The 280,000-nt window shown below is 41.9% G+C and overlaps 1 protein-coding gene across 1 annotated transcript; it reads right to left on the bottom strand.

Annotated features, from left to right (window-relative positions):
- Positions 1–56,414: 56,414 nt before the first annotated feature.
- SATB2 (SATB homeobox 2) lies at positions 56,415–184,934 on the bottom strand. The gene is made up of 11 exons (XM_041473489.1): positions 184,813–184,934; positions 184,115–184,333; positions 164,513–164,689; positions 128,589–128,715; positions 126,414–126,537; positions 121,598–121,700; positions 108,768–109,240; positions 97,675–97,887; positions 92,960–93,115; positions 81,099–81,296; positions 56,415–59,430 (listed from the first exon to the last, which is right to left on the bottom strand). Exons 2-11 carry the CDS (start codon positions 184,281–184,283, stop codon positions 58,975–58,977), a joined length of 2,196 nt encoding a protein of 731 aa, XP_041329423.1. The 5' UTR covers positions 184,284–184,333; positions 184,813–184,934; the 3' UTR covers positions 56,415–58,974.
- Between the last annotated feature and the right edge of the window lie 95,066 nt (positions 184,935–280,000).

The raw sequence follows: 280,000 nt of genomic DNA, 5'->3' as shown, positions 1-280,000 counted from the left end.
CATCACTTAGGTCTCTTAATTTTATGTTGGCTCGTTGTTTTTAGGGTTTTTTCCCTGGAAAATTGCAAAATTTGGTGAAATGTATTCTCATCGGCATACCAGCTCTGATGTCACACCCTTCCCCTGCTACTTGCAGGGTCCGGTGTCACCCCCTGGCAATCAGCCAGGCTGATCACCAACCATTTACAGGTAACTGAAGAACTCCCAACAATAGGTGACTGCAACATGAAGCTAATTTTCAATTTAACAGCAACTGGTTCAACTTGTTTTAACTCTGCAACCTTAAAAAAATAGATAACTTTTTATTCATAACACTAAAGACCCACTACTTCTCCTCTTTTTTCCCAAAGAGACACTACCGGCATCCAGGTTATACAATAAATACACAAAAGTACACAAACAAACCAAAATAAAAGACATTTCCAGACTAAGGCAAAAGGTCTTACCTCAGGAAGATAAACGTGCATCCCTACGCTGTGCTCCAAACATGCCTAACTCCTATCAGGCTCCAGCCAGCTCGTTAGCAGTTAATTTAAAAGTTCACAGGTGTTAACAGGATAAGTATCAGCGTATTCTGCCTATTTTGGTGTGGCAAAACCCTGCCGCGGGGATATGGTTCACTCCATGCAGAAGAAGTGAAATATTTTCATCAAACCGAGTTTAAGAAAAACCTCTCCAGCTCAGAAATCTTTATTTTTCTTGTGTAAATTTTAGATTTTTGAAACCACTGACTGTTTGCATTCTCGCCCTCAGATGATTAGAGTATTGTGGGGATTTCTATACTTGACCTTCACTTGCCCTTAGTTGTCTGAAACGCACGCTTTCTAGCCATGCAACCTAGTACAATTGCTTTCTTACCAAGCTGCTTTTTTTTTCTTTTCTCTACCCTCCCACCCCCAAATACATATACTCCAGAGCTGGTTATGCAGAGGGCCAGAAAACATTTGCTTTTCCTTCAGGCTGAAACTTACCTTCTGTACTGATTCCAGATGCTGGGAGTAAGAGACAAAAAGCTAATAAAAACATTATTTTCTGTCTTGATTATATTTGCTTGGACAACTTCAACAAAAAGAGGAATTTGCTTAAAAAGTTGTTCTACCTGCTTTGGTTTCCCAGGCTATTGCCAGGAGTTTGAACTGAAAAGATGTGGGAAGAATATGCTGTATAAAACAAGGCACAGTAATGAGGAAAATACACCGCTGAGTCACAAATGCAAGTGATTTTGACAGTTGATGCTAATAAAGCCTTTCTCAAATCTTCTATTGCTTTGCTCGGGCTGTGTGGGTAGGACAAATGAAGGAAGCACAAAGAGGCTTTGGGCCTTTGATTTCTACCCAGGAGGTGTTGGATTGTGCTACTGAAGGCTTCAGGCTAAGCTGTGTCCCACGGCTTCTTCACAGGATAGGCTGAGAGGAAAAATGATTCAGCAGGACTAATTTTACATGCGGTTTGCATTGTCATTTCCAGGCAAATCCCTCACCTTTCTTGAGCTCATATTCAGGTTGATAATATCTCTTGTACCTCTGACAAGAACACCTAGCAGCCTGTTTTCTGGCCTCTACCTAGCTCTCAGAGAGAAGGGGCCAGGTGACAGCCCCCAGCACATCCTCCCCAGCATCCTGGGAGCATATCAGAGGTGGAAGGAGAGTCATAACACTGTGCAGTTCACCGAGCAACAGCCAGATTTTTTATGGGTTATTCTGTCCTCTGCCTGTTACATCTACCCATAACATGAACACTGGTTTAGCGGCTACATAAGCCCAGACCCAAATGTTTTAGATCACCCATATGAAAATTAGTAATAATGCCCTCACTTTGTACTTTTGCACTCACACAACCATTTTTCACCAGAAGCTCTCAAAATTCAGTGGATCCCTTTATATGTATTCCATAGAAACAGCCCATTTGTTATTAGCCCAGAAACCATATATGTGTGTTTCTTGTGTAGTACAGAATAGTTTCAGCTACCCAGTTCACAGCTTAAATACACAGATTAAACAACACAAGCTACGGGAACAGAAAAGAAAGGTAAAACCTCTTGCCCAAGACCAACGATGCTACAAAACCAGTTCCACTCCACCCACCACCCTTTGCTCGATCACTCTCTCTTGCACTGCTTTAATTGCTCTTGATCTTTTCAATGAAGCCACAATGAACTGGAAAATGATGATTCTTTCAGGCCATTCACATTATCTTAGCAGACCTAATGGCCTCTTGAAATAGTTTTTTTTTTTTTTTTTTTGCTTCTACTACTAGCAGGATAAGTGCTGGAGACTTGGTCCCGCACACTGTTCTACACCTGGGGTGCTAACACATGAATACTTCAGTAGTGGGATAACACCAGTTCCTGCAGAGAGAATGTGGGCAGGGATCCCATAAGTTATGCTTGAAGAAGAGCTGACAAGGAATGCCAAGTTTTGTCCGTGTGTAAATTTACAGTTGGTGGCATTTCCACTGTAAGTGCCATTGTCAAGATTTTAGGATTGGATTGCTGGGTTGAAAAAAAAAAAAAAAAAAAAAAAAGCATTTGACTGAAACTTGCCATTCAACTTCTCATCATCAGAGTAAAATACCATACTGTACCAAGAATGAAAAGAGAGAGAGAGAAAACAACAACATTTAGCAGGTTTTAAAATTATGCAGATATTTTTAATGGCTTTGGAGTATTCAGACACTCACTCATATGTCAGAAAACAGATTTGATTTATAGGAATGACATTTGGCAGAGCAATTAATCCATACTATGTTCTAATCATGTTTGGTATAGGGAGAGGAAAAAAAAAGTCAAACTTAGGTTTAAAGCTGGTTGTGCCAGGAATTATTTTCAAAGAAGGCTCATAAGGGTTTTCAGTAAGCTCAAGGACAAAATCTGGTCTTTTATTCCTTCCCCACTCCATCACCCAACAGAAGAATGAAGACTACATCCCACTTGCTAGTTGAAACTCAGTAATTAAATCTTCTTGCCTCCACTAGAGGTGAAACAGGAGTACGAACCTCTTTGGCTTTTAAACATAACCTTTCCTTCCCATGTTATTCTTCAGTCCTAATAAGACTAACAGAAATCTTGAGAGGGAAGCTATGGGTGGTTCATCAAAAAATGTTGAAGTTCCATCCAGCAGAAGAGAAAATTGCCTTTGCATGAGCACTCTTTGGTCTGCTTTGTCTTTCCCAGAATGAAACTTTAATTGGTCTCCATAAGGTCCATTTAAGAAACACAATTTGAGACAGGAATTTGCAGCTCCCCACCTGGCACTGCTTAGATCTCCACTGCCAGAGCATTTACACTTGGCTATGGGGGCTCCTGTGCTACAGACAGCAGAGCTGCTGCTCAGGCACCCGCAGCAATTTCCACTGCGGCACAACACAGGCCAGGGACAGAGTGGCACCTTCCCATCTAAGGCCCGGGGACCCTGTGTCCCCAAAAAAGGGTGCTCTGCTGAGACCCAACCACGCCTGGGAGGGCACAGCTCCTTTGCCCAGCACCTGTCCTCGCTCCTTGAGGTACACCTGTGGCTGCTGACACCTTCTTGTGCTGTGCTGGGTTTGTGTAACCATGAACCTGTGTTTCTTTTACTCCGTTTGAACCCCTGGTGTTTCACATCCAGTGTGACAGACCACTAAGGAAAACTTCTCTGACAAATCCATTATGTAATACAAGAGCAAGCACTACATGATAGTTTTCACTCATGGACTTCGCAAAAGCCGTGAGTTATCTCACACAGTAACTGCATCATGTCTAACACAGCACTCGTGCCAGTTTGCTGGAAGAAATCTTTCTTAAAGGCTATTTCTTCTCAAATCTATCAGATTTAAATCTAACAGCTGTTCCACAACATACCAGAGCTTTATCTGTGCCTGAGCATGTACTTCGGACTGCTCTCCACTGGTGGTTGGACATTTACCAGCAAACAAAAAAAAACCAATGCAACACGTAATTTGATTTTTCTGTTGCTGTTTTTTTTTAATTATAATTTTTAAAACCAGACCTCCTCCCTTTACTAACTGTACTAACTCTCCTTCACACCCTATCTCCAGAAACTCCTTCTTAATTTATTCACAGATGAAAATATATTCCTCTATACTTCTTCCAGGCTAGCTTTAAAAATCTGAGGTTACACTTTCAAGACAAATAAATAATTATTTTAGCATAATGGTTTTAACACCTGCTACGAAGATTGCAAAACCATTCACATTGTACCTATAACTCAGTTTTCTGACACCCATAACTCAGAAAATATTTGCCTCTGGGTTTAACAGCTTCCATACTCTTTTCTGTCTGAAGATGTATTGTTAAATATTATTACTACTGGAGGTATGTTTGGGCAATATCTTTCAGACATATTTGAATTAAAGGGAAAAAGAAGAAAAATTCTGACCAGATACACTATTTTTGGAAGATGACTACAGAAAACAGCTGGCCTGAGCTAGCTTCTAGTGAAAATTACACCTCTAGAAAAGAGTAAGATTGGAGAGAAAAGTTCAAAAGAGCTTCAGGAGTAACTTTTGTGCCTCATGTAAGAGTTACTGCCTCCTTTTGCAGGCAAGCAAGGATTCACCCTTTTGCAGGTTTGTGCCAGCACTCACATAAGAGCTTCCTTCCTGCCATACCTGGGCAACTCATACCTTTTGTCTTGACTAATCTGCCCTCAAAACCCTGCCATGCAGTCTCGTTCTTGGGAGAAGGGAAGGCAGCCCTGGGGCAGCTGCTGAGATTTGCTCCTCAGGCTCTCAGGCCACACCAGTTGGGGGACAAGAGCACACACACAAATGCACCAGGGATGCCATCCTTGGGTCACCAGCCAGCCTAGAGTGGAGTTGCTGCTGTCTCGACAGAGTAGACACTCATGGTTCTGTCCTGTCTTTCTACTGCCTTTCTGTTGGAAAAACTCCTACCTGTTCGAATGTTGGTATCTGTGTGTCAAGGGCAGTCCATTCTCTCTTTGCCCCATTCGCAGCAGCCAGCTTTGTTCAAGCCCTGGCTTTGATCTCAGCATGATGCCATGAGCTGCTTTCACTGTGTGAAGTCAGCTGGAGGATGGGTTACCCAAGGCATGAATTCACAGATGACTTTTAGCACAAATAGTCTGACACAAAAAACCCCCACAACATAAAATTAAGAAATAATAACCAAATGTGGCATTTCAAGTTCCCTGCCTTTTCCAGAGCATCTCAGGCTGTTATATTCCCACACAAATTACTCAGATAAAATTCAAACAGATAAAGATTTCAAATCAAGCAGTATTTCACATGCAAGCAGAAGGTCTGGTCCAGTGCTCAGCTGAGCCATGTTACTATTTGCCTCTCCAGGCCATAGCAACATGGTGTCTGATTTACATATTTTCACATATAACTTGATATTTTACCATGAAAACTTTCCATTATACCTGCCTGAAGCTTTATCTCCTAGATTTACTACTCATCAGTGTTTTTTTCCTGCACTGACAGACAAGCACTGTCTGAGGAATCATTATTTCTCATACAAGTATACAAAACTGGTGTTTTAGGTTTGATGTTACAACTGCTCACTGTCACCTTGGTGTCTGCTGCTGACAGTTATTCCCTCCACAAAAATCTTTGTCAGAGTGCTTACGTTTTTGCTGGAAGGCTTTCAAGTTCTCTTTGAGAGCTGAAATCCACATCACACGCAGGCACACAGGCACGCACACACACTGCTTTAAATATCATAACAAATGATGCTATAAGCATTTCCAAAGCATCTAAAAGAGCTCTTCTCTTTCACAGGACAATGTATAGATTTTTCTGGGGATAATTTACACATTGGTTTTTAGTCGGCTGGTTTGGTTGATTTCTTGTCGGTTTGGGGGTGGGAGGTGATTGTTTTGTGCTTGGGTTTTTTGTGGGGTTTTTTTGGGTGTTTTGGTGTTTTTTTTGTTTTTTTTTTTTTTTTTTAATAATAGGAAATAAGTGTTTCCTCAATGCCTGGGTTTTGAAATCTGGAGTGTGGGTTCTTCAGTAGATGTGGCAGCATGTGGGTATTCTCTCCTGTTTTTAGAACTCAAGTTGCTATAACAACCTACGGCATCTGCTCAGCCCACTACCTAAGCGGCCTTTTTTCTTTCTTTTTCTTTTTTTTCTTTTTTTTTCCCTCTTGGGTCTCCTATTCTTCTGAAGTCAAGTGCTTTGCTTTGATTTTTATTTAAGGAGCTAGCTTATGCTCCAATGTGTATATGCAGAATGAGCTGAAAGAAGCCAAAATCTGTGCTGAAAAGATCACAACTTTTGGAGAGTATCTGGCTGAGTGGGACGAGCTCAGGGCTGGGCCCTGTTCCCACTGAAGTGAAGACACACCAGTTCCTGCTGTGAGCCTGAAATTCACTGCCACGTCTCATGAAAGTGGGGGTTACTCTGTTGAATGACAGACAAGTGATGGACACTACCAGGGAGTCATTGACAGAACAAGAGCCAACAGATGGACAATCTTGTGTAACTGGCTCCGTATAATTATTATGTTTCCTCCTTATCAACTGCTTTCTTCTTTTCTGGAGAAAATTTTGATTTTTTTTTCTTGAAATGGATTTTTTCCAGATTGGTGGAGGGTGGGCAAGGAAGAAAAAATAAGGAAGACTTTTTTTTATTCATACCAGAGCAGCAGCACCATATCAGTACTGGGGTTTGGAGGATATCCCACCTCCTCCGTGGGTTAGCTGCCCATATTTCATGCTTCATCATAGAACTCTGCCTGTGAAAAAGAGGAGCTTATCACTGCTAGAATCCCTGGCTGCAGTTCATCAGAGAAAGTACAGGCCAATTACAGTGTCCTAAGCATGTAAAAGAATGGGAATGTAGCTACAGTTCCCATAAAGAAGACAGACACTGGCCCCAATGGGAATATTTCTGGTTTAGGATGAAAAATTTTGGCTGTGAATTTTTAAAAATACTTAGGATTTTCTATCCACATAAAACGCTTTCATTAAAAATTTTCCACAAAAAATAAAAAAGCTTTTCACAAAAGCATTTGCATTTTCTCATCAGTCCAGCTCCAAAATTCCCCAACTGTCAATCAGCAGATAAGCATACACAGGCCTGCCCAACCCCATAGCCATGGCTTGTCAGGAACCAGGAAAGGAGATGGCATTCTTTAGGGGCTTTAGGGCAAGCCTGTCAAATGTCTTAGGAGCAATGGAGCAGTGTTCAGAGCAACCTGCTGAGCAGCCAATTCTCCCATATATAATTCTGCACACAAGTAACTTGTCAACAAACTGAGGTACAAGTCACCCTGTCCTGACCCAAATGCATCTTTGGCTTTGTCCCCAAACTAAGGCACTGCCAAGGCATATGCTCAGAGCTGTAGAGAAGGAGACAAGGGTCCTTGCGGGTAGGATTTGCAGGTTCTTGGCTGCCACAGGAGCTCTGCAGGGAAGCAGCACTAGAAAGACAAGCTCCTCGTCGTCATTTCATGCAGCTGTCCCTGCCTGCGAGGAAGCTCTGCAGCAAAAGATCACACAGCTAGTGAGAGGCCAGGTGTGCTAGAGTGATGTATTGTGTCACTCCAGCCATTCCATGCCACTCTTACATCACGTATTGAAGGAAAGAGTTCACAGGGACTAGGAGGCTCAGCAGCAAGCAGGGCTGAGCCACACAGGCAGGAGATGGTGGCTCTTGGATCAGAAGAAGCACTTCTGCAAGGCAGGAACTGACTCAGAGCTATCCCCGGGCCTGGGAGCACAGCAAGTTCTCTAAAGACAGTCTTGCCTTTCTCCTGTGCTACCACTAAACCTAATCTTCACTTGTACCTAGATACAGTGCAATACGCACATCTACTAGTGCATATTGGGAAGACATAATCAAGGTATCCTTCACCTCACATAAGGACTTTCAGAGCTAACTGTTAAGTAATTCAGAATCATTGAAACTCCCATGAGGGGCAATGAACCTGGTTTCCCATTTTTCTCAGGAATCATGAAATAATATTCTCTGAAATCACACCTTTCTCCTTCAAAGCTTCTGTGTATATTTGGTAACTTGTACATATGTCATTTCTGTATGACAGCCACAGCTCCCACCTGGAGTTTTGCAACATTGTCCACATGTTACCTTTCCTGGAGGATATAAATGTGTTACTGATACTATTTTTGCACTACAGAGAGAAAATGAGAATAAAGAAAAAAAAAGCAGAAGGTATGAAGTTGCATGCCAGTTACCAAACTGGGACTCATCTTGCCCTGTAGAAGAAAGACAAAGAGGAGCCACCTTTCCCCTTTACCTTTCAAAGACACAAGACAGGGTCTTTGGGCACAGGGATGAACAACACCCTGATCTTCCAGCAATGCTGTTGCTTGTCAGGGTCCTGAGGAGACACATCTGATCTGCCACACCACACCCAGCAGGTAGCACTGGCCTCTGAGAAGCTGCAAGGCTGAGGGCACTGCCAAGATGGGAGCATGAAACCCATCAGTGCAGGAACAGGCAGTGAGAGAGGACCTACATTCATCAACAGCCAGCAACAGCCTTGGCCCTAGCAGTGCCTGCTGCTTCTTTCCCATAGCTTGAGGGCAAAAGACCTGTGGGCATCCTCACTGTGATTCCAGCAGGATTTTTGTGGAACTGCTTGGAAAGAAGTGGAAAAGCACAGAAACAATTTTAGATATCATAGAGATCACATAACCCAAAGTGAAAGTGGGAAGTGTATCCCCAAGAAAGATTTCAGTGTTAGGGCAGGAGCCACATTTAAGAATCTAAACAGTGTGCCAGCTCCAGATCAAGAGCCAAAGAGTGACTGCAGATGGATTTATCCTGCAAATGCTTCCTAGTGACAGCAAGTTTCACAGTGCAGCACATGGATCCTCACCTTTGGAGACACCCATGCACACAGACTCCAGAGTAGGACAACAAAACTGGGGTAAGATTTGAAGACATTTCCAATGTGCATATGTTTGGTTCTACTCTATAGGACAATGACTTCATCTTAATCTCCTTCAGTCTTGCCCAGGGTTGCAGTAAATGAGCATAAATTTGCTTTGCTGTGCTAGTTTACATTAGCTGAGGACGTTGCATTCAGTATAAAGGATGTGTGACAAACCTTTACAATGTTCCCAAAAACTGGTTATTGGAAAGGCAGAAATCTCAAGATTAGTTTGACTTTCACTCTGAGAAAAGACCAAAAGATAACATCTGAATCTTTTAAACTTACTAATTTATTTCTATTCTACTTTACCAAGTGTTTGTCTCACTGATTTGGGCAGGAAAGAAATTCATCAACTTTCTCTAAATCCCAGGATTAATAGACTACTACTACTGTGAAGCCTGAGCAGGAGATAATATTGCTAGAGCCTGGCTTTAGTGTAACTTAATGCCCCAGTCACAGAAGCATGACCTGACCAGAGCTTTTACTCCTGGGTGTAGATTATAAACAAATTAAATAAATATTTCTTTCATTGTAGACATAACAGTTTTGATCACAAATTACTAGAGCTCCTTATGAAAATTAAGTAAACAATGTTATGAAATCTACCTTTTAAAGCTTTTTTTCAAATTTAATACTTAATTTTCATCCCTGTTCTGCCAGAGTTTGAATCCAGAGAAGTCAACCAATCTTCTGGTCATATCTCTCCATTGATACTTAGAAATCTCAGATATAAAAGAATATATATCTTTTTTTTTTTAATATGCTGCTCTAAAGTTCTGATGAGAAACCTCCTGATCAGTATGGCTGTCCTCTAAATTAGGATCCAGAACTGGTTCTCAATTCCACTGGGTGTCTTTGGAGGTCACACTGGCTGCAGGGGAACGTGATCCACCCTGACGATCAGGCAGAATTACAAATCCCTCTGAATATTTTGAGTATTTGGTTCTTTGGTACCGTTTGATTTCCTTGCAGTTCACTTCAATGGCATTAAAATGTGGACTCTTCCCTATGTGCTACCCACTTCAGCACTGACTACTTGTTAAATAATTCTTTTCAACCTAGCAAGATGAACATAAGAGACTGCCTGTGTTCCTTGGGCAAGTTGTGACCAAACACAGACCAAGAGATGTTTAAAAGTATTTTCATTAGGCAGCACTTCCAGCTGCACTACTAACACTGCTCAAAACAGAAAGCAATTCTCTTCCTGGCACTGTTTCAGAAGATTTAAAATGCATCATTCTAATTACTGCCTGACAAATAATCCCGGAATGCTAGCTGGGAAGTTTGCAGAGCAGACAACAGATATATTATCATCACACTGGTATATTGAACTTTTTATGATGTCTAATATCTCCAGATTATAAATGAGGGAAAGCATCCTTTGCCACTGGCGGAGTACAGCCCTCACACACAAACTGAAGGCTCAAACATTATCGTGACACAGCTAAAAACCCAAGGTAATTTTGTGGTAAAACAGTCTAGAAGAGTTGCCAAATCTGTCTTTGGACTACTCTTGGTCATTTTGCACAGCGATTTCATTCAATCATTCCAGGAATCCATAGAATTCCTTCACATTACCCAAACCCTTTGCAGTTCTGCTGTTGTTACAGAGTGACTGCCTAATCTCAGGAAGATCAGCGCTTCCTTTATCAAGTCCACAGAGAGACCTGTAGCTCTTTCTAGAAGTAGAGCTCAATTCAGACCTCATTGAAGGTCTCAATAAGTCGTTCTTTTCCCCTCCCCAGGTTTCAGGCAGCAACTGGGACTTAGAGGTTCCAAACTAGCAACAGGAACTTTGTTCTCTTGTTATGTACAGCATTGCTGTGGCAGTTCAGGAGATGCAGAGACTTCACTGGGCTGTGCATATGCCTGCTTTGGCTACATGTTGAGGAAGCTTCCATGCCAACTTTTCTAAGCACTGCCTGTCACCCACGTGAGGTGCACTCAGCACACGGAGCTGATTTAAAGTGTAAGTGAATCCAAGTGAACAAGTGTGATTCACATGTCAAGAGATCAAAAGAAATTTCAAGTGGGAAAAGCAGCCATTAGCAGAGGTAAGAAAGTGAAGAGAGGTTAAAGTCCCCCACGCCCCTGCAATGCCTATACAGTCATGAACCAAACTGAATAATGTAACTGAAAATTTTGCTAGCTGCCATCTGTAAACACCTCTGGCAGTAACTGCTTATCACTCAGGCTAGCAATGTGGACTCATTTAATGACATTCAATTAATTTAAGCTCCCCTTTCTCTCTGCCTTTTTTTTTTCCTTCTCAGAAATAGCTATTTGACATAAACATCTTTGTTTGGCATATCACTAGATCTGCTGCTAATTATAATGCTGAACCCAGATGCTTGGTGGAGGAAATTAATCTACGTCCTGCATAGTTTGTTGGGCTTGTTTTAGTAGGTTTGCCAAATATTTAGTGAAACCCTCATATGACTTTTATTATCTGCATATAGATATTAAAGGGCCAAGTACTGTTCTTATTCTCACTGGTATAAACCTGGACAGCTCCACGGAGGGAAATAAATATAGTTACATTACTATGGATTTACATGATGTTAGTCTAGATTTACAGTACTGTAAATCCTCAGCACTGGAACCAGGAAGCTAAACCACAAATACTCCATCATGTAAACCTGGGCTCTTCCCTTAACTGAAAAGCACAGTCTTAATCCTAAAAATGACAGTGCTCATAATGTGTGTTGCTAAATTGGCATACAGAAATCACTCTTTTTTTTTTTTTTTTTTGCAAGTTGGCCTACAGAAAACACCTGTGGAATAATTGGCATCAAAATTCCTCTATTCAGAAAAGCAAAACTGTTCCATTACAAAACAGTTAAAACAGTTCAAGCCATGAGCTGCTTCAGGAGCCAAAGAACTCATTTGCCTGCTTGGCTTACCTGAGTTTCCCATACACATCACTAGTGGAGGAAAGCTGCTGCTGGTGGAAGCTATTTGTGAAGGCACGACGAACCCAGGGTTTTGGATACAGGGACTGAAGACCTGAAGTCCCAAGGGACACCAAGAGATCACCTGGGCCCAAGAAAACGTCACATTCCCCCAAAGGAAGGTCCAGCAGAAAAAATAGTCCAACCATAGAGGAATACACATTTCAGCTACAGAAAAATTGACTATATTTCTGCAGAAAACACTGGGGTTTGCTAATCTCCCTTTTCCCCATGCATTTTTACTATATAATATTTTCCTGGTGAAAAAATGTGAGGTAGGAAACCTACAAAATAACTATTATTTCTCACACAGAAAACAAATATAAACTTTTGGCTCTAAGCTTTAAGGTAACTAAAAATAAACAAAAAATGCCAACAAGCTTTATACCAAAAATGCCTGAAGTCAACATTTCCCAGACAGAGGCCAATATATGTAGTGAAAAGTGTATTTTCTATGAGAAACAAAACTAATAGAAAGCTTCCCGGTCTGCTTGCAGAAAAAACTGAGTAAGCCAGAGGAGCACTCCTGTATGCTAACTGACATTTGAGGATCAGTATCATTTAGGCAATACAGACCTAAAGACAGGAAATTTCTGAGAGAAAAAAAAATTTAAAACCCTGCTGAGAAATTATAACCTCTGGTACAATGAATGGCTATTAATCCCAGCTGGTCATCGTTTGCAGAAATGCCATAGACCTTAGCTGGGGTGATGGTTTTAGAAAGAAAATGCATGTTTTTAAAGTAATAATATATTTTTTTAAATTTAAATAGATAATTTGGCTTCATCTGTGGCATTTACAGTGCACAGTTAATTGTAGTTACACTGCTGGAAAGCCACTTTTCAGAGAAGTATCAGGAGCCATGATTACGAGTATGAACCAGACTGCTGCTATCAGAAGGGGCAGCAAGACCCCTGCCAGTAAGGCACGATTTCCCATCTCATGGAACAGGCTGAGGAGCCCAACTCACAAGCTAAGAGATCCTCAGGGATCCATGTAGATCAAAGTGATTTACAGGAGCCTGAGGCTAGAGCTGTACAAACTGAGCAAAGTCCAGTTCTCAGCCCAACAGTAATTGAGTGGGACAGATTTTAGGCAAAACAAATTCCTGCTTTCTGCAGTACTTAGAAGGCCTCCCCACTTTGCTCCTTCACAGGTACAGTAAGCAGCAGCAGAGAAAGTTCCCTCTTGAGCTGGTCTTCTTTCATTGCACATTTGAAGACAGTAACTTCAAAACATTTATTTTCTCTCTTACATCCTTTTGCTCTGATATTCTCCATTAAGCTGTTTGCCACCCAGGTTTGTTTTGCATTTTGCCCAGACCACACAGGTTTAATTTTCAAGTGTCTTCTCCAAGCAAGAAGGGGAAAAGTAATTTGCTACATTAGCAGGAAGTTAAGTATCTCTCCATGCAGTGGCAAATGCTTACCCTTTTTGATAGATGTGATGGGAGCAATGGAGAGTAAGTTCATCTTTGATGTGGGTTTGGAGAGCTCCAGTGCTTTGTGTACTCTTTTGGGCTAAAGCAAACACAAGATAATTTGCCTTTCTGCAGCATGGTTTCAACTCAAGCTAGAATTTGGCACAGAAAAACAATGCTAATAAAGAAGTGTGAAGGAAATCCAGATATTCATGATTTGCATGGCAATATCGTCTACACTCCTTTGAACATTAGAATAAAAGTGGGACCTTAGAATTGCAATATTCTGCTAGAAGCCCAGCTACACATCACAGCTTCCCCCTCGTACTATCCAGAAATTAGAGTTCAACCTTGCTTTCTAACATCTCATGCTGCAGCTGCTGACAAAATAAACCTTTCCCCCAGGGATCTGAGGGACAGAGATTTCCACTGGAACACCTTTGAGGACAGTAGTAAGAGTACAGAAGCCCCAGACTATTCTGAAATACACCCCATATATTCATGGAGTCATGGTATAGAGAGTGCAGTTCACAAATCTGTCCAATTACCAGTCTAAAAGGAAAAAATTAGTTCAAAAAGCAGTCCAGTTATGAGTCTAAAGAGCTGGAAACAGTACTATTTCTCCCTTTTAAACTACAGCAGGGTTTCCAGAAATCCCAGCAGAAATGCGGTTGCCGTACATTTAAGAAACTGACTTCAGGTGGGCAACCTGCTCCAACAGATTTTGCATAGCACACCAAACTGTACTTGCTAACACTTCACATCGGAAAGCAGGTGCACGCGTACATGCGCAAGCAGCAAACCAGGACTCCAAGCCATGATCCAGTTGGAGCTCAATCCAAGGAAGCATGGGACACTGCCAGGGTTCGAACATGAGGCTTGGCTCCAGAAAGGATGGGAACCACTAGACGACACACTCTTTGGCACAGGTGGAGCACAACCCCAGAGATCTGGAAGACAATCAAGCACAGACAAGCCACTGCAGCCAGCACTCAATACAGCTTCACACAAGCGTCCTTCTGTAACCCTCCAGCTTTACAATCATTTGCAGAGTGAAATGGCAGCAGCAAACTGCAATATAAAGAGCAGCCATGCTTTCAGAAATCAGTGTGATGTAGAATAATTCTTCATACAGGTAAATGTTGTCCAGTTATCCTTGTAGCATGCTTTTGACTGTCATTCAATCCATGGTGAATGCTATCAGTGTATAAGGTAATAGAATTGAAACCTTAACTAAGATTATTGATAGTGCCCTGTATTTAGTCCTTTATAATCTCTGCATAGAGATTGTGGAGTTCATAATAGCTAGCAATAAAATGTTTTTGTTCATAAAGAAGGAAGATAAACAATGCACAGATACTTTGCTTAGAAGTACTCAATGATTTAAAATGTAAAAATATACAGTACTTGTTCCATCTCAAATGGCGTTATTGTTTCATAAAAAGTTCACTGTCCTTTTAGTTAGAAATTTTGCTTTTTCAAGGACAATCTAATACAGAGTCATTTAAATTGCTGGCACTCATATCTCTAATAAACTGTAACCTGATAATCAAGGACCATAAAGGATTACTTTTTCCTCTTAAATTATTCTAGAGCAGCTGTAAAAGTACAAAATCCATGGAACCGTGTGTACCTAGTCCTAATGATAAACACAGGGCTTCATCCTTCTGGCCTCAGCAAAACCCAGTAGACTGGGCCCCTGAAAAGACTAAAACAGTTGTTCCCCTCAAATATTTACTCATACTTCCTCCTTTCTTAAAAACAGATGCCAAGCCCCTGCCGCCTCTTCATTTTCAAGCGTGTTTGACTCTTTGTTTTAACTCTCCTGGTGCTCTGCAGGAGAAGAAAGGCCTGGTGCAGATTGCACCCACTGTCACAGTCACACCAGGAAGGGACTGGGAGAAGAGCTGCTGCTTCTGTTTTACAAGGGTGCTCTGGGCGTTGGCATGTACATACACAAAGAGGCTGTTTTACTTCCTCACAAAGACAGATTTTATTGACTTATTTATTATGCCTTCATTTTACTCAAGGTGAACAGAAACACCCAGTTCAGATTCACTTTTACACAGAAGTCCAGTAACAGCAGGAGAACTGTGGCTCCTGGTGCTAATACCATGAGAACCTAAAGACGGCCTCAATGAGCTTACCTTCTGCCTCAGCCTGACCTGGGATCCTTCTCCAAACATTAAATTAAATGCCCTAAATTCTGCATCAGCCAGGTACTGATAATTTACTTTGTTCACCTAATTTCCATTCACTCTGAGTGCCAGCCATCAACACCATGGTCCCCACACCTTTCTCCTCCCTTTCTTGAATGCCCTTTCCCCATTCTCCTTTTGTTGCCTGAATTCAAGCCATAAGGTAAATTTATGAGAAGAAGAAAATAATTTGCAGGCCAAAATAAGCCTGTCAGTAAGGTCTGACAGTAAACAAGGCCCATCCTTGCCTTGGGCCAGTCACACATTGCTAATATGAGGGGAATGGCATTGCTGGCAGGATATCTGTGGGGAGCACAGGCTGCCCCATGTGCTGTCTCCCCAGAGACAGAGACAGCCTCACTGCTACCAGATTCTCCTGGCCTTTCCTGTTTTAAAAGGACAGGAAAGAGATGCCTGTGTACAAGCAATATAAGTAAGTCCAAATAGAGACATAATTAGACTGCCTTTGCAACAATACCAAGAACAGCAAAATCACAAGCCTTTAGTAACAAATGACATTTTTGGTCTTGAACAGATTATAAGTGCTATGGAATTGAAAGTCAACATGTTCCTTCCATTCACTAGCTCACATTTCCCTGACAATGGAGCCCCTTTATTAGCTAATCACAGCCACCACATCCAAGGAAAGGAAGAAGCAAGCTGGCCTACAAGTCTTCAGCTCTGTGAGGTAGCAGCTGCATGAAAGATTTCAGGGAGGGGCGAACTCAGCAGAGGCACACTGGGGACACCAGGGACAGCTGCAGCCCTGGGTACTTCTGCTGCTAAACACTCGCCAGAGTAAAGGGCTCTGAGAGCCACAGTCGTCTATGAAGCCGATAGCTAAATCCTCTTTCATTGCAGTTTTTGTTACTAATGATTTAATTGTTTCTCCACAGCAATGCCAACAAGCATTCATTCTTCCTCCTCTTTGTTTCCTTCGGTGCTGGTATCTCCCTTCTCAGTTGCAATTTTCTCTGCCACCCAGAAAAGTGTGCACAGGCTATGTGCAGTCACTCACACCAGTGCACAGCAGATGAAAATTGCTTCAGGATCAGGATGGCATTTGGCACCTTGCTGCACTGCAGGCATCCACCCCCCTCTCAGCCAGATGTGGTGCAATGGTGATTCCAGCCTCAGGCCTTTAAAGGCTGCAGCTCTGCTTTGTCCCGTTCCCTTGCCAAAGGGCCTGTCTATAAAGTTTTCAGCAAGACACATTTATTGAAACTCTGAGTAAACCAAAGATTCATTAAACGCCCTATCAGATGTAAAATACTTTTTTCATGGTCCTGCAAAGGAAATTTCAGCATTAAGATTAAAAGTAGTCACAGCCAAATATTTCAGAGAACTAATGTTTATAGATTGAGACTGATTCTGTCCTCCCTGCTGGAGCTACAGGCACACAGTGTAAGCCCAAGGAAAACCAGGTTCTGGCTAATTTTAAAATGCTGCATTGCTGAACCTCTAACTAGGTGGGGCAGGGGGGTGGAAAAGCTATTAGTAGCAAACAGATAATTATGGCTATCTGGGAACTAAGAGCTCAGGGAAGAGAAAAGTGGAAGGAAAAAATACATTGAGAACAACCAATCACCTTAAATGGCTCAGCATTTAGAAATGCAGAAGTTTGTCATACCCTTTTAATTATAAGGGTAAGTTTAAGAATAAAAGACACATTTACAGCTGAAAAAGCACCTCACTTAAAGACCAAGGGAACAGTTATGCTTCCTGCAACCTTCCAAAAGAAACATTTCTAATACATATATACATAAAATGCCATCAGAAACTCAATAACAATTCTTTTATAATTCTGACCCATGCAGGAATCCCTTCCTAGGAATGTACTCTAGGTTTGAAAAGTGACTTTGTAAACACATCATGATTTTACAAAGGCTGTGTGTTGGAGCAGAAGTGTTCTCCAGTCAATCAAAAGAACAAGACCAATCTGTAGAGCTCCCCAGGGACAGTCATCCTGTCCCCAGCCACAGCGTCTCTCCATACACCTTTAGAGATGGACTAAACAACATGGCACAACATTCATCCTCCACTAATATTAGGCCCATTATTTAGCCTTCACTTTTTCAAGCTCTGGATCCCAGTTCTGCTCACTCTGGTATCAACAGGTACTAATGCAAACTCCTTCTCCACTACTTTACTCCCTCATTTTCTAGGTTGCCCAGATAGCCATAATGCGCCCAGCCAATATGGGAGTCACAAGCCTGCACAAGGAACTGCAGCTTTGGGTCTTCAATGAGGTTCTGAAGTTTGCTTTGATTCTCAGAATTTTGTAATTTTAAAGTCCGACCTCAAGGGGGAGATGCCAGAGTTAAGGATCTTCATTGATCAGCATGTGCATATTGCAATAATCCTAAAATTTGGGAACACCCAAATTGCATTGCCAAGATAATCCTTCTCCTACAATTTCCCTTAGCCCTTGAGCTGTGCTTTCAGTGACAACACATACTGACCTTCTGCCAGCTGGAAGCTGACCACTGCTCCTGAAATACAAATCCACATCAGTGAGTCGATTCCACAAGCCAATCCTGAAACCCATCCTTGTCAATGGGAGCCCAGAACTGACCCCATTGGTTGGAGCAGATTTATGCATCAAGCATGTACTGATTATAGGAATGCCAAATGTGTTGCAGGATTACACCCTTAGTTTCCATTAATTTGCAGTGCATTTTCCCAGACAGCTAAAGTAGTAATCTTCTGCTCAATTTTCCACAGTTTGAATAAAAACACAGCTATTCTGCATTCTGCTCTCAGCAGCATGGACATCAATCCAAGCCTGGCTCAGTTAAATTGATCTAAACTCTCAGCTTCATCTGGTTCCCCATGGCACATTTGGCTTTCTCATCAGGATAAACTTCATGCCATGCACTTCATGTCATCTATGGCACAGGGCAGCATATTTACAGTGTTTGCAAAACAGAAAATATTTACCTTATTAATTTGATCAGGGTGCCCACAGACCACACATCTCTAATGACAGATCATGCACCACCAGGCTGCTTTAAGGAGTATGAGATAATAGGGAAAAGCCTTGGGCTTAAACTGAGGTCAAAAACCTATAGATGGTTTTCAGATAGATTCACTAAAAGGGAGTTCATTAGGTCAGCAGTACATGGAGAATACTACTGCAGGGGATTTTGTTACTGAATGTGAGAGGGAGTACAGATACCTGCAGTTTCTGGGCTTGCAAGAAGGCAGGCATGCAGGTGATGAGCCAAGGTGGATCAGTGGATAACAAAGGCTTAAATGTATTCAGATGCTCTGGTCCAAGATACTGTCCCCACATCACAAGAGTACACTCAAAAAACAAGGCCGATACTTGTGGATGGGTCAGGACTCTGTCTCAAAACTCACAGCACTTATCTAAGATTCAGGGACAGAAAACTCTAACAGTTGAAGCTGAGTTTGGTTCAAGTCTGATCTCATCCTTTATTAGAAGCTGGACTTCATCCTGTTCATTCAGTATGGCAAAAACATGCACCTTGCTTTCAAACTATGGCCACACAGAAAGACCAGATTTCAAATGTCTTTTGCAAAAGAAAAAAAGGGCTCTTCTCAACCATCATAAAGTTATGGGCAAATGTACTGTGTCCTCTACATTTCTCTGACATTCCTTTCCCTTAAATATAAATCTGTGCTGTAACCATGACTCATTCTTACTCAGCTTTTCTCAGATTTCCATAAGCAAACACTTGAAGCATTTGCATATTTGTGCACTGAAGATAACCTGACTTGCCTAGGTCTAACATAGAAAATATAAAAAGCTCAGTATTTGTATCTAGCTCTGGCATAACACTCAGATTTGCTGAGGAGGAGATTGGCAGGTAAATCAGGGGGTTAATATTCTGGTGTTTTTCCAGCAGCCCCCTGCAGAACAGGCAGACTTTCTCTAAACAAAACCAGAAGGGAAGCCATCCATGCTGTTGGCAGCAGCACACACTGCTTGAGGTGTCCCCTCCTGCAGACAGAGCTGGTGGGGAGCTGTGTGGGGAGAAGGGAAAGGCCAGCACAGGCAGGAATGTGGCCTCTGCCCAGCTGGTCACACACTGCTCCCAGGCAGCCCACGCAGTCACACTCTGCATCCATGGCAAACTCTCAGTGTCCAGTGCACATGGTGAGGGCTGAGAAAGCAGCCAAGCTAAGGCAGTCTCAATACCGTATCATTTGTCCATTCAAGTTCTCCACAAATATTAATGGGACAGATGGAATAAGTGATTGGTCTCTAAGTGATCCAGCTTCTACTGGCTCAAACTGGAGCTTGAAGTTAACAAGTACAGGCAATAAACTCTCTAAAGAAGATTTACAAAGCAACAGATAATTTGGTTGAACAAAGCTAAGTTGTAAGACATTTGCAAAGCCCCAAGCTCACCTAAAGGCACAAAGAACTCAAGAAAGTATCAAAAAAGTTATACTAGGAAAGAGAGAGAATAAAATAAATTCCCCTAATGTACCACAAATATCAACCACCACACACTACCTACAAACCATATGTTTTGCCCATCTGTTCTGTTATCTTCAACTAAATTTATAATATTTGGGCTATCGGAAGAATTGTCAAGCCTGAGCTGGGCAGGATTATAAAACCTAGGTGTTATTACACTTTAAAAGACATTTTCCCCTCCCCCTACCACACCAGGCACAAGATTATACATTTCTCTTGCTGCCTCCTGGCTCTGGTACTACAGAGGATGCTATGCTTTTTCTCAGCTACAGTAAGTAGTAGGGCATCCCAGCCCCCAACAAAAGAATAGTTCCTCTGCCTTCCTGATTTTGCTGTCTTCCCCATCCTTCACTCTAGGCAGGTCTAAGAAAGAGGTGCCAAGGCTGAGGGTTCAGGATCACTTCCTGTGGTGCTGCAAACCACTGAAGCTCACGTTAAGTCAGGAGAGAGCTCCTAGTTCTGCCTCAGCAAGGGTCAGCTCTCTGGGGCAGGGCTCCAGGAACAACACTTAAACTATCCTGCTGCTGAGCCAGAGTTTCAAATTTGAACCATCAGGGGTTGTAGATCAGGGCTATGATCATAAAATGGCAGTGCAGGCAAAGGATTAGGGCAGGAGAGCAGCCACTTACTACAAAAGCATATGTGCAGTGGATGTCCCTTGGGAAGAAAACAATAAGGCCCCCTAAGTGAACCCTTCCCACCAGTCCAGATGCATCATAAGCCAGAGAACACAGTGCTCCTAATACAGAGCCTACTTCCACAGACTGCAAGTTACTGCCACTGAGGAAGCCAACAGCTTTTAAGCTGGTCTAGGAAAAAGCACTTCTAAACACAGCCTGGAATGGCTCAGTCTACTTCTTCACTGCTAATCCTATACCTAGTCTTTTGGGTAGAGCTCAGCATGCCAGATATTTAAGATTCTTCAAAATAGAGCCCAAATCTTGGGGGCCTGCATTTCTAAGTGCTGTTCTCCACTGCATGCTTCCATCCATGGTTTGTTAGCTCTCTTCTGCATGTACAGCAACAGTGCTTTTCAGAGTGTGCACACACAGAGGGAAACTGCTTGGAAAAACTCAACTCTGACTGTCAAGTCAAATAACAGACCTTAATGCTGAACCCTCCCCACCTTGTGCACCAGACTGCAGACAGTGGATCGCTTGCAGCAGCTGTCTACCTCTCAGCACCTCCTTCCAGAACACAAAGTGACTTGCACGGCTCCAAAAGCTTCCTAGGAAGTCCACAAATAAGTACAGCGGGGAATATTCCAGTTTGCTTTTTCACTTGCAAAGGATTAGGGTAAACGTAACGATTTTCCGCACAGAAGGTCTTTAAAGAGTGTGCAGAATTCCAATAGGTGTCTCATTAATGCCAAGCCGTGGAGCACATGGTGCTGCACTCCCGCTGTCTGCTCCACCTGCCCGGTGCCAAGTGGTTCTCTCCAGTGCTGCCTCAACCTGCCCACTGCCAGGTGATGGTATCCTGCCGCCCTGGGCCCTGCTGGGCAACCAGTGCTGCCTTCACCACCTTCCCTCGTTTGCTTCAAGAGCTGATTTCTGAAAGGTGCTAAAGCTCAGCATTGACCCCTGGGAGAGTCCAGCTCCCCTTTTACCCTTAAACAGCATGTACAGAGGACATGCTCGCACAGCATCATCTCCCTTCTGCTTTCCAGGATGGATGGCAGATTGCAATGCAATTTTCCTCCCAGTCCCTCTGTATTCATTATTTCCACCTATTGTAATCAGCAGTCATTTCTGAGCCTGTCACTGTCACAGAAGAGGCAGATGAGTTCAGAAACGAGTGAGAAGTGCTGTTCCATTTTTACAAATATTGCTGCACACAACAGAGTTGTGGATATCCATTCAAACTGCACAAATGTGGGGAGGATGTTTTATTTTGATTTGGGGGTTTTGGGGTTTTTTACAGATCTTTTCCGTAGGGGGAAAGACTTGCATTGTGGACACCCATGTAGTAGAAAGGAAGGCCAGGCTACAGAGTGAGTCCTTACCTTTCTTTTTTATGATGTTCAATCAAGTCCAGGCAGGTAGAGCATCAGACACCCTAGAATGCCCTGGAGAGTGGTAATCAGAGCATGGAGGCAATGTGGAACAAATCCCACTTCTAGGCAGTAATTTCCCTAGCTTTTACTACAAATAGAGCTGCTTTCAGTGGCTCAGCAGCAATACTAAAAAATTAAATTTTACAATGAATAGGAAGACTCTTAAGAAGATCTGCTCCTGATGAAATGGTTCCTTTTTCAACCCTCTGAGAAAAATCACCTAGGTTTAAGAGAAAAAAAAAATCAAAATATTCTATCCTTTTTCTTTAGACAGCAGGAAAAGACACATCCATTTATAAATGTGAGTTTTTAAGCTTGAATTGTCAGTGCAGGAAAAAACCTCCATCTCTACTTTGCCCCAAACTTAAATGCTTTGAGAAGTACAGATCAGGTTTTTTTTTCCCAAGAGGTATAGCTATATGGATATAATACAAAATATTTCAACACTTCTAGCCAAAACTATTAATTTAATTTGATCCAAATATCTGTCTTTCATTGCTTCAAAATTGCATTTGTGGCAAATAGAACTGATTAGGTAAAAGGAATCAATTTTTTAGCCAAGCTGTTTGTCTTTTCATAGGTTTAAATTCAATGCTGTATTACAAACATCCTAAGTTCATAAAAGCTGTCCCATTCTTCAAATCTTCCTAAAATCTTGTTAGCAGGGTTGGGTCCCTTTTTCCTACAGACATCCCCATTAACAGCTCCAAATATGAGTCCAAACCCCATCCCTTGTAATATCTGTGTAGGGCTGATAAAAGTCAACCATACAGGCAAGAGAAGAGATTTCTCAGAAAAGAATAGATCTGCTCATCTTTATCCAAGGAAGTGGGCAGAGTGTTGTGAAACATCTTCACTTTTGTAAAGCTAAGAAATCTGTCCTGGAACTGACAGATGTGAATCCAGGAGTCCTGCAATGCCATTTGGACAGAGTCACTTTGAGAGTGGGGCAGGGCATGGAAACCAGCCACGGTTTGAAAGAAATCAAAATTTTATTCCGAAGTTAATCCAGGATTTCAGAAGTCCTTTTGTATATATGACATGAAAGAGATCACTGTACAGGATAAGCAAAGATAAAATCTTGCACAAGGGCAGGAAAGGAAGCCTTGGCACACCAGGATTTAGGAGCAGGGCTGTGCTGCTTTCATTCCCCTACGTGTACACGTGTGCTGCACACCTACAGCCGTGCTCACTCACTCGCTCTGTCCACCTGAAACCCTCTTCTTCTCCCAAGAACTGCCCCTGAGCAGCACCATGTGCGGCCGATGTCGCAAGGCAGGACAGTCAGTCTGTGATCAACCAGCCAGCCAGAAAGAACAACACCACTGGGGATGTACAGCTTTGCCTTTTCCCACATTGAATGGGGCATTAACTTCAAAGTCTATGATCCTTTAAATCTTTAACAATAATTAATAGGAGAAAGATGACTAATATTTGTGTTTGCCCTTAAACCTGCTCTTGGGAGAGAAAATAAAAGCTCAAAGAAAGTGGCATTTTGTGCAAGCAAAGTCAACAGTATTAGTTATTCCTGAATTAGTTTGTCTTAACTCTGGTGTTAATGCTTTACTTGGCCTTGTGCTCCCAAGTGGAGTGAAGTGCATTTAGCACTTCAGTTCCTACAGCATTAAATATTTCACTGCATGGATCTCCCAGTGCTAACTAGAGCAACCTCAGGGCTGCAGCAGTGTCTGCCAGTTATTGTGGGTTACTGCAGCAAGCACTAAAAAATTGTCACAGTCCAAGAAAAACCAGCTCACTCTGTCCACTCCTGGATTCCAAGCCTGGGGTACCGGACCCTTGCTCCAACATACCAAGTGGGCTGATGCTTGAAGACTTACACTATCATCTCTAGGCATTGGCTTCAACACTGCTCACAGCAAGTCAGTATTTCACTTCAGAAGGTTTTTTTTCTTAAGACATAAATAGTCTAACGGGGTTTGGGTTTTTTCATCCATCAAGACCAATGCATCCTAGTCTAGACTGTAAATTTACCAAATGATTTTAAGAGGACTCTGTGTTCTTACCATCTCCAAAGTGTCACCTCAGGGAAAACTGTAAAAAAATGGGAAAGCTGTTCTTCCACAGCAACCAGAGGTCTGATAGGCAAAGCCAGGTTTCTCCCACCCTGTGTGTAACAGCGCTACCAAGAGACACATATGCACATGTAAAGAGTTCAGAGTCCAAACCAATAAAAAAGACAAACTCTCTAGTTTTTCCTGTGCCAGCTTTAAACAGCCCATGGAAAGAGAAGTAGTAAAGTTGTATTTTTTTTCCTAAGCTTTCACTGCAGATGCATACAGGGCCATTTTAAGATGCTGCCATGCTGACCAGATCCTGGCATTGCTTTTTGCATACCAGTATGTTAAGCCAGGTCAGCAAATTCCCTCCACTGCTCACTCCTGAGCCAGCGACAGCAGGCAGTGAGAATTTGTTCAAGTCTCCTGCAAAGATCATGGGGAAGTTGGGATATATAGGAATGTCCTGTGGTAAGGAGATTTTAATATCCAGCTCTGCTGAGTGCTCTGAAAGCACAATCTAAAGACATGCCAAAACAAGTGGAGCCTGGGCCAGAAAGCATGGAGCTAGCAATTGCATTCCATGCTCCCTCTGTCCCCTGCTCAGGAAAACCTGCTACCACATTCAAGATTAGGATGAGCCCCAGGATCCAGAAAATAACTGGATGAGTAAACTAGCACTGCAATCCAGCCTATGTTTAAAAGATGTCAACTTCCTCTGGAATTTTCAAGCCCACAAATTTTTTGTTTGTTTGTTTGTTATTTTTGCCCTATTTTAGGCATTTTATGCCAGGCTGCCATTTAAAGGCTATTTAAATTACTGTAGGAAAAGAAAATTTAAATTAGATTTTGTCCCATTTCAGATTCCTACTAATCAATAATGGAGAAAAACTGAGATGGAAAATGAATGTCCCTTATTTGAGGAGAGCCCACTGCGAGGGCCTGATCCAAAAGTCACTAGGGAGTTAATGGATTACATTCTTAACAAGTTTCAGATGATCAGTCATTTCCATCAGTCATTTGCAGAGATGGGAATGAACTTCAAAGGGTTTGATGTAGAACTGAACTTCCAAGGCTTTCTATCTGAACATCCTGGGACTTATAGGTATGTTTCCAATCATCTGCAGATGCAGCCTGCAATGAAAGGAAACAAAATCCTAAAGGCTCTGTATTTTGAAGACAGAGAGGTCAAAAAAAAGTGTTTTATTTGCAGGAGATGGTCAGTTCATTCTCCCACTGATTCTTATCAGGCACTCACACAAGCCGGCAGTGAACCACAAACAGGAGCCAAACTACTGGAATTTAATGGCTCATTCTCCAAAAACGTATTGGCTTATAAAGATACACTGTGTTCTCATTCAGTGCTAATTTACTTTAACAATAAACTTATTGTGACTTTATTCCCACTTCAAAGAGAGTTTTTATGTGGCAGCTGGGAGGGGCATAAGTAGGAGTTTTCCTCTGTGAATAAAACAAAGATACAGTAAGGTAAAGGAAAAAAAGCTCAGTAATTATCCTCCATAGGGTGTAAGACTATATTATAGCAATACCTCAAATGATTTGCAGACATGTCCATGTATTTGAGAGAAATAAAAGCTTTCAGAGGATAACACACCTGTGCCATGGGTAATTGCCTTCACTTGCAAACTAGAACTGCCCAACAGATGTTTATTCCACCACACACAGACAGCAGGAGCAGTAGGCTTGCCTCTTTGAGAAGTGGAAAATTATTAAGCCCATCCTAAACTGGTACAAAGCAGCTTTGCCTATAGCTCCTCCTCTGGCAGCTGCTTCAGCCAGAGAGCTGCTCATCCCTTGACAGGATAAGCCCGGATGCGAGCTAGCCCAGAGGCTGCCTGTGAGGTGGGCAAGACTCTGAGGGGACAAGAGAGGTTCACCTGCACCTGCGGGAAGGTGCCACCAGGCAGGGACGTGCAGGGAGGGCAGCCTTGAAGTGCACAAGGAAGAGGCAGGTGCAGGAGGGCTCCAGCATTCCTACAAGACTCCATCAAGCCCGTCACAGAGCCCTGGCAGCTCAGTGATTGCTGAGGTATGACCAGCCCACCCCATCAGAACAACTTGGATCCAGCAGCCTGAGCTTAAGGCAAACTGACACTTCAGCATTTTTGAGCCACTGTCCAGGATTTTCCAGCATGTTTGCAACCCTACTCCAGCATGTCTGGCTGGGCTAGTCCTTCACAGCCATGCAAGACTGCAACACATGGAGGGATGGATTTCTAAAGGCACCTGGGGCCTAGTTCCATCGATTTAGCTCCAAAAACACAGTGTGAATATCTGTGAATAGCAGGGTCTAGCATTTCCCCTTTCTGTTATTAATATGCCCATAGCAAAAGCATTTTGCTCTCCTCTCTCCTCCTAAGCAGTCCCAGATTCCTTTCACAGCATTTGATTCAATCCAAGCACCCCTGGAGCACGCTTCTCCAGCCTTATCAAAAACTCTACTCTGGAAGAGCAACCCAACAGAAGAGCTCTTTGCAGGATGCTGGAAGGGACAAGGTCAACCTGACTTCTACCCCATGGTCCACAGCTGCCTGGAAAAACACTGACTAAAACAGTTTTTCTTGAAAAAGATCAATAACATTTTGTTCAAACCGAAATGTTTGGGGAAACATGTCGATTATGATAAAACTGTAATAGGGAAAAGAGTCCAAACATTCCACTGCAATCCCATCATATAGTTAATGCTACAGTAAATATTTACATTGACCCTTTGTAGCCATGCACTCAATATTTAATATGACTATTATATTTAACAATAAAATGAATAGAACAATTTCTGGAGAAATAGTCAACATTTCCCTGAATTTGCTTAACACAAGATGCTGAGATTTTAATTTTTCACTTCAATTGCAAGTGAATTTTAATTTTTAAACACTTAGACTTCCTGCCAGATAGGAACTTAGGCTCCTCACCACCAACAGTCCAAGGTCAGAGTAGTTCGCTAGAATTGCTGATACACCTCCAGCCTCTTGCTCCTGTAGGAGCCACTGGGAGGTACTGCACCAAACAGGTTGTCCCAGGGCAAAGATGCTGCAGTACACAGCTGACACGCTCAGCACAAGTGAAGAGGCAAAGACAGCACAACTGGCCAGAGCCTGCTCCTAGAACACTCTCCCCAAGGGTCTGCCAAATGGCCTCTCATCATGAAGAGGCAACTGGAGACATGTATTTGACCACCACAATTTTTTCACCTCTTGCCCCAGCTTGTCAGTCTGTCCCTGAAGATATTAGTATTTCCTTCTAACTGCTGAACAGCCAATGATCTCCATCTTGCCTGTGTCACACACATTACTAAAAACAGCCTCATTTCACCCAAGTGCACTGGGAGATGCATCATTCAAAGCACCATGTTAGGTCCCAGCCTCAGCAGCACAGGCCAGGAGCATGGTGGCATCCAAGACCTCTGAGTGTGTTGCACCCACCATGAGTGACACCTGTTTCATCTGCTGCTCATTTGTTGTGATTGCTCTGCAGCTGAAATTCTTGCAAATGGAGCTCCCCAGGCAGGGAGCTTGTTGCTCAGTTGCACAGTTGTACCCATGTGCCATTAGAGGTGTTTGCCTGAAGAAAAGGTTTCAAAATGTTTTGCCGAGTTGCCACCTACCTTTGTTAAGTACAGCATTCACTTAAGCTTATCTCTAGCCATATAAAGTCTATACAACTGTGTATACATTTGTCTCCATTGTCATCACTTAGCCTAGCAAAATATAAAATCCCAGAAGTATCTGTTTCCTCCCTTAATGGTGGGCATGGAAAGGTGCTTAATCAAAGGTATTTAAAGCATATTTAGAGTAGTCTTTGAAGCCAGCCACATTTTCTTTCCTCCAAGCCCATCACCCTTTCTTTCTCTTCCTTGCCTTTCTGACAATTTTCTGAAGTGCTAAATGCACTGCCTGGTATAACCAGCCTCATTTTTCATCAGAAATGTTCTAACTGATCCTGCTTTTCACATGGAGCTTGTACCAGATGGTCTCAAGAGGGCCGTTCCAGCCTTACCTGCTTTCCTTCACAGCAAAAACAAACCAATGTGGGAGAAAAATCTGAACAATAAAACACTGTTACTTCCAAAGGAAAAAACTCTGCTCTTCCTGCTTCATTCATAACCTGCTGCTGCTGCTGCAGCCTTTTCCAAAATACCTCCCAATACTTCATACAGTTGAAACCTGATGCATTATCTATCAGCTGGATGCAACTGGGAATCTTGCCAAAATATTTAACAGGTGTCTTGCAATATTTGTCAAGCATCTTACAGCATCAACTGTGAGTCAGGTGAATCTGGGAGAATTTTAACTTGCATTTGTTTAAACCACACATTGGAAAGCTGTCCCACTTACTGGAATGGGTTGTGCATGCTTAAAACAGAAAGCAAGTGCACTTGAAAAAAAAAAAAAACAACAAGAAAGTGGGAAGCAGTTGAGGGTCTTTCACTCTAAACTCTCATAAATTTTATGAGCAAACTATTCTGTTTGGTGTGCCTGAGTTTACCAAAGCTGGGCTTGAGAATATTGATATTACCAATTGAGAATGTTTTTGAACATTATAATGTAAAATAAATAGCTTTGCCTTATAACTGTCATTTTTGTGAACTGCAGGCAGTACACATTATAAAATCTTTCAACTGGATTAGGAAACCTAAGACTCAAAGGAGGCCGAATAAGATGCAGGTAATTTCCTGGTATTTGCAGGGTAATTTGAGCAGCTTCTTTTCTCTTGCTTCACCAAAGGACTGTGACTATGCTGAGATGCCACAAATCTAGTACCCTAGAGGGGATTTCTGACCAAACTGTGTATGTGTAATTCCAATTCTGCTTTGGCCATGGTGAAGGCTAACAACGTTCAGGTTTTTCCAAATGCTGCTTTTTTGGTCTCTACTGATATTTTATTCAGGGGATGAATGAAAAGGATACCTTTTGGCTTACCTTTTTTACTCTGCAAATACCTCCATGCCACCTTAGACACTTCTGAAAATGACAATTCTCTTACAGGCAGTATAGATGCCCTCCTTGGCATCCCTGCTGCTTGTGGGTGCAGTCAGGCTGTCAGTTTTTCAAGAGAATTTGTCTGCAACACCCTACACTGACCATGAAATCATATTGCACATTATTTTCCTTTCCCTCTGCACTTCCCATGAACCACAACAATCTACAAGGAAGCAGGCCTTAATATTTCCCATGCACCTTTGCCTGACTGAATACAGTCTGTACTTCCCACCTGGTGCCCTCCAGTCCACTCTCCCTGCTGGCACAGAGCTGCCCACTCTGGTCTGCTCCCTGCCAGCATGGGATGCAATGGCAGGGATTTGAGGCACTGAGTTGCCACAGGCAGCAGAAGGAGCACCTCAGACACTGACATGGCATCACCCGGCACTCACTTGGTAAATTGAGCTGCACTGTGCTTGGGCTTTTCTTGCTCCTGCTCACCCTGTGAAGCAATGCTTATGTTTTGTTTTCCCCCAGGAAGATGCATGCCACTGTTTGTGTGGGATGGAACAAAGCTTTTGCATCCCTGTTCAGGGAGCTCACCCTGGTCTGACATGGTTATGAACTCCACACTTCTGCTGTTGCTAGTTCTCTATGACCTTGACCTTACAGTTACTCCTGTATCATTGGGGTAGCTTGGCCTGAGCAGAGGAGCAGAAAGAATTCCTTTAACCTGGCAAATGAAAAAGAGACTTAAATGAGGTGATACTGATTCTTCTGCCAGCTGTGGACTGAAGACAGCAGAGCATGCAATCAAGGGACTTTGCATGGACTTCCTGCTGGGAACTCCAGTCCAGGGGCACAACTTTCCCCAAGAGAGAAGAGGCAATTGCTGTATTCAGGTTAACCTGCTGTTTGTGCTCCCATGTGCTACTACTATGTTAAAGGTCCTAAGAAGCTGCTGATAATGAGGATATTGAGGATAATGAGGATATATAGTACACTCATGCTCCTCCTTCAGCTGCAGCATAGAAATACTCTGAGATGCCCTGTGCCTCAGTTTATCTGTAAACATAGCCTATCTAATAATATTTCCCTACACCTTATTTACAGCTGAAAGGTGCTGAGATAGCAGAACATGGGGGGTGTAGGAGTACAGTGATGTGTTCTACAGCTGACTCAGGTTCTCCAGGTGAAGGTGTGAACCACCACTGATTGAAAGAAGTACCTTATATCAGACCTATTGCTTTAGGCCAAAAAAACCAAACCAAAACAAAATGAAAAACAAACAAAACAAAACAGGAAGAAAAAATAAATGGAAAGGTGTTAATGCTTATAGAACAACACCATCTTCTAAGACATTTTCCACTTCCACAGAAAGTTTTATCTAGCATTAATGTCAGTGATACAGGAAACAGGTGTTCTTTCTAGGAGAGGTCCAGCAGCAAAGGCAATTCGTGTCTCTGCCATTTAAAGTGTCATGCTGCCTGCAGGAGAAGAGATGAGAGCTTTTAGATGAACATTTATTTGCTGCATTTTTAAACTCTGGCACACTGTATCAGAAGACACCTTAGCCTACCTGGGATTCTGGGTGTCAAGTAAGCAGCCTGCCAGTTAATGAGTTACTTAATAGCTCATAAAGTATCCCCTAGACTCCCCAAAAACTATAACCGTTCCCATGCAGCAAACCAAGCATTGATCACACACTTACAAGCATTTTCCATATCAAATGTCAGAAAGCAGAAGAAAGACGGTGCTAAGATCCATTAAATTCCTGATACTTTTTGCTGAGAGGTGGGAAGACTGGCATCTTGTCCGCATGCTGGGGGACAGCCTTCCAGGATGCTATTTCATTTGGTCACTAAAATGTGGAGACACAACTATACTGTGTAATCATCCCACTTCAGCACAAGCATTATACCAGGATTCTAACACTGAGCTAAATCAAAACACAGTTTCTCTTTTCCTGGACAACAGGCACAGCCCTTGGTGGCTCACATAGACTGCAGCAGGAGCAGTGTGGCAGAAGCTAAGCCTGGCTTCCTCTGGATCAAAGGGCACGATCCATTGGCACAATAACCCCAGCTAAAGTGTCTGGATGGACTTTGAAATATGGCAGAAAACGTGAAAGTTTGCAAATTAACTTTTATGTTCCACCCCATTCGGCTGGTGTGAAGTGCATTAAATGCTACCATGGAGTGTGTCAGAGAGGGTACTGGATGGAGAACATTTAATATGAACATCTGCACTTACAGGGTCACTGGCAATAGCAGTGGTTATCTAAGTGACTGACAAACCAAGCCTCCAGCTCAAAGGTTGCTATTTAATTTGTATCTGTGCTTACGTTCTACTACAAACACGTGTTTCTTTCCTCATACACAAATCCTCAGTAAGAAACCTATTTAAAGTATCTGATCAATAGTAGAATATAGTACAGTCATAAACTGTAAAAAGTATTAATGAGAATTGGAAACTAACCAGCATGTACTCAGAGAGCTATCATGCTGTCCTAAAGGGTTTTATTCCAGGAGAGGTCTGGGCTAAATGAATATTCCACATGTAGTGGCTTATGGATATGCAATGTATGCCTAAGCTAGTATAGCAAATAATGAATGAAGTCTTAGCAGGAAATTAGGCCATTTAGGGAAGAAGGTTTTTCCAGACAACTGTGATTTCAACATTAGAATTATAAAATACTTCAAAAGCCAACATTTCTTCATAGTCCATGCTTGCTATACTTCACAGATTCAGCACTGCACGCAAAGCACACATCACAAATGATGCCTGCTCACAAGCAAGTAGCTTATCTGTAAACATAGATTCTCTGAACACATGCTCTGTACCTGTGCTTACAGGCACAGTTTGCAGCATTCAATGTTCCTTAACTTCCAGAGAATCTGTGGGCTGTCTTAACAAGAGAATTAAATACCCTTTTCACTAATAATCTCTCCTTCCCCAGAGCCTTCTTGAGAATTTTGTTGTTTTTTGATTATTTTTGCTGCCAAATGCACACAGAGCTGTATAAGGCAGCTTTTGTCTTCCACAAGAACAAGCTTCATTGACCCAAGAACCTCCAAGGCAGTGTCACTTCACTCATGTTAGTATGCATGGCTGTGCTGCTGGAGCTGCAGAAAAGGCCCCCAGAGCCTGGCATTTCAGCATGATGCCAGCAATGACATCATCTCTCAGCGAACTCTTGGAAGAGCCTCCTAAGTTTGGATTGGGCTGAGTAGATCTCAACAGGTGCTGGTGTGTGGTCAGGCAGAGCTTTTCAGGAGCAAGGCAGAACATTGTTCCACAGCAGGCTCACGGAGCACAGCATGGCCCTGGAGCCTCAGTGCACCCACTTGGGCAAGCTCATTCCTCTGCTACAGCTCCTAGGAGCCCCTTCTTGCTGCCTCTGCCTTGGGCAGAGTGAAAGGGGTAACTGAGCTGGAGGAGGCATGCAGAACCTCTCTGTGCAGGGGGACATGTGCCAAGGAAGGAAGCAGGTTGACTTTAAAAGTGTGATGATGCATTTAACCAAGCTGACAGAACAGGAAGAAAGAGCAAAGAAACAAACTCAAGGCAAACTGCATTTGATCTGGAAATTATTAATATTTGAGACAATAAAGGCAGACCCCCTGAATACTGTTTGCATAGAATCCCTCCTCAGAGCCAAACCACACTTTAAAGTACTTCATCTCGAAAGAGCTCTGCCGAATTGAAACTGAACTACTACCATGACTAGAGGGTTTTGGTGCCAAAAGATGTCAGATTGAACACAAAACAGAATTTTCATTCTTTTGTGTTCTCCATAAATATTAACAACTTGACACCCCATAATGAAAGCAAAATGCACTTAAGCACGGGCAGAAAAACAAAACTAGCCAACCATTCTTCTTTTAGGATTACAATTGGAAATTAGCTGTAGAGGTCAGAGTTTTCCAGCATCATTGTAGGTTGGGATTAACTCCACAGACACTGAGTGCCCAAGATGAGAATTTGGCCTTGCATGGTGCAAGAGGATTGCAATTCCATGAAATAACCACCCCATCCTTCCAGCCCTTAGCTGGATGGAAGCAGCTGCAAAATCCTTGTCTACCAACTGGCCTCAGCCCACGCTCATGGCCAACAGGCAGAGGATGGAAGTGCAGCACAGGGGGACCACAGCACCTCACTGGGCTGCTCAGGACCCCTCCTGAAGGGACCCAACACTCCCTGTGGCCAAGAGGCAAGAAGTGACAGGAAAAGCAGAGCAGCCAGGATTTGCTGCAACACATTGCTTTGAATCACTTTTCTCATGTATTTGACAAAAGTATCTGAGTGTCTTTAGAGGGGAATAAAAAGTACCTCAATTTAAAGCAGAAAATAATGTTTCTGTGTTGGTCTCCATGTCCATCAAAAAAAGGACACTTCCTCTAGGCAAGAACTTCCATTCTCCAAGACAGGAAAAAAAATACTAACTGCATTGGGAAAAATAAACACACAGTTCCCTCCCCCCCCCACCCCCCTCAAAAAATGGCAAGAAGGTAAAAGCAAATCAGTCTGGGATAGATACAAAGCACAAGATGCTCTGAATTCTGTGTTTCTCTTCAAGTATCTCTCAATAAAATTTTTCTAAATAGCCCTTGGAGAGAACAGAGGAAGGCAGGAAACTCCCTCTGTGTAGGAAAAGTATTGGGGAATAAAAATAGGGAAATATTTATTTCAATTATTCCCCCTACACAGGCTGACAAAGGCTTTTGCACACACTATGAGGGAAGAAACATTTAAAACATTGAGATTCTTTACCAGAGCAGCAAAATTCACTAAATATATCTCTGTAGTACCTTGATGTTACTCTTAAAATAATTTAAAAAGCAGAATATTGCTACCCCCATATTTACTGGTACCTTCAGATATTTTCTTCCACCAGTTTTAGAGCCAACTTCAGAAAACAAAATGAGAATGAAAGGGGCACTGATGCATCAGGCAATAGGAGTACCCCCCAGCCAATCACAAATATTTGAACTTTTTACTCTTCAAGCTTTGCAAGTGCCCAGAGAGTCTTTTGAATGCCTGTCCTGCTTACCACAGAGTTTCACTTGCTGTGTCTGCAGCAGAAGCAAATGGACCTCACTGAAGGCTCTGAACACCAAGACAAAGAGCAGATTTGCTCAAGGAAAGCTCATTCTCAATAGTGAGGGCATGCATGAATGCTTTGCCTGCAATGACCTGCTGCAGGAATCAGGGTCTTCCTGAGCTCCAAGTTATGTTTCCACATTCTCCAGCGCCAAAGGAAGGCACTGAGAAGTCTGTTACCTAAACAGTTTCTTCGTGATTAATTACTGCATGGGAAAAGAGTGGCATTAGGTAAATTTCTGATCCTCAAACTACATGCTAGAAAGATGGTCCCAACATCAAAAAAACACAGAAGACAAAGAATCCTGTTGTTTCTAGCATGAAATGAAGTCTGTTTAAAGTCTAAGGAATCCAGCAAACAGCTCTGCAAGGGAGATATTTCTGCAGCAAGTCCCTAAAATTATCTGTGGTACCAGTTACTGTCATTGTTCTGGCTCCTTCTTTAGCACAACCTTGGAAGTGCTGACTTTGCCCATGAAACACCTTCTGTAGGAATCTCAGACCCTCCTGAAGGGAACCCAGCCCTGCCTGGAAAGTCCTGCTGTCGCCTACTGAAATAAATTTTATTTTCATGCTCCAGTAAATACAAGCTGTGGGTGTATCCCCTTCAAGGAAGGGTTAGAGCTCTGCAATGTTCCTAATCTCGAAATTGTTTAGGTAATTTCATTTGACTTTGCTAATAGATCAGGAATGTATTTTGCAGAATCATTTACTGATTGCCCATTTCATTCCTTTTGATGTGTTTCCAGAAAGGCAGGGAAAGGACAGGGACATTTTTTAATATTGTCTTTCCTCCACTTGCATAACTATGACATTTGTTCTTAGGTGTTTGAATATCCTCTCCAAGTGAAAGAGGATGTTCACTCTCTGGCTCTTGCTGCATTTACTGCTCCCTGGCAGCTGCTTTGGGAGAATGTGCAGGAGCAGCCACTGTAGAAGTGCCAGGGGAGCAATGACCTCTGGCAGAGGTAGATCACACCATTGTTTCTAGAAGGGGCCACAAGCCACCTCTTACACTATCACCCATTCAAAACTCCTGCCACAAAACTGCTCTGAGTTCCCCTAGCTGCCTGTACAACACAGCCTCCAGTGTTTGACCAATCCCAAAAAAGGTTTCACCAGGTCAACCTACATTTATTTAAGAGCATTTTGACGAGGTTGTGCAGGTACTTTACTGCACAGTCAGCAACTGTTCGGGTGAGGAGCTTTTACTCTAACCCCAGCGACCGGATCCCTGTCCTATCCAGCAGATGCTACTACCCTTCCCAGGTTTATTTGATCCAGGCTCAGGTTTATTTGATCCAGCTTTTATGCAAAAGCACATAAAAACAATATAAACACATTTATATAAGAGACAAATGTGTGTGTTTAAATTAGCTCATTCCACAAACATAGGCTATTGAACAGCCCCATCTGCACACGGGGAAGGCAGCAATGGCCAGGTGCAGGCGTAGGAGAAAGGAAGGATGAAGCAAGCAGGAAAATAACAGGAACAAGAGCCAAGTGCACCATGAGGATGTACAGAGAAGGAAAGAAGATAGACCCACTTGTGTCTTAGCCACAGATGGGGCTGACCTGTGTCACTACGGCTAAAACTGAAGTGGAAAGGCAATTCCAGGGCTGTGGGTGGGGATCCTGCAATCCCACCACCATCAAGCTTTACTCCTCAAGGGCTTTCTGCAAGATGCTGGGCCTTGGCAAACCTGGCATTCACCTGAGTGCATCTGGCAGCCCTGTGGGCTTCCGATGCTGTGATGGCCATAGCATTTCACTGGGAATGAAGAGGGGTCCAAAAAAGTAGAAAAAGTAGGAAAAGATTAAAAAAACCTATCAAAAAATCCTGGTGCACCTCCCTGCCATCTGCTGACATGGAAGTGGCCTGTCCAGAGAAAGATTTATAGTAGCTCTGAGAGTGGCCAGACCCCCAACTTCTCTGGGAACACCAGCTGGGACAGAGTCCCCAGCATTACTTCATGAGTTTGACTTAGATATGTCATTTCAGTTTGAAAGAGTTTTTTGAAACATGCTAAAGCTGAAGTTGAAAGATAGAACTTCCAAGCTGGCATCTTCAGCTCTGACCAGGAAGCCAAGACGATAGGTGCTCAAGGGCAGCAGGGCTACACCCTGCTGAAAAAACCCTCCTCTTGAAAAGGAAAGCTGCACTGAGACAGAATCCCTAAATACTCGATGCCTGGAGTCTGGTCTGGATGAAAGTCCTGAGGGCATTCACTGTGTTTTAGTGTAACACTCCATACTTTAATGATACATATCCATGCATTGTCAAATCTGCTCTTTGCTTAGGTACAGACGCTAAGGTGTGGACCAGCTGAGGACTCCCTTGGAAAACCTGTGGCATTACACACACAAATATTTGAAATTTAATGGACATGGTCTCTTAAATCCCACAGGACTCATCTCAAGAATTTATTCTCAATTTCTATGCATCTCCACCTTTATCTGTGTCGCTAAAATGAGCGAATATCACTGGGTCATATTATGAGTATCACTGAAACTGACATATTAACCATGCTTGTCCTGAACTGGCCTTAGACAATCCTAGCTTTTTACCAGAGAAAATTTCAGTAAGTTCTTTTTTTTTTTTTTTTTTTAAAGAAAAGCCTTTAAAATATACATAGATAAATTATTCTGTTAAACCTTTTGATATGAATTAAAGCCGCCATATTAAAAAAAAAATCACAATGTTGCTAATTTAATTTAAACCAGCCATGAAAACAAAGGATTTAACTACAGTGCAGTTAATGATTCCAATAAAAAAACCCCAAAAAACTAGCTGTTTACATGTTTTACACAAAGACTTTTCCTGGCCCCTTTTAGCTGTCCATACAATACATTGTTAAGTTAACACTTAATAACATCAGCTTAATATATAACAGAGGGAAAGTGCACTGCAGCCTCATTTGCTCTATTTAGCAAGTCCTATTAAATTCTGGTTTTCTCCCTCAGAAGATTGTAAATATACCAATGTTCACCTTTGAGAACGAAAGTCCAAAGTGCAACATAATATGGGCAAATCGCTTGACAAGTAATTTGTGACCCTCAATTTGAAACCACATTAAAAGTACCTATTCTGCTAAATAGGAGATCCAAGGCCAACTGGAGCATGAAGCAGAAGAAGGAATAAGTTGCCATTTCCCCTCTCTCCCGAAGCCTGAGAGCCAGGCTGACTGACACTGAGTGCAAGCCTTGGCTTCCAGAGGAATATCACTGTGCAGGCTGGCACAAGCCAAATCCCCAAAGTGTAGGAGAAAAAACACATTCTGGCTAGGACTTCAGCAGAGACACTGTTCTCTTGTCAATAGTTGGTGAAACACCTTCAAATATATGAAAGAACTATAAACAAAGCTACAAATATGTCTGAGTTTGAGCAGCAACAAAAACCAGAGCTCCTGCTAGTGCATTCCTGACAGCACTGACTGACACTCAGTGTGGGTTTTGGGTGTTTTTGAGAGTTGGTGGTGGTGTGTATTAGCTCCTTTGCTGGAGTCCAAATTCTTTCAAAGGATATTTTACTGCAAAGCACTTAGTGCCTCAAAGCCTTGCCTGAATTCCCAGACAACACAAGCACCCTCAGACAGGAAGTTCCAGGTCCAGCTCTAACATGCATACATTTCTTCCAGTTGTTCAAGGTATAATGTAATTAATTATAACAATTCAGCAGCAATTGAGCATGCATTTTACACAATATTATAATATACACAAATGAAGAGATAATTTTTCGACACATCTTTTCTTTCTAAACCCCAAACTTTTTTGTGATTTGTTCTAAATGAGGCAAATTGATACAGCTGCAACATTACCAGGGCTCTCCTGCCTCATACTGAGGTTTGGCTGGCAGAACCTGCAAATTCCCTTTGTCAGGGAGAGCAGAGAAAGCCTCTATGCCCTTTACTTCCAGGTGGTTATATTGTAAATGCAAACCAGAATCTACAGCTACCCCAAACAGAGAAATTTCAAGCTTTGATTCTCCATCACCAAGCTGCACTTGGCACAGGTGGTGAATGTCTAAATCATGCAATTCAGTTCAGGGCAGACACCCAAGATCACTGGGGATCTCAAGTCCAGCAGGGTGTTCTGCCCAGGCTAATTATTTGGTCTGCAAAGGACTAAGGCAGCTCAGCTGCTGTCCCACTCCTGTCTTGCTCCAACGAGTTGCTCTGTGCATCTGTTCAAACCCCAGCCAGCCTGCAGGTCAGCTGGGCTGTAACTACAGCACACACAAAGCAAAACACAGAGGCAAAAACTGCAAGTTGTCCCTTCAGAAGGCTGTACTGGGTTTGGCTGGGATAGGGTTATTTTTCTCCATCACAGCTTTATCATGCTATGTTTCTGATTTGTGTTGAAAACGGTGTTTTCATTGCACCCCTGACATCCCTGGTTACTCACTCCTACTAAACACAGGCCTGCTGCACAAGAGCTGTTCCAGCTAAAGCATCTCAAAAGGATTTCTTTGCCTGAGAGATTCCCTGATGTCCCCTTGTGTGGATTAACCCCTTTTGTAGATGGTACCAGTAAAAGTCACCTCCACTCCCCCATACATGCAGCACTTACACTGTGATCAGCTCTCTAGAAACTGTTACAGCATGGAGGGATGCTGTGGATTTCATAAGATGCTGATTATACACAGCTGCAGAAGACATCCAACTATAATATTGATACAGGGTGGATCACAGGGCTGAAAATTTGCAGAGACACTCCATAATCAATTGTCATCCAGCATTACAACTTGCTGGCCTTTAATGCATAATTGGGTGTTTTAATTAAAAGACTACCCACAGCTTTGTAAAGAGCTAAAGATAAAGAGCCTGCAAAAACTGAAGAGAGATTAGGTTTGTCGTGTTCTTTTTACCCTCAGATATGCTACGAGTGGCCGTCCTCCACTAATTACACGTTTCTTACAACGGCACACTGGGCAGTTTTCCAGACTGGTATCTCCACTGTAAACAGAGCCAAACTGTGCTTATCAGACTCTGTTCACTTTGTCCCAGCTGGAGATGTTTTGACACCTCAGCTTCAGTTCTGGGGAACTATAATATTTTAAACTTCAGGCATTTAAGTTCTATAATGGATAAACTGATGAATTTATTGCTCCTTCTGGATGCTCACCAGAGCAAAACTTATCTTGAAGAGGCTAAATGAGCAACAGAACACATCAGTAGTGCCAATACAGCAGAGGTGATCATGCAGTTCAGAGTGCCTGCATTTAGGGCAAGGGGGGCTGAAACCCTGGTGGGCCATCGCCCAGCTGCAGGGGCATCCAGACAATTTGCAGCTGCCAAATTTTGGCATGTAAAAGATTTGTGGAGAAGCATGGATAAGGCAGAAGAAGCCAGAACAGCTGCAGAGACTGGTGAATGGATCACTCCCTCATATAAGGTGGAAAACGTAAGAGTTGCTTCTTTAAGCCTGAACTCTGTCCCTTTCCTGCTTGGTAGTCCCATGAACGAACTCACTGCCAACTGCAGCATTGGCTGCTTGAAACACACACCTTGCATGCGTGCTATTTCACCAAACTAATTTGTTCTTCTGCAACTATTTACAGTTCCATTACCTAGGCATCCAGTAGAAAAGGAAGGTAGAGATTTTCCCTATAAGACTTCAGTGGATTTTTCCCTTTCTCTCTCCTGATTCTTCTCCCCACATTTTTCCAAGGCTGGAAACACGGTGTTATGCCTAGGCTCTGCTCCTGAGCTGCTGTTCAGTCAGCTCTCCTGTACAACCCCTGCCAGTTAATTACCAGTCAGTCACACTACAGGATGGATGACAAGGGATTCTCATGGCTGGGAGGGAGAAAGCATGGGCTGCAGTACAGCACTCGCTGGTAGGCAGCACATAAAATACCTGAGAGCAGCACAAGGACATTGGACAAGGCACACTATTTGAGCTGAGTCCAGTTTGGTAAAAACCAAAACATGTTTCATGCCATGGCATCCTCAGCTTGGTGGACAGCTGCAACAGCCCTGATTGTGTTTGCCTTTCCTCAATTCTGTGGTGGCAGCACCAGAGAAAAGAGCAGAAATTTCTCTTTTTGAAATTTGTGAGAGCAGAAATCTTGCTGCATTTTGTAAGCTAGCCTGATGTCACACAAGGGAATGAACAGGAGTCTTTTCCAATGGCTATTGAGCCTCCAGAATCTACACAAAGTGTGGTTTTCTCTCTACACCAGAAAACATGTCCACCTTTTGCTAACAGTGATGTTTAGAGAGGTGTTGGCAGCTGATTGTATCATTTCAGATAAGCTTCAGGTGCTATTTGCAGTGGACTCCCAAGGTGTCTCTGAAAACAATTTTGTCCAGTTGCCTTTCCAGCTACCAGAAATTATAAATTATCTGCATTTGGCGCTGCATAATCTGTCAGAGACTGAATCCTAATGCACAAAACAATGACTATACATTCATTTACATATGAAAATTACATATTAACAGCTGTTAATACACAAATATAACTAAATTGCTAATTCTGAAGCTTATCTCTGTTCTCTCGGTTTACTTTGGTCCACTAAACCCTATGCGTTTGTGAGCTGCTCAGTAAGGATTCACAAAATGTTCTCGCAGAAAAGCAAAGTGTCAAATTTCAGTCAGGATTCAGAGCTCTCCAGAGAAAGGAGAAAAGCCACTGCTTGACATTAATAAAGAGGAGAGCTGAGTCTGTGTAATCAGGGCTCATATCACATATTGCCATGTATGCTTAACCTACTGTCTATAATAGATGTATCAAGAGCCTGTAGCTCTGGCCACTGCATGTTTGGCAATATATAGGTTTAGATTTTAAGCATTTATAGAACAAAACTAATTCCACTTTGGAGCTAAAAAACTATTATAGGCAAGAGTCTTTCATATCAGAAATCCTTCACATGTTTGTTATTACGTGAATCCTCCAGAATATGTTCTAGCAGAAATACTTGGCACTGTTAGAAAGCTCCAATGTACTTGCTCAGTTTAAAAAAAAACCCAACTAGTTAAGATTGCAAGGCTAGAGATGCAGTCATATCCCTGAATATAACCTGAGATGCAGACAAACCAGTAGTGGGAGGACCATTTATACTTAGTGACTAGGTTGTCAGCGTGAAAACCACAAGTGGGTTGTAAGTGTAGGGTTGGCTGTATTTAGCTTTTTTGTATTTGCTGATTCAGCTCTGACAATCAAGGGATGTTGTTGCTCAATCTGACTAAGCAGACAGTTTTGTTTGCCTTATCTCAATCTATTTGGCTGATAACTGGGCCTGACAAGAAGCACCAGCATTTTCTTTAAAGACCACCTTCTCCAAATCCGATCTTGCTTGTCTTCACCACCTTTGAAACCAGACACATGCAAAAAAGACTCCAACTATATCCTCTTTATGCCACACAAAACCAGAACTAAAGACACTTGGTCCACAGGAAGGATTTGTATGCTAGTGTCAGTTGTGAAATGCACTCCCAAACAGATCAATAATTTGGGGTTTTTTTTCTGTTTCAGAAGTGTTTTTTAAAGTGTTCATTAAATACCAAAACACTTCACACCATGTTTTTCTTCAAGCCTGTCTGTATGACACATGTTGACCTTGCCCAGTTATTGGTCACAATTAATCAGAAACAGCACCTCTTCCTTTTCCCTTTCGTTCAGGAAAGCTTGCTCTCAAGCAGTTTTGGTGCCATTTTCAGAGAGGCAGTTCAAAAAACTAAATACTAGATTTTTTTTTTTTTTTTAAGGTCTAGTGCTATTTTGAAAGTTTATAAACAGTCAGAAGTGACATCACTTTTCTAACATATGTTCTTAAGCATAAGTGGTGGGAATTTCAAAGCCCATTCAGCACTGGTCTTTTTTCTTTTCCAACTGAATCAACAATCAAACTTCTATTGACCCTAATGGCAACTAAATTCAGCAAATACTGTAAAAACCTCACTCAAAGTAAAGCAGTTAAGGAGTTTGATAAAACCTGCAGTCCTGGGTTTCAGGATTAAAGGCAGCAGAGGACTCTTCATGTTGTTCCTGTTCCCCATTCACGGCCAGCACCACCCGGGCTCCTCAGACAGCGTGTGCCCAGCCAACAGGCGCGGTCAGGGGCTGCTGAAGTCGGGGTGCCTGCCTGAGCCCTCCTGCCTTCATAAGGCTCTCTCACCTTCCTACACAGGATGAAAAAAATAATAAGGCACTGTTTTGATAGAGACAAAATGGTTGTTCAAATACTTCTGCTAATTTCACAAAGATGCATGATAATGTTTCACATATGGCTCTGCGCCTTTTAATAACAGAAATTGAACACACATTTCAAGACACAAGTTTTGTTGATATGCTGCTGATAGTCCAGAGTAACTGTTTGCCTTGTGGTTTTAATTATTCTAAAGACAGCCCAGGGATCATTTACCCAGAGCTAATGGGTTTACGGGCTCTTTAAGAAGCATGATAAGCCCACAGATGTGGCAGGGAATGGCACGGGGGTCAGAGCCACCGTGGGGGCCTACACTCGGGAGGATGAGGAGGTCACAGGGAAGGGTTTATCCAGCAGCCTCCAGCCTCTAATTATCACATGGCCGTTAGGATAGCTGTGTTCTGTGTAAACATCCCTGTTTTCTCTGGAGGGGACTCTGATCTGCAGAGCACAGTCCAGAGCCGCTTCCCGGCTTTGCGGCAGCACACCCAGGGATAGCGCCGGAGCGCCTGTGTGGGGAGAGCCCGGAGCCCTGAGGGCCGGGAGCCCTGATCCCGCCCGGAGCCCCGATCCCGCCCGGAGCCCCGGCATTTACCCCGGCAGCCACCCCCACCTGTGCCGGCCTGTGCCCACACCGCCCAGTGCCTCAGGAGAGCGCGGTGCTCTGCTCCCCTCACACAAGTGCCTGCCCTGCCCGTGCCTCATGGCAGCCCCGGCCCGTTCGCGCCCGGGGGGAAGCCGGGCAGCTGGAACAGGACCGGCTGCAGCTACTTGTACCAGCTAAAATGACAACACTTTGGCTACATAAAGAGCTTTGGAGTGTCCTGCACAAGGAACTAGGCAGTGTTGTCACTATCTTGGTCATCAGCTGCACAGCTCACAGGGATCATACCTGGGCATCTCCAGAGCCAGGACAACCTCTCCCATGGCTGCAGCTTCCTAGCTGCAGTGCTTTTATCTGGATAGCAAGCTTGAGGGTTTGAAACTGCATCAGGATGTTTTAGGCCCAACTCTCAGTACACGGATCTAGCACAAAGTCATGGCTGAGATTCCTAGATCACACCAGAAAAAGGTGGGTAGGAATCTGGCCTCTTCCATAAAGACTGTGTTACACCATGTTAAGCACGGCTTCTTTTAGAACTACTTGTTAATTGTTCTAGATAATGACTTGTGTTTTAGGGATTAAACATAATGAACTTACTGTATAAACCCTGGAAACATTTTGCAGGCAGAAGATTGTCTAGAACATGAAAAGTACAGGTATAGATTGGATGAAGCCCTAGCAGGTAGGCACCAACAATATTTAGGATTCAAAGTTAAAAACAGATTTAAAGCACCTGAAAATGCCACAGGTCAATTCCCCCGGCACTGGGAGTAAGTAGGAGGTCAGCAGCTTCGCAGACAGCAACACGATCGTCCTCTTGTCAGGAGCAGAAGAGCAATCAGACTTGCCAGCTGCAAAGAAATCTTTGCAGTTCATGTGGATCTTAACAAAGGGATCAGGCCTGCCACATTATAAGTTGCTCCTTCTTTGCGAGAGACCCTATCAATTTTGCAGAGGTTTTCAGCCCATTATCACATTACAGGTAGACAGTTGTCATAAAGCATTAGATCTAAGCAAGGCTGACAGCATAACTGCAGGCTAGCTCCAGGCTTGGCAGTCTGTGCAGCACCTGCAGGCGCAGGACAGAGTGTGCTCCATCAAGAGACAGGCTGGTGTGATCTGCTGTGAATCACTTTGAATCGCTGCCCTGAATTGACAGTGCACTCAAGACCTGGCCCAGTATGTAGACAAAACTCTAAGTACGAGTACAGACACAGTCTTGCCAGAAACCTGCTTGCCCTTGTGTGAGCAATGGCTACAGATCCACCTTTTTCACTGGAGCAAGAGCTCTGTATTTTGCTCTGCTACTTCATTATTGCAGCCTCATCAGCACCACAAGAATAAGAAAGAACAACGTTTCTCCTAAAAATTGTCGGGGGTTTATGCAGGAAGAGGAGGGTAGGGATTGAGCAGTCAATGTGCTACTGTACTGGGGAAAAGGAGGAACACACACACTTCAAACAGGATCAGAAAGCCTAGACCCTGGAGAAGTGCACAACCAGTATCAAAGTGCTATAGGACAAGACCCTTGGAGTAAGATGACAACCCCCTCTCTCTCTGGGGATACCAACATCCCAATTCAGGTTTCTCAGCATTTTTTCTTATAGAGTACACAGGGAAAAACACATCCAGGTGATACAAACAGCACAGGACAGAAGGCATAATTGTCATCCTTGCACTCCACCATGAGCCTAATCCTGCTCCCTCCAGATCAGTAAGCATTTGCTAGAGATTTAAGTAGTCAGGTGCTGAAACTTCCTTGGCCAGGTGAAGAGGATTCCTCTTATTGCTGCTGTCTCAAAAGCAGTAATAACAAACTCTCACCTCCTTATGTCCCAGCCTAGATTGTAAGCAGGATGCTTCCTTTGGCTTCAGAGTTTGTTGTCTGTCATTGATATCAGAATTTTAATGGTATTTTAGATCCAAATTCTTACTTGTGCTCTCCTGGAAGCATCAAAAAATTGAAACTGAAAGTGCTTAAACACCTGCCTCCCTGCTGCCAATAGAGGATGTAGAAAGGCCAGAAAACAAAGGCAATTCAGGTCTTAGAAGTCCCTTAAGAGTCTCAGTTTTTAAACTGAAGTTCCAGAAACGTTTGCTGAAAAGATTAGGAGGAAACACAGAGCATGCTGGGTGGGACATTCTGGTTGTTGAGCCAAGTCCCTTCTCTGCCACAGATGCAGTTTCTGGCTTCCTGGGGAGAAGCCAGCTGAAAGAAAAGCCATAAAGAGATTGCATGGCTGAAGGAGCAGTTTCCATGACCAACCAAACCCTTCTCCTTATTCTCTCAAAGTCTGCAGGGCCCAGACTACAGTACCTGACCAGACTGGCAGCAGCTTGCTCGGAGCCACATGATCTACCCAGGGCTGCCTGCTGCATCCTGCATAGGCTCTGCCTCCCTCAGCACCACAGGGATCCCTCAGCATCCAGTCCCATCTCCTTGGCATTTGTTTAACCCCACATGTTCATTTCAAGGGCCAATTTGTATGAGGGACCACCAGCAACAAATGTCAGATCTGGGTTAAGACTTGGTTTGAAGGCATTTAGATAGAAGAATAATCGCACAGGGATGTGGTTTACTCTGGAGAAATAGAGGCTGTGTTTAAATGTCTGAAATTCCTGGTGACTCTAATAATTGTAACCTCCACCTCAATAAAATGCACAAATGATGTTATTGAAACATTTCCAATCAAAAGGTATTATTTTTGGTTTAAAACATATGCAGTAGCCAGTATTTAAAAGCAAGACGTCTGGGCGGGCTTACCTCTTTCAGGGGAAGAGAAAACTACTGGAACACTGCTCTAGTCTCTCTTTCTCTGTTTTTATAGCATTCTTATTACAACATTATAACCTTCCTACGGTTCCTCTGCTGCTTTTTCTTACCAACCAGAAAGTAGCTCTACAGTCATCCACTGGAGATGTGTTTACATTAAGGTGTGCTTCAGAGCTTGACCTGGGAAGACATCACATCCCCAGAGAAACACTGTCCCTGCCGTAGTTGAGCATCCTCAGTACCACAAAACCCAATGGGCACCAGCAGTGCTCCAAGCCTGGTTATTGTGCCAGTCTAGCAGGCACCAAACAAATTCAGAAACCTGAGATCCCCTTGCCAGTTTTGACTTGGCAGATCACAGGGCTACGTAACAGTGGCTTGTAGGATGAGGATTTTATTTTCAGTGGCATCTTGAGGCTTTACGACACTTACAAGAAAGTCTCAGAAGGTATAAGATGGTAAAGTGGCCACCTGCAGCTTTAAGTGCTTAAATATCAAGTGCATGTATTTCTTCTGAAAAGAGACCTCAGGATCCCCAGCACTCTTGGAATTTTGCCTTGAGCTCTCTGCTGACCTGCATTGCTCACATGAACAAAGTCAGATGCATCTCACAGAAGCTGGCAGAAATTGGGCCGGTGTTTCATGATTCACATGCCTATAGGATTAGTTATAATTAGTGTCTTCAAGTAAGACAATAACCATATCATGCTATTGCACTCCGTGGATGCAGTATCAGCACATATGGAAAACATTTATTGCTATAAATATTAGGGCACTTGATAGTTATCCAAAAATATAAAATCAGGTTAATCATTCTATCCTACAATCCCTGGCAAGACATTTGAACTCAGGTTTTTCTGGCTCAGCCTAAAGTTTCGCATATATGATCACTTCTGCCAGCTGGCAGCACTAAAGTCTCAGGCTAAAGTTGTTCTCCAGGAGCCAAACCTCTCTGTACAGTAACGTTACAGAGCTTAGCTTTTTGTATGCCATATACTACCTAAAGGTATCTTGCTGTTGCATGGAACTGTGAAAGTTGCCAGATAGAAGAATTACTTTTCTTTTTGGAGTTAATCATTAACATCTCTCAGGGAAATAAACAACTGAGGTTATTGTCTTATTTCCAAAGGTTGCCCTGGGGCTAATGAAATAATTAATTTGCCACATAATACACGGGTCGCTATGCTGTCCCCACATTCATACATGTAAAATTGTTTCCAAAAGTAGAAAAAGAATAGATAAAATGGAAGCCAAAATTTCTGAAAATGTATAGGTACCCATGGGGGCGAAGGCATGGGAGAATAAACTAACAAACTTCCCTTTTAAAAAGCCACCCAGCAACAGGAGCACCAGTGGTTATTTGACTTCCAGTAACACTGCACGCCATCCTTGGACTCATCAAGTCTCCCACAAATGCAATAAAATTCAATGGCCATTTTACAATCTATTAGGTGTCATAAAAGCTACAAGACCCATGTATTCCTCTCCAGTGCTGCTCTTCAGGGCAAGCTGCTGGGGTTTCAGTGCACTCAGCTCATGATTTGTGAAGTTACAGCAAATGCAGGTTCACCCTCAGCTCCTGGACCTGCCTCAGCCCACCTGCAGCATCGCCCACGTGTATAAAATAAAGTCACTTCTCAGATACCAAATATTCAGAGGCCTGGACGTAGTTCATGAGCCCACTCCCAGCACCACAGAACACACAGGTCTGGGGCCAGGACAGCTACTTTAACAGAACACAGAGTCAGAGCCAAAAAAAAAAAAGGCACTGAAGGATCAGTGCCAGCCCAGCATGGAGGCACCCCTGCAGGGAGCTTCTTGAAGTGGGAGGCGGGCACAGAACCAGCAGGACCCACACACAGCTAAAGCCTCCAGCAGGAGCCAAGCTGGCTCTTTACAGAGGGTCTGGGACACATCTGTGCCCCATCCTTCTGTGCATCCCAGAGTGGATGTACTACCTAGGTTATGCATCAGCCATCAGCTTATGGACAGTTACAGAAACCAGAAAAGGTGGTGGAACCTTATTGCAGATGATCATAGAAAGAGAACAGCAACTGACAGCTGGACCCTGATGCTGGTGTTTCTCTGAGTGGGGATTCCCCCCAGTCACAGATAGCTGGTCAAGTGTTTGCTTTTGAAACTTTTTTTTTTAATGACTTGTGTCAACCTGACATCCCTGAATACCAAAACTTTCCTGTATCGTCAGAATAACAAGGTACCAAGTAGATAAACACCCTCCCTTTGAGCCACATGCAAAAAGGCTGAAGCAAGTGAACACATACAAGATCTTGCACTACATAACATAGCACCTCATGTTCTCTCCATTCACTGGGAAACCTCAAGTAACTCAAATAACCTGTCCAAGGAGGTTCAAGTTTCCCTCTTCTAGCCTTCATCTATTTTACAGCTTAGAGACTCATCCCCCCCATCTCACATCCGTGCTCAGAAGGCATCCAGGCTCCTCCTCTTTATCCTGTTTGCTTTCAGGATGAACCCACCAGCATTCTCACCTTGGGTAGTCCTTCCTGCTCCTCCATCAAAGTGCTGTAGGTAGCCCAGTCTCCCGGGCTCGGGGTGGCAGGTCAGCACATATCCACAGGCTGCAGAGATCCCAGGAGATCACCTCTTTCTCTTGCCTGCCACTCTCCTCTGAGCCCTTCACCACCTGCTAAGCAAAAGAGCTGCCTGGAGCCCTGGCAGCAAGGCAGTGGGCTGAGCTAGCCAAGCCTCCTCACAAACACACCTTGAGGCATTTGAGCGGCCCCATCCCACACACCCACCTGGATCAGGTCCTAGGGCTGAGTGAAGCCCTCCCTGGGCTGAGCTGCTGCCTTAAAACACCTCACAGTTCAAGCAAGGGACCTCTCCCTGCACACTGCTGTTCTTTGGGATGGGGACAAAATAGCCAAGGTACCACACTGCAAGTTCTGTAGCAGAGTTGGGAAGGCTGGGTCAGCAGCTGGATATTGTAGTGGTTGATATGTTCCTTTACATGCAGTATATGCTGCATTTTACCACATACATGCATTTGCAAGACAATATGTTCTTTTTATCCATAGAGCCTTAACTAACATTGATCATGCATCATAAAAAAAGAACGATTTGCAGAGGGTAAATGCCTGTTAATCATAAGCTAAAGGGGAAAGGAAAATTTTAAGTGATATATAAAGGGAGGAAGTGACTCAGTGGGTGGGAGGGAGGGGACAAGCATTCCAGACAGATGGGACATGAATAACTTTTCCCTCTCCCTCTCTCTCTTCTCTTTGCAGGAGCTGCTGTGTTGAAATAGTCAGTCATTAACTATTTGATGAGGTTTTAAAATCTGAACTGAATTCTCTGGATGTAACCAACTATTATTACAGGGTCTGCATCATAGCAATGCAAGTGCTGGAGCCCTTTGGCAAGCCATAGCGCTGAGGGCAGGATGGAGCACTCTGGAGGAAAAGCCACTAAATGGCGTCAGCTGTAGCTCTGCACAGCCCTGGAAGTGCTGAAGGAGTCAGAGCAGCAGTGATTGGTGACTTGCAGACCCACTGTGACCAAGCAACAGGGCATCCATCCGCACAGCGGGACAGCGCGGACACGCCGGCACCGCTCATCCCGCGGGAGAGACACCCTGGGCACACTGGGTGAAGGTCACCCTGGAGGAAACTGCTGTGCTCCTCCCAAAACCCTCTGCCTTTCGCTGTCCTTCTGCAGGGCACTCCCTCGGGCAGTGTCTCCCACATAACAGCATCCACCTTTCAGAGGGCTGGGGTACAGCAAAAATACCCTTTTGGTGCCAGTTCAAGAGCAGGATTCAGACCACAGGGAACCTGTCCTGCTCAGTCCACCTTATGCTACACAGTGTCTGAGAAAACCTGAATGAAGCCTTTCCCTTCGTGGATGCCAAAGGCTAATTGACCAGCACGAGACCTGCTGAACTTGGTGGAACCAGGGTGGATATAATCACTCAGGAGAGCCAATAACCAATTAACTGAATGGCTCCAGCAGTTTTGAGGTCTGCCTTTTTATTCAAGAGCAAATCAAAGATCAATTTCCTAATAAGCTTTGTAATATCTGCTATTCCTTCTCATTATTATTATTAGCTTTGCAGCAGTGTTTTGTGCATATAATGAAAGAGAGAGATGAGTTGGAGTGACCTCTGTGGTAGGAAAGGAGTGGGTGAAGTTTCAAGAAAAAAAAACATATACACATCTACACACACGTATATAAACCAGGAATGCTGTACAAGCCCTTCATAGTACAGGTCATGAGGGAATTCCAACCACAAAATAAGAATCTGCCCCTGCTGATAACTTTTGCCAGTTCATCAGGTTTTGCACACGGAAAAGCAAAAATCTTGATTACATTTATCAAGTGTTGCAGTGTCATGGTTTAGCCTGACCCTCCCAGCACTGCTGCATTGTCCCGTGGGCTTGGTCAGTTGCTGCCAGCAGGCAGAAAGCAGTGGGAGCCAGTTGGGAATTGCATGGCAGCCCAGAGTCCAGCTGCTCCTGGCCCTGTGGCGGTGACAGAGCGCAGCAGGCAGGGCACAAGGACATGCTCCCTTCTGCCACAGGCCTCTGACAGGAGACTGGGGCAGGTAATACCTTCCTCTCTTTCCATCACATCCACCAGAGCCCCAAGAAATGTGCTCCTCAAATCCCATCATTGCATTGCCCTGCAGTTCCCCTATGTGTTTTGCTTTTGAAATTGCAGGTTCCGGTTCTCTCTGCAGTTACACCACCAGCTCAAATCATGTTCCCTTTGTCAGAAAGTCTCCAGCACTCAATATAGTCTTCTCTCTTGCAGTAAGGCAAGAAAAAGTAGCCCAATGTACAAATTCCTCCCCTGTCTCCCGCTCCCTGCTTTTTTCCTCCAGTGAAATCAGGGATTCTTGGAGATAGTTATCTCACCTACAAAGATACAAACAGCATCATTACATTTTTCAACATCTCTAACATATGCCATTGTGTGTTTTCAGGCAGCCTTCTAGTGAAAATGCAGGTTTCCCTTTTGGATGCACAGCTTTGCATGGCCCTGGGAAAGTCCCCTCCACAACAGCAGAGCAAGACTGCTTTCATTTCTCTCACATGCGTTTTAGCTGAGAGTGTTTTACTAGACTGCACAAGAAGAAAAACATTGCAAAATAAGTCTCTAAAGGAGAAACTGAGAACTGGGGAGGAAGGGAATGATGCTGAAGCCCATTTTTAGAGGAGCTGTGGCTGGATAATTGTCCAAGATAGACTGGCTTGTTGACTTTCTCACAGCAAAAGGCACAAGGCTGTTTAATTGATTTTAGCCTGTAACTAAACATATACTTCTTTCAATATAATGAACAACAATGCTACAATACTGCTCTCCTAATGTAAATTGATCCATTACAGATGAGTGTTTAGATCAATGTGTGATGTCCTGATTGAAAATAAAACTGTTTGCTCAAGATCACTATAAAGACAATGGGCACTGATAGATGATATTTATGTGACAAGGAATGGCTCTTCAAAAGGAGATTGCCAAGACCATGTCCATCAATTATGAAACCAGCATTCACCCGGCTGCCATGCAAGTATTTTGAAAGACAAGAAGAAAGAGGAAAATATCCCAATTATTTCTCTCAGCCTCACAGTCCTGCTCACTCTCCAGCATGGAAACTCCTTAGCTCCAGGCTCACTGGTGTGGGAGCCACAGCCGCCTGGGCAGGGCACCCAGCAGCCGCGGTCATGTAGGGCTGAGTGATGCTGTTCATCTGCCTGCATTACTCTGGGGCTCATTTCCTCCCAGAGCAGCTGGCTTCCACTGGGGAACATGCCCTGCTCTGTGTCCTGAATGCTCATAGCCCGTGTTTTGTCATCTCCCTGCATTTAGACAGAAGCTCATGGCTCCAGACACCTTCCCAGTCTGTAGTGACCGATCCATGTGCCTCTCTTGGTGGTAGCTACTCACTGTGGTCTTTCATTACCTCTCTTGCATGGGGCACTTCTGGTTTTCCCCTTGTGTACTGAGGGGTTTGCTGGAATACGGGCTGGCCTGGACCGTGTCCCAGCCATTCATCACCGGGGCAGCTGCAAGCACTTCTCTTTCTCCCGGGGCTGAGCATCTCCTCCGAAGGGCTCTGTCAGTGCTCGTCAGGGCTCTCGGTGGGACGGGGCAGCCCCGCAGCAGCTCGGGGCAGCGCTGGGAGCAGCAGCCGTGCCTGCCACTGCGGCCACAGATGGCCGTGCTGGGACAGGGCTGGGCTGGCTGGCGCAGGGACACCCAGCTTGCAGGGGGTGCAGTTGCTGTCTATGAATATATTGGGTGGTGGGTGGCCAGAGGTCAGGAAGGGACGCTGGGTGGGGGAAATTAAATGAAAGGACAATGTTGACACAGAACAAATGATGCTAAATGGCTTGTGAAAATAGATCCATTAAGGGAATGATATTCTGCAACAGCCTTTAAATACAAATAGGGGAGACAAATGGCCTTTAAATACAAACAGAGGAGACTTGGTGGGTTTGAAAAACCAAAGGCTGAACCCTGTGGTGAAGGACTGCATTTGCTGGTCATGTCCTGCTCCACTTCCCTTGCAAGAGTCTCCTTCATGTCAGTGAGACCAATCTGCTGCATTTTTTCCTCTCGAGGGCTGACACATTCCAAACACTTCTCTGGTCATCTCTGATCATAAATAGCTGAGTCTGTGATGAGTGTAGCATGTACTTCATCATATGGTAAAGGGGAACCAAGGATGGACAAGCAGGGAACAGTCTGTTAAGGCATGGAAGAGTGCTCTCTCTCTCTCCTCTGAAAGCCAAGGGAATGTGGTCCCACTGACCTGGTCAAACTTGAGCCATGGAGGGGTCACCTCCTAAGTGTACTTGTTAGGAAGCTGTTAGGGGACATCATGGTGGCTGTTGCTGCTCAGGCACCATGGCTGATGCTCAGGCTACTCGATTATTTCATACCAGGAGCAGATGTCCCGAGGTCGTGACAGAGGAGCTCTGTTGCTCTCAGCATTCTTCCAGCTCATGCAAGCTTCTGTAGGGTCCTTCCACTTTTTTCCACTGCCATCCTTGTAAAGAAGAGCACAGCATCAAAGTAGGACAGAGGGGCTGCCATCTCCCTGTGACTGTGGACAAAATGGCTCAGCTGACTTTTGGGTGTCTGAGGAAGGTGCAGCATCACCTCCAGCACTGTGTCCTGCTACCTCAACCGCTCTGCAGTGCACAGAGAAGTGTGACAGGAAACGGGCGAACACTGCAATAGAAAACAGCTTTTGTGTGAGTGGTTGTGCTTTGGGGCAGTGCCAGCATTAACTTTGTACTTGCAGTCCTATCGTGGCATGGAGCACATCCATTAAACACGAGGTCACAGACCTGCAGCACAAGGGTTAAGAAACAGCAGGCACTGGCCTGCTGACAGCACCTCAAACAGGGCTCAGACTGGTGTCAGCCTCTGCAGGGGTCGACAGAGGGGACATTAACTTTGTGTCTCAGAAGGATTGTGGTCCATGCATGTGCGCTTAGTTTCTGTTTGGCTGGCCCTTCCCACCCTGAAGGAAGTCAGCTCCCCAGAAAGCCCCAGGCTGAAAGTTGTGCCCAGAGTCACTCAGAGAGGAGACACTGGCTGGTGGCACGTTTAGTCTGGTGCTGTAACAGGAGTGAACACCACCTGCATTTCTGCTATTGCAAATCAAAACTGTTAAGACTGGTCATAAAAATAAAGTCTCTTTTCTGAGAACATTTCGTTGGAGATCTTCACCCCATGCCAAGGAATGTCATTCCTCATGGCTATGAGATGAAAATCTACAATTATGTAGCATTTATGCAGAATAGAACTATGGATACCTTAGATGTGACAGATACTATCTGTGAGCATTCCAGGCTCACTAGCAGCAAATAGCCTTTTTTTTCCTAAAGCTTTTCTTTCTGTCATTATCTCGATGGACTCTCAAAATGAGTACAAGGGGGAATTCCCTCACTAGCCAAAGCAAATTTTTCCTTGAAACAGCCACAGCTGAACAATAAGGCCTCAGTTCAGGAAAATTCATTTGATCAGTACAGCTACTTCTGAGGGAAAAAAATATCCTTCATTACCAGGAACTTCGACCCAGAAGAGAAAAGCCTGACAAAAAGAAAAAACCAGGAAGGGAAAGCCAAATTCCCCTTAGAATATGGTAAAGATTTAGTAGGGAGAGAAACCACCATTCAAACAAACTACTGAGGGCAACAGTGATTTTCCAGCTCCTGAGGTCTTCAAATCAAGACCAGATCCCTTCTGAAGGGTAAATTACACCACTTCTCTTAGGAGGAACCAGCTGTAGCTCCTGAAACTGTACCATGGGACAGAGGGATGACTCTTGCCTTGAGCACGCGCTGCCTTGCAGCGAGCCAGCAGTCGCAGGGCTGGAGCGTGGTGTTCCTGCTGTGTGTCCATGACCCTGGCAGAGGGGAGTGCCCAGGAGAGCCTTCCAAAGACACACCTGCCAGGGAGCAGCAGCCACAACTCACAACTCAGCAGGTGAACTTCACTTTTCCTTCCACCACCTTCCTTCCCCCTGGCTCTAGTGAGCTACCCCTCCCAGTCCAGCCGGACCAGCGTTCCCCAAGAACAACCAAAAACTTTGGAAGGATGGGAAAGCCTGCAGAAATCTGCACTTGAACTGCTGCTGCCTCTCCCTCACCCGAATCCTCTCTTTGCCTGAGGTAGGGCTGACTCACCCGAGCAGGCTGTGCTGCTGGCAAGCTCCCCACCACCCGCACCGCCGCCAAGGAGGGAGCACACAGGTTCCTGCCATCCCAGAGATGGGGCTCACACTCCTGCACTGTCTGTACGCGAGCAACAAACAAGGGGGTCTTGGCAGGGATGCCAGAGCCACCTCTTTCCATCCTCGTTTCTGTGAACTTTCCCAAAGGTTTCAAGGGTGTGGCCTGCAGTTGCTGTCCCCTGTTGGCTTTGCCACATTGCCTGCTCCCCAAGTCTCAGGCTGCCAGTGTCTCTCCCCTGGATGACTTGGCTTGTGTTATTTTGTGTTAAAACCAGTATGTTTTTTTAATGGCTATAAATAAGTTAAAACTGCATCTTTAATTAATCACTGCACTTTATATTGTAAGTGGAGATTTTTTGTAATGATTCGTTTATGATTTTAAGATGCCATTTGCTCGCTGTCAGATGTATCCAGCTTTCATCCCTCTATGTTTAACAGGTTCAGGATAGAAACAAAATTTCATCATTGAGGGATTTTAATCCATTTAGGCTAGAGCAAATAATTGGTCATTAAGTAAGTGGAAAGAGATTGAGTGGATACTTTTATCTAAGCAACAATGAACTTGAGACAGTAGTCAGTATGTTCATCATCTTAAAACATTTTAAACTAATCTTAATATGTTTACTTTTCACTGACACAGGTTTGAAATTGGAAATACATATGTCTGGATGACTAAAACACGAACAACAAATAGGAGCAGCAGCATGTAAAGTATAGAGGAGTAGAAGCATTAATAGAAATATTTCTGCTATAGCAGCTATTAAATGTTATTTTTTTTTACGGTTTGGAAGAAGAACCCATATGTTTATAGGAATTTTCCCCCCAATTAAAATATTTGTGTATGAGTGTGTCTTTCTCTAAATATTATTTAGCTACACACACACACACAGGGCTGATGTATAAAATTCTCTTCCAGTGAAGTGAGAGCTGCTTCTCCTTTAGTTTCTTGTCCTACTGGCAGGAAGAAAGGACAGTCCACCACCACACCCAGTGCAACACCACCAGCTGCAGTTTCCAAGGCCAGTTTGTGCCCTCTGTCACCTCCCGTGCCCGTGAAGGCCAGCGGAGCCCCAGCCTTGGGCCACCTCCCAGGCAAAGACTGCCCAGAGTTCAGAGCAGCGGCAGCAGAGGCAGGCACCAATCTGGCTGTGCCAGCCCAGCGCTCCCGTGGGAAGGGCACAGGCAGCCCAGGAGCCCTGGGAGGTGAGTGCAGGGACGGCAGCTGTGCACCCCAGCGAACAGCACTCCACAAAGGCTGCTGTGCACAGCTTCAGGTGCCTGCACGTTCCCCGAGCACACAGAAAGATGCCTGGTTTTACCTGGTCTCAGATTAAATACAAGTGGCACGCAGGTGGCTGGGTACACAAAGATGTGGTTATTCTCAAATCCCCTCTTATTTTTTTCCTCAAGAGAGCACATAGATATTTTATATAGGATATAAATAAGGCACCAAAAAGGGAAGAACTATTCTATTGGAACTACAGAAAAAAGAAAAAATGCCTTTAAAAATTGCCCTACCTCAATTCCTGGACAACTCAAGTCTTGACTTGCAGTATATGATTTGTCTGCTAGGATTGAATCCAGATACTTACCACTTTGTTAGCTTAAGAATTTTTAGCAATTTTTTCCATTTATCTGTATTCTTCCCAAAAACATTTCACACATTTCTCAGAGACATCAATCCTTCCGGCATTCCTCTACGCACTCAGTAGGATGCCCTGCTATAAATATAATAAAGCCTTTTATTATGTCCATTAACCATGGACATGTGTGCTCCAAAAGTTTCCTGACACGCAGTCATTTGTGGCTTTTTAATTATAAACAGAAAAAAATCTACCAGTGAAAGAAGACAGCAGACTGGAAGTGGATCTTTATGTGTGTGTTTTGAGTATGTTCTCCGGCAGGCTGAAGGCACCCCCACCCTCCTCCTGACCCCACCAGAAACACCCTGGGCACAGAAAGCCACTAACACAACAGGTTAGTCCTGGTCGCACACATTCGTCACCTGTGCCAGCTCCAGGGGACTTATGCAGGTTTTCAAGACCCAATAATGCTGATCAAACCTTTTTTCAACAGGCAAAAATACGCCCCCTCCATCTTGCAGACCTTGTTCCACTTCAACTCAGGAGAAAAGAAAAAAGGCCCAGTAAATTACTTGACAAATTAAGTCATATTTATTGAATGCGTTTTATTTCAACAACCAAAAAATTCTAACAGCCTAACAATGCACATAAGTTAAAAATTAATTATCACTTAGTGATAACGAAGATAAAGTTGATTTACATGGAAAAATGAACATTTACAATATGTTAATCCTTATTCACATTGTTGATACCGCAATAAAACACAATTTGTTTTTTTTATTTTTTATTTCACAAAAAAGGCGGAAAATTGTGCTTTGTTAAGAGGCACTACAAGAAAAGTTTCTTTCTCCAAATAGATATTATATGATGGATATTGAATAAATAGACATATATGCATTGTAATTCGCAAAGTTCTGGCAAGACCACAGGCTAAAATGCCCACAGATTCACTTAGAACCACTGCAAAATTGGCAGTGAAATTAAAAATAAAAAGGCAAGACTCAGCATTGAAAAAATACCTAATAAAATTTTTGGTTGAAGTGTAAAAGATACCAAATGTCGATGCCATCATCAGATGAACAACTTACATAGCTCGGCAAAATTCAGTTTCCTTTCAAATGTATGGAGTGATTTCAGCTACAGGATAAGAAGACAGTTTTCAAAGCGTAGCTCTGAGAGAAACATAAAGCAGCAACCATCGAAATTCTGATTAAAGCTGCAGCATACTACAGAACTAAAGGATGAAGAGCAAAAGGGGCATAAGTAAGCAACCCACCATAATTTTGCAAAGGTATATGAAATTTATGCAGAGATACTCGTGTTTCAAACATTAGCTCTGAAAAAATCTCATAAAAACTCCAGAGGTTACTGAGCAGCTAGAATTAGCTTGTATTGCAACGTCTTCTCCCTGTATATTGTCTGTTCTGAGTAAATATCTACACGTCGAGGTTTGTTTTTCGTTTTTAACTCCTACCTTTTATACCTTTCAAATATATAAATAGTATTAACAGTTATATTACATTGCCTGGTGTAGTAAACAGAAAGTAACTTTCAAAGTGATATTGCATGAGGTCTTTGTCAAGATTACATGAAAAGCCCATGTGAAAAAAGGAAGAAAAAAGCCAGAAGCCTTGTTGGTACCGTTATGGCTGCAGTTTACAGGCGTCTGAAATCAATCCAGCTGCAAGGTGAGGTCTTTGTCTCGGAAATCATTGCACGGAAGTGAAAAGTAAATGCTACTTGGCGTCTCTCTCGACAGGGTGCCTCAGAGCGGGTGGATGCTATGGCAGATCGCAGCTTTGCGCTCAGGCCATCCAAGAGTCGCTCGGGACAGGCTCTGCTCTGTAGCTGCTGCCCGGCTCTGCGGACCCGAGCAGTGCAGGGCCCGGCGGGGCGAGCAGGGACGGGCCCTGCGGCTGAAAACACTTCATGGCACTGGCACGGAAGCGGGACACGAGGCAGCCCGGCTGCAGCGGCAACACGGGCAGGCTGCGAGGAGGGCGAGCGGCAGGGCAGCAACGCGAACCCTCGGCTGTCAGCAAGTTACCTGGCCAGGATTCTCGGGATTGTGGCGTTCTGTGTCGCAATGTAACTTTACATGTGTGTCTGTGCGTGTGTGTGTTTCACTTCAGTATAAACAAAAAGCAACAACAAGAAGGAAGCTTACAAATTTTAAGATCTGAAACAGAGAACAGGTAAATAAAACCCACGGTAAAATGTGGTTGATAGTATGAATTCCATACATCAAATCTCAACACATTTATCTTTTTTCTCTTTCTATAAAGACCTCGTTAATGGACAAGTCTTCTATGCACTGCATTTCAGCTTTAGTCATTCTGAATCCCAAAAACACTCATCTGTTCACTACAGAAAGGACTATCTGGAGAGTGGAACATGCTGTATCCTTTTAAGTGTGCATTGTGTTCAAAGTACTTTTAACTTACTAGTTTTCTTTTTAAGGTGCCCTGATTTGTTTTTCTATTTTCTCTCTTTTTTTCCTCTTTTCTTTTTTTGGCAGTGTTGATTTACGTCTTTAAATACCTCAAAAATTACCCATCAAGTTGCCAGATAGGAAGCCATATAATAATGAAAAAAAAAATCAGGGATAAACATAGAAAATAAATAGGAATTCAAAAATAGTCACCACACCCTGAGAGCAGGCGGCAGTTTATCAAAAAGCCAAAGCAACTCATTGTGAAGTGGTTTTAAAACATAAACAAGTCTCATCTTTAAAGAACTCATTTCACAGTCTATACTTTCAGGTTGTAAAGTTCCGTCCCATGCAATTTAATATATATATATATATATTACGTAAATATATATATACACACACAAAGTTGTAAATTTCCCTTCACTGATTTCATAGGACTTTTTCTTCCCATTTACTTGCTAGCTGTCCCTTTCATAAGTGCAAGATTGATGAAGGCATAATCCTATGTGACTACAACGATTGCTTCAGTCAGATGTAGAAAGTGTAACACTCGAGTGTCTGATCGGGCAATGCTGAATTCATTCGGTCTGCACATGGATCATGCGCAACGGAAACAAACAAACAAAAAGTAAAACGAGGAAAAAAATCAAAAATAAAACCAGAAAATCCTTGGATCAATGTATTGCTTTCTGCACTCCTATCTCACATTATCTCTGGTCGATGTCTGCTGGAGCCGCCTTGCTTTTGTCGGGATTCTCCTCCTCAGCCTCCACTTTGTACATTTCCTCGGAGCCTTCCTCACTGTCGTTCTCCTCCGACTCCGTCAGCAGCTCCTCATCCTTGTACTCTGCCACATCAACCACCGTTCCCAGGTGCTCTTTTAGCTTCCCGTGGTGCTTTACGTGGTAACGCTGGTTCTGGAAGAATTTGATGATGGTGTGTTTGGGGAGATCCAGCTGAGCAGAGAGGGTGTGGATGGCTTCCTGATCGGGGTAGAGACCCACGTCGTGAATAAAGCTTTGAAGGATACCTAGAGCTTCCAAGGAGATCTTGGTACGGGATCTTGGCTTTTTGGCACAACTGTCCTCAGCAGGTGGAGGAGGAGCCTCTTCTCTAGGTGGGGAATTCTCCTTGGCAGGCTGGGACTGCTGTCTGTGCAGCACCTATAAGATCAAACAGACACACACTTCACATGCTGACCCCCTCGGTGCTTGACATAAGGGCACTGGTACAGGTCTGTACACAGGACCTACTTTGTTTTGGTCAAGAAAAGTACAATTAATACACATTTCCACTGCCCTTCTCACCTGTAAGACAGCTACACCTGTCTGTACAACTACAGACTGAAAGGAAGAAGTGATATAAAAGGAAACGATATAAAATAAGGACCCAGAAAATAAGTAAGGAATACAAAATATAAGTAATAAAAAGAAATCTAAAATAGCCAAAATAAAAATTAGGTCAAAAGGTATTACAGTCTCATTGTCATGATGTCCCATCTCAGAAAAGTCATTCTGCTTTCTTCCTCTTCTCCCCATCCTTGTTTCCTCTCATCTTTTCAGGCTAGACACTTTGATAATTTCTTCAAGATTTCAAGTACCACAAAGGCCTAGACACATGTGGGATCGTCAGGTGCTACTTTATGAATAATGATTTTGCATTAAAATCCATCACAGCTACTTTATGGAAGCAAAAAAAAATAGTAGAAGTGCAGAGATTTGTTAAGATTTCCCTTCTCTCAAGAGAGACAGCATAGTCAGCTCAGTTGCTTGACACAGGTGGCTTTAATGTGTCTCCTGAACAGATTTCTCTGTATTACCTTCTCTAGGTAATAGTAATAGTGAATAGTAATCTGAGTTCAAATAATAATAGTCCTCCATTCTGAAACACCCTCTGGGCAAACACACTTTGCAGTTTTGTAACAGATTTTCACCCACAGTATCTCCTTTTCGGCAAGTTTAAAGAAAGCATATGCAGCTCTTAATCTTCCTAACAGCCACTTAAAATGAAAGGGCCTGGTGCAGCCCTTATTCCAGGGGAAAAAATACCTGCTCTGAATTGTTCAAAACACAGAGGAGCTCCATACACTTCCTTTAAAACCAAATCTATACAAGGGAGATTAACAGAAAAAATCCCCTACAGGATTGAAGGCTGTATTTGCCCAGAGGTTTCTTCAGATGCAGGGAAATAATTATTAGAGCTTGACACTCAAAGCTAACAAAATCAATATGGATAACTATTTTCTTTCACAAGTAAGATGGAATTCTGGCTCTTTATCCAAGAAGAAAACGTCTTTGTTGCAAACTGCAACATCCAGAGAATCAACCCTACATTAAAGCTCTCTAAAGAAAAAATAAAACAAAACCGAAGACAAATAACGGAAATGTGCTGAGAACTTGCACTAAAATTTTACACACATACCGAGCCCCCAGTAAAATACTACACTAGTCAAGTTATTACCGCAAGAGGGAAGTCCACTGTGGAATATCAGCCTGTTATGCAAATAAATGAAAAGGCTCTGTGCCGAAGAGCCTTTTATTCACGTCCTCCATCAAACGTTCCTGCCATAACAATTTGTAACATCAGCCATCTCCAGTCACAGCTTTTGGGAAGCAGATCAATCGCAGTGCCCAGGCGCAGAGCTGAGCCTGCCAGGGATGCCGTGACGGGCCCGGGGCTGCAGCTGGCCAGGGCTCTGCTCCCTGGGCACGGAGAGGGACCCGGCACCACGTCCCGGTGCCCCGGCGAGCAGCGGGCGTGAGCAGGGCTGGCGCTGCAGGGACGCAGCTGCACATCCTGCTGCTGGCAGCGCTGCCCGCTGTCCCCATGGGCACAGCCGTGCCAGGACAGTGGCAGAACACCCCAACAAAGAGCAGCTCCACACGGACAGCCAAGAGCAGGTGCCAGCACGGGACTTGCCACCCGCGGGCGAGAGCTGAGGCGGGGCAGAAACACCGCAAACTTGTTTCGGTGCCAACGTGAACATTTTCCTCCCGAGCACGTAAATACTGAGGGTGCCGTTGAAATGGCTAACCAAGGAGCGGGGGAAAAGGGGGAGCTCAAATGGAAATGACAGATAATCTGGTTTATGTTTTATTACATCTCTTGCAATAAAAGAGCATAATGTTCCAATGAATGGAATCGCTCAGCTGCTCTTTGAGGATTTCTTTTTTGTCCATGGATTGCTTTCAAAGAGAAGGGCTGACGTTTCCAAATAGAGGGTTACAGATGAGGGTGGGATCCGTACCTACGTCAGCAGGGAGCACTGAGAGCAGCAGAGCCAGGATCGCTGGCTCTAGCCAGGGACCAAGCCCCATAAATTTGTCACACAGACCCTACCTAGTCTCCCCTGTTGTGGCTTCTGGTCCTATCCCCTGACAAAGTAAGGCCCAGAGCAGCCAAAATCCAAAGGATTTAACACCACAAACAAACTGCCAGGGAACTTACAGAGAGCGTCACACAGAAAGCTGCAAGTAGCATTGCTAATCAAAGCTGGATTCAAGTAGCATCTAACAGAGATAGAAACACATCCAGAAATGGTGCAAATTACTCAGTTCATTCTTGTTGGAGTTGGTAGGGAGCTTTTTTTCCCTTTTCAGTTGACAAATAGCATGAGAAATGATCCAGCTTGAAAAATGTTACAAGACTTCCAATCAAATATAATGATGAAAAAAATCCAACAATACGGGATCAGCAGCAGTAAAATGTTTAATTTGAAGGAGATGAAGAGATGCCTACAGCATCTATAAAGCAATCAACCAAAGAGAGGGCTGAGTGCGGGAGGGAAGAATAATTTCAATTAACCCTTCCTTTTCCAGAGTGACCTCTCCACCTTCTCCAAAAGGGAAAATGCAAAACCTGGGGGTTATCAGTGTAAAATAGTAGAAAAAGGCTGTATTTTATTTCACCTCCTGTTATCTTAGGTAATGAAAAAAAACTAAATCTGCTCTTATAACAGATAAATTTCATTGTTTTACTAACTTCTGGGGGTTTCCTCTGGACTGCCAGTAGCATTAACAAAGGATTTCAGCCACACTATATTTTTTAGCAATAGAACTCTAGCCATATACAGAGAGAAGGATAAATGCACAGGGTGTCCTTCAGATCTGGGCCGTGGTCAGTTTTGCAATTCCTTCTGACAGGACAGGCTATTTAAAACAAAAGAGAATACTCTTCTATGCAAACCAGATCAACTGCTGAGCGCACGGTACAATATGAGGTCTAAATTACCTTTATGTTAAATATTTGCTTTAAACTACATTTGACTGATGAGCATCCTGGCCAGTTTGAGTGATTGGCTTACTTCATGTCTGGCTCTGCGTGCCACAGCCTCACAGAGGAAATGAAACGGACCATTCCGGGAGTTCCACATTTTCAGATCTTGGGTCATTATTAGGCTCCTACATCTGCAGGTAAAATTTCCAGCAGCTTCACACACTGCTGTGCACACCCTGCCACATCTCTTTGGATTTCGGGTCAGTGCTGCTCTGCCTCTGCAGAAGAAGGAAACATCCCTGATCCTCCTTGCACAGGGTGCATTTCCCTCAGTGGTGGCTGGACCTACACAAAGCACCATGCACATGATGGGCTTCTGAGATAAGGGATAACAACAATGGCTCCACTCAGCTTTCCTTTTCCCAGGAAAGCTGCTGCTGGGCTCAGAGGGGTGCACTTTGTGGCATAGATGTCTCACACCCCCCTTCCCCACTCCCATTTCCATCCCACATGCCCTTCCCCGCTGCTCCCCAGCCACAGGTGGGGCAGCCTCCTCCTCCTCCACAGCCAGCACCATCTGGAGCTGACTTCCCTTCTCCTTCCTGATTTCTCATCTACTTTCAAATCAAATGTGAAGATACAGATTTCCTTCCATGCCCAGAGGATTTATTCTTTTCATTCCTTCAAGAGATTTAATTCTTAAACTCTACAGATAGGCATGGCTGCCTTTCAGCATTTCAGAACAAAATATCTCTGGCAGATGCTGCTTCATAAAGCTTCATTCAGGTAGACTTTCTCCTCACAGACAAACTTATCTTTCTGAAAGAAATTCACCAGTCAAGAAAATGACTGTGATGGAAGTTGACTTTAAATGATAAAGTGACTGGTCTTAGATCGCACTGTACTGAAATATGATTTGAAGGCCACAATGAAAAGCAGCTGGAAGCCATGTGTAAAATATAATAGTACATGCCTAAGGGAAGGAAGTGAGATATTGAATGATTAAATTTAGGAGAGTATATAATGTAGTGTATCATTACGGGAGTGATCAGGATTATTTGTAATAAGCTAAGGGTTTGTGGTCTATCTAAAATCCAAAGCCAAGAATTATTGGGGGGAAGGGACTGTTGCACTATTGTACATGTATCCACTCCCCAAGTCTCCATGTGCTCCCACAGGAGAAACATGATTTTGGTGTTCTCACAGAAACGAGAGGTGAGCGAACCCAACTGTAAGATGAATGTCAAGTAATTGCAGTCTGTGCCTGTACTGTATTTAATTTTGGCTGGATTCACTATGCCACTGATGTTTGTTTCCATTTCCACCCACTTTCTAGCTAGAGCTACACATGTGACACTGGTGAGAGGCTAAGGGAGCCAAGCAGGAACAGACACACACCCGGGCACCACCAGCAGTGAGGCACCAGCTGAAAACACTGGCTCGAGGACACGTCACCCTCCATTGCCTGGACAGACTTTTGAGCACACTGGAATCAGGAACTGCATTTCTATGTGAAAACCCCAAGCTCTTTTGTTTCCTAGTGTGATTCTGCCCTTCCCTTTGCAGAGAGGATCAGTCATGTGAGCTCCCTTCTGCTGGGATTTGCTGAGACGATGAGGTGCCCCTTGCTAAGAGAATCACCGAAAATGTTACATCCTTGAAAGACTGTGCATTTGCAACAGAAACTGCCCTTGCTGAACAGACACCACCTGCCTCTGTGCACACTCAGCATGAGCACTGACAGGTACCGTGATGGCAGGTGGTATATCAATTTTGATAACCTGAGCCCACAAGGAGCAAAGTTGAATGGACTGGCCTTCTCTTTGCCAGAGAAGGTTTAGATTGGATATTAGTGAAAGGGCTGTAAAGCATTGGAACAAGCTACCCAGGGAAGTGGTGGAGGCACCACCCCTAGAAGTACTTAAAATATGTGTAGATGTGGCACTTAGAGACGTGGTTTAGTGGTGGACTTGGCATTGGTGGATTAATATTTGGACTCAATAATCTTACAGGTCTTTTTCCAAACCAAATAATTCTACCAATCTATTCTCAGTGGTGGGAAGGGGCCTCACCTTTCAGATTTTTTTCACCTTTACATTGTCCTCATAGCCAGCCACAACACTGTATCACATCAAGGACTTCTATGCCAAAGACAGCAAGATTTTAGCCTGCTTAAGGACCCCAAAATAAAGGCAGAGAGAACACACACATACTACAAAAGCTAGGTCCAGAACCTTCATTCCGTGCACCTAACACCAGTGATCTATTACTGCCCTTACAAGCCTTCACGGCTCATCAGCAGGAGCTGGCACTAGCTTGACTCCATGCAAAAACAATTCACCACACCCCTCCTGTCAGCAAGCCACTGGAAAAGCTCCTTCCCCATGGCCAGCTGAACTCAAAGGCAGGGTGGAAGACAGACCCAAACAAGGTCTTCAGCTGCATTTTACTGAGTAACACCTCACCTCTGTAAGCTGAGAGCCCCCGGGCAGTGCCCAGCTAGCCTGGTAAGAGTTTACTGAAGAGACAAACTCCCTTTTGTTGCAACAAAATCTCATACCGAGAAGGAGATGCTGTTCCTCTTACCAGAGGTTACAGGAATAATCTGCAAGAGATTATCTATTCAAACAAACAGCCTTACACTCCCTAGCCCTGGTCTCCCTTCACATGTAGAAATGTGCAAGAAGAGAAGAGAGGCAGCAGCTGCCATAACCAGGCCTCCACCCTGACAGCCTCCCAGCCCGGGGCTCGCAGGGGTAAGAACATTAATTACACAGCCAAGACTCTTTACAGGTTTCTAGGAATGTCTGTACAAGAAACTGTAGCAGAAGTACAATTTGCACCTGTGTTCATTTCTTTCCTATTAAAAATGTGGTTCTTAAGACTACTCTTTTTTCTTCCCTTGCAAAAATACATTCATTTGGGTAAACACTGCAGCACTAGTCGCAGCACCAAAGGAAGTATTTTCTTTGGGCTCATTCACAGAGTGATTTCACACCTTGACACCATAAAGCTGTGTTAAAGACTGTGGTTTAGTTTCCTTGCTTTTCTTGGATTATACAGTATCCTAAGGTCAAAACTCAGGGAAATCCAAAACTGTTATTAAAAAAGAAAAAGTATCTATGAAGTGATGACAAATTGCAGACTACAGGTGTTAGATTACATTTTGACTCCAGGCAGGTTTAATATAGTTTAGTTTCCTTTTACAATTGCCCTTAGCAGGTACTGTTATCGGTAAGGGATTTAAAAAAAATATGTGGTACTCAATAAAAGAAGACCGTGTCAAAAGAAATCAATATGAGCGTGCAAAATGGTAGGAAGTCTGACATGGATAAATATGTTCACTTTCATCTAACTTCAGTCTGAGCTTCTTTTAATTTTGTAGCTCAAATGCTGGCTGCACATCCTGTGCATTTTCCAGTGCAGCTTAGTAATTGCTTCACGAGAGTAAACACCCTTATTAGAGATAATTATAACACTTGGCTGTGATGTGATGTGCCCCATCTCATGAACACCAGACCAAACCAGCCAACGGGAACTGGTGGCTGCACACTACCTTGTAAGCCAGCAGCCCTGGGTGCCATTCATTATGTCTGCAAAGACAAAGCAGTCACACACTAAAAAACCCCCAAATATTCAAGCCTTTTCTATCACTCTTCATCTGTTCCTGACCACCAGTGGAGCCAGAATATTGGATCAGACAAACTGTATCCTGAACTATCGGCTCCGAGGTACAAGTCACGCCGAGCTACATAAAAAGGGACTTAGAGAGAACTCTTGAGGAGAGAAATGAGTTCCACAGGGAACCCAAAGTCAAAGGCAAGTTTGGTTTCCAGGCTGGAATGTAAGCTGGTTGAAGTGATTCATTCCAACATCTTTGGAGCACACTCGCCACATGCTTCCCCTTTGCTTTATGGTGGCTGCCTTGCTCAAGGGCAGGAAATAGGCAGGGATTTGAAAGCATGGCAAGACGCTGAACAGTCAGCCTCTGAAACAGCAGCCCCATCCTGCAATTCTCCAGGACCAAACTATCCAAAATGGTCAAAAAGCTGACAAAAAAGGCGACCGGAATTAAAAAAAGAAAAAAAAAATCAAGACATTTTCAATTGCACATTGCTTTTGGCATTTCACAGTGATAAGCATAAGCAAAACATAATTAATCTTGACTTGAAGGCAGGGGGAAGGTGTCTCTCCCCCTCCCCAGCACACACTGCTCCCATTAATGCTAACAGGAGCTTACCATGCATCAAAGAGCAAATCCACCACAAAACATTTTTAAGTGCTATCATCACTGAAGATAAAATATAAATTACAGCCTGATTACACTGAGCTGCTAAGAGGCCACATGTGCATCATAGCTTTCAATGACAACTTCAGATGACCAGATAACTTTGGGACAGGTCTAAGGGGTTACTGTAAAACATCTGTGCAGAGGAATCTGTCCTTGTCTTTGCTTTCCTTTCAAGAAGCTGTGGCACTGCTGTCTGCACAGTTGTTTGAAGAATGTTTACAAATCAGCTTGACAAAGAGAAAAAAAACTTCTGCCACCACTTGACCACAATCATGATCTTATTCTTCAGTAATGCGTGGTTTATTTCCCTTTCCTGATCTCTGTTAATAGACAGCACGTGCCTACACAATAGCCACTATTTTGTCTGTATAATGTTAAAAAAATAAATCAGAAAACTCTGACAATGCAGAACAGTGTCCCGGTGTTTCCTGGGGTAACTGCTCTCTCTCGAATGCTAACTCAACTCTTCCCACAAAAGCACAGGCACAACTTTCATTGCTGTGCAAGTGCCTGAGAACTGGCTGATTTTATGGGGCAGCATAAATGAGCTCATGCTGATGAACATTCATGCATTAGCTCTGAATTTCCCATCTTGGGCTGGTTCAAGCCAGATCCTTAGGTTCACTGCAGAGCAACTGCAACTAGCACTGGGTACCTCTTTGTCTAATACCTGGCTGCAGCCTGGAAGAGCTGCCAGCAGCTCGTGCCCAGCCCTCAGGTGGAGCTGGCACGTCCCTCCTGTGCCCATACGCGACCAGCCAGCTCCGTTCCGGCTGCTGCTGGCACAAACCAGGGCGCTGGTGACAGAGTGGCCAATGCGGTCAGGAAGTGTTGCACAACCTCGCTGCAGACTCTCTCCTGAAGGCATCGGTGATGGATGGCTCCATTGTCTGGGGATGGGGCATAGCCAGCACAGCTGGCACAGGGGCCAGTTTGCTGCACCCCTGGCAGGCAGGCAGGACTCTGCCGGCCCTGGAGAAGCCACGCCAATCTCTCTTGCCTGTAACCTGTGGTATCGAGGCAACCTCATCCACAAGGGAAAAAGCAACAGCAAGAGCCCCAGAAACACCGCCCTTCTTCATGGTGATGCTAAGGGGAGTCTCCTTAAGTGGGACTTTTCACATCTGTGTGTATCTTGAGGGCACAAACCTTCCAGTTAACACTCACCTTCTCCAAAACAAGACCATAAGCTTTGTGGGCCTCTGAGTTGCCTCTTCTGTGCTTTCTCTGACAGCCCTAGGCTCTCCGAGTGCTACAGTGTGCAGAGCTTTGCTTAGAACTTTCCATACAGAGCCTGAGCTTGGTAATGGCTAAAGGGAGGGTCTGCCAAAGACTTCAATTCTGCATTTCCCCATCCCAGCCCTGATAATCCTAATGAGGAGCTGGCAGAATGCCACAGGAGCTAAGGAGGCAGCAAAAGGGTTTTTGGTTTGGTTTTCTGCAGACAAAACACTTCGGGTGTCCTCTATGCTTTCTTGTTTAATTAACACTACGCACGTTCTTCTTTTCTTCTGAAAATCAGAAGAGTATTTGTGGGCAGTGTGAGCAAGATCTTCCCTGACAAGCCCCAACCTAGAGCCATGCTTAAGGTCAAGCCCTAAACCCCTAACTATGGTGGCATGAATGGCGCCACTATAATCATGTTGTTTTCCAGTTACTCAGACCAGGAGTAGGCACTGCATTATTTCAGAAAGGATATGTTTAGATTAGACACTGGATTCTGGTGGGGGGGTAATTATTTGTCCCATCAAACTGTTTTAGGTCCTTACAGATGGCTATTTGGGGTTTCAAGAATACCCGACTGTACTGCTAATTTTTACAATGGGAGCAGTTAGAAGTCAGGAGAACCTGACTGTTATGGTTAGTGAAAATAGCAGATTTGTGCTGATAAAACACTACTCAGCATGTTTTTTGGCTTTTGAGATGTAACCACCAATGCACTTAATAACAGGACTTGTGCAAACTATACTGTGTGAATCAAACACATAAAAGTATAAATATTCCTTTTTTTAGAAAGCAAGTCTTAAAAAGTGCATTATAATCAACTACCATGGTAAAAGCAAAATATCCAGTATTACCACACACACAACTGGCATAATGTGCTTTATTATACCCTTAGCTTGAAACTGGATAAATAAAAATCAAATGACCAAAGTACAGTCTCCTGCACAGATTAGGTCATTGAAGACAGGACGCCTCAGAGAATTAGATATTAAATCCTTTGTCTTCCTGGTTAAGCTCTAGGAAAGGTGGGCATGTGCAGAAAACAGAGGAAGCTACCCTGGCATCTCACTCCCATGTTGTTGAGCTCCATGTCTCACTACTCTGACCTGTGCCTATTTTACAGACTCTGGATGCTGGTAGAAAATTACTTTATGGAAAGTCAACAGCACATGCAGTTTATATTCACAGTTTTTTAGTTAGTTTTAAATAAAAAGGTTTAATGTAAGGCCAGAGGGGCAGTATTAGGACAAAGCAGAAGATGACATTGTTATGGCCCTGGGACCCATCCAGCTTTGCTGCTGGCTGCTGTGGGGAACTCCATGGACTGCTCTGTCCGTGGCTGGCTGCACACACGTAATCGCAGGGGTAAAGCTCACACTTAACACAAGCCTCCAGCTACTGTAGGTCTGTGTGCAAGGAGCCACAGGCTTTTGCTAAAAATGCAAAACACTATTCTTTGCTTCAATAAGGTTGGGATTGTGTGGCATTTTTCAGTCAAAAATCTTTTGGTCAAAAACGTTGACTGAGTGACATCAAAGTATTGACTAAGTCTACTTTGCCAAACTGTTTGCCTGGGGCAGCAGAGGGGTGAATATTCTGACAAAGTTCAAGCAGTTGTTTAGGAATTTTTAATGAAACAGCATATTCTGGTTGCTTTTATTAAGAACAAATTTTGCTCTTCAAATTCTTCCTATTTTCCTTCAAAGCATTATGTTGCTTGTTGCTCTCAACTGCCGCAAACCTTTTTTTTTTTTTTATTTGAACTGAAAATAATAATTTAGAAAGGACCAACATATTTTTTTCTTCCAGCGTTTCAGAAATGTCAGCAACCCCTTTAACTCAGCTCAAGCAGTTCTATAGCTCTAGGCTGTACCACCCAAGAAAGAGCAGCTCAGCCATCTATCTACCCACCTACCTCCTTCACCATCGTATTTACTAAGGCTTGTACTGATGGGAGCTCTGAAAGAACAAAATGTAATGCAGTTTATAAAAGGAGATGGATGTGAATCTTTTCTATCTCAAAATCCAATAAAGCTTACGATTTTTATTGCATGTGGGAGTCCTTTGGTCAATGTAACACTGATTAGCAGCTTGGCCAGTAAGTGATAAAACCAGAAAGTACTTCCGAATATATTCTGGCCAGAGACACCTGGGAGCAAAGTGTGAGTGTTGCAGCTGATGGCCCCAGGGTCACACATGTACCTTGGGATTTCTTCACTTCTTCTGCTCTGTCTGGCCATAGTTTTGTTCCATTCTCTCCAGAACTAACTATTCCAGATCTCTCTTATCCTTTAATCTTCCTAAAAAGGGAGCATCATCTCAAAACTATTCCCCTCACCTTTCCAACATACATGAATGAAGACAAAAGATTTACAGCCTGCTTCAGGCAGGGGTTCAGACTGGACTTTAATGGATCCCAAACACAGCAATGCAGTATTCTTACTCCTCATCTCATTTAAACAAGGGAACACCAGGAATAACATTACTCCAAGTCAGCAGTGCTTCCCTGGTGCTAATCAGGCCATTAAAAAGGCATAAGCGGTTTGTTTGACGCAGAGGGACAAAGAGAACCACAGAAATGAATCAAAACCAGGGAAAAATTAGAGATTAAAAGTAGTAATACTCCTTCCAGCAAACCACAGTCTGAATGCATGATAAGTGGCTAAAAGATACAATCACTGCAGATCTAGAGACAAAAACATGTCTCCTGACTGCGTGAAGTGTAAATTAAACATCTCTGATGCAGAAGCATTTCCTTCACATGGCAGTAACTCACTGCCGTCGGGAAATCCAGACCCCCTCGCTGCAAACGAGATCTGCCACAGCTGACCCTCCCTGATCTCGCCTGTGGAAAACACACACACTGAGTCAACAGTTGGAGGGAAAGGAAGAAAAACCCAAATGCGGCAGACTTGCTAGAAGAGATTTCCATGGAGGTTTCCTCCCCAAATAGGCAGATGGTTTCCAGTTAGTCAGGGTCAGGGACTGCCCGTGTGGTTTCCTGCCTGCTTGCCTTTGTAGCCTATCTGGGCCTCATCAAGGTATACAGTCCGAAAAAAATTAGAATGGCTAAGTACAGGAATTAGGGAAACTAAATACAAATGAGCTCTGGTCTGCACTTGTGCAGAAGAGCAGGGGAATCTGTGCTCGCGGGTGGGATGGAGGCAGCGGTGCCGACCCCTCTGCCGGGGCAGCCACGCTGGGCTGCAGCACCGCACATCTGCAGGGGCCGGGTCGGGTCTCGTTAACGCCGCGGTGCCTCCCAGGCACCAAAGCCGTGCCTGACTCCATCCCAAACACCCTCGGCAACAGCCCAGCTGCTTTCAAAGTACCCCTGACGTCAGTTTACAACCCTGCCTGCTTTCACCGCGGTGCCGCTGCCCGGCGGCAGCCCCGCTCCACGGCGTATTCCCAGCCCCGCATCATGGCGCATTCCCAGCCCCGCTCCACGGCGCACTCCCAGCCCCGCTCCACGGCGCATTCCCAGCCCTGCTCCACGGCGCATTCCCAGCCCCGCTGGCAGCCCAGCGCACGGCTAGGAGATTTGCAAAGCTCCGGACGCACACTGGCTCTCGTAATGCTGTGCATGGGAGCAAAGCAAAACTCCACCAGGAATGTATGCACAAGCTGCCATATGGAAAGGGCATTCTCAAATTAAACCCTGAAACCCAGATGAGATCTGAGCGAAGGACAGTTTCACTTAAAGGAAATGTCTGAGGTCAACCAGCAATTAACTGAAAGGTTCTGATTGAATACGCTATTGACTGCGCTCACGTCAGACAGCTTCCTGTTTATTATACCTTATGGGCTGTCTAGGTGCCAAGACATTAAGCTGTCAATAATCTATTAATACTAAACAGCTCCTCCCTCCTCACTCCCCCCTTGCAAATCCTCTTAGGCTAAGAAACTGCGCTAAAAAGATGGAAATTTTTGAAGTGAGATGGAAATTAGCTTTTTAGGGTATTTCTTTGCTTGGTTCCAGCTGAAAGTACAGCAACATTCATAAACAATATAACATGCAGTCTATAACTACATGGAAAAAACTGTGTTAAAAAAAATCAGCCATGATTGAGACCATATCCTGAAATCTGGCTTTCTTTTCCAAGCCATCTTTAAACAGTCTAAGTTAAATTTAATTAACAATTTACAACAAGGAGAGAGAAGTTATTTAAAGACAGGCCTACAGGTCCTTAACATTCAGTGTCTGGGAAACAGTTGTATATAAAAAAAAGTTTTAATGAATTTAATAGAGAAAAGCACTTTAATTAAATGCTGTCAAAGAGGATTGTATTAATGACTGCACACAAAGGAATTTAAAGCAAGCCAAGTATATTTAGCAAATAGGAAGTAGGCTTTCAGAGGCTGCAACTATTTATGTTTCTGCCATTGCAATGCATCTAGGAGATCGTGTTGCCAATTGAAAGCAGTTATGTTATTAGATATGATTTTATTTATTATGGATTATTAAAATTTCAAATGCTGCAGGGAATACATTTATTTCACTTCTCAAATGAAAGAACAAAGATATTTCCTCCTTGTTCAGTAAGAGGAAAAATAGGAGAGGAAATAAATAATAAATAATAATAATAACTTAGCACTTAACTAGTAATGTGCTGTCCAGACAGATCTTTTTATGGGGCTTGTTGAGTCCTGAAATTTTAGTCTGTCTCTTTCTTTCTGCTACAACTGGATGGATTCACAGTTGCTACCACAGCTTCCCTCAACACAGCACAGAAAGTGGAGACAGCTCTTCCCTCTTGTGGGTACGAGGGCCTTCTGTGATACCCTTCATGCTTCAACTCTAAGAACTACCCAACAAAAGAAATCCTGGCTGTGAAGCTTTTGCAAGCAAGACTGAGAACACCAAGGTTTTCCAGATCTAACCATGAGACTTAGCCACATACTGCTCATAAAAAGCCAGAACAATTATGGCCCTGCATTAAGACTTTGTGCACAATGTGCTCACCTTCCTCAACATCCACATGATGGAACTTGTAGCAGGAAAGAAGGGGCTCTTCACAGCTCTCAGTGCCCAAGTGCCTTGGATTCAAGTGTGGCACATCAAATGGGCATGGCCTAATAATCTGAGGAAAAAGCAGCTACAAAATTCAAGGGTGTCAACATTATTTTGGACTATAATGGCACCATAGTGTAAAACTAAATTTAGCCTCAACTAGAAACAGAAGAGTGTTTTAAACACAAATTTAATGAGATGGCTGGGTCTGTAATATCCAGGATGTGTTCTGTGATTTACCACATCCTTTTTGCCATATGTAATGGTAAAAGGTTAATAATGATTTTAGATGATCCAAACTTCCAAATGTTCCACTAGAGTCACCTTATACATGCTTGTATTCCTTTGTTTCTGAACACCAAATCCTTTTTAAGTTAGGCACCACAATGGGAGTTAGTCCTAAATTACTGGTTTTTAAATGTACTTGTTTGTAGTTAAGATTTTCATCTTCTTATTTGCAACATGAAGAAGTGAGTACAACTGGGAGAGAAGTCACTGGAAAGGAGGCACAAGGGGATACCAACTTCCTTTCACAATGTGAGTAGCATCATAAACGGTGAAGTTTAATTTTCTAAATACATTATCTGATTTTTGTTTAAGACTTTAATAAAAGTCATGTGTGATGTGTGTTGAGAATGTAGCCTTTGTTGTTCCACAGCTAGGGATCTTGCAAACAGCTTCACTTTGTCTGTGCCAAGATATTTTGGAATATTCTTTGAAACACTGTAAGCATAGATGACTGTGAGAAAAAAAATGTGCTACTGTACTTCTGGATACTTCATGCGTGAGAATAGTGCATGCACACAAAAACACTTCTCCTTTCAATCTGGAATTCCTATAAAAGTCCATACAAACATGGAACAACATGCACAATATACTGACCCTGAAAAAAACCCTTATCTCTGCACACATTACAGTCTCTGGGTATTTCCAACCATTCAGAGGAAAAAAAAACAAAACAAAACAAACAAAAAAAAAAAACCAACCAAAAAAAACCCAAAAAAAAACCACACCAAAGAATTTCCAAAAAAAGACTGGCCCTGGGCAGGGAGACTGACCATCTATGTCCTGCTCTGTCACAGCCTAACTCCCAGACTCCCAGCACTGCCCAGAAGCTGCACCATTTCACTGGAGGATGCTGTGCAACACGGAAGGAAGAGTAGCTCCTTGCTCTTTGAGGGTCAAGCAGTGCTAAGTGCTCTGGTAGCACTATTGTCAATAGTTTCCCGCCCCATGTAATTTTAATAATTGCCTATCTGCAGAGAAAGACCAGCTGCAATGATCCAGGCCTCTAACTTTATCCTAAGATTTCTGTAGAGAGCCTGAGAATAAAATGTTGCATACAGCCAATAACCTATAAACATTCACACATCTCTGAAGCCTGATAGTATAACTTATGAACAAGTGTGGGGGACACAGAGTAATTAGGAAGCATTAAAATTAAATTAAAAAGAGCAATATTTTTAACTGCAAAAATTTTCAAATGTAAATGGAACAGAGCTCTTCTAGTGGCTTTTCAGCCTTCAAGGTTTGCCTGCTGGCAAGCTTCAAAGATCACGTGAATTTCAAGAGCTTTATTTAGTGATCTTGCTCTATATGTTTGCTCATCCTCAACCTACTACGGCTCCTTACAACACTAGCAGCTTAGCATTTACAACGGGGCCAGGACTCTAAGAAATGAGGACTAAATCTGGTCAAATTGTGTGTGAAAGGCACAAGGGTGAGACAACAGGGGCCAGAGCTACAGTGATGTCATTTGCTAAAACGACAACTTGTCAGAGCAACACCAACACAAACCACCACCCTGCTGCTCACTGCCAAGTCTCAGCAGCACTAAATCTGCACATTCAGATTTTAGGGGAAGCTTCTGCCTAGAGCATTTTGCCATGGGAGCCAGGGCAACCCAAGCAGAGCTGCTCTGGGACAGCCTCACAGAAGATGTACCCTCAGAGTCATCTTTATTGTAAGATGCTGCTGAAGAAAAGCACTAGTCATATTCTCAGGGCTCCTTCATGTAAGAGTCCCACCTCATTCCTGCCTTGTCCTCAGCTGATCCTGGACTAATTGAAAGCCATCGAAGAACAGGTGTCACTGAAGTGGCCTCATGATTTCAGGTTCTGTACAAATGTGAAAAAGATTTACTATTCTGACAAGACTAAACTTGCCACCACAGGAAAACTTGAAACTCTGCAGTTTACTTCATCTCCCATTTCTAGGGTTAAATGGAGCAGTACTAAACCTAAACTAATTTCAGAACAGAGGCAGTTTGGCTTTAATTGCAAATATACTCCCAGCTATCATTCAAGGGGAATAACAGGCCTAACGTTAATAAAAATCAGCAGCATTTTCAGCCACATTAGATACCCACACTAAACAGAAACAGCTGACATCGTGCAGTAGGCAGGTTTGGCTGCAGCAGTCACAGCTCAGCACTGTTCCTTGCAATTGTGGCAATTATCAATCACAAGAAGATCTACTGGATACTTCAGAGTCAAATATAAGGGGGTATTGTCTGATTTGTGCCTCTGTTGCCTTTGTCAAGCTTGCACAAGGCTCCTGAACTACTGTGACCCATCAGGAAAATGGTGTGCACCAGGAGGACGAAGAACCAGAGCATGGAGCCACAGCTGGTGTTTCAGAATGCACTAGCTCTGGCTGTAGGGCACAGGTACTGGAGAAGCATGAGAAAGCAGCTCAGAAATGTAAGATGCCTGAAATTTTTTTTTTTTTTTTGCATGTACCACATGCTTTAAAGACAGTTCCTTTACCCCGACCCAAAAGCAGTCACACACACAGTAGAGATAAATGCAGTGTGAGTAGCATTTGCAATAAATATTGCTTTCAGCTTTAACACTGCATAGAAACAGAAGTTACATAGTTTGAGACTTTTTTTCAGTGGTTTTTAATAGTTTAGACTGAAAAGAGATACTGAAATTGACTGTTGTCTAATTTTTATCAGAGAAAGAATGAAACTCCAGGTAGCTAACAACTAAAAAAGAGAGATATTCTCCACTCACAAAATTCACAGACCTTGTTCTGACACACATTTCCCTCTGTAGTTCTAAATCTAAGGAAAAAAAATCCAAGTGCAACCCTCCCAAACCAAAGCTCTGAGCATTTTGAGTGTAATGAATAACCTACAATACAAGTTTCTCTTGAAGTCCATATGGGTTTGCTGAGCACAAGTTATGTCACCAGTCTTGACCACTCCTGTCTGAGCAGACATCACATCCAGCCATGGATTAAAGAACTGGGGAGTCAAAAAGCAGTGAGTATCAATCTATGGTCTGTCTTTTGGGTGCACAGAAATGATCAAAAAGCAAAACTACCATGGTGCGCCATTAAGAATGAATCACAGGGCAAAGCATCCCCGCAAAAAATGTGTATCAAAACAGCAAGGACCAGACTCTGAGAGCTAGCACAGTTTGGGAAAGTAATTTTTGTCCAAGTCTCACAGACAACTCAGTCCTAATTTCCAGTATGCAAAATCCCCTGGTGTAACTCAGACAAACACAGGAAAACCTCACTGTGCACATCATCCTATGGATCATTAAGCACACGATGTTCCCCTATGAAATAACAGAGCTTTGCTTCACTCATCATCGAAGACTTCCTAAGTATTATAAATTAATATTATTTTTAAAGAAATTTCAAGTCTCACTGGTTTTTCCATCTGTGTGCTATGCATTATGTGACCCATGAACTCCAAGACATTATTTAGAATCAGATATTTCATTAGGAAGCACTGTTGTGGTGTTCATCCCCCTCTTTATTACCTCTAGAAAGAGAATATGAAATTAGTTTCATTGGATTGCCATCGCCACTTGCCTTGACCCATTTTTACGAGGGCTCCATGTTCTGCTCTTTTGTATTTCATTGTCATGTCTAAAATACTCGTTCCCTTCTATCTCTCACAAAATTGTAAAATTAGTATTTCATTAACTTCTGTGCTATGTTATTTTCTGCATATTTAGAGAGATTACAATGTTTGCAGTGAACACACAATACAGAAGAGCTTTCCTAGAGCTTTTTACTATGCCCTCTTTTATTTACTAATGTTCCTCCACGATTTATGATCTGAACAATTACATATTGCCAGATTTTTCTAAATCAAAGCTTCTGAGAAATAAAAGGGAGGGATGTCATTTTTAAAAAGTGACAAAAGTAACAGTGTATCAGAAAGCAAAATTTGATTGCTCTTAAATACATATACCTACTAGCTTCAGATCTACTTGTCAGCTTAGAGAAAATGAGAGGCAAGGTTCCCACATTCTCTGAACAGAAGGTCCTTTGCTGCAGTGGTGGCTCATTACTCCAGAGAACCGTCTTACCCACCCAGACACTCCAGAGACAACAGCCTGATTCATGGCCTTCCCAATGGAATCAGGTTTCTCTGCCCCAGCAATTAACAATGAATTAGCACTATATTAAAGTGCCAGGCAAGATGGTTACTCTCTGGAGTGGTCACCTTGGACACAGCAGACAAACAGTGGGAGAAGGGAGAGAAATTAGATTTACTGTGTCCCAGCATGTCTGTAACAAACACGGAATCCCTGGCTGGCAATGGGAAGCAGCTGTAGGCACTTGTCAGCATTAACACTCCAGAAAGGTCCAGTGCCAGCAAACAGCCAGGGAATGGTGGGATTTAGCAAGGGATGGAAAGCAAGACAGGGAAGGAAGGCTCACCTCTGCAGAACAGGGAGCTAAACACAGAAGCACGAGCACTGCTTGCTGCAAAGGGACTACTTTGCACACTGCTAAGGGCCACAGGCCAGACCAGATCAAAGGGCCAGCCAGGATCCCACTCCTGGTGGTAGTGAAGGGAGAGGATGAGAACACAGCAAAAATGTAATAATGCTTTCCAGGATACCCTCCCACCCTCCAGGAACCTGTGGCTCAGGCACTGTGTAATTCAGAGGTGGTGCCCCAGCTAGCAACAACCCCACTGCTCTTCTTCCTACCAGCACTTTGCTATTACACCACACTGCATGGAATGGAGGGAGAGCCTCTTAATGTACACCTCAATTTCCTTAAAAACCAAAAGAGAGGCTGTGGCAAGCTCAGCCTGCATGCACAGCAACATGTAGGTGTAGCATGGATGCCATAACCAGCTTGTGAAGGAAAATCCACACTCTGACACGTCCATGTGGCCCCACCCAGAGCTGCCAGAGAACACAGCCATGTCACAGAGCTCCACAGGGCTCACATTTTATGACTCTTCAGCACAATAACAAACAAATCAAGTATACAGGGAAGAATTTTTTAAACACTCAGCTTCCACTACAGACATTACTAATTTCACAAACAGTAAAATAATTGATTAAATGGATTTATATATGGCTGATGGAAAAAATCTAATGGAAGAGAGAAAAATAAACATGTTTGGTTTTAAAACCCTGAACCTAAAGCTAAACAGTGAGGTGCAGGTTAGTAATACCAAACCAGTGAGAGCAAGAATCTCTCACAAAGGAAACAACAATCCCTTAAAACATGAAGAACCAGCCTGTGTCCAGCTGATCTCCTGCAGCACAACTGCCCCACTGGGGACACCCTGCCTTACAGAACACAGAAACCATACCCAGCCTTGGGGTAATTCCCTCACTTGAAGTGTCCCCAACCCTGTAAGCAGCAAGTGAACTACACAAAACACATCACAATGATATCTTTGCCATTTCCAAGAAGCCATACTGATGAAAAGGCTACAATATAGCCACATCTTTTGCCCAGTCATGCCTCTTGTGATTATAGCTAGGATATTCTTTCAAGTCTGACAGGGAGATGTCCCCAGCCCAGACAGGGTTAAGTCAGGGTGGCTGGTAAGTCTGGCAGCGGTGTGGGACAGCCTGTTTTCAGGCTCTCCCAGTCTCTCAGCTGAAGGAGCAGGAGACTCAAGCATCAGAGAGAAGTTATCATACACACACCTAAGCCATCAGAGGAAAGAGAAAGATGGGCTGGGCAGAGAGAGAGAACAGAGGTAAGATCCTGCCTGCTTCTATGTTACAGGTCTGCACCTGCTGTTATTCACAGCACTGCTGCTTGTATCTTCTTCAAAGGGCTGTCATTTTGCTATCAAGGCTGCAGGTAAGGGCTTGACTTACAGCACACTTCTCACCAGCAAACCTGCAAAGCTAAGTAGGTCAGTGACTGCAGCTCTTGATGTTTTCACCCCTGCTAAAATGCAGCCAGGCACTGTGGCAGATATTCTGCACCCGCCACTGCCTTGAGAAGGAAATGAGAGTTGCTTTCCCACTTGACACAGGGGGAATTTCAGATAGGCAGAATGTAATTACTTGGCCTGGATTTCAGCCAGGAGCAGGGCCCAAGACCCCTACCCTTATGTAAAGTGTCACAAAATCTCCAATGACTGCAAGTGTGAGGACCTCAGCTTTACTTCTCTGGCTGCTGTCATTGGTTCTTCATGGCTAATTACCTAATAGTGACCCTTGCAGCAAAGCTAAAAAACAAACCTTGCTTCTTGAAACAATTCAAGTCCCAGAGACTGAAAACTATGCAAAAATTACTTAGTGTTGGGTATCTTTTGACAGTAGGGAGCAGATGGACAGCAGACCTCCTGTGCCTGGCGCTGGTAGTATGTCACTCAGAAACCTACTGGGGTTTTTGGATGGGCAAGCATAGCTTTAAAATGCAGCACCCCCAAAACACAAGCCTACTGTATCAACTGCATACCAGTCTCCAGAGTTTTGTTGTATGAAGTTGCCAGCTGGTTCCATTTATTTTTCTTCATTTTTCATATTTTGACTGTAATAAATAATTAATCCATGGCTTTGTAACTTGCTGACAAATACAAATGCACAGCATTCCAACACAGTGTAACATGTCACTCACAAGAGCCAACCTGCATGATGCAGAAAAGTGATGTGCAGAAGGCTTTGGAAAGTAGGCTACTCATCAAGGTCAATCACAAGATCCCAGGAAACTTCTTCTGTCCCTTCTGATTCCCGTACTGTGGGAATCAGAACTGGTTTAATATGTTTTAGTCTACAGAGGTCTAGTTGTCTTCCCACATGTTAGCTTGGCCCTTTCTTTACCTGTTTGTGGCTTCTTGCTTCCAAGATCCCATAAACTTTTTGGGATGTGGAATACAAAACTTGCTAAATTAATTACCTAGAGTGCTTCCCCTTCTTTACACCCCTGAGAACCTGAACCCAAGGAAACAGATTTTTTTTTCTTTTAGGCAAAGACACAAAGGAAAGCAAGGAGAAAGAAGTTAGCAGAAGAGACAAAAGGGACTGAATTAGGCAATACTTAATCTGAGTGACACCTACATGTTTCAGATGGGCAGGACAAGACAGAGAAACCTCTTGCCTTTAGGAAAAAGGGGGCGAGATAGCTGGCAGCAGTGGTAGCAGCATAAGAGCAGCAACAAAGAATAGAGGCTGAATGCCAAGGTTCACAGCAAGAGTAGCAGAGCAGCGCAATCCACCATCAAACAATGGGGAGAGTGAAGGTGGGAGGAGGAACTGCAAGATCATCAGAGAAATGCACAGTACAGACAACCCCCAGAATGGTCACATAATCTAGCGGCAAGTGAATGGTACCCAGTGCCAGGGACTGAACTGGAGGGCTAAAGGGAAGAAGGGCTGCTGTGGAAGGTGTTGCCTCAGCTTTTTAGATTGAAGAAACGTCTCCTGAGCCTCTCTTGACCATCTGTGGATGTATGAGTTTGTGACATGCATTACTAGTTATTAGGAATACACATTATGCTGATTTTCTCTTCTAACTGAAGCTGGAACTGCAAAGAAGAGTCTGTAGTATTTTCACTTGGTTTTCCATACACATATTTGTATTTATTTCTCATTCTACTAATACCTGACACAAGAATAGAGCAAGGGTGTACAACCAAAAAATTCACACTAGTCAGAAATGTATAGAGGAGTGAAATAATCCCAATGAGGCTGTGAAACGAAGGCCCATTCCTCACAAAATGCTCAGCATGGTCATTTCAGAAGTACTTTTAAGTTTCAGTCAATACACAAAAAGCCCATCTCCATGTTACACTCTTGAAACCCCCTGTGCTACCCCAGCCCTCCCACACAGACACCCTAAGGGGGCAGAAGTGCTCTGACCTGCACAGGCTCGGGCGTGAGCTGCACCACGTGCTGCATTCGCTCGCTGTGGTGGTGTCTGGACTCCTCCTCATAGATCACATCCCTCTCGTGCTGGGGAAGGTTCAGGAAGCGGCGAATGGTGCAGAGGTTCTCCCAGAGGGTGCGGTTTTCTGGGCTTGGGTTTTCTTTCCAGCGCAGCAGTTCACACAGCCAGCCCTGCAATGGTAGAGTCAGCACAGTCAATTCACCAGGCAACAAGGAACCAGACGTGAGCGGGAGGTCAGCTAGACTTAAAGCTCTGTGCTGAAAGTTTTGCTGGTCTCATCTCACACATAAACCCCCACCACCCCAAGCTGCCATTTGGTCTCAAATCCGTGATATAGTCTATTTCCTGCAAGTTGGAAAAACTGAAACAAGCAGCAGTGCTTAGCGAAAACCAGTGCCATGTCCTCATCAAATTCACACCATGTTCAAAATGCTCAGATATAAATATTTTTCCTACAGAAAAGTGAAGATGAAACAGAGATGCATCTTCACTTCCATTTCAGAGCCCCTTCATTTCTTCATCCAAGCAAGAGAAAAGGAGACGTAACTCCTGAGACTTTCTAACAACCCTCACTGCAACTTGCAGCCACAGAACCAGAAATTCAACACTACTCCAAATGTCTAGTAGAATATAATATCAACACTTTTGATTTGCTGACACTATGTTGCATTGACCCCCCAGCTCTGAACCCCACTAAAATTTTACATCTTTAAATAATAAAATCTAAGAGAAGATGCAGCCTTACATAAAGGGAACCCTCGAGCATCTAGCACAAAAGCAGAAAACAGGGTCATGCAGAAGTTACTAAAGATACCAAAACACCACGCAGAGGTAATTCTAAACCCAACTACAGATCGTAGTAAGAGCATATTTTATTTGTGCTGTCTTGTTTTAAGGTTAGTTTGAAATGCCTTTAAAAGGTTACTGCTATACGGAAGGAGCTGTAGGACCTCTCCAGAGGGACCGACTGCTCAGACCTCTGAGGTGAAAGCATCTGCACTCCAGGAAGAGGAGATGACCCTGAACCCCAAGGGCAAGGAGAGCCCAAGGGCAAGAGCTGTTGGGGTGAGGACAGCCCCGGGTGAGCAGAGCGTGACCCGGAGTCCCCAGCAGGTGAGCCAGGGATCGCGGCTGCTGCCGCTCCTGCGCGGTGTGGGGACACAGCCAGCCCCGTCCTGCCTGCCAGCAGCCGGCCCACTTGGGGCTGGGGACAGTGGCTCCCCTCCTGTGCCAGCACAGGAGACGCAATGCAAATGACAGAAGATGAGAAGATAATGCCGAGGATGCTGTCAACGCGCCTTACTGACTCCTGTCAAAATATTTTACCTAGTAGCTTTATAACCCATCATTTTCAAGCTACAGCTCAGCATTCTGACACCATTTTGACAGGCACCTTACAATACCTAAAAGATAGCTTGATCAATGTTAAAAATGTTTGGTAGAAGAAGTAGCCAAAATTGTGTTTCTCTGAACAGTGACCAGAGCAAGCTGAACAGCCGGGTTCATTACCAGCCCACAGGGGCGCTTTTTGGTATTGCTTTTTTGTGTAACAACTTGTAAGCCATTGACAACTTCTACCGTGCACTCTAAACCCCGTGTATAATATCATAAGCCGTTGTTTGTGTTACTCTCCACTGTGTCTTCTGCCTTCACCCCCCCAAAAAAGGCAAGATTTGATTATCTCCGCTGCATCAGCCAAGACAGCAACACCAGCTGTTCTCATTGTGCAGCCTCTTCCTCACGGCCTACATGTTAATAACCTGATCATTCCATTTTCTCCTTCAACTGCCGGCTGCAGCACAGCGAAGAGACAAAAACCCAGGCCCATCTGCAGCAGCTGTAGGCACTGAACTGTGAAGCCACCAGGGATTTATAAACTAATCTGTAACACAACACTGCCTTGTTTTTACAAGTGAGAGGCCACATTTGTGCAGACCTGATCTTTTCTTGCAATAAACTTGGAGGGCTGGGGGGTGGGGGGGCAAGGATGAAAACAAGATATATAATAATTTACTTAGGGGAAAAAACCCTCTGTGTTGTATTTTCAAAGTGTTTTGATTGATATTTGGGCAATCTCTCAGTCAGGTGAAGTCTGCATTTTAATGTGGTTTGGCCACATCCCTTACCCTCAATTGTCCTTCTTCCACTGCTCAGAAATCCCCCAAAACTTTGTCTCTTTTAGAGAAAATATAGGAAGAAGATCTCCCAGCTCTGCAATGTTTTCTCAGGGATTCCTCCATATCAAGGAAATAATTTTTCAAATGGAAAATAAACCATCTGTAGAAAAAATCAATTCCTGTTGTTCCCTGTTTTCAGTGATTTGAATAAGTCTCCAACTGAACTCTTTCAAGATGTTTCAAGCAGGTATGTTTAACATCTCCTGGGGGATGCTGCAGCACGAAGACCCATCATGTAGCAGAAAATACAGAGTAAGCCCTGCACCTGGTGGAGCTGGAGCCCATTGCTGGGCAGAGCTGTGGGAGGATGGGGTGCCTGGCTCTGGCAGAACCCAGCTCGGCAGGGCCACCTCCCCTTCGCAGGGCTGGACCGGGCAGCCCAATGGTGACTGCCGCGCTTTGATTTATCTGTCCCGTTATAATCAGCGCTCATTACAATCACTTAGAGCAACACTACAGGCCTCATTACGGACTAGGCACTCGCTGCCATTAGTCTTTAAGAAGGATAGCGCTCAATTTGCCTGGCAACATGCGAGGTCCTGACCTTGGAGCTATTAGGGAAAAGATTAGACTGCAGTGTGACCATGTGTGCAGACATGAGCAAACCAAATTAATTTCTGGCAAAGGGAGGCACCAGGCAAGGACCCCACCATCCCGAGGACACCTGAGAACTTCTCCATTCCCCAAAGGAGATAAGCTAATGGCACGTTTAAAGGAGCCTGGTTCTGAAGGTGAAGCACATCCATGGTATTTAGAGAGATATTAATCCAGTTTCCCCACAAAGTATTTGCTTGGCTGATCAGATTAAGGGATCTAGCCTTCAACAGCACACCCCCACCACAGCAGGCCCCAAGAAATCTGTGATACTTCACAGCCTCAGACATATTGCACCATGTGTACCCAGCTGCTACAATAATTAGCTTATGAATGTATCAGCTGGTTCTGTGATTTTTATAAATAATAACTAACCTACAGAGCAGAAAGATTTCCACGAGCCTAATATTAGCAAGAAATTGCAAGGTGCGCCTAACTGAATTGTCATTGTGCTAAATGCCCTGTCTTCTCTCACGTTGTGCAAGACTGGATCTCCCCCAATGCCATTTATAAATATTTATTTTTGCAATGTATTTGTGTCAGCTTTCTTCACAAGAGCCATTATTCGCTCACCCCCACACATACACATGCATACCCACTGCATGCATGTGTACACTTATCTGCATCAACTCTGTCCTTTCACTACTCTTTTTCTATCCTTCCCTTTCTTTATTCAAGCATTCATTCAAGACCCTCTCCATCCATCTATGGGGCTGTTTATTAGGCAATAGCTTTGACTAATATGTGACAAAACACAGCGTGCCACAGCTTACTCACACGTTCTTTATGGCTGCAAGTAACCGCCTTCCCCATGCACAGATGAAAAGTCTGCATTGGCTTTTTTAAATTATTTATTTAAATAATCTTAGCACGCCATCCAAGAAAGTTTTGCAGTACCAGGCAAAAAAAAAAAAAAAAAAAGTGTAAATGTCAAATAAAACAGTGACAGATGACAGTATTCTCTATTGAATAGCACCGTTTCTTCGTGCATGTTCAATGAGAACTCATGAATTATTAATACACAAAATCTCCTTTTACTGTTAAAAATCTCAACTTGGCGTTTTTTGGTTACGATTTTAAAATTTTGTTTTATTTATTTCTTCGGGGTCTGTGTACGTTACACAGAGCTTTCCAGGAGAATTATTCCATTTAAGAAATGCTAACATACAGAAACTTTTGGAGCTATTCACAGTAAATTTTCATCTATAGCTACATTTATTGGCATGAAGAAGGAAAAGTGAAGGAGACACTATCTCACCACCTTTTCCCCCACTCACCCACAGCATCTGAGCTCACTGCATTACAAGTAAATACAACTTCTGTGAACATATTCTGAAAAATCTAATAACACACCCCTCCCCAGACCTGTAATACACTGTGTTTCTGGTCCTGCCTCCTCTGCACATCACAGGTCTCGCTGCACCACACAAACAACCCCCTTGGCTGCCAGAGTTACCAGAGAGCTTGATACACACCAGTGTCAATATGGGTGGCAGAATCCAGCCCTTAATGTCAGCTTCTAAGGTTCTCAAATGGGAATGTCTTCCATTAAAAATAAGAGGAGGAAAAACAGCACAATTAAAGGATGCTTTTGGCTCTACATTCAGGCACACCCAAAGCTTGTGGTTACACGGAATTCAGAACTTCCTTCATTTCACCCCAAAACTTCTAGAGGCATCAAGAATGCAGCCCAATTTAGCTCATTAAAGAGAGATGCAGAGAAGTGCTGGCCTCTGTTTTTGTTCTTCTCATGAGACAAGATAAGCATTTTCTAAGCATTTTGTTTGATTAAAAAAATAGTATCATATTAATGTCCTATTTTTAACCTCTCTGTCTTCCAATCAAACGTATTTCCACATAGCTAAGCAAACAACAACAAAAATCTGCAGAAAGCCAGCCATTCCCAGTGTGCTTTTATGCTGTTAAAGAAGGAGCATGCTTAGAACACCAAAGCGTGAGGCTTGGCACCCTCAAACCCCTCAAGGACAGCGTGCTGGTGCAGCAATCCTGAGCCATATCTTTGTCACTTATCCCAGAGCCCTGTTTAGTTTAGCAGCTTGACCCTTTCACTTCTGCTGGGCTTACCCTGGAGCAGGGCAGCCAGACGTACCAGACTACAGGAAGGTCAGTTTTTCCAGCACTCATTAGAGGTGTGCACAAACACAGTGACCCCCAAAAATGCTTCCTGCAGATCTGCTGCCCTGCAGCCTGCCAAGGATCACATTTCTGACCAAGGACAAAGAAGGCACATGGGAAGAGCTCAGGCTCACAGTCATGCTGGGGTACAGGCCCATGTTTACACTTTGCCAAAAGCCACTGCAGGAGGTGGCAGTTGGGTGTCCACGGTGACTTAGTCACAGGCAGCTGTTCTGCTTTGAGCATGGATAAACCTGCAGCTTAACTGACCTTGTGTTTCCCTGCACTTACATAAAATTAATAACAATAATAATAACAATACAGTTAGTTGTCTGCACTGACATTTTCCAGGGTCTCCAGTGAAAGCATGAGCAGGCAAATGAAGAGGTTTTTAGTAAGAGTGATTCAGGAATAAATCTCAAAAATAAATGTAAAAGGCCGTTTCCTCACCCACATCATCAGTGCAGAAAATGTCAACATATGTGACAAAAGAAAAAAAAAGCAGCAATGATTGACGCAAGTCTTGAAAGATTAGTTAAGGAATTGCACTCTTCAGAGAAGGCTCCCTTCCCACATTGGGATCACAGGAGTCCTCTGGACAAACTGCCTCAGCATCTCTTCTCTCTGCTTAGTTTGGGATCCTACACTGCAAAATGAGCTAGATAATATTCAACTCTTGTTCCTTAGTCGCCAAACTCTCTTACCATGAATCCAATAAGTGCCTATTAAAATAAATAAACCCCCTAATGATTCAAGATAACCTAATCAAGAAAGCTGAAATGGATAAAAGACTAACTGTAATGGAGAGTTCTGTCATGGCTTCAATGAATTCTTGATGAGGGCCGGGGGAGGGGGACTGAACCTGAGAAGCTCTACTTGGAGAATTTTGATATAGTTCAAGGTTAATCACTCAACAGTCTGGATTTTCTGAAACGCTTGGTACTTTTCCTCCCCAGAAAATACAAAGCACTTTCAGGAGGGCCAGTTTCTCACTAGCCTCATAAAGCACGAAATTCTTAAAAAAAAAAAAAAAAAAAAAAAAAAAAAAAAGAATGAGATACATGAGTCCTGAAGTACCTTAGAGTCATGAGAGCACCAAGTCTGCTTAGAGCTCTTGGCCTCAGAGGGAAGGATGCTGTGCACTGAGGAAATTTCCAGCATTCCAAGTTCAAACTAGCTTCTCCCCACACTAGAGAGGAAGTGTGGGCTTGTGGTTAGGGCAAGCAGCCCACCAGCAGCTCCTGGGTCTGCCAAGGACTTTGTGAGCAAAGTCCCAGCTCCACAACTGTCCCTTATTCATTCAGCTGCTGAGAGGCCAATTCACTGCTGCAGATGCTGTCACAGAATCACAGAATAGTTTAGGCTGGAAAGGACCTTTAAAGGTCTCTAGTCCAACCCCCCTACAATGAGCAGGGACATCTTCAATAGATCAGGCTGGACTCTGAGCAACCAAAATGTTTCAAGGGATGGGGCATCTGCCACTTCTGTGGGCAGTCTGTTCCAATGTTTCACCACCCTCCTTGTAAAAAGTTTCTTCCTTATATATCTAGTTTGAATTTACTCTATTTTAGTTTCAAACCACAACCCCTTGACCTGTCACAACAGGCCTGGCTAAATAAGCCCCATTTAAGTACTGAAAGGTTGCAACGAAGGCTCCCTGGACCCTTCCATGTCCAGGCTGAGCAGCCCCAACTCTCTCTGCCTGACTTCACAAGAGAGGTGCTTCAGCCATTTGATCATTTTTGTGGCCCCCTCTGGACTTGCCCAAACAAGCTGAAGTCCCTCCTGGGCTGAGGACCCCAGAGCTGGATGCAGTGCTCCAAATGGGTCTCACCAGAGCAGAGCAGATGGTCAGAATCACCTTCCTCAGCCTGCTGGTGACGCTGCTTTGACTGCAGCCCAGGACAGAGTTGGCCTTTTGGGCTAAGAGTGCACTTCGACAGCTCTTGACCAGCTTTTCACCTACCAGCATCCCCAAGTCTTTCTTGGCAGGACAGTTCTCAATCCCTTAATCCCTTAGCCTGTGCTGATACTGGGGTTGCCCTTCTTGCCCTGACCCAGGTGCAGGACACTCTACTTGGCCTTGTCAAACTGCATGAGGTTCATATGGGCCCACTTCTCTTGTTCTGGATGGGGTCACACTGTGATATACAAGTCTGAAAAAGAAGCTCTAGTCTAAAGATACATAGAAGAAATTCTAAGTTCAGTCAAGGAGAGAAATGTCTTTCTGCATTTCCTCCCTATGTGACAAGAACATCACAATATCAGCACAATAGATACGCGCCAGCTGCAGAGATCCAAAGCATCATAAAAGAAGGCACTGAGATAAGGCTGGAAGAAGTGCCCTGTATGCACACACTATGTACACTCCACATCTTCACCACCAGCTGCTTTTCCTAGCTGCTGTTCATCATCACTGGAAGCTAATTAGTTTAAGGCCAAAGAAAACACCTATTATAAGCTAAATGGGAGAGAGAAGGCATCCCATCCTATCACATGAATACAAGGGAATGTAAGTTGGGAAGGAAACAGAGGAAGGGATGAAATTAAGGGTTTCTAAAGTTAATCCTTCCTCAAAGTGACACTGCTCATTCCTCTTGCAGTTCCTGTACCTCCTTTTTGGAGGACAAGCAGGAAGGGCAGGCATGGGAAGGTAGCCATAGTGTGGAGTCTCACCTAGAGTGGGATCCTGCTGTGGGCTAACACTCTTCTTGGCCAGAGAACTGGACATGAGGCAGGGATCTTGACATGAAATACGAAAGTCAAAGGAAAGGCAAGGAACTGTCATAGGGATTTTCATCGATAGGCCTGGGGATTTTTTTCACTACAAGGGCCTCAACTGAAGGGCCTTTCTGCCCCCAAACTCAAACCCTCATCAAGTTTATTGTTTGTTTGCTTACTTTTCAGCTGGGTAAAAAATACAACACAGAGACTGATCCTTAACATTTTTTCAGATGCTGCTCCTAGGGGTCTCTCTTGCTTTACTGTGGTGCAACTGGAATAAACTCCAGTCTCTTGAAAAGAATTTCAGTTTACTTTTTGTTTTCACTGGACTGTGGAGGTTCCATTTGCCCTTCCCAGGGCTCATCCCCAGCAACATGCTTCCCCATGCCACCCCAGGCTGATTAAGAGTCTCTTGCCCTGGCAGAGCTGTGGGAAGTTTGATCTCCATGTTCATACAAACTCTGCCCTCCCTCAGACTGTCAACAACGGCTCCGGCCAGCAGTGCCCACTATTTATTTTGATAGTCATTGTTTACTACAAACAGAACTACACTCCTAAACCCATTTTGCAAAGACTAAGAAAAAAAATATCTGCTGAGCACAGCACAGCCTCTGACAGGACTCTCACTAGCAGAGGTCGAAGGGCTGGTGCTGCTGCACAGTATTAGAGTCACACGGTCATGGGGAAATGGTTTTCCTGAAGTTGTACCGTAGAGCAGTTGCGGAATTGAATGTAGAAGCCAGTTGTAAAACCAACAATCCAAACACAATCCAAAGTCTCTGCCTGTCCCACTGCCCAGCTCTGCATACACACAGGCCACCCAAACCTCTCTGAAAGAGCACACCAGAAACCTGTCTTCTTGTGAATTAAATATAACCAGGGAGCCTGAAGTGTAGACCAGAAACCAAACCCTGGTGTTTCAGCCACACTCAGAAACATTCCCAATGTGCTAATACTGGTCCCAGGTTTAGCCACTAAAAGGGCACTAGCAGGCAGTATCCCCAGACGATCCTGCTTTCCACTGGGTACATCCCTAATAGCTGACAACTAAAATAGGAGGGCAGCTTTGGAGGCTGTGTTGGGAGGGCACTGAGCTCTCAGCTCCTGCTGGCTTAAAAAATACAAAGGGAAGCACAGCACTTCACAAAGGCTAAAAAGATCTAGATGTAAGTTGAAGTTGCAAGGGATAAAATGCATATTGAGGTGAATAAGTGACGAGTAAGTCAATGTCTAAAATGAATGGCTTGAAATCTTTATGAAGGTGGATGCCCTTAAAGAATTCTCACCATACTACCTTGGTACCTCCATAAGGCCCTGAAACTTGCCTTTATGTTGACTTGTGAGCTCTGTCATTTGCAGCCTCAGTTTCTAGAAACTGCCCTTCTCTTCAGCTGCTGAGACACTGCCATGACTTAAGAATGAGGATGGTTACTTGTTAAATTAGAGGTCAATTATCTCCACCAGTAGATGATGCCACTTGCAATAACTGTTCTCAGTGGGTACCACTCTTCCTGTACAGAGACAGAAGAGGAAACAAGGTCTCCATTGCCTCTGGATGTTCTCTCGGGTACATGACACACAGCCCTGCGTATAAAATGTCAAAACATCCCTGTCGGAGACTCACTGCCTGCTAAAGCTGTGAAGATCTCACAGCACCGTGGATTGCTGTTGACAGAACAGCAGCGCCCAACATAACACATGCCTTGTTAGCAAACTGGAAGCCTCTCAGTAGTCTGGGGTGAGGGAATAATAGAGGAAGCCAACACAACACAAGCCAGGCCTGTGGAGAATAGCAAGTGAACGAACCTTGGCGGAGAGTCCAAGCAAAGCCTCAGACTAGCTCTTTTTTCCCCGCTTTCAAACTCTCTCTTCTGCAAACATGGGCAGTTTTCAATGAGCGCTTCCCACCATGTAACTCAGCTGCTGAAATAAGCAGCATTTTCACCAGAAATTCCCACAACTGGCACAGCTGGCCTGTGCAAAGCACTGAACACCCAACTGCTAGGTTTCAGACAAGCTAGACCTAAGGCTGACCATGCCACCGTGGCTCTCCCCCATGCAGGCAGCTGTGTCCTTGCTTTTCGGCACTCCTCCGGGCCACAGAGCTCCCCAGCCAGCGGCAAAACACCACAGGCACACCAAGCCAGGCCAGGGGCAGGCACACAAGCTGGCTATGAGGCAGGGGGTGCCCTGTACCACTGTGGTTCTTGGCTGTGGCTTCCTCTGTCCCTGCCTTCCAGTGCCCCCATAAACCACTTTCATGCTCCAGCAGAGCGCTATGGCATCTCAGCATGGCGAATGCTGGGCCATCCCAGGGAGCCAGAACTGCTTTGGCAAGGCTGCGAAACAAAAGAAACATCAGCCTCAGAAACACTTCTTTATTTGCTGCTGCTGAAGAAACAAAACCTTTATGTGCAGTAACTCTGCTTTAAACAATAACATTTGTGGATCCTGTTCTTAACCTTTTGCATCTGGTGTTCAAAATCTGCCCGGCTTTTTTTCCACGTGAAAGACTACAGATCTTATTTTTGTTTTGGCGCTGGTGTGCAATGTTGCCAGAGAAGTGCACTCAAGCTGGCACAGACCAAAGCTGGTGAGCCACCCAAATTATTGCTGGGTGGTTCAGTCCCTCTCTATTTCAAGAAGCCTCTGGGTATAATGACAGGAAGCTTGCAGGCAATTTTAAGCCAAACCTCAGAGAGGCTGGCATTCGGTCTGTGTTAAAACACTCCTTATTAAAAGCTGTCCAGTCCGGATTCTGGGTGGAACTTTGATATCTGCATGGAGCAAAGAATAAGGGGCACGTTTGCAAAATCAATTGTGCAGTTTTTATATTTACTGCACGTTTACCACATATGTCATTTATTACACAGTGGAAAACCGTTAAATGCACAGTAGTTGTGCCAAGTGGCATTATGCTTTTAACAGCTTTATTCGTTTAACAGCTCCAGTTCTCATTATATTTTGCCATGTGGTACATGAGATTTTTATGCATTTAACAGTTTAAGAGGGTTCCATGGTATTTTCCTTTTATGTATTTCATACTGAGCCTGGGATTTGGTTTGGGGGGTAGAGGGACTGTAACCCCTCTACTCTGACAAGAGAAAACAAAACACAAAGAAAATAAATGATTACATTAAGAAGGAAAAATTAATCATATCCCCATGTGTCAGGACACAAATACCTGTAAGAAGGACAAGGCTTTCACATGTGCTTTGATAGCCTTTGATGCTTTCTTTATACGTCTTTCAGCCGCTTATTTTACATCTGCTTTAATGACTATAATGTTGTTTTCCTGCACAGAGGGAAGTGTGCATTTTTCAGAGTGCATGCACCTAGATACTTCTATCCCACTGTCTCATTGTCACGTGCACATTTGTGCATTTTTTTGTGTGCGTATTGATGCCCTCTCCTTGCTGAACTGAATAATTTCATCCAGGATCAGAAGCAGCTCTTTTAACTGAGTAAACAATTCCTTCCAACAATCTCCAATCCACTTGCTGCCCTTCAAAAAAATCTGTCCTCCTTTCCACAAAATCCCTTCTGGTGCATTATATTTTTTTAACGAGCTGGATGAAGTTTTTAAATTAATGGATTCTCTTCAAGAATTTCACCCCAACCTAAGTTTGCTCACATGTATTTTTTACACCCAAGGTAGAAACTAATCCGTCAGAACTCACTGCAGTGCGTTCTCATGCCTTTTTGTAAAAATGATTTGATCCAATGTGAATTATTCACATGGCAATACCGTATGCAGCACATACAACATGCTAAAAAGGAAACACCTGCCTAATATGCTGTTTCTCATTGCCTTCCCTCAGTTAACCACTTGAGAAAGAAATTTCATTACCTGCTGAATGAGTAGGATACCACCATTTTGGAAGTTCCTTGTCCTACTAGCAGAGGTGTAAGTTATATACCACACGTGGGAAAAGACAGACATGTTTGTACAAAAGGGGAGAAAAGGCTTGGCTGTGAACTGACCCTGTCCACAGCCTCTTTTAAAAGGGAAAAGGAAACCACTTAAGCAGGCAAAAGCCAAACATGACAGGTTCCCCAGAGATGAAAATTATTATTATTGTAAGAACAGATGTAATTTTATTGGTGGGAGAAAGAGATGGATCTAGTCCCGAACCCAGAGATTGCTTTAAAAACAAAACCCCAGAAAGCCCCACAACAATGAAATCCCCTATACCACTCACCTGACTTTTATTGGCAGCCACTTTGGCAAACAGAGCTTGAGATACCTTGGCCCTTTTCATCTCCTGTTGGATCTCATCATAAATGGCAGCTGTGATGTTGACGTTGGCGCTGTCCGCCTTAATGGGGAGGTCTGTTGTTGGTGTCGAGGTTTTGGCCTACCAAGAGACCATGAAAATAATAATTAAAAAAGTGCTGCTTTCAGCCCAGCCATCTGTGCAGAAATTATCAAAGGATTTCAGTCAGCTGATGCCAAACTGCATTAGCTACAGAGGGACACTTCCTGTCCATTATTCTAATCAGGTTAATTGTGATTGGAAATAATTGCAGTGCATTCCTATAGGACATGCAAGGCCCTGTCAAGTCTCCCCCTCTCCCTCTCCCAGCATGTTTATTGAGCAGCTCAACAACAGGATAGGTAGCTGGGGCACCAGGCTGCAGGCACACGCTGACATTGGCTTTGCCAGCCAGCCACTGCAGCACAGCCACCAGGCTCTACCTTCTCCCCCTCTCTCTAAAAGTAGCCTACACCTTGGAGGAAGAGCCAATTCTCCCAGAAAAAATGAGTAAATGGGTAGAGGTCTCTAAATAATAAATTATTACTCAATTTAATGCACTCCCTCAAGTCTCCCTCATCCTTTATTAAAACTATACGTATGTCACTTGAGTATGTATGGTTTCCCAGCCTTATCATCATTATGCTAGCCAGACAGTCACCTAATTTCACCTAGGAAATCAGTGGAAATGAAAAAAAAAAAAATCATTTCATAAAGCTGGGCTTTGGCATGCCTTTGATGTGCTGCCCTCATTCTCCTAAACTCATATTGAGATTTTGTGTATTCCACTGCACTCCTTTTAATTGAATGATTTCCCATCAGCTTCTGTGACAAATGAAGGACAATAACGGATGCTGCCAGTGCTTTCCCTGGGCTGGACTACCCCTGCAAGGCTTCTACCAATACAGTTCAGAAGACTGCTACAGGATGCCAATTGTAAAGCCCCTGGACTGGTGATCCCCAGAATGCACGGGCAGGAGAGGGAGTGAGGGCGGTGTGACGCTCACTGAGTGCTCCCAGCACCAGCTGCCCCTTGGAGACAGATCTCATTTACTTTTAAGGGACCTTTTAAGGGAAATGTGGGTTACCGATATAAAACCTCTGTTTTGTCTTGAGACATAAAGGTGTTAGGAAAGAACACAACCTAAATGGCAAAGCTCACAGTTCCCAATAGATCCAAACCACCCATACACCCCAGTGACTCTCATATTTGGCCCAACTGTGAACCTTTTCAGATGGATCTCGTTTTTGTGTCAGAGTTGAAGTCTGCTAGAGTACATCTAATGTTAATTTTTAACTAGGCAGACATGCTCAAATGTTTATTTGCTAATAGGAAGGTTAACTAGGCAAAAACAGACCTTCTGAACTTCTGTTTTGTTGTCCTCCAAATCTTCTTCTTCCTGACATCTCTTCTGTATGGAGGCCACATTAATAATGGAGCCAAAATCAGTTAAGATAACACACTAGACTGATCATTCTTCGTTACGACTTCCAGATAAAGCCTTAACCAACCTGTGTCTTCTCCCTTTCCAGGCTCATCAGGCACTGCTCTGGGCTTGCTCCCTGCCTGTCACAGGCAGGACATACACAGAAAGGGTGTCAGATTTCCCTGTTCCCTGAGGCCAGCCCCGTGTGCAGGCAGAGGCAGCTGGACAGCAGCTGGGGCAGAGCATGGCCACCATGGCCCAGGAGGCCAGCGCTGAACCACTGCCATCCACAGGCCATGAGCTGGGTACAGTGCAACACAGGGACCCACAGGGACACCCTGCTCTGAAATTCAATGTTTACAGATAGATGAGAGTTAGGACAACTGTGGGAAATATAAGAAAACAACAAAGAATTCATGGAAAGGAGAAGGACTGTCCAAGTCTGTCAGGACTCATTTAATGGAGATTTGTCAGGTATAAAAAAGGCTTCCCAGGCACTGGAGCCTTTGGCTAGCACAGCAGCTGAGGTCACCATGGCCTCAAAGGCTGTTATGATGTCTGAGATCCTGAGAAGAACAAAACTGGCATGTAAAAGAAAGATTTAAAATGTAACTCCATCCTGCACAGGTCTCCTACACTTCTAGGTCCACAGCCACATGTCAGGAAAAAGTCTACCCTGCACACCCTGAAAAAAGCTGGACCATTTTTTATTTAATCACCAAAACAGGAAGGGCAAATACCAATCAAAAGTCACTAAAATAAAGTATTTAATGTTAGAAGTCTAGATTCAAAGGTGGTCTTGATATTAAGAAGGAGCTTGACACTATTGAAACATCCTATTGCCAACAGGGGGGAAAAAAAGAAAAAAAGTGTTTGCAACCACAGTGCCTGAGCACTGCAACCCAGCCCCTTACTGCTGGGGTTCTGTGTGCACACAACAACTCCTAACAGCTCAGAGCATCTCCACAGCAATTCTACCCCGTTTGCTGGATCAATCTCTCATTCTCGCCTTGAGGCAGGTCCTGAGCCAGGGATATCACAAAAGGGTGGCTTGGGGCTGGCTCAGAGGCAGGGAGAGCCGAGCTGGGTTACTCTGCATGCCCTTACACTGGCCTGCATGACAGCCCCAGCACTTCCACAGGTATCTGCCATTCCTCTCCTACCCAGCACACTCAATCCCAAAAGCCTCGCCGCAGGATATCGGTATCTATGGAAACCGTGTTTCCAAGTGCCATTCCATCACCTTCTCTGGCACACTGACACAGTTCCTGCAAGGCTGCTACAGCTCCTACCACTGCTGCCCCAAAGCACCCGGCTCCAGGGGAGGTAAGAGAGCTGCCCGGGGAGCTGGCGCTGCCGGAACTGCCGTGCTGCCTGCGAGGACGGCATTTGTCTCGTCAGAACTAATAGCAGGCATATGGGGAAGCGCAGTAGCCGTGCTGCCTGCCCGGGAGCTGGGAAGAGCCTCATTTGCAGAGGTGTCCAAGTTGTCAAAACAGCACCTGTGCTGACTGGTGCTGGCCCTCTGAGGACTGGGGAAATGTTACACAGCGGGCACAAGGCAAGCACTGGGTACACAAACCTTTGTGTGCTGCTTTTGCTGATTAAAAACCTCACAAAATTCTATCGGATTCTTCAAGCTGAAATAAGGCAAATATGTGCTGGTTTATACTTCTAGATTACGGCTTTCTAGCAACATCTAGCTCTTACAAAGGCAGGCAAAAAATTCCTTTATTTTAAATCATGTTCTGGCTGCGGCTAGAGCATGGAAAAATGGCGTATTTCAACACAGGAATGAAATGGGGCAAGAGATCCCATTTTTTTTTCTCACCAGACTGCATCTAAACTCTCAATTTTCTTTCAGTGCTTGATTCTAGTACAAAACCTATTGCAATAAATGTAAGCAGGAGTAAGCTAATTATTTAATGAATCAATACCAATGCAGAAAGTGGCTACACTACTTAAATAGCAAAAAAAGTGTACCCATTATTAAAATACCTATATATATTTATTTTCACTTAAAGGTAATTAAAAAAGATAAGGAGCATACAATGAGTTTCCCATGTAATGAAAATTCAGTATCAAATTTAGGCTGGCAGGATAAGCTTGCTTTCAGTGAAAACAGTTCTTTACATCACATATTCGGTGAAGTGCACCTACCTGTCTGGGTTAAACTGAACAACCTCAACAGTTTCTACAAAATCAACACACCTTCTCTAAGGATGGTCAGTTTGAATGTAAAACTTCACTCCCCCCAGCAGTGCTTGCTTGCTTACTTACTTTTAACAGCTGTGACTACAGAATCCAATGAGAAGTGATCATTGACATTATTAGAAGGGTTACACAGGCCCGTTTACTAAACATTACTAAAGTGCTAGAACTGACACATCACGTCTGTACTGTTAGAAAGTTCAGACTCAAGTCAGGCAAATGTCCTGACAGGAATTCATCAGCAGCCTTGTGCAAGGACCCTCACTTTGCAGAGTACAGTGTGGGACTGCATCAGCCTGGTACAAGGGGGGGATGACTATTACAGCGTAGTTTGTGGATGCTCTTTCTTAGTGCAAAGAACAACCTACCCAGGGAAGAGTGGGCGGCAACAGCACGTTAATAAACACGTACAGTTAAGTGAATGAGAAAACAGCTGCTTGGGAGCTGTAAGCATCATCTTCCTTCCCAGCACACTGTCCATCTCCACTTTCTGTACCTCAGACATTTACTTGTAAAAACCTCTAACGCAGGGACTGTGATTTCCTATGCAGAATAAGGAGCACAGTATTTTCTAACAACACCTATTTAATGCACTATCAACCTCTGTTCACTAGACACTTTTATGGCAACATATATGAACCAGAAGCCCAGAAATTCCCTGTGCTCTGAAGAAGGTAATCGACACAGGTAAAAAGCTACATGCACTATCTTTCCATAATATATTCTGTAATAGCCATTTAATGGACATATATAAACACAGCCAGTGTGTATGCCCACATGCACTCTTCAGGCACTAACATTACATACTCTTTTGCCTTATGGCATTGATTAAAGACAAGAGTGATCATCACAGTGTCTTGCTGACATCCACTAAATGTCTCTTAACAGCCATTCCAAAACCTTACAAAAGATTTTCCACAACTTATCTGGTCAAGGGGAGCAACAGACAGGGCAAGGGTGGAAAGACATTCCTTTCCTGGAATTATCTGGACAACAAACAGGTAGCAAGGGATTGCATCTTACCTGGGGTGTTCTGGAGGAGCTTGGGCTGCTGGCAGCTGAAGACACCATGCTCACGTTTGGGTTCATACTCCTCTCTCTCTCATCCTGATAGATACGATCCCGCTCCGCGTCAGGCAAGTTGAGGAAATTCTGCATTGCCCGTAAGTTCACCAGGAGGGACTGGGAAGCTGTCCTAGGGTCTTCTTCTTTACGCAGGATCTCTGACAACAAACCCTGGTGGTGGGGGGGGAGAAAAAAAACAAAAAAGCCAGTCATGCGTTGATGGGTTTCTTTGGTTTTTAGAAATTTGTTTAGTGTAACCAGCTGGGTTGCAATACTGAGAATCTACATCAGAATCTCATGGGCTCTCCCTGAGGGGATATTTTGTAGGAAAGTGTTTGTCTTCTGGGGGCTGGGGTTTATTTTGGGACTGTCCTATTCTGGCACAGTAATAAGCTTCTGAGTATGGAGATGCTGGATAGGAAGGTAGGTGCACTGGTTAGAAGAAATTGCAGTTATCACCAGGTGCTTGCTGCAAATATTTTAGGAGCTGTTAGATCTCTCTCTCTCCTTCTCTTTTTACTTGAAGCTGGGAGCGCTTGGCAATCCTGTTCATCTTTGACAAATCTGCCAAGGTTGGTAAATTTAGTTTTTCGACATTTAAACAGTGCAGGAGGTTTATAAAGAAAAATGTTACAGTCCGCTCATTTCAGTTTGGACAGTCATTTCTGAAAGGAGAAAAAGGAAGCAATAATAAAACCTCCGAATCTAGCTTTAGGGATTTAACCCATTCCTTCATGCCTCATTTTAAAATACCACAGGCTTCACATTGCAACTGTGAATGAACACCATATTAATCTAGCTTTTACAAAAGTCATTACACAGCATTTCTAAAAAATAAAGAGTAAAAAAATAAAATAATTGGAGAGATGAAAATATCATTAAAAGAGGTTTAATTCTAATGATGGGATTAAATTTATGTGTAAGAGTATGCCCTTGCACTCACTAGTTCCACGGATTACCTAAAAGTTAAAGGCACAGCACACAAGTCTGGATCAGGGCCCACAGAAACTACCAAGGACACAGCGTGTGCCACCAGCTTCCCCCAGGCACCCCCTCATATCCGACACTTCACAAACTGGGACTTCATTCCGAAGAGCAGGAACAGCAAATTTCTGAACTATACCTGTTTTAATGTACTGGTGTGCTAGGAAGCAGAGAGGGAGCATTTCTGTCCATCAAGGCTACTTACATCTTAACATAACATAGCAGAAAGATACCTTACTGTTAATATTCAATTCAATGTGCTCATTATTTCAAAAGGCTATTCTGCCAGTCTGCTTCCCTGAGCCATCTGACGCCGTTCCCGCTCCCCTCCTGTCACCCGGAGGCTGCACCGCTGCTCCCAGGAACGCTGGCCACAGAAGCCCTGTGAAATCCCAGCGGGAGCTGGAGGGCTCACCTTGGCCTGCTCTGGGAGAGGAGCGGGTCAGCAGCACAGGGACGCCGCAGGCCCCGACACGGCCCCGCTGTGGCTGCTGACACCAGTGTTTTGCAGCTACTTCACAGCCAGGACCCAGGCAAAGGTCCAAGGACGGGCAATGCTTACTCCTTTCCCATCAGAAAAATGTTACTAGAAAGCAGCCACATACCCCAAGCCCTGTAAGATTTAGTTTTCATTTATTTTCTTCCATATCAGAGAGCCTCCTTCAAAAAGCCTTGCTAAAAGCACTGCCACTACAGTTGGCCAATTAACCAAATGCCAACATTTTTAGTATATACTGTGACCTTATTTACCAGTCTTCCTGACAAAACAAACTGACCTGCATTTATCTGCAATTAAGCACCCAGACTAAAATACACATGTGAAACCTTCACTTCAGCAGAGTTTATACCACAAGCACTCTAAGCAAGCTCCACACACAACATGAAGGCAGGCTCCATCTTTTCAGCTCCTCACCTACATAATCAAGCTGAGACACTTCCAATTATGTTCTTCTGCAATGAGTAGTGTGGGCACCAGAAGGAGTGGAGCTGGGAATGGAAGCATGGTTAGCACCACTCAGAAGTTGGATGCGAGGGAGAAGCTGGCTGGTGGAAAAGGTCTGCTCTTTGGGAACAAGCAGTGCTGGGCTGTCCTCTGGTATTTTGTGTGACCTCGACACAACTGCATGCTCATACCTGGCTTCTTTTTCAGGGTTTACCACCTCTGAGAGAAGCTTAGGACATTTTGAAAAGCTTTCTAAAGTCTGAAAGGCTCATAGGCTGGGGAAGGTTAACCAAAAATGTACCTATAGGAGCTTAAAGCTGCAACCTGCATGATTCCAAGAACAATGCAAGTCCTTATTAAAATTTCCCCTGAAGTCAGTGAAAAATTCTTTAAATACAGTAAATAAAGGAAATATTGGTTCCACCGATTCTCTAAATTTCTAATTCCCAGTGTCTTTGAAAGGATATGTATGGAAAACTTCTTTTTAAAATAAAAACTCAACTTCAAAAATTAATGAGTTTAGTATGAAAGAAAGGGACCTGAAAGCTACCGTAGCTGACTCTAAGGCAGTTTTTTTTTCTCCCTCCCAGTTTAGCCTCATAAAATTTATGGTCCAATTTCAAAAATGGAGAGCAGAAACATACGTGAAAGCATGCCAGCAATTACTTTTCCATGCAGTCATTGACTTTGTATGTAAATCAGAGGCTCACAGGTACGAGCGGCTTGCTCATAGCACTAAGATGTATCTCACTGCCTGAGATACCAATCCTTGCGCTTGCAGGCTCTGATTTATCATGCAGTAGATTTGGTGCCTGCGCTCCTGCTCCCATGAGGGTCTCAGCCTGAGCTGCTACAGGGACGCAGCAGTGTTTTGCAGCACGCCTGTTCCATCAGCAGGCTGGGAGCCTCTGCTCTAAGGCAGGCACCTGCTCCAAGATACCAATCCTTGCGCTTGCAGGCTCTGATTTATCATGCAGTAGATTTGGTGCCTGCGCTCCTGCTCCCATGAGGGTCTCAGCCTGAGCTGCTACAGGGACGCAGCAGTGTTTTGCAGCACGCCTGTTCCATCGGCAGGCACCTGCTCCAGGGGGAATCGCTGCTTCCCCGGCACCACGACACAGCAGGCGCTGGCAGGGGTGAGCCCTGATCCCCGTGCCCCACTCCAGGCCCACAGGTAGGAAATCTGGCTGCCAGGAGGGATTTTCTGCAGCTCCTCTAAGTGCTTTGGCAGCTTAGGAACCATGTAAACAGCAGGAGAGCTAATAAGAAAACTGACTCATGAGGGACAAATCTCGTGTCCTCCTGCAACTGAAGATAAACAACAACAGTGGTAAACAGCAGCAGCAGATAGCTGAGTGATAGGGGAGGATAATAAAATAAAGTGTCTTGAGAGCAATAACGTTGACAATAATATAATTCTGAGCTACTGAAGTATACGCAAACTAACCAGTGAGCAACATTATAAAAAATAAAGTGATATTAAATAATCTGTTCAGCCTTTTTGTCACCTGTAACAAATTAGGCTTTCAATATGCAAAACATCTTCCTTCCAGAAAAACAAATGATCATGATTTCATTTAATTGTAATTTAATGAGGCATAATGTATTTTTTAAAGTGATATACACCAGGTGTGTGGTGAGGAAACTGGCCCAGCCAGACAAACCCTACTGTTTCTATTTTTGAGAAAGCCCTAAAGCCAGCCAGAGACTGTTTTCATTTCTCCAAATTATGTTTCTACTGGAGGGGGTGAGGGAGGGAAACCCACAGCATTCATAGATTTCTTATAAAATTCCATTGGCTAAATTAGCTCATTCCAACTTACTTCCATCTCACATATTAAAAAATAAAAATGAAAAAATTGGCAGTTTGCAGAGTAACCAATTCTGCAAACCTAAAAGATCATCTTCAGGGACTGGAAAGTCTCAGTATAACTTTAAATAGCTAAACAGATCTTCTACATAGAACACAGCTCCCAGGATACATTTTAGGACATGTAGCTTGATAATATCTTTGCTTTTCCACTCCTCTGCATCATTTTTAAACCGGCTGCTGAAGAGGCAACTGATGAAGTTTAATGTTCACACAGGCTGTGCTAGCAAACGAGGGGTGTGATCATCCTAAGACAAGGGCTCTGCAGAGCCTGGTTTACCCTTGGAACTTGCACTATTTTTAAAATTACACATTGGATCCATAATTGACTTTAAGAAAATAATACCTGTGGTGGGGAAAAAAAGCACATGTCCAATCAAAACAAAAAAGTCACTGAATCTATTTAAGGCAGGAGTAATTTTGACCGTGTTTTTTCAAACTAGCTGAAATGCAGTCCCCTCAGGCCAGCAAAGTCACTGTCACAGGAGTTTGCTTTGCATTTTTCTATGAAACTCCATTTGTGAACTTCTTTTATTTTTATTAACTACAGCATTTCCAGGACAAACAGCCCAAACCTTACTGGCATCTAATCTTTTTTTTAGCAGCTTCTGAGAGATGATGCAGTACAATGTAGAGCGGATGTTATTCCATGTGACTCCAACGCCCAGTGGACCAACCTGACCAGCCTCTGAGGCAAACACAGGCTTGAGCAAAGCACACAGAAGGTGAGCAAAGCCTCTGTGCCCTCTTCCCAAAGGGCTGCTGCCCAGGCCTGGAAAGGGTGTCGGTGAGATCTCAGTGGGACAGCAGACTGCACTACCAGTGACCAAAGGCAGGACAATTTTGCAGTGGGAACTTTTGAAAAGCAATCTGTCTGGGGTTGAGGCGGTGCTGCTGGAGTGCAGCCCAGGCACTCATGTCCTTGATGTCCAGGGCCATAGGGCAGCAGGACACTCCCAAGCCCTGGACAGGGCCTCACACACATCACGTTTGATGGCTTGGATGGAAGTCGTGCTCTCCCTCTTACCGACCTATGCCATCTGACTACAAAACCAGGCACTGAAGTTAAAGAGGTTCAGAATAGGCTTTGGACAATCAAAACACTGGCCGAGGCAAAAATTTAAATAAACCCAACTAATGTGCTAAACCTCAGTTTATATGTTCTGCATAAGGAAATTATATATATGAAAGACTGAAAAAGCATAAACACTTTTTCAGACTTTCAGTCTATTTGTGCCTCTCCATACTTCAGCTATGGCCAAGAGCAACAGAGAAAATGCTGAAATACCAGAAAAATATTGCTTCTGCAGTGCTTAGAGTTCCAAGTACTTTTAAGCCCTGCACTTATACTGACAAGTCTCAATAGAAAAGCTGTTCTGCTTTCCATCAGGGATAGATGTGACCCTGAGCAGGATGAGAAAACGTAGAGATTTATTCTATTTCAACATCTGGATCTTAGAGGTCAGTGATGTCAACCTGTCCCCTCTCAGCACACAAGGCCTGTTTCCATCATGGAAGAATGATGGAATGAAAAGCACCCAGGGAAGCCCTGATTAACTGCACATTTCTACCAAACTACACCATAACTGTACCTTGAGCATACAACAACAAACTTGATTTTGCCAGGCTAAAATGACCATTTATATTTACAGTTGTCTGCTGTTTGCAGCTGCAAGCTGGAGACAGCAGGTCAGTCCAGGAGCTCTGCAGCAGAAGCACTGACTTCTCCCAGCCCTTCAAGGAGTAAAGCATTTCCACCCACTGTGTTTTTCTCACATCAAGGCAGGATTTTACCATGACATCTCTCTGCCTCTCTGCATTTACTCCAGGTCTCACCTTCAGTATTGTATTCTGGGCTGAACAAGATACATTCAACAATTCTGAAATGCTTCGCTTTGCCTCTAAATACACAGCACTCTCTAAGAACCTCTATATGAAGTACTTGTAGGCTTCTTGGGACTCAAGCACCTTTTCAAATGCTCACTGCTTTGTTTCCATTTCCTTGCATCTCTTCCTAATTCCAGCTAGGATATGAAGCAGAAGTGCTGGAAGTCTATCAGAAATGCTTATCCTGGCAATGTGTCCAGCCCGATTTTGCTGAACAAAATTGCTTTAGATAATCAGTGGAAAATTTTGAGTGGTTAGCCAAACCAAGCACCTTCATATCCATTCTGTCACCATTTCCATCAGGCAAAAGTGGTTTTGTACCCTGTTCCCTGACCAGCTCTTCTTTCTCAATAGTCAGAATGTGTGGTGCTACATTAGTATCATTGTTACAAACCTCAGAACTTGATGGACTCGGACTGAGACTAACTCTCCATGAATGGGAGACCAGCAGTCAGTCACCCAGTACACTCCAATGTACACATCACATCAGTCCTTCATTTAGAAGAAATCTTCTGATCTCCAGATTCAGTGCCTACAGCCAGAGTATGAGCCTTGTTCTTAAACTCATTTAACTAATGCTAAAATACATGCATCTCAGGAGAGAGCTCCTTAGGCACAAAGCATTTAGAGGCTGATTTGAATAAAACTTATACAGGGTGCAACAATGACAATTTGATTTTTATTATTAAAAATGAAGTGTTTAAATCCTCTAAGAAAACGGCTTTATTGCATTAGTTTAATAAAGCCTCTTTTTTATTATGGTATCTGTTTTTATGAGGGAAGACAGGATGTGCATGCGGATCTGAATGTGGACACATGAGGAAAAGGAGGCAGAGAAAGACCGACCACCTGCAGCCACGAAGTGCCACCATTTGTATGATATGTATGTCAGACCTTTATCCTGAAATATGCTGGGAAATGAGCAAAGACACACAGCTTGTGCACACTGTAGATCTATGCCTTTGCTTCCAAAACTCAGGACTCCTGTGCATCAGCTGAGCAGGCAGCAGCCACCTCCTACAAGCACTCATTCTGAAAGCCTGACTCACATGCTACTTAAGATCTTTTCATTCAGCCTATTGAATACAATTAAGTTAATTGAAACTGAAATTTTGGGCAGTGCAAAACCCACTGTTGGAACAAATATCCCATGTACCAAAAATCTGCAATTTATTAAAGTAAGCACTTCCCTTACAGACTGCCTTCTTTCCTGCGAGTACAACAGAACACTGCTTGTGCCACATTACACCCAAGAATAAAACAAGCAGGCAGCATGAAAGGGTTTCATGCTATAAGAGAGAGTTTTCTATGAGGGTAAAAACCAACAAAAACTCCCCCCAAAAACCCAAACCAGAAGCCTGGCTAATTGAAAGTCTGTGCACAATGGGGCAGACACCATAGCAATGAATGCAGCATGACTGTCTAACTAGATACCAGGCAGAGAATTAAAGCTCCTTGTGTTGCTCTCATTTGAGTTAAAGGGAAAATTATTTGCAAAAGGAATTCTGTCCAGGATTTGGCTCACAAGCAAACAGAGGTGGAAGAGTCAGTTATTTCAACAAATCATATTTCTAATCTTAATGCCTTGTAGAGGACTCTTTTCTGAACCTACTCCTGTTTGGGGGAATTTTGCCAAATAAAGCAGAATTAAAACAAGGAGTCACAACCCAAAGCCTTACTTCCTTAGCAACAACACTCCTGCTGTCAGAGCTCCCAAACCTTCTTATGGCTGACCAGTGACACCTTTGTATGCCAACATATGTGTCACTGGTCACCTATAAGAGCGTTTGGAGCACCTATAAGAAGATTTATAGCACCTATAAAAGCTATTTCCCTCTTCCTCATTGTGGAACCCTGGACTTGCCTGCAGTTCCACCAGAAGTTGGAGCAACACCCAACATCAATCCTGTGCTCCCCTACACTTCAACCCACACCTGCAGCCAAGGAGTGACCAAATTCCTTGACCATAGAGGATCAGTGCAGCTTATTTCATCATAAACTTCACTACATCTGAAGCTGGTGGAGTTTCCTCCTCCTCAGGCTGTTACTTCCTTTAATCCAAAGAAATGTGGTTGGCACCAGCTACCCAGGCAGGAGCTCAGCTGGGTGTGTGCTGCTTCCCCATCTGCAGGCTGGGAAGCCAACACTGCCACATGGAGCTACTCAGGGCAGGAAGGAGGGAGCAGTGCCCTTTGGGAAGAAGGTTACAAGCAGCCTGGACATGATGGAGCTTTTATCCGGATCTCTTTGTATCTGGTCTCACAATGACTTGATTTAAAAAGCCTCAGATTCAAGAATATTTCCCGTTTCGGAGGCTGTTCAGTTAAACAAGCACTGGCCGCTTGCCCAAACATTTTACTAGTTTTGGCTATCGCATCACAACATTGGCAAAAAAAAAGATGCTTGCAAAAAGAGAAAGATACAAACCAAAACACTCCTTCAGTCTGTAGGCTTTGCAGTCCACTGGGCACTCCCAAGGAGAGCAGCAGTTCACTGATCAAGTGATTTAAATTGTCTGGACTCTTTACGAAGGGCCCAGTAAACTGTCCTGACTACAGCTCCAAGAGCCTGCAGCAAAGAGGAATGCTGAGCAAACGAGGACAAGAATAAATGCTCATCTCCTTTATGCAGAACAGGATTCAAATTATCTATTCTCCAGTTTGTATTTTGAAGAGTGGGATCACTTCAGCCCCTCCAGATATGCTGAAAAGCTTTCCAGCAAAGCACAAGGTGCATTTCCACGCAGTTCCTTTAAAAGAGTCCTCTCAGTCCTACTTTTTTCTGTAACCAACATCACCTACCAATTTATCAAAACATTACAACCTGCAATAAGCAAGTTCTGATTATTACAACCTTTTGGTCGCAATCTGAATGCTATATTAGGAGACAATAAACTGCAGGATGGTACAAGGACTCTGCCCCAAAGATGGGCCAAACTCCATGTGTGTATTCTCCTCCAGGAAGAAGTTTATAGCCTTGGCCATCAGTCCCCCTCGTCTTGCCTCCCATTTCTCAGTATCTCCACTGGCCAATGCATGCTTTCAGGGGCTACCCATCACCTAGAAGTTATCCTGATGTACAGACAATGCAGGCTTCAGCCAGGTAGGCAGGTTTTGAGAACTCCAGCCTGCACTGGACCAGTACTGCACTGTACTGACAGCCTTTTGACTTCACTGCACTGTTTGAGACCAAGGAGAGACATCAGCTCCCTCCGTGCACTAAAACCTCCTCACCCTCTACAGTCCATGTACGTAGGGAATGTACAGAACTTGTCACACAGCCTGAAGTGCTTTGTTTTCATGTGTGCAGACAACACGGCCACAGGTATAAGCAAATATTGCTGTCTTCAGTTATGTATTTCCAACTCCAAGAGGATGTTTCACAAACCATACAATTTCATCTCTCCATCTTCTGACCCTCCTCACGTTCTCCCTCCCACACACACATACAAGTGTCAGCCACTTGTTCTGCTGGATTTAGCCTAGTTTGGATCAAAGCTTCCTCTACTTCATTTAACAGATTTGCTCAGATGGAAGGTCTCAGGGGAGAAATAATGTTAGTAAGAAGGGGCTTTTCAGCACTGAGTATGTAGGTCATTGGACTTTAAAATAAATTAGAGAATAGTTTATCTATTAAACAAGCCTCACAGTACATATTTCATGAAGCTATACTTAATTATAGGCTAATGTGCACCACAGAGCTACCATGAAGAAAGATTAAGCAGTGGCCCATAATGCAGTGATTAATGCCATTATTAGCTGGCTGGCACACAGCATCTATTATTTGGTACCATCAGGAGAATCAGCAGACCTCCAGTTTCCAAGGCTGGCTCTTCTGTAAAATGCAACAAACCCATACCTTTCCAGAGAGAAACACACGCCTCTCCGTACCTCAGAGGCAGTAGGGGGGATGCAAGCAGGTGAGAGTAGACTTGGAAAAGACTCCAAGTGTCTTTTACAGAGTTTGCATCTCTACCATGGATGTGTGGGAATATCCCACACCTTCTATTATGCAGTGCAATACTGGTTGCCTGAACCCCTCTTCTTAATACCCTGAACAGAAGCAGGTAATATCTTTCTTGGTGGGGAATGAGCCTTTGATTTAGTAGCAAACTTGGGCATTACCAGCCCAGGTCTCCCAGTGTGGCTAAAGGAGAGCTTCATGTTCCTTGACAGTGACAAAACCCTCACTGGGAATGTTATTGCTGACCTCTTGCTCCAGTTCAGAGTATGTCATTCTGTCAATACCATCTACCTTGATTATACCAGGCTTTATATACAACAGGTTATGATCCCAGAGGGATGAAAAGCTTTTCCAAATTAAAAGCAGCATTTTAAAGAGGAAATACTCATACATTCCTATGTAGTTTTCATTTGATATCCTCAAGGCTAACCCCAGAACTCAAGTGTTTTTTCTGAGTGCAGCCATCTTACGAATTTAATGGAAGAAGGGAAGTAATAAAATGTGCTCCATACTTTAATTAGTTCCCTCATAACATGGCATTTCCAAAATGGCAGTGCCAAAGAAAATCATTAATCTAGGAGAACAGACGAAGGCACTGTATGGGGCAAGGGACTTAGAGATATACACTCCCCCTTTTTTTCTCTGGCTGGTGAATCTTACCTCAAATAACAACTCCAGCTACACAAAAGAATTCATACCAATATTGAATATTAAGCCACTTTCCATTTCTTAAGCATTGCTACAGAGTATCACAATTGAGAGACCACATGTTGTATCCTGCAGGATAAATGTAAATGGCCTGTCCTTCGGAGCACACACTCACCCGGGGTACTCCACCTGCCAGGCTTAAGCTGATACTACCATGCAATCACTTCAACATCGGCATTTCAATAGGTGAGTGAGAGAACCTGTCAGATGCATGAAAGCAAACAAGAATCTGCTACAAAAGGCAGATCCTTTTCCCAGCATACTTTCCTTACACATTTCTTCTGGGAGCAGCCTATGGCACTAATTGTGGCATCACAGGAAGGAACTGAGGAAGCATCAGAAGGAATCCCAAAAACACCTCTGACTCTCAGTCTCTTATTACTTCTTTCTGGCAATCAGGCAGTGGCAAATGTGGAAGTTTAAAACCACAGAGATGAGCTCAGGGAAGAACTCCCATGAGCAGAATGACTGCTAGAGAACAAAGCTCAGGTAATGGCACAGGAGTGGCCAAATGCAAACAAACAGCTGTTCCAGGAAGAAACAGCCTTGTTCAAAACTGACAAAGAGACTAGAGAACAAACTGAGAGTGGTTTGACCTGTTTCTATGGCATGCCCCCTGCCCTGACCTGCAACAACCATACAGCCCCACAAGAGCCACAGCTTTGCCCTTCTTGGTTATAGAACAGAAATGGGTACCTGTGTGCGGTTGAATGCTACTCTTGCAAAGACAGCTTGAGACACACTGGCTCTCTTCAGCTCATCTCTGACTTGCTGGTAAATATCTGGAGAGACTTCCACCGATGAATTTGATGGCTCTGGTTTGACAGCTCTAGGGATGGGTGGATGATTCAAGAACTGCTGGTTGATAGCCTGTGGGTGCTGGTGAGCCAACAGTCGGCTGACAGCAATCTGCTGGTTTATCAGATGGGCCATGGCTATCTGCTGCCTCACCAGTTGTGGACTGAGCTGAGGAGACAGGAGCCCAGGGTTTATCATGGTTTGCATCGTTGGCACTTGGTTTCGGATTGGAGTACTGTGGTGAATTTGGCCATGAGGAGACTGTTCATTAGATTTTCCCAAAGTTGCCAGCTGGTTGATATTTGGTAAGTGCATGGGACGTTGACCAAGAACACAATAGTCTGAAAGGTTTTCTCTTTCCACTCTTTCCACTGTTAAAAGAGAAAAATTAGCTTGCTGTCATTTCAGTTTGCACTTAGGGCAAGGATTACATTGCAGGTGACTGCACACAACAGCACCTGCTTTACTTTCTAAGTCTACAATTGCAAAGAAGTATCATAGAAACATAAGCAAAAGAAACACAAAGTAAAAGCAACAAGAATAATTCACATTCTTTTGGACTTCCCAGGCTTCATCCACAGCTCATGAACACTTCTTGTAAGCCAGCAGCAGGTATCCTCCCCAGCCTCCTTTCCTAAAGATAAAAAGCTTGGATACTTCCATTTACACCATTACTAACATTTGAATTTGTCACAGCAGATTGATTAACCTTTAAAAGTCACCAGTGTTTCAGAATCACTGGAATCTAGGTAAAGGAAAGAAACTCAAACTGGTATCCACTCACACAAACCAAATGGAAACAAGGCCATTACCTGTGCAGCTCATGACACTGCTTCTCATTACAAACTTGGCAACTATTATCTTTCCACATAAACTCTAGCTTGCACTGTGTGTGGATAAACCCTCCTGGTACCATCAGCTCACCCAGGTGCACCACAGCAGACTCATGCTGGTTGTGTGAAAGCATATTACAAAACAGTGAAATTCACACATGAGAAAAGTTTGAAGCTATGGTTCCTATAGCCAAAGCCTCATTGCCGTGAGTTTGTCCAGAAACTTTAAAGCACTTTGCACAAATGCCCACATGAAAGAAAGTGCCTTCACTCTCCTCAAGAAAACTTGGCGTAGCACAACAGTGATCTCTAAGTGACATTACATTACAAAAAAATTAAACAGTACACACTAAATGCATATACTCTAGTTTTACATGCTGATGTGCATTGTCCCTGTTAAATATTTTATGTTAGTAATATCACAGTATCTTTTCAGGTAATTGCAAAATTAAATGCACACATTACAAAATTAAATTTCCTCTAAAAGTACCTTTTGAAATAGGAAATGAAGTTTAGCAAGTGCTAAATATAACTCCTACCTAGGTAATTTTAAGCAATCAGAAGTCCTTTTACAGTAGGCTGCAGATTCCATAAGCCTTCCTACGTGCAATTGAATAGGCATTTTCATATTGATCTGATATGTAAGTGTTTAGGAACACGTCATCAATAGAAAACCACTACCTCATCCCTGTATTGGTCTCAGCAAGTAACAAGATAAGATTTATTACAGAAAGGTCATAATACTGTTATAACTTGTGTAATGATTAACAACTGTATGAGGTTTTGAACTCTTTTTAAAAACCTAATCTATATAAAGCTTTGAAGCTTTACACAGTTAATACTCAGAATGACAGCTTACTGATGACTTGCTCTCTTTTCTTCTAAATAGAAAGACAGCTCTTTTCACCTTCCAGAGTTAATCTAAGGCTGAGAGGGTCATGCCCTGAACACATGCATACACACAGTTACTATTTTTAGAACTGTCACTCTGGAACATCACAAGTACTGAGTTTTACAACTAGGTGAACTAATACCCAGAATTTCCTTATAAGAAATTTTAACTCACTCTTCCCATTCTTTAAAAGGAAAATCCCATAACATCTTTAGCCTTCTATTAAATACTTCTTTAAAAAAATTCAAAATAATTTCTAAGAAAACTATGAATTCAACTTTTCCACAAAACCTAATGTTTCAACCCGACTGAATTTCTAAGTAAGTGTTTACTTGTATTTCAGCTATGAAAGGCAATGCAAAATGTGTGATACACAAATATTACTGTCAGCAAATGACCATTTTGCTGTGTTACTCACAGGCTGTCAGATACATAATGCAGTATTTCATTTTGTTGAAAATACTGAAAATCCCTATTCAAAAGCTGCTCCTCATGATGTCAGAAGGCCTCCCTGAAATGAGGCACAGAAAGCTCTATACCACTTCAGGAACAGACACGACATCAATGTGAAATATGCAATAGGAGTAGTGCTAATTCCAGGGATGGACCCATCATCAATACAGAGGTGCAGGCTGGGCAGTGAGGAGGGGCTGCTTTGTCACAGCCTCAGACTATGTTCTGCAACACAGATGACTCAGAGCCAACACGGCCATACCATCATCTCCTCAGCCTCTCTGCACTAAGCCTGCACCTGAGTAACGTCATTAAATACTCACTGTTGCTAGCCAAATGCAATTATTCCAAAGGTACAATAGCTACTTGGGAAGTGTAAGTAGAATAAAGCTGTTGCTCAGTGTAATTAAATACTTGGAGCATCCTGCTACATCACTGACAACCCTAAAAATAAAGAGTCCTTCCGCTAGGAGTTTCAGAAGAGCTGAAAAAGTTCTGAACTATTTGTAGTTTGAGGAGCACACAGAGAATAAGTCACTGAAACCAACAAATTATTACTTGTTAGAACATAAAAACAGTAACCAAGTGTTTTTGAAAACTTGGTGAGAAATAAATATAAATAACATTCACTTTCTGGGCTGAACCACATTTGCCAAGTTTCCACCCACTCTTGACTTCAATGCCAAGTTATAAACCCCTATAAAAATAAAGTTTAAGATGAAAAGGCTGCCAGGCTGTTAATCTCCACAGTGCTACTTGGAATTACACAGAAACATCACCTGACTGCTTCCATAGGTATATTTTTCCCTTATTATCACTTTCCTTTTTTGATCACATTAGACTACACAGCCATGCATGTACTCCCTATAAACAAACCAAATTCTAGTCACTTCGACCACTTTAGTAATAAAAGGTTACCATTAGCAGTTACACTGGATGGAAAAAATGTGCATTACTCAACTCCTCAAGACTCTTTCCTTCTCTAACACAGTGTTCATATCTGATTCCCTGTTGTTCTTTGGTAATTATGGATTGGTTACCAGATCTCCAGGGTTGAACAGGAGACTGAGACAGCCTGGAGATGGAGGCTGGCACTGTCCTGAGACACAGGCCAGCTTGCCAGCAATGCTCTAAGAAGAAAGGGATACAGGAGCCACAAAGCTTCTTTGCCACCAGCATTCAGCCTCAGATCTTCCTGGGACAGGGCTTTTACATTTGCATCCTCTGTTTTCCATGTTCATACCCAATTACAGTCTTTCCCTTGTTTGCTATTGTTCTACTCAAACTGAGGATATGTTCAGAGCTCTTGTAGCCCTGTACTGATTGGAATATAAAGCTGTACTGATTGGACTATAAATATCTGAGGACAGAGCAGCAGGACCTTACTGGGAAGGAAGGGGTTCCATGGATATGTACTGTCTACATTCAAGTACTGCTGATAAACTACTTCTGCCAGTAATGCCTATGGTAGTTAAAGAAAAGCTGGTTCAGGAGGCTGTTACCTACCTCCATCTGTGGTGTGACCACAGCAAAAGACATTGCAGTGTTTTCATTTTCTCTCTGCATCACTCACTTGGTATACAATTCTGCAGTTCTTTGCTTGAAGAGCTTATTTAAATCAAGTACAACAGCACTGTCATATTGCAGAGCCGCCCACTCTTCTGAAGCCCATCACTAGGTAGGCAGAGACTTGTGTCTGGACAACAGATACTGTGCTAAGCTCAGCAATTAGCCCTGAGAGCACTCTAGAATAGCATCTGCCCTTCATTTTTCTATACCTCCCTACAACATGTCACTACCTCTACAAGAGTCAAAATCCAACATAATCCCCAGAATGGGAGCAGCAAGTTACTGTATTGGAATATTCTGTTCTCATCCTATAACGATTACCATGTGTGTCACTGTATTTCAACTCCATACTGAGTTAAAACTTCCTGGATCCAGCACAAAAGGAATTCAGTGCACCCTTCCCCTGTGTGATGCTCTTAACCTCTAGCCCAATCTTCCTTGCACAGTCAAGCAGCTGACACAGACCACAGCACAATAGCTTGGGGTGGTCTGCATGCAACTTTCCATTTAAAATAAAACCAGCTCAAAAGATTTAAAATAAGATTTATTTCTCCACCTTCCCTTCCCCTCACACTTTATTTGCACTGAGTTGTTAATAGGAACATTCTGACAAACAGCCCGTGGGGCATTTAGGGCTTATGCGTGGCACTGAATTGACTGACAGCACTGGCAACCAAATTCCTGTGCACAATAAGGGATGCAGCAGGGAGAGCAAGAGTGTAACACGTCTCCCAGCACTGCACCGCAAGTGGGGACACAGAGGACCCGCCAGCGTCCATGACCCAGCGTGTCCGGAACTTTTCAGTCCCACAGGCACACAGGCACTTTGCCCCAGAGTAAGAAGAAGCTGGTAAAGAAACGTTTTGTAATAAGTTACTAGCCGGCAGAATTGCCATGCTTCAATTGTGACAGGATGTCACCACCCAGGGCTGTTCTCCAGTGCTTCAGTTTGCTTCTTTGTTTTATTTATTATTTAAAACCTGGTGATCATAAAAGCCATTTCTAGCAGTGGTCATGGCCAAGCTGGGAGAGCTCTGAACTCTGGTATACCCCCCTGCACTAAGCTTGAGAGAGAAAAGTTCCCACAATTTCTCCTGGCTTAGAACCATCCTGCTCACTGGAGCAAGACTTGAACTTTGGAGCCACGCTTGGGGGACAAAGCACAGCACCAGCTCCACCTTGGAGAGACAAGGCTGCTGCACTACACCCAAGAGGGTGTCCTCTTGCTTCTGCTGCACAATTATGAACTACCACTTTGTAAATAACAGAACCACTCCAGAGCACACGAGGTGCTTTTAAAGTGGTAATTTCATATCTTTTTCTCTGTAATTGGGATAATTACTTATTTCTTTTAATCACAGCCCACTTAACCACTTCAGTGCAAAGGGCTGATATGAGGAGTCTCATTTTCAGTCAGCATCTAATCTTTGTATTTACCCACAGTCATTTGCTGGCTTCAGTGCCTGATCTCTGCCTAGGCCACTTGTTCCTGCACTCAGAACTGGAGGAAAGGCAGGTTGACAGAGAGGCAGATGTGACAAGAAGCTGTAACTTTTAAAACCTTTCTCCCTACTCCTGCAGGACAGCAGAGAACCTCAAAATAGAGCACATACAGAAATTGTTTGGCCGCTGGCTGTGGGTAGCAAAGGCCTTTATCCAAGCCTAATGGAAAACAGACAGGAAAGGCCATTGTCTGTTCTTTGTTGAGTTGCAAACCATTCACTTCCCACCAAAGCAGAAATCACTACTATTTTTTACTTAGAATCATCATTAAAAGTGGGCCTTTAACAATCACCAATCTGAGGTAAACTGAGCAGAGTGTACTAACATTGCTGAGTCTCTTTGTGCAGCTGATCTTCTCACCCCTTATCCTCAAGACCAGCTCTAAGTCATCCCCAGGGATACAGGGATGCTAACATGTCTTCTGCCAGTGCTTAAGCTTAGGAAGTCATATTCTTTACATGGGCTTCCCCTGGACTGCACTGTTTCCAAAGCTACCTGTGAGAAGACAAGAATCATCATCTTATTTTTAGGTTTTTGGGTTTGTGTATAGGTTCAAGAGACATACAGAAGTATGAACTCAGTTCTTCATAATCATGTTAACATTGTTTGTCAAAACAACATGCCAGATCCATCTGGCAGAGAAAATCATGATACTGAAGGTATTCTAGTGACCACCTGCTCTAACCCATGAATACTAGTCAGGTGAAATGGAAAAGGAGAGGCAGCAGAATCATTAGTTACAACAGCCTGACAGAAACACAGGTAGTACTGGTTTAGATGGACTGATGTTTAGATTTGATATAGAAGTATCTCCCTTCCTGTCAAACTATTGTAACAGTAGACCCAATCTTTTGTGAGAGGTATAAACCTCCTAGATGACCCAGGCAATTGTGCAACCCCTCTGGGGGATACATATGTGTGTATTCCTGATTCATAACATCAGAGATGCTGAAAGGAGGGAGACAGAACACAAATATCATTAAGTCAGAGACACAAACTCATCAGGTATTTCAAGTAAACAGAATGCCATTCTGCTCTTGGAGTTACATATTCTACGAAATCCATGGGATCAGAGAGACATTTTGCAGCTTTTCACATAGGAAAGCTTATGCCTGTACCTAAGCTTCAAGTTATCCTCCTGTTTCAAACTAATCTCCACTAATGCTTACTTTGTAAAAATAACTTTTCTTCTGAGCTAACATGTCACTGGCAGCACACAAGTAAGTTTTTGAAATATGAAAGAAAATTAATTTTGAGATTCCAAAGGTTAAAACAAAAACATGTTTTCTTTTTAGAAAATGGAGATGACCATTCTTTCCTAAAAATTTAAAAGACCAGAAGTTCCAGCTGCAGCACACAACTGGTCCTCACTGAGGAAAGCACAGTAATGGAACAGGAGACATTTAAAAGAATAAAGTTCAGTGACATCATTTGAGCAAGACATGGCACAAGTGGCTGGACAGCTTCTCCACAGAAGGGTTTCCAGTCTTTACTGTGTGGCCTGTGTTGCCTACAGCAGCACTGGCTGCAGCTCCAGCCACACACAGGCACAGGAGATGCCACTCAGCACATCTCACGTACCCTCTGCCACAGCACAGGCACTGTGAGCAGGGAGAGCCACCACCCAAAACAGCCACAAGCCAAGGAAGATATTCTGCAAAGATGAGATTCACATATGCATTTACCTTAGATAAAAATTATTCTTAATGAAATAAACCCAAAGGGTGTGTTTTAATCCTCTTTATAGAGAGGAATAGCCAAGAGGGCCAAAACTCGTACACCCCTGGAACACACAGCAGCAGCTAAACTGGCTTTTAACAATACACAGGCACAAATCCCCCAAACTGGCACTTAACATCATGGACAATGCTGAAATGCAAAATGCTAATGTGGGTGAGGAAAACAGTGGTCAAGAGGTCTATAATTCTTGCTGATTCTTGACAATTTTAACTTATATTTAAAAAGAGAGGCCACTTCTTCCTCATCATTAGTGACAACTGATGAACTACTATCCTCATGAAATAGCACAGCAGGCCACTGACTAAGAGGATGTCCCTGAGTCAAGAGATGATCTTCAGGTCATGTATGTTACCTAGATGCTGACAAGTTTGCTGTGATTGATGCTATTTTCCCTCCTTTTTACTTAAGAAAGTAAAAAAAGTCCTGTTTTTAGTGAAATGAATACACAGTAAGGAGTGCAAAAGTAAACAAAGGAGAAGTTACAGTAATGTCAAGAGCCCCACAGCTGACCCTAAATGCTTTAGTGCCAGAGCCACAACTAATATCCAAATAAGATATGAAATGTACTCCCTTAAAAAGCTTAGCATTTCTGCAAAAGGTCAAGATGTATGCATATAAATACATAATATATATATAAACCTCCCCTCTCTACTTACATAGAGAGAGGTAAATACACATGCATGTATCAGTAAAAAGGGTATTTTTAAAAGTCAGAAGCACTGTTTGGGAAAGATCTGGTTTGCCTTTTCATGAGGCTTCCACAACATCTGCTTCAGAGGAACAATTAAAAACTCCTCCTCAAAGCACATAATGACAGTTTTCCCTAGGCTCACACTGGCATTATCACTGTGCTGCAACCCTCAGTTCCTTCAGCCTGGAAATAAGAAAGCTGGGAGCCCTTCTGAATCATGTTTCTAACCTCTCTGAACCTACACTGGCCTCTAGGAACACATTAAAAGAAAAACAGATTGCTCAGTCTATCCATTACTGGAAGTAAGCAAACAAACTTTCAAGAATAAAAGAGCAAATAAACAACAAATCAGTAATATTGGAAAAATCAAAGAGGAGCCAAAGCAGATTCTCAATTTAAGGAAGCTATGAAAGCTTTTTCTTACATTCTTGATCTGTTGAAACAGAAATAATTGAGGCCTCCTCCTTTAAACTGAAAAGCCTCATCATTCCCCAAAAACTTTGAGACAGCCACAGTCTCAAAACTCACATCCACAGAAAGCTATATTTTGACAGACACTGATGGCAGGAGCAAAGATGACACGTTCTTCATACGCAGACAAAAAAAGTATGTCTTTTTAATTTTAAGTCCACAATGTATTTATTTCTTCCCGCTGCCTTTCTAACTTCCTCCCACTAAGCGAAGTTGTGTCATCAGGCAAAAAGAAAATATTCACACCAGTTAAGATTTTCAGTTGTGAAAGAATTGTGATACAGTGATAGTCCTTCTGATAAAAATAGAAAGCATGACACTTTGAAGTGAAATCTATTGAGAAAGAGAGCTAAAAAATATTCTAAATGCTATGAACCCAAAACACTGGGACACAAGTAGGTAACTGGTACGAGTTTTATCTCTTGAGAATTACCTGAACTGCATTATTAAGTCCTGAAATACTTCTCTCCATCCATCCATCCATCCATCTATACACACACACACACACATATATAGTTACTTACAAAGTGTTGTTTTTATTCCTGTATCTATTTGTTAATCAAATTTAAAATCAACGCAAACCTTTCAAGCAATTATTAAAATCCCACATTTCAAAAATGTTAAATGCCTTCTCCCAGCTTCAGCAAGTTCAGCTTCTAGAGAATTCAGACAAGCACTTCTCAGACTAAGAAAAGCATCCCCGTGGGACTGGGCAGGAGAAAAGCAGCTTGAGAACCACTGGAATGAGCCTTTGGTCTATAGTTGTCATTTATTAGTATGTATTCTTTAGTAAAAAAGGGGCATCTCTGATTCTTCATTGAGGCAGGTTTAAACATAATTAGGCCTTGTCATGTAGGCACAACTTTGTACTATAAGGTTTTGCATCCCTCAAACAAAAAATGAAAAAAGTAAATAAAAAAGGGGGAAAGAGGCTTCACATAGCAATCTTAGATTAATTCATGGTGCATATTTTGAACAAAATTACAACACATACTAAATAGCTTAATTACCACCTCAAGTGATTACAGACACCCATGAAGGCAAAAAGCCCAGAGTAGAACTGCTAAGCCTTTTGTTTCCCAACCACTGTACACATTCCATTATAACTGGTTTCAATATAAGCTCTTATTCAAATATATACATGTATCCCAGAGACACTGGAAAGAGTGGACATCCCATTATAATCTCCCTCACATCTTCACACACACCCCACGTGGCAGACCCAGGGCCAGGAGGAGACAAAAAGCCTCCATCCTCATATCTGCTAATTCCCAGATCTGCCTGTACACTAACTCTTGTGCTGCTGAGTAAACTGTGAACGTTTTAAAACCTTCAGTGGACAGGGCAGGGTGGGAGAAAAAAAATTAAAGCAGAACTTTATTCTAGCATCAGCTGACACAAGACAAAATTGACATGCTGAGCTGAACTAACTGAAAACTTTTTTAGAGTTATGATCATAAGTAGTTTAGCTGTCTTTTTGGTGAGTTCAACAGAATGCACACTGAGAATGTTTACTTGAGATTTGATACAATACCATTTGTGTACAGCTTTTACATCTGTTGCTAATGATATCGAATTATTGATTGTTCACTTTCTTATATTATTTAAACATTAGCTATGCACTCAGCAACCTGATGCTTTTCTTTTTTTTCTTTTTTTCCAGAGAACTTTTTATTTTCTGTCTGTCTTTGGTTGTAATTACTTTGATCTTCCAGAGAGTATAATTAATTTACTGTTTATTTATTTCTATGAGAAAGGAAAAAAGTTTGACCTAGTAGATCTATATGTGGCAATTTGTAACAGAATCACATAGCTTATGTTTAGGAAATCATGGTTTTGATTAAGAAGCAACCATTTAGTTCCCACTGTTTTATTAAAACAGACATTAGCAGATAATAGGAAACACATTTAACACTGGGCTGCATTTAGTTTGCAACGTCAATAAAGTTATTTTGAAGCCCCTTCTTATTTTGTATTTACCACAGCTCATGTGAATTGTTTTTTGCTTTTACTTTCTAGTAACCAGCTCTAGAGTTACACAAGGATACGGGTGCTGGTTCCAAGAACTCTAAATCATAATTTTACCTAATCTATCCGGTTACAGCCCAAAAAACAAATCACTGCATCATCCATTCACCTTCATGGAAGTCCTTTTTAAAATATTATTAAAGGAGCACTCGATGACTGATGCATGTAACTTGAGTCACTGATTCTGCACATTAACTGAGCTGTCCTGCAGGACTATCTGGCTATAGAAAATAAACAAAACAACATTAAATGAGAGATGATGAGAAATTGAAACTACCTAAAGTGCAGAAGTCTTTCTGTTTGCAAGCAGTTAAGATTACTGCTCTGAAGTTGCTGTTTATTCTCTATGCACCACTGTACCTGCCACAGACTCTTTGTTTTCTCTCCCACTCATGGTTGATGAATCAACACTACTTGAACTGCTTTATAGCAGCTTGTGTTTACTTCACACATACCTTAACCTTCCTTTTTCTCCTCCTACCAACACACACATAAACTTCCAAGCAGCAACGACTGGCTGTGTCTCTGAATAGCACAGATACAGAGTTATCTGGCAAACTCTTCGGGTTTGGATCCTTGACCTTTTGATTGAGGTTTCATTCTGCTTTTACTGCACTTAAAAATTTAACTGTGCACTTACTAAGTAAAGAAAAATTAAGAGCATAAGCTCTAAGAGTGGAAGAAAGTAGAAGACAACAGTGTACTAGAAATACTCAGAAGCTGTAGTAGTGTCTCTACAGTTAAGAACACTACAGTTAAGTGCTTCCAGTGCCTCTGCAACTGGCACCCTTGCCCAGTTTTGAAAAAAGAAATAAAAAAAAAAAAAAAGCCTATTTCTGTTCTCCCAGAACATCAAGTAAAAGCGAATGGTGATGACCTTGAAGCTGTTTGATTCTTTTGATTGCTTTTTAACCAAGAGGATATGTTAAAGCACTTTGAATAAAATTCTGTTATTAAGAGACACCATTTAGAGAAAAGAAACACTTCTGAGTCACACAATGGCAATTTACAGAGAAAACAAAATATCCAGTTTATTTGGCATGAGGGTAGCCACATACTAAAATGTCCAATCAACATTTTTACTTCTAGCCTAAACCATCTTAGTAGGTGAAAAGCAACATCACCATTTCCTTGCCTGCACTGTTACCCCAATCCTGACTGGACAATTTTCCTTCTAGATACAAATAATTTCACCACAGAACATTCTTTCTTTTTTCCCCTACTGAAAATTAATCATTGAGAGCCCAGGCATGAGTGTCTTACAGGTATGCTCTGCACAAGCCAGATGTGCAAAGCAAAACCAGATGCCTCAGAACTTGTTCTGATGTTTCATGCAATTTTGTTTCATGTGTTCCTAGCTAAAGCAGCACACTTTTTATGGTATTATTATGCAGATTTCTAGTCTGTCCTAAGGAAACAAAACAAGCAACCTTTCCTGGCTTATGCTTCCCAGCCCTTTAGGAGGAAAGACAGCACACTCTTTTTGAAAGGTGGTAATCCTCACACAACGGAAAATACAATGGCTTCTCAGGAAGGATATGACATTATCCTATTTCTTCATAATGTTTGTGAATTCTGTTATGATTTTCCTGGCTATTGAAAGGATCACAGACAGAAATTACAGTCTGTGCCTTCTTTCAGACAATGAATCTTCTGTTCAGTGGTGTAAGAGAGAGAGAAAAACTATGGAAAAACCCTACCCCAGCATACAACTAATCTCCAAGGGTGATGGAGATGTGGGGAGAGAGGTCCCAGGTGGAATTATGAAAAAAAAAAAATCCACTCAAAAAAACCTACTAAAACAAATAGTCCGGTGCATACTTAAGTCCCTTGCTAAAGGAAAGGAATAGAACAAACCACGTATGATGGATGCTTGTCACATCATTTTGTACACCACTGACAGGTGATCAGACAGTTCAGTGGTGAGAATGGGATGAATTCAGAATAATTTTACTGCCTCAGTCACTACAGACCTACTAATACAATTTCATTATAGAAAAAATACATACAATGGGCTATTTTTCTCATCACTTCAGTGGGTGCAGCACCTTGCTATTTGTAAGTGTCTCCCAACAATCAGTATTAAATCCTCCGTATCCAGATTCCACAGAACAAAATACAGCAGGAATGCCAGTACACTTTGCAGTATTGAGAACAGAGAACAAGGGCACATATAACTTTAAAAGTCAGGTTTTTAGCTTTCAGAAACAAAACAAAACTAGAGCAACTCACATAGTAATTTAACTTTTAAATCCTGAGATACTAGAACGCTTTCTTTCCAAAATGTTTTTGCTTAATTCAAAACACAGCTGATCTTTCAGCACAGCGAAATGGGATATTTTAAGCATGTTTTGTGTCCTGTGTTTTTATGCCAGCCTTGTTTGTAAAGTATCAGATTTAATTTCAAATGTGCTGTGACTGTGTCCTCTTTGTAGACAAATTCACAAATATTATTATTGCTTATTATTACTTTTATTTAAATCAAATAATCTCAAACTGTCAGCAGAATTTCAAGAACTTGGAAAGCAACAAAAAAACCGCAATTTACCTTTAATCTTCTTGTACTTTTTGTACCATCTCCCAAACTCCTGGCACTTGGTTGCTGACACATTGGCATAGTATGTACTATTTACAATGGATGAAATCATACTCTGGAAGTATAGAAAGAAAAACAAAAAGTGATTTAAAACATCTTCCATGATTAGAAATCTTTTCCAGGGAAAGCAAATGACACACAAGTGCATAATGATCATCCATGTGTGACTTTAAACCCAAAAGAATCATCTGATGAGTACAAAATATTGGTTTTATTCTCCAGTCTATATGCCCAGCCATGAATAAAATCACAATAATAGTTACTTTGCACAATTATGTATAAAAATGTAGTACAAACCTACACTGAGACCTGCAGCTCAGGCTGGGGGGGAAGTTGTACTTTGCTTTGTACTTGTGATGCTGCAATAGCCAAACTTCAGTTGCGTAACAACAGGCAGTGCCGTGCCGAGGAACACACACTCACTGCACCAAGCACAATTTAGGAACCAGGTCCTAAAGGTAAGATTAGATGCTCCAGCATGCATAATCTAAATAATGCTTTTCAGATGTCTCTGTTCTGCTTCCAAATGCAGCAAGACCGCACAGCCAAGAACTGGAGAACATCCGTGCTACTTGGTGCAGAACAACAGTTAGGCAAATAAGTTAAATTAATATAATTTACAGAAACGTGTGATTAGCCCTTGTGTGAAGAATCACCCAGAAGAGAAATTAGCAGCGCCATTCAGAGCACAGGGAACTACACATACTACAACATAGAGCAGTCAAAACCCACAAGAAAGCTCAACAAAACTGAAATATCACTTGCCTAACCAGCACCCCTCCCTACTCTGCAAATTCCCCCTAAGCAACTCCATACAAGCTGAATGAAGAGACGGCTGCAGACTGGTTTTCCAGCACCTGATACCAATAAAAAGGATATTTTATATCTGGGGTGCTTCTGCCCATAGGGTGTCAAATAACCTCTTTACTGGTAGTTCTTCCATTCTATTTTTCCCTTCCCTTCCTCCATGCTATAGAGGAGGCATCCCTTTAACAACATTTTGCTGTCCTTTTCCCCTTTCTGAACTCTTCCAGGGTCAAACTGTTCTCAGCACATGTACTGCACTGTCACCCAGGAAATGCAATCTAACAACACCAACACATGGAAGTCAATGCACCTTCTCCACAGTATTTTATTTTCCTCATGCCCTCCTTCTGCACATATGTCGAGCTCAGAGAAAGCTGGGGCACCTTGTGCAACCTTTCTGCACCAAGGGGAGAGAGCAAGGATGATCTCACAGGTCAAACCATGGCTTCAAGCTCTGGCCTATGAGCTCCTGGACATCTCTGGAAAGCTACAAGGCTTATGCACTGGCTCAATGCATTTAACAATGCTTTAAAAACAAAATCATCCCTGCCCTCTGCCAGATTCACCCAGCCTCCTGTCCTGCTCACTGCAGTATCACAGGACTCTGTCCCTAACTCTTGAGTTTTAGGAACTTAAAAAAAGTGAGCAAAACTGAACAACTTAAGATAACTGGGTGATACAGATTACTTTCAGTCTTCAATAGGTAATTTCACTTTCACTGAAGATGCCCTTCTGCCTTTTCACTCTGCCTTTTCCACTCAAAGAGTGCTATGGTGCACTGCAGTAGAGTTTGCAGGCTATGAAGTAAGAGCATTAAGTAGCAGCTCCAATTTCTAAAACTGAGATTCAATTTTCTAATTAAAATCAATATTTTGAGACATAAACCTAGCATTGTGGCAGTCAGCAGCAATTCCTTGCCCATAAATCTTCCCTTGCTCTACAGCATTTTAACAAGCAATAGAATTCTGAAAGCCTGACATGGCGACCGCCTTTGCTGAAGAGGGTTTTTGAACAAAGTTGAGCAAACCTGGGGGTTTTTTTGCATCACTTCAGTTAAATTTCCATTCACTAAAGAAAGATGGGGGAATTGTTGAGCTCCATCTACATATCAGTTTGGTTGTCTTAGTTTTATTTATTTTTTTGGGGAAGGAGGTTTCTTCTCCAAATCATCTAGGTCTACAAGAAATCAACACTACTGAAATCATGACAGTAAATATCAGAGAATATATTAACCCATTAACCTTTACTTGAGAAAGCAAAACTTAAATTAAATAAATAAAGTAAAATCAAACAATAAATCAACCATTGGTGAAAAAAATCCCAGGACAGATTCTCTTCTGCAGGGGAAAGAACTATAACAATTTTCAGACCACATATCCTCACTATTATATATAAAGAAACACTAGGGGTATTTCTCTTAGGAATCTTGATAAGTCTGGAGAAAGGAAATATCCATTTAAAAGAGAATGGGAGAAAAAAATCACTCACTAGTTGCAAACTTCTAAATAATGCATAATATTTCTGGGAAAATAATAAATAAAAGAATAAAGCAGCAGATATGTTTGGTATGTGTGTGGCCATGACAGCCATGTTCAATGAAAACTACTTAGACCAGGAGCTAAGAAATATCCACACAAAGAAAATCTGGTGCAGTAAGTTCAAGGAGAAAAACATGGGACACACATGTCCTAATAAAGCTTGCTCCAGCAGAGAGACAAAAATGCATGGTCAGTGCTGAAATGAGTGATACGGCACAGGAAAGACAGATCGCTATGAAAAGATGGAAATACTGAAATAATTGGATTTCTTTCTGCCACACACACTCCCCCTATGTACCCTCCATCCCCCCAGCTTGGTTAACCGGGATTTATTTGTTTGAACGGGAGCTGTAGGCTAAGGGTAGCTAAGCTGCAGACATGTAATACACCTAGCAGAAAAAAAACAGAACAATTTAAAATCAAAGTGAATGATTACATTTCCCATTAGCAGCAATCAGAATCCCCATCTGGGCTGCCTGGAGAGCTCGGGCACTGAGAACCAGAGCCGGAGCACCGTCGCTGGTGGGAGCGGGAGCTCCCCACGCTGCCCCTCTCTGCTTCTGTACTTGAGGCACTGTGAACACATTAATAAACAGCAGCATTCACTCTGCAGTCTCACTCCTAAGAGACCACTCTGCAATTTGCTGCTGTCAATAATATATTAACCACAAGGGGGTTGTAATGACATTTCACATTTGGCACGATATTTTTTTAAAACTGATTTGGGAGAAGGAATTGTATTAGAGGCATATTCAGATGATGGTAATAGACAGCTTCTATACAACCTTCCATTGTATCTTCTGCATTTTGTGAGCTAAACCAAAAGAGACTGAAACTTTTTATGGCAATAATAATAATGACACAATTCTGCAGAGTCTCAGTTCAAGAGTTAGTCACTACCCAAGGTCATTTATACCTGTGCTTAACAGTAAGCAAGTTCAATTTCCTACAGAAAGATCTCCTCTTAGCTTTGCCTGCTAAATAAATACTGGGGTAAGGATTTTGGCTGCTACACTTCTGCCATCAGTAATTTTGTAAATATATGTCAGACTGAGCCTACAGGAGTAAACCAACTGCAGTGTTTCCACCTGGTAGGCTTTGAAACTGAAGTGGGAGGAAACAGACCCAGACAACAAATGAATTCTGTATATGAAACTATGCATAGTTTAGTTATGCTGGATATTGAAGAAGACTGGGCAGAGACAACCATATGCTGCAATCATCATTAGCTGACCAGATTCTACAGATAATTCTATTTTAAAAAATTACACTTAAATTGTGTGAAATGGAAAACACTTTCGTATTCAATGCGTATGCCACACTGTGCATATCTACAGTGTCTGTTACTCCTTTACTAAATCAGCAAGTTCTGAGGCTTTTCCTTAAAAAACCCTTCCAATTCCTGTTAGTTCTGCAGATCCCACATGGCTAAAGAAAGTGAAGAATGTGATTCCTACCAGCTCCATATTTTACCTCTGTGCTTTCCCTGGAGTTGTAATCATAACACAGCGAGGCAAATTTGTGGTGAACAGAGAGAATTCTCTTGGTTCATGGAGGCTTTGGATCACGAATTGCAGGATGAACATACAGTGCAGTGGAAGGCAGACAATCACAGGAGAAAAATGATGGATATGAGCAGCAAAGCATTGGATTTTTAGGAAGCTGGAATTACCCATGTTTTGACTTTTAAAAGACACAATGGACAGATTAACCTGATTCTAGTACACATTTTAGAAGGCAATATATCTTTTTCATGCCTAGCAAAGTTACCTGGTCTGGGTGCTAAAGTGTTATTCTGTTTTTTCTGCGAGGCAAGGAGAAGTAAGTCATAAAACTTTTATGAATGTCTCATTATGACAATCTAAAGTACAAATAGAGCTCATGACATCTGTAGGAACCTGTGTCTTAGACATGACATCACTGCTGTTTAAAAAGCAGTCATGGAGAATGAGGCTGAGTTTTTGTTCTTTTTTTAACATAATTACAAATACATTTCTTTGTTGCTGTTTCCTAGAAATTGGGGCACAACTGTTAAAACTGCATACTTTTTATCATGGGTGCAGGCTGATGAGAGCTACCCATGGGTTAAGGGGGAAGGCAAGCCTCTGCTAGTGGGAAGCCATTCGAATCTTGTATTTGAGGATCATTAGATCTACTGCAATAGTTCAGATAAAAATGTAAATAATGGATTTACATCTCTATGAAAACCAATCAATTAATTCATAATTTTTACGTGGCAACCCACTAAGAAAACATGGTGTAAAGATACCATTTAACATATTAATTAGTATTTCTCCTTTCTAAACAAAACAAGAAATTTATTTGGTACTTATGGAATTGTTTAGCGTAGGCCCTTTACAGAACAAATATGAGCTTTGGGTCTTGCAAATCTTTCTTTCCCTAAGCCTGCTGAAAGCACTGACCTGTGAGAGAGGGCATTCTTTGGCTAATGTGCTCTGATTCATCTCTTTGAGCAGTTCCTTTAAGGCATTGCGAACTGTGGCATGGTTCCACTGCTCTGCTGGCAAATCTTCCAACTTTGAACAACTGTTAAAACAGAAAGCAAAAAGCAGATAGAAACATCACCTTCACAGATGCTTACTTTTTGTGTGCCAGTGCTATAGACCTTTAAGCAACAAGCACAACCCTGGAGTTTCCTGCTTGGCCAGTCCATCAAGGTGCTTCTCCCCTCTATCCCTCTCCCACCAAGCACGATTACCAGAAGATGTGCAGTTCAACACGCAGCTGCTGATCCTCCTATGGCATATGTGCGCATAACCATTCCTGCTGGGGCCTGATGGAGAGCAAAGAAACTGCATAAAGCGAGCCCCAGGAATGGCTGAGTAAAGCCATCCTCTACAGACAAAGATACTCCTGCTGGGGTAGAAAAATAAACATATATGCTGCACTGCCACTAACAAAATCCCTGAACAGTGAGGGTCCTCATTGTGTGGAGGCGAGACTTTGAAAAATTAGTTTAATTTTATACAGGTTCTTATAGTGCCCTTATCACTGAAGTATCCCAGAGCCTTTCAGAAACACATTAAACCATATGCCAAACATCTGTCACGTGTAGTTCATTCTCACTTTCATTCCACAAGAACTGCGTAGGTAGTGAAGCTTTTGTCTTCATGTGACTTGTGCCTCTTTTAATTTAACAAGCTTATGGTTTGTGTCTGCATGCATGGGGACAGACCCAAGAAGCACAGCAGAAAGGTGAGAGAAGCTTGTCACTGCCATTTCTGCTGCAGAGCCTTAATGCATGCTCTCCAATGGCCCCAGAAGGTGGTTCTGCCTTCTGCCCTTACAGCTGGGCTTTTGCCTCAGTGCTGAACCTTCAGTTGTGCTTGAGGAGTTCAAGTAGTCAGTGATCATCTTTATGTCAAAGTCATGGACTATCTTTTATTTATGTGACATCCAGGGATTCAGGCACTTTGAAGATAAAGAATGAGGTCTTAACCTTAGGTTCATACCCTTTGCTAATACAGATGTGACAATAAACTACATGAACTCCTGGTAGTGCTATAGCAGCTCTAGGGTCTAGACACTCTTTTACAACTACACAGCAGAGATGCAGCCCAGCTGAAAAACTTTAACAGTATACAAAACCAAGGAAAGACCTGTTCATGGAAATCAGGAAACCCAAGATCCATCAGAGATTCAACAAGAAAGAAATGTTGCTGTTTACAAGTTTAATGTCAACGAGGCATCAACTAATTCCAAATTCTAAACTGCACTGAACAGTTGGAGGGCATGTACCTGTCACCAAAGGGCATGCACATATCCCTGTGGGCCCTTCTTCTGTTCAAGCCAAAGCTTCAAAAAATTGTCAGAAAGTTATTCCAGACTGTCTGTTAGTTTTTACTCTTTCCTCTGTCATGTTCTGGCCACACTGCTACAGAAGGCTGTGCAATGTAGGCTTATCTGCTGCTCTGGCATATGCCATGCACTGCCAGGGACCTTACATTTGAGGACTCTTTAGAAGGCCAAGACAGAGAAAGGCGAAGAAAAAAGGAGGGAGGAAAGGAGGGTAAATAAGTGTAAAAATGTTGGGAGCTTTTGCTTTGCTAATCAGAACTAGCCCTGAGGGAAGGAAAACATTTTCAAAAGGCCAAATGCAGCTGCAGTGACACTTTCCTTCCTTGTCTTCTGTTTGCTGGAAAGACCACTGAAGGAAAAAAAGGAAAGTAAAAAAAGCTCCCCTCCTCCTTCAGCAACTGGCTGAAGAAGACCTGGATTTTCACAATGCAGCCCCTAGAAAAAGGCAAGGAGTTTATTATTTGATAAAATTAGAACTTAAGAATCCATTAAATCATGGACTGTAGAAAGGTCTGCCTCTAAAAGCCCCATATTTTTCCTTGATTGGGTTTCTGCCCTTCCCCTCTCTGTTACCATATTGCTACTTCAGAAAACATACAGTATCAGTTGGAAGATGCACCAAAAAGCTGCCAGGTGACCCACCCATGTCTCCATTTTCTTTTCATTTCGTCAAAAGCCCAGAAATTAATGAAGACAGGATGGGCTAATCTCTGTAGTAATGCTGTAACCAACAGAGCAGCTCAGAGAATAGGGAAGGACAGATGTTCAGAAACACCCACCTTTGTAATTGGATTTTCAATGTCACAACATGATAGACATCTTGTAGCATGTCGGCTACTGTCGCATCTGGTGCATCAGTCACATAACTGAGAGGGAGGGGATTCCACCTCCCAAGCTTGATTATTCCTGAAAAGAAAACAAAAAATCCATACTTTTTATTTTATCAGCCATTTATGAAACCCTGCAGCAAGGTTGATTGTTCCCAAGATCCAAGATCTGCCTTGAGGTTTATTGCAGTCCTGCCCAGCTAGACGTGTTCTACTGACTCCTGAGGAAACAGCGGAGAAGAGCAGGAACAGATTCAAAATTTTTAGGAGACAGTTGCTGACATGCTCGTGACTCTTAAATTACTGCAAGGAAACACAGGAGACTTCCTTCACATCTTTCATCATCGCTCTAAAGCCTCGTTCTTTAAGGTAGAATAAGCTTTAAGTACTTTCTAGTCCTGATTTTGCTGTCTACAAAAACTATTCAGTAAATAAATGCATTACTTTGACTTGTACAGGAAAATTCCTATGCGTGGGCTTTCAGCACTGTTACAGTCTAAGCATGGTACGATTCCCAGTGTGGATGGAAACCCACCAAGCAGGAAGAGCTCACTCCCAGATACAAGTTGCACTATGCAGACACGTTTTGGGGTTTTTTTTTCCCTCACAAAGAAAACCAAGAACCAAACAACTGCAAGCTGCTGACCACAGATCCAAAATAGCTTTTTGGAGGCGGGGGAGAATGCTGTATGTTCTATTTCTACTTCTGTTCATTTTTTCATCGGGATCATCACCTCTTCTGGATGAGCTTGTCACAAAGACTGCAAACTTGGATGGTAAACCATTTGGTGCAGAGGTATTATTTCTGTTGAGACAATTACAGAGGGCCCACCCACACCAAAAACAATGACTAATCCCAGGAATGACTTCCAGGAAGACACCAAACAAAGAAAGCCACAGTGCCATCTTACATGGCAGCAAAGCAGTTCAGTCTTGTTCTGCACTATTGCCACTACTGCTTTTATTCCCTCCTTCATTGTATTCCCATTGCCCCACTGTTCTGCTCACTTAACTCTCCTCAGCTCAGCCCTACAAGACACCATTCTCCCATTCAAACTGATGCCTTCTGAGGTTTCTTTATATACTGTGTGATCTTTGAAAAGACATCCATAAACTCAACTGCCAGAAAAAAAGTAGTACACTAATACACGAGAAGACTACTTCTTCTGAGATAACAGGCACGCCAAGAACTCCTCTTGGGTATCTGGAAGGATGTTGTGGTGCCAAGAAACTTCAACTGTCTCCTCCTCACTTTCTACTCCCAGCTCTTCACCAGCTCTGGAACTAATTGAACTGCAGTAAATTACAAAAACCTCTTATCCTGATCTCCCAAAAATGATCATAAGATAAACACCACACTGAAACAGCAAAACAAAGCTTCTCACAGAGACAATAACAGAATACAAGGAGCCCATGAAGTACCTGCTATAGAGTATTTTCCCCCATTCCTACACAGATTGAAGAGGAAATAATTTTAGTACAACTCCTTTTCTGTAGCACTTAAATCTCTGCATTTACCACCGACAAGCTTTGCAAGGCATTCTGTCAGCACACACTGAAAGAAGCTGGAAGTGACCTAGTTCATCCTCAGTGGCACAAAGTTTCACTGGAACATGCTGGTACAGACAGGCTAATATTTCAAGAGCAGTGAAGCTTAAGAAGCTTTTGGCAAAGACATATAGTGTCCAAATGAAACAAAAAGTTACTAAGTGTTGCTTGATATCCAATGCTTGAAAATGGGACATAAACAGAACAAAAACATTTCAATGATGCACTGTTTCAGTATTAAGATTTAACAATCTGGTGCTGAATATGCTGCAGTATAAATAGTGCCTGGACTCAGATCCAGTAGAGTAACACACAGCACTCATTCACAGCACCGTATGTCTCCAGTGCTGGCTCCTTGAGTCATATTCCACTTGCCAAGAAAAGCTGTTTTTCTTAAGGGGATAGTTTACTTAATGTTATCTCTGGTGACAACAAGAAATGTATATAGTACAGCATATATTAGTCATGAAATGAGCATCAAGGGTCTACTGCATAAAATACATGCTGGAAAAACACAGTTTAGCTGCTGACTTCCTTCACCTCCTCCTGCTATACAATAATTTAAAGCAAAATCACCTAAAAATCCAGAAATCTATACAGGCTTCACAGAACACTTGGCTTCTTATGTTTAACCCCGCCAAGTTTTCATGTTATTGAAAAAATAAGCATCATATGTGCCCCATAAGTCACATCTAAATTGGTGATATTTTACAAGAGGCTTTATTTTTCATTCAATTAAGGAAAGCACTCAGAGAGCACACCATCTGCAACTGCTCAGGCCTGGTAATGCTGGCAAAGGACAAAGAGATGGTCGGGAAGCACTGAAATTACTAAAGGTGTCCCCACACTAAAATGGTTTAAAAAAAAAAAAAAAACAGAGCAGACAGAGTGCACATGGGAAATACTATGCAAATTGTTTTACAGGAATGTCTGCTACTACTGGAAGTTAGGGAGTTTTTTTTTTTTTTTAATCCTCCTCTACAACTGGAGAGGAAATTGTTTTGGCTGGATTTAAACAAACACAGGTGTTACCATAATGCTCAGTGCCTCTGCACGTTAACACCTGCTGAGAGTCCTTTACTCTGTGTTACAGCGCTGCTGATGCACGCTATTTTTTCAGCCGGTGTGATGTGACATGTGAAATATTTTTTTCCAGAGCACATTAAGCTGGTCCAAACGATAGCCAGAAGCCATGGTTTCCATTCAGCTCCTCAGCAGACTTCACAGGTGCGTATTTCATGGCACCAACACTGTACTTAAGGCAACTCTTGGGCTACGTTTGGGAAGATGATGCCAGCTTGTTGAGCAAACGTGTTCTCTGCATACTGAGACATCTCTGAATGACTACTCAGTAAAAACTGAGCAGGCCAAAATTTTCCCCCTAAAATGGTCCCTTCTTATCCAGACTGGGTGTTTCTAGCATAACAGCAACGCTGACATGAAAACAGCCTGACAGCAAGGGGTCACTTCCACATACACATTTTTTATTGTTCCTCTCATTGACTTCAAATGGTACAGCTCAGGCCTTTAAAGAAATCACTTTTACTGGCCTGGCTAACCTTTTATCCTACCACAACTGACACTTGGGACGGGAGACAGGCGTGAGGAAAGGTCACTGTGTTACTAATGAACATAGTACTTCTCTGGGAGTATCACTTCCCTGTCAGCTCCAGACCTTCTCAAAATCATGTGTGGATAATGCACAGCAGATCAGAAAGCTCAGGAAACACAAAAATACATCTTCCTTGGGTTCCCAAAACTCTTCTGTTAACAAATCTGGCTTTCTTTCCAATATCTATTGGGTCTTTTTTCCTGCAAAAGATTTTTGAAGGGTGAGCTAACAGATTTCAATGCTTGCACACACTCAAGAAATGGCCATACACTAGAACAGCTTTCAACTCACCAAGAAATTACTGAATGCAGCCCAGGCTAGTTAGCAATTAAAGACAATAAAGACATTGGTTTTCTCAAAAGATTTTTTTTTCACAACTTATGTTAGAAGAGATTCTCTATCCACACAGGTTGTTGGTTCTTGAAGGGCATGTACTTCTACAGTCAGGTCTTTTATTAACTTTACACCTCAGCTTCATCAAAATGCAGACAGGGAAAAAATACAGAGTAGCTTTGTGTAAAATGGGTGCAACTCCCTTTACCCACAAGAATGGCAGAACGCACCAGGGGCAAACTTGTGTGAGCTCAAGTGTCAGGTTTGTACATAACAACACTGAATTCACTGCTGTCACTCCACTCAGGCCAATGATGTGCCACCCTGCCAGCATGTTTCCAACTGAATTTCATTCAAAAAGCAGCTCTTTTGGAGAAGGAAAGTGATAACTACACAAGTGAGAGCAGAACACTACACTGAACAGAAGACTTGCCCTGCTATATCACAGCTGACCCATTCTATATCCAGCAGAACTCATCACAGGATCCTCATGAGCTTAATTTTTATCACCTGAAAAAATTATGTGCCTAAAGCACTGGGATTATTCCTAGGACATCACCCTACTGATATGTGAACTGAATGGATGCAAGGCTGGGGCTAAAGCAGACTTGCAGAATAACTACTTTGATCAAGAGTATAAATGACAAAAAGCAGAAAGCTGCTTTCTAGAAAAACACAGCTAAACTGGCAAACCCTTTCCATTATGTAATTCACAGGAAAATTTCAAGTCCCATGAAAATTATTTATCTATATAGGCTAGAAACCTCATTTGTCATTGCAAATGGAAAGACAGCCACACAGCACACTCATTCTAAGAATACCACATCTGAGCTTTAGAACATACGTATCATGGTCTAGCTATGACTATGGAATAAGTCCTAAATGGAATGAAGAGCAGGTGCTGCATCTCCCACTCACCTGCACAGGTAACCTTCCATCTGGATAGCCCCATAACAATGACTGGAGCACCTCAGGTACCTTCCAACACATCACTGCTGTAAAATTAAACTCTTCAAATGGGACATTTTCCAAATTCCTTTTTGTGGCTAAACAGAGGAAACAGGACTAGAACATGCTTCACCCTGTCACTGGCTCTCTTCAAACCATCCCCTGCTCCAACCACAGCCACACTCTTGATTTCACTTTCACAAGTTCTGAGCATATCTGCATTACATCTTAAATGGATATTAGTAGTATTAATGCAAATGTGTATGCAGAATTAATGTAACTTATTTTAAATGCTAATCTGCCAGGGTTAAACGTTAGTCATGAGTCCTAGAGTTTGTTTTCTTGCATCTCAGGGATCTCAGGACCACAGCCTGAGAGTTGTGGACTGCAAACACAAGGCTGGTTGAAGAACACAACCAACATCTGCTGCTGCCTTGTGAATTCAATCAAGTAGTTTTGATCAAACATTGTGCTTTTTAACAGCAGCTCTTATCAAAACAACAGACACTCAGGAGAAACTGCAGGTTGGCATTAACACCCAAGCATTTCTGATTTCTTTTACAGCTTCAAATGAAAGACCTCAAAGAGATACCCGATAAAAGCCCCACTTCTGGGACCACCAAGCCATTTCTCTATCACCCACTATTGCAGGACTTCCTTCAAAAATGGGTAGGCTCCTGTGACAGTGATTGCATCTATCCCCTTCAAAGGCATCTTATCCCTACGCTTTAGAATGGAATTTTCCTTTGTGGAGCTGTGTTTTGTTATAGAAATTGAAAACTGCCTGTCCCATGTAATAAATAAAAAGAATTACTTATTCATAAATCAGTTTGGAGAAAATCACTACCCTGCAGTACATAACAACTCAACCTATGTTTCTTACCTCTATACTGCCTGTAGTATATCATCATACTGTAGCAACATAAAGCCATAATTTGTAGTTATTACTGTTAATCCAGCAAAGTGAATGACTTTTCAGGCAGAAAGGATGGAAAAGCAACGGGAAAAATTACCAGAAAATAAACTGATTATATTAATTTTTGTATTATATTATTGAGCCGTCTTTTCTAGCTTTTTGGAAAATCTAAGAAAATACTACACTGCCTTTGCCCATCATTATAATGGTGCCAACATTATTCTATTGGATTTCAGTCAATGACACATTAGGGTAATAGATGGGAAAAAACAATTAGCAGAATACTCCCCCATACTTCTAAAGCATCTTTCATCAGAGGGCCCCAATGCACTTTAAAAACATTAATTAACTGAACTTTGCAACATCCTGATATGTGAGGCAGACTGCATTCTGCCAATTGACATATCGGTGATGCGGTGATTGAAAGCACAAAATGAACATAATCCTATGCTTATGCCAATACAAAAGAATCCCCCTCCTTCCTCGTTTCAGCCCATAATAAATAATTCAGTGAGAGAACAGGAATAAACTATGTGATTACACTGTGATGTACACATCCACAAATCAACAGGAACACCCACAATCCTCGGATGACGAATGCTCCACCCCAGCTCATGAGACTTGTGCAAATTCAGGGCTCTGCACAAAAGGGTGACCTTCACCCAAGGGAAAAACACAGCCGAGCCACACAAAGCTCTGGAAGCACAAAGCCCCTAGAACTGCTACTGCTGGAAGTCTTTGCTCTTGCTGTTTAAAAATGCTCTCAAACTCTGAGTACCAGTGATGGTTTAGAGCACAAAACAACACAACTATGAGCCAAGTCAATTTAAATACTTTCTGGCTTGCACATCTGTATCAGTACAGAGACTTTAATATAGACTAAGCAATTACATGATTACATATGATATTTATATGATTATATATTAAAAATTTTATGGAATTATGGGTGTAACTATCAATAGAAAGACTATTAGTGTTACAAGATTTAATGCCAAACTTCAGAGTACTTTCATAGATGAAAATCGTTTTGATACATGAAGCTTGGTTTTGTGTTTTTAATTTTTTGAATGCTAGCACTGCCCCTTCCTTTCCTCCAACATGACTGTACTGAAGTATTTGACTTAAATAACATACACTAAGCAGTTTAATGGCTTGTAATTCCACATATCGGGTTTACATTTTACAGTAAAAAGATTGTGCCTCGTGTAATAGATTCTGCTTCACATTTGGGAAACGTTATGTGAGGACCCTGACTTTTATTAGATTAATTTAATATAGGAACTAAGTTACTAGACTAAATTAATAAAGATCTTCTTAAAAAAGGGAAAAAATGAGGTGAGGGGAGAGAGAGAGAGTGAACAGAATGAACCCACAAATTAAATAAAATTTTCTGGAGCTTGTTATTTTGGAAGTCTTTATTTAATTTTCCAACCTCTATTCAGTTTGAAAAAACAGTCAATAATTGGTAAGGAAACAGGAAAAAAAACCTTGATGTTATTTACTTCAGGGGATTATTTTTAAAACTGTTATATGATAGAACAGGAGTACCACAAATAAACAGAAGGGCAAGGAAGCAAAGGAAGTACTATTAAAAAAACAAGACAACAGGCTATTCACTGAAGTTTCCAGAGTGGATTCAATGATCCTTGTGAGTCTCTTCCAACTCAGAATATTCTGTGATTCTGAAGTATTTTTTACATTTCCTGTATTACTTATAAAACTACCACCTCCACTGAGGAAAACCACATTCAGTCCTGCACAATATCTGTCTTTTGTCATTTCTGATCTAAGTGCGCACTTGCCTTGGACAACCAGAATACGCATAATGAGAGAGAAGTCCACTTCTCTCATCTGAGACAGAGAACCACTTCTCTTAAGTATCACTTCCAGAGCAGAAAACAAAGTCTTTCAAATCATGACAACCCATGATAGAAAGGCTACTGCATCCAGGTGTCTTTCATAACCCCGCCAGCCTGGAGTCCAGCTTCACCCTCCACCAGGCTGCCCTTCCTGAGAGGCACCCTCACAGCAGGGCAGTCTCAGCGGTATTATTCAGTGGACCCAATGCCCATAGGATTGCAGCACCCACTGCATATCACTAACATCATCCCCACATAATGCCCAGAGCAAGGCACTCCACCCAGTTCTGCATGAAATTACTGCCTTTTGGGCAATCTGTGCTCTTATGACAAGATTGTTCCCAGCTTAGCCGTGGGACACCAGGAGGCTGTGCCTCCTCCCAGGGAGCAGTGCCTGCTGAACACCCTTGAAATCCAGAGTGTCACAACTCAGCTTATTCCTTGATGAAAGAGCTTCTTTAGCTGCTGCCATGAGTAGAGGTTTGCTTTGCCATGTTAAAATCAAAGTTGTCCCTCTTGCTTTGGACATCAGCTGTCTCTCCTTAGAGTCCCAGGGTCCCTGTGTGCTGCTTCTCTGCCATCCCAGCATGGCAGCAAGACCTGTTTCTAATTTAGGGCCTCCCAGAGAGCCAACATAAGCAGATACAGCTAGTGGGGACCTGCAGTGGGCTTCCAGCTCAGCCTTACGGACTGAGAACTGGGGCTTTAGTGCAGTTGCCTCAGTTGCTAAGAAACACGAATGCAAGTGTACTCAACAGGTGGTGCTTTTCTCCACAGCACATGTCCCTGAACAGCCATAAACAGTGCTGGGATCATCTCATCACAGATTTTGGACCTGGTGACCATACTGCCACCTCACCACCTATACAGGGCTACGCATAAATAAAAGGACCAGAGCTTTACACAAACATTTGCTGTCCAACCTTTTTGTCATCTTTCTGCCAGCCCATCGCCACCAACAGAAACTGCCTCATGACACGTTCAGCAAAAACAGCGGATCTGGGCAGACAGCCTTTGGTCCCTACCTCCCTGAAGCCTTCCTTGAATTTTATATGGTATTTCCCAATGGAGAAGAGGAGAGGTAGGAGACATTTTCCCTCTTTGGGGAAAACCCTGCTTCTTTTTAAAAAGATGCCAATGCCTCGAACTCCTTCAATTCACCCAGCTTCAATGCTTGCCTATAAGCTTCACACGGAAAGTCAGTCTACTGAACAGAAGAAACAGCACAATAACATGGCATTGCAGCTGAATACATAAAACACGTTTTAAAAGTTATAAAAGAGCATTGCTAACAGGACATTGTAGAGGATAATAAGCTTAGAATTAAGCCTACAGACATTGTCTGGCCTTGTATGAATCTGAATATCCTGCCCACTCACAGCAATAGCTACAGAGAGCTCAGAAAGTCTGGCTCGGACTGCAAACATACAGCAGCCAACTATCTTTGTGTTGAGTCAACTACAAGTAGATTTGAAAATTCATGGGTCTGAAGTCCAAAGAAAAATAAGGGCATACAGCATGCTGTGCTACACAAACAAACCCCTAAACTAATGCAGTTTCATATTCTGGCCTATGTAGTTTAACAGCTTAATCTCTTTAGTCTAAGGTTTGTGTCTTGGGGTTTTCCTTACACTGTATAAAGACTAGCAGAATGGTTTTTGCATTAAATTACTACTTTTGGTTTGCTTTCTGTCTTTTCTTTCTTCCCACCAGACATTCAGCTCTTGACTTCCACAAGAAAAAAAACAATATGAACAACTGAAAAACTAGGAGGACAGCATCTAACTATTCAGGACAGAAAAGCAAGTATTGCTGAGGAAATAGAGGGATCGAGGACTTTACTGATAATCTCAAATTACTGCTTCCACTAATTCAACAGTAATGCAGTAAGTGAAGACACAGTTGCTGTAATTTTTGCCATTCAACTTTGAAGCCCTCTGCTCTTTGTAGCTGCCTTACTTTAAGAGTATAGCCCGATCCATACAGGATAAAAAAATATTCACAAACTTGATCCCAGTATCTCTAATGACATTCAGTTAAGAACTAATTCCACCACAAAGCAGTTAACAAGGAAGGTAGTAACACTTGCATTTTAGCATTTTTATATTAAAAATTTCTATGGAAGCAGAAGTATCCATGAAAATCTGCATGCACATGTATATTTAAGAACAGGCAAGAGATCTAAGACTCTTTGTTGATACTCAGGTTCAGGTCTCACTCATAGCACCAACAGGTAGAAGGTAAGGGAATAAACCTCCCCCTTGTCTTACAAATTGATCGACTAGAAGAGACAGAGAAAAGTATCTTTAAGGTTATAAAATCTTTTTCAAAATACATTTTAATAACCCTAGGTCTTAATTTGCATGGCATTGCAAATTCAGATGAATATTATTAAATTATATAAGAAATTTTCCTTTACTGACACTTATTTCAGTTGATAATCTGATCTCAAGTTCCCTGTCTCTCTCTTTTATTCCCAAGAAGAGAAAAAAAGTCTGCATTTCTGACAAGTCTAAATAAAGCTTTGCTGGTTACTGAACTATGCTACATTTCCTATCAACAGAAAACAAAAGCGGAAAAAAAAAGACTAGTTCACCACTAGAGGAGATGACTCAGAGCAAGCAGGAACTGTTACCAGACTCAGAAAAAACAGTTTTCCCTTGTACCGTTGACGAGCCCACATTAATGCTGAGATGAACCTAGATTTGTTTTCTTAGCCCACATCTTCCTAGAACTGAACCTATTTTCTTACAAAGCCACCAGAGCCTTTTTGGATCCTGTTAGCATTTTAACTTCATGTTAGTCATTTTGTGAAGAAGAAACCAAAAAACAGAAAGACAGAAATAACTATTTTTTTAAATTTAACTGATAAATTTCTGTGCACATGGTAAATACTGGAAAGAGTTATTAACATTTTGGATCTGGAAGTTCACAGCACACATACATCATGCTCAGCAGCATTTCCAGTTCCCCACTTCTTTAGTAGCAGCTAAGATTGTCACGTAATCACCACATATAGAAATTGTGGAGCTGCTATGAAGAAAAGTAACTCTATCCCAGCCAAAACCAGAGTGAGTGTTTAATGGACACTACAAGCCTCAAGCACTGCTGGCAGTGTGAACACCCTTGTGAGATGGTGTAGAGCTCTAGTACCTCCTCTCACCATTTCTTTCTCTTTCCTAAACTCTATCTCATGTTCAAATCAAAGAGATAAAAAAATGATGCAGAGTGATATTTCAAGAGAAAGGGAGAAAAGACTGTCATTTCTAATCATCTCCCGAAGCCCCAGGTGTCTTGGGCCCACGTATGCACAGCTTCTATGTGCGAAAGCAGAAAAGGAATCTAGAGGCCCATTCCCAGTTCGGGGGAATATAATTAAAGAAAGATACAGTGGGATGATGCCTTATTCAGAACATGGCACCAACACTGGAAAATCCCTGGAATCTACCAGAGATACCATTTCACCATAAGGCACAACCTATACTGCTGCCAGCATTCTCCTCTGTACCACAAATATGGAGTATCTGACTAGGGATTTCAACTAATAATATCAAGCTACAGGAGAAAACAAGATATAAATAACTACTTCACAAAGTCTTATGTAGGAAGATGAAGACACTGCATACATCTTCTGAAAGAATAGGCTGAACAGCCTTCATATAATCCAGATATATTCTCTTTTCCTTACTGGCACAGGGAACCAGAGCAGACCTCAGCAGTGAGGGAGCATTACTAGCCCAACACACCAAGGCAGCTTTGGGAAGTCTATAGTTTTCACAATCTGATTGATTTCAAAGGTCACCCTGGAGGAAAAGCCTCAATCTGGTTCCTGCCGACACAGCCATTTCCCACAGCCAGTATCTATTCTCTGCTCTTGGCACTCACTCAGGTGGTGGGACGTGGGTTGCACTGTGGGTATCTGCATCTTAATGAAAGTCTATTTCACTCCCCCAAAGCCTATTGTTCATTTGGAGGCATGGAGTGCTACTGGTTGTTTCATATTGGAAGTCTTAAGACAGGTACGCACACCAAAGAAATAAAGACTTTCTGAGTAAGAAAAAACTTTGGAACTATAGAATTATCCTAAAAATCTGAGCTGCCTAAAATACTATAGCAATTGAGACTTAAAATTATTTGTAATTCCTTCTAATCAGCAAAAAAAAAAATACCCTTCCTTCATCTGACAGATCTGAGTTCATGGTGGATGAAAATCCAAACAGAGGAGCCTATCAGCACTAAAACAGCTCTCATTTTCTCTAGGTGATGACCCTGGTTTACAGTTTATCACAGATTAACTCATTTGAAAAGCTCATGTAGTAAGAGTCCCAATCAGTGTGATCAACCATCACTGTAGTGTAGATGGAAAAGATCACAGCCACACCATTAAAACTGCAATCTAGGAGAATAAAATTAAATATTAAACAAAATTGATAAATTAGAGATGAATCTATATGATTTTGCGAGAAAAGGCTTAGTCTAGGTAAACTGCTCTAGACTAAACATGTTGCACTGACGAAATTCAAGAGGTTGTCCAGTCAAGCCATACTGAAAATTAAGGTCCACCCAATCTTCATAACCAGGAATAATTTTATTGCTGGAGGCCCAAAACAGTGGCCTCCTTGTTACCTCCTTTACCTACTTCTCAGGTGAAATGCTTTTCATCACATGTTCAAAGAAGTGAACTGAAGATACAGAGGCCCCTCATCTGGAGATGTCTAAAGAACACTGTTCATTTAGAAGACGTAAGATAAGAGTTTGAAATCTAAACACTCTGTGTTAAGGCTAAGCTAACAAGCTCTTTACAAATGAAATGGGGGCATTTAGGGACTTAAGCCAGCTTTTAACCAGGTATGTAGTATACAAAAAGCTTCATATTCCATTAACTGTGGTGAGTACCTCCAAATGCCCTACATAGATAAAAGGAATGTCATACCCGAAGCATCTTTTGAGTAATTTTTACTTGAAAAATTTTGAGTAATTTTATCTAGAAAGAAAATATTAGCCAACGTAACTACCTTACAACCTAAACTTTTGAGCAATCTTTGCAGAACTGAAAAATTACGCTATTATTATGGCTGAGGAGTTTTCTGCCAGTAGAGGAAAGGGAATTTGCTGTGTCTTACAAAAGACAGGAAGGCTTGACAGGTTGATGGGCAAGAACCATGCACTCTCCCTCAGCCTCAGTGAAACAGCAGAACTCTCCACCACCAGCAACTGCCCCCAGCCAGAAAATGGTCTCAACCTTGTTAACAGCCTTTTGGGTCCTTCTTGGGTACAAAAAAAGAAAATTCAATTTTGAGCTTGCAAATCAATGAAGAGGTTTTCTTTCCTGCCAAAACAGACCTCAGATTTGTCATAGTGAATAAGATGAAACAAGCCTGTCTGAGAATCCCTCATGGCAAGCAGCTCTGCTGGTCAGTGCCTGCTCACCCACCCACCCAGGGCCACATCACTGTCACCTTCCTCCTCCCGCCCACGCCTCGCTGCTCCCGTCTCTGAATGACGGCCAGCACCTCCCAGCTCTACAGGAATAAATCTCCAGACCACAAACCCCTAATATCCCTTCCTCCTCTCCCAAGGCAACAAGTTACCTCTGTTTGGCTTGAGTCATGACTTTTCTTCCCATCTTCTTCCCATGCAAAGGGATGTTTATAAATTTACTCAAATTTATAAACAGAGGAAGAGAGTACTAGAGGTGCCCTAAGAGGGATGAGCCAGGGATGCCTGCTCCACAGGAGCCATGCCCAAGGGTGCTTGCTCAGCCCGTACAGAGTGGGGCAGCCCACAAAACACCAAAGTGCTGTTCCCAGGGCAGGGAAAGCTGCAGTGCTGGATGAGGAAGGAGCACGGCAGGCAGGCGTGGTGATGGCTGCCAGTCAATTCACACCTCAGCATTAGCCCTTTTCACTGTGCATACATGGGCTGCACAGCCAACTGGCCAGCTGCACACACCCCCCGCCTCACTGCAGCCAAGGACAGGAAAACATTCCATTTTTCCACTAAAATGACCCGTTTTACTGCCACAACAACTCATTTTTGATATATTTGCTCTGGATCTGCTGTCAGGCATGCATTATTAGATATTCAACGGAATAAGTATTTCTAAATAGCAGGTGTGATATATTTTAAGTGAATGCAAATATTATGTGCATAGCCACAGTAAAGGGAGAGAACACAGCAGTCAGTTTAAATCCTGCTTCCTTTACTGATTTTCACAGTAGAAGTAGTAAAGTATTTGTAGGAAGCTGATACAATATAACACAAAGTGAATTAATATTAAAGGGAAAAAAAAACCAACTTACTTCAGGGACTAACACTTTTCCCCCTTCCTGCACATAAAGACGTGTAGCTGTGTTAACTCTGGACACTACAAATTTGATATGTATGTTGTAAAATCAGACACAAGTACACAGCTTGTTGTTATAATTCAGAAATAAAGTACATAAGAAGTAAAAAAAAAAAAACAAAAACTGAAAAGCAAACAAGTTTTTTTCAGCTGTTTCTCCAAGAAATGCCAGAAAATTCTTTGTATTTCATCTTGGGGTATGGACATTAGTAGTCATTCTCTGACAATATTTATATGAGACGCTTTCAAACTGTACAAAGTTGGTAAAGTCATTATCCCTATTGCACAAAATTATGTTCAATCCTTTTTTTTTTGCCAAACCACCACCAAAAGATGACATTATTTCAGAATATTCCCTGTGTAACGCAGAGCAGCAGATCGTGGAAGTAACAGATATCTTGCTTTGGTGGATAAAAATCAGGGGAGAAAAAGAGAGAGAATCAGTTCATAAAACCACAACTTGCGTAACTGGTTTTGCTTAAATGAAAAACAAATCAACTGATCATTTCCTGGCAGATGAAGCATTACATTCAAACAGAATTTAAGAATTTCATTCTTTAATTATTTAGCCATAGTCTTACTCTCTCTCACTCTATTCCCTTTTTATTTAAAAACTCCTTTTTAAAGCAAGTAAATTTTGGAGGAGAAACTCTGTCTCAAACTACAAAAAGTTTGAAAAGGCAAACATCAAAACCAAACCATCTCGAAACAACGTATTTTTAAAACTTATGTCCATGCCTCCTCTGATGTTTAATTTTCTCTCTTGGCAAAAATATTCTAAGAATTTTGTAAGACTACTAGTATATTTGTTTAATCCCCAGTCCCAGCCCCCCCAGAGACGGCTTTTAGGTGGGTTTGTTAATAAATTGTTAATACTTTGTTAATAAGCAGTGGCACAGCCGTGGTGTGGGAGTTTCCCAGGTGAGAGCTGAGCCCTCCTGGATCCAAGTTCATCACTCGCCACATTGCTAATGAGACAAGTGCAGCCCAACACGAGGTTAATTGTCAGAAGCAATAATCTAAATTAAACTGGCCAACATTCAAGTAAAAGGTACCATTTAAAATATCCTTTTCCAATGAAAGCAATCTCAGGAGTTTATTTGCCTACTCAATATAGGATTCCAGGTTTTAAAAAAAACCCTTCTCCTTCCCCTCTACGGAACCAAAGTAATTATTTTTAATACAGTGACATATGTTAGACAAAAGTATTAAGGAGGGGGCTTCATTCCACTCCAAGTCTCAATGGAATTTTCCCTTATGTGATCACACATCTGAGCTCAGATTCTACCCTAACCAATGAAGATTTTTTGTTGAACAATTGCTATTAGCTGATGAGAAACCTTCTCACAAATAATCCCAAAACAAGGAAGATCTCGTGTGATGTTCCCAGCACTGAGAAATATAATTAAAACAACATGGGGAATTAAAAAAAAAAAAAAAAAAAAAAAAGTGAGAGTTCAGAAAAACATTTGAGAAACAGCTCAAGTCAACTCCAAGCTCACTTGGTTTTGGCTGGGACTGCGGGCTCACAACAGCTTCAGCCTGCCAAAACAAATATAGCCACCCGTTTGTTCCCGATGCTTTCACCCAGGGAGGGACCTGCTCCTTTGCTTTCCCCTGCTACGATAATGACATGTCTGCTAGGATTTAACTGGGGTTCATATCCCTGCCCACATCTGAAACAAATATTATTCTGTTAATTGTGAGAAGAAAAGGACTTAAGTGCCTCCTCGGACTGACATAATAACCAATACCTTCTAGATAATTATTATGTGCTGTAATTAAAATAATACACATAATTCAGGCAAAAAGTTTAAAAATACCTTGGGAGGAAGTAGTTGGGGCTATAATTCCACACAGGGAATCTGTTTAATTGTGGTTGCAACCATAGAGGAAAAATATCGCATTTAAGATAAATATTATTCATTCACAGTGCAGAGTTAGTATAAAAAAGCATCTAATAAACATGAATGTTTGGCTGTAGCTACAACATTTTATGCATATGTTTACCAGTAAGGAATGACTGCAACACATATGAAAAAGTAGCTGTCAATTAACCTTTTTTGTACTTTTAAAATTATTTAGTTGTCATTTTTAAGAAAAGCTGGTAAGTGGATACAAAAATCCTTTTCAAAGCACGCAGTCACCTATACCCAATCTCTGCACTAGTGACCATTAGAATATCCAGGTTTTCAGAACTCCTTAATTTTGGCCTTGAAAATGACATCATTTTAAGGTAGGTAATGCAGTGAAAAATCTCTCAATTGAATAACAACAAATGCAACGAGAAAGAAAAATGCCTCACAAAATATTAGGAAAGACAGTGGATTTAAGTAAGTAATATTAAAAAAAATTGGCTCAGATTTTAATGATATTGCACAAGTGCCTTTCTTTTTCTAACACGAAGTTGAACTCTTGAATCACTACAGATGCCATAGTCTAAGAGGTAGCTGGCAAACACAATGGCATGAAAAGCATCTTGCATTAGACACGGCCAGTTCCAGATTAAGATGCTGACATGAACTAGTTAGAAACATTTTTACATTTCTCTTTTTTTAAATTCCCATTTGGGAATTTGCTGGTCCCTCTTCCAAACATATAAAATTCAATCCACAACACAGAAGCTTTGTCACATTCCATTCCTTACTCATGAACCAAAGGGACCAAGGCATTCCAAGGGGAATGTACAAAATTAGACTCTTAGGGTACTAAAACGAACTCTGAAAGTTTGACAGAAGCACATATTTACCTCTGTTAACCAGGAGAACCACCTGCAGCAAGCTGTGCTGGTAATACAGCTAAAGATGACTTTTTGAAGACAAATAGGCAGTGGCAAAACTGAGAAGATTCTAGAGTTCCTGAACTTTGATGTAGGTACTAATCCTAGGCTACTGCCAGTGCTCTTCCTGCCCGATTCTTAAGTGCATACAAAAGCAAACAGCAGATGGTCAATTCATAAGACTGGCAATACTGGCATAATCAGCGCAGAGCCACTGGCCTGTGCCCGCACTCAGCCAAGCAGAGGCTGATTAATCAACTGAGATCAACGGAGTGAAGACCAGAGATGCTTGGAGAACACCTACAGAAGGGACTTCACTCACCAGGACACTCTGAGTAAGGTTCTTCATGGTCCAAGGTAACACATTTTCAAAACACATTGTTAATTTCTTTTTCTGTATAATCGTTTGTTTTCCTTCTCCTTTTAAATCTGAATCTCCTATGTCAGATGTGGGAAACAAGCATTTTAATCTTCATTTCTCCCCAAATGTTATCAAAGGACAATAACACAGACCCACTTAAAAATGTAAGGAAATAATGTCATGAGTAACTGTTAGACGTAAGGAGACAAAACTATTTTGTTTTCAGAATTTAAAGCGGGAAAAAAAGTCCAGGCAGCTTTTCTAACTGCACTAAAAAGACACTAGGCAGCATCCATTTTATCAGTTCTGTTTCTGACTTATTCTTCATCATTTCATTGCTGATTTGAGGAGGGGCACAACTGCAGTAAGGTCAGACCTGTTAAGTACTCAGGACATGGTGGGCTGAATAAGACAAGCAACAAAAAAAAAAGCCTTGTTTTTCTCCTTTTTCTCCCAAGTGAAGTAATGTACCATAGAAATCTCCTTCTTGCCTGACACTTTGCACCTCCAGCAGCCAAGGGGCAAAAGGCACTGTAGGACTTCTATCTGGAAGAAACATAACATTTCCTATCCAAATCCAAACACAATGATCCCAAACCAGCAAACTATCCGGCAGCTGTGTAGGCCAGATTGGTGAGGTTATAGTTAGCTACTTCTGCCAGTTTAAAGCCCAAACTGCAAATGCTTGTTCACTTCTTACAGATTTAACGACTCAAGCACACTGGATGATGACCACCTCTGCAAGGCTAAGCTGCTATTTATCATTAGTTAGAATTAAATAAAAGCACAAAGACAGATTTTGAAAACCTAGAGCACACACAAAAAATTACACTCTGCTTCAAGACCTAAGACAGTAATAGACTCTCACAGGAATAGCTGTTTCGCTGGCAAGATAGTGCAATAATGCAATTACTGCCACTTAATTAATTTATATTCTCAAAATCTGTCTTCTTACAATTTCTGAGTATTTCACTTTAACATCAAGACAGGATTTTCTGCCCTGGTTTGCCATAGCAACCCTTGCAACAAATGGCAGTTGTCTATAAAAAGGGGGGACTCTTTGAGTATGCATGCATGGTTTAGTATGGTTTGTTTTAAAGCAGGTCAGAGCACAATGGACCTTTTCTACCGTGTGAGATTGAACACCAACAAATCTCACTTCAAGGGCTGCCACGCTCCTTTGCAAAATGAAATGACACTGCTGCTAAGTCTGGATGTAATTACAGATATGAAAGGATGGCTATGAAAGTTGCTTGTATCTTCCTCTCCCTCCTCTACTCTAGATGTATTTGCCATACAGCTGTTAACATCCTGAACAAGTAACATGCAGCAGACTTAACATTTCCTTTCATTTAAAGTATTAGTATACAGTGGTGGTTATTAAAGCACATTTACCACTAAAGAATGAGACCTTTGTCTGTCTATGGCAAGCAGAGCTCTGCCCTGCCTGCCTGTGCAGCCCAGGGCAAAAGCTATACTGGGAAGCCTTGACCTCCGGCCCAACAAGGACACTCAGTAGGGCTAAGGGTAATCCCAACCTCTCCTTGCTCATTCAGCTTCTCAAGCTGTTTGAAGTAATCATTACCAACACAGCTACATTTTGTGGTCATATTATAAAATGAATCATTGTTCAACAGTCCAAGATTGCTAAACTTGCTTTATGCGTGGTTTAGAGTAGAGTCACTGGTTGCTCAGACCCCTCAGAGATGTACTTCCCCCAGTCCAGTTGCAGCAGGGAAAGCACTCGTCTTTGGTGCTACTCCAAACATAGGATGGTGTAAGCAAGTAGCATTTGGCCTCTAGTGTTCCTTCTCACCAGTTCCCTACAAGATAGCCAAGATTTTTTTCAGCCACTTCCATATGAAGAGCCTTTACCTTGAAGAATCTCTTTTCTACAGTTTTAACAACTTCTGGGAATCAAAATATCTACCACTCTTTTTGAGGTACTCTGATTATACCCTCTGAAACACTACTTCTCAATACATGTCCCTACAGGCACAATTTCTGTTTTAAGAGAGCCTGTGGAATATTTGATGATGGAATTTGGTAGGAGTGAATGAATGCTCCACTATTCAGCCTGGTGGTACAGCAGTGGTTGCTCTGAAGTTTTACAATGCAGCGTATGGCTGTAATGACATCATATGACATCATAAATCTCCCACAATTTCTAAAGCTTCTGATGAATGTGTATCCATAAGCACCTTATTAATTTTTTTTAAAAAGTAGTTAATCAAATAAAATCTTTTGCACTTGTATATTATTTAGAAGTCTACAGACAAGTATTAACCACCTTGGGCTTTAAAATCAAAACTCTTTTACCTTAAGCTTCATAGAAAAGAAGGTACCATCTTGATTTATAGATGCAGTCAGACACGGCACCGTGCTTTCCACCCTATGTGAAAAACTCACAAAATATAGGAATCTTAGTTTGAATTAATATTTCTAAAAAGTTCTCTGGAAACAAAAAGATACTGTATTTCTCCTTATTACAACCAAGTGTTCATGTTTCAACCAAAAATAGCCCAAATTAACAACTATTTTCCCCTTCTTTTAAAACCTTCCTACAAACACATACATATTAGTCAAGTTAAAGACTAACTTCTCAGTCCTTGCCAAAACAGTGGATATTTGCTATCCCCACCTTCAATCAAACACAGACATACACATACAACTAAAGCAACACCTTAGCCTACGTTAAGGCTCTTAACCCCAGGCTTCATGGGTCTCCCTACCCCTCTGCAGCTTTTTCCTTCCTCCAATTTAAAGGAAAGTACTTGAAACCAAGTCAAATCTTACACATATTAAGACACATATGGCTCCTTACTTTCAGTCTTAGAGTTCCCACACTTCTGGCCTCGGAGGACACAGGTTTTCTCCATGACTCTGAAGTGGTAAGAGATTCCTACAGGCAATACCTATTTTACTATCCCAGTCTTAGTCACTGTGTCTGAGATATTCACATAAGCAAGCAAAAACCCAAACCCAAACTTTGATGATATATTAGAAATAACGAACCAATTACTCTGAATATAATTAAACAGAATGTATCCTGCAAAATGATGGCTTTCATAAAAGGAAAAATGTTCTGTAGTAAAATGGCTTTGGCCTGTATCTCCTGTAGCTAAATAACTTACTCAAGAATGGCTGTATTGAGTTTGGTTTTCCATATCAGGAGACAGATGAAAAATTACACAGATGAAACACCTCAAACAAGATCTTTGCAAACAATTGAGTAGAGGATCAGTAACCACATACTAATATACATAAAATTATGTGAACCTGGGTTGCCTATGAACCCAACCCACCTTACAACACATTATTTACTTCTTCATAAAAAACAAGTCTGAAATACATCTGGAAACAAAAATCATGTTTCAACCTCTGTCCTCAATTGCATCAGTGGAAATCAAAAACTCCACTGACTTCAGAAGCATTTGACTTTATTTGCAGTTCTGTAACTGAAAACATGGCTTAATTTTTCCGGTAAAGAATCCCTTATTGAAGCTACAGCATCAACAACTATGAACACTAATAGCAACGTGAGAGCTGATTTTGGTCCCTACATCACAGCACTGGATGTCCATTTAATTTGTCTATTTCACTTAGTCTTCACACCAAGTCAAAACTTTCTAGTTTCATTTGCAGCCTTATTACGATAGTAGTAGAACCCTGATTTCAATTTCCACCATTGCAAGGAATATTTTTCTCTGAGATATGCACCTCATGCTAATGTTTTAAGAGGCCAGGACATGTTTTTAAGAGGCCAGGACATTACCTCTGTTACTACCAGCTTTTTCACTCCTGTTCTTAACTCTCCCTACTAAGGATGCAAAGTTCCAAATGACATTGTCAGCCTGGACACCTCTTGTATGAAAAAGTCATGTTTGTGACGAGCGGTTCCTGCTTTGGCATCACTGGTCCTTTCCCATCTCTCCTCACAATCTGCTGGAAAGCACTGCTTTTCCATAACCTTCCTTCAACTCCGTTAGCTCCCTTAAGTCACTTCCAGCCCCAGTTTCTGTCAATCCCTGTGCTGTTCTCCCAGAACATCTGTAAGATGCTAAACGGTATGTACAGTTTTAGGGAAGTATCTAATCTGCTATTTTTGAAAATTCAAATTGCTTTGCTGCCAACAGTTAGGAATACGATAACAAGGTATTACTTAGTACTGAAATCCTCTTCTTTTTCTGGGAAGAATTAGAAAACGTATGAACTGTCCTACAATATTCAGTGGTTTGCTGAGCATAACTATGGTCCAGCCACATGCCATAGTGTATATATAGCCTTACAAGTTTATAACATACTGAGGTTTCTGCTTAATTTAAATCTGCTACTGAATTCTAATATCCATTTCTCTCATTTCCCCATCTCCACACATCCCCCACCAGCACTCGGTGCCAAAGGCTGAGAAATAACAAAAGGGCCGCAGGAGGCCCCAGGCATGTTTGAAACCAGCCGAGCCCCATGTAGGATCACACTGTCACATGCCTGCACACCCGCAAAGTAATGTGCTTCAGAGAGCAAGACTGCATCCCAAAGTTACCAACCAGCTTCTTTTTGTTCCCAGCAAATTAAAATGCTTGGATTCTTTTCTATTCCATGTTCTCATGCCAAAGACAGGATCATGCTAACAAGCTTCTGATGGAATCCTCTAAGAATTTTTTTTTATCTTTACAAATTAAATTTTTACAGAGAAGATGAAGCTCCCCTCATTGAAGAGCCCCAGAAGTATGAGAAACAAAATGTCAAGAATTAACAATGCCAAATATTACACTCCCACACGGGGTTAATTTTTTTTTTTTTCAAACAGCACACAGAAATCTGTCCCACCCGTCAGATGAGCTACTATACTTCCATTAGCGTTCTGGCACCTCCTTCTGTACAAACATAGCCCTTTTGCTATAAAACATGTTATATAAAAGACTTAATCCATAAAGCACGGAAGTAAGGGATTTTTCTTTTTGCTTCCAGACATGAACTGATCAGTCCTCATATAAAACAGCATCTTCTTCCCCCCCAAAATACTATATCACACAACTAGCTGGATGTAAAAAGACATTCAGTAGGTGTACGAGATAGGGGAAACCAGGACCAGCCTCCCTTTATATAGAGAAATTCCTATGACACAAGGCCTGAGTCAACGGGCCCATGCTCCATGACAAAATTATAACATATTCCATCTTTCTCCCTGTTAAGTGACAAACTGCACCACCCAACTGTTCTGGGAAAATAACTGCAGGTTTTGTAAAAGACAAATGCTATGCCAATATAAGAGGTTATTTTGTCATAAACCAATTAGGTTTTGTATCTAAAACTATGTGGACAAGGGGCTGCCTATCTACTACAGGATATGCACGCCACGGTGACATTGCTGCAAATGCACATTTAGATACACATCCTGCCATACTGCACATGCAAGGGTTTTAATAGTCCTAAATACACTTCAATTAACAGCAGCTTGCATCCATACCCAGTTCCTGGATACGTGACCAGATAAAATCTAGAGAAAATGCTAAGCACTCAAAAGAAAACAAAGTACACGCTGTCTATTAATTGCACTGGAGTTAACACTGCCATCATGTAATCCTTGGTGAAAACATGACTTTTTTAATGTATTTTTTTAATTTCTTGTGAGCTATTAAAAGACATTCTATTTAAACAGCATTGCACAATTTCTAGACAACTGAATCTGTGAAAAAAGCCTTATGGCTTTGTGTCAGGTCTTGCCATATTATTATGGTGCAAAGGTTGCATAAATTTATCTCCTTCTAATTTTGGATTCTTTTAAAATATGAAGACACTGGAGGCTTTTTTTTTCCCCCATCTGCAGCTAAGATTTCTCCATCTCCTTCACATTTACATGCAAAATGTGAATTTGTGCACAACAGACCCAGATAAAAAAAGATAAAGATTCAGGAGAAGCCTTGAAGATGTATGATGACAATTTTATTCTGTAACAGTCCCTCCTTACACAAAATTGACGTTGCAACCCTGGGGCATCACAGTGCCATGCCAGTGCTACAGCTGTACCTGCAACTGCATCCCAACTTTGGTCAGCAAGGAGAAGAGTGGGACAGGGATTTGCTGGACCTCAATGACCTAGTGCTGGTGCTTACTACACTACCAAAAATCACACTGCTGTCCCTCACAAAGTCATGGCATTGCTATTACACACAGTACAGAAAAATCTCTCTGTCTCTCTTTTGCTTTCTCTCTCTCCACTTCCCTGTACTGATACACACTCAAGACTGTGAAGCACAGGAAGTTCTTGCAAAATAAAGTTTTAACACAGAGCTACAGAAAGCTAAAAGGAAAAAAACCCCTCATGTTTGTATGATTACAAAAGTGTTCCTTAACCTTGTTATTGAATCACTTTGGATTATAAGGCATAATTTTTTTTAAAGGGTAACCCACATTTCACCATAAATGCTGAATTTTTTGTCTCATACCACTCAAACGAGACCACAGAAGCTCTCTAGCTAAATTTATAACATTTATTTCCTATTCACCTTTATGAAGTGACATAAGGGGCCTTTTGGCCCCCTTCTAGAAAAATTCGCAAACCCATCCATACATTGGGATTTAGACAATTTGGCATTGATCTTTTAGTACCTAGTAATAACAATCAGCTTAACAGAAGCAGTTTTGTATTAGTAAACTTCATAATAAAAGTACTCCTGGATAGATAATTAAAGAACATCTCTATTATGCAATTTCAAACTAATCCTTGTGATAAATTTATTAATTTAACCCTCCAAAGATCAGTATAAAATTAATTTGTTCTTTGCACTAAATAATGTATGAGGGTTTAATCTAAACTGGTTAAACAGAAGTTCAGCAACATTCAAACAGCCTTGGCACCAATATTGACACAGGGCAGTAAAAAATAGTAGATGTTCTATAAAATATTTTAAACTTTCAATGCCAGAATACAACTCTATATGAAGCTACAAAAGCCAAATCTTCAATAAATGCCAGTTTCTACTGAATTCTGCCATAATGCTGATATTAATTTCTCAGATTACCACGTCACTTGGTACTGTTTGATACCCTGTTGTTTCCAAAAGTTCCTGTGTTTTCAAGGCAGGAGGGCAGAGCTGCTCAGGATTCCACCACAAGTGCCCAAGAGGGAGGGACATCCTAACTGTGCAGCAGAATGGCATCCCCTCAGGTTGCGTGACACCAATGGAGCCAGGACAGGACCTACATTTCCCTTCACATCAGGGAAATGACCCACATGCAGTAAATTGTTCTACACATCATGCCCAAGAGAAACCAGACATTAAATCCTTCACCTGTGTGCTCCAGTCTGCACTGCAGCACCTCTCGCCTAGCTGGAAATCATTTACATGCATGCAGTAAGTCACCTTTCTGCTGAGCTAAAGCACACTTTTGGAATCAACAGGTCTTTCCTCTGGGAACAAAAGAAGAGTTGTATGTTTGATCCAAGAAGCAGATCCCACTTTTATAAATGCACATAAAAATGTATTTCCATTGGAACAGATTTATCTCGTTCTGCATAGGCTTTTATTTTATGGGTGGGCCTGGGTTTTGTTGATTTGGGTTTCTTCATGGCAATTAGTTGAAAAACACCATAAGATGCATTACTGGAATGACTGCTCAACAAATAGCACTTTGCATCTTATTGTAAAATATTCATACACTCAGCCCAAACAAATGTTGTCTGTAATAAAAATACTGCCATATATCTTCATTTGTACTAGAACAAATCCATTTTATTTGTTCATTCTGTGTTTTAGTGTCATAGGTCTCTTAGAAAAGATAATTTATAATTCCTTATGCAATTAGATATGAAATTAAGTTGTCTTACTCTGCAGAAGAATTTCTAATGAAGAGACCAGGTTCAACCAGTTCCACAGAAAATATTTTGATAGCATCAAAAAAGAAAGCATAAAGATCTTTAGTGTTTTAACAAATTAACACATGCCTTTTGGGTAAATTACTGTACATGCTGTTAATCTTTTAATTAGGTTCTCAATTTCGCATACACATTTATGGTAGGGAGGATTTTTAGTGATCAGAAAATGCAAATATATGGTGTTGCTCTGCTCTTTTAATAGACATATCAAAAAAGTAAATAACCTCACCCCTCAAAGAACCCTACTAGGTGTAGTCCTTTATTTGAAAGCACCACAATAAAATATTAACAATACTCTATTAATAATCACTAACAAAATACCACTCTTCATTTTATTATTCAAACAAATACAGCTTTCAGATTGAGAGAAGTAAGACTTGCTCTCCACGGTTATGCCACAGAAAAGGAAACTTTTATGTTTGTAATCCATGTAGCTTTTAGACGCATCACCAACACTTAAAAGTACGTAACTGATCTTATCTATAGACATGGATATATAAATCCATGTATAGAAATCCATAAACAGTGACGATTGAAGCACATTCTGTAGTAGCATTTCACGAAATGCCAATTTTCTCATGCTGACTGCCACATAATACTGCCTAAGCATCTCCTTCCAGGACCTTGAAAAAATACTGTATTATCTACAACTCATTATTTGATAGAATTTTTTCCTCAAGCATTTGGTCCATTCTCAGTTTCAACACAAGATAAACACATTTTTCCCCCACCGATTATTTAATAGATTCTATAGCTGGTACCGAAGAAAAACATACTCAGAAAGGCAGACAAATTGCCATCAGTTAACGATCCCTATGCCAAGGGACATTTTTAGCATGGTGTTGTCTCTGTAAAAGTAGGAATTATCTACTGGCTACACCACATAATGATTTCTGTTAGAAAAAGGAAAAAGGCCAAAATGTGGCTAAGCAGTAAATATATTATAAAAACAAAGTATGAAAGCAATTTAGCTGTGAATCCTGACTGGCACATGCATCCTCCTCCTAGCTTACTTGCTTGAATTTAACTCTTTGTTAGTAACTTGGAAACAGCCAGGTGAAGACAAAGGTGCTATACATATAAAACACTATGGGAAGTAAAAACAGAATAAAATACAGACCCCGGATCCCAGGGCTATTCTAGCTTTATTGACAGTTACTTCATTCTACAAGAATTATTTTTCATGTGGAATAAGGTTGAAAGTAAAATTACCCATAAATACACAGTGAAAAATTCCCCAACCTCATCTCATCCAACCTCATGCAATGCTTTTTTTTTTAATCACACCTGTATAAACATATATTACTTTAAATTGTCTGGATAAATCAAAGGTATTTACTGGCCAAAAGATAGACTGAGTATGAGCAATCCTCCACAAGCCCTCCGCCAGTAAAGGAAGAGACACGTAGCCTGAACAATCAGGTAGCTCAGTGGATGGGAGGAGGGTACACACACCCACTTCTCTCAGGCATAGCTTGAATTTGAACCTTCATGGATACTCTCTCAGTGAGTTTCCAGTGAGCTGCATAGTAGGTAAAAGAAGGTCACTAATAGTATTGTCTTCTGCTCATCCTTTCCCTTTCCATTCCATTAAATGTAGCCATTTAATCTGCTGCAGACCCCCGATCACCGACAATGCAGGAGGGCAGATTGCCCTTGTAAAATTCAACAAGGTATGAAAGGACCCGAATGTCAAACAGAGCTGCTGAGTGACAGCTTCATTTATATTCCAGTAGGGACCAGGAGGGTTAAAGCCAGGTCCTTTCTATAATGCTCACGTACAGCTGAGAGAAATTGTCTGAACTGACCCTTTGCTGTCACTGTCAGAAGGATCTCTCCTGAAGAGACACAAGACACTGAACAGGGGGTCAGTGTGCTGGCCTCTCTTTTGCCATTTTAAACCAGGAAACACTTCTTGTTTAGCGCCGTCAGATTTTCTACACCACTTTGTTAGGTTTTCAGTTTAAAAACAAAATGGTTTTCATACTTAGTTTGTCTACATAGTTAAAGGGGACTGAGAAGTATTGCTTTACACCACAAGCTTCCCTGGAGCCGAGCACCTTTGCTCTCTACATGCTCAAACCAATTCCCCCAAACACGAGCAGCAAGATTCAGAATGGGGCACTGATGAAAAACGAACTTCAGACAGAGCGGCCAGCAAAAAGAGCTCTGCTTTCTCTCCAGCAGCACAGCCATTATAAATGCTGCACAGGGAACCCACACCCAAGGCAAACCAGGGATTCTGAAAGGTGGGATTTACTTCTAAATAAGCAGAAGCCGATCTGGGGGTTGGGCCCTACCTCTGTTAGGTTAAAGAAAGAAGTAGCTGGGGGTGGGCTCGGTTTTGTGCACCTGTGGGGAAGGCAGATGGGGCAGGGCAATCTGCAGCTGCAACAAAAAAACAAGCTCTTCATGACGCTGCATTAAAATGCTGCTCCCCTTATCTAGAGGAGGGAATGAAAAAAAAAAATCAGTAGATAAGAGTATTTTTTAAAATCTAAAAAAGAAAAGAGAAAAAACAAGGTAGGAAGGGGAAAAAAGGAGCTACCCGGACATATTAACCAGCACCAAGCTTTGCTCATCCTACTGAATGTTTAAATATTCAGCTTGTTAGATAACAGGCTGTTAACTGCACCTCATTTTCCTTCTCTGGACAGGGGAAGACCTAGCCTAACTTAATTTATTCCCACTTTTAAATAGAGAACGGCTTCATTATCAGATTCATGAATAAGAAAAAAAATTAGACAAAAAAATTATTTTTAATTTAAACTAATAAAGACCATTTCTCAGTTTTACTCAAAACAACCAGTGTTTCTCGGACTAGAAGAGGATGGATTTAGCTGAACGGTTGTGAAGGAAAACTGGAAAAATCTAAATTTATTATATACTGGTCTAAGTTTTTAATCAAGGCCCTTCAGAGTGAACTTGATTTTCATTTCACCCAAACTACTGTAATGGTTGCTGTGACACCAAAGAGCCTGTGGCTCCATTTCCCCAGCATTTCTTCACTGGTTTATAACACTGGCAGAGTACAGGCAATTTTTCCCTGAAGAGTACAAAGCTTCAATAAACCTCTGTCCTGCAGTGTTACCTTTTTGCACACAGCATACAACATAAAGTGAATGGAAAGCATTAAAGAACGTGGCCCTCGCCAAGCTAAAGCACTGATCCACTGTTATAGCCTGAGCAATATTGCTCAGAAACAAAGGAGACAAGAACAAAAGGTTTTAATGATTTCCTCCCAGAGCACAGTCCGAGTCCGATCCATTGTCACCATGGAACAAACAACTGACACACACACCACTGCAACAGGTTCACTGGAACCTGTGGAGCTGTCACCAAAACACGGTGTGCTCCAAAGCACTCAACACTGAAGTCCCTTTGCAGGTTTGTGGGGATCTCACAGAGAGAAGGATGAAAGGGAGTCTCACTGGAGCAACCAAAGCCCATTGTGTCCACTCTGCTCCCTCCTTTCCCCCCTGCCCCCTCTCCTGCTTACGAGCCTGCTGTGCTCAGTCACAGACCGCAAATGAGACGGAAAGCAGCGTCAGAAGTGCTGAGCTGTTCAGGACTACCTTTACTTACCCTCCTTTAAGCTGTTCAAACACTAATAAATTACCCATTTACTTATACTACCCAGATGTTTGCCATCTAGAAAAATAGATTATTATTTGTAGGTTTTGTTCCGTCACAAGAATCCTGTAAATAATATATTGGGATCAGAACGCCAATACCACGTGCTAACTTTTGTATGCCAGTTTGGGAGGAGTGGCAGGGTAGAAAAGGAAAGACAGACACTTCCTGACCACTAGTCAGAAGTTATGAACTTTCAAAGAGAGCTTATCAAAAACTCAAGTATTCACTGGAGATCATGCTGTTGGAATAATGAAGTTATTTAAAATAATGAGGTTATTTAAAATAACAGAACAAATGGACAATAAGGATGACAAGTAATCTGAGATTAATTTCATTAATTCTGAGCTTTTGCTTTCACATATATATTATACTTTTACATAAATATATATTTGAGTGCATGTATAAGTATAAAATGTGTGTATACTAAATTATATCATATAAGTGTTTATATATAAAAACCAAAGTAAAACTTAAAATATATTCCATTTATGTATCTATAAGTATGACATTCTAACATTTCTTTATATGTCACATTTTCCATAAAAAATGCAACACTAATTTTAGCAAAGCCTACAAACACAAGGAGCCTCAATCTTTGTTGCTTTTTTTATTTTTTACATAAGATTTCTTAAGAGTTCTGAGGAACTCTCAAAGAGAATTCTAGGGCTTTAATTGAAATGGCATGAGATGCTGAATCGTTAACAACAGTGTCTTTCAACCCCTGTGTCCATTATGCACAGAAATGCCTATCAAAACCCACAAAGAATGAAGAGGTTTTCAATATTCTCATTAAAATGTGACTTTGTCTCATAGTTCCAGCTAATTGAATTTCACTTACAGTTGTCATGAAGTTTTGTAGGGTAGACAAAACAGTGATTTGCTGGTAAATGATGTATATAGGGAGAGAAATAAATATTTAAGAAGTTCTTAGCCCTCTTTTTTCAAACATCAGGGGAAAAGACAAAGAATACAACTCAAGCAATGAACAGTTCAAGAAGGAGCAGCTTTTACAAAGAAAACTTTGATCTGGATGGCTGAGTATCACTCCAAGAAATCCAGTCTGCTTAGCAATCTCAGACAAGTTGTCATGGAATTGCACAGCAGTTTACTTCAAGATGTCAGTACCAGCCGTACCCCTCACACATACTACTGTTAAATGATTTCATTTGGGCCTTTTATAATGCCACCTGCAAAATTGGACAGAAGAAATAAGAGTTTACCCATTATAAATATCCCCAGTAGAGGCAAGGGGGACAAAGGGGATTACTAAAGGTAAGGAGCTGTTAATTAGAGATGGTGTAAAACTGAACTGATGAAAACAGGAGTGAAGAGGGTTGGGTAGGTGTCTTTCATTTATTTTGGGGTATTTTGTTTTAAATCTTGGTTTAGCAGAGTGAAAACAGTCTGTGTCAAAAGAGTTTGAGCTCAGAGAAATACAGCGGCTTTCCATAGACTGACAATTCCGTTAGGTGAGACCAACACGCCGTGTCTATTAAAATGTAAAACTAAAAAGTGGCAGTAAGGAGTGCCAGTCAGGAAGTGAAACAATATTTAGCTGGTTGATCACTGCATCATCTTGTTTTTTAGGGTACTATATCACCAATGGCTCTCCTATTTATTAAACTCTTCTCACTAGAAAATCTTTGATCACATGAATAGGGAGCCATGACTCAAGACACGTGTGAAAGTGGGCTGAGGGGTCAGAAGATCTCAGATTACAGCAGCCTTGTAATTTATTGCACATTACTCACATAAGAAACCTGAACTCAGGTTTCCTCTCATTTTTTTCCTGTACTGCTACCTTGCACTTGTGTAGAATATAGAATATTTGGTCTTCCCAGCTACAGCAAACTTGGCTGTATTCATCAAGCACAGTTCAGCAGGGTTTCGCCACATTTTACTGTACCTTTCTTGATACAGAAATATAAAACCAGCTTGTGCGTGTGTGCTCAACACAGTCCCCAGCTGGTATGTTCTCCCTTTACCTGACATTCAGTTGGAAGCTATTGTGGTTCTGGAGACAGCACAGATGGGAATATTTCACAGGATCTTTCCCTACCAATCATCTGCTCAGGTCCTTCCAATTGCCTCAGAGCCCTACCCTCTTGTACCAGCTTAGGCAAATCCATTCTCTCATCGGTATTTACACCCTTCAAATATTTGTACACATGGTTATAATCCCATAAGGGGCAAGATGGTCATGCTGCTCTCACAAAGGCTAATCTGAGTGAAGGAGCACAGCACTCTGGCTGCCACATTCTTACACACAGCAGCCTGGGGCTTGGAATGATTGAACAACACCGTGTCACACAGATCTGGTCTGTGCTTTGAAGTAATACTAAAAAGCAGGCCACAAGTGCAAGGGGCCTCCAATTAACAGCAGCGAGCAGGGCTGAGCACATGCATTTAAACCCTTGAAGGAAACAAACACACTTGCAGCCTGGGTTATTTCCTGCCCTAGCCACACACACTATCAATCCAGAGGAGAGTTCTCAACATGTCTGTGCCTTGGTTTCCTTCCTACACAGTCAGGAGAGCCAACTTTCTCTCCTACTGCAGCTGACTGCAAAGACAGCTCCATCAGTGCTCCAGAACACTTCTCTGTAGAAGCACCAAAGCCAAGCTGACCTGTGGCTGCAAGCAATATCAGAGTTTCACAGTCAGGAAGCTGGAGTAGGACTGGAGTAGGTCCTGAAGTACCTCTCGATGTCAGCTACTCTGGCCAGGCACTGACTGGCCCAACACAATTCTCTATTCCATTCCAGTGATGCAAGACAGACAGGGCTGAGATGTCCAATCTCTGCTCACTAAGCCACAATCCCCAGAGAGCACCACTCACCTCCGAGTTCAGCTATTGCAATTCCACATGGCAAGGCAAGACACTTAAACCTTTTTCCTTTCTTGTTCTTGTACTACACCTTCCCCACTGACCACTGCCAACCTCTCCTTCCAGCCTTCCACTCCAACCACCCACACACAGCACTATGCAAGCACAAGTCCTCCCCCCGCCCCAGTCTACACACAGCATTCGAAGAAACTGGTCACAACAAGAGAGGTCTCTGAGGCATAAATGCAAGGCACTGCCTCTTGCAATGGCTCTGCTCAAGGCAATGCATTGCTTAAGAACCAGAACTTGACAATCTCTACAGTGATAGGGATGGGAAGGATCTTTTGCCCTGTGTTAACTTTGCTGTTTTCTCACTCCTCCTCCTGTTCAACTTGACATCTAAGCACCATTTCACTCTTCTGTACACCCATTTCCTTGCCATGGCCACACACAGCAACTAACCCAAGCAGCCATCCTGCCAGTGCCTGGCTAAAGCTGCCCCAGAGAGCAGTCAGGGCAGGCACTCCACACTGCCCGGCCAACACACAGAGCTCAAGTACCGGAGAAGGCAAACTCCCTTTCAATGGCCCATTAAGCTCTGCTAACTTTTGCAGACAATCCACATCAGCTTCATGTACACACTCACAACAGCTAACAAGGAACTAGTCAAAAGAAAAAAAAAAGGTATATCCACAGGAAGTCACACTGTTTTCTTTTTCACATGGATTCTAAGAAAGTAGATACTAAAAGCATCAAACTAACACTGTTCTTCTTCCACCCCACAGAGGCGGGAATCAGCTTTCACAGCAGGTCCCAAAGCCACAGGAGAGCACGCAGGGTACACCAGATTGCAGCTACTTTCATACTACTTTGGCCCCAGCACTCAGCACTGTGTATTCTATGTACTCCTACCAGTTCCATTCTCTTGTTCCATTGCATTCCCTGTTAGAATACCTCACACACAAGAAAAAATTTTCATCAGGGCACGTAAACTTTATTAAACTGTATATAGAACAGGTGTCCCTTTAAAGCACGACTCTTTTCCTCTCTAAAAGGCACGTGTAGCGGGTTCCCTACTGTCAGGTGTAGACTGGAGTGATGAAAGAAAAATACATAAATGTTTATTAAACCTTTGTTGCCATTTACACCACCAACTTTCACACCCCAGTGCCAAGCTGTTAACAAATTCCCATGCTGTTCCAGAAGACATTTCACAGCTCCTGTCAGAAAAAGGAAGTTTCACGAGGGCAGCACTTGCTGGAAAAATCTCTGCTCCCACCACCATCAACAAAAAATCACAACCAGCTGTTTGTGGAATAAATGTGTTCTGCCCAAACCCTGTGGGAATAAAGAGCTTCTTCCAGGGAGGCATGGGACCACCTTCATGTATACCTCCTGATACATTTTTGTCCCAACACTGTTTGTGCTAAGACTTATCAATTTACCGAGCAGCCAGGAATAAAAATGATCCATAATAAGCCAAGTGACCACAAGCCAGTACATGAGGCTCAGGCCAGGTGACCACTGTGTGTGTGTTACAGCTCAAATGCTCAGACACAGCATCACTCCTCAGCGAGCTCTGCAGCTCCAGGCTGCTGCCCAACAGCAGGACCCCTCAGGGAGGCACATACCATCTACCACTCTGTGCCATGTTTCCTGTCTGCCAGCCAGGCTCTGTGCTGCTGTACAGCTGGGAAGCTCAAGGCAGGGCCCTGCACACAAGACACACACCAACTCGAGCCTCAGCAGCTCTGCAGGGCTGCCATGGGGAACTGCAGCAGAGTGAAATCCTACAGCAATTCTCTCCTCTGCCACAGCTCTTCTTTCCTCTCCAACTAGCTCTTCAATCTGCCACAGAAGACCCTGTTCTAAAAAGAACAGGCAAAGGCAAGATGCTTCTCACAGGATGAAGTGAAACCAAGTGACCACAAGCCAGTACATGAGGCTCAGGCCAGGTGACCACTGTGTGTGTGTTACAGCTCAAATGCTCAGACACAGCATCACTCCTCAGCGAGCTCTGCAGCTCCAGGCTGCTGCCCAACAGCAGGACCCCTCAGGGAGGCACATACCATCTACCACTCTGTGCCATGTTTCCTGTCTGCCAGCCAGGCTCTGTGCTGCTGTACAGCTGGGAAGCTCAAGGCAGGGCCCTGCACACAAGACACACACCAACTCGAGCCTCAGCAGCTCTGCAGGGCTGCCATGGGGAACTGCAGCAGAGTGAAATCCTACAGCAATTCTCTCCTCTGCCACAGCTCTTCTTTCCTCTCCAACTAGCTCTTCAATCTGCCACAGAAGACCCTGTTCTAAAAAGAACAGGCAAAGGCAAGATGCTTCTCGCAGGATGAAGTGAAATTGCCGTTCCCCTCAGCGTCATGGGGCCGAAATAAAACACCTTCCCAACTCAAAAGGCAACAATTGTTACATGCTAAGTTACCGCTTAGACAGCTTTTACAACACCAAAGCTTTGACAAACTCATTTACTTTGTCCTGGAGGATACGGGGACACCTACTCACATCATTGTTTTGCAGAGCATGATGCTCAGAGCATTCTGAAAAATGCACCTGAGGACCTTCAACCTCTCATGCAGATCCTGTAATTCAGCTGATCACAAAAAAAGAACTAAGTGACCATTTATTAATATGTTTTGCTAATGGAAATCAATTCCAAGCACTAGAACAGAAACAGACTTGTCCTACAGCATAATGAATAAAGTAAATAGCTTTATTTTTCCCACCTTTTTAATATCAGAAAGTTGTGTTCCCAAATCAATTGTTATAATACCAATTTAGTAGCACGCTTCTGTCAACTCTAGTTAACAAATTATGGCCCTATATTTATAAATTGTCACATTAAACAAAACAATCTCAGAAATCTATTAGCTGTCCCCGCCTGTACCTCACCCCTCAGCTTATAGAAAGCTAGCACAGTGGCAAGATACTGCAGAACATGCTGCATACTTCAGCTTCATATCTCAAGATCAGCATGGCCTGCAATATTTGTTGAAGATGTCTAAAAGATATTGGTGGACGGCCCTTCAGTGTGAAGGTAAATAACCTGACCAAGAGATTTGTTAGCTGATGGATGTTTAAGGTATTTTCTGTCATTCGCAACATTATACCATGAGATGTTAGAGGACTGTAATAGCTGCATTAAAGATGAAACTATCGTCGTCTTTTCTTTTAGACTAATTGCAATAATTAGAGATTCAACTTCTATTTTCTAGTGGAGTTACTGGAGTAGCACATCCAGCAACAGATCAGTATCTGAACCTGCTCATTGTTAAAGCTCAAAAACGTAGTGGCCATTTCCTCCCTGCACAGTGACTAATTTCCTTCATGAGTCAATCTGTCTCCTTCCCTCTATTCTCACAACAGAGCGATGCCACAAAAGCAAGGCTCCCCCAAGTGAGATGCTCAGCCTGTGTGGGTCACTGCACTGGATGACATGCCCCCTTGGAGCAGGTTTTCTGCAAAGCCCATTCCCCTTTGGAAGTGCCAAGAATCAAATCTTGGCCATCTAATGCAGCGTGTTCCACATGTTAGCTCGCAACACGTTGAGCAACTGTGTTAACTGAGATGGATAGTGCTGTCAAACAGAAAGCTGGCTCACCAGGATGGAAACAGTGCGATATGCTGACCTTCTACATTCAGGAAAAAAGAGTCCCTAAGATGACACAAAGCATTTCGTATTAAAAACCAGAACAACTACCTTCTTGCAAGGCTTTTACTACCATATTGTGTAAATAAACACATGTACATAAACTCTGACTATATGAAGAAACTGAGCCTCTCTCACAGAGCAGAGTCTGACAGAGGAAATGAATCATTATCACCCTCCTTGGACAGAAGGAGCCCAGGCGATTAACCATTGCCTAGAACTCCTGGATTCAACACTACCATTGCTCCTTCTGTTCCCACGTTCAAATACCAAACTATACAAAGCAACTCAAATCAAAAGACAAAATTCAAATCTCCAGGCAAATTGCTTTTAAACTACTCTAAATGTGCACAGGTTTTATTGGTGATATGGAGAGAAAACAAACTTACAGGCTTCTCATCCAAAAGAATAAGCGCTGAAATAACTTGTTTAGTATTAAAGATCCTCTTGGAATTTGAAGTTCATTCTGGAAAGATTTTCCCCAACCCACCACCTCCTGCCCCTCTCCCTCAAAATTACGATTTTAAGTTTGGGTTTTTTAAGCTTATATTTTGGGTAGAGAGAGGAAAGCTTTGTTTATTTTAAGATTTTGCTGCTAACAGAGAATAATCTCTGCGTGGAAGGGACTACAGTGCTTTACAAAGGGTTTTGCAGCAATATAGTAGGTAAGTGAAAACAGAAATCAGCCTGCACATTGAAGTCCTTCAACTATTTGCCATAAAGACAGCATGCATATATATGAAACCATTATCTACAATGCGTAATTTAAAAAATGCAAGACTACAATATGCTGTTCAAAACTGCCCTGACACAAAGAGAGATACTGGATACCATCTGGCTGTACACCTAAACTGTACACCTAAAGGTTGTATCTTCTGCTATGACTTCCTCGAAGCAGCGACCTGCCTCGTGGTGCAGAACAAGTGTGTCATGAATATCCTGACTGATCATTATCAACAGATTTCACACTTCAGCAAGATCTAGCTAATGCTTTCTAGACAGGCTAAAAATGTAGGGCTTGTTATACCCCTAGTTTAGGATTAAGCAATTAACACAACTGATATATACACTTCCAAGTTTTGCTCCCAATTTTCTTAATTTTTCCTTACATCAAACAACCTCAGGTGCTGTCTTCTGCAGTGCAGAGAAGTGGGAAAAAACTATTGAATACCTTGTGCCTGAGCTGCAGAACTGTGGGAATACCCCAGAGCCAGGAGCGCTGTCTCCACCAGCTGGCTAAAGAGCACATCTTTGCGAACCAGAACGAACTCAGCATGCTCTTCTCGATTATCGTATTCAAGAGAGGCGTCTGACTGCTCCACCACACAAAAGACTGGAATCATCAAACCTACATGGAAAAAAACACCAAAAAAAAAAAAACCAACAAAGCATCAATAAGAGGAACATGAACTGTGCCATACATGTCTAATTAAACTTGTACATTAACACACCTCCTAGAAGACTCATCATAAGTGGAAATCTGCCTTTCTTCCTTGTGGGATAACTTTTGTTTTCTTTCCAAGGAAAATACTAAAGTCTCATCACTTGACTCATTTAAAAACCACACTAAAAGCTCTAGAGAATACAGTTCAGGAACAGAATCATAGCCAGCACAAAGATGAACAAGACTTCCTAATAAGACTTTCTCAACATTGCAGAAGTCTTCTACAGTTCCATGAATGTCCCTATTTCTTTCAAGTAATTTCTCCACATTCAGCCATATGGAAGCCTGACCCACAAATGCCATTTCTGCTTCTCTCTACACAGCGGAAGTATGGAGAAATCAGCAGAGGCTGGTCCCCTTGGGGGACCCTGGGATATTTGTGCATTTTCAGACCATGGCCAGTCTTCTCACTGTACAACAAAATACTTTTGAATTGATTTTGTTGAAAATTATAATCTTGTGTTACCAGCTGATGGTCACTGAAACACAGAGAGACCAATGGCTGTCTTCACTGCATCCATGAGGAGTGTGAGAACAAACTCTTTTGGAAAAAGAATCAAGGATGAGGAGGAACCACAGAAGTGAAAAACTCAGGGGGTGGTCTGGATTCAATTTTGTTGTGTTGTATTGCAAATCTACTTTTGTGGTTACAGGATCAAGTTATCTATGGCATTAGATAAAATTGTGAGGCACGAACTTTAAGGGATTCAGTACTGCAGGCAGCAGAGAAACGTACCAATTTGCAGGAAACAGCCCCACAGCACATTCCCAGAAGGAAGAGGGAACAGACTGAAAATCTACAGAACTGCATGGCCATTTCCACCACCTACTGCAGGCCAGTCTACCTCCAGTCACAGACACTTTTTAACTGGTTACATATCACTTGTTAGTCCCTAGGTAAACTAGAAAATATTGGTGCAGAGAACAATCTCAGCCTAAAGCAGTTTTCCAAATGTGCCATCTAAGGCTCATAATGTCACCAGCAAGTTCACCTCTAAATCCTCTTCTTGAGAATGAAATATAATAATTTCCAGTAGACAATAACTACAAAAAATATCTGAGTGTATTTATGAATTTCGGACACAAATTACTGTATTCCTGGACCAGACACTTCTTTAAGGGAAAAAGAAGAAAAAGCCACATTTCAGTTCTCCTTCACGAAGTCTATTAAATATTTTTAAGCTACTGTCAGTAGCTTCAAAAACTCGTATCTACAAACCAATAGCTATGTATCCCTTCGGAAGGAATCACCCTCCCCTGAAATAAACAGAGTCAAATCAGTATTTGCTAAGGAACTTAAACACTCTTTGTCTTGAATTTTGAGAAACTAGATCTACTTTAAAATATATTTTAGATACACAATTCTCAGTTAGTGACTTATCTAGCACAGAGTGGCTCTCAATTTGACATCCTGACTGCAGAAGCTACACACTACAATATCCACTTGATGTGTTTCAGTTCTTTGTTTTAAAACACACCTCAAAGTAACATGAAAGAAGGTTACAGCATCACATTGATACTGCTCCCTCTTCACTGCTTGATTCTGGGTTAAACTGATGCATTTTGCAAGTTCAAGCAGCCAAATTCTAACACATAGTGCTAAAAAAATTCTCAGTGAAAAAAAACCATCTCAAGGTGCTTTCCTGAAGAGACAGCACATGGGTGATCATGTTCCTCTGAAATAAGTGACAAAATTTCTTTTCCTATCAAAGGTTAAAATTTGAATTCTATTTGTCCATACACCATTTAACTAGTTAAAACAAAAATAAGCCTCTTTAAGTGACAAACTTCCAGTCCTGTCGAACACACAGGCTGTCACAGCACTTTTGATGGGGCTATTAATGTCTTAGCAAAAGATTAAGATAATTGGCCAAATGCTGAAGCTGTAATATCAGTCGTGTAAATTACATTTTGGCAAGACAGAAAAGGTGGTGAAGCAAACTGATGAGAGGGATGTCACACTGTCTTTTATGCTCCTGCTGGATGCTTTCCTTGTCATACCACAGTCTCTCTTTTTCAGCACAGGAGTAGCACCTATTCTCTGCACTCATCCTTTGCTGTCTGAGTACAAACAGGATCTCAAATGCTAGAACGGATGCCATACATTATATCACTTTATGGACAGTACACAGGACCCCACACAACTCCTGCCCATGATGACATTCTTGCCCCTTCCTGCTTCCCATGCTTGCAGGAACCCTGCTGAAGAAACAGCTTTTGGAAAAACATATTTGAACTCAAGTGACCCAGAGTAACTGATGATAAGCTGCTATTAGTACCTTAAAAACAGAGAGCAAAGGGCAGGTTACCACATCTGTCTGATGTGATCTGATACTGACCTATTCTCATGCCTCTCACTGTAGCACCTGGAATCTTAATACTGATTAAAAAAAAAAAAAAGGCAACAGCAAGCAAAGTTATTTCCAAGCCAATCTCACTCCAAGGAAGTTTCAACTGCTTTGCTCTCTATTTCGCATGAGAGTTAAACTCCAACGAACTTACTACCTCAAATTTCTCTGTTTCTTAATGTTACCTGAAAATAAATACACTTTCAGTACACTGGAATCAAAAGAAAAAACTTCTGCAGATGCCAACGTGCTCTTTACATGCTGATATACACCATGGCTTGCTCCTACTTGCATAGATTACACCTCCAGCTCGCTACAGGACCCTTAGAGAGAGCAATACAAGTTAGTCACTACTCACTGTCATTCCAGTGGAAGAACTTGGAGCAGTACTCAGAGAGCTGGAGACCAAGCATCCATACTAGTCTCACATGCAGTGCTACTGCAGTGCAAGCCAGCCTTACTCATAAACCCTGGAACTCCTCAGCTCTTTCCCTAACGAGGGATCAGCCAGAATCCCTGTGATCCTCCCTTGCCTGCGCACACACACCGAGCAGGCTGAGGCCCCCAGCACTGAAATCGCGTGCATCCGCTCTCCCAGCTTCAGAGAGAGGCTGCGGGCAGCGATGCTGCACAGCTCATGGTACATGACACACGGCACTGCTTTTCACACAGGGAGAAAACAAGGAGCTTTCCGAGGGCTAAAAAGGAAAGAGTTTGTTTCCTTAAAAGACAAACACAACGCTGGTATGCACACAAAACATAACCAGCAATCGCAAATCACACTAAAGGCTTTTACTCCTTGATTTTGATTAACGTAACTGACTCATGAACAGCTCTTTCACGCTTCCCGCAGAGCTTTGACCCCATATAGATGGCATCTGCATAAAATGTCAGGGGAGCATAAACCAAGATCTACAGAAAGGCTTTTATAAGGACATCCATACACAGCACGAATTCCATCTAACCAATGAAAGAGAGCAGTGAAAAACCGTTCCCACCATTATCCATAAGAGGAAAATGGTTAGCAGCAACCAGCACCTCTGTATAACATACACATTTAAAGCAAATCAGAGATGAGACTTAAGCTCTGCTGCTGCTTTCATGGAAAAGCTGCAATGTACACAGAGTCTCTGTAAACACACTTGCACTTTTTGCCAAGATTCTTCTAAAGGCCAGAGAAATTAAGAAGAAATTAAACATGTATCAAGGAGACCAAATGCACATTTTCTCCTCTTTGCCCATATTAATCTATAGTTTTATTTCACTGAGGAGTAATCAATTCTTTAAAAATTAAGGAAAGATAAATAGATATTTCATTAGAGAAGTGAAAATCTGAGATAATATGCTGCATATAGCATTAATTTTTAAAAAAAGGACTTAGAGCCAGTTAAAAGTATTATCAAGCTGCAATCATATAGCTCCCTGGAAAACATTTTCAGCTGTAAGACTTCCAAGTAAAAGCTGCAGATTTCTAATGACAAACTAGAAGAAAGAGAAGAAAGCCGGTATTAAAAAGTCCTTCACTGTTTCTTTTGTTTATTTACAAATAATACTTGGTCCAGCAAATGCTTTTTTATGTAAGAGATGTGATACTAATGGCACTTAACTTCTTTGCATGGTCTGCTTGCACAGAAGCATCACAAGCAGAGCAGAAAGCTGAGAGCTCTTATAGCCACCCAACTCTCCAGCCATTAAATAGGGAGCAGTGCTTGTGCATCTTAACTACAAAATGAGGATCAACTAGAAAAAAAAGGCACCAATAAAATTCATGTCTTTTTAGATTAAAATCTCTTTCTATCAGGACAAGTTTTGAGTCCCATCTAGGTGTTATTTAATTTTATCTAATTTGAACAATTTCCAAACATCAAGTTGATTAATTTCAACAGTATGGTGTTATGGAAAGATTTACTGTACAGGGGTTGTCTAGCAGGGAATTAATAAAAAAGCCAGCTCTTTGCTCTCAGTAACATGAGGTTTTAAGACTTCCCAGATTTCTAGTGGGAATACTTCACAGCACAAGCATGTTTTCTTCTGGGAGTGAAACCCACCAAAATTATTAAAAACTGAGATCAAATGGTGGTGTCAAACCCAAAGGAAATCATTCTACAGTGGAGAGATTTTTATCAAGTGAAGAAAGTGGAAAATAAAGTTTTTGTTGTTGCTGTTATGTTTTGGGTTTTTAGGTTTTGTTTGTTGGCTGGTTTTTTTTTGTTTTGTTTTAAACAGAACAGACACACATGCAGAGTAATCTCCCTCACAGACAAAGCAAATTTCTATGGTTTGAGTTCAGAAACCAGGACATCTACTTGAAAATTCATAAACTACTGAAAATTCTTCATTACTTTATGTAGAAAAAATTGTGCCTAGCAGAGACTGCAATGTGGGCCACTCACTAAGCTGGCCTTTCCACCACACAGGAAAAAAAAAAAACCCCGTAGGTAATAGCAAGAGCAGAATCCGAATCCATAAATGCTTATTTCCACACACACCTAAAAACCACTGACGTATAAGCAACTTCGGTCAGACTTCTAAGATGAGACCCTTACTCTACAAGAGAAACTAAGAAGCCCAATTAGAAAAGCATGGATTGTCTTGAGAAAATTATCTAGATGAAGATTCCGTATAGTTAACAATAAAGCACGTTTCCACAACTGGCAGTAACCAGAGGAAACAATCAAACTACAAACATTTCCTAAACCTAATCTGCTTCTGTTTTTTCTTTAGAGAGAGACCTCTATCCAGCAAAGGCAGTCATGGGGAAAGCAGTCCATTTATTTATTTCTCTCTGAACTCAAGTAGAGCTGACCTTACATTTACAGATCTGGTATTTTAACTGTCTTTCCCTTTCTTCTAAACAAATTTGAAAAAGAACCTAAACTGAGAAAAATGCTTTAAAAGGCAGAAATCGGCACGGGAGAGGTTTGCCAGTTCTCCTTTTCACATCCTGCTGCTCTAATTGAAAAGGCAGAAGCCAATTCAGTTTGACAGCTTTCATTATGCAGAAATACCTGAATTTCTGCAGCAAAGATGCCATCCTGCATCCTGAAGCGTAACACAAATCCATAATTTCCTTTTTGAAAAACTTAACCCCACCACTAAGTTCATCTAAAAAAAAGGAAAAGAAAAAGGGAAGCTTTAAAGCCTCAGTGTGCCACTTCTTTAAAACAATGTAAACTGCAAATCCTGAAATGATCAAAAATTAAAACCTAGTTAATATGTTAATAAATCAGGAGATTTCTACTGAAGACTTGACTAGCTGAAGAAACATAAAATCAGAGAACCATTTTGGTTGGAAAAGATCACATATAACAATAGAAGACAAATTCATAATTAGAAAAATTAACTGCATTCCAAAATGTGGGTATTTTGTCCAGTTGGCTGGGGCCTTTTCAAGAGGAAAGACACCAAACAGTATTTGGAAAAAAAGGGGTTTTTTTAAAATCTCAACAATACTTCTGTTTAGATCACAGCATAGCTGTAGCCAGTGGTGATGTGAGATCTTCTCCAGAAAATCCTGCAGAGTCCAGCTGAGGGCTGAAGATGCAGGAGATACAAGGACAGGCTAAACAAGCACAATCACACCGTTTCCACAGGGTCACACATACACCACTGTTCATGCTCAAGAAGGATCTGACTTGAAGCAGATCCCACGTTCAGCCCATGGCAGTGCAATTGCATGATAAGGTGGAAGAGACAGAGCTCCCTCATTTCAGCAAGCATTAGGCATGTCCATTAAGGCTCACTTTCAAGTTACACCATAAATTATGAATACAACTAAATTGGACAGAATATAAGTTGTTGGCACTTAACTTATTTACAATAAATGCTTGGTTTGGGTAAATGGACTGTGTTTCAGCCTTTTACTTATCAAGCACCAGCTTATAACAGTCTTCTTATGAAGCTGAGAATTCTTTCACTGTAAATCTTTTTTAATAGGGACTGAAGGAATGACTTTGCAGTTGTTTGTCACTAACCACTCGGAACCACGTGAAGAAAGCTGTGTGCACACACTGACAGGCGGCCAGCGGGAAACCACTGTGTCAAATACAGGAGACTGCACCAAGACCTTTGCGACTGTACAATCCTACACGGCATCAAGCACCTCATTACAGCAAAAGGTTTTGTTTAAAACCAAGCACCCTACTTTCTGCTAATCCTCTGCTCTCCAGTGTGTTCTAGACAAAATGCAAGATATCTGATTTTGCATATAAGCAGTAATGTGATGCTGCTAAACTCCTACTCTTCATGGGTTTATAAGCCCGCTGCAAATAATTTGTTCCAGGATGCAATTTAGTAAAGAAGAGCTCAGTCCACAGATGATTTTAATACAGTGTTTGCCAAAGAAACAAAATCATGTTAAATAACATTACATTGTAGAATTTTTCTTCTTTGGAGGGCCAGAGGAAGTAAAACTAAGGACAATATCTTTCTACTCCTCCTCGGCTATTTTTTCTGGCTTTACATATTCAATAAATCTGTAGGCAGGAAATGCATTTCTACATTTTATATTTTAGCCAATGGCGAATGCAAACCACAAGGTATTATTTACATCTTTCTTCAGCTTCCAGTGCTTTCTGTGGCTTCAGTCTCCCAGCCATCGCAGCTATCCCAGATCTCCGGAAGTCTTATAAATAAGTCGCTACCATCTCTGCATATGTCCTTTGCTTCTTACAGCTTAACTACCCAAAGAATCCTTCTCCTAGCTGAAGTAACAGCCTTGCAATGTTTAACACAAAGTATTTCAGGCTACTATCCCACCACAGAAACACATTATGAAACTCATAACTTGATTCGATAATGCTTGAATTTCTAAAAAAAAAGGTAAAAAAGCAAAGCCACATTTAGACCATGTACTGTGACAAACAAGAAATGAGAAATAGAAAAACACCAAGCATTTACCACTGGCACAGCCTCTCCTGTGGCATATCTGGGACAGAAGTGCTGCTCGCAGGAGATGAGACCTTTTCTTAGTCAAAATGAATCAGCTGTTTCTGGTTACAAATCCCCTTTGCTAAATCACCTGCACTAACTCAGCTGAAGTTTGAATCTGCCACACCTGTTGAGTTCACAGAGAGGGAACAGGAGCAGCCCCACTGGGGCTTTGTGCCACCCTGCTAGCCCCTGACAGCCACGCACGGGGCAGCCAGGAGGCAAGAGCACTTAAACAGGAGAGATAAAGCACTTCCACCTTTTCAATTAAACAAGCAAAACTGAAAGCAATGATAACGCAGAGCTCAAAATACTGCTCTGAGGGAGCCCGAGTGAGAAGGCAGCATAAACAGCTGCCTAGGTTCCTCCAGCATAAAGCTCAGCCCCCCCGTGCAGCAGAACCCCTGGCAAGCAGGAATCCTGGGGGATACCAGCACCATGCTGCCCACCAGAATCACACACAAGCCTTCCAATCCATGGAACAGAATCATAGAATCGGTTAGGCTGGAAAAGAACACTTAAAATAATTAAGTCCAACTATTCCCATTGAAAGGAGAAAGGTGAAGACACTATAGCTACATTTTTCCAAAATAAAAGAGCTCAGTTGTTTCAACTTGTTTCCCAGTTACAAAAGAAGAAAAAATACTCCACAGCCGTACTTCATAATATTAATTAAATGGAAAATATACTCCTTTCAGTCAAAATCAGTGGAATGAACACTTCGAAAATCAGATGACTTTTTGTTAAAAAATCATCTTAAGCCATTAATTTCCTCTAAGTTTTAGGTTTTGGTTTCTTTAACTTAAAAACAAGTATAGAGTTTGTGAGGGGTTTTTAGTTTGGGGAACTGCTTTCTGTTTCTTTTCTCTCAAAAATGTAACAGAACTTGCCTAAGGGGTTAAGACTCTCTATGCCAAGTTCCACCCAAAATTATTTTTAATGACCAACATTTTTAAACCCTGAAAACTGGAACCACTAATAAGCCCTTAAATTCAGCGGTGCTAGCAGATGCCACCATATTATGTAATTTTTGAAGCAAAAAAACATCTTCTAGCAAAAGCATTTTAATGAAGGTTCTATTAACTAGTCTCCTGGTACCAGGATAAGTCCCCAGGAATGCAACAGAAAAGCCTTCATAGCTGGTTTGAGGGTTTTATTTCTGGAGAAGTGCTGTAGACCACACTCGGGCCTATTCTGGGGTCTCCACTGGGACCCACCAGCAAGTTCTTTTCTCCATCATGTCCATTCCTCTGTGAACCACTCCCTGGCAAGCAAAAGAAGAAATCTCATCACCCCTTCCCCATGTTACAAGATAAATGTCTGCCAACCTACACCTCTGCCTTCAAACCCACTTGCACGCTCCAACAGTGAAACAAACTGAATTATCTGCAACTTCCGTAACCACTGCCTCCTCCCTTGTGTCTTACAGATACTGGCAGCACTAGAAAACCTAATTTCTAAGTGACAATGTCAACAGATATGGCAGAAGTGGCCATTGGTTAAAGTTACAAGTACATACACAAGAGGACAAGCCACATAAAACTCTCTCTGAATAAATGGTGTCAAACTCAATGGTAACAGATGAAGCTCTTCATCCTGCTTCACTTTTAGCAAGAGTAAGGCCATTGCTACAGCAATATCATTACTAGATGGTATTTTTCTGGTAGAAGGAGACCACAGAAATCTTCATCAAATCTTCAGCGGGAAAGTAAGTGAAGGAGAGAATCACAAATGAGAAAATGTAGAAGCCATTCTGTCCTCCAGAAGGCAGCCAGCTTCCCCCTCTACCTCCCTTTTCACCAGTCAACAGAGAGTCTTCAGACAGTCTGCACCTACAGCCCATCATGGGTCAGCAACTGGCCTCTGGGGCTTGGCCTTTACTTCCAGCTCCAATCTTTCACACCCTTGTGGACAGAGGGCAACTTCTGAGCGGCCTTCTCTTGTATTGTCTTACCAGAGAGTTGTGGGGGAACCACTCTACAAATGTAAGATCACACATTCAACAGCTATCAGTTTGAACATTAGTCCTTTAGGAATATTTACATTTATCTGCCAGCAGGTCACATCAATCTAATGGGTTTAATAACTACCAGATCTTTATCAAACAAGTAATGAGGTCAAGGAACAAAAGTTAGATACATTCTCTTTCTCAGGTATGCACAGTACACTTCATCCAGCTAGGAATATTCTGGGGAAAGGGTGGAAAAGACCTACCTATAGGCTGACCTTCTGTGTGCGGATACACTTGTGATGAGTCAGCAATGCTTTTGGGGCTCAATAAGCTGAATTGCTACATTATTATGTACACAGAACTACACCAAAGAATTAGATACTTCTGCTGGTGCAAATGCATGTGCTCACTGAGAGGTGTTAGCCAAAGAAAGCAGATTACATCTGAGCTCCAAAGGCCGAACTGGCTCCCACTTCACTTTCAGATGCCATTCCAAATGTTGATTTATAATGCTGTATGATATAGGACTAGAGCCAAGGCTACTGTAGCAAGGTTCTCTCTTCCCGTGTATGGTACAGCAGAAAGGACACTTCTGCTTACAGCTCTAGGAGCCAGAGAAAATGGAGAACCAGGATCCCTCAACCTCAGGTCTTCAACTACAGTTTGGTCCCTTTGCAAGAGGCACACAGATGCACGGACCCTTGGCACAGGGCCTTTCTGCCTTTTGGATTTTAATCTGAACCCTGAGAAGGCGAGGAAACTGAAGGGCCACAGGAGAGTCTGTCTCAGGGAGCAATGGCTTAAGAGACCAAGTACTCCTATTTGCATTCATGTCCACAGATTTGAGGAAGGCACAAAAGATCAAGACACTCCCCCTACACGAAGCAGCACAGCTTTTCATTTTGAAAGAGAAGGAAGTAATTTTTACTACCTTTTACCTGTCCATGGCATTCTCAAAGCTCATGCAGCTGGCAGGTTAATATGACACTGTGATCATATTAATGTCATCACAAAGGCTCAATACATTCATTATTATGCCAAACCCAGACACTCAGATAATGCCTAACTTGAGCATTACTCTCAAGCATACAAACATACTTACTGCATACTTGCTCACAGGAACTCATATGAAGTCTACTATCCAGATTTCTATCTTGAGAAACAAACTACTTTAAAAAAAAAAAAAAGGAAAATTAAAAAAAACCCTCACACTTCTGTTACTCTGCATTTTCTCTAAGTCTAAAAATTGGTAGCATGTATGACAGGTCCACCTCATTTTTCTTAATGATGTTTTTATTATTCTTTCACTCAATTAAAACAGAAATGGATATTGCATCTTCTGACTGTATAATTGTTATTGTAATCTGTTTTCGATCACTGCTTGGGAAATGGGTCCAAAACAACATAAACTATCCACAGCCTCAGAATACAAGTCATTTTCTTTTACTACGATACTTAAAGAGACATCTATCATGTTGCTCCGCTAACATGTTTGTATTATGGCAAAGAAGTTATTTGTAAGTTGGGAAAAGACATTATGAAAATCACCTTTTACTCCGAAGTATTGTATAACTCATAATTTATAACTACACTCCTTAATAACCATTCAAAATAATAAGGCTGGAAATTGCGCACATCTAATTTTAATATATAAATAATGGAAATGCACATAAACCAAAATATGCTCAAAATATGAATTTATATTACTCTCCAAAAAATAGGCTGGTTATAGTTTTGAAAATAACATGCTTCATTTCCAATATACGCCTGTCAGTTAAATTTATGACAAAACATTCTCCGCGAGTTTAGATTACCAAGATGGTAAATACTTCTTTGTGCTTCCTCACTTATCTGAAGCTTCCGTCCAAATGCTGACAAAAGTCAGCAACTTCTCAAGAGTGAAGTGTTGTTGATACCCAAGTAAAGACAGACTAATCCAGCCCCTTCTCAACATTACAAATAGAATGGAACAGCTGAGAGAGAGACAAAGTAACCTTGTGGCTGTATGCAGCCATACAAATCATGCTTTTGATATAAGAAACTCCCCTCCCGACATTTCATGCCAGGTTTAGTACCTTTGAAAAGATCTGCTGTCAATAGTGTGTCTTTTCATCTCAGTGTGTGTCTTTGGGGAACAAACAAGGGAGAATGTTTAAGTGGAAGACATTTCTACTGCATTCTGAAAAAGCAGAGGGTATATATTACCTCAAGAGATGCTGCAGGTTCATATAAAATAGTGTCTGACAGGTATTAAGATTTTTTTGACCTTCTTTACCTTGCTCACATTGCTACTAACAAGGTACAGTTGTGCTTAAATTATTTAATATTGCATGTCCGTCTGATACAAGGATATCAGTTAGAGCACAATGACTAAACATTTCTAGCCAGATAATTTTCTATTTAGAAAACAAGTCATATGCTTAGACTCTTATCTAGAGCTGCCTGTCCTTTTTCTTCACATTCTTTCTGTTCCCTTCATACAGCTTCTACAAATAATGACAATCTTCTTTTTACAAACATCACTGCATGAAACACCAATAATCATTCAGCATTTGACAAGAAATTGAAAGTATATCTTGAGCTCAGACACAGTATTGCTGTCCTAGCATCCAGTTTACCTTAACATCGATGCAGGGCTCACACTTCATTTTTTAAACAATCTGTAAATTATCTGCGTAGTTTTATTCTAAGTAGAAGTGCCTCCTGGAAGGAGGTTTTACGTAAGTCCTCAGATACTAGCAACATTGACATTCACACCTTTAAAATCAGAGTAAGAATTACACTTAAAAAACCCCAAGCAAAACACAGCACTAACCAATCAATAAAACAAACAAAAAAACCCTTTCAAACATCTTTTGTAAGAGTTTTTAAATGTCAGCAGCCCTAAACTGCTAATAGACAAATGCCAAAATCTTGTATATTTCTAAATCTTCAGGGGACACTCAGTAAGCTAGCAAATAGATTTAAAAATTAAAAAACCAAACAACTAAAAATACTGCTTCATGGTTTTTCTACCTGAAATAGAAGAAATAACACTGGAAATATAAAATATTTTTTCCTTTACCAATATTCAAATCAATGCAAATGAAGACTGGGACAAAATATACTCAATAGATGCAGTACATACTCTCATACAAAGCGCAGGGACTCTGGATAAAAAAAAATCCATAACTATAGAATAGTGACAATATGGACATATCACACATTAAAGCATATCACACATTAAAGCAGTCAACACTTGGGAACGGCCACAAGAACCTCAACTAGGTGGGCTAACAACTGCCCCCAAATGAAATAGCAAAGAGTATTTCTGTCTTTCATAGCACTAATCAATGTAAACTCATTTGCCTGTAGCCCTGCAGCAGAGACGCTGCTGATGAGCATTCTGCAACAAGTACAAAGCTTCTTGGAGGGCAATTTTTTTTTAGTATCGCTAGAGGCTAGAAAACATTTCTCAAAAGCCCTCAAATACTCAGCTGCCTTTTGTCTGCTGTGACTATTTCTTACATCTGCATTAGTGACACATGCCACCGTGGGGACTGATGCAGCTGACCCCGGACATTTGGTACAGTAGGAACCAATTACCACAAGGCGATTTTTTCCGAGCTAGAAAGGGCTCTGGCTCCTTGTTCAACACAGTGGGCTGGTTTCAAAGCCACTGCGAGCTTCAAAAGGAGAGCACGCTCCTTTGGTAGTTACAGAGTATGAATCAGGCACAGGTTATCTCCAACAAACCCCCGTGCTATCAATTCAAAGGGACTTGGTAATACTTTATACCTTGAAAAACTGAGCCTTTAATCTGAAAAACACAGCAGTAGTTACTAATTTAACTAAATTACGAGGGGCAGTAATTAAAGGCCTAACTTAGCTATGCCTTGCAATTTGGGACTCAAAAGAAAATCTTCCCAAGTTTTACAGATTTTCAGCTATTTTAAAAAGTTTAAAAATAAGATTTAAAAGCAGGTTGAGGACTGCTCAATCACAAAAATAAGAATTTTCCTAAACAGGTCGCACAGATGTTTGGTGAATATAAATACATGACTGCAATAAAACTCTCCATTTTACAGCACCATAGTTGTCATATTGTATTACCATGTTCTGTGTCAATGCGAGTGACAAAAATCTTACTGGTTCAAGTATTTCACTTAAGCTCCAGACCACCGCTGTGGCCCTTTTGCTCCCCATTCCACACAGACATCTCTAAAGAAAACATCAATAATAGAAAGTAACTGCAAAAATAAATATTCAGGCTAGCCTCTCCATGAAGAATACTAAACTCAAATACTTTTAAAGGAATCCTAAAGTAAGTGATACCATCTGAAAGTCCATGCTACAAACTAGAAAGTTTCAATATGACACAGCTGTCTATTGAAATGACGACTTGATTACAGTTACATTATGCCAGGTTTTTTCTATTTTTAAATCAAGATGAAATATTCAGCATCGGAATTGTATTTAAATAGAATATAAGGACTCCACAAAATTAAGTATTTGGGAAAGGAATCTTCAAACTTCACTTCTAAATGTTTATTTATAATACTAAAAGGTTAATACTGTTGGCCTTGCTTTGATGTCCGAACTCTTCATCTAAATTCAGAGTCAAAAATAAGTCACTATTTAATTTCTTGAAAATACGTTACCTCATTGGCATCTTTAAAGTTTTGAATATGATTTTGCCGTCTTCTTTAGGCACAAAACACAGCTCTGGGGAGTCACTGAAACCTTCCGTTAAGGTGAGTTTGTCAAAGAATTGCCCTATAAATAATTGACAATAAATATACTATGCTCTATCCCAGTGACATCAAGAAAAGGTAGGATCCAACTTAAAAAAGGAAGAGTAAACAGAGAATTAAATTAATATGGATTATTTCAATTATGTTGGTTGCTTTTTCTTTCCTTTGGTTTATGATAAGAATAACAGCATGCAGTTAACTAACACGGCCATGGGTGTGGAAAAGAAACAGGGAGATGACTTGAAACACTTAGGAACTGTTGCAGGGGAAAGAAAAAAAATCTTACTACCACTAATCTTAAATCTTGAATTCAAAATTGTTGGTGTCTTTCTGCAGATGCAACTTAAGGGTTCCAAAATTACCCTAAACATCAAATTATGTCTAGGTCATTGAATGGGTGGATACCCTATATTCTGTTTAATGCATATGTTCAATTGTACACGCACTTCAACCAACTGTGCCTTTATTTTAATAACAGACCAAGTACTGAAAACACATAAAGAAAGACTATTTTTCTACCTCAGCAAAAATATGGCTGATACACTGCATGACCCTTCAGGAATGACTGCTCTGTTTGTTCCATTTACATGATATAGCCTGATTTGAAAAGGGAGAAAGGGGTGAAAATGAGCAAAAATACCAGAAACTCATTTTTAACAATCAGTCCCGGAAAAAAAAAAAAAAACTGTCTTGCTTTTCTTACTGTTCCTGTTAGAGGTTTCTTCCTCATTATACATCAGAAACATGTAAAATGCAAGATTTTACATTTCTTCCAAAACCCTACTGCATCATATAAAAATTAAATGCAACATTTTCCAACTATGCAGCCACAGAAAAAATATAAAATATAAACGTAAAACATAAAAACACATCTCTGCTGGTTCCTGAAACTAACAAGGATTTGCGGCTTTCACAGTTCTGTATTTCAGTGCGCTTAATTCTTTCCAATAGCTCCATATTTCTTTCAGGCAGCAGGAAGGTATTCTTCATCTAGGATCTGGGCAGGAGTCTAAAACTTCACCTTTCGCTTTGCTCAATTCCTAAGGACAAGTGAAACACTTCCTTACTGCTTTCAGGATGCCATGTTAACTAACCACTTAGAACAGAGGAGCAAATTTGATCAGGCTGTATTCTTCATCTGCACAGAAGTGAATTTTTGCTCCAGTCAAGCGCCTTAAATCCTTGTAAAGATATAAAAGGTAGTACAAACCCTTCCATATTTTTACAGAAATATCTAGAATGGACTTTGACAAACAGCTCTTTAACCATCAGCCTGTGCTTCTGTCACCCCAGAGATATATTAAAACTGATTTCTAACTACACTTAAGCAGACATGACCACAATACACTGAACTTTAGGGGGCTCACAGCAATCAGCAGCAGCGCTCCAAAGACTCACTGCATCCACGTTTCTGTTACATCTGACTTCATACAAACTCCATAACTACAGCTACTGATTAACATCCTGATCATACACTTTGGTTTGAATTGCCCGAAAGCTTTTCCCTCCATTAATATTTTGTAAATTGAATCACAGTTTTTAACAGTTACATTAATATGAACATATCAGACTGCATCAAACTAATCTAAACAAAAAATCATTTCCCGTTTTAAATCTGAACATGCTCCCTTGGCTATCATTTGATTTTATGCTTCTTTTTCAGTAAAATCAAACTTCAGAACAGCTCATTCTGCATCCTGGCATTTTAAGCTGCTTTCAGAAGCTTTTGACGTTTATTTTCTATGCTCTTCAAATCAACACACACATATATATGCACATCCACTCTTACACAAACAGGTTCACAAACTGCAATCAACAATTCTGTAAATATAAGTTTCCTAGTCATTAATCATCTCTCTTTTTTTTAATCCTTATGGAGTGAATTACTAACTGAGAGGAGACGCCAATTCTAGTAAGTGAATGTTACCCAACAGGGATATAAAGCTGTCAACACCATAGTGCTCTTGCTTGCTCTAAACTCTCTCCCAGGCTTCATATGTTTTTTAAAGCGATATTAGTCTTTTTTTCCAAGGAACCTTACTCTCCTTAAAATCTGAGCACTTGTGTTTTATTACATACAGGTTTTAAAACAGACTGGTCAGATAACAGCTGAAATATTTCAGAAGCGCTGGGTTAGTCAGGCAAACCAAAACTGGACTCTAATACATTGGACTGACGCTAACAACACTGTAAACAGTACCAAAACTTTTAAATCCCCTATTAAACACAACCTTTAAGACCTCGTTTATCTTTTTAGTGACCTTCACTAGATTATTATAGCTGCTGTAATGGCTCTCTGAATTAAGGACATTCACGTTAGGAATAAAAAACCAGGAAAGTCATAGCGCAAAATTTCTCATGAGAACAATTGATTTTCTGTTTGCATTACATAAGCTAATTTTAAAACACTTTTTCACTCACAAAACTAGAGAGAAAGCTAGAAACACCGATAGCATTATATTTCTCTATTTCTCAGGGAAGTCACTAGAAAAATAATTGCAGCAAACAGTACGATTATAAAACTGGTTACCAAAGGTCATCACACTCATCATAGCTGCAGATAGTTGAGAGCTTATTGCTCTGTTCTCACGAATTAACTTCAGAAACTGATATTATTACAACAAAATCCACTTGACAAATAGGAAGGAATTTCAGCATTTACATATCTAAGGGCCAAAATGAGATGAGAAAAAGAATTGCTAGCATTTGGCGTTGCTTTCAAAATCTTTATATACACACTATGGAATTAAAAATAAAACAAAAAAACTTAAATGGTCTCTAGTTTTCGGTAAAGTATTTCCATTTTTGTCCTAAATACAATTCACATTCAGTAAGTATTAGCACTTGTTAAAGCCCAAGAAATAAGAATAAACAGAAAAACTGGCAACTGAAGCCTTGCATGTCACTTCACTATGACTTTCAATAGTTTCCTTTTTGTCAGACTCTAGGCACAATAATAGGAGAGTCCCTATCAGTATTTACTTCAAATAATTTTTATACTAATTTACCAACAAATTTAAAGTAAGCCCATCCACAAATGTCTACAGATGCATTTCACAACTCCAGTGAAAAAAATTACTAACACCACAGTAATCACTGCAAAGCCACAGACTTCCAAAAATACCTGAAACAGGTGTGATCTGCATACAGGAAAAGATCACTTGATCATAACAGGTTCTTAAAGATCAAACTTGAAAAAGAGCAGAGGGAAAATATCTGGAAATTAGTTATGTTGATTTATTGTAAGAGTATTTCCAGAAGAAAAAAAAAATCAATTTTAAACAGCACCATTATCTTATTAAAAAAAAAGTCTGCCTTAACTAATTTAGTATTGAGTATTATAGAACCTAGGTAAGTATTCAGAAAGGAATCATTTTTTTCTTGCTTTCAGTATCAATAAGGAGTAATGAATAACCTTTATTATGAACAGCCTAAACCCAAAGAGACTGAGACTGTTTAAAGAACACCAGCTAAGAAAAAAGAAAAAAAATTACTCCTGCATTTCTTATTCCCCCACACTTCTACATTCCAGTCTACAACACCTTTATACATGAGCTGAAAAGTAATGAATGAAAACTCAAGCTCTTAAAAGTTTGCTTTCAGAAATGAAAGTCTTTTTCTTAAGTGGAAGAGATCTTCCACAACTTAATAGGCCAGATTCAGGCTGAACCACCAGTATAACTATAAAAGCTGCTGAATTTCTCTTGGATAATACAGCTGCAACTAGAAAGCAAACATATATTCCAAAACATTTAAAAGAGTTCTGTTAAAGTATATTTCTATAAATGCCCCAAGGAAAAATATTTCAGCTCTAATTCTAACATTCCTTTAAAAATCAAGCAGCTTTAATGCCGAAGTCTTGAAAAATGCATGCAAAACTACATACACTCCTTTTTATATGATTAGCTAGTTCCTTTTTACAATTATTCAACAAATTATTTCTTCAGCAATTTCTAAGTGGAATAGTATTACAAGTCTTTCACTGCAAAGCTGTTTCTTCTTCTTCCATACACTGGAGGAACACGGAGAAGAGGATTAAAAACTAGATATATAGAAACATAAAAAAACTAGTGAGCTCTCTTACCCTTCATTAGGTATATAAATGAATCCTATGCTTTTAAAATAAAATCTGCAGCTCCTTAGCAAACTTCAGCAATTAGGAAGCCTATTGAGCCAAAGAGGTCTAAAACAAGCATCTAATGGTAAAATCGCTAAATAAACCTCACGTAATAGAGAGTCATGTGACGACTATTTCAATGTATCTCTCGAAATGCCAGTTACACAAACTCCCTGTGTACAAACAACTACAATTATGTTACCGCTCTGCTTATTTTAAAACGCAAATACAGAGGTTTTTTTAAGGTAAAGTTATTGGTGGCCTTTCCTGCAGTATTCTGTTCACAACAGCTGGTTAATTTCAAGATCTTTAAATATATTTTTTCTAACACGAGGCTGCACTGTCTCAAACACGACGGCATCAGAGTTAAGAGGAAAAAAGAAGGCATTTAAGAGAAGTAACTGGAAAGTTTATCTGCTTGGAACAAAAGTAGGGAAAAAAGCAACCATGCACTTAATATCCTCTTAACACAAAACTGACCAGCAACTTGATAGCAAAATAAGAAAGATTAAGTATCCTAGAGAAACGCAGGAAAACTGAAAAACTAATGCCCAATATATTTGCTGAAAAAGCTGAACCTTACACATGCCCTATCCTCTTTTACAACAACTGCTACAAAATGCTACTTACCGAAAGAAAAATAAAATCCCAAAATGCAACCATAAACGCTACCATTTTTCCCACCCTGGTGACCCTATTCTCAAAGCTGTGACGGTGGGTGTTAACGCAGCTAAACTGGTGTCACCTGCATCCGTGAAGGCAGCCCGACCGCCCGCACCCATCCCGGAGGCGCTGCCCAGGCCCGCCGCCCGGCCGCTGCCGTGCCCTGCGGGAGCGCCGGCGGGCAGGGGGATGCCCGTGGGCTGCCCCAGGACAATCCGCACCAACAAAGCGCCGAGCGCAGGACACGCTCTCACCCCGTTACCCTCCCGCAGGATCAGCCCTCGCCTTTTGAGAGCTGCCCGGCCAGAGCCCGGCCCGGGCTGGCCTCTTTCGGCAGGCGGCCTTCTAACACCGGAGGGCTGCGCGCCGCATGTCCGGTCCAAGTCCTCCCGCAGAACCCCATCACCGCAGCGGTGCCGAGCAGCCAAATGCTTGCCCAAGAAAGCGGGCAGCAGCCCTCCAGCTGCCACTCGGACTTGCCGGGCCCTCCGCGCACGGTGCCGACCCGCCCGCCACACGCTTCACCCGGGCCCGCCGCCCTGCGCGCCCCGGGCGGCGGAGCCGCCGCGAGCGCGGCCGCACGGTTACCTCCCACGGGCTTGGTGACGGCGCCGTTGGGCCTCCCGCGGGTGCCCATGGGGCTGCCGTTCTGCTCCAGCCTGGCCACCTTCCCGGGGGGGGGCCCTTTGACATCAGGGCTGCCGCTGCCTCTGTCGGGGCTGTCCCGCAGACAGGGGCTCTCGCTCCTCCGCTCCATGCTCGGGGACGCTGCTCCCGCTGGCAGGTCGCAGTAGAAGGAGCACGGACCTAGGGCGAGAGAAACAAGGGGCGCTTCAGTGGCCGCTGGCCAGTACCGGGCCCCGCTCACCCGGCCGGGCCCCCGATGCGCGTCTCCAGAGCGGTTCAGCTCCGTGAAGCCGGGCGAGTAGCGGCCGGGTGCGACGCCGCACCGCTCCCGCCGCCGGAGCCGGCCCCGCTGAAAGCGAGCGGTTCCCCTCACCCGCCCGGCGCCAACCTGCCGCGGGCGGGGGCAGGCAGTGCTGCGCCCCGGTTCCCATCGCGCTCGGCAGGCAAGCAGCCCAGCCGCCTGCCGCAGCCAGGTGCTGCGCCCCGGGTACGGCCACAGTCCCGGCCCACCCCCGGGGGCCGCGGGGAAGAGGCTGCCAGTCCAGACGGCCCCGCTGGCACGGCCCCCCCGCGCCGGCCAGCTGTGCAGCCACGGAGTAGCCGGCTGCTGGCGAGGAAGCCTCTAGCGAGCGGCTCCCGCGAACTGCCGCTGTACTTACTGCTTATAGCCTGTCTGTAAGTTGGCTGAGTTGGGCTCTGTCCATGGATCAGAAGTAGAGAATCCAGGGTGGAAAGTTTTCCTGTTTCCTTCTCCCACGCCGCGTTCTTCGCTTCTACTCCTTCCCCCCACCCCCAGCCCCTTCCTCGCCCTCCTCCGGGGGTGCTGAGGCGGCGGGGCCGGGGCGGTTTCCCGCGGGGCGGCAAGGGTAGAGCCCCGTCCCGGAGGGTCGCGGGTGGCGAGCGGAGCGGAGAGGTCGGGACGAGGGGGCGGGGAGGCGTGGGGCCGTCGGCTGCGGCGCAGAAGAGAAGGGAGAGGGAGCCGACTTCTCACACCTTCAGCGGAGAAAATCAATACCGGGGGAAACAGGGGGAGGAGAAGAGGAGGGAGCGCCGCTCTCCCGGGCTCCGCGGCGGCGGCGAGTGCCTGGCAGCGCGGAGAAGTGGCGGCGGCGGCCCCCCGTGTGTCACTTTCAATCGCTCCCTCCCCTGCCAACGACAGCAGCGGCAGGAGGGACTCGCCACAGAGAGCAGAGAAACGGTTATTAGTTGCGTTGAGTCATCGAGGCAAAGTGAGTCCTTTTTGGGGTTGTCCTTGCTTTCGGGTTTGGTGTATGTGCACGCCTGTGTGTGTGTGTCTGCCTGTCTGTCTGCGCGGCGTTCCCGTCCCAGGGCTGTGCATCCCAAACATCGCCACCCCTCCTCGCCTTGACACCCCTCCCCCTCCCCGCCCCCCCGCAAAAATCAAGTCTCGCTGCTACCTCGGAATCGGGCACAGACGGGCACGCAGCAGCCCACCTCCTCCCGGCCCGGCCCGCCCCGCGGAGCCCCGGCCCCGCTGCGCGCACGGGTGGGAGGCAGAAACCCACCTGGCAGGAAATTAAAGACCAATAAATAAATAATACATCTCACACGCGAAAAAGGAGCGCAGTGCCGCGCGAAGGGAGGGCAGGCTGGGTGGGGAAGGGGAAGCGTGGCAGGACGACGCGGTGGTGACAGGAGAGACCCAGGGCAGAAAGGCGCAAGGGCAGGGGCAGTCGGGCTGGAGGAGGGCTGAGAGGGACGGAGAGGAGGAGGAGCCGGGAGAAGGGGAAGGGCGGGGGGGCGGATGGTGGGGAAATGGGAGTTGGGGGACACCGGACGGACCGAGGAGGAGCAAAGCTGCCACCGGCATTCAGTCTACACGCCCGGTTTGGTCCGATGCAGCCCGTGCGACCTCGCCGCGTCCTGCCACCCGCCCCCCACCCCCGTCCCCCTGGGAACCGACCGACCGCGGGGATGCTCCCGCAACCTCTCTCCGCCGGGGCGAGGCCACAGTAACTTTTCCCGGTGCGGTGGGGGCTGCCGCCCCGAGGGCCGGTCGCGCTTCCTCCAGGCCTCCAAGAGCCAGCGACCGGCCCCAGGTAGGGCCCCGCCGTCGCCCTGTTCTCCGCGCCCGGCTCCAGGCAGTTACCGGGGTGGTCCTGAATAATTGATGGCGGGGGCCAGGAGAAGGTGACAAGCGGGCAGGGAAGCGCTACTGCTGCCGCCGCTAAATTATTTAATAGCGGAGCTCCGGGTAGGGCATGACAGCGCTACCTAAGTGCAGCCAGTGGTGCGGGCAAAGCTCCGGCCGGGAAGTCGAAGCGGGGCGGGATCGAGCCCCTCACCAGTCCCAGGGCGGCGAGCGGTCACCCGGCAGGCAGGCAGTCCCCTCTCTCTCTGATGCAAGGTGCACCGCGCCGCTCCCGGGGGCCGGCGGCGGCGTGGGAGCGTCTCCCGGCGGGGCCATGCCCCGCGGGCGCCCCGAGGACCCGCAGCGCCCCCTGCCCGGCCCGGGGGGCGCGGGGGAATGAGCCGGCGGCCCCGCGCCGCCGAGCCCTCGCCGCCCGCCCGGCGGCGGAACGAGACCCACGTTAAGGTGGACCGAGGGAATCCCTTCTGGCGGAGGGGGGCGGGCGGCGAACGGGCGGCGGGGAATGAGCCGGCGGCGGCGGGCACCCCAAGTGCCCCGACACCCCCCTCCTCCACCTCCCCCGCCGCCCGTCCGCGGCTGGCTCCCTGCGCGGCGCCGCCCTCCCTGCCGTGCTCCCTTAAGAGCTCCGTCTTTTACGGTGGCGCCGGAGGGTCAAAAAAAAGGGGGGTTAGTGGGGAGCGGAGCCCCCCGTCCCGGGCACGGCGACACTAGGGACCTGAGGGAGCATCACGGCCACCGGGCAGCCCTGGTGGCAGATCTTCGTTCTTCCCGTAAGCGCCCGGGGACAGTAGGGCGGGCAGCAGTGGTTGCCCCGAGCCCGCATGCAGCCGTCCCAGTGCTGCCTCGGGGTTTGGAGGAGGGTCAGGTCCCCACAGGAGATCAGCTGCCGCCGGTACCGCTGCGCCCCTCCTTCCCTCCGAGTGGCAGTGACAGCCCACCCGAGCGCTCGGGTGTCCCGGTGAGCTCCGGGCCGCCCCTGAAAATAGTGCCAGGAGAAGCAGCGGATCTCGGGCAGGGTAAGAGAAATCAGCCCTTCGTTCCACATCCGACCTCCGGGCCGGCCCCGAAAAGCAGTGCCAAGTGCGGCTTTCCCCGCCTCGGCCGAAGCACTCGTGTCTCCCCCCGCCTCGGCAGGGGCAGGGGGACCCGCCGCCGAAGTCTGGACGCGGTGCCAGCCTTGACCCGGGACAGCAAGCCGTGAACGCGGGTGGGAGCCGCGTCCCATCGCCGGCTGAAGTCGGGGGGAGCCAGAGAAGATACGGGGAGCAGCGGAAGGCCGAGGGCGGGGGGCCGGGATACCGCCAGGGCCGGGGCTCCGGGAGCGGTCGGAGAAGCGAGCGGCGGTGCCGGGAACGCGCAGGCTGCGGAGGAGAGAGCGCGGCGGCTGCCGCCAACCAGGTCTCCTGCTTTCCCTCTCAGAAACCTGCCTCAAAGTTTGGAGAACTCTCTGTTTTCTTTTTAAATAACCCGATCTAACTTTTCTCCCTTGTCCGTTCGTCCCCGTCCCCCCTCCCCCCAATTTGATAAAGCTCAGCAGTGTGGAAGTTAACGTTCTTACATGGAAGTTAACGTTTTCTACCAGCTATTGAATAATTGAATAATGTTTTGTTCTTACCTTTGATGTTGAACTACGAATGCCCGCGGATCAATGGCCGGAAAGTTAGAAGAATTGGTGATTTAGGACTTCAGTACTTCTGGAAAAAAAAATGCCAATGGTTTAGCCAGGATCTTCCCTGTCTGATTCGTTACTATTATTATATCTGATGATGTGGATGGATGGAGAGACTCAATCCAAGCCCATTAATGAGGTATTTTATAAACACCACCGTCTGAAGATCTTCATTTACATTTTGTCAGTGATCCTTTCCTTAACAGCGGAGACGTGTGGCGACAGCGCGATTACAGGACTTTAGTAAAGCTCCTATAAGAGTACAACTGGCTTGTTAATCGATTAATATTTTATTAAGTGTAAATATTTTATAAAGTTTTTAGGAAAACTATCGATTCTAAATTATTAAACTAGTCAGAAGGGCATTTGAATAATGCATACAATTAAATACATTTAAATATATATGTAGCGATTGCTTCATTTGCAATGAATCCCCTGCACCTTTCTCTTGCTTTCGTTTTTTTCTCCACGGGCAGCTGGTTTCTCATTTCCGCGTTCACTGGAATATCACAATTACCGAATATGTGTTTAGTCCGTATTTATAAACCGAATGTTTACATAAAATACTCCGAGAAAATAACTTTGAAATCGGAAGCCGTAATGATTTGAAAATTTTGACGTGGAAGCAAAGGGGCTTGGTAGTGAAACCGAGGGAAACGTAACCGAGTTCGTATAAATGTTGTTGGGTAACTTCTGTTTTGTAAACATCACTTAATTTATGAAATATGATGATTTTATGAAGTATGATGCTTATTTTTCTTTTACATATTTTTTTCCCAATAAAAGACTTTTCTCCCTGTTTCGAATTACAAACGTTTTCCCCCCCCCCAATTGCATGATTTTCACATGTCCCTATTTCCATTGGAAAGAAAATATTATTTCCCATTGCTTTCCTCACCCGTATTCAATGTCGCAATTAAAAAACAACTATTTTTAAAAATATTAATAATATTAATAACTTATTTTTCTTTTTCTAACACGAACTCCGGTACGAGAATTTTCTGCTTTCTCATTCTGATGGGAGCAGGAGTGGATGCGCTCCGGGTGCCCAGCGCTCCTTGTTACGGAAGTTTGTGGAGCCCTTCAGTCGTTGATTACCAAAAAATTTTGAACAAAAACACCTCCTTGGAAAGGTTTGGCTTTCATTAACTACCGCTTTTAAAGCCAAAACGCATGGAAGCCCACACAGGCTTCAGAGGCGGGCGGCTGCAGCCGGGGCTGCCGCGACCTCCCGGGCCTCCGCTGCCCGCGATGCCGCCCCCCGGGCCGGGGCAGCTCTCGTCCTACGCAGCCGGGCCGAGAGCTGGTCCCCGTGGGTCTCCCCGAGGCAGGATCCGCCGGGCGTTCTCCTCATCTGTTGCTTTCTCCCCCTTCCACCCGGTATTTCCCAGGGGCTGCGGCGCCCGCGGGACGAGAGCCTCACCGCGAGGCTCGGCCGGGGCTGAGCGCTGTGGCCCGGGCCGAGGCGAGGTCCCCGGCGCCGCACGCTGGGGTCCCGGGGGACACTGACCCACGGCCCGCGGGCGCTGCCTCGAAGCGCAGAGGACCCGGGCTGCCACAAGGGCACAGTGGCCGGCGGGCTGGGAGCGGGATGGCCCCCAGCACCGGCGAGGCAGCTCTGGGTCCCTTCGGGTTGGCGGATGTAATCCACACTGCCAGGACGCCGGGTCAGGAGGAGAGAGGAGAGGAGAGAGCGGATCCCACAGGCGAGGGCTCCGGTCTCTCCGCTTGGCGAGGGCTCCATCGCGGCGAGACCCGAGCCCGCGGATGCTCCTGCGGGCCGCGGCCGGGACCACCCGCCCGACCCGTCCCGGTGCCTTCGCCTTTGCACAGCGCCATCGCGCGGGCACTGGCGCCGCCGCAGCCCGACGCGGCCGCTGCTCTCGCCCGCCCGCGGCCCCGGCGGTGCGGAAACGGCGCAGCACCTGCCGCGGGGCCGAGCGGGGCCGAGCGGGCCCCTCCCGCCGCCCTCCGCTGCGCCCTCGGCCCTTGCAGCGCCGCTCCGCCCTGCCACCTTGCCCGCCGCGCCATATGCCGTCGAGGCTCCGACACCCTCTCCCGTCCCGCGGCCCGGCCCGGGCCCAGCGGTGGCCCAGGCAAACCGGCGGTGGGAAGCGCGTAAGGACCGACCTCCTGCCCAGCCGCGCCTTATTCGCGCTCCCCTCGCGGTCCGGGAAAGGCGCTGGGCAGCCGAGGAGCCAGGCCGCCGCTGCGGGGTGGCCCCGCCATCGAGCGCTCGCTGTCGGGGACGAGCCATCTAACCCTGCCGCCGTAGGAGGGGTTCTCGTCCCTCCGCACTACCGCGATCCCTCTTTCGGCGGCAGGTTCACGAGGGGAAGCCGAAATGAAACTAAAATATCCTTGAGCCCAATAACGGGAGGAGCCCGGCTCTGCCCGCATCACTTCGAGGGGAAAGCTCTGGCTCCAGCCGACAGTGCCGGCGGGAGCACGGCACCGGCCATCGCCGCTGCTTTCCCCCTGCAACCCAAGCCTAAAACGGCGGCTGTCCGGAGGGGGAGCGTGGCGGATGCTGGGGCGGCCGCCGGGCCGCCTGGCAAGTCCCCCAGCTCCGCGGCATAACGCCTCGGCCCCGCGGGAGCTGGCTCTGCATCCCCTGAACACCGCCGGCTGCCTCCAGCCCCTTTGGGATCCACGCGGCTCGTTCGTGCTGTGCCAGTGGAATAACAAAAATAATTTTTAAAAAACCAAACCCAAAGCGTCTTCACGTCGTCCGAGCTCCGACCAAAGGGTTTCGGGACAGCAGTATCTCTGCAGACCTACCCGCGCTTCCATCCTTCCCCCCAGTGGTTTTATTAATGAGCCTTTTGCTGTTAACGCTGGTTTATATGGAGAAGGAGCTGCGGACAGCAGACAAGCAATCGCTTCAGCCAGACGTACACAGGGAAGGGAAGGGAACGACTCGGCCGGAGCCGAGTAGCACGTAATAAACTATTAGACCGTATTTCGGTGCCCAGGAGGCAGCCCAGCCCCGGCCGAGGCGGGCGCAAGGAGCGGGGCTCACCGGCAGGCCGGGCCGGCTGGACGCCTGGTGCGGAGTTGAGCTGGCCGCTGCCGGAGTCCTGCTAGGCTCTCTCCTGCTCTCCGGCTCCCCACTACGTCCTGCCGCTTCCCCGTGTTCCTTATACACGTCTCCAGATCTTGGCTTTCCCCCTTGGCCCTGGGCTTGCGTTTTCCCGCAATCACACGCTGCAATGCTAACCGCAAGGGAATTCCTCCGTGAGATATCAAGCTCATCGACCGACCTCACCTTAACAGACTTCGAGATTCTTCAGTATTGCATGGCTTCTTTAAAATAGTTCTGTTTAGATTTGTAAACTGTCAGGAGCAGAGAGCACAGACCGAAGCGTTTGTGCCCTGTGGCTCTTTTCCTTCAAATTAGCAGCTTATAGCTGGAAATGAAGGAAGAGTTTTGCCACCTTCGTTGCAATTAAGGAAAGTTCCCTAGATCCGAGAGAGAAGTAACTAACAAGCCACTCCACCCGAGCACCACCAACTGCGACTGCTCCTTCGCCGCAGCCTAAGGCCACTCCAGTGCCGTTTGCCCCAGGCCGGGCGGTGTCCCCCGCTTCACCCCGAGGTGGCCGCTCCGAGCGGCGCCGGGACGGGAAACGAACGTTCCGCCTGCCGCGCACTGCCCGAGCTGCGGCGTGAACGAATGCGGGAAGGGGCTGCAGCACAGAGCCGCCACCCTCGGCGCGGGAGCCAGCCCAGCCCCTGCCTTTACACCCCTAATGTGCCTAAGGGGCGCAGGGTTCCGGGGAAACCCGCTCTTCCCTTCCAACCCCGCTGTCGCCCGGGGTGAGAACGAGTGACGGCGGGGCTCTGCAGGACATGCCGAGCGTGCAGGGCTGAGGACTCGTACCCCGAGGCACGAACCATTTTATTACAACAATTTACGTAAATTAGCAAGATAGCATCCTTGCTGTCCCGCCAGGCTCCGACCTAGAAGCAAAATACCACCCGGCCAGGTTGGACACCACCGCCTCACAAGGGCTCAAGTGCTCTCCGAGTTCCTACGGCCGGCGGAGACCACATGAGAGTACAGATCTCAACAGAACCAGGAGAACAGAGTCGATTCCGAGCTCCCTCCCCATGAGCTTCCCAACGAGCTGAGCTCAACCCTAGCCCCGCCGCTCAGGACGCGGTGCTCATTAGCAGCTGTCCTTTGGACAGAGCAGGGTGCTGTTCTCCTCCTAGATCCAAACTTTTTCTCTCAACAGATACTCTTATCTGCGTAAGCCCGTTTTAATTAAAACTTCAGTAAATGGGTAGGGAGAACCCACTGCTCTGCGGCACAAGGCAGCAGTTCCCGCCGGCTCCTGCCACGCGAAATGGTGCTCAGGGAGCAGACGCGTGGCGGGACCGCACGGGGCCCCGGTGCCGGCCCCCAACTCCCGCCCTCGCTCCCCGCCGTTAGGCTGAAGCCAAAGGCAGGGCAGCCTGTGACAAAACAGCCCGGCCGGCAGCTGGGGTGCCCGGCTGAACGCTTAGAGTTTTCTGCGCAAGTAACTGAAGGCTGCGGATCTGCTTAGAAAAATAGGGGCAGACAGTGAAGGGGATTTCGAGTGAAGATAAACAACAGGGGTTTATTGAACTATAAAGGCTGGAAACGCCTTTGAACAAATCGAGGAAACGCATCCTAATACACACGAGCCGCAAATATCGCGTAGCCTGCTGGCTCCTGCAAGAAAGTAGATCAGATCCTCCCGGCTGCGCCACGAACCTGGCTTGTCTCTGGCGGAATCACCGCAAATGGAAAGCTGACAGGGTAACGCTCAGTCTGTTTAGGCTTCCGCAAGCCCTGTACTGCTACCTACGGGGCTCAGCAAGGCGCTCCCTGCAGAGGGGTCACACATGGGGCCCAGGGGCAGGAAAGGGCCAAATCCTGTCGCTTTTCCTCCTGCAAACAATCCTATCGTCTTTCCCTGCGACCTCAAAACTTCGCCAGGCAATATGCGCCTACACTTAAAAGATTTTCGGGGCTTGAGTTCGTACTTGGCCCGTGAAAGGGCCCCTTCGGGGTTCGGGGCTGTCCGCCTGCTCCCAGCACCTTAAAGGGTGGCCAAAAATCGGCCCGCAGCCCGAGGCACCCCCGGTAGCCTTGGCGAGGCGGCTTCCTTCAACCTGGCTTCTCGATGCGGCGGATCGAGGCAGAAGCCTATGAAGCAGATACCGGGGCAGCTGGGAACTGGGGGACGCTATCCTGAGCCTGCCCGCCTTTAACCCGCCGGGCTCCGCGGAGCTGATCCCCCTCTACTTCCACAGTCTCTGACGAGGCTGTCTCCATGCCACCCCTGCCCCGTTCCTGAGGAGCAAGCAGGACGCGGAAGTGGCCGGAAGCAAGTGCTCGGCCGCCGGCGGGGGCTGCCACCTCCAAGCCCCGCAGTACGGCCTCAGCCGCCGTCGGCGGAGCCGCCGTGGCCTCGGTAGCTGCGTGACCACCGTGCCCAGGCAAGGCACCGCTGTCAAGGAGCGAGAGCAATTCCACCTAAAGTCTCTTCTTCCTCCAGCCCTTGCGTTTCCCCCGGCCGCCCTGCCCCCTCTCCCCCCCGCCCCCCTCCGCCGGAGGGGCCGCCGGCCTGCGCGCAGCCAGCGCGCTCCCGTGACAAATTTCAGGTTTGTAAAAGGACGGGTGAGAATTATCCACCGTTTGAAATCCCATTATAAAACCAGAGCAGACGCAGTGTGCTCCCCGTCACGGAATCGCTCCAACTAAATCAGCTTCTAACAAGAGAGTTTGTCCCCAGTGGGGACAGCAGCTCCCACTTACTCTGTTCCGTGAACCGCTGCACTTCTGCCCCAGGAAGCCCTTCAGCCACACCGTCTCTGCGGGAAGACACAGTTATTCCTTTCTTGCCAGCGTGTCGCTGGGATCCAGAAGCCCCCCAGTTCCCCGGCCGGCCGAACGGGCCCGCGCCGCTGCCCCTGCAGGGGTCCCAAGCCCCCGCAACCTCCCACGCCCCGAAAGACGAAACGCTCCAAGATCTCTGCGCTTTGTCAACGCAACGAAGTATTTGACAGTCACAATTACCTGTAAATATTCTGATCGTTTTGTATACGGGACACTTTTTGCCTTAAGCCTGGCAAGCCTCACACTAGCGGAACTGCAACACTACCGCAACTTCACCGCGGCAGACGGCAAAATTCCGCGCTCCGCTCTCGGCACTGAGTGCGATCTTTCTCGGTACCGCAGAATCCAGGAGCGAGCGAGAGATCTACCGCTTCCCTCTCTCCACACCCTGAAGCGCAACAGCTAAACAGTCAATTTAAAACACTAACATTTAGGCGAGAATTCAAATCAGTCACAGGAAAAAAAAAAAAAAAAAAAAAAAAAAAGAAAAAAAAGGGAAAAAAAGGATGCCTGTTATCAAATCATGCTTTCGGTCAGAATAAACGAGTTCACTCGCTGGCAGATAAGGTTTTCTAACATATTGGCATCCGCAGTTTAAGAAAAAAATAATCATGAGGTCTGAGATGGTCACCACTACCTAAACTGCGAGATTTCATAATCGGTCTTCCCATTTTCCACTACAACCTCTCCCTTCCCTACCCATCACATCACAATGATTAGCAGCGCGGAATTACCTGTCTGCTTCTTTGTGTCTCCTTCAAGTAAAGAAGGTAAAAGTCACTTTACCTATTAGCTTGTATAAGTAATAAAGAGGTGGTAACTTGGAGCTACCACATTTTGAAGACTGTGTCACATGCTTTAGCATAAATAAGGGTGTTATAGCCCTAGCGATTACTGGATCAATTCATTTGTGCGACAACCCATGGCGCCTTTGGCTCTTAGCAGGTATTTGTTCTGTCCCTGGGAATAGTTCTGCACATCCCTCCTCGCTAAGACAGACATAAAAAGCAGCAGCCTCCCGATTCTGAGGCATCTTTGCGCGCGTTTACTGGGGAAAGCCTGTTCGTTAGCGTCTTCACTTTGTATCAACCTATTTTGAACGAGATACGGCGGGATTTCTCGGGCTGCAGCATCTCCCTCCGCAGCCAGGACAAGGCGGAGTTGCAGCGGCTCCCGTGCGTGCTCTCACTCAAGAGGGGGCCATGGCGTGCGGCTTTTTAGTCTCCCCTCACACAAAAGGGACGAATTTGCCCAACTTTCTCAAAGTTTCTCAGCCCTGTGCTGTTCCTAAATCGCTTTCAAGAGAGCCCGGGCTCCCTGACGGTCAGCCCCGAGGAATTTCACAGAACTGACTCGATCCGATTGAGGGACCGCAAGTGGGCGCCTAGACGCGAGCGAAGCGCACGCCTCGGAAGGGCGAGCTGACGGCACCCCGCACCCCGGCGGCTCCAGCCCTGCTTGATCCACTCCCAGAGCTCCAGGCACCCTCGCGGGCCAGTCTCAAGCCGAGCCGAGTCCTCGACAGCCGGGCGGTGAGACGGGCAGCGATCCCTTCCTAGGCAGTCACTGCTGCTCCTACTGGCGGGAGCCCACAGCCCTGCCGGCTTGCCGCAACGAGAAAGAAGGGGACACTGAGCTTCGTCAGGCAGCGGACTGACGGGGAAGCCTCCACACAGGTGGAGCCGGAATTCGACTACTACGATATGGGGAGAGGACGGACCTGCTCCTGCCACCCCGGGAGGGAAATGTTAGTAGCATCCGGATTTTGATACTTTTGGCCTCGGCGACTCTCGGTGGCACCGGCGCGACACGAGTGCCCGCGGGAGGCGAACAGGCAGGGCGGCAGGTGCCGCGGAATGTGGCGCGGCCAGAGGCCAGCACAGGGCGATACACAGGGCTGGAGGCGACTCCTGTCCTTTAGGTGCCAGCGGTGACCCTCCGCCCCGCTCGCACTTGGCGTCACCTCTCGGGCAGGAGGAGAGGGTCGGGAGTGGCCCAAGGGTGTGGGCTGGGGCGCGAACATTGCCCGCTGAGAGCCGCTTGCTCTCCGTCATTTCCCTTGGACGGGCCGGGCGTGCCGCACCCTTCCCCTCGCACGCCGCCACAACGCAGGGCCACGGGAGAGGGTGCATCCCCAGCCCTGCAGACAGGTATCCACCTGCACCTGTGTATGACCGAAGGGCTGAACCCGGGCACCGAGGCAGCCTCCGCCTGGCACTCCGCAAATCACGACTACCGAGCAGCATCAGGCCCGACCCTGTCAAGTGCCCGGGGCACGGGGCCTTCCCACTCTCCCCGTGTAACTCCCTCTCCCCGCTTCACTCTTCCCGACCTCAAACGTTGCCTCCGCTATCACAACGTATTGACTGTCCCTGCAAACGCTGATCCTGTAACTGGATGGGAGAGTGTGAGCAGCATTGCTAACTCCGGCAATTGCCCTCGGCCTCCTCAGCCTGCCTCTGACAGGCTATGTCAGCATCTGTACACCAAAAAGTGGAAGAGGTTTTTGCAGGTTTTCACCGGGGATCTGCAGGATATGCAGCTATATCAGCTGGAGAACGGGGTCAGGGGTGCACGGGCATCGCACTGCCACTCTGTCTTCAAGAAAGATGGAGGCATGGATGTCTCTGCACAACCTGCCCGGGCCCACCGTTTGTCGCCCGTTTGTCCTCTCCCTGCCCATGCCAGAGGTCGTCGGGCCCTGGCCCGCGCCTGTGTCAGCGAGTTGTCAGCAGCCATGGCACCTCCAGCAGGATGGCTGTCCAGCCCTCCACCCTCACAGTCCCAGGCGCGCTGCGGGGTTCCGCGCCGGAGAGACAGGAGCCCTGCGGCTTGCAGGCTTCCCAAGACTCGCCAAAGGCTGGGAAGCCTTTGGCGCCCTAGGAGCACCTCCCTGCGCATTTACCTGTGGGGCGCCCACAGACAAACAAATATTTGCGGACTACTTCGAAGCGTACGAACCAAACCAGACCTCCGGCGGGCCCCGAACACCGGGAGAAGCCCGGCTTGCTGCGCGCCGGCCCCGCAGGGCTCGGGTGCCCCGGCCGAGCCCGCAGCGGAACAGAGGCTCCCGCTCCCCGTCTCCTGCAGCGCTCAGCCCCGCTACGGCCCTGAGAAGCCGAGCGCAGGCCGGCCCGCCGGGACGGGGGGTTCTCGCCCTCACTGACGAGGACGAGAGCCAAATGACTCACTTTCTAAATTTTCACCTTGATTATATGGTCCTGCTTTTATAGACCTGCCCGGCAGCTTGTGCACACACATTTACACCACTTTAGAAATATTCGACAGTAAAATCCCAACGAACTCCCAGCGCCTGTCCACTCCCACAAAGCAAACGGGAGCGCAGCACTGGGCCGGGCCAGCCCGACCCCGCGGGCTGCACCCTTGATGCCTCAAGTTTTAACTGTCATATTATCCAGATTCTGTACTGCATTAGTATACAACTCTGAACTTCATATAAAGTGTTAGTAAGTTCTCCTCACAGTTTAGTCAAACTAAACAATCCTTTTCCAGCCCTAGAACCAAGGACACCGTTGCAGCTTCAGTCCCAAAAAGTACAAACCACAGCGAACTGTCTCCTGCAGAGATAGAGGAGAGCAATCTGAGAGGATGTGACTTCATACCTGAAGCTGTAATTGGACAATTAACCTCAACATGTAAATGAACCAAAACTTATAAAAGTGTGAAAACGTGTGATCCGTTGTCCTGTAGCCTCGGCCAGGCTCTTGTACTGCCCAAGATTTATTCTTTGAAGGCCTTTTTAATAAATACCTATTTTATTCCTTTAACACTGTCTAGCCCCTGTTCCAGGTAGCCTCTCAAGGCATCACCCTGAGCCCTGCCACCTCCCCTCTGCAGCCCAACAGCCCTCGGCATCACTGAGACCGTGGGTGGCTTTCAGCTTGGAAAGAGAGAGGAGAGGAAGTCTGAAGTCTATTTATATTAATATATTTTCAATTAAGTCAATGTACAATGCCTGCACAATGTAGCAGACCCTTCCTTTTAACTTTTCCCTCATTTCTGCCAAGACAATTCATTCTCTCTAGCTAAAACAAGCTTCCTGAAGCCTTTACAAAAATTAGAAACAACAGCTAACAAATAATCAAAATAGGAGGTAGGCTTCATGGGAAACCAGGCATGTAAAGTAACTGTGCAACTTCTAGGCTGGATTTCTCTCTCATATATTCATGACTGATGAATAACACACAATTCATTTCCACAAGTTGTTAAAGATTTAGCCCAGGCTGCAGCTGGCCATCTGAGTGGACATGTATAGCAGGATAAAACCATCACGTGGCAGTGGGGTGACTTTTCTCTTGGAGATGGCAGTGGGTGCCCCTGGTAGCTTGCAATGCAGTCCCTGCCCCCCAGCTCTGTACAATCAAGGATTTCCTAGGAAAATGGTAAAGGATCTGAGGAGATCTATGGTGTGTGCCTTCTCAGGGGCAGTAAGACTCCAACATTTTTTTACTCTCCAAGCACAAAAAGGGTAGAATATACAATAGAAACCTTTTGGTGACTCCCATTGCAACAAAGAAAAACTATGCTAGTGCCCACAAATTAACAAGATTCTTTCTGAGATAATTTCCACCAATGCCTGCAAATAGCACAAGTGACTTTTTCTGTCCCCTCAGTTTCCTCTAAATCAAATCTCACACAGTCATGATACATTCACAACTCCCTCTAAAAACTTGTTGGTGATGGTTCAAACAAGCAATTGTTTAAAATTTACAAGAAAGACCTGAAGTACAGAGGTGAAAGGAATCAGTAAGTTCCTGCCAGCAGTGAGCAATAAGGAGAAGGGTAGAGGAGGGAAATCCTGTCATTTCTCCCCCAGTGTGACCTGCCATAAGAAAAATTGCAAGATTGACTGTCTCATTAGATAAGAACCAACTGAGAAGGAAAGCAGATATAAATGGGCCACCTGCAGCAAAAAACCTGTCATGACTCATAGTCCGACACCAGACAAAAGCCATGAGAAACCACGTGTCACTATTCCTGGTGTTCATAAACTTCAGTGTTCAAGATGCCAAAAGTGATCATTAGTGATTGTAAGAGATATCAGGGGATACTTGAGATCCACAGATTTAACTGTGTTCAGAATCCTAGCTCAACTCTTGACTTATGTCCTCCATAATTCAACACCCAACAAAATTTTAGTTGCAGAAAGAGGTATGTTTTTTTTGTGGTTTATGGTTTTTACATTCCTGCCTTAAGCAACAGGTAAGATAGACAATACTTGGCAGTTTGCTCCCTTTTCTCTCAGTAGTTCCTGTTTAGCACAAGTTGAAGTTACCAGAGTAAATAATTTATCTCTGGGTCAAGGTCATGATCCTGTGTCAGCCTGAACACAGCACTGCCTTTGAAGCCAACAGGAGTCTTACACAGGCACAGTTAAGGGATCATGCTACTAGTTTGTAATGCAAGCTGGAATGTCTTATAATGAGAAATCATCTAAGATCTGAAGTTATTGTCTTGATACTGCCTATTTGTAAATGGCAAAAAAATTATTGGTACCATGCCTGCTGTTCTCTCTATATTCTCATGAGATCTCTGCTCTAGAAAAAGTGCCTAAAAGTTCTTGGGTAATGGTTGCTTTTATGCAGTTTCTGTTGTGCTAGAAAAGTAAAATAGTTCAGAGATGTGTTTCGTGTTCCTTATTGCTTTGTAAAAGGCTTTTGTCTGGTTGTTGGGGTTTTTTTTTAATAAACAATTAAAAATAGCTTGTCCTCTAAAAACATGACTTTTCAAAGCACTAGAACAAGCACGGGAAACAGCCTTTGAAAGAAAAATTACTTTGGACAAGTTTCGAATTTCAAACATAGTCTTTGTTTATATTTCACTGACAAAATGCCTCTCAAATATTCTTTGAAAGGTGATTACATTAGGCAGGGGCTATTTTAGCAATTTCACATCTCATAGCACTATTGTATACAGGGATCTGTCCACCCACTTCCTTTGCTGCAGACACAGCTCCTTGAGCCTCTACTCAGCTATCTTTCATCACTTCTAAAGCCATGAAGACTTTCTTTTCTTGCAAATTGAAGTCAACCTTTTCTGTGCCACCAAGTTTTCTCTAGGACTTCTGGTGGGCTTCACAATCACTTTTGGCTTTTTGGTGGTGTTCTGTCTGAAGGTTTATCGCAATACTTTGCTTAGAGTTGGGCAGAAAATGCTTTCCTAGTTTAACAAAGTCTTAGGATAAAAAAAAAACAAAACCCAATTTCCATTTAAAATCTCAACAGAAAGCTGAGATTTTGAGTATTTCATAATTTTAAGGGGAAAAAGTAATTTTCACTGCCAGTCCTTTCCAAATTACATGTCCTTCCTTTCCCATTGAATTTTTCCTGTAATTTAGGAAAAGAGAACAAAGCCCCTCCCGCATAGCTGTGCAATAGCAGTGCACAGCTATGATAAAGCAGCACATATAGTTATTCCCACCATCAGCTCAGGTGGTGAAAGCTTCAATACCCATTTGAGCTCTAGAGTGACAGGAAAGCTTTTAGTGTTTTTACTTTTTGCATAGTCTCGATACCATCATAGTCCAATTTTCTGGCTACACTTGTCCATCTCCACTGCAATAAAAACTAAATTTGTTGACATGTTTGACATTTTAAAATAATCTTTAAATACTTTTAAAAGTATTTAAAAGTATCTTTATCTAGAGAAATTCTGTAGCAGCTTAACATGCATCAATGTCAGAAATACCTTGCATTTTCAGGAATGTTCCTAGGCCCCAGAACACAATGGTCTGTGCCACCAGACATGGAAACTGATTCTTGGCATGTGTTTGGAGTTGGCCAATAAGCACTGTCTGAAACAGCTCTTGGCCATATCTCCAGAGTTGTCTGAGGCCAGACTGCAATGTCAATAGGTAGTTCACCTGAGGCTATCTTTTTTTGGAGGGGAAGACAGTAGAGCAGGGTCAATGGAGGCTGCTGCGCGCAAGTTACAGAACCTCAGTGGCAGAACCATTCTGACACACCAGCAGACTGTGCTTCTGCCAGTCCTGCATAAGAAAGGCAGAGTAGCACGAGACAAACATCAGTGCTGGTTTTTGAACTCCAGGCTCCTGCACAGCGTGTATAAATGCAGTGCACAGTGCCATGCATATAAACTGGCTGAAGATGAACAAAAATGGCCACTCAATGTAGCTGTGATGTGCTTCTGTATGGCTGCACCAAAGCTGATGAAGTCAGAATTTTGCTCTTTGTTCTACTATCAATATTTAATTCTTCATGTCACTACAACATCCATCCTTTCTCAGACACAGCAGTTATGTATGTTTAGAGAAAACAGACTACACACCTATTTCAGTAGTTTTGTAAACACAGGTAAAACCTCAAAACTTCTATTTTCCATCAGATGTGACAAGACAAAGGCTTCATTGGTCTTCACTGCTCTGTCAATGCTCTCACCATTCAGAAATCACTGGCAACCACTTACATAATAAGACCTTTATCATAAACGGATCCCATACTAAAATTGTCTCAGAGACTTTTGATCTGTTATTTCTCCTGTCATACCAGAAGAGACAAACTACTGTGCATTCCTGGGGTCTGATTGTAAAGGCTGCAGAAACTTTGCTGAGGGTCTTTACCACATCCAGTTCATTCTGTTCTGTAGTTCATTAGAAGGATTCCAAAATTTAGTGGATGAGGAGGGAGTTGGAGAGAAAAGCTGCGAGGTATCTCTGATGCTTAAAAGCACCAAGATTCTCAGTAAGGCAAGATCTGCTAAGAATCAGGAGCAACACATATGACAAATTTTTCCTTCCAATGTTATAAAAGTAGATGACATGCATTCCACACATCCACATTTGGGCCTATTTTCTCCCTCTCTACCACAAGTCACTAAAGATAACAAGCACACACCAACTGAAATCTGACCTTAAGATAAAAAGAATGACCCAGTCAGCAGTGATAAGAGCTGCATATGTCCCACGCAAGAAGAGCCAGACTGGTCTGGGAAAGATTTACTAGATATGGGTTGTGGCTTAGTAAGGATGAAGCCACAAAATGAATAACTTATCCTGAAGAACTTATCCTCTGAGATGCAGTAGCAATATTTGACAACTTTCACATGAACACTTACTTATTAATGTCTGGTGGAGCTCAAGCCTCATTAGCTCCTATTTTAAATATATGGTCTAAAGGTTAGTGCACAGCCTGGCTATTTAGAAGCTTGGGCTACAGACATAGTTTTGCTCTAGTTCTCTTTATACAGAGAAATTTCTTGAGTGGCATTTTAGAAGTATGTTATTGACCTGGGAGAACAAAACTGACTAATAGTATACCTGTCACATCCTCCTAAGACACAAAAGCACAACTGAGACCTCTCAAGTCATCTCTTGTTTTTTACATCTGTAACAGGAAACAAATCTAATCCATTTAGCAATCAGAGAGGATCTGTTTGCTGGAAATTGTAGTCTTAACACTGAACTTGCTAAGGCAGCTCTAACCCTTTCTCTGCCTAAGGAGGAGCAAAGTGCCTGCAGAATGGCTGCACTACTGTTCTGAATAAAGGCAGACTTGAGAAAGACACCAAGGATCCTGCCGTGCTGCTTCCCAGCTTCCTGCCCTGACATGCACCCAAGGTCATTCAGTGTGAGAAGGAAAAGGAGCAAGGAGCAGAGTACTGCCCAAGGCTGTGCAGTGTGGCACTGGAAGGTTCCCCAGTCATTCCTGATTCCCTGTTCTCTGCATTCTTCCAGACCAGTCTGCCCCCCAGTCTGGGAGAACATTTCCAAAATGGAGGACAGAATTCAGACTCTCAGAACATTTTGAATGATCTGCAAACTTTCTGTATTTAGGATCCTTTTCAACTGTTCCTTGGGACACAATATTTGGATTACTATAAAAGGAGACTGATAAAATGTGCAACATATAGAAATTCCCTAGGAAAAAATAGTATGTGCTTATTATCTCTTCTTTCACATATTTCAAATACTTTCAAACTTCATTTGTCCCATCACCTGGTTTGAATCAGTGATCAAGTCAACATGGGAAAGAAGCTTCAAAACCAGGGCTGAATTACATGTATCCATGCCAAAAGTCCCATTCCTACAGTTGCAGGAAGCAGCTTCTGCACTGTTACACAAGTAACTAGGCTAAACTTTGCCTTTCAGTGATTTTAAGACCCAATTTATTGAAGGTTTATTGACAATAAATATAGTCGTATTTCCTTTCCTACATTGACAATTGTTACTGTAGAAAGCATTTGAACTTTGAGTAAGCATTCAGATTATTCCCTTCTCATCTATTCTGTTTCCAAAATCTGGATTTTCTGCAGACTGATACAAATGAAAACAAACTTGTTCATAAAGTCAACTAGAATTTAGAATAAGGAATGCTACCAAAAAAGTTTTGCCCGAATTTTCTGTCTTCTGTTGTATTTTGGGCCTCCTTAACTCAATGAGTCATTTCTGTCTAACACAAAGGTACTTTTGCTGTTACTAAATCAAAGGAGTTAATGAGCTGTAGTATCACCATCTGCACCCCCTTCTACACAGGGAACAGCAGTAGCCAATATCAAAGAAAAGAGATTTTAAGCAACATTTGCAGGCACATTGACTGCTGTGTCCATCCTTCCTTTCCTCAGCTCATAAACTACAAAAACACCAAACAACAATTATCACCGCAAAAGAAAATAAAAAATAAAAATCAGGTAACCCTGACTATATATAAAGTATTGGGGGCAAGGAAAGGGCATCTTCCACACTGTGAAGAAACTCCCACTTGTTTACCAGTCTTTACCTCAAGATGAATAATGCTCGGCTATGAATGAACTCAGCCTGGGAATGGAGCCTGGGATCCAAGACTTCAAAAGGGTGGCTCTTTGGCAGACACACATGCAGAGTTTTATTCCCCTGGACTGTTCAGGAGGGTAGTAAGTGAAGCCACTCAGCCACCATTCAGACAGCACTGTCTCACCATGGTACCTGCCTAGAAGATATTATCAATTTTCTTTTCTGTCCCACTGACCAAGCTCCAAATCTTGGATAAACTCCCCAGCATTTGCAAGTTTCCAGCATGTGTTCACCTTGACTTTAGATGGATACTATTGTTTTGCTGAATTATTCTCTTGCAGATCCTGCTGCCTTAGGTGTTTGAGACATTCAGTTTAAACAGGTGGCTATAATTAATTATTCAAAACTATTTTTAGGAATTTGGATTCTTTTTCCTGACAGTGCATTAGTTATAGGCATTGTACAAAAATAAGGCAATTGCATGCTGTTTGGGTTATTTGTGATTAAAAAAACATGTTCCAGCTCATTGTAATGTTTCTGTAGGCTGGCATTCTTTGTGAGAAATTTATTTCTTGTAGCTGCTTTGGGTTTATGTCAGTCGTATATTTTAAGAACAACATCCGCTAAAGCAGTTTCATGTAAAAAATGGAAATATACTTACTTCAAGAAAGTATTTACACTCTCATCTTCTTTCCATTCTCAGTGGGTCTTTAACAAATACTTGGTTGCTAGTGGAAAAAGGTCAAGAAGATTATTAAAAAATAATTGGGGAGTCAACAGTTGAGCGTGCTGCAAAGTATTGTTCTTACAAGCAACAGTATGAGGAAATAGGAAGAATAACAGAAGAAGCTGAAACACACATAGAGAAACCATTATTCAGAATGCATAATACACTGAATTCTTGAACTTGTAAAGAAGTGGGCTGAATTTAGCCTTCAGTTAAAAAAAACTTGAAAAAGAGACGGCAGTAACCTACAGTGTGCAGATCAGGAGACATCACGTTCCTATACAGCTCCTACACTAGGCAGAAACAATAGGGAAGGTAAAGAGATCTTTCCACTACTGGCCTTTTCCCCATATTCCCCCAGCCAGATGATGTATTCATAGACAATACCATTCTAGAGACAGCTGTTTCTTCACAATATATTCTAGGCATCACTTTTTATTCTGATGTGATTTTTTTCCGTTAAAATGTAACCAAATTAAAATCCAAATTATTTTAAAGCGAGGCTAACAATTACAAACAAAGAGAAAAAAACCGACCAAACAAACCAAGCCAAAAAACCCCACAAAAATATTTACTCTTTTATTTTGGTATATATCTCATTTGTAATTAGGCTAACATTCTCCATAAGTTTTACTCCAGTTCTTTAACCACCACAAAAATCTTTTAGTCTGACCTTAAGTACTTCTTTTCCTGTGTTGAGTGATTGTTTCCTGAATCACAAAATTTATTATTTTCAAGAAGCAGCCTGAACTAGCAAGGGCTGAGCTTAAATAGAGCCCCTGGCCTATGGCTTTGTGTGTCTATGGGCAGGGCATGTAAGGGGAAGCCCCAGGTGAAGCTGATCATGGTCCCTAGACCCTTTTGGCACTCAGGGCCCTGACAATTATTGATCTAGCACTAAACTGAGGAAAAAAGCAGAAAAGTAAAATTGAAAAAAAATTTTGGTGTCCTGGAAACAATGCGTACTGTTGCATTCATGGGGCGCTTAGACCAGGTGAGATGTGGAGTACATGTGCATACCCATGTTGTGCTTGGGTTGAAAGTCCGATTTATCTTTAGCCTCAGTGTTAATGAATCTTCCTGAAGGATTTTCTTTGGTAATGTGAGCACTGGAACTTCATCCCAATAGATAACAATTGTAGATACTACAGAGGCTGAGCCAGGCTTTGGTCAGTGGTGCATGATGCCCACTATAATACTGAAAATCTGAGATGAAATCCTGTGTCCCTACACTCATGCAAGATTTGCCACTGCTTTCCATGGAGCCAGGATCTTGCCTCAGGCAAAAGCAAAACTGCTAAGGTTACAATATCTGCTCTTCCACTCCAACTCCCAGAAACAAGTCCTGCATGGCAGATGTATTATTATTTATTAATATGCAAACTTGCACAAACCTTATAATCTCAAATTATAACTGAGTGCTTTCCTAGTTGATAAATCACATTTCAAGAGTTTTTCAAATAAAGCTTAAAGTTTTTTTCTTTCTGGAGTAAAATGGGATATCAAAGTATCAACTCTAAATAGCAAGAACCATTCTTTTCAGATATACTGAACACACACAAGCTTCAGTTGGCAAAATCTGGTCATTGTTACAAAGCAAACCTTACCTGGAGTTGTATAGTGAGTTTGGACTTTCCACCTCAGAAGATGTTTATATTGATTTGTTTATATGGGAAAACATGATTTCTGAAAGAATTATCTAAAAGAGAATATTAGGAATTTGTTGTGGCACAACAGGAGACAGGGATAGATAACATAAGAGCTGTGGGATAATTATAAGAAAAATAAAATACATCAGTAGAAACAGACTTAATTCACTGCTGAAACTGAATGTAAAAGGTAATTCTACCTTTTGCTTTTCCTTTCTGAATGATAGAAAACCTAGTTGTACATTGTCTTGGCTAGGACCTGACAACAGTTTTACCAAGGGAAAGATGAGGCTTTAGTCCTCGCTGAGCACTGGCCAGTCTCAGACATGCATGTGTCATGCAATGCAGTCAGGATAGTCTTGTCCTGCTCTCCCCACCCTCATTTGAACTGATTTTTCCTCCCAGAACTGCTGGTCAATTGTTAATTGTAAGACCACGATGAAGCCTGACAGTTGTCTCTCATGCACTTATATTTTGCAGAAAACAAAAGCTAGCTCTTACAAATGCTCTGGGAAACCAATATTCCTCTGTGGCAAACAGGAACTGGGGGAACTGAGTCAACGAACTCTTTCAAGGAGGAGATGAATGCCCTCATCTCATAGCCACACACCCCCTTCAGTTCAGAGATGTAAATGCCACTGACAGTAACGTCCTCCGGAGGACCAGTACAGCAGAATTAGAAGGTCACTGAAACAGATGACTTTCCCATCATTTTTCACAGTTGCTCTTTTATTTTTTTAACCTGGCATCTGTTCTCCCATGTGTGCATACATATAAAGGCCGCTAACTCTAGCTGTTTCTTTAGGCACATTTCTGGGATGGGGATGGAAAAGATGTTTTCATTGGAGAAAAGGACATCAAGATTAGAAGCGTCAAACCTTCTCTTGCTTTCAAATGCCTTGAACTGCTGCAGCTACATGACACAGCCAGACAAATGGCTTAGCTGGCTCATCACACTCCTTCAAAGGTGAGAAGGTAATGGCTTAAAAGAGAGTATAAAATTCACAACTTGCAAAGCACCTTTGGGTCTTCAATATACTGTGTACATCATTTGTACACATGTTTGTGAGATGGGGGAGGCAGGTCTGGGAGAGATATAGAACAAGTAGGATTATAATTAAACCTAAAAACTAATAAGGTGAAAGATCTATAGGAAGCTAGTATCACACTGTAGTTTCGCAAGTTATTTTTAAGGACTGTCTAAAATCAGTGAGAATTTGATTGTGGCATTCACAGCTGTGATACTAATCGGTGGGCTCAGCTACAACACAAATCTGGCCTCAGGTTGATATTGATTGAACATCAATTCAATCAATAAAAAACCATAACCCATTCCTTTATTTCACCTAGTCTCAGAGTCTGCTGTCCCGCACATTACATCTGAATAAACTGCAGCTTATGCTGTTTGCAGCAGGAATGACTCAATACACAAAGAATAGTGTGGTTCTACCACCTTTTCCACACTCTGGGCTGTGCCCCTGGTGCTGCTGTGCTAACCAGCAGGGTCAGATTCTGAATGAAAAATTCTTCTGATAAGAGCTTGTGACAAACATTTTCCTCCTAGTCAAAACTTGCAACAAAAGGGGGTGAGGGAAATGGGACCAGTAAGGAATATTTGCATAGCAGCAAGCACTCAGTATCTGTGGCTTTTGGGCCTTGGGACCAGGAATTTACAACCTGGGCTGCTTTTGGATTGCATGACAAGGCCCTGAATTTGGATTTAGTTCCAGCAGGCTAATTAAGATATGCATGATAATCCAAACAGGTATGAAAAAGTTCTTTATTTAATTAGGCAGAGTACTAATTTTTTTAACGTCACTCCAAGTCACTTCAGTGTCCAAAGAGCTGTCGTGGTTTGACCAGGAAGTGAGGTTTTAGGAAAGTTATGGTCAAACCAATCAGTGGCCCGATTTTAAACTGGCACCTGGTGTGGCCACTGGGGACTTGGGTACGCCTCTGAGAACACACAGGGGTTAAAAGCAGAGCATTCCCACAGAGAGACTTCCTCTTTGGAGCTCTCTCCTGATGGACTGGGGGGTGCTTGTGTGAAAGGAGGGTATTGGGTTGAGAATTAATGTGTTAGAGGGGATTTGAATGTTAGAGGACTGGGGGGGAGGAGGAGTGTTTTGAAAGTGTTCTATTGTGGATTGTTGTGTGCAGTTTTTTCTTTCTTTCTTTTTTGTGTCTGTGTAGATTAATAAAGTGTTGTTTTTTTTCCTTCATTCCCAAGTTAGAGCCTGCTTTGTTCTATTCCCAGGTCACATCTCACAGTAACCATTTTGGGAAATACACCTTTCATGGGGGCACTGGCACTGTGCCAGAGTCAATCCATGACAAGAGCTTACTCTCTTATAAAACTAACGCCCACAAAAAAGCAGAGGGTGCTTTTACAAAGTATACTTGATCTGAACAAAATGAGAGAAGATATAAAAGAGAGAAACAGAATAAAGGCTGCTATTCCTCCTTCTCTTTTTGTGAATATAGCTTATAGTTTTTTATTCATATCAGTTCTGTGCACCTCATGAAATGAAATTAAGTTGGTAGAATACAGAGAATGAAGAACACAACAGCTTCACTCTCCTGTGAAGATGCAGGCACGTACATAACAGAGTGTACATTCCCACACACAGGAGCCCTCACAGAGAAGGGGGAGAAGCAAGAGCAGGACTGCTACTGGGCAGGGGTCATCCTTGTCCTCACTCTTACCAAAATTCAAGTATTTATTCAAAGCCTAATTCTTTGAGACACCCTTCTTTAATCCTTCAATATAAATCGGAAACTTGAAGTTCTGACACCCAGAGAAAGAACGAGTAGGGAATAAGGGCAGGTTTCAATGGGAAGATCAGGTTCAAGCAGAAGGCAGGCATGCCCTTTTTTAATTTCCAGGAGTTTTGGCTTTATAGCAAACTTTTTAAAGGGCTATTACTAAAAGCAAGAGAAAAGTACCTTCAATTCTGGAAAACAAAATAGGGCAAACAATCCAAGACAATCTGGATTTCCTTTCAAAACTAAGATGCGTGGGATATCTCCCTATAGAAACAAACAATGGATAAATACAGTGGATAAGTATTTTTATGGAAGCACTGCCTATATAGCACTGATGAAGCCCTCCATTTTACATCCCAATAACAAGGTTGTATTCCAGAGGAAGGTATTCTAGAGACTGCTGTTGAGTCTGCCCTGGAATGCCTTTGTGTAGCATAGCAAATGATTACCCTGAGGGGATTTTCCCACTGCTCATAAAAAATGTCACAGCCTAGCCTTGTCCCATCTGTACTGTGCTTTCTCAGGGCAACATCAGTGCAACCCATTTGGAGAAGCTTGTGCTGTAAATAGTGATGTTTAAATGTTACACAGACAGTGGCAATTTTTTTTTTCCCACTTAAAATGCTAAGAAATGAATATATTAAAAGCAGAGCACAACATGCTGTTTTACCAATAAAAACATAGCAGGGCCAGATCAGCAAAGATTCAGAGCCTGTCTTCATTTGAAGGGAAAGGTTCAGGAAAACAGGGAATTGACAGGATAAATGATGAGTATACTTTGCACATACTCACACAAACCACACAGCTTCTACTAGAATTGCAGCCAATAACTCTGCCCTGCCTGGTCCACCTTTTTTCCTTACTGGATGTAGGGAGATCTGAGGTTTGGCACTAGAAGTACTTCCAGCAAGAGAGGTCTAGGATGTGGTAGGGTCCAGGCACACCTATATATGTGCTCCATGGTGTTTCTGTCACCAAACCCACAGGATCTAAAGTGTAAGAGCAAAATAAGTTTGGGTCTGTGATGTCTCTTCACTTCCAGCAAACGCTGAAGTGCAGCTTAAGGCTTCCTCTTAGAACAGACTGTAGGATATAGATGCAAATTTAGTATGTCTGAAAAGGAGAATAAACTCAAAGCTGTACAGCACTCCCAGGATGAGGATGACATGAGAGGCCAAGATCCTCATCAGGCCTCCCTTTTAGACCAAGAGAGGCCTTGAAATGGGATATGGGAAACCTTCCAGGTCTATCTATTGGCTAAAGCATTACTCCTACATATAATCTGCAAGGCAGCATGGTTCCCTCCATCACAGAGTGTCCCAGCCCTGCACTGGGCACAGAAAAACCCCATATGCCCATGCAACTTTCTAATTTGTAGTGGCACTTAACAAGCCAAACATGCCCACAGCTATCAGAGGAGCAGCCTACTAGAGCAAAACCACTATTCTAATATTTACAATTGACTGCTTGCTACAATTGCATAGTGGCTGCCAGGAGGCTTAAGAGATGGCAAGAAGAAGGCAATAGTCATAGGTCAAAATATCAGTAAGGGAGGTAATGAGGGATTATTTGTTTTATACCCTTTGACTTAAATCTTTTAATTCCCTCCTTCCCATACAACATAATGCTGTTCACTAATCTCCCCACAGTCATCTTAGAGGTTTCCACTGCACTTCTACAAACGTTTCTTCACGGTGCGTCCATTTAGATACAAAATTGTTTAAGTGGAATGTGACGTACAAAACAGACTTGTGCTTTTGACAAAGTAGAGGTAAGCCCCTACCTTTTGCCCCAATTCACTCAACAAACTTCTTTTTAGTAGGCAAATCAATCGGGACTTGCCAGACTTGGATCTGTCTTGGATCTCCAAGGTAAAACTTTTTGATTTAGCAATCTAAAACTTCGGGGAATACAGAGGCTAAAATACACATTCTCTGATTCTTGGGCCCCTTTTTGCCTAGTCTGAAATCCCTGTTTGTCTCTTTCTGTCTGCATAAGAGGATGGAAATCCCTGTAGAAATAGAAAATGGGCAGAACTGGAAACAATGGATGCTGACAAGCACACTATCATTATAGGTATTTATGTGCTGAGCATCAAATTGATAGTACCTTCATTTGTAACTTTTGCTCATCTGTTCACTATTATTAAATGAGCTCAAAAACCAGAGGAGATTTGAGAGCGACAGAGTGTAATTACACACTTTAGAAAAAGATATTTTTCATTGTGGTTTTAGAACATAACAATCTCTTTAAAAAAAAAAATAAAACAGCAGAAAGAATGTGGGTATTTCAATTCAGCTACATTGCTGTCCTCAGAGAACAGACACATTTAAAGATATCTTCTTTTCACTTTGGTTCTAACTAAATGTGCAAACAATGCAAAGGCTACTAAAAGCTTTTCCCTTGAAATACCAGATTTTGCTTAATGTAGAATTTTGAAAATCCTGTATTTAAATAGTGATTTTTTTTGGTGTTGATCAACAATCTTATTATTTTTTATTTTGTTGAGTGATTTATTGCTTACTTTCATAACATCCATCTATACAGGAAGATGTATAATCTAGCTGTAAAGTAGCTGTGTTTTATTTGTTCTATTTGATCTAGCATCAAAAAGCAAAATATTTTTTAACATTGGAATCAGCAATGGCAAATAAGTATATTGAGGATGAGGACCAGCAACAATGGGTAAGAAGAGATATGAGGGAAAACTAGCAATTCTGTCCATATGACTGTGTGAAATTACTAGCTTCAGCTTGAAGAGGATAGTGTCAGAAATTAATTCTTCAGGGAAAATGTGGCATATTGTTATTGTTGGTCCTGTGCAGTGAGGTTCTCCAGTGGCAACTCACCTTTAGTTTGAAGGTTCCATGTCACATGCTGAGCCAGTTTTTACTCTTCATGGAGATCTTGTGGTTCCATGCTGCCACAGAAAGCCAGAGTCATCTGGCTATTGCTTTTTCATACAGAGATCATTTGGCTATTCCTCCACACACCATGACTGCATTCTATCCAAAAGTCACAGGAAAATATGTCATTGTGCCTGAAAAAAGCACAGAAGTCCCTGGCCAAGGGAAATTTCACTTTGTGTATTTTCCACCCTTATCAAAAGTTTATTGTGTTTGTCTCAGTGTAGGATGTGTCTGCAAAAGCAAAGTATTAAAGAACTACTTGAAAAATATCAATATTTGCCTCACATCTCGGAAAAAAAGAAAGCAGCCTCAAGAAACATAGACTTCCTGAAGTGATTGAGCCAGCGCATGAGCATCCTAAAATGATTGTTATTTATGAACCCTCCAGTTATCACACACAGTCTCTTCTCTGCAACCTCCAGTGCCTCCATTTCATATCATGCAGCATCGTGTTGCTGAGGCTCTGCCATAAGCAGAAGCCTTGAATGGCAGCAGTGACCCCAAGAAGACGGTGTCTGTTTGCCTGGCAAAGGTATGTAGCACCTGTCATTTGAATACTTTCTCATTTTGTGCAGTCTAAATAAGCTAATGTAATGATTTGAATTCAAGGAATAATCAGAACCATTATTTCAGATAACAATTTTTTAAGCTACAAAACCTTCCTCCCTGTTTCTGAAGAATACATGAAAATATGAATATTTCCAAAGGGAAGGAACTTCTGGGAGGACTTGTGTGTACGGATACTTCTACACAAGTATGGTCCCATTTCAGAGTGAAGCCAAAATAAACAAGTTTTTGGTCTTTTCCTGGTTATTGCAAATCCAATGCAAATGGAACAGTTCATCTTTTCCCATCTCCTGTCCTTTAGAACTCTCCAACCCAATCTGATACTGGTGGCAAACTAACTTAATAAGATGTTGTGTATGTATTTGTGGATCAAAATAAGTAAAGCATTAAAAGCATTTATTGTGTTCAAATTTTCTATGCCAATTTTCTGCTAAGAAGCAGAGATTCAAAAGGTCAGGGCTCTTGCAGTACAGAGTTAGTGGTATATTAGTTACAGTAATTCAGCCTGAAAATTCCAGGAGAAACAAACACAATGGAATGCCCTGAATTATAGGAGGCGACCACAGCTTTAATCAGCTCTTGGGAAAAGAGAACCATGCATTTGGTTATTGACAGTTGATAAACTCTATTATGAGGTTTGAAGAAACAAGGAGTTCTAGGGTTTTTTTCTCTAAGTAAATGAGCTATTGTTTTCTTGCTTTCCTCCCTGGCCCTGATTACAGAGCCTTTTTTTCCTCTTTACTAGACTGATACACTTTTAAAACTGTTACAGTTGTTCCTGGCATTCAGGATTTTCAGACCCTCAGTGGACTGTAAAGTCTGGGATGAGTATGTGCCTAAGTGATCTCTTGGAATAAAGTCCAGGAAGCAGAAGAGATCCTGAGATGATTGATTCTGTACAGTGGAACTGTACTGAGCACACAAAGGTCTTAAAATCCAAGGTCTGACTGAAGCCTTTGAACGAGAATTCAGTCAAGCCTTCTAGGTCAGCTTAATGTACTTGCTTTCAGGAAACACCTATTGCCACAATTCAATCACTGAGGAAGTTATCACTTAATTTTTTTCTTTGTAAAAAGCTCTGCTTCAAAACGTAAGTCATTATTAAAAAGCAAAGATAGAGGAGGAAAGGGCATACACTGTCATGGCTTTCTCAACAGCATCATTATCATCCATATATTAAGCCAATACAAAATGATCACCAAAAACAGAAGCAGTGCCTTAAGGTAGTATTTGAGTTTGCACAGAACCTGAAACACAAGCTTGGAGAGGTACAAATGCTCCATTAATTTCCAATGTTTGATTACTCCACAACTTTTAAGTTAGCATGTTGATGTTACAATAACTTGCTAATTGTATCAGAGAATTTCAGAAGTTTGAACAACTTCCTATGAGGTTGCTCCTCCACTGTCCAGAGTGAAAAATAAGATGTCTAAAGCAAGCAAACCCAACTTTATTCATAGGTGTGGAGGTTTAAAATTTCATTATTTTCAAGCCAACCAAGTGATATTTCTTCCCCTTGCAATTGACTAGTATTTCCAAATGTTTAATCAACATTTTCTGCCTTGTCCAGAAGCATTAGAAATTCATACACAGTACCAGAAAAGTGTGAATGCCAGAAAATGAAACAAATAAAGGAATTATCAAATCAAGGAACATCACAAAGCCATGAAAGGAGGAAACCAAAGCAGTTTGACCATCTTTTTTGATATTATCCTCTGGCAATTGATTCCAAAGGACAGGTTATTTTTTTAAAATAATGTTTCATTACATTGCCTTGCCAAATACCAGTGTATACCAGCTGTCAGGTTTTCTCCTCTTTAAGCAATGCTGCCACAATTTCCTATCAAGTAATTGCCCTCACAAGCAGGTACTGGAATAATATGGGACAAAGAGTTTTGTTGTGTTCCTTTGAAAGACATTTGAGTCAGAGGTTAAAGAAATCACTGCTCCAGAGGCTCTTAAACATGTCATTGTCATAATATAAAAACTGACTTACTAACTTAGATTATTTGAAGAGTTAAGTGCTTGTGTTATTGCAAATTAAACTAATTAGTATCGTTTCCTGACAGCTGCAGTGAGCGATAGCAATTCCATGATTTTTTCTTCAGCCGCTCATGTGGGATGAAGAGAAGAGTGGAGACAGCTTTGTGATTTAATGGAATGGGATCAGTTTATCATCATAAGGGCACATCGTTCCATTCTTAGCACAACTCTGCTGTTTCCTCTGCTCCCTCTCTGTTCATCAGCTATTATTGCACTATTAACTTACTACATGGAAGCCAGGGGAGACAGATGGAAGTTGCTGGGAACTTCACAAATAACCAGACAAAAAACTACACTGGAATTTGCTTGAAGTATTTCCTATTTTTGGAACTGCTGTAGATTATATTCGCCATCCTTTTAACCAAGACTGTTGTTGCCAGTAGAAGATACAAGAACCCATTTCAATACCATAACTGGTTTAATTGTTATAAAGGCAGAATCGTGAACTAGTGATGATTGAAATCTCTAGCTTATATGAATAATTGAGTAAAAAGGAAAAGTTACAGTATTTAATTGGCAGGCATTTAGCAAATCACTTGCATTTATCATGTGTGGAAAATGTGTACCAATCATGGTGGTAAAACCATTGTGCTCACCGCTGCCCAGAATTTCCATAAGATTACGTGAGGAACAATAGCCGACAATCCCAACAAACTCTAATAAAATGTCATACAGAAAACTTAAAGTAATCAGATCAGTAAGGAAACGTCTAAGATTTCTTTAGAAGAGCCAGAATGAAATAAAACTCTTGTCCATCTCCCACTTCACAGAAGCCCACACAAATGGATAAAATTACTCTGAATTCAATTATTCTGGAATTCTAACTTTCTAGAGACCATTGGGTCGTGCTTGAACTTTTCATTAGATCGCTTTGGTCAGATTTATGGTCTACTTATATTACTAAACTGGCTCCAAAGATTTGCTATATCTTGGAGCCATTGGAATAGACTGTAGCTTTGTGGTTCACAGACTGGATTAATGTTTTCAGCTACTAATTAATTGCTGATCACCAGCATGGAAATTGAATTATCTATAATCATATTAAAATATGGGGTTTTGTTCCTCCCCTCCATGAATCACTTGGCTTAGAAAGTCTTGATGGAAAGAAATGCATATTTTTGAGACACCACAATACTTAAGTAAAGCACTAAAAGGATTAGAGAAATAAATCCTCTTCATCATTGCTGAGCAGAAATTTATGCATAATGCCAGCTATCTACTGTCCTAGTATGGTCACTGTTTGCACAGGGTCTGGGTACCTTCCACTTTTCATGCATTTATTTTCAGAACACTCCACAAAATAGGGAATTTTTATGGTTTCTAGTGACCCTTTGCCAAGGGAAGAAGTAAAGAACAAGTGAGAATTCTTTAAGGCAGCACTGGAACTATGGGAGGCAAGAGGGAGTTAAAGCTGCTTCCTCCATGTGCCAGATTTGTATCAGATTTGTAACCACATAATTTTTCATATCTATAATCAAGATGGCAATAACAAAGTCCATCAAGGGAGAAGTGACTGTGGATTCAGTTTCCATTCACTGATTTCAAGGACCGTACACATTCTGAACCAGGAAGAATCTTCCACGGCCACTTAGGAAACACTGCTTTCCCAGCATCTTAACACTTCCAGTCATATTTTTCCATTAGGATTGATTCCCATCAGTTATTAGTTTCCTTATGTTTTACCAGTGTAAAGGGCTACAGTAAAGCTGCGCCATTCTAGTTGCTCTGCATCACTGAAAAGGAAAGCGACTGTTCATCCTACACCCACCAGGTTACTTTCTGCCACTGCTCTTGACCACACTGACTTTTCTCCCTTGGCCAAGGACCCTTTGGTGACCTCCTTGGTGAGCTAATTCACCTTGCTGACGCAGCACAAAACTATTTGCCTATCTTTTTTTCCTTTTACAAAATGCATTCCCAGCCACTGTCAACCAACCCAGCCCCTCACTTGAGACACTGTGTTCATTGCCATGAGATCTGTTGGCTTACATTCCCACAAAAAAAAAGTTGAATTCATCTTGGCAGGAAATTTCCTCTGAAAGACAAGAAGCTTGTGCTGTTACACCAGATCTTAATAGATGACACTGCTAAAATTTTATTGGGCAACAGAAACCTTTTTGTCACCTCAATGATTAGCTGATTAAAAATATCAGTTATTTTCAAGTGAAGACCTTAATTAGGAGTAAAGAAAATAATGAGCAGTAATAGCAATTTTTTTTCCAAGACAGTGCAGTTCTCTCTGCAGAAATTGCTACAGGATAGCATGAAAAATGCCTGTTCCTTTTTTCATGAATTAATGGATTGGTTCAATTAAAGCAAAATAATTTTTGATAAAACAGCTACTCCTACATGGAAGCCTTCAGAATGAATTAAAAAATGGAAGGACTTCAAAATGTTCATCAGTACTGCCCTGATGTTATTCCATAATCTCTGTTGCATTACAAAAGCCATTTGGTCAAAGGCACAAGAAAGGTATAAGTGAATAAAAATGAGATATTGTTACTAGGATCAATATGTACACCTTTCAGGTACAACAAATGGGAGAAGTTAAACACTTTCAAATTTATAATTGTTTAACTGAGTGGTCCAGCTATGAACAGTCTAGAAATAATCAGCACGTTCTAGACTTAATTATTTTAACTGAATATTTATGGTCTTTAGACAACTCTTAAGATAAACAGTATGTCTCAAAAAGAGGAGATATAAAACATGCAGTGTTAAAATGCATTGTATATCGTCATCTAGTAAAGCTGTTTCTTTGTGAAGCTCTTGCTCAATTTGTCAGCCAGGACACAAACCAGGAACACACTCAGCCTTGGACCAACCAGAGCTTTAATATTAGAGATGGGTGAACCTCTAAGTTTGTGATTTTGGGAAAGCCTTATGAATCATTTCCATGGCTGACCCAGCTACATGGCAGTGGGATTTCCTTTTCCTGTGTTTTAAAAGACATGCACTGTGGGGTTTTTTTCTATGTAAAATCACGTCTAAACATCTGCATAAAAACTTTCCCTCAGTTAGAGACACCATGAAATCAGAGATGAGAATACCTTACATCCTCTAGGACAATATCCATTAGGTAAAAGGTAAAATCAAAGGTACAAAATAACAAGTCAGTTTTACAATCAGCCATGTAGGAGCAAGTCTGGATTCTAATCAAAAGAGTTTGCCTTCATTGTTTCCAGCAAACGGGATTCTACTTCAACTTCCCTGTCATCAAACTTTACCTAAGTGCCAGTGATACATCCCTGCAGAAATTAAGGCACTGTCAGTAACAGGGACTTTGCCTCACGAGCTCCTCATGACTGAAACAGTGACAACAGCTGTCAAGTTTGACCAAATGCTACTGCTGTAGGCAAAGCCTACTCAAGTCTGCTTTCTGTTTCTGTCTCCTCAGAACTGTGCCTGTGTGTCCAACTTGGTTTAGAAATCTACTAACTTGTTGGTAGATTGCTATTTGGGCCAATCAAGGTGTTTTTTACTGAGTAGCAAACACACCTCAGTGTTTCCAGACAGCAGATAGCAAGTTAACATCAAAATCAGCTGAGACTTTTGCTCATAGAAATTCAGTATAATGTTTTTAAAATGTCAGAAGCAAAAGTAGACTGATTTTAATTTAAATTCAATTTTTAAAAATACATTTTTATGAACTATTGGCTCATATAATTCTAGATGTCTTAAATTATTCTAAGCTTTAGGAAGTAATATTTCAACATGATACATGATGGAAAAGCACTCACTGAGGGTCTTAGCTTTCAAAACTGGCTAGTCATTTTGAGTATCTGATAGGAGACTGATTGTTTTATGTTTTAGTATCCATCATCAGAGAGGCAAACTTGCTTAAGACATCTCAAGACAGTCTTTTGCAATCTGATTTCCAAAAGTTCTTGAACATTAGTGAATTGATATCCTAGATAGAGACAGGCACTAAAAACATACAATAATTACTTTGAGATTCCGTGAAAATTTAGACAGAGCAACCTTTCATAAAAATTTTGAGGGACATAATCTCAAGACTGTAGTCTCAAAATTACTGAAGTGAGATCTGGTGAACACAATGTTTCTTTATGGACTGGAAGAAATAAACAGAATTGGGTTTCTTTACCAGAAGCACATTGCCATTTCTTTATTATAAGATAAATTAAAACAAAAAAGTCAGCTATTGACTTCTTAGGTTACAAGGGTTACCACAATAACAAAACAAAGCTCACACTGCTGATCTATTCCAAGGGTTATGGCCAGTCCTGTCTGGAACAATAGCCACAGCAGAACCCACACAGTGCAGCAAGGATGTGCTACTTGAAAAAAATATAGCTTTGCAGAACTTGTCATGTTTCAGTGGCAGACATTCCTGAGACATATAGTTCCCTCATGACAAATATTGTCTATTACTCAATTAACACATCTTTAAACTGAGAAGACAGGCACTTGGCAAGAGGCACTTGCATTGTGTAGTTAAACAGATAAAATAGTTGCTTGCCTCATTATAGAAAAATTCTCAGCAGAGGCAGTGTGCACCCCTCCCAGCTGACAGCATCTCTACACCAGGCTGCTACTCCAGCAGCTACAGCTCCCCACCAGAACAGAACATGCCTTGCAGTGGCCTGACACCACCGTGTATGAGTTTGCAGTGGTGCAGTAGTGCACTCCAAGAGCCATAGAGCCTCAATGCCTATCAGCTGTAGTGAATGCCATCCACTCTCCATCCGCTTTGCTACCAGCAGCCAACACTGCACCTTCAGAGAGTTATACAAGGCTTTGCCACAGACTCTTCCTCTGATCTGAGTGAGGAGCACGTGTCAAAAGCTCATCCAACACAGCTGGCTAGGCACATCTTGCTTTTCCTTTCAGCATCAGAAAATGATTCTCATGATCTCAACAGCTTAAAGCAGCATGCTAGCACACACTAAAAGTGCATGTCAGCATTCAAGAAAGGAAGGAAGGACAAAAAGAAAGTCACAGTAATGAAGCTTCTGCCTATTAGTCATCCCAGTCAGTAATTTAGAAATAAAAAAACAGTTGATCAGAGAATTACAGTGTGGTTGTCTGATACTTAGTGAGCATCCCAGGGCCAGAGGCTCCCTCACCATCATAAAAAGCCCTCAAAATCCTCTCCAGGGGAGTGTATTTCTGTTACACCCCACAGAAAACTTCCTTTTTAAAAGGCCTTCATTTAACATCCTGGATTCATCAAGAATCTTATGAACTTCTTATAACTTCTTATTCCTTACATCTTCCCTTATATCTCCCACTGGAGAAAGCAGGACCTGCAGGTTACTGCTTTGATGTCAACACTGCGAAGCAGGCAATCCTCAGCCCAAACACATTCTGTGGCCTCCATGAAATGCCATCTGTGGCTCCCAGGGAGGTTGTTCCTGTCACTTCAGCACAGACAAGTCAGTTTGGCAGCAATGGTCTGGTTTTGTTTGGACATTGCAGGTATGTGGACCAGTCACCAAGCTCCACAAACTTAGATCCAGCATTTTAAGATTCAGCTTTATTTTGGTCTTGGGGTCAGATGCCAGTCCTGCAGACTTCCTTTCAAATCCATAGTCAGGTGCCCTCTCTCTTCTCCAACCCTCTCCTCTCTCAGGCAGGAGATACTGATCAATGAGCTGGATCAAAGATGACTGATCAACAGGCTTTTTGATTGGGCTGGAACGGGATCTTCAGCACTTTTTTTCCACTGTGAAGCCAAACAGGCTGAGGAAATTGCCATGGATCTAGAATTACATATGAATGCACTCTTTGATGGATCACACCTTCTCTCACACTTACTTGCAGATTTTCAACTACTTCCTATTTTATTTTAATATCCTAGAGCCTCTGCTGTTAGCTAACTTGCATATTTTTTAATACAAATGAATAAGTAGTAATAAAATGTCCACCTTTCTAATCTCTAGTTTCAAATTGTTTGGCTTGTGCTTAGAACATAAAAGAATGTACACATAGGAGACCTTGGTGTCTTGTTGTGCTAAGTACACTCCTCTCTAATAGAGTGACTTGGAAATGTGATCATGGATTAAGACCAAAGACTAGAAATAGAAAGCCTCCAGGCTGGACAGCAATGTCTGCTTTTGCTTAAACAGTAGACAGGGGCGGGATTTTGAAGGCAGGAGATCAAGTGCAATTATCAGTATTGATGAATACAATGTTTATTTCTAAAAATATTAGTCATTTATTTAGGCACACAGACCCAGAAAGGGCTACTGCTCATAGGCAAACAAATCTTCTGTACTCTTTGCCCCAGGAATGTTTCCTACAACATTAATCTCTGTATTTCTTTGTCTTAAATAGCCACTATCAAGCCAAATGCAAAAATTTATGTATTTACTTCACAATGAAGTGTTTGTTCAAAAATTCAAAAAAATTACATCTGTTTTTTTATTAAGAAAATTCAGGTTTGCATATACAGTATTCCTATGCATTGCTATTTTTGAAATCACAATCTTCTGCACAAAAGTTACTTTTCTGTGCAATGCTTGGTCAAAAATCCAGAGAAAAAAAATTCCTGATGTTCCAACAAACTCCACGAAGCAGAATAATTTTAAATTCTATTCCAATAGAAAAATTTTCTAACCAATCTTCAGTCTGAAGAAAAGACAAACTTCTACCAATATCCTTCTTCTAAGGATCTATAATCTTAAATATCAGAATTAAAAGAATCAGAAAAGAACAGATTTCTTCTAGATTTCTATGACTGATTCTCTACCTGCTATATACTCAATTTCCATATTTAAAGAGTTCAAGGTTTTGAAATCAGGTGACCAGTCTGTGCTCTTCCTTTCAGTGCTCTAATACTTACATATTATTCTGCTATTTTAAAAGAGTTAGCGAAAGTGGTGAGAAGGGCAGGTATTCAGGGCTGTCATCTTCATTAGCCATCTCTTGGCTTTCATGTTAGTTACATTCTGCTTTGCTAGATTACTAGATTTGCTGTTTTAATGATTTAAATAAGAATAAATGCTCTGACAAGAGGAAGGAACTAAAAAGATAATTGTATGGGTATTCTCTATCATATTCCTACTTGATCACATAGGATTCATTAACCATTTGTTCTCATAGTGTCTCCTGACATCAGAAGTGGCAGCTAATATGGAAGCATGATTTACTCTGGAAGCGTACCCCACTAATGTTCAAACAGCCAGCTTAGGAAATGCTGGGTTATTTTTAGAACAACAGCAGCAATAATAATAACTATTCAGAACTGCAGCCATGCAAGCTGATTAAAACAATGCTAGTGCTGAATTAGTGAGATTTGACTCTGGTTAAGAGTACTTTTTGCTGTGGCAGAAAGAGCTCCTTTTTGTGTGTTACTGCTTCAGTACAGCGCTGTGCCTCGGGCAGACACAGTCCAGGGCAGCGAGGAGGAATTACTGCTGCAGGACTCTGCACTCCGGGCAGCATGATGCATTGTGAGGCAGATTACTGTGATTTGCCATCATGCAATCCACAGATATGATTGCATCTCATTTCAGAACTAAGTGGAACCGTCTGGCCCTTTGTGTTCAACCAAAAGCCGCGCATTGACTCTCAAATTACATCTGCATTTACCACCTAAAACATGAAAGGGAGCTTGTTTTTTCCAGCAGTATCTCCACTCTTTGTGCACCAAATTCAGTAACTCACCTGCTCTGGTATGCACGGCATGCACCTTCTTCTCCCACAGACAAGATGATGGGATTTATTTCAGTTCAAGAATCTATTTTCCCTTTTTCCCTTTTGAGCAGTTCCAGGTTCTTAGGCTCTGGCCAGTTTTGTAAAAATACAGGTTTCTGAATTGTGTAATAAATCCCCTACCAGTGTGAAAAGCCTTGGGGTCATTATGTATCTTTTTCCTTTAAAGCTAAGCTTATATAATAGGACAGCTGTATTTCACAGGTACCATTATTAGCTGGGTAACAAAGAAGGACAGCTGTAAGGCTCAGCTGAAATGAGTTCCCTCCTGAAGAATACCTTGTATCCCCGTAGGGTGAGGCAAATACCTGCTGTCAAACCTCATACATGATAACTTAAATAAAGAGAGCTTTATCATTGTATCTTTTTAGATAGGAACAGAGATTAAAGAACATGTTCAGGTCACCTAGGAATTCTGCAGTGGAACAAAATGGACACAGATTTTCTGAATTCTACCTCAGCAACTTGACTACAAAGCTTTTCTTCTGTTTAAGCAATCAGAAGCAGTTTAACCAGCATGACTTTTTATCCTTTTATAAACTAACTAAAGTGCTTATATAGACCATATATTTTCTGGTGGATGAAATACCATTTCTGGGGACCTCTCTGCCATGTGGTTTTGTACAGTTTTAATCAATTTGGTGCCAGCAGTGATAAGATTTACCCCTACCCAGAACAATACAGAGCTCAACCCCAGAAGCCATGGATCTGTGACTGACATTTGGAAGACTGTAGACAGTATTTTCTATTCCTAGCATCATCAAGCAGAGCCCTGCAGGAGACTGTGGCTTCCTTGGATTGACAGCTGATTGCTGCCAAGGGGAACAAATGTTGGGTATAGATTTTCCTATTTCCTCATACAAGTCTTTCACCAAGAGAAGGCTCCTTAGGAGGTGGGAGGGAGAGGAGAGAGGGTGATGCAGAAGATAAAAACAGCAGCACAATCCCACTAATCATATGTCTGAAGATAGCATTGTTTGAAACAATGAAAACAGACAGGATTAACACCCACATCTACTCATTTCCTTTTCCCAGAACATCTTCCCCTTGGAATACATGAGTCACCTGGAGTAAGTGTCAGGTCTGATTGCTGTTACAGGTAGTGTTGGAACACATACCATAGCAGAATCAGAGCTGGAAGGGACCTTAAAGATCATCTACTTTCAACTTCCCTGCCTTGGGCAGGGACACTTTCAACTAGACCAGGTTGCTCAAAGCCTCACCCAGTTTGGCCTTGAGCACTTTCAGGGACAGCCCTGTGGGGCATCCACAACTTCTCTGGACAGCTTCACCACCAGTGCCAGTGCCTCACCACCCTCACAATAAAAAATTGCCTCCCAATATCTAATATAAACCTATAGTCTTTCAGCTAGAAGCCATTTCCCCTTGTCCTGTCACTACAGGCTTGTATAAAAAGTCCCTTCCCAGCTCTCCTGTAGGCTCCCTTCAGGTACTGGAAGGCTGCAGTTAGGTCACCCCAAAGCCTTCTCTTATCCAGTCTGAACAAAAGCAATTCTCTTGCCTTTCCTCAAAAGAGAGATGCTCCATTCCTCTAATCATCTTGGTGGTCTCCTTTGGACTCACTCCAACAGTTTGATGTCTTTCCTGTGATGCAGGAATCCAGGTAGCATCTCATGAGCAGCTGCTATGATAGACAATTCTGTAACAGTTTACAATTTTAAAAAGCACTCATTTTATAATTGAACAAAACAGGCCAAAATTTCCAAAACCCAAGATTCTTGTGCCATTGCCAGATTATTTCTAGCCTTACATGTCAGTCACTAGGAGTCCTCATGGCTTAGCAGACTGAAAAACACCTCATGGCTGCTTACTAAAAACCTACAGCCTAGGCAATCTAATCAAGGAACTGGCATGCCCTTCAGAAGTGCCAGCTTCCACCCTCCAGTGGTCAGCTGTGCAGACATGGAACGTGTGAGTCAGGGCACATACAATAATAAGCAATGTTCAAAGCAGCACATGCTGCTTTGTGAAGTGTATATATCTGAGGCCTTCCTCCCGGCACACTGATTGCTACGGCTTTCATTCCTTTTTGTTCATCATCATGAAGCAACAACCTCTAGTGTTTCAGCCCAAGAAATAGTGCAGTCTCCTCCCCACATCAAAGAGACCTCTAATATTAGTGCCTTGCAAAACAGGACTTCAACTGCTATCCAGAACTACTTAAAAACAAACTGAAAACAAAAGCCAAAGCCTCCTCATCATTATACAACTGCAAATGTTTTGGTCCTCCATGTCAAACAAGCTTAGTTTTGACACAGACTTCTAAAGTTTCCGCTGGCTTGGCAATCAACACCCCTGTCTCACAAGCTTCTTAATATCCTAAAATTCCACAGCTGAACAGCAAGAAATGATGTGATGAGGAACGATGGATTAATTATTCTCACATATCTGTTTAAGGAAATGACAGGAATGAAATAATTTAAAGCTAAAAGTCTTTGCATGTCTTTCTTCTGAAAGACTCTTTGTATCAAATGCTATGAATTCATGTTACTCTGCCACCAGAGGCTTTTGCCATGTAGCAGTGGCAGCAAATAACATATAATAACCTGTGGTGAACTGTCAAGAACAGTTAATTTGACACTAAACACATTTCCAACAAGTAATTGACAGAGATATTTTCTAGGTGCTAAAGTATTTTTGTATCACTGAGTTGGTATCACAAGTTTCTCATGTCCTCCAGCAGGAAGAAGTATCTGCAACCAAGGGGATTTTTTTTTAGTCATGATTTTGGCACTTTCTAGAGGCCTCCTATTCAGCTAATGGCTCTAGCACAAGTTTACAAGCACAGAGGCAGGCTGGATGCTAGGAGAATATTGCCATTCCTCCCAGGGAGTAATTGGAGGTCTGTCAGACCAGCTAGGGGCAATGCAGAAAACTTTCCAGGAAGCCACAGACATTTTTATTTCTCTCTAGCCTTTTAGCTGTCTGGCAAGCATTAAAAACTCCTCCATGCATCAGCCCTAAAGAGGGCTGCCCATGCTACCATCCCATAAAGAAGGCTCTGGGGTCTCAAGACCACCACAACATCACATGCAGGCCATGTGCCGTGGTGGCAGCTGTCTCCAGTCCATGCAAATATTTTAATTTGCCACTTTGAAAGCAGCTGTGTCAGTATGAGCAAGCTTGGAGGAGCCCACACTCACCCTGAGGAACCAGCTGCAGAAGGAATTTGATGAGCAAACTCATGCTTCTGCTATTACAGCTGAGAACGTGGCAGGGGTGCTTTCTCACCTCCCTGCAGTGGCTGTGATCATCGTTTAGGCAGTCACACAGTCCTGCTCCTGCTCGGCTTCGTGATGGATGAGAAATGCAGGGGGTTTGATGTAACATAGTAAGGAAGCCACACACTAAGGCTACATCAAAGCATTTGAGAATCACGTTCATTACGTACTGTATAAAGAGTTAAATAATGCTCTTCTGAAATTTTGGTTTCTATCTACAATAACACTAATAGAATACTTATTAAAAGAGCAGCTCTTACAAACTTTGGAAAAAGGACAGAGAACAAGCAAAGTGCTGTGTATGTGCATTCATATTGAGATCCTTGGGTATTAAAACTGCTATAACTTTTTCCAAGTATCATCTGTTGCATTCTTGAACACAGTCAACCTTGTCCAGGGACTTGGGCAGAAGCAAAGCAAGCATATGGTACATTCCACAGAAATTTATATTTTTATTTTTGTGCAGAAATGCAAGTTTTCATGCAATTAAAAAGAATATTTACCATACTTTCACATGTATATCTGTGCCTCAAATAATCTATGCAAAGTCAGAGGGTAGATGGTAGTCTGATGGAACTATCCCTAGATAGGGAGGACTCATGACCACAGAGAATACACTGCATTGTTCTAGGAAAGAGAGAAGATCAAGAAATGCATCTTATTTTAGCATCACGATCTGCTTGAATTGCTTAAAGGTGCCTACATACCTAAATACCAGATATATGAAAAGCAGGAATTTTCAATTGATGATGCAGTGATCAACATAGATATATTCACAGGACACCTCTCCTCTCCACATTCTGGACTTCTGGGAAGAGATCAGCACCATGAAAGCTAGGAAGGCCCTCGTTACTGATGGGACACACACAAGGAAGAACATGTAGATATGTATAATTCTCAACATATCTGTGTTTCGGGCTCACTTCTCACGAAATGCTCTCTTCAATTGTCCGTGTTTCAACCATGATTATCCTGAATCACAGGAGTTTATGATTGGAATGTGCCCTTTGCCTGTCAAAACTCCACTTTCATCTTTTCATTCCAGGTGGACTTTCCAAAGCAAGGCATAATAGATCAAGGCAAAGTTTAATATGGAAAGCGTATGAAGTGAATTTAGTGTTTCAGTTTTGTGGTGGCCAATCTGAAACATTTTAAGTTTCGTCAGATTAGGCGTAAGTGTTGTGACACAGAATCACACCATATGCATCACACTGTGAACCACCTACTTCAGATGTCTAAAATCCAGCTTGGTTAAAACAAGAAAATTATTTCAAATATTCCAAAATTAAAGAACAATGTTCATACTGACATACCAAGCTGAAGAGTCAGTCGTAGAAGCCAATCAGTGACAGAATAGTAGGAAAACCCTAACATGACTATATCCAGACATCTTAAACACAGGTTTGGCTGGCAGTCTGGAAAATACTAAGTTTAAATGCCAGTATTTGCACTTGATAGTACACTAAATGCATGAATCCTTTAACATGATACTTTGCTTGAGTCAGAATTCTATGCCTATAAAGCTATTAACACTAAACCACAAATGTACCAGCAGTTTAAGAGGTGGAAACTGAGCTACTGACATGTTATTGGGGTTTTATGGAAGCAGGTACATTATGGAAAACTATTGGAAAATAATTAATCTTCAAAATAATGTTGTGTTAATGACATATCATCCAAATATAAAAACTATAATTTGCTTTTCAGGCACTTGGGTTATCATACTCTGGCTGTTGATGATTTTTATGATGAACTAAAGACTTGCTCTCCACACAGAGTAATAGGAAAAGTTCAAATATGGAAAATATTTTTCATGTTACTTGAAGAATTATTTTTCTCAGGATTTTCACTTCTATATTTTAGGGGAAACCAAAGTATCCAATTAGCCTTTTTTATTTATTTCATTTTTTCCCCTCAAAAGGTTTTGACATTCTGTACTCGCTTGTTTTAGAAAAACAAGAATCTTTTTTTTTTTTTAAATCTCTTTGATAAAAGAAATGGACATTTAACAGAAACTGAAAATTCTTGTTAAGAAAAAATAAAACATACCAGGTTTAAAAATCTTTTGATGGGAAACTGTTGGCCATTTCTACTCCTAGAAGCTTATTGATCCTTTATTTGTGAAGAATTTGCTGCCTGAGAGCTGCCAGCAATTTTTAGTGTGCTTCATTGCATGATGAGTATGTCAGCACATTTCAGCAATAATTTCTGCCTCAAGTTGAGCATTTCAGAAGCAAGAGATTGTTTTGATGCTTCTGATACGCTTTTCCTCTTTGCATCCCAAGAGCAATGGACAAGAGGAGCTATGGAATAAAGAGATAAGCCTATTTACCTGATGAAATGATGATGGTTCTTAACAAGAACAGATTTTGAATTCCTCTTTAGAAAGAAGGTGAATTCTTTTCCAACAAAAGACACATCCTGTTAAGCTGATTACTGCATCTGACACATTAGTTCATGTAACAAAGAAATGGTCATTATATTAGTCAGTACACCTTTTGAGTACAGATCCTGATATTTGGCTCCAGCCTCAGACACTGGAGAGCTTTGCTCCTCTCTCCTGCACCACAACTCCCAGGGCAATGCACATGGGACACTGGGTTTCAGGGACCTGCACTAATTGTGCTCTGCCCATTAAAAGACACCTTGGAAGAGGCTGCACCTCTGCACTGCACCCCTGAGAAAACAAAATCCTAACTACACAAGAGGTGAGAGTCAACTTATTAATGTGCATCTTGGTGTGTGTGACTTATTGTGTGTGCTGGTGCATCTCCATGGAGGGGATGGAGGGTAAATCAGTTCCACTGCAGCTGGATTACAGCAACTACTGGCATATTCAGGCAGACCCTCATTTTCCTCAGTGAACACGCAATAGGACAGGCTCCAGCAAATAGTCTGTGAAAAAATGTCCTTTTCCCCACAGCATTTTGTCATGTTACTCAGGTTCTACTCCCAAATTTAGATAATTATTTTCTTTTTTCTATACCTCATTTTCATATTCAGATCACTTACTTCACTCTAGTGCTGAATCAGTGTTGTTTTTCTTCCTTTGGAACTGAAAAAGCAATACTCTTATTGTGGCCAACTGATTCCACCTTCCCTCAGAACAAGGAGTGTCCATGCAAATGAAAATAAGCTTACTGCATAAGGGGTATATGGTATAGAAAACATTGTCAGTCTATTATTTTTGTGTATTTCCACTACACCATGATTCTGTGCCAAACTGTGTCTCTTTCTCCCTAAAACTAAATTAAAGTATCCTTGCTAGATGGCATGATTTCTTGGTGGTTTTTATAGCAGCCACAGGAAAATTAAGTTACGTGAATTTTAGTCAGAAAGTCTTGTTTCAGGTTCAACAAAACTGGGAAGTGATCAATCCTCTTCTAAAATATTCCAGATGAGACCTGATGCATAAAAAACCCCAGTTCCAAAGTGGTTACTCTCCAGCAGGGTGATTCCTTGTCTAATGGCTGAAACTGTACATGCAGCAGTGATTAAAGCAGCTAGATTTTTTCAGTTCCAATAGAACAGTACATTAATAAAAGATTTCACTTTATGTGTTTCCTAAAGATATGAGAGTAGAAGACACTGAAATCATCATATTGTACTGAACTTCTCAGTGACCTTAAGAGGTAATGAAACACTCAGGCCAATTCCTAGAGGCCAGGTAACACAAAAGTAACCATGAGGAACGTAGGCCATGAATCCAGAGAATCCTCTTATTGAGCACTATATCATATAACCTTTTTAAAACCTCCTTTCCGTGCATGCCCAGCATTAGGGTTTACCTTTAGTGTGGCAAGAACACATGAGCGTATTTGCCATCGTCTCTGATTGCAAACGTCAAGGTAAATCGTCGTGCAGGTCAACAGAGCAGCAGGAGGGAGGGAGGTCATGGCTACACAGAGTGCCCACTCTGCCCCCCTCTAGCTACCTTGCCACCAGCCTGCATTCCTGAGCTTTCCCTGCTGCACAGAGCCAGGGGTATATTTGCAGCTCACAAGGCCGTATTTCTGGTCCTCAGAGCTAACCTGCTACAGCTACACAAGGCTGCACTGTGTCATGTAGACATAACTCACATTTCTGGTAATGCAGCCTCAGTCCTAGATGGAGTTATGATGATTACGTTTCAGCAATCATGCTGCCCACAACAATCTAATTATGAAGAAGAAACCTGACAAGGCCAAAAAATCGCAGACTGAAACACACATCAGATATACAGTTGTAATCCCTGTTCTCAGTCAGCTACCATTGCTTCAGCACCGTGCATTAGCACGCTTTCATGCGTGATCCAGTCACTACTGATCAGTAAGAAAGTTCAGCCAGGCCAGTCAGGCAAAATGGAATTAGAAAGCAGACTGCCATCTGTACACTGAATATATTCCTCACCTTTCCAAAGGTCTCGTGTATGCATTCTGAAGGAAAGAACAGATCTTTTGGAAAGATCTCATTGAAAGAAATCCTTGGCATCCTCATTTTCATATGTGTGTAGAAGATATTGTTTTGTAATCTGAATCTGTTAAAAATGCATAATTGAAACAAATCTCTCATTTTTTTCCAAAGGAAGGAAGGACGAAAGAAAACACTAATAGTTTGCTTTCAAAACTTTGACATTGACTTGGCATTCTGCTGTACTTAATGATAGCTCTACAAAGAAACAAGTTACTGTCTTATGTGGGAAAGCATATTTGTGGCTGAGAATGTGCTGCAAAAATTGCAGAGAGCTTTGATAATTTTATGCCACATTTTCACCCCTGTTTTAACAGCCAATTCATTTAGTCAAAAGTCATGTTTTCTGCTGCTTATTTTTTCATTTCATATCTCCCAATTTAATGTTTTAGTTCTGGGTTGAATATAATTTTGTGTGATGAAAGGTACTAAGACACAACTAAGGCTGTAACACTTTGTGAAATTTAATTCCTTCAGTTCATTCCCTGAGAGGGGTCTTGAATCAAAACACAGGTTACATTGCATTGCTTTTATATTCTCAGCTCTCTCCTAACCCAGTCAGGCCTCTTTCACTATGTAAATACCTTTATCACAGCCACAATTTCTAACAAATCAGTTTTGCACCAGCACACCAAAGTTCCCTTGGGATCCAAAAGGGGGTGTCTGGCTGAAGTTCAGACACAGCTTGTTCTTGCGTTTCATTCCACTTCACTGCAGACTTTTTCCTAGCAGGAGCTAAGGAAAAGACAAGTTTCCAGCTCCTATGTTTTGGGAAGAAACACTCCAAGTGATTTTGCACCTGATTCAAGCCTCTGCAGTTTCTCTGAATTTTTTCTCTTGATTTCAGATAGTTTTCTGAGTTTTCAATCTATTTCTAGAAAAAGCCAATGGATTATATTGTCCTCCATTGCTCCAGCATTTGAGACTTCTTAATAGAAAACAGATAGTAAAGGCCAAACCCTTAAATCATACAAACCTATTGAGAGGAGCAGCTAAAAGTTGGTCATAAGCTTCTTGACTTTTGTTGTGTTTCAAATGTCATTGTGTTGTTGCTATGGCTGTTGTGTTTCCTATCAGAACGACTTTTAGTTTTAAACATGTTTAATTCATACTTCCTAGGATTCCTTATTTCTCTGAATTTCCTCAGAACATATAAAATGAAAGCTTTTACAACTTAGTTCAACAGATAATCATTCTCCACTCTCTAACAAGGGCTTCTTTTCTCCACTATGTTAGCTACTAAAGCTAAATAAATATTCAAAAAAACCCCAAGCAAAACATTTAAAGGGCTCTTTCTTTTTTCTTCTTAGATTATATGTAATTATTTTATTCATTTCACAATTATAGCCTTGCCTTCAGGCTGGGTAAGACCTTTTTTTTTTTCTTAAATATAAGGAATAAAACCACAACTTTTTGCTTTCTTTACTTTAAAATCTTGCCTTTTCACAGGCCAAGCCTCCTATAAGGGAGAATAAATATTGCTTGGACTATGGGGATGGGGAAACTGGACCTTGCTTTCTCTTCTGTAGCAACCATCTAAAAGTTACCTTTTTAAATTTTCAGCTTAACCCCTAAGCATATTTCTTACCTCAGTTTAGTAGACACTGACAAGAGAAATGCAGTTGAAAAGTTGAAAAAGTCCATCATAACCATTCAGTTGTGCATCCCTCTTCCTGTGCTAGTGTGAAGGATATGACTCTCATCAAGGTCCAGCAAGGGAAACTACAAGCTTAGTGCTGAGCACTGCTGCTCTTCACTGTCCCTGTCTTTTTTGGGTAACAGTAATCAGACCCCTAATCCTCTTTCTTTATCATCAGGAGTTGCTACTGAGGTCCAGATTTTCAAACATGAAGAGCTGGTGCAGGGATTCCCTCTCTCTCATGGGGTTAACCCTGCATCAGTTCTGTGCAGCCTCCAAACTACAGAACCTACAAACTGCTGGTGCTTCTTCAGGTAACTCGTCAGACAGGAAAGAGCTCCACATCCATGCTTTCATAAGCAAAGCCCACATCATCCTGCATTCACTCTTCATGTCTCCAGGAGATTACGTGCAGAAGCTGGGCTTATGACATATTTTAACACAGCGTCACTGTGGTATGATCCCCAATGTGATTAGCATAGCTCAGCCTTAGTTAGGATAGATTATTCCTATTAGTTTCCAACTGATTTTGGAACACAAGTATTACATCTGATTTTAATGAAACACAAAACTTTGTTGTTTCCAGTCAGCTAAAGAAACAGTTGAACCTTCTCACGTCTTGCTATAATTATACCAAAGGCTGTGCATTATCATGAACAATGCCAACCCCTTTACAAGATGTAAAGTTAATCCTCCAGTACTTGTGTATTAATATGTTTGGAAATGTAAACTGAGGAGTGAAAAGAAATCAGTGCTACCCTGGTGAAATGTGAACATACCTGGCACAGAAGCTTTCACACAATACACTGTGGCAGACTCTTAGTTATATGTAATTTTATGTTAACAGGAAAAGTCACTTTAAAATATGTTTTGTTTATGAAAACCTCAAGCACATACACAAGTTAATCACATTTTAGATGATCATGTTAGAGTATGTGTAAAAAACCAGAAGTGCATTATAAAGAAAAAATTCAAGGTGGAGCATTACCAAGGAATTTCTTGCTTTTGACAGCTTTTTCAAAGACTCTGGCAAGATGCTGTACTTTCAAAACTAAAAGCTATTTCCATTGGGTGGCTTGTTTTGCTTGTAAAACAGCTTGGTGGTCCTGACACAGCTCTTACTGGACTAATGTTCTTCACACAAAAGCCACGACTCTAATTGGCATTAACTATAATTGGCATTAACTGTTCCCTGCTTTGGCAGCTTCATCTGAGAAACCAAAAGTCAAATCCACAATGTAGATCGAATTGCCCTTAATGGCCCCTCCACACCAGGGCTGAGGGCATGCTGAGGGTAAGGAAATGCTTTTGTTTGTTGAGGCAGGCAGAGAATTGCAGTTTCTTCACATGTCCGGTATGAAGAGAGATTAAGGATCTACTGAGTGATCAATCAAAAGACAGACCACCAACAGATCCTCTTTGGAAAAATGGGGCATTTTAGTGGCAAGCATTAGGAAATCTCTCTCTGCCACTGAGTTGTAAGCCGGTCTTCAACATATCAATCTCTGTGCCTTCTAGCATACGTACACCTGTTTTAAAATATAATCTCTGGCTGTGTATGCACAGATGGAAAGGCTGTTTAAATACCAGCAAACTATAGCACATGGTTTCTCAAAAAGCAGAAATCTTATAACCCTTGGGGCAGGGGTGTGGGAATAGCAAGCATCATCCTGTGTAAAGTTACCCTGTTCCTGGTTACAAAGTGATGCAAATTGGAAAGGGTTCACGCTTTGTTTTTTTTTTCCCTTTTTTTTTTTTTTTTTTTTTTCTTGTGGGCAAAGGTATCTGTGCAGGTCTTTTCCATAACGACCACCCCCACAAGGGTCCACAGATCAAAGGCTGATAAGCATAAGCACAGACCTGCAATAACCCCCTTACTGACAGAAAGAGGAGTGAATGAGTCTGAACTGCGTGCATTCTGGCCAAAGACTGCAGCTACATCTTTTGTAGCTGTTCTGGTGGCTGATAGCCACTGCTACCAATGGCTCGCTTTATACAGTAAGAAAACTCTAACTGTGGAAAGTATTTTAAAACCACAGTGACTTACTCCTTCCTGCTAAGTTGAGTTAGGGAGGAACTACATATGTTCTGTGACAACAAGGAAGCAGTACAAAACCATTCTGCCAAAAAACATGACCTTTATATTAGCCTAAGTCCACTGACTGCACATAGGCCCAAGGCCATAAAATGTTGACCCTGGATTTTGGAGGGTTTCCAGTGAGAACAAACAGCCTGTACTCCCAGTTCTCTTTCCATCCAGATAAACAATTCTATACTAGCATTTAGTAAGATTTTAACCACAGCCTCATAACTATATTCTTTCCTTTAAAAAACCCTACGTTTTTCAACAACAGCGCAGTTAAGAACTACTCCTTCAAATGAGTTAAGAGCATTAGCAGATGGAAAATACAAATGCTGTTACATACAAAAGATGGAGGCAAGGTTCATGCATCCTTGCATCAGAAATTTGATTATGTGGCTTTGCTCAGTCTTCTTATGCCTTCATACCAAATATCATTCAAAAAATACTTGTAAATGCAGTATGAACAGCTGTCCATCTTGCCTGCCCTGTATTTTCACACAGACAAACATACATACTAACTCCCCAGTCACTAAGTCTAACTACTAATTCCAAATGCAAGTAAACCAGCTGTTGTCAACTATTCATTTGGATGGCCGTGTCACCAAGGATCTCAAAGTATGAGGTCACTGTTGTATTAGGTCTTGAACTGGTACAGAAGAAAACAATAGCCTGCTTTAAGGAGTTTCAAGGATGTCGTTATTCACACTTTTAAACTTCACAACCTCTCAGGCTCACAACAAAAAACCAATTACTGATAAGCTAACAGTAACAACCAGTATTTAAGGCAGAAACCATAAGCTTCCATAGATGTAACCTTGTGGCTATTTTTTAAGGTCAGTTAACCAGCTCCTATTTAAATCAAAATCACCAGCACAATTCTATAGGCCAAGCTGGATACGCTTTCACTGTTGCTGTCTGTCTCCTGCTATGTCATCCTATTTGGAAATAAGAAGGGAACTTGGTCTGGAATAGATCATGTCCCTCTACTGTTAGTGTTTGGGGGTAAATAGATAATTATGAAGGAATTAGCTTCATAATATTACAGGGATCAGGGGACTACAGACAGAAGGAAACTTGTAAACATTGTTGATTTATCAGCACTTAGGATTGCCCTCCTCACCATTAAGTTCATAATTCCCCTTCCCCATAATCGAGGACATTATGTTTCTGTAAATTACTTAAAGTACTCTAGTAATTTCTGTCTTATATTCATTATATTGAATATATTTATACTCATTCTCTCACCACAAATGTGGCGGAAGTATTTTTTTTTGCAATTTTTTCATAGTCACATTTGTGCTGAGTTCTGCTATGGAAGAACACAAAATTTTCAAAGTAGAATTCTCTGGAACTTTATAGTCCCTAAAAAACACCTCCAAACAAATAACTAGCTTATGACCCAGACTTTCTTAAACGACAATTATTTTCCTTTTGGGATTAGGAGCGCTTCCTTTTCCTCCTCCTATTTTACGGTACTTACTTTGTTGTTTTCTGATAAATACACTGTAGAAATAAAAGCACAGATTTATAATAAAAGGACATACATTTAGTTCATAAAACTAGTACCAAAATGGCAAGCCTCTCATGACACCCTTCAGACACTGGTCTACATAATGATGGGTATTTAGATGGAGCTTTTTGTGGCAGCAAAGCACAAAAGCTGCCATCTCACTGCTGCTACACAGCTTCTAACACACAAGACATCATAATAATAATGGCTGATACTCCTTTTCAGCAGTGGCAGACAAAAGTTTCTGCTTTTGACTTCTAGTGCTCCTGTGGCTTTGGAGTTCAGCCTTTGGAGGGTTTATCTTCCTACAGAGGAAAGAAAGCAACATAAGATTGCTGTTCCTTGGGGTTCACTTTTCTCTAGCCAGCCTGATATAGGCCACTTCAAGTTTAATTAAATCTCAAAAGAACTTCTGGCACTTTGTAGTCTAAACTGAATAAAAACATCTTAAGAAACCTTGCACCAGAAAACTGGTAAATTAATGAGAGGAAGAATAGCAGCATTTCTGTGTGAGGAAAGGATTCCAGTTGCATTATCTGGTAGTCTTGAGGGCTGCAGGCAGTAAAATGTTCTCTTTGACTGCGTTTCTCAAAAGCCTGATCATTGTTTGTTCAAAGTTCTTTTTCTTGACTGGTCAGCCCTACTCCTTGGTAAGGAGCGACAGAATGGGTGAGGTTGGAAGGCACCTCAGGATATCACCTAATCCAACACTGTGTCTCAAAGGAAGGCCAACAGAGCAGGTTGCCTAGGATCTTTTCCTGAGGCAGAAATCCTGCCTCTTTTTCTGTCTCTAGAACAAACCTCAGGATTCCAACAAGACAGGAAGAAAGACTTTGTAAGCCTTAACCTAAGCTCTCTTTATGAATCTGTGTGTCCTTTTCCACTCATTCTGCTGCAGGTCAATACTTTGATGTCCACTCCAAACACAGCAAGCACTGCTGATAACACAAACTGTGTCAAAGCTGTTAGCAAGAAATCAATAAACCTCCTTATGCTTAAGGCCATGAGAGACACAGAAGTCAAGTGGATAAAGCTGAGCACTCAGAAGCCAGTTGATTAGCGTTCTGTTCCCAGTTCATATCAAGTTACTTTAAAAAAATGTGCTGCACTGTAGCGTGTTTTGAGATCCTGTGGATGAAACAGGCCTCAGTCCCATTCAGACACACAGGAATTCACAGCAGGTCATGAAGCGCTGTTAAAACTGGCACCCCTGAAATCATGATTCACGTGCCAATTTTTTAAACTGTGCTTATTATCAGATTATACAAAATTACATGCAGAGAAAATTACACTTCATTATTTAATTCCGCATAAATGTTGTTGAACTGCTCAGGCAGATAATTCATAAAGAATACTAGGGTTGTTATAGTCCAAAAAGCCAATCCAGCCCATCTTCAACAAGCATTAGAATAAACCTAGAAAAGTTCTGTTTTCATGAATGTGGATACTTTTTACATCCAACTTATTCGCTTGTACCTTATTTATTGGGCTGTTTCACCAAAGATGCATTATAGTGTCAAAGTACCAAAATTTAATGATCCCTAAGAGAATCATAACTGACTAGTGATACCTCATGCAGCATCTCCTGATAGACGATCTACTTGAAAAGAAATGCTGTAGCCAAAAATCTCATACCAACAACTATAAACACAGAAGTTACCATTAACAAGACAAACACTTCAGAAAATGAACAACAAGGGGAGACACTTATAACAGTTATACTGACTTTCCATCAAACAATACTGGCTTTCTAAAACAATTTGTAAGGAACCCCTATTCATCACATTTTCCATAAACTAGATTCTATACAGCTAGACTGTGCCCTAAGCAAGCAGTTGTGAGAAGGGTCTGGTTAGGTCAAAGTAGGCTAGCTAGATTTTTTTTTTTCCCTCTGGTTTTTAGTTATTTCCTTGAGTACTAAAGAAAGCAAAGCAGCTGCTCTTGAAAGAAAACTCAGAGGCCTTTTGTCTGTAAGCGGATTTTCAAGAGACAGAGAAGTTTGACTTTTTTTAAGGACAAAAAAATGAAGAGGCTTATTTTAGAATTCAAGTCAGCAGCCTACAGAAATATGCATGGTGGGTGCTGAACAGTAAACTGATTACATTTCATAAGCTGGAAAGTGCTTCCATGTGAATGGGAGAAATGGAAAGCTACTTCCAAATTTCACCTAACCTACCAGTTGTTCTAAACATGCTTATGCACAGCCTCAGAGTGGAGCTTACAAAGCAGTTTTGAAAATTATTAACTTCCTGCCTCCTAAGAAATGTAGCTGAGCGACAAGCAGGCAATTTTCCAAAGACACTACTTTAACTGAGAACGGTCAATTTATAAAACAGAATAATAAAAGTTCCCTCACTGTCATTTCTTCTGACACATCCAGATTGTGATACCAGTATAACCTTTATGCAGAGAGAAAACAGGAGGTTATAATACTGCATGTTTTCAGCAAAGCAGAGGATTAAATCTTTCCCTATACTATGCATAAGATTTAAATACAAATATGCCAGTTGTGAAACAAGAGTACATGAGACAAGTTTGCAGGGTTCTCTGACTGATAAGGAACTCATCTAAGTTGAAATTAAAGCAGATGATCCTTTTTTCACTATTTTGTATAGATTCATTCACACGGTACTAGCCTTCACTGTACCATTCACTATGCATACTAGCAATGATCAGCACATCTTTCCATGAGAAAATATTCTGAAAATAGAAAATTTTATTTGTAAAATAAATCGTCCATAAAGGTATGAAAAAACATCTGATAGCCTGCTTGATCCTTTGCTTTATAAGATTATTTTTTTCTGAGTAGGGATAATTTTCAGTGTCAAATGATGAGTAATCTTGTTGGATAATCACAGAATTGCCTTTATAGCAGTTAATTGTATTATCACATACTTAAAAAAGCTTAAGCTAGTTATCAGTTTTAGACAAGAAACAGTAATGTTCTTTTGATAGGTAACTTCATCAGGTTAAGAGAGTCTGTTGTGAAGTGATTATATCTCTCCAGGGTTCATCACACAAGTTCCACATGCTGGAAAGTGTTTTGATACCCACATTTAACAAATACTCACCATGGCTCATCATAAAGTTCAGTTGGGAGGTGGCTACAGTAGGTCAGGATACGCTGGCTTAAGGATCTTAACTAATTGTTAACAATTATGGACAAAAATGGGGTTATTTAATTAAAAGTTGGAATGAGAAATTTCAGGTGACTAAGGTCTGGTCGTGAAATAAAGTTTGTATAGGCACAGTGCATACCATTTCTTCAAGAAGATAGATATTTTCCAGGGACTGCAGCACAGAAGAAACAGTAGGAATGAAGTGACTGGACTGAAAAGAAGCCATTACTATTACTATCCTCTGAGCAAGACAGCTTATTGTACTTTAATAATGACATAAATAGTGTGTTTGAATATTTTGTAATTGATTACTGACAATGTATTATTGAATTGTGTAGCTGCAAAGGGTTGCTGTGAATTACTGCTTAAAAAAGCAGCACAGTGTAATGAGCAAAAGATGGAATGACAACATTGCAGCCACAAGGAGATCACATTTTGAAGGCCAACAGACCCTCACTACTGTGAGGATGTCCCTTACAACAGTTAGTATAATACCCACTGCCAAGCAGTCACAGGATTAAGTTAGGTACAGTCAATGGGAGGACCAATGATGGAGGACAAAAAAAATGAGTGCAAAAAAGTGCTGAAAATTGGCATGCCACTCATAAAATCCCACTCTTGCAAAAGCTTCTCTTAGCATAGGCAATTTTCTCCACTTCAAAGGTAGAGAAAAAAACCCCCTTGTGGCAACCATAAGACCATACAAAAACACCAAGAATTCCCGAGTGAGTTAAGCAGCCAAGCGTTATCCCAGCAGTATACGGGAAGAGGAACAAATTACTTATCTTACCAGATCTTCTCAAAGCAAGGTAAACCAAATGGCTGTGACAAGACCTCCTCAGAGCTTTTGATCGAGTGCCCTTGTAGAATCAGAAGAGTTCAGGCCTAACAGAACAGCAGGTAGGATGCTAAAACAGAGAGGTGGTTTTCGCTCAAACAGTGTGAAGAGGAGAGGGAGAAAGAGAAATGGTGTGTGCACTATTCCTGCAACCTGAAGTGCCAGGCATTAGTGGTCTAAACCAATGGAGTAAATTCTGAGCCAGAAAATACCTTGAGAAGGCTACCTAATAGAAATTTGCTGCTAACTACTCCTTTTTGTTTACAGCAAGTAGTAACATGTGTTAGGAGATTTCAATCACAGCACAATGAATGCCTCAAATAGTGGTTGCAGGTTCATCCATCACACCCTCCTGCACTGTCTTTTGTTGCATACCATCAGGAAAGTGCTCCCATAAGGACAAACCAAGGTCTGATGTTTAGAATTTAATTCATAGTTTAAACTACTGCTTTCTGATATTATTTTTTCCATCTCCTTTCTCATAGTACCTTTAAAAGATTTGCAGACTTGTCTCCCCAACACACTTAATTGTTGCCTAGGAAGTTTATTACATAGCTGTTAACTTTCAATGCTTCTAGTAGTCAGTTGGAATTTAATTATAGCAACTATCCAAATAAATCTGATTCTGTAGATTAAATAACAGCTACTCTTAAGTAAATAACATTTTCATATCCTCCCCCTTTCTCTGTCATACATAAGCATTACTTGGAATACTAAAAACCTTGCAAAACATGCCATTTCCTAGCTGTTTGGTCTCACTAGATACTGCTCCAGCAGTTTTATTAGAACCCTTCATTTCAGTTGGAAAGGACTTCAGGAAGTTTCTGCTCCAACCTCCTGCTCAAAGCAGGCCTAGATACGATGAAATCAGATCTAGCTGGAATAGATTCACAGTCACCCATTTTTTAAATTATGATGCCTGGAGCCTTGACACGGGGAGGAGCAGGGTGATTAATGGCTGATGGCAGTGAGCATTGTGCCTTTAAGAAGAGTGGGTGTTCTAATTCTGACCAGCATGGACTGAGGAAACGGGTGTTATAGAACGATCATTTGGGGTTAACGTATGATATTTGGAGCATCTGAAACCTGTTATTTTTCCTAGCTGAGGTTTATCCTGAAGCTTCATAAACTTTCCATTTTAAATTACAGAGCTTCCTTTTTTAACTATAATCAACTTTTATCTTAAAATGGTGTGTGCCTTTTAATCATTCCAAAGTATTTACTTTAATTAGGTTTTAAAAACCCTGCAGAAGACAGCACTGTTCTTAATTTTGGCTGTGAGAGTTTGCTCTGCATTCAGCTAGCAGCAGCTCCTAATACCCCTGCTGAACTTCAGCCAAACAGAGCATTTGAGGCAAAGCAAGATGGCGTGAATTCAAATAAGAATACTTGTTTTCAGGAAAACATTGGTCCAGTTTCATGGCATTAGCCATAATCTACTGGTTTAGTAGAAGAAAAGAGTTTTCATCTTTCTTTCTCTATAGACATGCAGCATGTGGCATTCTTAGAGTGTCAAATGTTTTCCTTGGTTTTCCTATGCATCATTAAAGATTTGAAGCTCAGAAATCCTGAGCATCCCCAACCTAGCTAAAATGCCTGGGAACTGCAAACACTTACACCTTAGCAAATTTGGTTCAAATAATATGTCTAACCAGAAATTAAAAAAACAAACAAACAAACAAACAAACAAAAAAACAAAAAACAAAAAAAAAAAAAAAAAAAAAAAAAAAAAACCCACCAAAAAAAAAAAAAAAACAAAAAAAAAAAGCCTTAGAGTTGGGAAATAAAAAGGTTGTTATCTGGGGTTGCTGGAACTTCCTGCCTGAGGCTATAATAGCTTCCTACCTGAGACTACAACAGCAGCAAAAACAAGACAACTAAGATTTAAACTGAGGTTATCAGTTAAACTACAGATAATCGAGCAGCTCAAAGCAAGCACTGTCCCAAGGTAAAAACCAAGATGCCTTTTTTCTCTGGCATTTTAAATCGAGATAGTTAACCTGGCTGAGCGAGTCTGAGTTAGCATAGGCTACAGCAGATTTTGCAAGTGTTAGACTTTTTACAAGTGTTAGAGTGTTAGACTTTGCTATCCAAGCACTCACAATAGTTCTGTCCCTTTTCTGCTGTGGAGTCTTGCAAACAAAGCCTGAGATAAGAGAGAGACTATGGGTTGAGTTAATTTCTGCATCACTTTCTTACCAAACCTGAGGTTCTCATACTGGACTAACTGCTACAGCCAGAGGTATAGAGATGAGCATGAAGAGGTGTGGGACTAAAGTTCTCCTGTTCATTCTGCAGAGACATTCTAGCAAAGAAAAACTACTACTGCTTTTTCTTTAGGATACTTTCAGTGGGCCAGAATCACTAAAAAACATAAACTCCTGAAGAGCCATTTTGTAAGGATTTTCTATTACTCCAGCTGTACAAGCAGAAAAGTCTCTCCATCTGCAGATACTCTTTGATATAAACAAAAGAGAATGTTGTTTCCTCCAGCTCTTTTTGGCAATATTGTAAGAAGGGATATCACACAGTGAGGCCTATTGGCTCTTACCCTTCTCCCTCAATGCATCTGAAACTTCACATTCTTTTTGGCAATATTGTAAGAAGGGATATCACACAGTGAGGCCTATTGGCTCTTACCCTTCCCCTCCCTCAATGCATCTGAAACTTCACACGCTTCGAAAACAGATTTCTTGTAAACTGGACTGGGAAACCGGATTGTCAGCGTTCAAGCACGTGGATGAGGGAGTGCTTGCTTTGGCTGGATTATAGACCTTGGCCTTCAAAAGGAGAAAATGGGAAGCAAAATATCTTAAGGACCAGCTTCATGTAAGGGTCACAGAGTAATTGTGTTTCCCTGGAATGCTATTGCTTGAAAAATAAAGATGCTTGTAATGTAGATTCCTGGGTTTTAGATTGCCCTATATTAAGCGATATATAAGATTTCTGCATTAGCATTAATCTCTTTTTCAGTTAGTCTTTGTTCTTGTCTGTGCTTTTAGATGTCAGCTCTACACAGGAATAATGAGGCTAATAAACCTCACAGATGTATGCTTGCCTAGTGACATTTAGGAATTCCAGAAAGTGAAACATATTATTTATTAATCTGGCCTCTAGACCTAATTTAGTCTCAGAACAATAGACTAGTTTCCTACCTAAAAAGAGCTAACGTAGCCCTTAGATGATATGACTTAAAGTAGACTTGTAACTGAAGGGTAAGAAACATCCAAATAAACCACACACTCTGAAAATGCCAACCTGACTTTTTCTTCCAAATTTTGCTGAGCTGGGGCTAACCATGCTCTTACTTCCACTAGTGCAAAGCCTCAGTTTGCACTAGCCTAAGCAATATAAGGACACCTTGGATTTTACACACAGCATTTACTTCAGCATGTCAGCATGGAACTACTGAAATACATAACATTTGCTATGTGCTTAAGCATCTTGCCAGTGCAAGACCCAAAATAAAGCTGCATGCCACTAAAATCATTGCAGACTTTTAAACAGATTCAACCTGATAAATTGCAAAATCAATTCATGGGTTCTGATTACTTTTTCTACTCTGTGGATATGCTTCTCTTACAGTGCAAACACCTGAAACTAAATACCTTACCAATAACATAATTTATAACAATTCCTTTACAAACTGGTGCAGCACATCACTTTGGTCCACATGGAAAGCACAGATGAGGAAGACTTTTTTGCCAATGACTAGTACCTTCAAACTAACTTAATTCACATGAACCATGCGAAGCTTGAGAAAATCATTGAAAAGATACTGCCATCGTGTTTTCTTTTGTGTTTTTTTTCTCAAAATTTAAAGCAGCACTGAGTTACTCAACAGAAAGGAAACAAAGAAGATGCTGACAACAGTGTGGAAAGAAGCTGAGAGGAGAGTACTTTAGTTTTGTTCTATGCTTCTGAGAATTATCAACAGAAGATTCTCAGCTGTAGAAATCAATTTCTTTTTCATATTTATCATGTAAGTAATCTCAGATTGAGCTTCAAAATACTCTTTCAGGTATTTTTTTCCTATTGATCTTTCCTGGAGGAGGCAACTGAAACCAGAATTGGGTCCACTCTACAAAAAGAATTCACAGAATTTTTCATAACAAAAGTGATGATTTAGTGGCATTACAGTATCTTTCATTTCTTCCTTGCAGACATTTATAGGAGTAAGACTGTGTTCACAAGAACATTGCTAGAAAGCAACAGGACTAGGAATGCTCAAGTCACTCCAGGGTTCAGCAGGTAAACGGTCAGGAAAAGGGAATCATTTCACATGACCCAAGTGATGAGGTACACCATAAATTTCAACTGCTTTTAACAGTAGGCATCCCAGGAAATTAACAAGTGATTCACAGGCTGAAATATATTTTTTTAAAAAATCAGTCAGGGAAGTTCAAATAATTAAAATAGTAAAGTCTGCTCTTGGAAACTTCAAGCTGAAGTTAAAGCAACTGATGTTTCATTTGTTCCAACTGAAGTAGGAAAATTCAAATGGTGAAATGCCACTTGCAGAGTCTTTTTGTAGGATCCTTAACAACTAGAAAATGTTCATAACCCCAGTAACTTCAGGGAACTCCTAGGCTTATCTTGGCTTCCACTGAACCACACAGATCCAGACCAGCTAATCACCTGATCTTACACAACATTTGATTCACTGCCAATTTTTATTGTGCTTTTATGAATAATATACAGGCACCTTGAGTTACAAGTAGGCACTATTTGTTACACTGAAATAAATAGAAATAATAAGAGCAATTTGGCACTTTTTTTACTATGAAGTAGTATATAATTATAAGTCATTGGGAAATTCTAAGAGAAGCAATTTGGAACAAATGTTGCTTAAACTAATGTTTAATATTTAGACTGCTGGGTCAACAGAAAGAGTTAGAAAAGTCATTTATGGTAGCTAATTGAAGCCTATGAAAAATATATTTATACGCAGTGGTGCTCCCTTTTTCCATCTAATGGCCTTACTGAACTATAGATTCACTATTTGATCAGTGCATCTGGCTCCACAGGCTTCATGGTTTGCAAGCCACAACCTACTAATAAGCGCCCTGCTGCCTGTTTGCTAAACAGATCAGTGCTGGCAGGCACCCAAAACTCTAGCCTTTGAAACTTGGAGCTTTTTTGACTTGCCCAACCTATTGTGTGGCAAGAAAGACAATAAACTATGAACCTCATAAATGCTGAGCAATTAAACATAAGTTAGTAATACAGTTGTGGTAACAGAGACTGCTTACCTCAATCCAATATATGCCTCAGTTGTTCTTTGTGTCATTCCTGCTAAAAGCCAACCATGCTCAAAACCTAATGGCTGAGATTTCCTTGTAAACAAGATGGTGGCCACCTAAGGGAACTCCACCATCCAAGTAGCAATAGGTTTTTCTTCTGAACATGAAAGCAAAATATCATTCACTCAAGCTTCCAACCCTCCTGTTTTAGCACACTGAAAGAACTTCCATTGCCGATGAAAGTTCAACTCCATGAGCTGAACACCTCCCTTTGCTTCTCTAGAGAAGAAGTGATTTACTTATGGAAAAAAGTTTTCAGAATCAACAGCTTTCCTTACAACTGATGAGCATCAAATCAGCTTGGTTAATGACTCACTCCAGTTTGAGAACAGATAATACAAGAACAAGACTCTGGTTTCACAACTAGGCACTGCTCCAAGCACCCAGGAGTGAAATCTTCATTTCTACCTGAGTCAGATCTGCCTTGGTCAGACCACTGTACAGCCTGGTAAAAAAGTAATGCAAAAAGTTATCCTCAGATGCTCCAGGGACTGAAAAATTGTTTAGGGAAAAGCACTCATAGAAAAAGTTAGTTTATCCTTCATACTTATCAAGATTCTCAACTCAGTAATAATTGTGACCTGTGAATTAAATTCAGTATAGGTATTTTGGAGGAACTTCTAGAGGACAGAAAAAGGTAGGAAAATCTTCCCGAACTGCTATCCTTCTAAATATACTTCGTGCTTGATAAAAAGAAAAACGGAAGAACAAAATACAGGAAAGAGGGAAGTCTCCTATATGTAACAGCTCAATTTCTAAGCAGTTGAAGTTATTAGTTTTCAGCTGGATATTTGGTCAGATACTTTTCAGCTATTTATGAACTATATTTGGTGCCCAGGGAACACCTTTGGAAGGAGAAAGGAACAGCACAGTGTGCTAGCCTTACTATTTTAAACAAAATCAGTTGAAAATTCTGCTTTCTTCAGACAGGACCAATATGACATGCTCTTTGTAAAAAACAATTTTTCATTTAGTCCAAAGTTTTCCTCTGGAGCCAAACAACTACATTTTTCAAGTACAAAGGCAATCTAAATTCTTATTCATAAACAGAAGACCCACTAGGCTGATTTTTCTAACTAAATTACTAAAATATTTTCAGCATCTGTTTATTGAGTGCGGTCAAAGAAGAGATCTCTATCACAGCAGACCTTTATATATTATGTTTGTTCTCTGTCCTGGGCTTTTAGGCTTCTGTGTACAACGGTGCACATATCAAACGTGTCGCTCCAGGATGAGAGGCTGTTTTGTTTCCCCAAGGTCCCTCTATGGCAAAGTAAGGGGTATAAAGGTTAGAGCACAGGTATTTTCTCCTGGCTTATACTGCAAATCCTATTAGCTGAAAAGTCAAAATGAGCTGCTCATTTATATCCATCCCCAAAGTACTCATCATCTGGGGAGCTCTTGGACTAGAATAGAAGATGATTATGTCTGTGTGTGTTGGCAGAAAAACAGTTTATCACATAAGCTTACAGCTCCATAGAGATCATTCATTCTGCCATTGTATTTCAAATGCTAACCCAGAGAGGCCCCTGCAGGGATGGGGAGGGTGGTGCACATCCCGGATCACTCCATTTCAATGCCTCCTTTAAAAAGGTCAACAGTGCCATTTACAGGGGAGATTTCAGGGGTATACACATTACTGCTAAAAGGAGGACAGAAGCTATCCAACTACAAGTTCTAGCTAGTACTAATCTAGGTTGGATAAAGACCCGTAACATACCGGGGAAATAATACCATGCAATACCAACCCCCCAGAGACCTTGGACCATCCCTGAAATGGGAGTTTGGATATTGCTGATCTAAGTTTTCTTCACAGTACCAGTACCCTTATTTTGATAGAAACCAAAATTATCTGTAATGCCTTCATGTCTCACATGAAGCAATCTATCCATAATGTTAATTGCTTGGATTTTACTCTGCCAGCAGTCCAGTCACTAGAGAAAAACAAGTAATCAATTTCCTTATTTGAAAGCCAGAAGCATATAATGTTTATTAATAGAGAGCATGGTTTACATAGATTTTACTGTTATTGACCATAAAATGTTGTATACTATAAGCAAGGGTAAAATTTCTAACTAATTAGCCTGTGAAGATCATATTTAATGGAGTATATAAACTTAGGCTCTTTACAAATCTTTAGGGTCTTATTCATTAAGCGTATGCACACATAGACTTTATGCTGAAACAGGATTTTGATACAATACAAGGTTAAATAATCCACCTTGAGATTCAAAAAATAGAAGAGCTTACATGTTCCAGTTATTTTAGCCTGTAAGAAAGGAATCAGGTAAAATATGATGCATCTTCCTTAGCCAAGGAACTCTAAATACATCCAGGGAAAAAAGCTGCAATCACCCAGATACTTCTGGGTATAAGAATGCTGTCAGAAGGAAAAAAATAGTGTTTGCAATATCCACTTTTATCTCCTGGTGCCCTGATTCAGAATATAATTTGTGAACTCTTACAAGAAAAGTCCCTGCACATGTTTTGCCTGGGTCACCTATTGCCACTCTGCAGGGTGACAGCCTGCCTGTACTAATGACCTAATGATCTGGACTTCCTGTCACAGTTCTCCTCGCAGCAAAACAAGCCAGCATTCACAGAAGCATCAGTGGGACTTGTGCATAAATTTGCAAGCATTTTGTTTAAGCAAAATCATGCAGTAAAATGGCTACATCTGACATGGGCCCATTCCATTGGGACAGAACTTAATCAGGGGCAGCTAGGTGAGGAATAACTAACTTAATAACTCTGCACTCAGTGCAGTCCTTGGTCAGTCAGGACTTCAAGGGAATTCCCTTAAGCCTTAGACCATAATGTAATTACACATTATTTGCCCATTTTAGTCCAAATCTTGCATCTGACTTAGTCCTATATCCAAAGCCAAACTGACATGCTTGAGTTTTCCTATTAACTGAGATCCCCAGGACCAGTGTGCCATCACCTGTTTAAATACCTAGTTTGTATGAGCTATGACTTCAATAGCATTTCAGTCACAAAATGCTCAGAGTTCTGATACTTTTTTTTTTATTTTGTTCCATTTTTATTTCAAAATACTTGTAAGTAGAAGACTGCAGATGTCATAATATCTAAGGTGTGGTAACCAATATTCTGAGAAATGTGTTACTGTTGGAAGAAAACAAATATATTATTGCAGAGACACTATCATGCTCAAATAATTCTGAATTAAGGATATGATTTGTTAAAATATCAGAATATAAACTAAATTCTGCTTTTAAACTTAGCAACTGTATTTGTGTCACCTTTTGGAGTGTCTCCCTTTTATATTGAAATCCTTAAATTAGATGTGTTCCCACTTGTTTAGGTTGATGCTGCCCTCTTCTGAACATAGCAGATCATGACATTTACTACCCAGAAACTTCAGGACACAGAAAGAAGGTGATTAGATAAACAGCAATCTCCAGATAAGAAAAAACATAAAAACCTCTCATTTTTAATGTCACATACTTTTTAATCTCACATAAATTTAATCAGAATTTATTCGAAAGGACTAGGCTAAGAAACTATCTTTAGTCCAATTTGCAGTTGGATTGTCAACCTTTAAAGCATCCAGAATGAGTTTCTCATTCACCCAGTACAAGAATTTAAACTGAAGCAGACTTGTATGAATGTGAATCACAATTTGAGAGTGCCTCACTCAAGTTTGTAGAGGATTCTTTCCTGACCCCAAATTGACACTATTCCTTCCTTAGCAGTCCTTTGACCATTCAAAGCACATAGCTGCATTTTAGAAGTAATTGTTAATGTCTCATTCTTCTCTAAAAAGTGCTGTGAAGGTTTTTTTTTTTGTGTGTGTTCACACCCTCCAAAGTTTGCTTTGGGTTTCATATGCAAACAAACTAATATGCCAAAATCACCAATGTTCTTATGCCCTGGGCTATATAGTCATGGGAGCTATTCATAAGGCACATAAATGTTTTTATTTTGGTGGACTCAGCCTCACCAATCCCACATAATCTCAATGCTTTCTGATCTCTCTGGAGCAGTTTCTTCACAGTAAGCACTTGAAGGAGCAGACCTCTATAGTGCCAACAATAGAATACCGTATTTTTAGGGCAGTAAAACAGCAAAGTGCAGTTCATGTGACTAAATGCCTGTGCAGACCAGTAAAGATAAAAAGGAAATAGTCTTGCCTAAAAATGGTCTTATTTTAGAGCTGAGCTACTCAGTGCTGAGCTACTATCATGTTAAATGTGTTAATATCCTGTTTACTCCACATCACAAAATTGGTTCTTAAGCAATGCAGTCGAGTATGTCAACACTTTCTGCTGTTCTGCAATAATTTAAAAATTAACCTTATTTATAATTTTGTTAACTGTTTTTCCTAATAAAATATTATTTCAGGATAAAGCATTATCTGCTTCCTTCAGGATATAAATTCATCATGATATATGTAGTAATAATTAATAGAAATTCTTGAAGTCCACTCCAATGTTAAGAGGCACTAAAACCAAACATTGCTAAGTTACTTTTGGGGATTAAATAAAAAGAAAATAAAGACAGAATAATTACAATTCTTTGATGCTAACAACAGGATTGTGTGCATTCAAATAGTTAACCATCTGCAGCCAGAAATTTGTTAAAATACTGCAGAAGGGAATTGCTTACCAAAAGAAATGGAGCAGAAATCTGAAATTGTTCAGCTATCTGATATGAGAAATAAATGAAGGTGAGAGTGGTTTCTCTGCTTCTTTACCCATGGAGTTAAATGTGGGACCACACAGACTGCCATAATAAAAGCCACCTGATATCCTGGCCTAAGGCACTGATTATTAATATATTAAATCTCCTTGCCCAAGCAGTAACTTTGTAATAAAGACAGTACATCACTGGAAGTCAAAAGGGCTGACCCATTAGGCAGAGTATGTGGATTGCAGGGCCTGCAGTTTTGCACATGTGGTCTGGCATAGCCTGTCTTAACAAAGATGCCAGACTTGGGTCAGAGCCCATTTATTTCCTTTATAATACCTCCTATTATAAGTCTTAATAGGACTGAAAGATCACTGTTAATATTCAAGACTCTGATTTGCAAAGCCACCTACAATGTTTGGTGCCCAGTTTCTTTTCATCTCAATGGGATTTGAATTCAGAAATACTTTAAGTAGCATTGGAAATCTCAGCCCAAATCCTCATTTTGGGCCCATTTGAAACTTGCTTCTTCTCCAAAGACACCTTGATTGGGATTTATAATTAATCCTACTACATGGGTCAAATTACACTGGCAATTTCTCAGCCAGTTCCCTATAGTTCCCCAGGTTCATCAAATCAGGTCTTTAAACTGATGGTGAGTTATTTCACCACCACACCAGAGCTAGCATATCACAGGGGCTTCAATAGCTTCTCTTTGTGTTCTGAATATGCCCATACAGCAGCTGTTAAAGTGTAAATAATGATTTCCATAGAGACCTTCTTTGCCTTCCTGTACTAAGCAAAGACTGGAAGAATGCAAACAAACTGGGTGTTCTATGATTTGCACATCTCAACCTTAAGAGAGATAATAATCACCATTGGAAGAATTGCTTCACCAGAGGATGCCATGATCTTACAAGTCCCTGTGGGGAGCCACACTGAGCACCTGAGAAGCAGTCAGGTCAAAGTGACCACTTTGGCACACTGCGATGAACAGGATTTTCAATGAAAAGAGCAATGTCAGTCAACATTTTCCAAATATGCTTTTGCCCATCACATTTCAGTATCATAAAAATTATTTGATGTAGAAGTGCTATTTTTCCATATATTACATGAAAACAGAATAAATTTGGTCCAAAAATATTAATTCAGTGCTAACTGAACTCAAAAACTCAAATGTATTCAAAACTGCTTTGCAAATATGCTTTAAAAGCCTACTGTAGTTAAGGAATAATATATAAAATTAAGAAACTTTAAAGTAATAAAAACACAGTGAGAACAGGGCAAAATTTTAGCAAACATATATTTGAAGTTGTGAAGTCAACTCTGAAATATTTTAAAAACCAGAACATGTTAAAAACTTGGATTCATTTTTGCAATATAGTCTGTTGAACAGGCAGTCTGAGGAAAATAGTAAGTAACCTGGAGCAGTTTTAGAATTCACGGATTCGGATTAACGGTCTGTTTGGCAAAACCTCCCCAGTGCAAACAATGTAACACCTTCAATCTACTGATTGCAGAGAATGTTGCCAGCAAAACTCACTTCATAGGAACTACATAAATATTGTTCCATTTTGCATGTGCTGCAGGCAGATATTAATCAAGTTGATAAAAGGTTCAAACACTAAAGGTAACGCTTTGGCTCTACAGAGATGAAGGGCCAGTTTCATCAACAACTGCAATGAAGGCAAGACTTGCTCAAATTGATATATAAATCTCATGATCATCACTGGGCCTATTGCCATACAGACCTAGACCCAAAAATGAGTGAAAAACACATCCTTTGTCCTCGCCACACCACTCGTGAAAATAACTTTATAAAAGTCATTTTATGAAGTTATAAAAAGGAAGCCCCCTGAGGCTCCCAAAACCATTCCCCACTCCACAAGTGTCAGTCAGTCCTTCTCCCTACCTCCTTGTTTTTATGAAAGCAGACCGGCAGTAGGAGTCAGAGGGAATTTACCACTTCCTTTCATGGAAATAAAGTTCTGTCTCCAGTCCCCTCATTGCCTGTCAAGTTTTCAAAGAAGTGTTGCTAGAGGGAGGAATACTTTAAAAAAGCCCAACAGATTTCTAAAGTCAGCTTTAAAAGTGTCCTTTAAGAGCTTCCCTGAGGTGTTTATGGCTTATATTCCTCAATTAGCTATTTTATATTGCAGTTTTTTCTTCTAAAGCAATCTTTGACTAATTGTAAATTCTTAGAAATAAGCTTCAGATTTTAAAAGTCCTATTTTTACAGCTGCAATAAAGTCCTCTAGGGCACATATTAAAGGCCATAATGGCACATGACAGGACTTCAGCACTCACCCTATCATCATGATGGGTGTCTCCATCTAATTAGCTGTACCTAGTAACAAGCTGATATTAGCACCTGTTCTCACAAAATGGATTTTAACACAAATGGGGCCAAGATGAATGCCTCTGGGGAAGTTCAGTTCTGAGGGCTGGCTGAGTACCTCATAAACATGGGAAGATTTTGTAAAATCTCAGTGTGCACAGATCCCAGGGCTTAGTAGTTTTGTCACTGAACTTCAGTTAACAAACTACTTGAATAGTCTGCGCAAAGTACATTTTATTCTCCATATACACTGGACAGGTACGCACGAATGCCATAATACTGGAGGTAGCCAAAGTTCCCAGACTTTAAAGGCAGTCAGCTGCAGCACCTATCTCTTGGGATAAATGCTTCCAAGCGGAGTTCAGTTTTGAAATAATTCTACATTCAATTCTGTTTATTTTCTATATGGTGCTTTTACTTGACTATAATAGAATATTACTATAATAGAAGAACTAAAATTTTATAATATCTCAATTAGAAAGTAACATTCTCCCTATAGTCACTTGTGTTACCACAATAGGCAAATATACATATTGCAGGAGACTTATGTTCATCTGAAACAGTATAATTTAGTTTGCATAAAGAAAATTTTCCACCTTCCTTTTTTCTGCTCACATAAATAAACATTACAGTTATGTTTATAGAGAGTTAATGAAAGATTTGCCTTGACCGAAATGATTTCTTAATACTCCCATATTGCACTATTTGGAGTATCAACAGATCACTTCTGCTTATGCCTGTTGGTTTCCATTTTGATATGCATGTTTTGTATTACCCAGACTATAGTTCATATGCTCTCCTCACCGAGCTTACACAAATGAGAAGTCAGCATCCTTCAGCTTGAGCTACATGGCAGAACTGGGGCTCCCATTCAGTACAGCAGGCAAACACACCCTGAATTTTAAAGCCAAGGGCACTCACACTGACACAGCTCAACTATTCCCATAGTTTCCCCTTGATCTGTGTATTGGTAAAGTCAGATTTGTTCTACACCTCTGCTTACGAGCTGATGCTGCATAAACACCTGAGCTCTCTGAGTGACATCTGCTATCAGAGCGAAATAAAATATTTGTTTAATTCAACTATAAACATCCAGGATACAAATCTAGCTATAAGAGGTCTATTAAAATTAATAAACCCAGATTCATTATACGGCAAATTTTCCAGATGAGACCAAAAATTATTTGATTAATAGTATTGCAGCACAGTAAAGCATTTACATGATGAAATATTAAAACTCTTCTAAAGAAAAAAGAAAATGTAGAAATGAGGCAAGCCATGAACATGAGGTAACAATCTGTGTTTAGGATTAGTCTAGGATTCAGGCTAGCCCCCATAACCCGTGTATGAAAAGCCAGAGCACTGCAACTGAGAGATGAACACAAAATCTGAAATGTCCAGGATAGGCTGCTAGCCTCTCCTAATTCCCTTCATAAAATCCCTCTTTTCATGAAGTATGTGAGTGACATTAAGAAAAATTGTGAATCACTCACCAATAACATACCAATTTCCCAGAATCCAAACTTTTTAAAAAGTTTAGTGCTGAAGAGGCTAGTTATGATTTTCACAGTTAAGTATATCTGTTTATGAAGCCTCCCCACTAATGCTCAACGATGCTGTTTTCTGTAGCAGAGAAGACCAATTCCCATCAGACAATGCACTGTGGTCTGGAAGAAGGCAAAATAAGTAATCAAGACCCGTGCTCCTCCTGTTTCTGAAAACTCCTGAGTGATGTGCTAGGGGTGCTGAACCACACAAACAGGGCAGCACAATCACCCAAACACACACACCCCAAGAGAACAAAGTAATGCTTTACTTCTCAGCTTTTGTTAACCTGCAGAGATCCAATACAGTAGAAAAAGTTGACATTGATTTTTGCCAGCTGAAAACTGCTATGAACCTTAAAGCAGCTTGAGAACAGGGCTGAATATCAGATGCCTTCAATTTACAGTACCTACCATTGTCCAGCTAAGCTCTTTATTAGACAGCTCTACTCCTTGACTAACTGAATACTGTTTTATAAAACTGATATATAGTGGTTGTCCAAAGCATAAGCCTTGTGTTTGGATAGATCTGAACATATTTGCCAACTTAATATCAATGGTCAAAAGCATGGACTCTCCCTGAAGGTAAAGAACACCTTCTTAATGAAAAAAACTTGCAATAATCTTAGATCCATCTTCAATTTAGACCTTGTATTTTCCCCTGTTGTCAGAGTTTCAATCGCCTTTGCTATGAGCTCTGGGTTTCAATTTACAGAGCATTAGCCCCAGGCCCCTCATCAGCATCTTCAGGTCTACTGGGACATGCATTCCAAAATAGTGAGCAGTTGGAAGAATAAGTCAAAATTAACAAATCCTGAGTGACAAACAAAGCAGACCAGTTGGTCAAGGAAATAGGGACTTTCCTCAAAATTTAAGAGTGCCATGTAGATCCAAAACCACAGAGGCCAAAACACTCTGAAGATGTTGACAAGAAACTGTCCCTAAGAGAGAATGTCTACCAGTTAATTCAGATAATTCAGATAAGCAGCCTACGAGTCAGGGGAGACTAAAAAAACTGAAAAACAAAAGCATCCAGATGTAGACATCAAAATCACAGGTATGCAGAGATTCTTTGCATTTTTGTAACTGCTACTATTACAACACGCCACACAAAGTGCAGATCATATGCATTACAGTAGGAAACAAGTAAACAAGAATCATGAAGGCCACTGCAAACAAAGGTGATTAGGTCTCAGCTGGCTTCTCTCTGCAAGCAGCATTTTTAAAACAAAGGTGAACACCCATACGTCTTGCTTTCCCTGTTTTGATGTCTCACTCCTTGTTAACCTGTTTTCCAGCCCAGCATAGCAGTCCAAGCACTCAAAGGAGAATTTGAAGTGTGCTCCTTCTTGGCACTGACTGCACATGGCAGCTGCAAAGCTTGTAGTCAGTGAATTTTGCAGCTGGTCTGGTAGCAGTTGGCAAAAACCTAGTGCCCAGATGGACACTAAATTTGCATTATTTATAATGCTTAAAAAGTGAATAAACATATATGAAAGTGACTTACAAGGACGTTTATTTAGGGACTTCTTTCTGACAGTTCTGAAGCCACTGTCATCCAAGCAATGCTTAGATGCTGAAACCTTTACCGGGCCTCAGGAAAAAAGTTCTACTGCTCTTGATCACTGTTAACCCTTATATAACACACATGTGGAAGAATGGGTAAATCCTGTACTATTCACAGATTATGACTTGTAAGTTAATAGACCCATTTACAACTGTAGTGCTTTTTTTTTTCAGCATATATTGTATAAGGATCCGGCCTCCTGAAGTTTTCCTATTTGCAGAGAGAAAGAATGGAGAAAAGCAGGCTACAATTTGTAGTTTTCAAATGAAAAAATGAACAGTCCCTAGAAGGGCAAGCCATTAGGACAGGCATCCTGATTTGGGCTGCAAGAGTGTTAATTTTCTTCTTAGCTGGCACAGAGCTGTGTTTTGAACTCAATATGACAATAACACCGATAGCACACTGATGTTTTGGCTGTTGCTAGGTAGTGCTTACCCAAATCAAGGACACTTCAGTTCCCCACACTCTGCCTGGAGGAGATGTGCAAGAAGCTGGGAGGGAGCATGGCTGAGACAGCTGACTGGCCAGTGGGATATTCCATATCATAGAAACTGTGGGGGTTGGCCAAAGGGGTCTGATCCCTGCTCAGGGATGGGCTGGGCATTAGCCAGCAGATGATAAGCAACTGTGTTTGGCATCACTTCTTTCTTTTGGGTTTTTTTTCTTCTCTCTCTCCTTTTCATTGCAATTATTATTATCTTTAGAATAGTTTTGTTTCATTTCAGGCATTAAACTTCACGTAACCCACAAGTTATACATTTTTCCTGATTCACCTGCCCATGGTGGGTGGCCACTGCTTGCACAGTACTTAGTTGCCAGCTGAGGTTAAACCACCAGAGGCCAGTGCCTGATGACTGTGTGACAGGAAGAGCTACATTGCACCAGACTACACAAATGGGCTTCCTATAGTGTTCCCATCTCCCAGCCAACTTTGAAAATTATCCTTCATCACACAGAGGGTAAGATCCACAATGTCCTTTGTTCTTCAGAATTTATAGAAAACAGTAATTCTCTATGTTCAAAGTCCTTCAGCTGTTTAAACTGGGCCAGAATACGATAGTGTAGAATGTCCTTTTTCTGAACAACTTGAATGGAGAAATAATATCTTTTGTTTTGAAACTGCATGTCTTTAAAAAGAAGGCACTATTCATTTCTATCATCAGTTCTCAGCATTTCAGGACTGTTATTATAAAATCTATTTTACTAATATAGGATTTCAAAAATCTGAACTAAAACTCTCTGAAAACAGGTCACTGGGAGATCACTTTTGTTGCTGCAGAATGACAAACCAAGATTTCCTTTGACCCAAGCAGTAGAACAACCAAGCACATTCTCTTTCTGAAGCTACTGTCAGATCAGGTCATTGATACTGCTTCAGTCCGTTCTCAATACCAGCTATGAGTACGTCATCATTTGTATCATTTTTATTCTCTCCTCACTCTGCTGTGGAGATAAAGCTTACTAAGACTTTCAAGCATGTGAACCAGCTGTGTAGAGTATACCACCATAAAACTCCCTAGTACTTTGACAGCATAAGCAGCCCATGATATTTTAGCAATCCAAGGTTGCTTGCCTTACAAATTACTCATTCCTATGTTCCACATCATTAAACACCTGATTCTGTTCACTGACAAGAGTACAAGCCTCACTGGGAGAAAAACTATTGAATCAGTCATAACAGCTTTGCTATAGACTTGCTTATTCAGTATAAATAGAGTGCCAGTCACAAGTCCAACAGGATATAGTTGAACAACACATCTCAAGTAATGGCTGTTAATCACAGTTAAATAGCTGTTCGATGGAGATGACAGTTCCAGTCTAACAGTAAGGCTCTTCAGAGGCACATGGTGCTGAAGGCACTGCTGTCTGAAGCATATCACCACAGATTCTAAAGTCAGCAACAACTATTTCTATCTTCACATTACCAAACTGTGCAGAAACTCAGAAAAAAACCTTGAAAATGCTTAATAACTATGGTATTGTGCATTGAAGGATGCAACATCGGCTTGCTGTTAAGATTTCATTTGGAAAAATAATGCTATAAATATAAAATGTGTGCTGAAAAGCACAACTTACAGTAGCACAAAGGAAGGACCAAGGAGATCTTAATCTGTTAAAATCACACATCCCAAATTAAGAATTTGCACCAAGCGTCACCCTTCCAAGACACTAAAGTGCATGACCCAAAGCCTTCTGCAGACAACTCTTACTTCTTCAAGCTATGTGGCTTTGGATCATGCCTCAAATCATGGACTTCAGCAGGCTTTCCCTTAAAACAAAGCTTTGGCTTCACATAGTGAAGGGCATTGCAGTTTAAAGTGAGTCAAGGCAAACCCATCAAAAACACCAAATCTCCCATTCTACTGTCACACCACTACTGAGAAATTCCTGCAAAAATACATTCCTATTGTGAGAGATGTGCAACAGTGGTGAAGTTAAGACTTCTGTTCTCATGCTATGAAACTGTAATGTTTCTTTATATTTGAGATGAAATGTAATTTCTTTACATTTTACTTTGAAAGTTGTTTTCAAACTTTAGTGTATAGTACCATATTGTGCAAGAGCAACTGAAAAATTGATCCAAAATTTGAATTGTGAATAAAGGTATAGGGCAAGCAAAGCATGAAAAATGAGGAAAAGAAAGCCCTAGAAACAAGTGTTAGTCTCAATAACCACTAGCTTCATGATTCTGAAGGGAAAAACATTTCCTGAGGTGGCAGCTGAAAGGAGGTTTGTTTAGCTCAAGGAAGCTACTTCCTGTTGTTTGCCTACTCCTGTGTTCTAAAAAGCAGGACTTGCTCTTGCCTCTGAAAGGATATTACAGCAATAGGATTTTTTTGTTTGGTTTTTTTTTTTCCATTTTCCAAATTATTTTTTGTCTCTGTCCTTTTAAATGAAGAATTATTTGGAAATTGTTCAGTATTTATTGTCACTTCCAATGCACTGACTATTGATGTTCTCTCTACAGTGCAGACAAACTGTATCATTTGAATACAAATAAAACAATGTAAGCTCATGAGTAGTTCTGAATGCTCCTTTAGTAATTCAAAAGTTAATACATAAGATTATTATACGAGACATTTCTTGGAGCTTGCATCTCTGCGCAAGAGTTATTTTGTGAGCAACAACCCAAGCATCTGGCATGGCATAAAACTGAAGACAAGGTCTTCAGCCAGTATAATGTGTCTCATCTCCATCAGCTTTGTGCTACAGTATCAGCCGCCCTTTGACAGTCTGTATAAATGGAGGAGTACATGATTTCTCATTTGGATTAAGAAAATTATACTGGATGACTGCAGAGACATTGTCTTATATTTCAAAATTAAACTGTAAGCAGAGTTTACGCATAAGAATGTCCTTACTGTAAATGCATCAATTGTCACTCTCCTAACACATGGTTTACATTTGGCACAGCAACAATACAAAAGTGTTTACAAAATGGATTGGAGCCAACAGATGGCTCCTCCAAGCCCTCAGTATCAGAATCATTCTCAGTTCCCACTCCTTCCCAGAAAAAGTCTGGGAAAACAGATTGGGATGATGCCTAAGTACATACACATGGTGATTTAGATCTTATTTTGCATGTATGTGCATCTATAGGCACATGTGTAAGTCTATGTATAATCATGCACATATGAGCAATATACAGTGCTCAGGTATCTTCACTCTTCAGTTGTTTAGGACCTGCCCAAAACCAAACTTTATGCAAAGAATTTTTCTCTGTTCAGTAGGGATATTTTATTAAAAGACAATGTTATTTTGGTAAGATGTCTTATAAGTACATATTCTGGTTTCTGCTGACAGGGTATTCCACTTTTACAGACCAGTTCTGCTGTTTCATATCTGGGCTGAAGGCCTTACCAGGGCAGGGACTGCAGCACCAGCTCTGCTTAGGCCGAGCTGAGGGAAGCTGCTAAGCCATTTTCTCAAAGAGGTCAGCAAGAGGCACTTCTGAGCTGCATGGCAAAAGCAGAGGCCACATGATGGAAGCACAGTTTTGAGCTGGTGACTGCCACTTCCCATGCTTCAGAAAATAATTTCTCTTTGGCATTCCCATGGGGAGATTTCTTCATTCTGACAGAAAAGAGCAGTTTTATTCTTAAAAAAAAAATCAGTAGTTGAATTGCCCCCCCCTTTTTTTTTTTTGGTGCTGATCATCACTCTTAATGCTAGAAAAGAAGCATGTGCCTCATTTGTAAACCAAACAGTGTCAGACATGACTTGTTGAGATGACTACTCACATGCTTCCAGCTGGAGCCCATTTCTCTCCTGAATGCCATCAATAAAAACAGGACCCATTCTACATGTGATTCTTGCTAGAGTAATATACATATGGTTCTCTTGAAATTGTTCCTTGCTTGTTTATTTTTATATCATTGATATTTACAACACTACACATCTGTACCATCAGCCTCCAGAAAAGCACTGAGTGTGCACTGCAGATAACTTTTACAGATAAAATGCCTATTAACTCCAAAAAGCCCAACAACAAACGAGTCTAGAAAAAAGCAAGTGTGCAGAGTTTCCATTTCAGATCTTAAAAATATTTTCTATTTTTAACCTTATGAAGGTCAACCACACCACACCAACACACGTTTGCTTCTTTAGCTTAGTCTCCAAGATTCACACCTGCAGCTGAAAGCCTTGCAAGAAAGCCCTCTGAAAGGCAAAACACTGTGCCTTTCCCTACCTGTTTTCTCAGGCAGGGGGGCACGGGGCATGTGATACTCTCTTGCTTAGAATTTGAGGTTTGTACAAGTTATTCTTCCTCCTAAAGGCATCATTCAAGAAAAACACATTTCTCCTCCTCCACTGCCCAAATGACATGACTGATCAGCAAAGACCCATACATGGAAATATTTGAACCAGAAACCACAAAAGCCCCTCACTCATGTCAAGCTCCTGAGATTCAAAACAGAAGGAAAAAAAAAAAAAGTAATTTCTGCCTGGCTCAGGAGAAGAGCATAGTGCAATCATTTTTCCACAGCCAAAAAGAGGTCCACAGACATGCCAGAATACATAGGCCATTTTCAGTGAGGAAATCAGAGGAACTTCCATCTGACCCATTCCAAAAACAGATGTAGGTCAGAGATATGACAAGGAAGCCTCTCCTCCTGACAGGGTCTCGCTTCAATGGGAAGAAAAATTTCTAAATCAAAATCCAAAATGAAGTACTTTCTATTTTCCTGAAGACATCAGGCTATGACCAACACAGAGTAGCTTATTAGAAAACAATATTAGAGCTCTGTTATCTATAAAGATACAATCTCTCAACCAAAAACCTATGGGATGAGAAATTGAACAATCCATTCATGTTTTGCAGAGCACATAGGCAACTCCTGAATAGAACTGAATACAAAGTAAATTACTGAAAATACCTAATATTGCTTTCCTACCACACAAGATTGGAAAGGTTTTCTATTAAACACATTTTCTACCAAAGGTCATCACTACTCACCTTAAGAATCAAAAGACAAGCAGCTATTTTCTCTCTTCTGGTTTGGAATTTTTCTTGCCAATAAGGCAAGGACCCCAGAAAGGTTTTCTTTCCGTTCTCAGCTGTGACAGAAATTTCTTGAATGGCCTTTAGGAAAAGGTCTAATTACAACTGGGAATTAATTATAACTATAAATTTTCTCATTGAATAGATCTTCATTGGAGAATACGATTCATAAAAACAATTTCCTCAAACATGTTGTATGTTCAACAAAGTTCTGCTATAACACTGGCAACTCTCCCACCAGCTCACCTGGCAAGAATGGGATCTTCTGAATCAGTTTTGCTATGAGGATCTGTTTATGCCGGGAGATTGCACAAGATGTCTCACAAGAGTTAGGGACAGCTGTCTGCTCCACTTCAGTAACAAGAAAAAAACAAAATGTATTTTCAGGGCTTTCAAGAACATTAAGTTTCTAGAATTCCCTTTCTGTGAAAAGATTTATAATTTCTGTTTTTTCCCCCTCCCAAACAGCATAACTCCCTGCAGCTTCCTGAAATACTTGGGGATTTTTCCATAGAACAAAAAGCCTGAATTCCCACTAACTCTCCTTTCAGTCTCTTTGGGCCATGCTCAGTTGTAGCTTGTGTCCCATTCACACGACAGTGACTGTCCACATAACACAGGGCTCCATGTCTCCATGAACAAGGGTACATCACTCAGGAGAGGAGATGGCTTGAACTAAGAAAGCCTTTTTCCCCCTTGGTCACTGCAGCAGAAGCAGAAAGAAAATACAGACACTATCACTTTCCCTTCTCCATCCCTCAGTCTCTCAGATGACTTAAAAACATTCCAGAAGAGAAGTTATCTTTTATTCTGGGCTAATTTTTAGCCTCTGGGAAAACACACAATAAGTAAAGATCTAAGCAGAGCCTTGTTAGTAAATTGCTCCCAGGTTCATAATTGTCAGGATCAACAGTGAAGAGGGGGAAAAGGCCTGCCAATTATTGTTTTTAATTAGAAATACAGCTTAGAAGTATTGCCAAATGGAGCCATACTGAGGAGCAATGTGAAAAGTACAGGAACAGATCCCCACGCTGTTATAGATCTTTGGAAATCATTGGCCCTGCCCTGTGCTGTCCAACAATCTAAGCAGACAGAAAGAATCCAAACTATGTGCAAATTAAAAAGTTGCTATATTTTAGCACATTTAGGGCAAGGAACACAATAAATCAAGAATTTCTGAATTTATTCTCTAACAAGCCAGAAAAATTAGAATAAATATAGAATAATGGCTTATTATTTTAAATCATAAACAGAATTAAGACTTAAGAAAGGAATACCATAAAACTGATTTAATTGCTATGGCAACTTCCACAGAAGTTTTACAGAGTGGTTCTAGCAGTTCTCATCTAGCAAAAATGTGCTGAACAATAAAATTTAAAGAGAAATTGTCGCTTCAATATGTTGTATCCACTTATTAAAGAGTAGTTTAATATGTAATGTGAATTTAATGTTACATCCACATCATATTGAAGCACTTGGAGCTATTAATTTAGGTACATGGGATTGTTTAGTTACAGGTTCAATCTATGGCTGGTTTAATCTTATCCTACTTGAATTCATCAATTAAAATTAGCAGGGTTTCCTTTCTCCCACTACTCTAACAATGTCATTCCAAAGCCTCACTCTAACAGCACTTTGTAGCCTTCTGCAAAGTACCTGACAGAACTAACTTGTCTCCATATCGTCCTTCGGCTCTTACCAACAGTTTCTGTCAGTTGAAATAACTTTTCCCCTTTGGTATTTATTCCATTTCTAGTTTCTCCATATAAAAAGCTATCAGATAGTCTCTTCATTTTCTCTTTGGCATGCTAAACAAGCCATTAATAACTTGCAAGAAAATAAATACACACATACCTAAAAATATAGATATACTACACCTACACACAAAAATATGTAACAAATGTAAGCGTTAATTCGCACACATGTACATAATTATGAAGGAATGGGATTGGGTCAAATCAGATCATATAAATAAAGAAAAATATTTTTCACATATAGTTATATAAACTATTTTCATTGCTTGGGTGGAGATAGAAGTCAATCAATTGGAATAACATGGCACATAGCCATAAAATGAGATACTTATATGTATAACTGTCACAGGAATAATTCAAACATGTTTGGGATAGGCAATTATGTTTAGTAGTACCTGGAACTCAAAGTATTTCAGGAAAAGGTGATTGCAGTAAAAGTTTAAATCCCTTTCATGGCCTGAAAACTAGGGATCTCGTCTTTGTAACCCTACCCATCACAATAGAACAATAATTCTTACAGCCACAGAACAGCTGCAAATTTTGAGACTCAAGTTGTTCAGTACCATGTAACAACTCCAAGATATAATTAAAAATTTGCTCTAATACATTTTAAGAGCATCCCTTAAGACTAATGGATTCCTCTCAATATGAGGGATGGGAAACAAGGTTCTGCCTTCTCAATCTATGACAGTTATTTCTTTTCAGACTACCACATACTTTCTTATTCATCTGCATTTGAAACTAAAGACAGTATTTTCATTATTTTCCTGTGAAAAATATGGTGGTTTTTAACTGTTTTGTGTCTAAACCCACTAGTTTTCTCTTGAAAAAATAACCAGAGCACAACAATTCAAATAAATGCAAGTCTTAGTTTTCTACAACATAATTTTAACCCCTCTGTGCAATGCAGCATTTTCTTTATTCTGTGGGATACAGGTCAACAATGAGCAAGGTTTCAGCTCACTTTTCAAATTTACTCTAGGCTGAAACTGGACTAACTTGCAAGAGTGTTTCAGACCTATTTGAAGATGGGTTTTACTGCATTGTCACCCATAAAAAGCACATTGAGCATGAAAGTAGTGAACATCCTCCAACCAATCACAGTGAAAATGAACAGCAGAGCTATTCCCTTAACTAACAGATATTCAATTCAGTGGGCTCCAGTGAACTAGACAGTTCTGTCATTTGATTGGTGTTACACCAGTTTTAATTACTTAAAAGGATATTGGAAAAATATGGCAAGTGAAAGTACAGTGCACAATGCTTGTAGTATATCACATAAGTTTGTTTTCATCCCACCTTCAACAAATACAAAGAAAAAACCAGAACTTCTATTTGCCTTTATGCTTTTCAGAGGTCAAGAAAAACTTAATTTTGCTAGTGAGGAGTAATTAGATTATTAAGGTGACAGAGCATAACACATGCCTTCAGTGGGCTCTGACCTGCTATATCAAAATGAAATACTTGCAGCATTAAACTGAACTGTCAGTTATTTATGCATTTACTGAAAACTCCTTTTGAGGTGATTTATCTAATAATGTCTCCTTAAGAGCAGCACAAACACTGATTTATCATTATACCATCTTTTTAGGACATTGTTGATCACACAAATGACTCAAAAATTGGCCATGTCACTGTTTTCACACGATGAAACCAACTCCTCATTCATGCTACAAGCTCTAAATTCTCCAGCTCCTTTTATACCAGGATCAGCCAGTTCACTCTTTCTAAAGATAGTAAATCAGTTCAGAGAGAACTACGTGCATAAACAGTTGGTTAGAAATAGAGCAAGGGAGAGGAAAAATGATTGGTATGATCAGATGGTTGGAATGAGAGTATAATTACCTCTGAGCAACAGCATTGCTTCTTGTCAGCTTAAGCAGTTTGCGGAATTACAAAGTTGCTTTGCAGGCTGAAGATGTTTTTAGTACTTTGAGAAGCCACCAAAGCCTTGTTCAAACAAATGCAACAGATTAACAGCATGGCTATACGCTTTGGAAGAATGAATGTCCTTCTGGCAGTAATTGTTTGTAATTAGAAAACCTGTCTATCTGATAATTGTTATCCAGTTATCTGATCTTGGACATAATTATACAAAGCCAATGTCCAGGTTTCAGCACACAACTGGGGATTCCAACTCATATACTTAGACTGATTAACTGGCATGAATCCCATCAGCCCCACTGCCAAGGTTACCTCAGTGAAACTCACTTCACCATGAGCAGTTCACTGTGTTCCATCCAATAACTCAAATTATATCAGCATCTTCTTAGTCAGAAACCAAACATTAAAAATTGAAAACCTCTCAGGTCTACAATTTAAATGGCCACCTTATTTGAAGTGTCATGGGCTTTGAACCCTCAATGACTGCAAAATGTGCATGATCTGAAAAATAACACTAATGCAAACCTAATGTTGCCCTTGCACAGTTCCTTGAGGAATTCAATGTGAAATAGTCCAAGAATAAAGAAACTTACATTTAAATTTCATTAAAAATTAAGTATCATAACAGAACCAACAGCAAAACAGCATTAACTAAAGGCAGCATTTCTGAGCATGTGATGAAGTAATAGTTTTCACTGAAGGAGGTATGCTTGAATATTTGCATGCATACCCATATGCTTTGTATTTATGTATACATATAAACTCAAAAGGTCTACTTATAATGAAACGTATGGTGTAATATATCACAAATTTCAAAGAATGCAGCCTTGCTTATAGGAAAGTGTTGAGATGCTGCATCATGCTTTATTTTTACATTGCATCAGATCAGTATATATTTAGTACTGATAGTCACTAACGAATACCCTATAACTGCCTTGGTCAGAGCATCCTTAGGGAAGCAATAAGGCTTGTGTTAGTAATGTAGGATAGCAAATTCATTATTAAAATAATATAGCTTGTTTCCCTATATCAACAGCAGTTAAAATTATGTGAAAATAGGATCATATAATTAAAAACCCAAAAAAGTACAAAATTTTACAAACATTAAATTTTTAACGTCATGAGATGCTGGAACAGTTATTCCACATTAATAAAATTTGTTCCAATTGTGTGAAGGAACAATTCACTACTACACTATAAAGAACTGAAGGTGAACTGAAGGCTGCATTTATAAGTAGTTTAGAAATAGTTATGAGTATTGAACGATTATGGTGGCTGCCATTAAAAAAAAAAACACTTCCAAACTCAGCATACAGTATCCAACACACAGCACTGTTGTATGTTTCAATTCAGACACTCTTTTAATGCTTTTCAACATGTGGCAACATTAAAAAAAATTAACAGAAAAGATTTCGTATGCCCACTTTATTGCACAACATTGAAGTTGTTCAACGCAAACTTCATATTTACTTCTAATACATGCAAATTGCACAAAGCCATAACGTTTACTCTATTTCAGCAAATAGACTCACCCCTCAAACATAGAACACAACATATTTTTTAAGCTGCTATTGAGAAAAGAGGTAGGAAAACTTTTTTTTTCTTTCAAGCTGAAGGCTTAACAGCTTTGAATCCCTTTGGAAGTGCTTGTGGATTTTTAATTCGGTGTTTTACTTTGAGACAAAGAGCCTAGTTGGGAAAGGGGTAGGACTCGGTCCACTGTACCCAATGTAAGCAGGAGAGAGGCTTTCCCTAAAAGCAAAGTCTGATTTTCGCATGCTGCAGGCTTCCACCTTTTGCCAGCAGGTGGCAAGGAGACAGGGAGAGGCAGGATTGCTAAACCCGGGCGACTCGCACGTGAGGAGCCAGCTGTCACCGTAAGGAAAGGAGAGGCAGCTCCGGAAAGGCTGAGACCCCAGAATAATGACATTTTCTAGATTTACTAAATGCTGAGAAGCTGAAAGTAATTACAGTTTCACATAGCTCTACAAATCAATTTATAAAATGACTGACGAAGCAAGCGTTTCGTACTGCAGTCTGCATCGCGATTGAAGGTGAGTGCTACTCATCTTCCCACATACCTCGTTAAGTTCTCAGTGCTACTCAGCTCCAGAAAAGACACAACGAATCAGCAAAATGAGAGGGAGCAAACCCTAATTTTTAGGATCTTAATGAAGTCTAACATATGCAAAAATATTTCAAAGTCTGTCCCAATATTCATTTACAAAGATATAAATTAAGAGGCATTGAAGTCAATTCAATTACGGAAGTGGAACAAGAACAGGTAAATAAGAACACAGGTGACAAAACAGAAGTCAAAGTTCAAGTTAAAGGAAAAAAATTACCAAAGAATCCTTGCTGAACTTGTCTAAATGCTTGCTCCTAGAATGTGGAATTTTACATGAAACCCATGTCCATGGGCTCCTATTTTAAGTAAAACACAAGAAAGGATTAATTTTCATTATAAATGAGAGTATCTGTTCTAAAAGAAAAACTAAACAAAACCCCTCTTGCTACTAAAAACTTTAAGATATTTCTTACTAATAATTTTGGGAAATTATTTCAATAAAAAATTCTAATTTCAATAAAAAATTCTACAATGTTTCTGGTCTAGAGGGCTATCTCCTCACCTATTCTTCCACTTGCCAGAACCGCAATGTACTGTACCAAAAAACCAACTCCAAGACCCCTGCTACCAGCATTGTTCTGTAAAGTACAACCAACTGAGGTCACAAACCCAAAAAAAAGCCTTTAAAAAAAGTAAATTATATTGGGTTTCAGATGGTTTTGTCAAAGCTTACCTGCAAATAGAGTGGAAGAACAAAGAGAGGGCAAACTAATGAACCTCTCTCCAAATAGATGCTAAAGAGCTACTTGCAGTATCTTATTCTATCCTGAATAAGTCAGGCAGCACAGTGAGAAACAACACTCTGAGTAGTGACACACGTCTGATCTCACTGCACAAACCTGTAAAGTAGAAATCATTCAAGTTGCACTACTGTAACATTGGAAACAGCTCTGCAATGCCATTATGCATAACAACGTGCAACATGTGGATGAGACTTAAATATCTACAAAAGAAAAGAAAGATTCAGCAGAGAAAATCTGAAGGACCTGTAAATTGAATACCAATAAAAGGAGTGCCTATACACAAGATTTATTATAACCAAGCCTCTTACTACAATTCCATGTTAAAATAAGATGTTTAAGCTGGGCATATATTCTTCTTCCACTTCTTCCTCTTAGTAAAACGTTTAATTCTTGCAGTTCAAGCTAGATGCACTACCCTCGCAGGCCATAGTATTCAAAGTAACCAGAGTATAGAAAACAAACATGACTGGCATTCCTCTTGTTCCTTAAACCTTTGATTCCTTCCATAAAGCTCGAGCATTGTTTGCCATGCAATGTGGTAAACAATTTGCTGCAACAACAGCAAATAGAGCCATGTTTAATTCAGACATTGTCATTACATTTCCTTTAACCTCTGCAAAACTGCTCCAACTCTTGGTCTAATCCAAATGAAATCTTCTAGTGATTTCATAAAGTACAGGGCTGTGCCCAGTGCTTTTCATCTCTTTGTTCCTTACTCCACAAACCTCAAAATTAGTAATCAGAATAAAAGGTAGAGTTGCAAAGCTGGATGCATCTGATCCTATGCTGATAAGATACAAATAAGAAAAAAACCCCTTTCCTGAAGGAGAAGAAAATATGCTGTGTTATGTGGAATACATAGTGATGCTTTCTATCACAAATTTTTCTGCTTTAAGACATGTTAGCCCTGCAAGTACTACTACAAGCAGAGTTCAATATCAAAATACAGTAAAACTTCAAGCAAAACCAAATACCATATGAAAATAGGTGTTTGCTTTCATCCACATATGGTAGAAAATAAGTTTGCAGCAGTTTGCCATGTTCTCAGACAACAAAGAGTCACAGTAATTGCTTGTATGACCAGATTTCACTGGGAAGGTCATCATAAGATGGAGACTGCATTCTCTCCTGCTTGGACATACATGAGAGAATGTACCCATCAATGTCAGAATAAAATTGAAACATTAGTCTAATTTAGTTTTAAAACATTTACTAAATAGTGCAAAACAATTTCTGCAAGACAGGTGAGATAATTCTTTCTTACAATTCATCCTTTGGACAAGAACATCTGAAATTTAAATTTCTGGGAAAAGTTTTGCTTTCTTTTTCCAGTAACACTTCCTGACTTTGTCTTAGAGAAATCTTAGAGAAAGAACTTGATGTTCTTATTTCTTTCTCTTTTAAAGAAAGTAGGAGACCAGATTTAAGCCCTTTAACAAATTGTATTATTAGAAGTTCAGGAGCTGTACATCAAATATAATAAACAAAAACTCCTCTGCTCTTCCCTCACACTTTAATTTCCTCTGAGAACCCAACTATTCTGCATGTTACTTCTGGAATAAGAATGTCTGACACCAAGTGCATCCAGCCCTTGAAGTTAGGGTGATATAACTCTTGAAATCAGCCAAGTGGTAACAGCTATGACAATACTCAAAGTCTCCCTGTAAGCTGTTCATATGAATTATGCTGCTTTTCACTCACTTCATCCCAAGTTGTCAAAAAGCACATATCAGCCTTTGTTCATCTGTGTGAGCTTGTTAACTATTAAACACATGGAGATGAAAACCATGAAGTACATGAAGCTGCATAATATTGCTCAATGCAGTGCTTTTCTAAAAAGCATGATTTCACTAAGAGGTTGATTTGTCCTGAGAAGATTATATTTGCCTCAATGAATTTTGAACTCTGAAGTAAAACTTTGATTCCATTACTTTGATCCATACAACCCTAGCTTTTCAGTTTTTCTTGTGCTTTTTCACGGATCAGTTTTAGAGCAAACATATAATGCTGCACAAGAAGTGCCTGAGTTAGCAGACAGAGTAGTATTTGGAAACCCAGCTCCTCCATTAATTCTAGTTAAGCACTCAAGATGACTCCTGAACTTTAAAATTCTTGGTCTACAATTCTGTTATGAAACCCACATTTTTTGTGGCTTGTTCCACAGTGGCTATGCAAGATTACAGGGGAAAATACGAGTAACGGCTACATTTAAACAGAATGGACTTCAAGAAAAATATTTACATCAGATCTGACAAAACAAAAGCAAACTACAAGCCAAAATCAAGTTATTAAACATGTCTCTTACTTTAGCCTTTATTTGGTTCTTATTCCAAACACCCAGACAAGTGGAAAAAAAAAAAAAATTGAGTTAGCACCTGTGGCACAGAAACAATACTGAAGCAGGTAAGATCAACTGTTGTGAAATGGTAAGGAATTGGAGTACCCCACATGAGGTATAGCATCACAGAGATCAGCGTGAGTGGGATCAGTGAATTCAGTGCCTGTGCCGCGGCATGCCCTAACTCTGCCAGACACCAAGGTATGCTGGGAGCTTTGCTACATGGCTGTTACAAGGACTAGCTCCACCTGCTGTTTAAATTTCTGCTGAATGCTTGCTAAAAAGTAGCTGCAAAGGGATGTGTTTAACATCGAAATACGTATAACAAGTACACAAAAATAGGTTAAACATTCACAACCAAAAGAAACTAAAGTGATCAATAGCAGGAGTACTAAAAAGCACAACAGGTACTCAAAGGAAAAGTGAGCAGAACTCCCAGCCAGGCTCCAAATTGTATTTTTGTACCACTGGAATCTGTACCTACAAATTCAATCAGTCTGAAGTTTGCTGTACAGATGAAAACAGAGTTATCCTTAACAGTATTTCAATAGAAAATGTAATTTGGGTCATTGTATCCTTGCTAATACAGCATCCAGTTCACCTGACTTAGTATAATCCCTCTCTGGCTTAGAGGACTACAAAACACAGGATTATTTATAACAAATTTTTTTCAGCAGTACATTCAAGAACATCTCCTGCAATAGCTAAATGAAAGGAACACAGCTGAGTCTCTAAAGCAAAAAACATTCTTTCATGTAATTTTAGGCAAATAAGATCTTTTGAAAACTTCAGGTCATACGGGGCCTACTTTCACATATATTCATCCAGAATTCAAAGCTTAATTTTTAGACAGCAACTTGAATTTGCTGTGCAAATAATTCAGCACTGCTACATAAACTATAACGAAAAAACATCTCCAAAAAGCATGGATTTAAGGCACAGACTGAGAACCTTACATCCCACAAAGTAAATCATCAGTGGAGCTTATTTGAAGAAGGTGTAACATATGGTCTCCTGCTTTAGACACCTAGAAGAAATATTAAATTTCTTACAAATCTTTTATAAGAACTCTTCCTGGCCACTGACCCCAATTCCAAGACATGAAGCCAATTATGTTTAGTTAAGGCATTCTATTCCTGTCAAGAACAACAACAAGAAATCCTTTTAATATATATGCATTTCCTTTTTGTTAACTTGCAGCAATATCCATTTCCTTCTGAAATATCAATAAGAAATGGAAAAAAATTCTTTCAGATTTAAGTTGCCTCCCTTTTTATCTACCCCAATCCTCTTCCTCTCAGAAAAAAAAAAGCAAATCAGAAAACTCTAAGGTGGTAGATTACTTACATGAAGAAAGCTCATTGTAGGAAAAAATATATACCCACTGATTCAGTTCTGTTGACTGCCTCAGCCACTGGTGAGAGCACCATTCTGTAGACTGATCTGGAAAGAATGATTTAAAAAGAGGGACACAGTCAGGAATTTAAATGCTCTTGACTACTGACACACTTTGCTAATCTATCTTGAGAAGGTCAGTTAACTTCATTGTGTGAATTTCCAAAAGGATATATTAATTTTATCCATCTTTAAATAAGATTTTCATCTCATCTTCAAAGCCGTTCCAAAAAGGACTATGCTTCCATTTGTTACTAAAGCCAAAAGATTGTCAGATGGGGGCAGGTAAATTGTGATATTCTATGGCAATATGTGACACCATTCCCTAATTAAACCATTGGAATAAAATACAGTAATTAACATGAAATTATTCTGGATTCACACTGTTCATTTGTGCTTCCACGAACACAGCAATTTAGGACTATTTATGTTCATATACTTCACAATTCAATAAAGGAAAGCTTTCAATGCCAAGATTTAAAATCCATATGTTTAAGATATATGATTACACATACATGCATCCTATAAAGTGAGATGAAAATTGCTCTCCCTTTTGCAAAATTACCTAGTGCCTCTCATTAAGGCACACAAAGCTTACAGTCCTTCAGAGTGACTCCAACTAGAACCATCCAAGCAGTCTTCTTTCCATGGTCAGGGACCAATTCCTCAAAGTACACCTCTGCTGACTGAGGACAGACACATGGGAGGTATTTTCAAGAACACAGTATTAAAAATATTCAGTCTTCATGCAAAGTCAGTGTAAGTTCCTTGTCTCCAGGTGACTCCTTAATCAAAAATATCCCATATGTACATGCTTAATTTCTTCTACTTTGCTACCTTTTCTGTTCCTTTATTGCAGTGTGTTAAAAATGAAGGCCTTTTACAAATGAAAAGGTCTTTATTGAAAACAGACAAGATGTACTTCATTAGTCCTCTTTTATCCACCCACATCAGATTCATTGTCCATGTTACAAAGTAACACCTAAATAACAATTCATGTTCCAAAAATGGGCCTCTTGGCCTTCCTGTTGAGCGTTCTGCATGAAAGAGCAAGAAAAACGAGCTGATTTCAGAAAGCCTAAACTTTCCACTACCCAAAAATGGAGCCTAAGAGATAACTACACAAATTCCTTTCAGCAGCAAGTAATGATTGGCATATACTTTTCTTCAGGCAAGAACAATAAAATTAATCTATCATTGTGTTTTAGAATGATCAAAACTAAATCCATGTTCAAGATTCCAGCTCCAAAACGTTGAAATACAATTAATGAGCTCTTCACATTCCAAGTCACCAATGCCTGTTGCTCAAGAATAAGATGTTAAAGTTCAGTCTGCTGGACTCAACTTCACGCTGCAGAAAAAAAAGCAACTATTCCCATGGCTTTGGGACAACAGCACATTTAACAAAACTTTCCTAGCTGCACACAAAATGAAAACATCTTGCTTGTAACATTCCTTTTAGTAAGCACTTTAACAAGAGTCTCCAGATTATAATCAAGCTTCTAACTGAAAGAATAAATGTTGATTCCTATTTATATGAAAAATGGGATAAGTCAACCAATTCTAAACGTTCTGCTGTTCACTGCCAACTAGATCAAATTCATATTCTTAGTTAAATATATAAAAAAAAGAAAATATTTTCAACTGTTTACAGTATCAATCCAAACCAAAATACTAGTACATTAGAAGACTAGATTTTAAAGTGAGAGACAAAGAAAATTGTGTTATATAGACCCAAAAGTATACAGTGAAGTTTTAATTTGTTCAGTGGTACAATTTGCGTATCCTTGGAACCTCAGGTGACAGCATTCCTGATTTATTTGCCACAATTCTATTGATAAAATCCTATGGTCCTGTGTGGCAGGCAATCCTTCCTAGGTTTAGCCAATATTTCTTTTGTTCTGAGCAGTGGTTTGATCAGAGGTCCTTGTTGGAGGTTCTCTAAGCACTCCCTGGCACGTAACTCTTACTAGGCCCAATTCTATTCTTTTCCTACAAATGACTTCTGGCTCAGATCTATAATAGAAACTTTGGTGTAACTTTTCTTTTTCAGCATATAAAGATTTTGTGTTTCTATTGCTTTGCAAAGAATAAATGCCCTTATAAGAGAGTTTACTTATGCTGACATTCAGCACCTCCCACACCTTACAAATGGAAGAAGAAATAATTATCTGATTCTAGTGACCATCAAAGACTGATGAATCACAATGATGGTTTTAATAACTGACCAGCAATCCAAAGCCTAAATGACTAACGTACACTTTTCAAGTTTTAAAGCTTATCACTAGAAATGTGCCTAAAAATGCCAGGAGGAGAGTCCTATTGTGACCAACTTAATCCACGCTGCAAAGGGCTGATTATCCACTCATCGTTTTTCTGTTCATAAAAAACACAAGAGGTTATACTGCAGATTGACACAATTCTGATCGCTGCTGTAATACTTGGCCTACTCACTCCTAATAAAACCCACAGAGAAACCCAAAAACTGTTTGAAAACAGTCTGCAAATAAATGGAACTATTTTAGTCATTCAGTAATAAAGTCCTACCAATTTCCTTATGGATAAAGTAAACACAAAGCTTCAAGTTTCCCTGGCAATCCTGCCATTTAAAAACAGGCAAAAAAATAGGACAAATCCCCCCACCACTGCAAACCATCCAGCTGGTGATCCTGATAGCTACAGACTACAGTTAAGTGATAGTGATGTAAACTCCTTATGCCAGCTTGCTTAAGCACAGAAGCACAAATGCACATAATTAAGATCTGATGTTTGCTTTTTCCTCCAAACACAAATGCAGTATTTGTGTTTGAGCACTGGCAGTAACAACTGTGAACTATGCTATTAATGTCTGATTTTAAAATGCTTGTGGCAGAATCCTGTCTAGAGGAACAAAAATAAAATGTATTCAAACAAAGCAACAGTGAAAAGTGCATTAAGAAAATTAAAAGCAGTGATTACAGAAGAAAATCATGTATTCTCCTCTCAGAAAGTTATTTATGTATAACATTTCTTAAAATGGATCCAAACACTGCCATTCTTAATGCAAACTAAATTTCTGAGAGGATATATTTTTCAAGTATATGGGAATCCTTGTTTTATTAAAAGGGAGAGATGCAGTTCAGTACCCTTCTTGCTTATTTTCCTCAAGCATTTTTCAGGTTAAATAAATTGGTACTAATTGGTCCAGGAACCTAGATGCACTTATGTCTTCATTTATTAATTTGGGTTTAAGAATCCGTATCTAAAAAAAATACATCACAGAACTGAGGCTTCTTAACTTCAGTAAGGGACACAATTAAAACTATCTGCAGCTTAAAGAAGCATTTCACACTAAAATAAGGCATCCATTTACTAGACAGTCTCCCCAAACGATCTCTGGCTCTAAAGCAGGACCTGAAGGTGCATCCTTTCACTGAGGATCCATGGATTTCAGCTGTCTGTTGCAAGTGGCTATAGTAGGACTGTATGAAATTGTCCTTTAGCCTGTTCCTGTTGAAGTGCTCTGTAGTGTTTGCTAATGCTGTATCAAACCCTCCTACAGCCTAGTCTTTTTTGTGAGATATGCACACAAAAATATTCTGGCAATTATTGCTCTGAACTTTTAAGGCCACACAAGGCTTAATAGAGGCTTTGGAGAACCATGATCCAGGTAGGCAGAAAACATCCACCCTGTTATCATCTCACTGTGCGGGGGTTTTCAGCAGCCACTTCTGCCAAAGCATCCTGTCAAAATTTGTCAATTCTTATTGCTACCAGACACGTTGCTTCCACTGGTAGATTTAACTAAAACAAGTTTTTCCAAGGTAGTACTAAATAAACCTTGATAATCAGTGAAGGAGAGTATTTTTGTTTGGTGATACGGGATTTTTTTAATGTTTGATTTGTGGTTTTAGTTGGTTCTTTTTCCTCAGAAAAACACAAAAAGGCAAACCTATATCAGTTAGAAACACTGAATGTCACTGGGTATTCTGAAGATGGACTTTTATTCCAAATGCAGCTGAGTGAAGTCTGGATAGGAACCTCCTAACAGAACAAAGCATCATTCTGCATGTACATCACAAGGCCTTAGAACCACAAGTAAGAAGATTAGAGAAGTTTTCTATCACAGGTAGATTTAGCTTCGGGTCAACATGATCTGCAATATTCTTTTCAGTCTTAGGTGTCACATGTGCTTGATTGAGATGAATTAGAGAATTACAGAATGGCTGAAGCTGGAAGGGGCATCCTGAGACATCTAGACCAAGGTACCTTCTGATAGCAGGCAGAGCTTGGGCAGATGGATCAGGACATCGGAATATCTCCAAGAGCGGAGACCTGGCCCAGTGTTTCATCACCTTTACAGGAAAGAAGTATTTCCTTATATTTAGATATAGCTTCCTGTACATCAGATAAGTGGGAATAAGCCTCACCTTCTAATCACAGAAATTCCTTTTAAGGCAAGAATTAAAAACTCCTTAGGAATATTAAAAAAGTAGATACATTCTTAACAAATCAAAATGAGCTGCTTTAATTAAAACAGATTTTTATAGGCATCATCTGGAGATGTACTTACCACTGCTACTTGACTACTTTTGTGCTCCAGAGGAAGATAAAAATTTGAGATTTCTAGTATGCAGTAAATAGCAAAAACTTCAATTCACCATATTGCACAAGCATATTCATAATATTCTGCCTGCATTTACAAGCAAGTCTTTTGATAAAGCTGAACAGAAGCAGGGGCTTAAATACTTTGATTGATAATAATTTAAGTTAGAGATACCTTTTACTTACAGCCTTACATGTATTACACATGCTAAAATCTTCCAAGTCTATGTACAAATAAAAGGGATATTCCTCATCCACATGAAGCACTGACTTCAGGATTATTTGCATTAAGAGCAATGAAGAATTGCCTGATACTCTAAAGTAACAAACATTGCCTGTTTATCTAACATTCCATTGTCATTACATATGAGAGAATATAACTGGAAGCTGAAGAATCTGTATCCACTGGATATCATATGGCTAATTCTGTCCCTTCCTGCATATAAACACATTCTACTCAAATAATTTTTTTATTTTTTTAGATCAGCATCCCAAAAACAAATGAGCTATCACAGAGTCCTGAGCTTATGCAGTACTCTTCCTAAAAAATACTGTTTTCTGACAAAGAAGTAATTTCAAGTTGAGGACCTACTTGCCTACTATTTGTGTAAGGTACCATGCAAGCAGCATCTAAAACCATTTTTGGAAGGAAAAACTGGAGTGGATGCAGTATAAATTCCAGAAACCCATGGTGCAAGGATACTGTCTTTGGCCAAATTCTGACCTTATTTGTGTGCATGTGGCAATCCAAGTTAAAAAAAGGAATGGCAGAATATAGTTTCATGTTGAATACATTGCAATATATCCATCTACAAAGCCAGAATATTTTAAGGAAAAGAAGAAAGAAGGGAAATTGGTATACAAGCACACACAAGCCAAAATTTCAAACTTTCACTGCCAAACCTCAGACTGCAGAAATGATTAGGGGACTGAGCTTTGTCCAATGCTTTAAACAAAAAAATCCCATTTTATTACACTCCTTGGGCCACTGTGCATTCTTTTAAATCCCAAACAGATTTCCTAATTTGTATTGACTTACACCAGGCAACACAGAGCTTCCTTAAATCCTAAGGTTTTTGTACACTTATATAAACTGCAAAGCACGAAACTTGTCATTGTTACATGAACAGCAGAACTACCAATTTTTTTAGGGACTCCTGCCATTTTCTCTTAATTTTTCTATTAAAGTAATTCCAGCCCATTCTACTTGCTGTGTCTTCTGGGCAGGACAGAGACAGCACATGCAGGCTCCAGCGTGCAGAGCCACCACACTGAACTTTCAGCCTATTATGTTCAAACACGCTGTATAAAAGCTGAATTCCCCCCCGGCTTTCCTTCAGTAGAGGCATTCATTTGAATAATCCTAATCTATTAATTCATCAATTTCCCCAATTCTTCCACATTATTTGCTCTGCAAGTTCCTACTCTTCACTTACAGCAGGTAACAGAGACATTGAAAATGACTGATAGAAAGGTATTAGAAAGGTAGACAGACTCAAGATTAAAAAACCAATTTCCACAGGGAAACAGAAAAGAGAAAAATGTGTTTTAAACAGTACAGTAGTTTCCAAATATTTTATACACTCTGATTTTTTTCAGCACTAAAAAAACCAAAACAAGATTCTATATCCTGTTTTTTAGCAGCTTCTGCACAGCAGCTGACATAGAAGAAACACGGATTTACTTTTCATGCTGAAAAGCTTTTATTCTCACTTTCATACAACTCAGTAAATTGCCCAGAGAGTGATTTATCCTCCGCTATGATCTCCTGAATATCTTATACCCACACAAAAGATGGATGCTGGCAGGCAGAGCTGTCAGTAGGAATTTCAGCAAAGTAAATTGTTTAGTACTTACAATGCAGCATAATAGCTGTAATTTCATTTGAACTGTTGCCATTAATAGAACTACAAACCAAGATCTAGGCGCTCATCACTGTGCAGCCACTGAGAATTCCTCTGTGCACCCTTCAGCACAGATGCAGGTAGCTCAGCCCTGGCAGTGTTACTGTACCTGAAAGAATGACAAGCCAGGCCTGGCACTTGCTCTCAATAGTCAAAGACACAGGTGGATATCAACTGCTAAGGATTTCCCATCAGCATTTAACAGGTGTTTTCACAGCTACTCCGATCCTCTGCCAAAATGCAAACTAGCAATTTCAACACATATGCATTGAAAAATGTTGAAAAGGAAACTAAAATATAATACAAGATATGCAAATATGTGTATATATACACTGCACATTTACTGAGCAGGAAGCATGTTCTTCTGTAGCATGTTCTTCTGAAATATTGCATCTCCTACATATGAAGACCTAGAAATTCAAATACCTTAAATACTTGGCTAAAGATATCACATCAGCAGATGTTCTTCACCTAGACTTTTGGTGAAGCACCTATTAAAATGCTTTTGTTTAAGCGCTATGATTGAAACAAACTACAGATTGCTTTCTTGGTCTTAAAAAAGTATAGAACCTGATGCTGTTCTATGCTGTTTATATATGCCCTGAATCAAAGATCAGGATTAGCATACATGCTATAAAGGCAATGAAACACAGTCAATTTCAGAAAAATTGCCTTGAGTATAATAAAGATAACTTTTGCTGTGTATCCTTTCTACTCAGAAACTGCAGTTTTGGCTTCCTCTGACAGGTTAAATGAATTAACCACCCTGCAGGCAGCCCCAAGGGTCTGTATGGGAACTCAGACACTGAAGAGGTGAAAAAGCCATTAGTTCTCTCCAGAGGAATTAGTTTTTATATGCATGTCTCTCATCACTGCTAATCAACCATGATACACATTCTTTCTGCCAAACTGCCTTAGATGTATGGGTAAACATCTGCAAAAGCTGAAAAAATGCTATACACTTCACTTCCCTGTCCTACCCACAGGAGGGAAAAACGAGCAGTGAACTGCACATGCAGGACAGGCTGTTCTACTGGCAGCTCGCAGGTCAGCGCGTGACTGATCTTGTATGTGAAAACTGTGAGGGCTGTGGCGGGGAAAGAAGAGCAGATGTAGTAAGAGAAGCAGCACACAAAAAAAAAGTCTTTCCTTTTACAATAACAGAGAGCACAGCAAGCAAAGAAATAGTAAACAGAAGAATGGAGACACGAAGCATCACAGAGAAAAGGACAAACATGAAGGCTGACAAAGGCCTCTGAAAAATACAGTATTCCGTGCCTCCACTGGGTGATATGTAAGGATTAATACACTCAATTTTTTGATTTACTTGCATTTTGCAACATCCACATGACAAAGACTGGAAGCAAACCCAGAGCAATCGGTCACCATTAAAATTTATAATATGCCACAGAAGATTTCTTGGATCTTCTTGAGAGTAGGAATAAATTGGTGCTTCATATTTTAAGTGGGAAAAACAGGCCATGTACACCATTACTTCCTATAATCAAAAGAAAGTCCATTTCACAATTTTGGTCATGGTGTCTGTCTGAATTCTGACTAAGACATGGAGTAATTTCCATGCTCTCCCATAAGGCTCCTGTAGCATTTTGGATGAATATGAAAGCCTGTCTACAACCTTAGGTATTAGCTTTAGTTACTTGGTCCCAGTTGCATCATGAACACACCACAGTTAAATAAGTGTTTCTGGGAGAAGTACCAGCATGCCCTTTGGTTACTGTAACTATCGCCACAATGTGAATAATGCCTGTAAACCCTTCTGGGCAAGCTAATCTCTCATCTGCAGAAACCACTGGAGAGAATATAGGCCACCAGAGGAGAAGGGCACAGATTTCTCTTCACAGTAGTGACTGTAATTATTCATTTTTCTCAACAATAAGTACTAAAATGAAAACTTTCTTTTGCCTAACCACTTCTCTCCAGTGGATCCCTGCTTTTTCATCAGGTATCAATAATCATAAGAGCTGTGCCTGTGCAAATCAACCTTAGCAATCAAGGTCCAAATATCCAGATCCTCAGATATATTTTCCAATTATCCATTTTCCTCTATTTCTGTAGGCATTTTTTGAAATTATCTGCTTCTTATGAGAGCACTAATTTCTTCTTATGCATATGCATTTAGTAGGTCTTATCTACCATTTCTTCAGCACAGTACCTAATAAGGAACAGAAGTAAGAAGGTTCTTCCATTTGCCCACCTAATTAAGTTTTAGTATCAGCATAGACCTGAACTGCTCAATATTGGACTGAGAAAATCTGTCTCCATGAACTGAAATAAACAGCTGAATGAAGGAGCTAGAAGTTGTTTCCTAAATAACTTTGCTTCATTAGCAGAAGCATTGTGAAAGTTTCCACTCGGATCATAGGGCACGTTCACAGAAGAAAAAAAATCGGGAAAACATCCTACAACAATATCTCCAAAATTCAAAGCAGACGAAAGAGGATGTGCTTGGGAAAACTCCAAGGTGGGCACCTGAGTGTTTCTGTCTGTCCTGACAATGAATTCACAAATCGCGCCGCACAGCGCCATCTTCTGGTGACCAAAAATTGGATTTTTTTCGTAGTCTTTGAGAAAAAAGCTGTGACTGTATCAAAGACAACTTGCATACAAAAAAAGTTAGTAAAGATTTTTTTTAAAAAAGCTGTTTTAATCAAAAAAACCTATCAAATTTAAATCACCAAAAATTTTAGTTTGCTTCTGCTATTCCTATAAACGTGAATAAGGCACTCTCAAGTATTCTGCTGGTTTCTAGCTTGCTACACTAACAAATAACCTTAATGTCACCATATTTCTTTGTTGAATTTTCCAACAAGAAAAAACCAGTCAATAGTTTGATTACTTGATTAAGTAATAAGTGCTTAATTAACTCTCCTTCTCGAGCACCTCAGCTAACGGGAGACAGGCTTGGCATTCGGCAGTTCTCTAGGTTTGCATACAAGTGTTTTTAAGTAGCCTAAGACGAGAGAATAAAGGAATAAATATGTGAAATATCAAAACTTTAGGAAAAGGGACCGTGAATGCCTAGAAATAAAGTAAAGGCTCTGTTTCCTTGCTTTGTTTGCCGTGTAAAATACAGAGTTCTCACCAGTGCACGGGAAAGCTTTTCTTCCAATGCAGCAGAACTAGCGTAACCAACGCCAGTATTTCAAAGCTATCGTTTCATTTACTTTTTTTTTAATACAACCAGCACCTTTAGGAGGCACATACCTTCCGGTTTGGAAACTAACTGCCCCACGTGGAGCGCTAGATCCCTCCTGGTGCTGTAGGTTCCACAGCCACGCACCCCGCGGAGCTGCTGCCCCATCCCCAGGCCGCTCCCGGCCCGGCTCCCTCAGGGCTCAGGGGCCGCCCCGCGGGCGGCGCGAGCGCACCTGCTGCCCCCCCTCGCGGGGCCGCGCGCTTCCCGCCGCCGCCTTTTGAACAGCCTCGTGACGTCATCGCGGGGCGGGCGCACGTGCGACGCCCCCGGCCGGGTCCCCCCGGAGGGGGCCGATGGGCGGAGCCGGGGGCGGCGCGCAGGCGCGGCGCGCGGGCGGGCGGTGGTTGCGCGGAGCGGCGCTCCCATGAGCCGGCG

The sequence above is a fragment of the Pyrgilauda ruficollis genome, unplaced genomic scaffold (assembly GCF_017590135.1).
Source record: "Pyrgilauda ruficollis isolate IOZ18807 unplaced genomic scaffold, ASM1759013v1 scaffold3, whole genome shotgun sequence".
In the NCBI taxonomy this organism is placed as follows: Eukaryota; Metazoa; Chordata; class Aves; order Passeriformes; family Passeridae; genus Pyrgilauda; species Pyrgilauda ruficollis.
Note: the sequence above shows the minus strand (reverse complement) of the source record. Positions and strands in the feature narration are given on the sequence as shown.

Bases quoted from the DNA above. Each gene is read 5' to 3' on its own strand.
- SATB2 (XM_041473489.1), bottom strand. From the start codon at position 184,283: ATGGAGCGGAGGAGCGAGAGCCCCTGTCTGCGGGACAGCCCCGACAGA. The intron at 121,701-126,413 runs GTCAGTGCTTTC...CTATACTTCCAG, and splicing joins AAGAATGCCCTCTCTCACAG to AGTATGATTTCATCCATTGT. The intron at 97,888-108,767 runs GTACCCATTTCT...CCCCACCACCAG, and splicing joins TAGCATTCAACCGCACACAG to GGTTTGTTGTCAGAGATCCT.